Source organism: Pristiophorus japonicus, chromosome 4 (genome assembly GCF_044704955.1).
Source record: "Pristiophorus japonicus isolate sPriJap1 chromosome 4, sPriJap1.hap1, whole genome shotgun sequence".
Classification (NCBI taxonomy): Eukaryota; Metazoa; Chordata; class Chondrichthyes; family Pristiophoridae; genus Pristiophorus; species Pristiophorus japonicus.
The window spans coordinates 63,831,613-64,119,970 of NC_091980.1; the positions used below are offsets into that span (position 1 = coordinate 63,831,613).

General features: G+C 44.7%; 2 protein-coding genes across 3 annotated transcripts; one reads left to right on the forward strand and one right to left on the reverse strand.

Annotated features, from left to right (window-relative positions):
- Positions 1–443: 443 nt before the first annotated feature.
- Positions 444–15,283, forward strand: LOC139262931 (mothers against decapentaplegic homolog 5-like). Its single transcript, XM_070878251.1, has 5 exons — positions 444–691; positions 6,550–6,678; positions 9,744–9,965; positions 10,716–10,972; positions 12,762–15,283. The coding sequence occupies exons 1-5, from the start codon at positions 535–537 to the stop codon at positions 12,903–12,905; spliced, it is 909 nt and encodes a 302-aa protein (XP_070734352.1). The 5' UTR covers positions 444–534; the 3' UTR covers positions 12,906–15,283.
- A 38,307-nt stretch (positions 15,284–53,590) lies between these two features.
- Positions 53,591–240,556, reverse strand: LOC139262072 (short transient receptor potential channel 7). Of its 2 annotated transcripts, none has more exons than XM_070877228.1 (11): positions 239,804–240,556; positions 119,659–119,841; positions 109,657–109,821; positions 105,239–105,455; positions 75,185–75,418; positions 72,662–72,926; positions 67,613–67,808; positions 63,348–63,563; positions 56,397–56,402; positions 55,439–55,514; positions 53,591–54,823 (listed from the first exon to the last, which is right to left on the reverse strand). In XM_070877228.1, exons 1-11 carry the CDS (start codon positions 240,554–240,556, stop codon positions 54,687–54,689), a joined length of 2,448 nt encoding a protein of 815 aa, XP_070733329.1. In that variant the 3' UTR covers positions 53,591–54,686. The 2 variants fall into 2 exon arrangements, with proteins under 2 accessions (XP_070733329.1, XP_070733328.1); XM_070877227.1 differs by lacking the exon at positions 56,397–56,402 and adding an exon at positions 62,942–63,025.
- Positions 240,557–288,358: the final 47,802 nt, after the last annotated feature.

Here is a 288,358-nt window from a genome sequence, read left to right on the forward strand (position 1 = left end):
TGGTGTGTGGTGCTTAGAATTATGTAAATCACTATGATCAGGATTGTGCATAATGTACAAAATTGGACTAGAGATGTTGCTGAAGGGGAAAGGCAACATAGATATTACAGAAAGGAAGAAATAGAGGAGCTCACAAGAATTGAGCATGTTTTTACTGATGTGTGTAATGAAACTGCATCTGTGGCATAAATTGGAGTCCAACATGCTCTCGCCATATTTTTTTGATTGGAGTGCTCACTAATTTATAATGTCATGTATCAACATGAAGATTATGCAAAAGACCAAATGTCTGTTTTTAAGTATTTTGCATTTAAATAAATGTTAATACAGTTTCCTTTAAGTTAACACTGTGATCAGCTGGGCATGTTTATAGACTGTAACAAAATTTATACTGTTGTCAACACTTGACAATTAAGATGTCTACCTTTTTTAATTCTAGTTCTGCCTCCAGTTTTGGTTCCAAGACACAGCGAATTTAATCCACAACACAGCCTTCTAGTCCAGTTCCGGAACTTGAGCCATAATGAACCCCATATGCCACACAATGCCACGTTTCCAGATTCCTTCCAACAGCCAAATAGTAATCCATTTCCTATTTCGCCGAATAGCCCATACCCTCCATCTCCTGCCAGCAGCACCTACCCCAGCTCTCCAGCCAGTTCTGGACCAAGTAGTCCTTTCCAGCTGCCAGGTAAGAACTGATTTAATACCTTTTTAGGAAACTTAATAAAATAAAACATTTCCCTGATATTAAGTATTATTTGTTTCTTCACAGTGAAACTTATTTTAATGCAGACTGATTCTAAAATTTAAGTTACACCAGATTTACCACTGACTTTGAAAATGTTGAGAGGGAAGTCTGTGTCATTCTTCACTCTGCATCCTCCAGGCAGCATAGGAATTAAGAGTATCTTGATTTGGTTCTATTTTACACATCTGATGTATTACGTTTTCTCTGTTAAAGGTGCTATATAAATGCAAGTTTTAGCATGCATATACATTGATGTAATGTCTGAAATAGGCTGTGGTGCATGTTGCTGCCAACTTCTACATCCTGTAAAGCCCCAGTATCTGCAACAGTGTTAATTTACTTTGCTCAGCTAAACGTTTGTGTTGTGCACTCCCATCAGCATGTTTTCCAATGTTGACTCAAATCCGTCCTTTAAATTCAATCTTGTCGCAGTTTGTAAATTAGCTTTGCTGGTCCCTCAGTTTTCACAACTTGCATGTTTAATTACATTTTTTTTCGGCACATTTCTGGTTATTTTCTCTTTCGGTATTTCACTCTGGGGTTTAAAACATCAGTGCCAATTATTACCAGATGAATTTTTTTTAAATAAGAACTCGTCACTCTCTTGTGGCACAGTATAAAAAATGCTGCCAAGCCTGTTATGTAGGTTCAGCAGCAGCCAGTGAGACAATTTCATCACATTTCTGAATTGTAGCGTTAAATGGTGGAGAGGCTTAAGGGAGGCAGGAGATCAGCCATGTGCTCCAGAATACTCAGCCTTTGACTTGCGCTAGCTACCACTGTATTTCTATGGCTGGTCCAGTTGAGTTTCTAGTCAATAGTGACCTCAGGATGTTGATGGCGCAGGACTGGAGGATGGTAATGCCGTTGAATGCCAAGGGAAGGTGGTTAGGCTCTCACTTGCTGGAGATGGTCATTGCTTGGCACTTGTGCGAGTATTACTTGCTAGTTATCAGCCCAAGCCTGGATGTTGTCCAGGTCTTGCACATGAGAGCATACGGCTGCTTCATTATCTGAGGAATTATGAAAAGAGCTGAATACTGTGCAATCATTGAGATTATGATGGAGGGAAGGCCATTGATGAAGCAGCTGAAGACAGTTGGGTCACGAATGCTGCCTCCTGAGGAACTCCTGCAGTGATAGCCTGAGGCTGAGATCATTGGCTTCCAACAATCTTAACCATCTACCTTTGTACCAGGTATGACTCCAGCTATTAGAGCGTTTTCCCCTGATATCCAGTGACTTCAGTTTCACTAGGGTTCCTTGGTGCCAGACTCTCGATTGCTGCCTTGATTGATATTAAGGGCAGTCACTCTCGCCTCGCCTCTGGGATACAGGTTTTGGGTCTATTATTGGTGAGTAGGTGCCATTTGATAGCACAGTTGACAACTGCTCCCATCACTTTGCCGATGACTGAGAATAGGCTGATAGGATGGTAATTGGGCAGGTTGGATTTGTCCTGCTTTTTGTGGACAGGGTGTACCTGGGCAATTTTTCACATAATTGAGTCGATGCCAGTGCCGTCGCTTTACTGGAACAACTTGGAAAGAGGCAAACTCTTTCTCATGCAATCTGCTGTTTCCTCATGTCATCTGGTCTGAATCAATTGGCTAAAGTATCTGTGATGATGGGGACCTCCGGGAGGAGGACGAAAAGGATTTTCAACTAATTTTTTGGGGGCAGGCGGAGTGCAGCCCTTTCATAAGTTCCACGCATGTGCAAAACTAACGTTGGAGAAAAAAAACGTCTTGTAAGCTTACAGATTATGGTGGTATACAATTCTGCTGCTGGCGATGGCCCACAGCAGCACATGGGGACCTGGTTCTCAGCTGATAGATTTGGTAATCCATCCCACTTGACACAGGGGTTCAGACAGATCACCTCTCACTTCAGATAGGGTATTGCCACAGATCCAGGGAAGTAAGCTCAGACCCAACCAGTCTTGGTGCTTTATAGAACCGCATGCAGTACTTGCCCATCTTTGGTGTCATGATCTTACTAAATCACATGGTTTCCAGAACCAATTAAGCTAGGCTTGACTGCTAAGGCATGTGGAGGATATATAATATTTGGAGAATGAAGGCAGCCATATGAGATAGGTAATCTATCTTTACAAAAATCAAAGGACTTTTTGTCGCTGGCATATTCTTAGAATTTTAACTTGCTGTTTAAAAGAAAATTGCTTTTTCCTTCTTTGCTGTAATGCTCTAACTACCATGGTCAAATTCAGCCTTGGGCTACATCTTGTGTTACTAATGCATAAAAAGTAAGACATTTTAAATAAATATTGCATTATACAGTTCAAAGATTTAAAAAAAAAACTTGTTGACAGACATTGTCTTGAACTCTAGTTTTAAACTGTAAATCACCAATCCAGTCCATGCAGAAATGCACAATATTGGAAATTGCGAATGATTAATCACACTAACACCAACGTACAAATAAATATTTCAGATAGTGTTTGTCAATCCTAGAATACTGAAATTGAAATAAATTGAGGATTTGATTGCTTCACTATATCCTGCAGCTGTACCACACAGTGCAGTCCATAGTGCTTTGAATGTTAAATATAATTACAGTTCCTGCATTGTCCACTGTAGTCAAAGAAACCGGTCTTGGAATTCTTCAGTATCTGTAAATGCTACTGCTGGAAAAGTTTTAGAATAGATTGTTCCCACATTATGATTGATACTAGTTCCTTATCCACTGGTATGAAGGTAATAATAAATTATACCAATCCAAAGAATTACAAGATTGAATCCTGAGATTGTAATCATCCAGAATTGAAATCCGTAACAGTCTCCAACTCTATCTCAATCTTTCCCAGGATCTCAAAACTATGGAATTCCTTATTTCCTAGAGTTAGGCTTTTAAAACCCCAACTTTGAGGTTGCTCAATCACTTGCTGATTTATTTTGATTGTCTTCACTTTCTACTACAGATTGAACCCCTCTCATCTGGGCACCACCCCTCCGGCGCCGTTCACGACCGCTGGATGGCGCATGTGCAGAACGCAGCTGGTCAAAATCCTACTCGCTAATATAATCTTTCTCCTCAATGCCGGGATTATCGGCTGCCTCCTCCTCATCACCCTGCTGGAACTCCTGCAGCTACAGTCCTCAGGCTGGCTGCTCCTCCCCACAGCACTCCCTCCGGAGTGTCTGGCCGCGTCAACTCTTTGGGGCCCACTCGGGCCGTGCCGATTCTTTGGGGCCCACCGACTCTTCAGGTTCGCTCGGGCCGCCGACCTCCTCCCAGCCCTCCGCCCCCCCCCCCCCCCCCCCCCGAGCTCGGGCCGCTCATCCGGCAAAATCCCTTGTCTGGCACAGGCCAGATCCCGAGAGTGCTGCATAAGGGAGGTTCAACCTGCACTGTTTTTCAACATTGGTAGTGTTCTGTGCTATGTTTCTTCACCATTGACCTTGGTTTCTTAGTTGAAGAGTTCTTGTCTGCTGAAGTCATATTTTGCATCCTGACATACCATCACATTCGCTGAACAAATGGGAATGTGTTTGTTTCTCCATTGTAACGCTATCATGACTTAGCATACATAAACAGTCTATTGACTCTGGATCAATTCCTATGGACTGGAGGGTAGCTAATGCAACACCACTTTAAAAAAGGAGAGAGAGAGAAAATGGGGTATTATAGACCGGTTAGCCTGACGTCGGTAGTGGGGAAAATGTTGGAATCAATTATTAAAGATGAAATAGCAGCGTATTTGGAAAACAGTGACTGGATCAGTCCAAGTCAGCATGGATTTATGAAAGGAAATCCTGCTTGACAAATCTTCTAGAATTTTTTGAGGATGTAACTAGTAGAGTGGACAAGGGAGAACCAGTGGATGTAGTGTATTTGGACTTTCAAAAGGCTGTTGACAAGGTCCCACACAAGAGATTAGTGTGCAAGATTAAAGCACATGGTATTGGGGGTAATGTATTGACGTGGATAGAGAACTCGTTGGCAGACAGGAACAGAGAGTCGGGATAAACGGGTCCTTTTCAGAATGGCAGACAGTGACTAGTGGAGTGCCACAGGGCTCAGTGCTGGGACCCCAGCTATTTACAATATACATCAATGATTTAGATTAAGGAATTGAGTGTAATATCTCCAAGTTTGCAGATGACACTAAACTGGGTGGCAGTGTGAGCTGTGAGGAGGATGCTAAGAGACTGCAGGGTGACTTGGACAGGTTAGGTGAGTGGGCAAATGCATGGCAGATGCAGTATAATGTGGATAAACGTGAGGTTATCCATTTTGGTGGCATACACATGAAGGCAGAATATTATCTGAATGGCGGCAGATTAGGAAAAGGGGAGGTGCAACGGGACCTGGGTGTCATGGTACATCAGTCATTGAAAGTTGGCATGCAGATACAGTAGGCGGTGAAGAAGGCAAATGGCATGTTGGCCTTCAGAGCTAGGGGATTTGAGTATAGGAGCAGGGAGGTCTTATTGCAGTTGTGCAGGGCCTTGGTGAGGCCTCACCTGGAATATTGTATTCAGTTTTAGTCTCTTAATCTGAGGAAGGACGTTCTTGTTATTGAGGGAGTGCAGCGAAGGTTCACCAGACTGATTCCTGGGATGGCAAGACTGACATATGAGGAGAGACTGGATCGACTGGGCCAGTATTCACTGGAGTTTAGAATAAGAGGGAATCTCAGAGAAACATATAAAATTCTGACGGAACTGGACAGGTTAGATGCAGGAAGAATATTCCCGATGTTTGGGAAGACCAGAACCAGAGCTCACAGTCTAAGGATAAGGGGTAAGCCATTTAGGACTGAGATGAGGAGAAACTTCTTCATTCAGAGTTGTGAACCTGTGGAATTCTCTACCGCAGAGAGTTGTTGATGCCAGTTCGTTAGATATATTCAAGAGGGAGTTAGAAATGGCCTTTACAGCTAAAGGGATCAAAGGGTATGGAGAGAAAGCCGGAAAGGGGTACTGAGGTGAATGATCAGCCATGATATTGAATGGTGGTGCAGGCTCGATGGGCCGAATGGCCTTCTCCTGCACCTATTTTCTATGTTTCTGTGTACTTGGTGCTGGGAATAGCTACATTTCTGCGTATTGGGTAGTATGTCTTTTGTATCAGAGATAGATTTTAGCGGAACCTGCAACAGTGCAAGGGTGTTCAGCAAAATGCAGTGGGAAAGTATAATGAGGATTTTTCTTTATTCAGCCGTTAAACATGAATTTGATTACAGTGTTATTTTTTTGGCTGGTGGCAAGTGTTGCTATATGTTTGATAATTAGAATAATTATCAACGCCATGCCTTATTCAGTACTTTGTGTATGTCGGGGTTCACAATAAACACTGGTATGCCAGGGAGAGACCAATACAGTACAATAGCAATGCATGTGATTGCTCCAGTGGAACAACTTTTCAAGACATGCTTGTTGCAGTGTGCTTTAATGCTCAGAAGTTTGTTTTGAATTCAAAATAATTTGTTGGTGTCATTTTGCAAAGTATGTACATTTAAAAAAAATAATAATAATCTTCAACTAGTGTGTTAATTCTAGTTATAAACTATTGACTTCCTGGTCCTGGACATTTGTGATGTCTAGCTGCTTCAAATTAAAGCGCTAACTTACAAGAACCCAGGATGAATTGCCTGTTTTTTTTTTTGAAGATTACTTTGGATCTGTGATGTATGGAGTGTGACATATGTGCGCAAGACATGAGACTTAATATGCCAGTAAATTTTATCAGCTGTTAGTGGTGCTGACTTAGTGTTTCTAAAGCTTATTTTGAGCCCTGGTATGGTCTTGTCATAAATGCTCTCATTCATACAGCTGATACGCCGCCACCTGCTTACATGCCACCAGAAGAGCAGATGAATCAGGACAGTACACAACCTATGGACACAGGGAATATCATGATGACCTCCAGCATACCTAATCTGCCTATCATCTCTGCTAGAGGTAAGATCCCACAACTAATACATAGTCAGCCTAAATTAGTGCTGCTGAACTGTTGGTCTATTTCTGTTCTAGTCATGAGAATTAAAAGCAGGCTTGATCTTTTTTTTTTAAATCTTCTGATCTGACTACTTCCTGCTGTTCCCACTCTAGTCTGTGAAGGCAGGGAAGCAGTTTGGGTAAACTGGAACAGTAGATTTTTATACTTTAATGATGGCTTTAACTTAACATAATTAAAATTTTATAATATGCTAAATAGAATCTTACCACTTGAATACAGAGACATTTAAAACTAGACCAATTGCATCATGATTGTCTTGGAGAATTGCTTCTGCTGGAGGTATATAGGAGCTGAATGCTAGTATTGCTAGCTGCTCATTCAATCTTCTATTTATATAACTTTATTAAGCAGTCCCCATGTTCTGGATGGACACTCCATTATAGAATTTTTCTTTAATATATTGTAAAATTGAGCATTTTGATACGGTTTCTGCAGAACTACAATTGAGGTTATTGTACAACCCACATTCAAATACTTTAGAATGTTCTCTCCCTAAAAGATACATGTGTAAAGTATTTCTTTACCCACAGGTTTGCTTTGACATGACTAGAGTTATTACACTGAGATGGATAAAGTTGAACAGTATACATGTCAACAAATTTGCATTGCATTGAGCCATTTCATGTTCAACAAATAAGTTTGAAATTATAAAACTGGTTCTGATTCAGTTCTGTTATATTTTAAGCTACCTCAATTGTATATTCTGTTGCTCATTTCACTGTTTGCCATTCTTTGGTTTTAAGATGCTTTTGTATCTTCCTAGACTGCAGAGAATTACCTAAGTTTACCTAAGTTTCGTGATCCAGCTTGATTTTAAACATGGCTATCATAAATTTCAAGAATACTATCATAAAATGGATACTTTCCATGCATGGAATACCCTGTTTTCCCTTCAACTAAAAGTCTGTGATTATAAACAATATTCCAATGGTTCTCCTCCACACACCAGAGGTAGTCTCACAGGGATCTTTTTAGATTGTGATTTTAAGAGCAACATTGCATCTCATAGGAACAGGAGTTCGAAAATCAATATTAACGCAAAAAGAAGCAGCGGAACCTTGAGCCACCCCAACTGGGTACCTTCCATTCCCATCTCCCAGTTCTTTTTCGTACTTCTCTCATAAACCACCTGCATTTCCAAACATTTCCAGTACACCTAACATAAGAAATTGGGCTAATATAAAAACAGAAAATGCTGGAAATCTCAGCAGGTCAGGCAGCATCTGTGGAGAGAAAAAGAGTTAATGTTTCAGGTTAATGACCCTTCGCCAGAACTGCCGAATGTTCTAACTTCTGCTATTACCATTTTAATTCAGCCCATCATCCCTTCTGTGTCTCTAATATCTCCTGCCTTCCACCCTATCACAGACCTTCCCTTTTGTTCTTTCTTCCCCTACCCCTTTCAGTGCTTCTTAAGAATCTGTTTTTTTCGAACATTCGCCAGTTCTGACAAGGGTCATCGATCTGAAATGTTAACTCTGTTTTTCTCTCCATAGATGCTGCCTGACCTGCTGAGATTTCCAGCATTTTCTGTTTTTATTTCAGGTTTCAGCATCCGCAGTATTTTGCTTTTGTATAAGAAATTGGGCACTCTAGTACTAAATTAAGCCATCTTTTTTCATTTCCCAATTTTAAATGCCATGTCCCTTTTCAGATTAGCCTCAAAACAACCTCGGCTTGAGTGGCTGCTCTAATGTTCACCAGTTCAGGATGTAAAAAAAAAATGCTTTCTCTGACGATACCTCTTCAGGCTCCTTATTTGACTGCACATTATGGTCTCTGGTGGAACAGCACAACAGAATTGGGACGGTGTAGTGAAGGAGCATGCTACAATTCAAATCTCCTAACTTGAGTTGTGTGTTGTATATTAAACAGTTTATTGCAACTCCCCTTTGCTGTCTCGGTACACTTAAATTAACCATTTGGCTCCTACGAAGGCAAAATGACATGTCATCCTATCAAAATAAAATGGTTACATGTTTGAAATTTATTTATAGCAGAAAACATCTCATTGGGTTAAGTTGTTCGACAATGTTTGCAGCCACTAACTGCGTTCAGTTTAAATGTGATGGGGAACATTTATAGAAAGCTATTGTACTCTGGTTAGTTCTTAGCATTACACAAATCCTTGCCAGCAGAAATCTGAAATTTACATTGGTCGCTGCTGAATTGGTCTACCCTTACTCTAGAAATCCACTGCATTGGGAGTGTAATGGATTTTATCTAGAGGTCAGCATGTTTATAGTTCTCTTAATATTTAAGCATTTTTACCTTCCATGTCTAAAATGGGAAAGTGACTTTGATTAGTGTCTCTTGCCGAATAATCTTTAGCTTGTTTGTAACTGTTAGGTTACCTTGCAGAAAGAAAATAGTGATGTGTTCCACTTTTAAGGTTGGAATGAAGATCAGTTATTTAATTCTATAGCAACTAGCTGCTTGCATGATTTCCCTTATTTCAGAGTTGCTCAGGTGCGTTAATCATCTTTAAATTGGTTGCAAGTACTTAAATAAAACTACATTTAAAAAAACAAGTGACAAAAGGAGTTTTACTTCATTTCTTAGAGCAGATGTTGCCAGATAGGTGCAGCCAGAAGGACTATAAGCATGTACTATACAAGTAATATAGGTAGCATATAGCAATATAGCTTGCAATCTTCTGTGGACTGTGCAGGTTATGAATTTGAGAATTTTCAAACAAGGGCAGCTGTACCTACGAGGATCATCTTGTTTAACTAGCAGTTGAATTTTAATGCAATAATTTTTTGTGTTGTATTTAAAGATTATTTTCAGAAAGTATACCACAAAAATGCTTCAAAAATAGTTCCTGAACAGTTATATTTTTTAGTTATGAAAATATTAGTGTAAAATTCCTTTTTCTCCTTTCCTGTACTATAGGTGAAATGCAAAATTACATGTGGTTCTTTTTCGAGAAAGGGGAAAGAGGAAAATATATTTTGTGATGCAAAATAGAATTTCATTTAATCTGCTGTAACTTGCTTTATTTCAGATGTTCAACCTGTTGCTTATGAGGAGCCTAAGCACTGGTGTTCCATTGTGTACTATGAGCTAAATAATCGAGTTGGCGAGGCTTTTCATGCTTCCTCTACCAGTGTTTTAGTGGATGGCTTTACTGATCCATCCAACAACAAAAACCGTTTCTGTCTTGGTCTTCTTTCCAATGTAAACCGCAACTCCACCATTGAGAACACCAGGCGGCACATTGGTAAAGGTATGCTTAATTTTCAAAGTAACTGGACCAGCAATGCCAAAATATTACAAGATTAGCTTAGGTTGTCATTAAACCGAATTTGTTTTTAGTTCTTGTATTAAATTTATGTGAAGCCTTTGTTTACATGAGCTATTGCAGTGAACTATTGATACTTTGTTGCATATATTTATAAGAACTTAAATATCTTTGGCCAAAAAGCCCATGACTAAAAATAACTCAGAAAATGGAATCATAGAAAGTGTTGCTTCCTTGCAAGGCACTATCCACCATAAAAATTAAGAGTGAACTCTATTGTATGTGGCAACAGCTTGAAAAACATGTAAAGGGTTTCCTTCAATGCTGGCTCTCTTGCAGCTACCCAGAACGATTTATATGCTTTCATTAAGCACTACTGAATGCTTTAGCAGGTCAGGATGACAACTGCTCTGTTGCATCAGAGATTCCACTGTCCACTTCAGTTCTATTTTGCTATAATATTTGTCTGATGAGACTGAATGATGAAGAATATTGAAGTATGGCCTTCCTCATTGAAAGGGAGACAATTTTTGCAATTAAAACTTAACCTGGCCCTTGCTGAGAGGAAGATTCATATTCTCTCTCTCTCTCTCTCTCTCTCTCTCTGCCTTGCGCCCATGTAAGGGATAATGACAATTCCAGTTTACATGTCGAGGCTGAACTTCTAAGGAAGACTTATGTGATACATAATATAACTATTGTTATGATAAATAATCTCTCTTTATGATTATGTAGGTGTCCACCTATATTATGTGGGAGGTGAAGTCTATGCTGAATGCCTGAGTGACAGCAGCATTTTTGTCCAAAGTAGAAATTGCAACTACCACCATGGCTTTCATCCGACCACTGTCTGTAAGATACCTAGTGGTTGCAGCCTAAAGATATTCAACAACCAAGAGTTTGCCCAGCTTCTAGCTCAGTCAGTAAATCATGGCTTTGAAGCAGTCTATGAACTCACCAAGATGTGCACCATTCGCATGAGCTTTGTTAAGGTGAGGGAAAAGGCACAATAAGATAAAACTTAATTTAAAGCTTTTTAATTTTAAATTAGCTGCTATGCTGTAAAATATATTTTTTGTAAAGCGGATGAGAAATGTATTATTTGACACAGTTATTAACATTGCATCTACTGAGTGTGGGAAAGTGGTGGAGTGCACTGAGGTTTAGAAGCATATTTCCACAGAGTAATTGGATGTAGGTCCTGAAATCAGTTGGACAGTCAGACAATCTTGAGGGAAGACGAGGGACTTTCTTGGAAAAAATACGAGGGGTAGTCATACTAGGTTGCTTTTGCTTTTGTGAACCTTGCATGAGCCAACAGTAGCATAACAACTCAAACGTGGTCTGTTGAACCCTAATTCTCACAAGGGGATCTATTTATGACTACTGGTCAGTAAATATAGCTTTTTATTCTTCATTTGCTTCCCAATTCCATTTCACAAACTTAGGGTAAGGGATTATGACAGTATTTATCTTTCTATTTGTAAAAAAAAAAAGTTTATTAAGCATCTCCATTGAGACAAATCTATCAACATCATGGCTTACTGGTGATAATTCCATCTCCCTCACCAAAGCATGTGTGCCTGGTTATACCTTCACTACTTGCCCTGCCCAAACTTATTCAAGCACCTCACTTTGCTCTATCCTGCCCATCTCAGTCAAAATCCTTGTTGTGTATCTCCCTTCTAAGCCCCACAGTGACATTGACTGAGATGTCATCCCTTAGCCTCTACCCTAAGGGATGTGTCTCCTCACCCTTGGACACTTTAATGTACATCTAAAACTCCTCAACTGCTCCTGACTTTTCTGCCTCCCCTCACCCTGCCCAAGTAATTCAATCTCTCCCTTCACAATTGGGGGGGGTGTGGGGGGGCGGGCTCGGGGTGGAGGGAAGAGAAGAGAGAGTAAGTACAGTTTTTTGGTATGTAGCTGGGTTCAAGATGAATTATTCGGTAGTCCAATATCCGAGTAAGACAGGCTTGCAGTGGAGATGCCAAGTGTGACTTGCTAATGGAGCTACACAGCTGTGGCTGTTTGGGCGGGGCAAGTGGTGAAAGGTATAGTTAGCAGGGAAGTTTTGTTGCGGGAGCAGACCGTTTCAGTAGTGAATTTCGGTGAGTGGATTCATCCACAATTGAGCAAAAGGTTAGAGATCCTTAGCAGTTGGAGGGTTAAGCCTGACATTGGGATTGGGATTCTTTACACTTAACCCCACATAGGCCTGCAAGCAAATGCTCCAACTATTGGGGTGTAAAGGGTTCAACATGAATTGGGTTTGGCAGTTTCAACCCAGTTTAGCAAATCTGACCATAATTTGGCATGAAATTAGCAGGACCAAGAGATGGTTGGCGTGGGAAATTAAAATATTGGTGCAGCGGGTTTGGTTTTTTTTTGTAGTTGAGGTAGCTTTGTTCTGCATCTGACCTTGAAGTACATAACACTGACATGATGTGCAAATAGGTGAAATTCAATTCTCCAGAATTGATATTCCTCACCTTGCCCATAAAATTCACCATAATAGTTACACAAATGCTACATGAGGCTTAAGAAAGCAAGGTATGATGTGCTCCTGATTGGGCTTGTATGGAAAGTAAGCCGTTACTCATTTCCTCCTCCTTGTTCTGGGACTGGTTCAAATTGAAGAATATGGTATGCAATGTTGCATATTAATCGAATGTTCTAAGAATTTTGTGTTCATAATTAGTTTCTGTCTTATGGCACCAATGACTCCCTTTGTCAATATACATAACCATTACAGTATTTTATTACCTATTTCCACAGGGCTGGGGTGCAGAATACCACCGGCAGGATGTAACTAGCACACCATGTTGGATAGAAATTCATCTTCATGGTCCACTTCAGTGGCTGGACAAAGTTCTCACCCAAATGGGCTCTCCTCATAATCCTATCTCCTCTGTATCTTAACAGTGAAATATGATCTACAGGTTATGGAAAACACCAGAGATGGAAACTTTATTTAAACTGGACACTGTGAAAGATCTACTGGACAAAGAACAATTTAAAAAAAAACTTCAAATGGCAATCTTTAAGATTTTATGACCAATCATCGGTTGCTTTACCATACTCAATAATTATATGCTGAGTGGTATTTATAGTTTTTTGCCATCTGCTTATTTGCAGCTGCCAACGTTAAAAAAAACAATTGATGGATGTCTTTAGAATCTTTCTGTGATACTTTCAATCTGATTTGATTGCTTCAACACTTTGCTTTGCTGTGAAGTCCAACTGTATTGAATGAGCTGTTATGTACATTATTAGGTGGCTAATTATGGGCAGTAAAACTAGAATCTTAAGTTGTAGCATGATGATGCTAATAAGATGCTCTCCAATTATATTAGCATCTTATAAAAATGTATTTTTTTTAAACTGTTGCCACGAATATTACTATTCCAGGGAAACTAACCATTAATTGAGTTTCTGATCAACCAAGATGTTTCTCAGTTCAGAACATTGTTTCTCACTTTTACCATAATGATCATGGTGCTTTTCTCAGAAATGCAGTAAAGTCTAAACCTGTTCTGAGCATTGTTTTTGAAACATTGAGCTGTCCGTGTTTGTAGAAAAATATTGCCATTTGTCATCTTATAGATGTAAATTGCATCCAGTATTGGGACAAGTCTTAAGTTTTGTATTATATTCCTCATGAGCTTGGAGTTGTATAATAGTAAGTAGAATTTTTTGGTCCAACAGGCGTTGTAGTGAGGTTATCCGTAGCTAATGAAGATAATCTGTGTTGTGCTAATGTAGAGTTATTGATCCTTAGTGCCGAGGAAAGTGCTGGTGGACCTAAGTATGCAGTTTATAGTGTAGTGTGTTCATTGCATCATGACTGTCCATAATTGCAAGCATTTCTGCTGCTGTGCAGATGGAGACAGCTTTCAATCTTGCATGCATTAAAAGCTTTAAGTTTTTTAATACATTTCTTACATTATCTATTGATAGTAATAGACAAGTAAGAGAGCATTAAAACTCACTAGTGTAGGTTGAACTCTTCTCTATAGCTTAAGTCAAATGAGAAACAGCCTGATTCCGAGTTCATTATGTATCACGTAAACCAAAATTTATTTGCTTCTCTTTGTAATGCTTGAGAACCTGATATAAAAAAACAAGCTATTTACATGAATTGTAGATTAGGAAAATTGATTGTAGTCTGGCATGTATATATTAATTTGTCAAGATAATTGGAGTAAAACTACACTATACCGACTCATCACTTTGACATTTGGAAGATACGTTTCACTAAAGAGCAGCACAAGAAAGAATTGGAGGGTATCTTATGATTGTTGCAAGTTATGGCATTCCTTTCACAAGTATTATTTCCCACAGCAGATGAATGCTGCAGGCAGGAACTCAGCATCAAATTTGTTTCCTTTGGGTGCTTAGGCCTTTGTGGAACCAGAAGTACCTCTTTTTAAGTTGTTATATGGTTCATGTTTTGTTGTCTTTTATTGTTCCTTAATGTGCTTGAAATATCAACACTAATGGCAGTGAAAATTCTTAACTGCACAGCATAAACTGGTAAATCCTGCATAATGGGGTTATGCATTCAGTGTATTTGTATACAAATTTTAACAGTTGTATTTTTATTTACTGTATTTCAATAATTATGTTTAGGTTATGGCCAAGATTTGCAAAAAAATTTCTAAACCACCAACTTTTGGATAAAATTGTTTTGGTTCAGTAGGGAGTTAGTAACTTCGTGAAATATAATGGGAATTGTCCATGCATCTCAAGGTGTTCTCCATTTCTTTTGGGCATCCACATTTGTTAAACAAATGCTGAATAGGATATAACAGTACAAATGTAAAATACTGTTTGTTAAATGATAAATTGGAGGATGTGACATTCTATTGTAAAGTTAGCTTTTTTTGATTAAATATAGAGAATTGGAAAAATGGTCAACAGTAGGAAAGTAAATGCTGAAAGTCTATAAATGCACCTTTCACCCCCCCCCCCCCCCACATGCTTGCTTAAAAAAAAGTTGCAACTTGTTTGAAGGTAGGGGAATGAGTGAGATTGACCATATGCTAATTAAGATGGTATTTGGCCATTGCCTTCTGGTATTCTTTACTGACTATTTTTGATGTCTGAACTTTTTTGGCAGCGCTAATTGCTTTGCTGTTCATAAACGTTTGCATTTTTATATTTGTAAATCTGTCATCGCTTGTACCTTATTTTACGCACACACAGTGGGACGGTTTGAACATGTTTGAGTCCACAGAGCATGGATATTTCTGTGTACTACCAAATTTCTCTAATAAAGACAATGCATTTGTCTGTCATGATGTTTTTATCCTTTTCTGTGAAGTAATTGTTTTTTTGGGGGGAGGGGGGGGAACTTTCCAAACTTCATCTTTTAGGCTCAATTAATTTATCATAATTTTCAGTTATATTGTACTGTAACATACATGGTTCAGATCACTTCATGTAGGGAAATAGATACTTTGCCATGGACGAAGAGGTTTGGCTTTTGGAAATCCTTTGAACGAAGAGAGAAAATTAGAGAAGCAAAATGATTTAAGGAGCGAGTTTGAGTGGTTACCACTTCAGTATATATAAGCATGATGTACATAAATACTATTATGAATATTCAGGTGCATGAAATAAATACAAAGCAATTGAAATGCAAATATCAAACTGTGGAAAAAAGTGATGGATTATGCTTTAAGTCACAGAAGGAATTAATATTTTTTAAATTCTTACCTGTTTTGATATTTAATACAACATATCTTTTTCAATTGCCTTCCTATTGTAGGTTCTGACAGAATCTTCCTTCTCCAAAAAACTCTTGTGCTCCTCCAATTTGCCATATCTCTTCAGGTGGTCCAGAAGCATCCTTCTTTTCTTCCCTCTTGGTTTTTCAATGTTTTACAGAGGAGTTTTTTAACCACATACCAAGCTGCTCATAACAGTATTATGTTAATTATGCTGATATAAAAGCAAAATACTGTGGATGCTGGAGATCAGTGATACAAACAGAAAATGTTGGAAGTTCTGACGAAAAGTCATCAACTTGAAACGTTAACTTTGTTTCTCTCTCCATAGATTCTGCCTGACCTGAGTATTTCTAGCATTTTCTGTTTTAATTCAATTGTACTGCTTGATTCGGGAATAATGTATGCATCATATAACACCGACCATTAAAATGAAAGGAAAGTGCAACCATATCTAGATGTATTTTCACACTTGATGAACTGCATTATGAAGAAATAGTACATATTTATTCTGTTTGCAGTCTTGCCTGTCAGCTGTGGCTCAGTTGGTATCACTTTCACCTCTGAATCAGAAACATCGAAAATAGGTGCAGGAGTAGGTCATTCGGCCCTTTGAGCCTGCACCACCATTCAATAAGATCATGGCTGATCATTCCCTCAGTACCCCTTTCATGCTTTCTCTCCATATGCCTTGATCCCCCTAGCCATAAGGGCCATAACTAACTCCCTCTTGAATATATCCAATGAACTGGCATCAACAACTCTCTGCGGCAGGGAATTCCACAGGTTAACAACTCTGAGTGAAGAAGTTTCTCCTCATCTCAGTCCTAAATGGTCATCTCCTTATCCTAAGACTGTGTCCCCTGGCTCTGGACTTCCCCAACATTGGGAACGTTCTTCCCGCATCTAACTTGTCCAGTCCCGTCAGAATCTTATATTTCTATGAGATCCCCTTTCATCCTTCTAAACTCCAATGTATAAAGGCCCAGTTGATCCAGTCTCTCCTCATATGTCAGTCTAGCCATCCCAGGAATCAGTTTGGTGAATCTTTGCTGCACTCAATCGCAAGAACGTCCTTCCTCAGATTAGGAGACCAAAACTGAACACAATAATCCTGGTGAGGCCTCACCAAGGCCTGTACAAGTGCAGTCAGACTGCCCTGCTCCTATACTCAAATCCCCTAGCTATGAAGGCCAATATACCATTTTCCTCCTTCACCGCCTGCTGTACCTGCATGCCAACTTTCAATGACTAATGAACCATGACACCCAGGTCTCATTGCACCTCCCCTTTTCCTAATCTGCCATCATTCAGATAATCTGCCTTCGTGTTTTTGCCACCAAAGTGGATAATCTCACATTTATCCACATTATACGGCATCTGCCATGCATTTGCCCACTCGCCTAACCTGTCCAAGTCACCCTGTAGCCTCTTCGCGTCCTCTTCACCGCTCACACTGCCATCCAGTTTAGTTTCATCTGCAAACTTGGAGATATTACACTCAATTCCTTCATCTAAATCACTCCTGAAAAGGACCTGTTTATCTTGACTCTCTGCTTCCTGTCTGCCAACCAGTTCTCTATCCACATCAGTACATTACCCCAATACCATGTGCTTTAATTTTGCACACCAATCTCTTGTGTGGGACCTTGTCAAAAGCCTTTTGAAAGTCCAAATGCACCACATCCACTGGTTCTCCCTTGTCCACTCTACTAGTTACATCCTCAAAAAATTCCAGAAGATTTGTCAAGCATGATTTCCCTTTCATAAATCCATGCTGACTTGGACCGATCCTGTCACTGCTTTCCAAATACGCTGCTATTTCATCCTTAATAATTGATTCCAACATTTTCCCCACTACTGATGTCAGGCTGACTGGTCTATAATTACCCGTTTCTCCCTTTTTTAAAAAAGTGATGTTACATTAGCTACCCTCCAGTCCATAGGAACTGATCCAGAGTCGATAGACTGTTGGAAAATGATCACCTATACATCCACTATTTCTAGGGCTACTTCCTTAAGTACTCTGGGATGCAGACTATCAGGCCCTGGGATTTATCGACCTTCAATCCCATCAATTTCCCTAACAATTTCCCGCCTAATAAGGATATCCTTCAGTTCCTCCTCCTCACTCGACCCTCGGTCCCCTAGTACATGCGGAAGGTTATTTGTGTCTTCCTTCGTGAAGACAGAACCAAAGTATTTGTTCAATTGGTCTGCCATTTCTTTGTTCCCCATTATAACTTCACCTGATTCCGACTGCAATGGACCTATGTTTGTCTTCACTAATCTTTTTCTCTTCACATATCTATAAAACCTTTTGCAGTCAGTTTTTGTGTTCCCGGCAAGCTTCCTCTCGTACTCTTATTTTCCCCCCCTCTTAATTAAACCCTTTGTCCTCCTCTGCTGAATTCTAAATTTCTCCCAGTCCTCAGATTTGCTGCTTTTTCTGGCCAATTTATATGCCTCTTGGATTTAACACTATCCTTAATTTCCCTTGTTAGCCATGGTTGAGCCACCTTCCATGTTTTATTTTTACACCAGACAGGGATGTACAATTGTTGAAGTTCATCCATGTGATCTTTAAATGTTTGCCATTGCCTATCTGCTGTCAACTCTTTAAGTATCATTTGGCAGTCAATTCTCGCCAATTCACACCTCATACCATCGAAGTTACCTTTCCTTAAGTTTAGGACCCTAGTTTCTGAATTAATTGTTACTCTCCATCTTAATAAAGAATTCTACCATATTATGGTCACTCTTCCCCAAGGGGCCTCGCACAACAAGATTGCTAATTACTCCTTTCTCATTACACATCACCCAGTCTAGGATGGCCAGCTCTCTAGTTGGTTCCTCGACATATTGGTCTAGAAAACCATCCCTAATACACTCCAGGAAATCCTCCTCCACCGAATTGCTACCAGTTTGGTTATCCCAATCAATATGTAGATTAAAGTCACCCATGATAACTGCTGTACCCTTATTGCATGCACCCCTTATTTCTTGTTTGATGCTGTCCCCAACATTACTACTACTGTTTGGTCTGTACACAACTCCTACTAGCGTTTTCTGCCCTTTGGTATTCCGTAGCTCCACCCATACCGATTCCACGTCATCCAAGCTAATGTCCTTACGATTGCATTAATTTCCTTTTTAACCAGCAATGCGCAACCATGCCTCCTTTTCCTTTCCGTCTATCCTTCCTAAATGTTGAATACCCCTGGATGTTGAGTTCCCAGCCTTGGTCACCCTGGAGCCAGTCTCCATGATGCCAATTACATCATAACCATTAACTGCTATCTGCGCAGTTAATTCGTCCACTTTATGACAAATACTCCTCGCATTGAGGTACAGAGCCTTCAGGCTTGTCTCTTTAACACACTTTTCCTCTTTAGAATTTTGCTGCAATGTGACCCTTTTTGCTTTTTGCCTTGGGTTTCTCTGCCCTCCACTTTTACTTTTACTTCTTTCTATCTTTTGCTTCTGCCCCCATTCTACTTCCCTCTGTCTCTCTGCATGGGTTTCCATCCGCCTGCCATATTAGTTTACAGCACTAGCAAACAGTCCACCTAGGACATTGGTTCCGGTCCTGCCCAGGTGCAGATCGTCCAGTTTGTACTGGTCCCACCTCCCCAGAACCGTTTCCAATGTCCCAGGAATTTGAATTACTCCCTTCTGCACCACCACTCAAGCCACGTATTCATATGAGCTATCCTGTGAGTCCTACTCTGACTAGCAACTGGCACTGGTAGCAATCCTGAGCTTACTACTTTTGAGGTCCTACTTCAAGGTTGTGGGTTCAAGTCCCACTCCAGCACAAAATTCTAGGCTGACACTCCAGTGCAGTACTGAGGGAACGCTGCACTGTCTGCTGTCTTTTGGATGAGAGGTTAAACTGAGGAGGGAGGATGCATCAGAAATCAGAATCTGTATATGGCCAGGAGACTATTGGGATAGTCAAGTCTGGATGTGATAAAGGTATGGATGATGGTTTCAGTGGCAGGCTGAATTAAGGGCAAAAATATTGGTTCAGCCTGAGTTCATTCCTGGGGCAAGGGATTGAACTTGGGGCCAAAGAATATGGCTGGAGGAAATTGCAGCTCATCCAAAACAACAACAATCAATACAAAGATGGGAGGAAAAGCAATGTGTGAGGCGGACACACAAAATCTGCAAAAGGACAGGCTAAGTGAGTGGGCAAAAATTTGGCAGATGGAATATAATGTTGGAAAGTGTGAGGTTATGCACATTGGCAGAAAAAAAAATCAAAGCAAGTTATTTAAATGGAAAAAAATTGCAAAGTGCTGCAGTACAGCGGGACCTGGGGGTAGTTTTGCACAAATGGAATCTTGGCCTTTATTGCAAAGGGGATGGAGTATAAAAGCAGGGAAGTGTTGCTACAGTTATACAGGATACTGGTGAGGCCACACCTGGAATACTGCGTGCAGTTTTGGTTTCTGTATTTACAAAAGGATATACTTGCTTTGGAGGCAGTTCAGAGAAGGTTCACTAGGTTGATTCTGGAGATGAGGGGGTTGACTTATGAGGAAAGGTTGAGTAGGTTGAGCCTCTACTCATTGGAATTCAGAAGATTGAGAGGTGATCTTACCGAAACGTGTAAGATTTTAAACTTGGCTCCTAGCTCCCTAAATTCGTTTCGTAGGACCTCATCCCATTTTTTTTTTTTTTACCTATATCGTTGGTACCTATATGCACCATGACAACTGGCTGTTCACCCTCCCTTTTCAGAATGCCCTGCATCCGCTCCGAGACATCCTTGACCCATGCACCAGGGAGGCAACATATCATACTAAAGTCTCGGTTGCGGCCGCAGAAACGTCTTATCTATTCCCCTTACAATTGAATCCCCTATCACTATAGCTCTCCCACTCTTTTTCATGCCCTCCTGTGCAGCAGATCCACCCACGGTGCCATGAACTTGGCTGTTGCTGCCCTCCCCTGATGTGTCATCCCCCACCCCCCCCCCCCCCCCCCCCCAAACAGTACCCAAAGTGGTGTATCTGTTTTGCAGGGGAATGATCGCAGGGACCCCCTGCACTACCTTGTACTGCTCTTCCTGTTGGTCACCCATTCCCTATCTGGCTATCCCTATCAGTACAAAGCAGTAACTGTTAAAAAGCCAATAGTAAACAAAGTACATCAGCTTAAATCTGGCAAATTAGAATTGAGGTTACTACGGTATAATTAGGGATGCTATGAATGGCTTCTGATTTCTATTAGTACTGCCTGCAAAACTACTTTGACTTTAGTACATCCATTATATCAATTGATTGTTTTTCCCCCAGTTCAGTCTTTCGTTGTTTCTATTTACTTGCGTGGGATGAGCTGTAGCAGATAATCATAGCCAGTCCCTCGAAATCGAGGAAGACTTGCTTCCACTCTTAAAATTGAGTTCTTAGGTGACTGAACAGTCCAATACAGGAATTACTATCTCTGTCACAGGTGGGACAGTCTGTCGTTGAAGGAAAGAGTGGGTGGGGAGTCTGGTTGCCGCACGCTCCTTCTGCTGCCTGTGCTTGCTTTCTGCATGCTCTCAGCGACGAGGTGCTCAGCGCCCTCCCGGATGCTCTTCCTCCACTTAGGACGGACTTTGGCCAGGGACTCCCAGGTGTCTGTGGGGATGTTGCATTTTATCAAGGAGGCTTTGAGGGTGTTCTTGAAATGGTTCCTCTGCCCACCTGGGGCTTGCTTGCTGTGTAGGAGTTCAGAGTAGAGCGCTGGCTTTGGGATTCTTGTCAGGCATGCGAACAATGTGGTCAGTGCTTCGTTGCTGGGGATGTTGGCCTGATCGAGGACACTAACATTGGTGCGTATGTCCTTCCAGGGGATTTGCAGGATCTTGCGGAGACATCGGTGGTGGTATTTCTCCAGTAATTTGAGGTATCTACTGTATATCGTCCACGTCTATGTGCCATACAGGTGGTCGGGTATCGCTGTAGACAATGAGCTTGGTGTCAGATTTGAGGTCCTGATCTTCGAACACTCTCGTGTACAGGCGGCCGAAAGCTGCGCTGGCGCCCTGGAGGCGGTGTTGAACCTTGTCGTTGATGTCTGCCCTTGCTGATAATAGGCTCCTGAAGTATGGAAAGTGGTCCACATTGTCCAGGGCTGTGCTGTGGATCTTGTTGACGGTGGGGCAGTGCTATGTGGTGGGGTCAGGTTGGTGGAGGACCTTTGTCTTACGGATGTTTAGTGTAAGGCCTGTGCTTTCGTACGCCTCAGTGAAGATGTTGACTATGACTTGGAGTTCAGCCTCTGAATGTGCGCAGACACAAGCATCGTATGCGTACTGTAACTCGACGACAGAGGATGGGATGGTCTTGGATCTGGCCTGGAGACGACGAAGGTTGAACAGGTTCCCACTAGTTTTGTAGTTTAGATCCACTCCAGCAGGGAGTGTGAGGTGGAGCATTGCAGCAAGGAAGATCGAGAAGAGGGTTGGTGCGATGACGTAGCCCTGCTTGACCTCAGTCCGGACGTGGATTGGATCTGTGGTGGATCCATTGGTCAGGATCACGGCTTGCATGTCGTCGTGGAGGATGGCAACAAACTTTTGGGGGGCAGCCGAAACGGAGAAGGACGCTCAAGTCCTTCGCGGTTAACAATGTCAAAGGCCTTTGTAAGGTCAAAGAAGGCCATGTACAAGGGTTGGTGCTGTTCCCTGCCTTTTTCTTGTAGTTATCGCGTCAGCTCGAACAACAAGGCATTGGGAGCAGATGAAATCCCTGCTGAGGCACTGAAGTATGGTGGAGAGGCACTATTGCCACGAATGCATCACCTCATCTCTTTCATCTGGAAGAAGGAGAGCATGCTGGGAGATCTCAGATGCAGTAATCGTGACCATCTTTAAAAAAGGGGTCAAGTCTGACTACAGCAACTACAGAGGAATCTTCGTTATCAGCCACTGGGGAGGTCATCGCTAGAATCCTCCTCAACTGTCTTCTCCCTGTGGCTGAGGAGCTTCTCCCAGAGTCACAGTGCGGATTCCGTCCACTACGGGGTACAACAGATAATACTCCAAGCAAATCAACAGTCCTTCCTTTGAGGTATGCTATTTCTCTGCTAAAGATGTTCTGAAATAGATCAACAACAATGCATTTATTTAGCGCCTTTACTGTAGTAAAATGTCCCAAGACGTTTCAAGTCACATAAGCATATTTTGGCGCAAATAACCAAAAGCTTGGTCAGAGACATTTTAAGAAGCATTTTAAAGGAGGATAGAGGGGTGGAGAAGTTTAGGGAGTCTGATGTGAATTAATATATTTTAATGTGTTTCTCTGGAACTGAGAAATTGGCATATCAAACTAAATGCACCTGCAGTTTATTAACAAAATAGTTTCTAATTTTATGAGAGAAATCTGATCAATATTTCATCTAATCAAAGGGGCATTCCCATATAACAGGACTCCAGAATGTTTAATGTGTTAGTAATCTCAATCAAAGTTTCAGAGCTTAAAACACAATGCAAGGTGTATAAAATGCAAAGCTAGTTCATCCGAGGCTAAAACTGCAGTACAAGAAAAGGATTTGAAACACTCAAAAGTATCAAGACTGGATTGCAAAATTTCCAAACCCAAAATAATTAATGTATTCAATTCAAAATTTAAGTGAACAAACTGTAAAATCTAGGGTAGAAATAGTTACACCTCTTCTCATTTGTATCAACTTCACTTACAAATTCATTGCAAACAGGAATTGTACCAAAGGACTGGAGGTGGTAAAGGTTACCTGCCTGTTCAAGGGTTAACCCAGGTACCTATTGACCAGTTTGTCTTGCATCAGTATTAGGTGAATTGATGGAGATTATAACTAGAGGCAACATTTAGAAAGGTACGTGCTAATCAGAGGTGGTCAATCACATTCTTAGAGGAAATTTCTAGGTATAATGATAAAGGGGATGCAATAGATGAGGTATGTTTGCACTTTGAAAACATCTGATAAGGTGTCGCACACAAACTTGTTGGCATTAAAGGCAATGTTCACTGGGTATAGATTTAAGTTAAATTTGTGTTAATCTCACTTCTGAGTCAGAAGTCGTGTGCAATAGCTTCTCTCTGGACTTGACTACATAATCTAGGCTGACACTTCAGTGCAGTACTGAGGGAGCTCGTGCAAGGAAAGAATGAAGTTGATGGTATAAGATTTTGGGACTGAAATTGCGGTCGGAAGCTTCCCGCAAGTGGATGCCTCCGACCTGCAAAAAATGTATGCACTTACCTAATGGTCCAGGAGGTTTGGACACTTGCGCTCCTGGGCTTCTACGAGTACGGCTGCGTAGAGGCCCATGTATCCCAGGCACATGCGGTTCGCAAGTCCCCCGGGACCAGGTGGGCTGGCCCAACCAATGAAAGAAGGGGGATCCTCATAAGTATGATTGGGAATACCCCCAAAAAGACACGTATACTTAAAATAAATTTAAAGAAACATCATATATTTAAAATGAATCAAAATGGCATTTAATTAAATATTTAAAACAAGAATAAAAGTTATTGAAAAATAAATGTATATTTTAAATGGGCTAAAAATAAACTGACTGTATTTCCTAGGTTTTTAAATGTATAAGTTATTGAAAAAGTTATTTTTCTGTCCTTTAAAAGTCTTACGTTGGTAAAAGCAGAAGAATTTCACGGGCATTTGCTGGGTAGAAGTTGAGCAAATAGCCCAACTCTCCACCTGCGGAGGCCCTTTTCCTGGCAACCTCTTGATAGATCAGTTCTGGGTTTTAGCACATGCGCTTCGCATGCCTAAATCCAGAACTTGCACGGACCCTATGGGCGCATACGCACCCATAGGGGCCACAAATTATGGCACAATATTGAATTTTTAAAAAAGCGAACCAGGGAATGCAGATCCCGAAACTATATTCTAGAAATCCAACTATATAAGTCCAAGGATAAAACACTCATGCAAGATAAGGTTAATAGTGAAATAAACTTAAATTGTTCATTGTGCTTGTTTCAATAACCAAGATAATCAAAAGTTTAATCACTTCATGATTCTATGATTCATGCCGAGTATTTTACTCAATCAAAGCGACACAAAAATAATTGAGCTTAAGTGATCTTAGATAGGAGAATGATGTGGGTTTTACAATTGGCTCCATTCAGCTCAGCAGATAACCTAAGTTCTACTCCTGGTCAGCTCAGCAGTCCCTGAAAAATGTGCAGATATCGAGACAACTGATAAAGCAGGATCACAGTAACCAAAAACTCACTAAACTTACTGGCCAATCTCAAAACAATGGTCGTTTAAGAGTTACCATTTTCAAGTGAAGGGTAATGAATGTTGAGTATAGAGACTAATTAAACCTTCTGTTAACTATTTTAGGTACAATTTAGAAGAGCAGTATATTGTATAGGTGCCATTCTAGCAGGGCTTCTACCAAAGTTAACAGCAAGAATGTACTGTGTTTATTGTTGCTGTGGGTCTGCAGCTAGAACACTGTTTCATTAAGGTTGTTAAACAGCTTCTTACCGTTTTCAAATGGTAATGTGATCTTCATAAAAAGCAAACTCATTTATTATAACCCAAATATATTTCATAGTGGCTGGAATTCTCTCCAATCCATCCAGTCGTCTTGATCGAGTGGCAAGGAGGTCCAAGACCTTGCTCAGCTAAGCCCGTGTGGTAGCCGGTGTGCAACAACCACCCCACGTTAAAAGAACTCACGCACAGGCATCTTCCACTCTCTTAACATGAAGTTCGGGACCTGAAATGTCAGGACCCTCATGGACAACCCCAACAGCTGGAATGCCGCACCGCCACAGTTGCCCGGGAACTTAGAAATCAAACGCAGGCAGCTGAAAGAGAGTGCAGCAAACCAGTCCCACCCACCCCTTCCCTCAACGACTTTCTGTCCCATCTGTGACCGAGTCTGTGGCTCTCGTATTGGACTATTCAGTCACCAAAGAACTCACTTCAGCAGTGGAAGCAAATCTTTCTCTATTCCGAGGGACTGCCTATATGATGAGTTGATGCCGCCAACACAGCAATACGAGCAGTTCAGAACAAGTTTGAAATAGTTTTTAAAAAAACATAATGGAAGGTTAAAGCCATATGTTAAATAAATCTCATTACTTTTTTTTTCATTTGGCTTCTCAGCAACTGATTATTAAACTTTTGCTTTTAAAGTCAGAGCAGTAGCTGACTGACTGCAAACCAACTTGAATTTTTAAAAATTCTGATGTATAAAAGTAAAATCAGAAAAAAACTGCTTGTTTTTTTTATCTCTATTCACATTATCACAAAGCCGTATCTTTCTACAAAATTCCTAAAATATGAACGTGCATGACCTACATAATTGGTGCCGATCCTACAGCCACTTTTTGTTCCTTTAACTCTCATGTGGCCCATAAATTTCAATTCCTCTATATCAAATAACTGCTGGAGGCGCAACAGCCAGAAGCTCACCCTCCTGCGCATATCCTGTTCGTACCCCTGCATCCAACCATTCTGGATAGCACTCTGGGAACACGACGAGTCTCTTGATTCCAGAGGACACAGCTCAGCGCTTGCTGGGCCTGGAGAGAAAGGACCCTTGCAAAACCTCTCTACTAGCTGCAAGTGATGTTTGGTCCCTGTCTTCAATTGGGCAAATGCCATGCAATTTGGGGTCCACTCAATTCAAATTGTCCCCATCAATGCAGCAAGCCACCCACTGGTCATGGGAGCACTAACCCTAACCAACATGACCATCAATACTCTGCACTCCTCCCCACCGTCACCACTCTTAACTAACCCAAAAACATCGGGTCAAACAAACTGCCTCAGCCCTTTGACCTCCAATGCTCCCTGTAATCAGCCTGATGCAGACATAGATTCTTCCTGCACACTCCATGCATGTCAGGATGCACAGGGACTCCATAAACTCAGTCTGAGAATATACATTCTTCTAAAATCTGAGATTATACACCTAAATATACAATGACCTCAAAATATCTATGCGAGTGCACTCTTAATCATACCTTGGAGGCTACCTAATAAGTTGTAAATGTACTATTTTATGAAGCTATTATACATATATGTATAATAGCTTCATAAAATATATGCATGAATGTATACCTACATGTACACATCAGCTTCATACAAGGGCACAGAATGTAATCTAGGGGATATCAATGCCCATTACCAAAAGTGGCTGGGTAGCACCACTACTGACCGAGTCCTGAAGAACATAGCTGGGCTTGCGGCAGGTGGTGAGAGAACCAAAATGAGGGGAAAAATCGACTTGATCTTGTCTTCACCAATCTACCTGTCCATGACAGTTAGTAGAAGTGAACAAACCGCACAATTCTTGTGGAGACAAAATTCCGTCTTCACACTGAGAACGCTCTCCATTGAAGTGTGTGGCCCAACCACCGTGGTAAATGGGATAGATTCAGAACAGATCTAGCAGCTCATAGCTCATAACTGCCATCAGCAGCAGCAGAATTATATTCCACTACAGTCTGTAACCTCATGGCCTGGCATATCCCTCACTCCACCATTACTATTAAGCCAGGGGACCAACCCTGGTTCAATGAGAAGTAGCCACGCTTTAAGCCAAACCATTCCAGTACAGCTACAACACTGCTACCTACCCAACAAAGTGGAAAATTACCCCGGTGCATCCTGTCCACAAAGAGTAGGACAAATCCAATCCTTCCAATTACTGCCCCATCAGCCTACTGTCAAGCATCAGTACAGTGATGGAAAGTGCCATCAAGCAGCACTTACTCACCAATAACCTGCTCACTGATGCTTAGTTTGGATTCCGCCAGGACCACTTGGCTCCAGACCTTATTAGCCTTGGTCCAAATATGGACAAAGGAGCTGAATTCCAGAGGTGAGTTGAGAGTGACTGCCCTTAAGATCAAGGCAGCATTTAACCGAGTGTGGCATCAAGGAGCCCTAGCAAAATTGAAGTCAATGGGAATCAGAGGGAAAGTTCTCCACTGCTTAGAATCATACCTAACACAAAGGTGTTGGAGCCAATCATCTTAGCACCAGGACATTGATGCAGGAGTTCCTCAGGGCAGTGTCTTAGGCCCAACTATCTTCAGCTGCTTCATCAATGACCTTCCCTCCATCGTGAGGTCAGAAATGGGGATATTCACTGATAATTGCAATGTTCAGTTCCATTCGCAACTCCTCAAATAATGAAACAGTCTGTGCCCACATGCAGCAAGACCTGGACAACATTCAGGCTTGGGCTGATAAATGGCAAGTAATATTAGCGCCACACAAGGGCCAGGCAATAACTATCCAACAATAGAGAATCTTAGCACCTCCCCATGACTTTCAATGGCATTACTATCGTTGAATCCCCCACCAACAACTTGGGGGTCACCATTGATTGTAAACTTAACTGGAACAACCACAAAAAAATATTGTGGCTACAAGAGAATGTCAGAAACTGGATATTCTGCAATAAGTGAATCATGTCTTGACTCCCCAAAGCCTTTCCACCATCTACAAGGCACAAGTCAGGAGTGTGATGAAATACTCTCCGCTTGCCTGGATGAGTACAACTCCAGCAACACTTAAGAAGCTTGACACCATCCAGGACAAAGAAGCCACTTGATTGGCACCTCATCCACCATCTTGAACATTCACTCCCTCCAGCATCGGTGCCCCGTGGCTGCAGAGTGTACCATCTAAAAGATGGACTGCAGCAACCAGTCAAAGCTTCTTCAACAGCACCTTCCAAACCCATGAACTCTACCAGCTAGAAGGCCAAGGGCAGCAGGCACATTTGAACACCACCGCCTCCAAGATCCCCTCCAAGTCACACACCATCTTTACTGAGAAATATATTGCCATTTCTTCATCGTCGCGAGGTCAAAATCCTGGAACTCCCTCCCTAACAGCACTGTGGGAGTACCTGCACCACACGGACTGCAGCGGTTCAAGAAGGCGGCTCACCACCACCTTCTCAAGGGCTATTAGGAAGGGGCAATAAATGCTGGCCTTGCCAGCGACGCCCATGTACCGTGAATGAATAAAATAAATGTACAGTCTTAATAAATTTAATAGGCGTAAGTGAAAAATTTTGAAAATGATCTGTGGTTCTTGCTCCTGATCATTGTAATGTGACCCTTGTTGGAAAATACGCATGTGTGGATATTGGATGAGGGCAAAGTCAGGGTCAACCATAATGCCTTTGAGTTAAAAGCCAGCTGACAATCAGCTTACATATGAAAAATGTCTACTTGGGTGACGTACTGGAGGCAGTCGGGAATCTGTACCTCACCACTTAGTTAACACAACATCATCATCATAGGCGGTTCCTTGAACGAGGATGACTTGCTTCCACACCAAAAGGGATGAGTTCGCTGAAGTTTCAATGGAGGACCCGATATTCCAGTCCTGAACTCCCGGGGTGGAAGATGCCTGTGCGTGGATTTTTTTAACATGTGGTGACCGTTGCACATCAGCCAGAGCTAGCACTTTATCCAGTGGCAAGGGTAAACCAGGATGACTGGAGACCTGCTCTGCTGCACAGACCTAGTGCGCACACATATCGCAGGGTAGGCTGGCCCGTGCTGCCCCTGGGCCCTCGGCTCTTCTGGGCCCCGCACCCTCATTTGCCGCACCTCCGCCATGATCTCTCGCTGCTCCTCCGCCACAATCTCTCGCCGCTGATCTCTCACCACTCCTCCGCCACAAGCATTCATCGCAACAACAACTTGCATTTATATAGCGTCTTTAATGTAGCTTCACAGGAGCATTATCAAACAAACTTCGACACCGAGCCACATAAGATAATAGAGCAAAAGAGGTAAGTTTTAAGGAACATCTTAAAGGAGGAAAGAGAGGAAGGGAGGTTTAGGGTGGGAATTCCACAGCTTCGGGCCTTGGCAGCTGAAAGCACGGTGGAACGATTAAAATCGGGAATGCTCAAGAGGCCAGAATTGGCTGAGCGTACATATCTCTGGGGGTAGACGTGGTGGTTGTAGGATTGGTAGAGATTACAGAGATAGGGAGGGGCAAGGCCATGAAGGGATTTGAATACAACCCTCAGAAGTGGAGGAGGGGAGGGGTAAGGAAGGTTTATTAAATTAGCAGGAACAGGAGCAATTAAAAAACATAATTGTAGAGAGAGGCAGAGGGAAATTCAATTACATTGAAAGTATTATAAAAAGATTCTGAATAAAGTGAGAATTTAAATATCCAAAACAAGAAAATTATGGAATCCTCTTTTAAGATTGAATTTTAAGATAAACAAATGATTTGAGGGCCTGGTTCAAAAGTTGCTAGATATAAGCTGGAGATGTCCAGAATAAGGATGTTAAGAGATAAATAACTGCACCCAATGAGGCTTATGGAAGAAAAACATGGGAAGAGATGTGATTATCAGACAAGAAAGTTGGGTTGTGGATGCAGGCTGCATTTCCTGCTGATCAGTCGGAACTCAAATCCAGGATTCAGTACAAGTGGCATGGCTAGAGTCAGCCTTCGTGATGTTGTGCTCTCTGCTGACAGCTCATGGTACATTTTGGTAAAGAATGAGGAGAGGCAATATGAACTAAATGGTACAATTTTAAAGGTGGGGAGAGGCAGGATTGGAGAAACATATCTTTGAAGATGGCAAGACTAGTTGAGAAGGCTGTTAAAAATGAATATGGGATTCTTGGCTTTATTAATAGAGGAATCGAGTACAAAAGCAAGGAAGTTATGCTAAACCTTTATGAAACACTGATTAGGCTTCAGCTGGAGTATTGTGTTCAATTCTGGGCACCACACTTTTAGAAGGATGTCAAGGCTTTAGAGAGAGTGCAGAAGAGATTTACTAGAATGGTACCAGGGATGAGGGGCTTCAGTTATGTGGAAATGCTGGGGTTGTTCCCCTTAGGGCAGTGAAGGGTAAGAGGAGATTTGAATCATGAAGGGTTTTGATAGAGTAAATAAGGAGAAACTGTTTCCAGTGGCATAAGGGTTGGTAACCAGAGGACACAGATTTAAGCTGATTGGCAAAAGAACCAGAGGTGACACAAGGAAACATTATTTTACACAGCGAGTTGTTGTGATCTGGAGTGCACTGCCTGAAAGGGTGAAGCACATTCAATAGGAACATTCAAAAGAGAATTGGATAACTACTTGAAGGGAAAACATTTACAGGGCTATGGGGAAAGAGCAAGGGAGTGGGACTAATTGGATAGCTCTACCAAAGAGCCGGCATATGCACGATGGGCTGAATGGTCTCCTGTGTTGTATCATTCTATGATTCTATGTGAGCTTTCCAGCCAGCCTCTTCATTTGGCTGGTCATGTAATTGTCAAGACACAGGACAAGGTTGCCCACACACTTGCAGTGGCAACACTGCCTGCTGAAGAGACCTCCCAGAGTTCAAAATCCCAGAGATGAGGGCCATCTGCATCCCAAGCAGCTCATGTTACCAAAGTGCAGCCAAGTACTACTGGCATCTATGACCCTCAGGATGCTTCTCTGCACACCACCAGGATAGGTTTAAGAACAACATCGAGGGACACCTGGGTAGACACAGCGATAATAAGTACTTATTGTAAATGTATATGTGCACAGTAAAACCACTTTGTGATATGTAGTTCAGTGTTCTAAAGTATGTTTATTGTTTGTGTATTGTTGGTGGCTGTGTTTGAGCACATGTTTGGAGGTCAGTTTGCAGGAACTGATGCCTCCTCCTTCAGATTTCTTTTGATAGATTGTTGATGGAGTGGTGTGGTCTGTAGACTCTGCTGGAAAAGTAACTCATTGTCAGTCTTTTCCTTTGGTGTAAGCCTTATTCTTTTCTTCCTGCCCCTGTTCTGTCTCCAGCATAAGGACATATCCGAGAAGCCCCATAGAGAACCTCTTGTAAAGGGCTCCATGACATAAAGGTGGGATAAAATGCTTTCCCTGCCTGAGTCACTTTTGGGGTGGTGCACCTCCTGCCAGCACACGGTTCTGACTAGAGTTCAGTATGCATTTTAGAGCAGGTGTAACTCTGGTGTATCTGACTTATGCCTCAAATCCTCTGACCCCCTACACGGGAAATACACCATTTTTGACTTTAACTTATTGTAGAATTTTGGAGGTCTAGTTTTGAGCTTGTATTTAAAGGTGATGTGTAAAACTAAACATATCTTGGCAAAATAAGTTTTTATCACACACAGGTTACTAATGAATGCTTTGTTAAATGATTCTTTATTACAATAGGACTGTTCAACCAATTGGTGTTTATCAAGTTAATGGAATAAACTGCCTTTGAATAAAAATATGCCAAACAACATTCCCAATATATTTATTGGTAAGGCATTATCAACTTAAAATGTTTATTCAGCTTTTGGACCACAGATGCTTTTGGCAAATTACAAGTAGGATGTTTAATTGCGAATGGATCTGTTGATGGGATGCATGCTAGTTTTGATCAATTTCTGGAATGGTCTTTTGGGGACTCACATAATTTAAGAACAAGGATTGTATTTAGCTTTGATAGTTCTGAAATATCCTTGAACATCTTTCAGAGAGGACTGGAAAGCCACAACAATTTTCTCAGAGGTTTGGGTGACAGAGAAGATTGTGTTTGTTACATCATGTGACATCACATCACCTACTCTGCTGCCCAAATAAATCTCCTTATTTCCATTTAATTTAGTGTATGTTTACCAGTTGAGATTGATATTTACAAATTACTGAATCCACAGATTAGTATGTCCTCAGGTTAGTTCCTGATAATTGATTCCATCATTTTATACGGAATTGAAATAATTCTAATAGGTCTGTCGTTTTTGAATACGGGAGCTATGCTTAAATTTTTTCTAATCTACTGGTACCTCCCCAGTATCCGTTGACTTCCTCATAATGATTATTGGTCCCTCACAAATCTTCTCACGAATATCTCTCAATATTCTGGTATAAATACGATCTATTCCTAGGGATTTATTTGTTTTAAGTCCTTTCAGCTTGTGTATGACTTTCATCTCATTTATATCAAATACCTTAATTTCGCTTTGGTATTTTTTGGGGGGGGTCGGGCACATTTTTCATGTCTTCCCTTACAAATACTTGGATAAAGTTATCCTTCAGAATATTTATTATCTTGTGCTCATCCTTAGTTTTATCTTTTAATGTTCTCACCACTTTTCTGACAGTTCACTTGCTATTTTATATTGAAAGTTTTTTGTTAAGGTCTCTCTTTGCCTCCCTGATCACCCTGTTAACTTATTTTTACATGATCTTATATTCATTCCAGTGAGCCTCTATTCCTTTCTCACTGCAGGATTTGTAGAGGGTATTTTCATCTTTAGTTCACTTTCAATGTGTTTATTAATTCCTTTAGGGTCACACTGTTTAGTCTGAGCTTACTGATCCTAGATATATCAATAACAACAACTTGCATTTATATAGCACCTTCAACACAGTGAAACATCCCAAGATGCTTCACAGGAGCATTGTCCTACTTACCTCGCAGGTCCATCATTGTTCTCTTAAAGATGTCCCACTCAGGTGTTGTTACACATACCCCTCCAATCAATTTGTTCTAAATCTTTCCTCATCTCATTGAATTTAACCCTTTTAGGTTATAAACCTTGTTCATGGTGTTAGCTTTAATTGGGTGCAATGTTTCCGTTAAGCTGCATGGCCGTCTGGCGGTCCCACGCAGCTGGCTCACCGGCTCGAAATGCAAAAAAAACGCGCATGCGTGAGCCCTCAAAATAGAAAGAGAACATTGATTGGGTCCCGTTTTATGTTAAACTTATTCATTCTGTACCATAATCCTTTCAACTCTCTCCCATTCCTCTACATTGTCTGTGTCATTTTGTGAAAATCAGATCACAATGAACACTGCCTCTCATGGCTTCCCTAATGCACTGAGTCATGAAGCATTCATGCATTACATTTGCCAACTTTGACTCTTAGACCATTTGGATTTTCCCACCTTATATTGATTGAGATCACCCATCAAAATAACTCTCTTGTTCTCTCAAACTGTCCTCCTTCTGTGCTAACCTGGTGATCTATAGAAAACCTAGTGTTAGTTTGATTTTTTTCACATTAATGATTTCTGTCCAGAGTAGTTCTTTTTGTAGTTTATTCCCTTCCAGTGGACCAACTTAATTTATCTTTCAATTGAGATGTTATTTACAGCTACATCACCTCCTTTGACCTTGAAACATATAGCTACACTAGCTCCTTTGACCCTGACAGATATAGCTACATTACCTCCTATTCTGACCCTTCTGAATACTCTATACACCTGAATATTAAACTAATTTCCATCTTCTGAATTTAGCCATGTTTCTGATATCCCAACAGATAGGAACATAGGAACAGGAGTAGGCCATTCAGCCCCCAGAGCCTGTTCCACCATTCAATTAGATCATGGCTGTTCTGCATCTTACCTCCATCTCCCTGCCTTGATACCCTTGCCTAACAAAAAACAATGCATCTCAGTTTTTAAGTTTTCAGTTGATTTAGCCTGAACAGCTTTTTGGGGGAGAGAGTTCCAGATTTCCTTTTGAGTGACAAATTGTTTTCTGACATTACCCCTGAATGGCCTAGCTCTAATTTTAAGGTTATACCCCTGGTTCTGAACTCTCCCACCACAGGAAGTAGTTTCTCTCCAACTACCTTATCAAATCTTTTAATCATCTTAAACACCTCAATTAGATCGCCCCTTAATCTTCTATACTCAAGGGAATACAACCTGTCCTCATAATGCAACCTTTTTAGCCCCGGTATCATTCTGGTGAATCTGCAATGCACCCCCTTCAAGGCCAATAAATCCTTCCTGAGATGCAGTGCCCAGAACTGAATGCAGTACTCCAGATGTGGTCTAACCAGAGCTAAGGATAAGGGGTAAGCCATTTAGGACCGAGATGAGGAGAAACTTCTTCACCCAGAAAGTGGTGATTCTGTGGAATTCTCTACCACAGAAAGTTGTTGAGGCCAATTCACTAAATATATTCAAAAAGGAGTTAGATGTAGTCCTTACTACTAGGGGGATCAAGGGGTATGGCAAGAAAGCAGGAATGGGGTACTGAAGTTGCATGTTCTGCCATGAACTCATTGAATGGCGGTGCAGGCTCGAAGGGCCGAATGGCCTACTCCTGCACCTATTTTCTATGTTTCTATGTTTCTATGTTTGTATAGTTGCAACATAACTTTCACCCCTTTGTATTCCACCCCCCTTCAGATAAACACCAACATTCCATTAGCCTTTTAAATTATTTTTTGTACCTGTTCACTAGCTTTTCGCGATTTCCATATTTGGACACTTAAATTTCTCTGTTCATCCACAGTTCCTAGCTTCTTGCTGATCTGTACCTCCTCTTCATTTACCTGCCTTTGATACTCTTACCTAATTTTTTAAGGATTTTAGAATTCAGAGGATCAAGAAATTGATAAAGAAAGAGAAAGGAGAATATGAGAGTAAATTAGCAACAGAAATGAAAACAGACTTTCAAAGCTTCTATAGGTATGTAAAAAGGCAGAGATTAAAGTAAAAGGTCCCTTAGAGGCAGAGGCAGGAGAAATTATAATGGATAATAAGGAAATAGCCGAGATATTAAACAAATACTTTTTATCTGTCTTCACGGTAGAAAACACAAAAAACATTCCAGAAATAGTGGGGAAACAGGGGTCTAGTGAGAATGAGGAACTTAAAGAAATTAGTATTAGTAAAGTAATAGTACTGGAGAAATTAATGGGATTAAAAGTCAACAAATCCATGGGACTTGATGGCCTACACCCTAGGGTTTTAAAAGAGGTGGCTACAGAAATAGTGGATGCATTGGTTGTGATCTTCCAGATTTCCCTAGTTTCTAGAATGGTCCCTGTGGATTGGAAGATAGCGAATATAACCCCACTATTCAAGAAAGGAGGGAGAGAGAAAACCGGGAACTAAAGGCCAGTTAGCCAGACATCAGTCATCAAGAAAATGCTAGAATCTATTATTAGGGAGGTCGTAACAGGGCACTTAGAAAATCACAATATAATTGGATAAACATGGATTTATGAAAAGGAAATTGTGTTTGACAGATTTATTAGAACTTTTTGAGGTTGTAACTAGCAGAGTAGATAAGGGGGAACCAGTGGATGTAGTATATTTGGATTTTCAAATTTGATAAGGTGCCACACAAGAGGCTATTATGCAAAATTAGGGCTTATGGGATTGGGGGTAATATATAAGCATAGATTGAGTGAATGGGCAAAACTGTGGCAAATGGATTTCAATGTAGGTAAATGTGAGGTCACCCACTTTGGACCTAAAAAAGATAGAACAAGGTAGTTCTAAATGGTGAAAAACTAAAAGCAGTGGCGGCCCAAAGAGACTTGGGATCCAGTCACATAGATCATTAAAATGTCATGAAAAGGTACAGAAAATAATCAGAAAGGCCAATGGAATGTTGGCTTTTATATCTAGAGCACTAGAATATAAGGGGGGAGAAGTTGTGCTGCAGCTATACAAAACTCTGGTTAGACCGCACTTGGACTACTGTGAGCAGTTCTAGGCACCACATTTTAGGAAGGATATATTGGCCTTAGAGGGAGTGCAACATAGGTTTACCAGAATGATACCTGCACTCCAAAGATTAAGTTATGAGGTGAGATTACACAAATTAGAGTTATATTCCCTTGAATTTAGAAGGTGAAGGCATGATCTGATCAAAGTTTTCAAGATATTAAGAGGAACAGATAGGATACATAGAGAGAAACTATTCCTGCTGGTTGGGGATTCTAGGATTAGGGAGCATAGTCTAAAAATTAGAGCCAGACCTTTCAGGAGTGATGATAGGAAATATTTCTATACACAAAGGGTGGTAGAAGTTTGGAACTCTCTTCCGCAAATGGCAATTGATGCTAGATTAATTGTTCATTTTAAATTGGAGATTGATAGCTTTTTGTTAACCAAAGGTATTAAGCGATATGGGCCAAATATGGAGTTACGTTGCAGATCAGCCATGATCTCATTGAATGGTGGAACATGCTCGAGGAGCCCAATGGCCTACTCCTGTTCCTATGTGTCTATTGAGGATTGGTTAACGGACAGAAAATCGAGAGTAGGAATACATGGGTCGTCTTCCGCTTGGCAGGCTGTAACTAATGGAATACTGCAAGGATCAGTGCTTGGGCCTCAGCTATTTACAATCTATATTAATGACTCAGATGAGAGGACAAAATGTAATGTATCCAAATTTGCTGACAATATAAAGTTATGTAGGAGAGTAAGCTGCGAGGAGGACACAAAGGGATATAGACAGGTTAAGTAAGTGGGTAAGAACATGGCAGTTGGAATATAATGTGGAGACATGTGAAATCCACTTTGGTAAGAAAAATAGAACATTAGAATATTTTTTAAATGGTAAGAGATTGGGAAATGTTGGTATTCATAGGGAGCTGGGTGTCTTTGTATATGAATCACAGAAAGTTAAGATGTAGGTACAGCAAGCAATTTGGAAAGCAAATGATATGTTAGCCTTTATTACAAAGGGATTGCATTATAAAAGTAAAGAAGTCTTAGTACAATTATATAGTGCCTTTGTGAGACCTCACATTGAGTACTGTGTACAATTGTGGTCTTCTTACCTCAGGAAGGATATACTTGCCTTAGAGGGAGTACAACGAAGGTTCACTAGACTGATTTCTGGGACGGGGGGATTGTCCTATGAGGAGAGATTGAGTAGACGAGGTTTATATTCCCTTGAGTTTAGAAGAATGAGAGGTGATCTCATTGAAACATATAAAATTCTTAAGGGCTTGGCAGGTAGATGCTGGGAATATGTTTCCCCTGGTGGGTGAGTCTAGAACTAAGGGTTATGGTCTCAGAATAAGGGGTCATCCTAATGGCATTTTCCTGTTCCTATTTCTTATGCTGTTATGTTCTAACAAAATTCTATGAATCTCAATCTTGAAAATGGTCATCACGAAATGATTTTGCAGGACACTTTTGCAAAAACAATCTAGAAGTTAACGTTCAGTAACCTTTACTTGCTGAAAACAGTGCCCTCTAACTTGATGGGACGGGTTAAGCAAATACATTTGTTTTTACAATAATTGCCTTGTTCTTTTTTTACATTTTCCCTGTGGGAATAAATGTCCGAGAGATTGAGGCATTTAGTGTAATACGTTACATAATGGTCTGTCAAAAAGATGAATAGTGTAATTACAGTTAGGGTAAAGACAAAAGAGATTAGCTGGAACATTTTAAAGGCTTTAATAATGTACAAGACCTCCACTATTGCTATTGGTTCTTGAAAATGTGTTTCTTGCACAGTTGACTGTAAATCAAATGTAAAACTGGTGTGACTCACTATAACCAGCCATCAGGAAGACTATTTTGAAGTGAGTCCCTTCAGTTCTACATTTGGCTTGCAGCTGCTGTGTAACAACCGTATTTAAGGGAACTGGTGTCTTTGGTGCGACTCTCACGCAATATCAAAACAGCTTTTAAGAATGTTCTATTTGTCTTGGCATTCGTCCGCTGTGTTTAATGGTAAATGGCATCCTATTTCTCTCTTGAATCCAGTCTTCTATATCTGATGACTTGAAAAAGGACATTCTTGCTATTGAGGAAGTACAGCAAAGGTTCACCAGACTGATTCCCGGGATGGCAGGACTGACATGAAAAAAGACTGGATCGACTAGGCTTATATTCACTGGAATTTAGAAGAATGAGAGGGGATCTCATAGAAGCATATAAAATTCTGACGGGATTGGACAGGATGGATGCAAGAAGAATGTTTCCGATGTTGGGGAAGTCCAGAACCAGGGGTCACAGTCTAAGGATAAGGGGTTGCCATAGGTAAGGGGTAAGCCATATAGGACCGTGATGAGGAGAAACTTTTTCACCCAGAGAATTGAGAACCTTTGGCATTCTCTACCACAGAAAGTTGTTGAGTCCAGTTCGTTGGACATATTCAAAATGGAGTTAGATGTGGTCCTTACGGCTAAAGGGATCAGGGGTATGAAGAGAAGGCAGGAGTGGGGTACTTACGTTGCATGATCAGCCATGATCATATTGAATGGTGGTGCAGGCTCGAAGGACCGAATGGCCTGCTCCTGCACCTATTTTCTATGTTTCTATAGGATTGATATTAAATGTGGGAGTCCATTCCTTCCCGAAGTTGGAGTCCTGTGTAGCTGTTTCTAATTTACTTAAGTAATCTCCTTGGATGTATGCACAAACATTTTTTAAAATGTCATTCATTCCACAAGTCCCATCGCAGTGACAAGGTAAGTCTGGAAAATTGCTACAGGAGTTATAAACTGGTCAAAGGAAAGCGGGAACAAGTATAGAAAGTGTCAGCCAAAATTTGAAAAGCATCGAATTCAGGACTAAAGCCAATTTGGGCATTTAATATAAAAACAGAAAGTGCTGGAAATATTCAGGCAGCATCTGTGGAGAGAGAAACAGAGTTAACGTTTCAGGTCGATGATCATTCGTCGGATCAACGTTTCAGGTCAATGGTCATTTAATAGCAATCTTGACTTAGGTAACAGTGTGGTTAAGTAAACAGTTTAGTTCATTTGGAGAGTTTGAAACCCATCAAAAGACAGGTTACTGTGGGTACCTCTGGAGATTGTGGTACTTCTATAGGCAGTACTGTATAAAGGTTGGTTTCTGAGGTAGGCACAGCTCAGCTTTGTGCCACTAGCAAAGTGGCGCTCAGCCCTTTTCTCCTGTTGGTCAGTACAAACAGTAATCAGGAAAAAATGTTACAGATCGCTACTGCACAACAACGTGTTTTTTAAAAATAAGAACATAAGCACACAAGAAATCATCATCGGCGGTCTCTCGAACCAGGATGACCTGCTTCCACGAGAGTTCACAGATGTTTCAATGAAGGACCTGATGTTCCAGTCCTGAACTCCAATTGAAGGGTGGAAGATGCCTGTGTGTGGATTGTTTTAACTTGTGGTGACCATTTCACATCAGCCACCACACGAGCTCGACAGAGCTAGGCCTTTATCCAGTGGCAAGGATCAACCAGGACGACTGGCGACCTGCTCTGCTGCACGGACCTAGTGCGCGCACATATCGCAGTGTGGGCTGGCCTGTGCTGTCCTTGGGCCCTCGGCTCTTCTGGGCCCCGTACCCTCAATCGTTGCACCTTCGCCCACAATATTCCAGGGCCCGGCGCTCCGGCTCTCTTTATAGCCCTGACCTGCGGTGGTGTTCTCACACAGGTCGGGACGACCCACTATGTTCCAGGGCCCGGCGCTCCAGCTCCATCCCTATAATGTAGCCAGTCACATTCCTCCTGGACTAGTTTATGGTTGCAGGCCAACTGGAGCCCAGCATTTGTTGTTCAAAGATGCAAAAAAAAAGGAAGATCTGTAATTAAAGCATGGAATGCTGGAGAGAGGCAGCAGGTCAATCAGCACCTGATAGAGAGATGCTGACTGCCGCACCCACCTGCCCGGTGGTGAGAGCCAGGAAATAGGAGCAAGGGAAGACCATATGGCCCTTCGAGCCTGCTCTGCTATTCAATAAGATAATTTCTGATCTTGGACCTCAACTCCACTTTCCCATCCGATCCCCGTGTCATCCGATTCCGTAGAGTCCAAAATCTATCGATCTCGGTCTTGACTATACTCATGGACTGAGCATCCACAGCCCTTTGGGGTAGATAACGGTCAGTGAGGGGGCACCCAGATTTGAACTAGTGATCTCTTGATCTGCAGTCATATGCTCTACCACTAAGATATACTCCCTAACACTACGATAGAAGCCATCCCTCTGTCGAAACATCATAATTTCCACAGAGGCCAGACCTCGAGACAGTATTGCAGAAACACTTAAGATGTAACAGAAAAATAGCTGGACCTGGTCTGAAACATATGCAAACAGACATATACCATCACTGCAATGATGAATTTTAGAAAAACTGTGGTGATGGGCACTTGCGGATTCAATTTACAGGAGTAGCCTTTTTACATAAGAACATAAGAATATAAGAAATAGGAGCAGGAGTAGGCCATTCGGCCACTCAAGCCTGCTCCGCCATTCAATAAGATCATGGCTGATCTTCTACCGCAACTCCACTTGCTTCACTATCTCCATATCCCTTGATTCCATTAATATCCAAAAATCTATCTATCTATCTCTGTCTTGAATACATTCAACGACTGAGCCTCCACAGCCCTCTGGGGTAGAGAATTCCGAAGATTCATCACCCTCTCTGTGAAGAAATTTCTCCTCATCTCAGTCCTAAATGGCCGAACCCTTATTCTGAGACTGTGACCCCTGGTATGGATAAGAAACTGGCTGAAGGGTACTGTTTAGAGCGTTAGGAAGGATGAAGTATTGAATGAAGTGTCCTACAGCTAAGTGTTGGAGCCATTACTGTTTCTAATCGATATCGTGACTTGGATTCTGAAGCTCAATGCGAGTTGGTTACGTTTACAGATCATACCAAACTAGGAAGGACAGCAGAATCAAAATAGACAACCCAGAACTTGCAGAATGAGCCAATCAAAGTAAGTGAATGGGCTGAACAAGGACAAATGGCAAGTTAAATGCAATGCGGACAAGTGCAAAGTATTGCACATAAAGAATGAAAAATGGACAATGCACATACTGAATGAATGAATGGAACACAGGAACAGGAGTAACCCCTTGAACCTGTTCGGCCATTCGATGGTGTTGAAATAGGTCGAAGTTGAAAGACACCTCGGGAGTCTCCACAAACTAAACATGGCCAATTAGTGCCGAGCAGCAATCAATGAAGCCAATAGAACGTTGAACTACACAGCCAAAAATAGTTGAATACAAGTCAGAAGTCAGAAGTCAGAAATTACAATGCAGAAACAGGCCAATTGGCCCAACAATCCGTGTCAATGTTTATCCTCCACACGAGCGGTAGTCCTAATCCTATATACCTCCTCTGTTTCATAAGAACATAGGAACATAAGAAATAGGAGCAGGAGTAGGCCATTTGGCCCCTCGAGCCTGCTCCGCCATTTAATAAGATCATGGCTGATCTGATCATGGACTCAGCCCACTCCCATTAGTACACTCATAATAAAAGATGAAACTGAGTACTGTGTACAATAAGCAAGTGTGACCTTAGCTCCTTTAATAAGACTCCAGAGTGCAGGTACCTCGTGGGTGGCCTGCTTATATACTGTGCTCCCAGTGGATGCTGGGCTCCCTTGGGACTCCAACAGGTGGGCCCTCTGGTGGTCAGGTATCATGCAGGTTACACAGGGTTAAATACATTACATCACTCCCCCGTGAAGTCAACGGTACACTTATTTACAAGGTGAGACGATCTGGGGCTTTACGCTCCCTTGTCGATCGTCTCGGTACAAATGTGGGTGTGGGTGGGTTGGTCAGTTCTTCACTGGGCTGTTGGGCAGCTGGCCTTGTCGGGCTGCTGGGGATGATGAGTTTGGCATCGTGGTCAACCATGATGTCAGTTGCCACTTGTGTCTGTGCTGGAGGGTCAAAGTTGGTGGTGTCCTCTTCGGGTTGTTCGTAGCTGTTGGTGAACCGCAATTTGATTTGGTCCAAATATTTTCTGCGCATTTGTCCATTGGCCAATTTGACCTGAAACACCCTACTCCCCTCTTTGACTGTGACCGTGCCAGCGAGCCATTTGGGACTATGTCCATAATTGAGCACAAACACGGGATCATTGCTCTAAATATCGCGTGACAAATTTGTGTGGTCATGGTACACACTTTGTTGATGCCACTTGCACTCCAAATGATCGTGGAGATCAGGGTGGACAAGAGAGAGCCTTGTTTTGAGCGCCCTTTTCATGAGCAGCTCGGTTGGGGAACCCTGGTGAGTGAGTGGGGTCTGGTGCGGTAGCTGAGCAGCACTTGGGACAACCGGGTCTGCAGGGAGCCTGCCGACACACGTTTCAAGCTTTGCTAGATGGTCTGAACTGCCTGTTCTGCCTGGCTGTTGGATGCGGGCTTGAACGGGGCAGATGTGATGTGTTTGATCCCATTGCGGGTCATGAATTCCTTGAATTTAGCACTGGTGAGGCACGACCCATTGTCGCTGACTAGAACATCGGGCAAGCCGTGCGTGGCAAACAAGGTTCATAGGCTTTCAATAGTGGCCGTGGATGTGTTTACTGGCATTATTGCACATTCAATCCATTTTGAGTAAACGTCCATGACAACCAAAAACATTTTGCCTAGAAATGGGCCCGCATAGTCTACGTGGATCCTCGACCACGGTTTGGAGGGCCACGACCACAAACTTAGCAGTGCCTCTCTGGGTGCATTGCTCTGTTGAGAGCAAGTGTTGCAGTAGCGCACGATTGACTCTAAATCTGAGTCGATGTTGGGCCACCACACATGGGACCTGGCTATGGCTTTGATCATTACAATGCCTGGGTGGGTGTGTGCAATGGCAGCCGACTGAGAGCATCTGCGCAGTTCTCTGTGCCCGGTCTGTGGCAGATTACATAGTTGTATGCCGACAGCCTGAGCGCCCATCTTTGGATGCGGGCAGAGGCATTGGTATTAATCGCTTAGTTCTCAGAGAACAGCGATATGAGCGGCTTGTGGTCAGTTTCAAGCTCAAACTTGAGGCCAAATGAGTACTGGTACATTTTTTTCACCTCGTAGACGCATGCCAGAGCCTCTTTTCCAATCATGCTGTCGGTCCTTTCGGCCTTGGACAAACTCCTGGATGCATAAGCGACCGGTTGCAAAATCCCCGATTCATTAGCCTGTTGTAACACACATCCAACTCCGTATGACGACGCATCACAAGCTAGCACTAATCATTTACAAGGATTATACAGAACAAACAGTTTGTTTGAACACAACAGATTTCTGGCTTTCTTAAAGGCAGCCTCTTGTGAATTCCCCCATACCCAGTCATCTCCCTTGCGCAGTAGCGCATGTAGGGGTTCAAGCAGGGTGCTTAACCCAGGTAGGAAATTACCAAAATAGTTAAGAAGGAGTCCCAGAAATGACCGCAGTTCCGTCACTTTCTGTAGTCGCGGCGCGTTCTTGATGGCTTCCGTCTTGGTGTCGGTGGGTTTGTTTCCATTTCGCTGCGTTTCTTCTTCCCAAGGACAGACAGGAAGGAAAAGGAGGTGGGGTAGCGTTACTGGTTAAAGCGGAGATTAATGCAATAGTAAGGAAGGACATTAGTGTGGATGATGTGGAATCTATATGGATAGAGTTGCGAAACAGCAAAGGGCAAAAAACATTAGTACAAACCACCAAACAGTCGTAGGGAGGTTGGGGATGGCATCAAACAGGAAATTAGGGACGCGTGCAATAAGGGTACAGCAGTTATCATGAGTGACTTTAATCTACATATTGATTGGGCTAACCAAACCGGTAGCAATACTGTGGAGGAGGATTTCCTGGAGTGTATAAGTGACGGTTTTCTAAACCAATATGTCGAGGAACTAACTTGAGAGCAGGTCATCTTAGACTGGGTCCTGTGTAACGAGAGAGGATTAATTAGCAATCTGGTCATGCGGGGCCCCTTGGGTAAGAGTGACGATAATATGGTAGAATTCTTCATTAAGGTGGAGAGTGACACAATTAATTCAGAGACTAGGGTCCTGAACTTAAAGAAAGGAAACTTCGACGGTATGAGACGTGAATTGACTAGGATAGACTGTAGAATGATACTTAAAGGGTTGACGGTGGATAGGCAATGGCAGACATTTAGATATCAACTACAACAATTGTACATCCCTGTGTGGCGTAAGAATAAAAAAGGGAAGGTGGCTCAACCGTGGCTAACAAGAGAAATTAGGGAAAGTGTTAAATCCAAGAAAGAGGCATATAAATTGGCCAGAAAAAGCAGCAAACCTGAGGACTGGGAGAATTTTAGAATTCAGCAGAGGAGGACTAAGGGTTTAATTTGGAGGGTGAAAATAGAGTATGAGAGTAAGCTTGCAGGGAACATAAAAGCTGACTGCAAAAGCTTCTATAGATATGTGAAGAGAAAAAGATTAGTGAAGACGAATGTAAGTCCCTTGCAGTCAGAATCAGGTGAATTCATAATAGGGAACAAGGAAATGGCAGACCAATTGAACAAATACTTTGGTTCTGTCTTCACTAAGGAAGACACGAATAGCCTCCCGAAATTATTAGGGGACCTAGGGACTAGCGAGAAGGGGGAACTGAGGGAAATCTTTATTAGTCAGGAAATGGTGTTAGGGAAATTGAAGGGACTGAAGGCCGACAAATCCCCAGGGCCTGATAGTCTACATCCCAGAGTACTTAAGGAAGTGGCCCTAGAAATAGTAGATGCATTGGTGGTCATTTCCTAACATTCCATGGACTCTGGTTCAGTTCCTATGGATTGGAGGATAGCTAATGTAACCCCACTTCTTAAAAAAGGAGGGAGAGAGAAAACAGGGAATTATATACCGGTTAGCCTGACATAGGTGGTGGGGAAAATGCTGGAATCAATTATTAAAGATGTAATAGCAGCACATTTGGAAAGCAGTGACAGGATCGGTCCAAGTCAGCATGGATTTATGAAAGGTAAATCATGCTTGACAAATCTTCTAGAGTTCTTTGAGGATGTAACTGGTAGAGTGGATAAGGGAGAACCAGTGGATGTGGTGTATTTGGACTTTCAAAAAGCTTTCGACAAGGTCCCACACAGGAGATTAGTGTGAAAAATTAAGGCACATGGTATTGGGGGTAATGTATTGATGTGGATAGAGAACTGGTTGGCAGACAGGAAGAAAAGAGTAGGAATAAACGGGTCCTTTTCGGAATGGCAGGCAGTGACCAGTGGGGTGTACAGGGTTCAGTGCTGGGACCCCAGCTATTTACAATATACATTAACGATTTAGATGAAGGAATTGAATGTAATACCTCCAAGTTTGCAGATGACACTGATCTGGGTGGCAGTGCAAGCTGCGAGGAGGATGCTAGGAGGCTGCATGGGGACTTGGACAGGTTAGATGAATGGGGAAATGCATGGCAGATGCAGTATAATGTGGATAAGTGTGAGCTTATCCACTTTGGTGGCAAAAACAGGAAGGCAGATTATTATCTGAATGGTGACAGATTAGTCAAAAGGGAGGTGCAATGAGACCTGAGTGTCATGGTACATCAGTCAGTGAAGGTAGGCATGCAGGTACAGCAAGCAGTCAAGAAAGAAAATGGCATGCTGACCTTCATAGCGAGAGGATTTAAGTATAGGAGCAGGGAAGTCTTACTGCAGTTGTACAGGGCCTTGATGAGACCACATTGAATATTGTGTGCAGTTTTGGTCTCCTAATCTGAGGAAGGACATTCTTGCTATTGAGGGAGTGCAGCGAAGATTCACCAGACTGATTCCTGGGATGGTAGGACTGACATATGAAGAAAGACTGGATCGACTAGGCTTATATTCAATGGAATTTAGAAGAATGAGAGGGGATCTCATAGAAACATATAAAATTCTGATGGGATTGGACAGGTTAGATGTAGGAAGAATGTTCCCGATGTTGGGGAAGTCCAGAACCAGGGGTCACAGTCTAAGGACAAGGGGTAAGCCATTTAGGACCGAGATGAGGAGAGGCTTCTTCACTCAGAGAACCTTTGGCATTCTCTACCACAGAAAGTTGTTGAGACCAGTTCATTAGATATATTCAAAAGGGAGTTAGATGTGGCCCTTACGGCTAAAGGGATCAAGGGGTATGGAGAGAAAGCAGGAATAGGGTACTGAAGTTCCATGATCAGCCAAGATCATATTGAATGGGCCGAATGTCCTACTTCTGCCCCTATTTTCTATGTTTCTATATCCTGTGCTAGGAAATACATTTTGAGCATTTCAACCTGAGTCCCACGAGATCCAACTGACTATGAACCTCTTCCAGATTCTTCAAGTGCTCCATGGTGTCAGCCTGATCCACAATGGACCGATCTTCCTCTGCAACGTGATGGTTTGCAGGGTTTGCAGGATTTGCAGCTCGCCTGCACATTCGTTGGAGGTGTCCCATTGTTCTGCAACCGTTGCACGCATAGTGCTTAAAGCGGCATTGATGGGGCCGATGATCACCTCCGGTGTTAACTGCCTCGCATTAACGATTGATGGCAGACTTTGGGTCAATTGAGGTTGGGCCACAGCAGCTGGTGTGTGCGTTCTGCCCTGTACATTTCTGCTCAAGACCGACGTTACTTTATGCACAGTACTGGCCGAAACTTCTTTACTCTGCGAAATCTGTTTGGTGTTGTCGCTGGTGGACATAAATGCCTGGGCTGTCGTTATGGCTTTACTTAGATTCGGAGTTTCTACAGTTAACAGTTTCCGAAGGATTGTCTCATGTCCAATGCCCAATACAAAAATGTCTCTGAGCATTTGTTCTAGGAAACCCTCAAACTCACAATGTTCTGCAAGGCACCTTTGTTCGGCGACATAACTCGCCACTTCCTGGCCCTCCGATCGTTGACACGTGTAGAACTGATACCTCGCCATCAAAATTGTTTCCTTAGAATTTAGGTGCTCCCGGACCAGTGTACACAATTCTTCATAGGATTTTTCTGTCAGTTTTGCTGGGGCCAGGAGATTTTTCATGAGGCCATAGGTTGTTGCCCCACAGACAGTTAGGTGGATCGCCCTTCGTTTGGTAGTGTTCTCATCCCCTTCCAGCTCGTTGACCATGAAGTATTGGTCGAGTCTCTCCACAAAGGCCTCCCAATCATCCCCTTCTGAGAACTTCTCCAGGATACCAACTGTTCTTTGCATTTTCGCGTGGTTGTTTGTTACCTCGTCGCCAGTTGGTACACTCATAATAAAGGATGAAACTGAGTACTGTGTGCAATGAACAAGTGTGACCTTAGCTTCTTCAATAAGACTCCAGAGGGCAGTTACCTCGTGGGTGCCCTGCTTATATACTGTGCTCCCAAGGGATGCTGGGATCCCTTGGGACTCTAACACGTGGGTCCTCTGGTGGTCAGGTGCCATGCAGGTTACACAGGGTTAAATACATTACACCTATAACCCTTTATTCCCTTATCTCTCAAACATCTGTCCATCTCCATCTTAAATATATTCAATGACTCGGCCTCCACAGCTCTCTGGGGCAGAGAATTCCATAGATTTACAACCCTCTGAGAGAAGAAATTCCTCTTCATCTCAGTTTCAAATGGGCAGCCACTTATTCTGAGACTATGCCCCCTAGTTTAAGTTTCCCCAATGAGTGGAAATATCCTCTCTGCATCCACCTTGTCAAGCCCTCTCCTTATCTTATATGTTTCGATAAGATCACCTCTCATTCTTCTGAACTCCAATAAGTATAGGCCCAACCTACTCAACCTATCTTCCTAAGTCAACCCCTTCATCTCCGGAATCAACCTAGTGAACCTTCTCTGAACAGCCTCTAATGCAAGTACATCCTTCCTTAAATACGGAGAACAAAACTGGATGCAGTGCTCTAGGTGTGGCCTCATCAATACCCTGTACAGTTGTAGCAGGACTTCTCTGCTTTTATACTCTATCCCCCTTGCAATAAAGACCAACATTCCATTTGCCTTCCTGATTATTGCTGTACCTGCATACTAACTTTTTCTGCTCCATGCACAAGGACCCCCAGGTCCCTCTGTATTGCAGTACTTTGAAATTTTTCTCCATTTAAATTATAATTTGCTTTTCTATTTTTTCTGCCAAAGTAGATAACCTCACACTTTCCCACATTATACTCCATCTGCCAAATGTTTGCCCACTCACTCAGCCTGTTTATATCCCTTTGCAGATTTTGTGTCCTCCTCACAAATTGCTTTCCCACCCATCTATGTATCATCAGCAAACTTGGCTACATTACACTCGCTCCCTTCATCCAAGTCATTAATATAGATTATAAATAGTTGAGGCCCCAGCACCGATCCCTGTGGCACCCCACTAGTTACTTGTTGCCAACCGGAAAATTACTCATTTATCCCGACTCTCTGTTTTCTGTTAGTTAGCCAATCCTCTATCCATGCTAATATATTACCCCCAACCCCGTGAACTTTTATCTTGTGCAGTAACCTATTTTGTGGCACCTTGTCAAATGCCTTCTGGAAATCCAAACACAGCACATCCAATGGTTCCCCCTTATTCACCCTGCTCATTACATCCGCAAAGAACTCCAGCAAATTTGTCAAACATGATTTCCCTTTCATCATACTGAACTGGAGGCATCTCCAGCTACTTTTTGTCAGTTTGCTCTCAATAGCCGAGTCCATCTTTATGAAAATGTTTAATTAATCTTATCGTATATTTTCAAAATGTAAGGATGTAAATTACGCCAACACCTTATTGCATCATTTCTAATTGATGAAAAGGAAGCATGGCACTTCTGATGCTTCTCCCATTTGGAAAAGCAAAATTCGGTCAGGCAGAGTCAGCATGGATTTATGAAGGGGAAGTCATATTTAACAAACTTGCTAGAATTCTTTGAGGATATAATGAACAGAGTGGATAAAGGGGAACCAGTGGATGTGGTGTATTTGGACTTCCAGAAGACATTTGACAAAGTGCCACATAAAAGGTTTCTGCACAAGATAAAAGTTCACGGGGTTGGGGGTAATATATTAGCATGGATAGAGGATTGGCTAACTAACAGAAAACAGAGAGTCGGGATAAATGGTTCATTCTCGGGTTGGCAATCAGTAACTAGTGGGGTGCCGCACGGATCAGTGCTGGGACCCCAACTATTTACAATCTATATTAACAACCTGGAGGAAAGGACTGAGTGTAACGTAGCTAAGTTTGCCGATGATACAAAGATCGGAGGAAAAGCATCATCATTATCATAGGAAGTCCCTCGGAATCAAGCAGGACCTGCTTCCACTCTCAAAGTAAGTTCTTTGATAGCTGAACAGTCTGATATGAGAGCCACAGACCCTGTTACAGGTGGGACAGACATTCATCAGGGGGAGGGGTCAGTAGGGCTCGCTTGCCGCGCGCTCCTTCCGCTGCCTGCGCTTGGCCTCTTCATGCTCCTTGTGTCGAGATTCAAAGAGCTCAACGCCCTCCCGGATGGATTTTCTCCACCTAGGGTGGTCTGCGGCCAGGGTCTCCCAGGTGTCAGTGGTGATGTCGCACTTTACCAGCGAGGCTTTGAGGGTTTCCTTATAAAGTTTCTGCTGTCCTCCTTTGGCTCGTTTACCAAAAAGGAGCTCCACATAAAGCATTTGCTTAGGGAGTCTGGGGTGAGTGGGGCAGTGCTGTGCGGCGATGACAGGCTGGTGAAGGACCTTTGTCTTACGGATGTTAAGTGTAAGGCTCATGCTTTCATATGCCTCAGTGAATACATAGACTATATCCTGGAGTTCAGCCTCTGAATGTGGACAGACGCAGGCGTTGTCCACTTACTGTAGCTCAACGATAGAGGTTGGGGTGATCTTGGACCTGGCCTGGAGGCGGCGTAGTTTAAACAGCTTCCCACTGGTTCTGTAATTTAATTCCACTCCAGCGGGGAGCTTCTTGATTGTGAGTTTGAGCATGGCAGCGAGGAAGATTGAGAAGAGGATTGGAGCAATGATGCAGCTCTGTTTGACCCCAGTCTGGACGTGGATTGGGTCTGTAATGGATCTGTTGGTAAGGATCATGGCCTGCATGTCATCGTGAAGCAGGCGAAGGATGTTGACAAACTTTTGGAGGCATCTGAAACGGAGGAGGACGCTCCATCGACCCTCACGGTTGACAGTGTCAAAGGCCTTTGTAAGATCGAAAAAGGTCATGTATAAGGGCTGGCACTGCTCCCTGCATTTTTCCTGCAGCTGTCACGCTGCAAAGATCATGTCTGTTGTGCCCCATAGGGGACAGAATCCGCATTGTGATTCCAGGAGGAGCTCCTCGGCCACAGGGAGAAGACGTGTGAGGAGAACACAATGTGTGAGGAGAACACAAAAAATCTGCAAAAGGACATAGACAAGCTAAGTGATTGGGCAAAAATTTGGCAAATGGAGTATAATGTTGGAAAGTGTGAGGCCATGCACTTTTGCAGGAAAAATGAATGAGCAAGTTATTATTTAAATGTAGAAAGATTGCAAAGTGCTGCAGCACAGTGGGACCTGGGAGTTCTTGTGCATAAAACACAAAAGTTTAGTGTGCAGGTAGAGCAAGTGATCAGGAAAGCCAATGGAATCTTGGCCTTTATTGCAAAGGGGATGGAGTATAAAAGCAGGGAAGTCTTGCAACAGCTATACAGGGTATTGGTGAGGCCACACCTGGAATACTGCGTGCAGTTTTGATTTCCATATTTACGAAAGGATATACTTGCTTTGGAGGAAGTTAAGAGAATGTTCACAAGGTTAATTCCAGAGATGAGGGGGTTGACTTATGAGGAAAGCTTGAGTAGGTTGGGCCTCTACTCATTGGAGTTCAGAAGAATGAGAGGTGATCTTATCGAAACGTATAAGATTATGAGGGGGCTTGACAAGGTGGATCTTAGAATAAGGGGCCGCCCATTTAAAACTGAGATGAGGAGAAATTTCTTCTCTCAGAGGGTTGTAAATCTGTGGGATTTGCTGCCTCAGAGAGCTGTGGGAGCTAGGACATTGAATAAATTTAAGACAGAAATAGATAATTTCTTATAGAAACATAGAAACATAGAAATTAGGTGCAGGAGCAGGCCATTCAGCCCTTCGAGCCTGCACCGCCATTCAATAAGATCATGGCTGATCATTCAACCTCAGTACCCCTTTCCTGCTTTTTCTCCATACCCCTTAATGCCTTTGGCCGTAAGGGCCATATCTAACTCCCTTTTGAATATATCTAACTTCTTAAACGATAAGGGGATAAAGGGTTATGGGGTGCCGGCAGGGAGGTGGAGCTGAGTCCATGATCGAGCCATGATCATATTAAATGGCAGAGCAGGCTTGAGGCCTACTCCTGCTCCTATTTCTTATGTTCTTATGTTCTTATTAAATAATAAAAATGTTTGCCACACTTTTGTAAAGACAGTGGGGCCGAAATTCGGCCTCCTGATAAGGCCTGTTACTGCCGGAAAGCGGTGGCCACACGATGGTGTCATCTGGCCGCCGATTTGTAGTCCAATAGCCACCAATTGCAAATTTCTCCTCGGGCATTTTTGCAGCGGTGTGGAGATCCGCCCCACTCGCCCCAGTTCCGCCGCGCTCCTGCAGATGTGTCGTTAAAGACGTTATCAGAGCGCGCAATGCAGCCCCTCCACACCGGAAACTAAATTCTCTTTTAAAAGTGAACCGGCCGCCTATCGGTGCCCGCGATTGTTTTTTGTGGTGGTGTACTGTGCCGGCTCAAGACCGCCAGCGGACTTTAAAGGCATGTTGTGAGCATCTCCATTTTTTTGCCTGATAATTTTTCGGAGTCTGAAAAGTTTGTCACTCGCCCTTTTCATCGCGGCATTGAATGCTGGTGACCTGGGGGCCTCAATCTGTACTCCACAGAGGCCTCATTATGGAGTTGAACTTGCAGATGCAATGAGCTCAATGCTGGCAGCCGATCGCCTCTCTGCACATTGTACACGGCAGGGAAGCACGCAGGAGAAGGCGGCGCCATCAGCAATGGCTCCAGAGGCAGCGGGCAAAGAAGGCAGCAGCTATGGATGCCCAATATAGAGGAGGGCTTGGAAATGGCGACAGACCTCAACGCAGAGAGGTTGCCCAGGAAGGACCTGGCATGAGGAGGAAGGCCAGGTATGCTGAACCCCCACATTAGATAATAGGTGAGCTGGAAAGAAGGCAGGATGCACAGGAGGCAGATGCTGAGGAGCATGAAGAGCATGAGGGAGAAGGCAATGAACCAGCTATCATAGTAGGATCTGACCATCGAGTTGGGGGAAGAAGGCCCTATCGTGCATGGGTCTACAAGCAGCAGTTTTCCTTCATCGACCTTACGGATGACCAATGTCTCCGCAGACTTAGATTCAGAAAGGACATTGTCAGGGAGATGTGCAATCTCCTGCGGCCAGATCTGCAGCCTCGGACAAGGCTGAGGATAGCTCTGAGCATCGCAACCAAAGTGACTATAGCGCAAATCTCTACCACCACCGTCAGTTTCCCCTCTTCCAAAACCTAGGTTTTCCTTTGCCCGCTCACAGGTGGCATCCTGGTTCTTGGAAGTTGTCGCACAACAGCTGCTGGAGAAAAATCATAAACAAAGATGCTCGAATACAGGGGACCCAATCTCTATAAGGTAAATGTAACAAGATTTGTATACGCCACATGATCAAATGTCATTTGGTCAGGTATCATGTGATCAAGTCTCCAGAAATGCCTCCAACCAGAGTTGGCAACTGTAGTTCCTGTGCTGCAGCCGAGGAGAGTTTACAACCAACTTTTTGGCCTCAGGTTGTAACTGAGGTATGATCTGCCCTATTCAATGTAGCCTCAAGCCTGTGACTCAGGAACATTCTGCAGCAGGGGATATGGCTGCCCTCAGCTTTTCTTGTGGATCAGACCTTTATTTGAATCACCACATGGGAGGCATAACTATCCTGGCCTATGGACATGGATGTAGTCAAGTTACTTGAACATATATACTATTTTATTAAATGCAATGGATGCTAATCAGTTTGCCATCACTTTAAAAAAAATCAATTTGATTACCAGTCACATATTGTGGGAAATCTTGTTACAGTACATTATTGTGCTTTAAATGTTGGGACTTCATTGGGCCTATTTTTCTGGGCTTCAGAAAAGTCATATTACCTCCCACTGTAACTTCAAATCTGTGCTGTGGTGTTCACATTCACATTGGTCTGTTTGGCTACACAGTGATCCAGAAGTGTTTGAATAACTGACAGAAAACTTTGTATGTTAAATCTACAGTGGTATGGTTGGTATACCAAATATTATGGAAGCATTTGAGGGTTTATACATATTCGGCACATGATGTGTTCAGTGACAGTGGTAAAATCACTCCAAAGGCTACTTTTATTTTGGTTAAAAATAATACAATATACAAGAGCAAGAGACTTTCAACATTAACCAGTTAAATATGGTTTACTCAAACAATATTTTTTAAACTGTGCTAGCTACTTGTACAACTTTTGTATGAATACAGCTGTTACAATAGTAGTCAAAGTTGACAAAAATCAGCCTCGACTTCAATGTTCTTACTCGTCAAATAAGTTCCATTTATTTTTGTTTTCCGATAGTGACACCCTTGTAGAACTTATGAATTGTTATGAGTGTTGAACAGCATCAGATGAGCAAAAAGAAGCCCTGTGTGATTGTGAAGCCAATTCAAGATGATGGATCCAACCATCAGTTATGTAAATCAGCACTAAACAAAGGGAACAACAGACGCAGAATCGGCTGGGTTGGCACCTTTTGCCAAATCGAAAACTGAACAAAGGGTGGGATAGAGGCAGGGCAAAGGCGGGGATCATGGCTTATGTTTGAATGTTTACTTTATTGATGAAAGTTAATTGAAAGTCTTAATAACGAATGCTTTCATGTCCTAATCCACGGAAGGAAGTGGTTAAACAAAAGACTTTTGTTTTTAAAAGCAGGACTTTTCATGTCTATTTGTATTTTTGATTTGTTTTCCGCATTACAGTCCAAAATAGGATCAGTGGAAATCAGTGACATTAATTGGCCCACTACCAGGTTCCAGTTAACTCTAGCGTGTTAGGGGCACATTCCTTTTATAGTTTAAAAAAGGATGCCATGGATGCTTATCCACATGGATCAGGCTTTGTTGTCAACCTGTGTTACAAGTTCCATGTTTTTCTGTCATGGGCACGCTTTTGAGCATGGGACCAGCCGCAGTTGTTGTAAAGAGGTTTGCTGTACATGGGTACTGATTGCTATTTCATTGGATGTAGAGCTCAGCTGCATGTGCCACTGATGCACGTTCCACTTGCTTAAGTCTTTATACTATCTCATCCTTCCTTGTTAAATTTCAATCCATTTTCATTTTTGCCCTCTTTGTTGCCTTATCTTTCGGGAGCATCTAATTATGCACAGCTAAATAAACTGCCTGTCCGAAATCCTAGTGTATAAAGTAACCCACTTATTGCTTTTTCTCGATCACGTTTGCCAAATATCCCGTTTCTTTAATGTATACTGAAATTGAATGTTACATTTCATTTCCTCTTCATTTCAATTATTTTTTCAAGTTTTTGCCAAATTTGTCACTGAGTTGCTGAATGAGTTGTGCTAACTCCCCTGTTGCTTGTGACTTTTCCTCCAGGAGTTCATAACGAAGACTAGAAATGTCCTGTTTGATTTCCTTAAGTTCACCTGAAATACAAATAAAATGTTAAGGAAGCGGTTCCTGAACATTCAGTTGCATCAAAAAGTATATGAATTTTATAAAATAAATTTCCCTGAAAAAAAGATCCAACACATTAAACTCTGTTATCAGAAATATCTATCTCTATAGAAATGCAATCTATTGGTTTAACTTTGAAGTGCAGTATTAAGAGGGATTATATTACAAATGTGCACCCGGATGTCTGGTTTGCATTGCCAGTGGGCAAGGTTTCCCACCAGCAGCTCCCTACAGTGTATTTGATTTACCCCAAACAATCCATTATCTTTTAAAAATCATTTAAAAATACCTCTACAAGAAGATAATGAAAAAAACAATTTATGTTTTTATAACTTTCAGGCTCTATAGGATCATTCTTTGTTGACTCTTGCGTATATTGCCTATTTATTTTGTAAATGTTAAATGTGAATGGTACTTGCGTATCTTTCCTGGAATAAACAGGTATTTCTATGCTCAAAAGCACGACTATATATATCTATTTTAAATGCCCCTATTTGTTGATGTTGCATCATTAAGTGGAAGACTAAAGCAAGCATCCGATCCTGCTTTTACTATAAAGCAAGATTGTGTTTAGAACTACTTGCCTTCATTGACTTCATCATTTTCTCTATTAACCTGTGCTTTCAGCACATATCGCTTTATCAATCGTTTCATAATTTTCTGCAAAATGTTAAAGAAAAAGTCTTCAATATACAATGCACTACAATGCTACTTCCAGCATCTTATGAATGTACATCTGCAGACCTGTGAAAGTTTGACATTTTAACATACTCTTATCAAGATATATTATGATTGATAAATATGCGATTATAACTTCTGACAACCTTGATTCTTTATCTACAATTCAAATCTGAACTATATGCATGCTCTAACACTCATGGAACATCTCAGCTGAGATGGTTTATTAATATCTTCAAACAAGATTTTGTGAGCAAAATAACCTGTCATCAAACAACAAGGGCTAGATTTTGCACTTTTTTTGCATGCATAACACCCACTTAACGTCCATTTTACCACTGAATTGACATATAACGCCCAGATATCACCCATTTAGCCACAAAATGGAAACTGACGCCCATTTTTCGGACACTTATCGCTGAACGTTACTTTCCCCATGTGGGTAACGCCGGGAAAAAAATAATACCGCCTGCCACTTTTTTTGAGCGGAATCATCACAATGGGTGAAACCAACGGCCATAATATCGCCCAGCGTTACTTTCCGCACGTAATTAACGCCGAGATTCAATAATACTGACCGACCACTTTTTTTGTCGTATGGATCACATTTGCCGAAACTAACGCCCAGGAGATCGCCCAGCATCACTTTCACTACCTCGCACACATCTCGCCCACAATATCGCTCGCCCAAAACACCGCTCAGAAAAAGTGGAACTGTACTGAACGAATCACAGCGGTGCAGGTGCCATTTTTAAAATCGCAGGTCGCTTCATTGAAAAGGCTGCTTCAACTTCAGGGGAGTTTGGATTGACTCTGGAGTTCTTCTCAGGTGAAGTGACCATCTCAACAGATATATTTTCAGACTCTGGACTATTGGGGGTTTACCGTAGGCATATTTTAGTGAGGATATTATTGCTTCTGATCAATTGCTATTATACTTTTATTGCAATGGGGCCAGCCATTTCTCAACCTGCATCAATTAATACGCAGATGCTGCAGAATGGAAATGGCTCAATGTCTGATGCACATCATTATGTCCCCAATTTAAGACATACAAGAATGAGGTGCAGGTCCAGACCATACACACCCCGCACGTACAGGGAAAAGAGGTCTTACCTCGATGTGTCTGAGCACACCTGCTTTCGGAGACTGCGCTTCCACAAGGTGGTGATCAATGAAATATGTGAGCTCATCAGGCCACATATGCAGCCTGCCATCAGGACATCAGTGTCATTTGAGGTCAAGGTCATCACGGTACTGTCTTTCTACGCATCCGAATGCTTTCAGGCCTCCGCGGTCGAGATTTGCCCTCTGTCTCACCATGCCACACATCGCTGCATTAGACAGGTCACGGAGGCCCTGTACGCGAGAAGGATGGACTTTATCAGCTTCCCCATGACCACGGAGGCTCAGACTGACAGGGATGGAGCATTCTACCGCATTGCTAAGTTCCCCAGGGTGCAGGGAGCAATCACATCGCCATGCGGGCACCTTCTCAGGACCCAGAGCTTTTTCGTAACAGAAAAGGATTTCAATCCCTGAAGGTCCAACTAGTTGTTGACCACAACCTTTAATACCAGAGTATTACCTCCTTCTCCCCAGCTTCAAATAATGGTAGTGAATGCCAAATGTCCGGGCAGCTTCGATGAGGCTCACATCCTGCGTGAGAGCGTTGTCTCTGACATATTTAAGAGTCAGCCACAAGGACAATGCTGGATGCTTGGTGACAACCGATATGGCCTAGCCACCTGGCTGATGACCCCCCTGTGTGACACTTACACCGAGGCCGAGAAGCGATACAATCAGAGCCACAGAGACACACGCAATGTGGTCCAGAAAACAATAACTGTGCTTAAGCAGCGCTTCAAATGCCTGGACCACTCAGGAGGGGAGCTACAATACAACCCTGAGCAAGTAGCTAAATTCGTGGTCATGTGCTCCATGCTGCACAGCCTGGCTATCAGGAGGGGCCAAGAATTGCCAGAAGGGACTGATGTTCCACCTCAGGCGAAAGAGGAAGAGGACGACGAGAGGCTGGACACTGACCTCGGGCCAGACAATCAAGCTAACTATGCAACCATGCTCATGCCCCCCTCCAGACCACAGGAAAGGGCCTGTGGTGGCTACATAGCTGCAAGACTCTTCCGTGAGGAACTGATATCTGAATGATTTGCCTGAAAGAACATTGCTGTGAGTGAAAACGCTGACACACTGCTGTGTATGTGCAGCTCAGACATCAATGGCGTCCATCACCTTGGTGCCAGTTAAAGTTTACGTTGATTGAAGTAAAAATTTATTTAACCCTTTCATGTTAAGGAATCACCAGTGTGTAACGGTCCAGCTATCTGAGACAATGCACCTCACTTTCCTTCCCCGCTCTCTTCTTCTCCCCACCTCTACCCCTTCCCCTCCTCGCTCCACGCCGCCTGGCCGAAGTGCTCCTCAGACGGATGAAGGCAGAGGCAGTGGTTGCACGGGGGCACAGTGGGCAAACACATGGCAGATGCAGTATAACGTAGAAAAATGTGAAGTTATCCACTTTGGTAGGAAAAACATAAGGACAAAGTATTATTTAAATGGTGATGGCTTGGGAAGTGCAGATGTACAGGGGAACCTGGGTGTCCTTGTACACCAGTCATTGAAAGCAAACATGCAGGTGCAGCAAGCAGTTAGGAAGGCAAATGGTATGTTGGCTTTCATTCCAAGAGGATTTGAGTAAGAATAAGGATGTCTTTCTACATTTATACAGGGCCTTGGTGAGACCGCACCTGGAGTATTGTGTGCAGTTTTGGTCTCCTTACCTAAGAAAATATATATTTGCCATAGAGGGAATGCAGCGAAGGTTCACCAGACTGATTCCTGGGATGGCAGGACTGTCTTATGAGGAGAGATTGGGTTGACTCGGCCTGCATTCACTAGAGTTTAGAAGAATAGAGGGGATCTCATTGAAAGTATCAAATTCTGACGGGGTTGGATAGACTGGATGCGGGGAGGATGTTTCCCCTGGCTGGGAAGTCTAGAACAAGGGGTCACAGTCTCAGGATACAGGGTAGGAAATTTAGGACCGAGATGAGGAGAAATTGTTTCACTCAGAGGGTGGTGAACCTGTGGAATTCTCTACCACAGAAGGCTGTGGAGGCCAAGTCACTGAATATATTTAAGAGGGAGATAGATAGATTTCTAGAAACAAAAGGCATCATGGGGAAAAAGCAGAATTATGGTGTTGAGATAGAACATCATATTGAATGGTGGTGCAGACTCGAAGGGCCGAAAGGCCTACTACTGCTCCTATTTTTTATGTTTCTATGTTTCTATGCAACAAGGTTATGTTCAATAATTTTTTTTTTATACCAACATTAGTCTGAAATCATAAGTATCACGGGCAAAAACACCCCAGCCCCGACCACACCCCACATTATCCACCATTGACATCAATCAAATGGTCAACATGTCCAGCAACACAGAATACAAATGCAAAGCAGGAGCGTGGTCCCCAGTCCCCATACACTACAACAAATTGCACAGACCCAGATGGAGATATAACACTGCCATCACCTGGGGACATGCACCTCACTTTCCTTTCTCCCTCCCCTTCTTCTCCCTACCTCTACCCCTTCCCCTCCTCACTCCACGGCACCTGGCTGAGGAGCTCCTCAGGCGGTGCCTCATTGGGGGGGGGGGGATGAAGGCAGAGGTGGTGGTTGCATGGATACGGGAGTGGGGAATGCCGAGGGGGGAACATTCTCTGTCCCAGAAGCAGGATTGTGGTCCTGTCTCTCATCTGTCGTTCGCAGTGGTGGTGCGGAGCCTAGGGGTGGAGTGCTGCGCTCCGGATCCACTGGGAGGCCTGTGCCAGCAGTGTTCCTGGCTCTCGCCTCCAGGGCCTCCGCCATCCATGGAATGTACTCATTCATGATGGCCAGCTGTCGGGATATGCCCCCCAATGCATCGAGGAGCTGGTCACCAATATCTACAGTCCTCCTGGACAACTGTACCATCTCTCCTCTCTTATGTCGCGGTCGTGGACCAGACCTGCCGCGTCTACGAAACCTCCGCAGGGTCGGCACCGTCCTGGGGACAAATGGGGTGCCCTGTGGCGATGTGCTTGGGGCCGGTACCTCCAGAGTTGAGGTGGGAATGACCGGAGGAGCATTAGATGGCCTTGGGGTGGAATGGCTTCTGGAGCGTGGCGATGCAGGTTCCTCGAAGTCCGCGCTCTCATCCGTAGAGAACAGACCCAGCGGATTGACGGACGACAATCGGAGCTCCTCAGCAGATGTAGGATCGTCTGCCGAGTCCGGCCCCATGCCCTCACCTTCCGGCCTCTGTGGTCTTGCCAGGGGCCGCGCTGCTGGCTGAGCTGCAAAACACAAATGAGGTTATTAGAGGAGAAGGGGGATGCTAGGGTCACAAGGTGAGTCCAGTGCTACACACAACATGTGCACGACAAAAGCACCACTGCTATCAAAATCATCATAGACATCACATTTCCTGACCATCAACATATTGTGCATTGCAATGATTTTCATTAGGCCAGCATTATTTCTATGACAATTTTAGAAATCATCTATCATATATGATTGTTTGGATATGAGTAGGTGTGGCATCTATTGACTTTACATCACTCAATGGTGTAAACTTTACTCACGTCGCTTCACTTCAGGGTCTGCAGATGCTTGTGTGGCTGTCCGGGGGTGCTTCCCCATGAGTGCGAGCACCTGCTCCTCCATCTCAGTGATGTCGCTGGGGACTGGTGGCTCCCCAACTGTTTGTCTCTGCACGGACCTCATCGTCGAGAGCTTCTTCTGTAAAAGGTGACAGGACGACATGGCATGAGATCATTGTGTGATATCATTGCTAGGTACTGTCACAGAGACTGATACAACACATAACCGACAGATGTAATCATGATTATTATGAGAATTATCATTCTTTACCTAAAGATGTGCTGTGACCGCAAGCTTTGACTAAAATATTCCTTGTAAAAGTGAAAGACCTCACATCTGCTGATAGTGACTCATGACTATTACAAATCAAATTATATAAATACATAATTATATGTAAATAAATTTAATACTTACTCTTGTGGACCCCACAAGGTCGTTCCATCATTTGCGGCGTTGGTTTCCCTCACTCACCTCGTTGGTCGCCGACGAGACCACCTCTGCTATCTCGGCCCATATCTTCTGGTAGGTCTTTGGGATGGGATTCCCATGCCCTCCCTGAGTTAAATCACCCCAATGTGACTAAACATCCTGCAGGAGGGAGGCATTTGCCTCATCCGAGAACCTCCTCGCTCTTTTGCGCCCTTCAATGTGCTCCTCTCCCACCTCACTGCTCTTGTCAGCGTCAGTCTCCACAGCATGCTGTGATGCTTCCTCCTCGCCCTCCATTATAGGCCAAATTCGGGCAAATATCTGTCTGGTAACAGCTAATTTTTGTTTCCCTATTTGCTCAAAAGCTAAACTCTCTCTCCTTCCTCCCAAAGCAGCCACACCACACCCACATACGCTTTCAGTCCCTCTCAGCTCCCTCTCTATCTGTCTCCTCTTCTGCGCATGTCATGATGACCCTTGACCTCCTGAATTGCGGGGATCGAGCATTGCCATGCCGTTGCTAAGGACGGCGACACTATACGGCAGAAGGTCACGGAGATCTAACACCAACGCCCATTTCATATCGCTCGCGGTGACGCCCAATTTCAAAAATGGGGCTTTGAGAATGAGCGACAAGCCAGCAATCTGAAAACCCATTTTTACCGCCCACACGGGAAATACTGCCCATTTTTGGGCAATCTGCACATAAGTGAAAAATCTAGCCCTTCATAAAATAAAGATTAAAAATAATACAATTTTTGATGGTTGGATGATGCAGTAGGTTAGAACAAGTTTTTGCCTTTGGGACCCAACTTTGAATCTAGCAGACTGCAAGGATGGAAATGTTCTTCTGCAAGTTGTATGGGTCCTATGCCATTGAGATTGGGCAATCTCAAGCACTATTTCGTGGGCTAGGCCCACTACACAAAATTGCCCATTATATGGGAAAGATTGACAATTTCACACAGGGTAAAAGAGATAGTGTAAGAAATGGAAAGCTTCCTCGGTGTATCAAGGAATGGTCTTTTGAATTTGGGCAGAGTAGATGGAAACTGACTCAGTATCTGATCTTTTTGCACCTGATTTGAGAGTGCTTTTTTGCTGACATGGATAGCCAAAATGGGAAAAAAATGGTTTCATTTCCCAGCACTGACACCCCTCGCCTTGATGAGCAGAAAGGTTCAAAATTAAATTTTTTTAAATGGTAATTAGGAGCTTACTGAAGGGATCACACTGCATTTCAGGCAAGAGACTGGCCTAAGACCTGCCCACTCGACAATTGGTGCTATGGGTGTACTCAATCACATAATTAGTCCCAATATTACTATCACAGATTCTGCGGCAGATACATGGAGAAATATTTCCGTGTGTCTCATGTTAAGAAAGGGCAAGAATGCTTTGGAGTGTGCTTCCTACCGGCCTCACTAAATTGTGATTAAAAGATTTATTTTTCAAGCTCTTGGCACCCTGCCCAAATAACCAGATTGAGAAACTGTTCATCTTTTCAGGCAGAGTTTATGGCCCTGAAATTCTGTGGAAGTCCCTCCAGTCTCTGGCCAGAGATATGATGGGACTAGTCGAACACCTGCAGAATTGCAGGGCCTATCTGTGCGAAGCAGTCAAATGATGTTGCATTACAAGATATAATTGGGAGCACTCTCACGTCTTGAGAGTCAGTAGGTGGTGAGGTCAAGTCCCACTGCAACACTTAAACATGTGAAATTAGGCAGATATTGCAGTGCAGTACTGAGGGAGTGCTACACTATCTGAGCTGCCATCCTTTGGATGAGCTGTTAAACCAAAGCCCCTGTCTGCCAGCTGTGGTTCAGACAGGTGCTAAAGATCCTATGACGCTATTTAAAGAAAAGATGTTTGTTCTCCCAGTTTCCCAGCCGACATTCTTCAACAGCACCAAAAACAGATTCACCAATTACTCATCTAATTACTGTTTGTGGAATCTCATTTTGCTGCTTGCATTTGTCTATACAACCAGCCGTAACTCCACTTCATAGTAATTACATGTATGTGAAGCACATTGAGACAATGTATGATACCATTAAATAAATGCAAGTAGTTTTTAAAAATTAGGATAAACTGATTAAATTCAAGCAAGATCATTGTGTTTTATTAATTTATGCTTAAGACAAGATTGTGCTTTGGATGTTTTTAATGAATTAAAAATAATTGGTTTGCATTCTTTTATCTTACACATGAAATATGTGAAATCCAACCGAATGTCTCCCTCTAGAGGAAAGTGCGAGCAATGTCACACAATTGTGGAAATTTACAATACAGTCTAGCCATGTAACTAACCTGATATCTTGTGGGATTGCTAATAGGCTTTTTCAGACCACAACCTTCTGAACCTCTAGGATTAGATTGATAATGATGACCTGGCTGGAATGGAATTGAATGTAGATTTAATTTGTAATTCTGATGCTTTTCTTACATGAACCAAAGTGAATACATTTCAAAAAACAATTAGTTGTGTGTGAAGAGCATTGAGATGTCCTTAGTGACATGATAAGACACTATAACAATGCAAGTTCTTCATACTTTACTGAGAACAGAAAACTGAAAATAGGTTTGCAATCAAAATTATTTTGTAAACAGGTTGAATAGCAATAATTTCAAATTGTGATAAGGAGACAGTTTAGAAAATGGATAATTTTCCTTCATTTGGAAATATTTTCAAATATATAAGAATTGCATACATTACCTTAGAATTCAGCATGCCCATTTCAAGGTCACCCTCAGATTTTTGCACCTTGGATTTGCACAAATATATAAGGCAGATTTTTATTTTGAATATAAAGTAGTAAACTGATTTTGGGCTTGGCACAAGGTTAAACGGAGTAGGCAAGGTTCTCCCTTCATCGAAGTAAGATAGCCAGAGCTTAGCACGAGCAAATTTCCACTCAACATCTGCATCCTCCTGTATGAATAAAAAGTGTTAGGTTGAGAAATATATTGCAGTTAGGCAATGTAGTGAATTGACTGTAAAGCGTCTTATTTCTGAACTTTACTATAACTAGGTAAGCTCTGGCTCCAGTTATGTTGAAAAATCAGTGCATAATCTAATAACCAGCTGTGTATGTTCATCTCTGGGTTTCACACTTCTTTCATTTAATGCTCGAACAGTATCTTGCTTGAAGTCATTCTTATTTTTGCTTAAATATACCACATATAATGTAACTTATAATTATGTATGTAATACGACTATGTATAATTCTACCGCAACATAATGATACTCTCAGTAACCTAAGTAAAAAATTATGTTTTATTGAGGGAATCATGGTATGTGAAGCTCGTTTAAAAAGGTAGTACTGGTGTTACTATTGTTTGAGATAATGAAAGTATCCTCTTTTTGGATACAAGTTACTGTATGAAAGACTTAAGTTGTTCATAAACTAATTTGTTTCTCCACTTCACCCCTCAAGTGAAATATTGATTGGATCATTGCTTGTGCACCCTGTATTGGATGGTTTGATGAGTTCTCCCATTCTTCAAGTGACATTGACAACTAGATTAACCCGCTAGTGCGCATCATGAACATTTGTATTAATAGTGTCAAATTTTGTTTTATTGCGCTCCTGTGAAGTGTCGTGGGACATTTTACTACGATAAAGGTGCAATATAAATACAAGTTGTGTTTTTGTTGGTGTCCTGAAGATCTGGTTCATGGTAACTATGGTTTGCAATCTTAAAAATTTTGCTTTTTAGAACTGTTGCTGATGTCCTTTTTCAATATGTCTCGCCTGGACAGGGCTTTGTGTCCCAAAGTTTGAGAAGCACTGAGTTAAATCAGACAGATTCTAGCAATTATTAATTTATTGAAATTAATCACCAGCAGAATCTCCACTGAACAGTGGGCCACTGACATGTGAGCTGCTCTTTTTAATTCCTTTAACTCCTTAATTGTATGGAAAAGAATGGTGACCATTTTAAAGCTGTTGAACAGTGGATAATGCAGATTGAATTTTGGAGCCAAATAAAAATAGTGTTCCTAAAACAAAGTGTGTGTTGTATATGTGGTGCTTTATCTATGCATTACCATCACAGAAGATTAGTACTAAACCAGTTTTTAAAAATCCTGGCTGTATGAAGGCAGGAAGGATCTCATTACCATCTGGTCTGTCAAACTTGTGAGAGTAACTTCAGCTACCTCTTAGTATGATTATACTGCAGCAAATTGTTTTCAATAGTTTGTATAACAGTTGTAAAAGATGCATATTAATTTGTTTGAAGCTCAGCATACAATAACCTGAAGGCTTTCTTATTAAAATTATGATGCATTATATCAGGAATATAGAGGATAAGTTGATTCAGTCAAAATGATTGCAGTTGAGGGTTCAAATACCAGGAGACACATGTTAACAATTTGAAAGGTAGGCGCGGACACAAAAGTAAGGAAGAGCTTTTTTTTTTAAACAAATGATAAAAGATTTGTCAAATAATTTAGCAGGGAAGGAAATTAAAAGAATAATATGAATGGGCTGAAAAGGCAACTTAATGCATTTCCGAACAGGAAACAGATTGAAAAGTATGGTTGGCAGGAAGTAGTTTAAAAAAAAAAATCATTCATGGGATGTGGGCTTCGCTGGCAAAGCCAGCATTTATTGCCCATCCCTAATTGCCCTTGAGAAGGTGGTGGCGAGTTGCCTTCTTGAACCGCTGCAGTCCTTGTGGTGAAGGTATTCCCACAGTGCTGTTAGGGAGGGAGTTCCAGGATTTTGACCCAACAATGATGAAGGAACGGCAATGGTGTCCAAGTCAGGATGGTGTGTGATTTGGAGGGGAACGTGGAGGTGGTGGCATTTCCATGCACCTGCTGTTCATCCTTCTCGGTGGTAGAGCTCGCAGGTTTGGGAGGTGCTGCCGAAGAAGCCTTGGCGAGTTGCTGCAGTGCATCTTGTAGATGGTACACACTGCAGCCACGGTACGCCGGTGATGGAGGGAGTGAATGTTTAAGGTAGTGGATGAGGTGCCAATCAAACGGGCTGCTTTGTCATGGAGATACCGAACAAAAAGACGCAGGCTTGTCGGGCTTAATGACCTTTTTCTGTTGCAGTATTTTCTTTGCCAATTTTCTTTCCTCCTTCTCCCCCAGTGGTGTGGATGCTTGCTAGACCACACTTCCATGAGGTCACCTGATGCTTCACTCAGTTTCTGTTCTTCATATGTGAGCTCGACAGTGAGTCTTGCAGGCTATTACACTATTGGAATATCATTGACAAGACTGATCCTCAACTCACCCAACATTCACACATGTACTCTTTCCATCAGGTGTCACTGGACAACCATCAGAAACGCTGGGAGATTTTAAATGCTTTTACGCTGTTATTTATTTAATATAGATCATGGGATATGTGAGTGTGAATTTATTCCACCATTCTGCTGCTGGAATAGTAGAACCACATTTAATAATATAAACATTTGGAGCTGATGTATGGATGCCAGGTTCCCGTGATCCAAACAAAGAGAGCTGTGTAAAAGCTCTGGCTTTCACTCTTGGGGCCATAGGCGCCAAGGTCAGTCTTGGCACCTCTACTGCTCACCCCAGATGTGTAGAATGTTTCAGTATAAGGGGTGTCGCAGTTGTGTGAGGCGGACTGGTTGGGCGGGGGTGCTCTTTGCCTTTCAGTCATTGTTCATAGGTTTATATGTAACCTTTAGGGCTGCTGACCAAGAGCTGTGCGGCTCTTTGTCGGCCGGCACGGACATTTTGGGCCGAAATGGCCTCCTTCTGCACTGTAAATTTCTATGTTTCTATGTTTCGATGTGATCAGCTACATGTGATCAGCTACAAACCTGGGATGTTCTAGTCTGGATCAGTCATACATTGGCTTTACCAACTAACCTGGGTGGGGGATTAACTAGAAATTCTTAAATTGACTCTGGTCAGTCTCTTTTTTTGGATGGAGTCTCAATTTTCTTAGGTACTTTGCTAAACTAGACTCCCGAAACAAGCTCTCTACTCCAAGCTACGTCACGGCAGGCGAGTCCTAGGAGGGCAGAGAAAATGCTTCAAGGGCACCCTCAAAGCCTCCTTGAAAAAATGCAACATCCCCGCTGACTGTTGGGAATCCCTGGCCCAAAACTGCTCAAAGGAGGAGAAGCATCCGAGAAGGCGCCGAACACCGAGTCTCTTCACGGGAGCTCGCAGAAGCCAAGTACAAACAACGGAAGGAAGGTACGGCAAATCAAGCACCCCACCCACCAGTCCCTCCAATCACCTTCTGCCCCACCTGTGACAGAGACTGTAGATCCCGCATTGGTCTCATTAGTCACCTTCGAACTCATTTTAGTGTGGAAGCAAGTCATCCTCGACTACGGGGGACTGCCTAAGGAGAAGAGGTGCTTTGCTCTGATAATTGTGATGAAATGTTACCTCTTTCTTTTTCTTATAGATACTGAACTGACCTGTTGTTTATTCCCTTGAAAAAATGTAATATCCCCACCAACACCTGGGAAGCCCTGGCCCAAGACTGTCCAAAGTGGAGGAAAAGTATCCGGGAAGGTGCTGAACACCTCGAGCCTCTTCGCTGAAAGCAAGCTGAAGCCAAGCGGAGAGAGCGGAAGAAGCGTGCGGCAACCCAGGACCCCCATCCACCCGTTCCTTCAACCACCGTCTGCCCCACCTATGACAGAGACTGTAGGTCCCGCATTGGACTCTTCAGTCTCCTTAGAACTTAGTTATAGTGTGGAAGCAAGTCTTCCTCGACTCTGAGGGACTGCCTATTATGATGATGATTCCCATCATTTTTAATGCAAGTGGGAAAAGAACTGGCATGGTGCTTATAGTAATTTAATGTTTCAGTCATATTTTGTATGACCATTAGAAGAATAGGAGTCATCCATTTGCTGCACTGTACACTTGGCAGTGATTTTGAGCACGTGCACACTGTTACTCAAATTAAGTTTTTTAAAATCATTGCTTAACTTTGAAGTTTTTTTTCTAAAGAAAAGGCACTAAAAACATACCTCGATTTCTTGATATGAGCTGTTAATCATGGCTATTAGCATATTGAGCAGTACCACCACCATCGTAACATTGTACACTCCATACAGAATGTATCCTATGTTCTCAATGAACTTGTGATCATACTTGAGAACAACAGAAATCACTTCTGACAAGCCAAATATCGACCAGAATAAGGTTTTGAAACTCTCTTCAACGCTAAAAGAATGAAAGAGAATACCGAACAGATGATACAATATTAATAATTTAAAGCATTTCAAAGACTGTTAAGCAGCTTTCAGTGAGATATATATGTCTTAAAAAGCATGGTTGACTGCTATATTACATTTTTACACAAGGATTTGATCCCACAATTTGAAAAGAAAGCAAAATCTGTGGCATTTCATTAGACATCAAAGCACAGATATTTTGGTGAGTAAACGGTAAAGCTATAAAGTAAATATTTATTGTTTTAACTAGTGATAGTGTGTGAAAATTGTGCAGTATTGAAATAGAGCTATTCAGTACCATCATTACAGTATTACATGGGTATTTGAATTATTCTTAGCTGCTGTATTAAGTGGGGCTGAAAACCTGTGGGGGTGGCACTCCTAGTGTAAGTACTGGGATATGACCATCTAGGGCTTCTGGCACCGACTCTGCCAAAGGCTGTAGGGTCAGGAGGAGGTCTTTTAATCATAAACACCTTGGGCGGGAAGCGCATCTTGTTCATCAACCTGCTAAAGGAGGCCAAGGGTCCCAGAGGAGTGAGCAGACCTGGATTCCCAGGTGGACTCCACTACTGCCATTTGGCAGGCCAGAATACCTGGCTTCACTCGGCCTACCAATTCTACACCATGCTGGGGGTGTCGGAACATCCAGCCTAGGATCTATGTGCCCTCCTATGGCGATGGCCTTGTTTGGAGTGGGCAGAGACTCTGTACCCTAGAAGGCCATTCAGAAACACAGACAGAAAGTTGGGATCCAGCGTATCCAGGTCCCGGCCTTCTACAGCAGTCCTGCTGTAGTTATAGAAAAGTTGTAGTGAAGGCTTGCGAATTTGTCCATAAAATACTGACACTGTAGCCAGGACCCCCCGGCTCCAGCTCTAGCGCGCTGCTCTCCTGTGCTTTGCTGCGCTCTCTCCAGCAGCTCACGCTTTGGTCGTTGGTTCTTTACTAGTGACCACGCATATTCTGGCCTCGTGTCCCGACCTCGCTGCTCGTCCATGCTGAGCCTTCCCTGGTTCTGACCCGCTGTTGGCCTTGTGTCTCGACCTCCCTGCTGGTCCGTGCTGAACCTTCCCTGGGTCCCGACCTCGCTGTTGGCGCTCCTCGTCATCCACCGATTCCCAACAATCCTCCGCTTCTCGCCACTCACCGATCCTCCGCTTCTCACCACCATCCGATTCCCAGATCATCTCTCTGATCAGGAAGGAGGAGAGCATGCTAGGGGATCTCAGAGACTCCATAATCGTGACCATCTTCAAGAAAGGGGACGAATCTGACTGCGGTAATTACAGAGGAATTTCCCTGCTGTCTGCCGCAGGGAAAATCAGCACAAGAATCCTCCTCAATCATCTCCTCCCAGAGGCTGAAGAGCTCCTCCAAAGTCCCAATGCAAATTTCGCCCACTAAGGGGCACAACGGATAAGATCTTCACCGCGCAACAAATCCAAGAAAAATGTAGGGAGCAGCATCAACCTCTGTACATGGCCTTCTTTGACCTCACAAAGGCCTTCGACTCTGTCAACCACGAGGGATTATGGAATGTCCATCACAAATTCAGTTGTCCTCAAAAATTCGTCACCATCCTCTGCCTGCTTCACGATGACATGCAAGCCGTGATTCTTACCAACGGATCCATCACAGACCCAATACAAGTCCAGACCAGGGTCAAGCAAGTCTGTGTCATTGCACCAACTCTCTTCTCAATCTTCCTCGCTGCAATGCTTTATCTCACTTTTAACAAGCTCCCCGCTGGAATAGATTTAATCTACAGGACAAGTGGGAAATTGTTCAACCTCCGACACCTCCAGTCCAGATCCAAGGTTGCTCCAACCTCTGTCATTGATTTACAATATGCAAGTGGCACTTGCGTTTGTGCACACTCAGAGTCTGCACTTCAAACCATTGTTGACACCTTCACTGAAGCATACGAGAGTCTGGGCCTCAATTAAACATCAGTAAGACAAAGGTCCTCTACCAACCTGACCCGCCACACAGTACAGTTATCAAGATCCACAATGGGACCTTGGACAATGTGGACCGCTTCTCATATATCAGTGTGCCAGTGCAGCCTTCGGCCACCTGAGGAAAAGAGTGTTCATAGACCCAGGATCTCAAGCCCGCATGAAGCTCATGGTCTACAGGGCAGTAGCGATACCCGCCCTCCTATATGCTTCAGAGACATAGACTATGTACAGTAGACACTTCAAAGCACTGGAGAAGTACCACCAACGCTGCCTCTGCAAAATCCTGCAAATTCATTGGCTGGATAGGCGCACCAATGTCAGCATTCTCTCTCAGGCCAACATCCCCAGCATCGAGGCATTGACCACGCTCGACCAGCTCCGATGGACCGGCCACATTGTCCGCTTGCCCGATGCTAGACTCCCGAACAAGCACTCTACTCCAAGTTACGTCACGGCAGGCGAGCCCCATGAGGGCAGAAAAATGCTTCAAGGACTGCTTGAAAAAATGCAGCATCCCCACCAACTCTTGGAAATCCCTGGCACAATATCACTCAAAGTGGAGGAGGAGCATCCGAGAAGGCATTGAACACTTCGAGTCACTTCGCTGGGAACACGTGGAAGCCAAGCACAAAAAGCGGAAGGAGCATACGACAAATCAAGCACCCCACCCACCTGTCCCTCCAACCACCATCTGCCCCACCTGTGACCGAGACTGCAGATCCCGCATTGGTCTCATCAGTCACCTTAGAACTTATTTTAATGTGGAAGCAAGTCACCCTCGATTCCGGGGGACTGCCTAAGGAGAAGAGAAGGGCTGTGGATTTTCAGCCCAAGTGTGTTTAATATCCAATCTGATATTGATAGTCTCCAGTATTCCAATCTAACGGTTAATCCTAGAGACATATGCAAAGTTTCAGAAAGAGAGAAATTGAACTGGATAATTTTTTTTTAGATGTGATTCATCATAATTGTTGTGCTTGTTTCTAACCCCGGACTGCTTTTGAAACTCTCTTTTTCCCCTCAGAAACTTCTCCAGCCCCCAATCATCGGCATTTAATCAATCTTATATAATTCTTATTTTTGTCGGTGAGAGGGAGAGGGAGAAGTAAAGAGATGGGTGATTTGAACTTTACCCTATTAAAATGAAGAGAGGGTGCAGTGTTTTTATTTGTAAGAAACATTTAAGTTCAGTCTTCAATGAAAAGCAGTATTGTTTTCCATTCTAGTGGTTGAGCATTTATCTATTTTTTAAAAATTGCTGCACATCAAATGATCTACACACCATAGCACTTTCTACAATCAGTTACAGCCTGGTCTAGGAATCAGAATACACACAGTCGGTAATTTAATTTTCTCTACTCTGTACTCTATACTCTATACTCAGAAAAGTACAGAAATCATAATGAGATGTTAGCATGCTTTAGAGATGGTGACATGCGTCGAATGGTATAATTTAGTTTGATGTACCAAAAAAATTGTTAAACGGAGTATCTTTGATGTTGGACAGACATGTTTTAAGCATTACGGAACTCGGGTAAAGTGGAAAAATATTTATTTGTATATTTATTAAACAAACATCCCCTCATTTTCAGTAATCTGATTTCTTACAGAGAAGTTCAATAACCTTTCATGACTTAATTATTAATTAATATTCTAACTTTGTATAAATCATTGGTAAGTCTACATTTGGAATATTATGTGCTTTTTTGAGTACCTTACCTTTGAAAATGCAATAATTAATTGAAAATATTTCAGAGAAGAATGAAAATGTGATTTCAGGACTTGGACACTAAATTATGAAGAAAGACCCACAGAACAGAATTTGTTTTCAATGAAAAAACAATGATTTGGAGATATGATTAAAATGTTGTAAATGTTGACAGGAATGATAATGTCACTGAAAGTAGATTATGTAATGTCGCCTGTGAGTACAAGGAAACATGAGTATCAAATTTGAGAAACCTCAAGCAAAATTGCAAATTAAAAGAATTTTCCACAGACTAATGGTTATGTGGAATATACACCCAGCTAAAAAGAACGGAATGAATATCTAGTTATGAATGGGACTGAGGGTTAAAAAGATAGAGATGGTTGAATCTCGTGTGAATCATGATGGCCCCTCATGATGTAACTATGGAAAAGTCATAATAAAGAAGGCAATTGGTACAAGAGGAATGATATATAATGATGATGCAAAGTTAGATCAGTATTCTAGAGTTTTCCTCAATTTCTCTTGCGGGGCATAGATAAACTTTGTGGAACCCCTTCTCAGGAGATGTCAGAGTGAGATGTTCATGGTCTAAGGAATGGGCTGAATGGCTTTATCTTGTTCCATTTTTTCTTATTCCTAATAGATATTCTAGTCATTGGATTTTATTTTCTAACATTAAATTATTAATAATCTGTCCAGCAAGACTTTTGTAACATTTTATCTTCACAGTAGTGTTGGTATTCTGCTAACATAGCAATTACTCTTCGAGTGGGAGAAGAGGGATATTATGTTCCCTAATTTACAGAACTGGGAGCTATCGGCAGTTACAAACTTTGGCTGTGGATAGATTTTTTTTCCATGTACCTGTTAGTGCCCAGAAAATAGTTGTTTGTATAATAAATCATACACAAATATGTGGTTTAATGAATACCAATAAGTAACGAGCAGCAATGCTTAAATTTAAAAAAAAATATAGTGAAAGTGTAACTGGAATTTCATTAGCATTTTTGAAATGTTTGTCACTTTTTAGTGGAACAAATTTACATAGAAAATAGTTAAAAATGCTTATGCCAGTGCTCATCATATTATTGCATAAAGTCTGTTCCTACTGTACAAAATAAAATATTAATTTCTATATTATGAACTGGGAACCATGAATTTACTTACGTTGTAAAGGCTGGATTATACTTTGCTCCCAGATAGTATGAATAAAGATTGAACATTCCAATCATGAAAGCAACAAATACCATAATGAATATGACCATAAACTTGAAAATGTCTTTCACTGTCCTTCCAAGGGAGATCTGCAGAGGACCAAAGCTTTCATTTGCTGGTAGAATGTAAGCAATTCGGGAGAAACTTAACACAACAGCGATTGCATAAAGTCCTTCTGATATGATTTGTGGATCAGATGGAAGCCACTTGTTCCTAGCTGGGAAAAGGTGAGGGAGAAAGCACATATATCCTGAGAAATACATCCTGGAGCTGATAAAGAAATATATATACAAGTTAGACAAAGCTGTATCACGGTACATAGCGCCTTTTATTTTCATAATGAATGTGGAAAAGATTAGTACCATGGCAAAACTTTTTCGGAATCCATAGTGTCTGTTTTCCACTTTTTTGCAGTTTAGTAAATTTATATTGAATCAATATTAGTATCTCTATACTCAGGGCCACAACAGAGATTTTCTTAGTTTGTGAAATATCTCCCATATGCTGGAAAATAAAAGTTTACTGACTTAGGGATAGTGCACAGGAGCTACTTTTTGTTTATTGAGCTGTGGTGTGTACTGCTGTTATGCTGTATGAATTTGTGTTGTTGATCATAATTCAAATACATTTGATAAAAATGTTAGAGTGATAATATTTTACGAAGTGTCACTTAGAGCAGCCATAATGGCTGGGTTGGTAAATGTGCTGCCATGTGTGGAAATGAGCCATACCAGAGCTTCTCAAACTTTCTAACAGCCTGGCCTCACACCTGCTGAAAACAACTAGGAGGTTGTTGTTTGACAAAGCAAAAGAAGGAAATGTAATGGATTAGTGAACCAGACTTTCTGATCAAACAAGAATAGTATTCTGATGAACTGCACACTCTTCTCTCACATACTGTGGTAATCTTCGTCTCTGCTGTGCACGGGGCATAGTGAGACGGCCTATAACCTAAAAGGCACAACTGTCTCACTGTTTTCTCTTTCTTTTTCTCATACATGGGGCTGCTCGTTTCTCGTAGGATCTTTGGCCAAATTTCATGGTCTTTATATGCTCAGATAAGAAGAATTTCATGGTTCACTCACAGTCTTAAAACTGCATTCAAAAATTTAAATATACTTTAATTGATCTCCTATGGCAATGAACAAGAACGAGGTCAGACTCTGATATAATGTCTCACATGATTGAATAGCACAAAGACATTAGTCGACATGATGTATGCCATCAGGCTATTTCACCACGTGAAGTATCACAACTAAACCTGATCCTGCCCCCACCTGGAGCCTGAAAATCCAATTAACTTACTTTTAAAGTGTAGTTTCTGTTCACAAGATACAAGATAATTACAGATGAGGAAGACCCTTCGGCCCAGCTTAGATCATCCATTCAGATGCACCTTACAGTGCCCCATTGCACCTTCCAATTGTTTATTTAAATGTATCCAAGGTTTTCACCGCCACCATATTTTGAGAAGTCCATCCTAAATGTTGATCACTCTCTGCACGAAGAGCTCCCTGACGTCAATCCTAAGGTTACCTTTTACTAGTTTGAACCTGTGCCCCCTTATCCTACTCCCACAATTTGATTGAAAGTAATATTCCAGATTTACCATTTCCATATCATTTACTGTTCTATATACCTCTATAAAATCACTTCTCGGATGCCTCCTTTCTAGTTTGATGGGCCTAAGTCATAACTCAGACCCTGGCGTCTGGGATCAGCTTCATGACGTTTCTCTGTGCTGCCTCCAGCACTTGAATGTCTTTCTTATTTCTTGACGAGAATAACTAGAGACAGTACTGAAAGTATAATCTGATCATTGTACCATATCGTTTAATCATGACTTCCTCTGACATCCAACTGCTTTGGCTATGTAGTTCAACATTCTATCGGCACGGTTGATTGCTGCTTTGCATTGGTTGGACAAGCAGTAAACTTACTAAGTCTCCTCTGTCTTTTTCCACTTCACCCAATGCTATTTCAACACTATTCATGGAGTACATGTGTTGTTTATTTTCAATCTGTGGTTAAGTATAGTAGGTAAATAGGGCAGCCAATTCGCACCAGCAAAGTCCAACAAACAACAAATGAATGACTGATTAGACAATCTGTTTTTGATGGTAATGGATGAGGGAGAAATGTTGGCCAGTACACCAGGAAAACTTCTTGTTCTCCTTTGAAGAGTGCTATGGATTATTTTACATCCACATAACAGGGCCTTCATTTAATGTTTCATTTTAAAGATGGATTATACCACAAGGTGGCACCCTCTAAGCATGTATGGTACCTGTATGTGGATAGGCATAAAAGTTGGCGTGTAAGTGATGCTAAATTGTTTATTATGGAACAAATTAAAACACGTACTTTTTATGATTTTCAGTTTTCTGAAGAATCAGAAAGTTTGAATTGAAGCATTTTATTAAGCTCCATGCCAATGGAGTACAGCAACTAAAATAAGCCAAAAATGTAACTTACCATAAGTGAAGTATGCAACCTCTGGAGGCAATGATGCCTTGGAGATATCACTGGCTTTTACATACATATCTACATATAGTTGTGCTTCAGAGGCCTTCAGAAATGCCATAAATCTTGCAGTGAAAGAGGCAACAAAGATAGACAACATCCCAAAATCTAGAATGTTCCACAGATGCATTACGTATTCTTTGGGTCCTTCTGCCCAAATTTCTTTGCATTCTGTCCATATCATACCTGAGAGTAAGAAATGTATCTTTATTAAGAGAGGTCTGACAAAGGTTGAGCAACTACATCCAAATTAAAGACTGAAATACTTCTATTGAGAAATAGAATCAGAATTTTAACCTAAAAAACCAGGTGGGTTGGCAACATGTGGGTAATAAATCAAAATCTACCTCCAACTCACCCACTTCTAGTTTTCACGGGGATGTGTTTATTCGCAACACCAAAAGCTCTGATTGGTCCCCTTGGATGACAAGTCCTGATTGCTGATTGGTCCCCTTGGATGACAAGACACACCCACAGTTTCTCTGGAATGTGTAATTAGATCCTCCCTGCCGAAGCGATCAGTTACTTTGCAAAGAGTAATTTGAGCCATTCTGACTGCCGACTCCAGACAGAACAGAGCTCACTTGGAATAGACAAGGCTCATCCTAATGGGTTAAGACATTTTTCCACCCCCTCCTCCCCGCAAACAAGTTCCTAGTCTCCTCCCCCACCTTGCCCAAGTTCCTGATCTGCACCCCCTCCCCTGGCCCAACTTCTTGACCTACTCCCCCCCCACCCAAGTTCCTGACCTCCCCACACCGCTCACGTTCCTGACCTCCAACACCTCCCCCCCAAAGTTCCTGACCTTATTCCCCTCCCCCCATCATAGATGGGGCATTGTGTGTGTGTCACGGATTGTTAACTGGTTTATTGGGTATGGTGCATAGTGACAGTGATGTGACTTCCTGATTTCGTCCAGTCCAGTGATGGGGTTGGAAGAACGTGATCCGTCTTACCATCTGGATCACGTTCTCGCTCTCATTCCCTGCTCCCTTTAGACCTGTATCATGTTCTTGCTCCAACCCCACTGTGCTCTCTGTATTCTTTACACCCACCCCACCCAAGTTTCTGATCTCTCTCTCCCCACTCCGATTCTCCCTTCGATTCCCTGATTCCCTTTCTCTGCCCCACTCTCTCCACCCAATTCCCTCTCTCTCCTCCACTCTCTCCTTCTCTCCCCCAATCTCTCCCTCTCTCCCCATTATCTCCCTCTCCCCTCTTTCCCCCTACAATTCCCTCCTCCCACTCTTTCTCTCTTCCCCCCATCTCTCCCTCTCCCCCCACTCTCTCTCTCTCCCCACTTGCTCCCTCTCCCCCACTCTCTCCCTCTCCCCCCCACTCTCTCCCACCAATTCCCTCTCCCTCACTCTCTCCCCCATTCGCTCCCTCTCTCCCCCACTCTCTCCCTCTCCTCCCCCCTCTCCCACTCCCTCCCTCCTCTCCCACTCCCTCCTTCTCCCCAACCCCACTCTCTCCCTCTTTCCCCAACTCTCTCCCTCCGATTCCCTCTCACCTCATTCTCTCCCTCTTGCCCCCACTCTCTCCCCCACACTCTCCCTCCGATTCCCTCCCCCCCCACTCTTTCCCTCCAATTCCGTCTCCTCCTCTCTCTCCCCCACTCTCTCTTCCACACTCTCCCTCCAATTCCCTCTCCCACACTCTCTCTCTCTCCCTCCCACTCTCTCCCTCTCTCTCCCCCACTCTCTCCGACTCCCCCCCCTCCATTCTCTCTTTCTCCCCTACTCTCCCTGCTCTCTCCCCGTTCGATCCTCTCTTCTCCCCCTGGCCAGCACGGATCCAGTGACAGGCCTTGTCCCACGGAGCTGAACACAACATGGCCCATGCAGCACTGCATGGTTCCGGTGACTGCGCCATGCTCAGACGGGGATTGGGTGCACATACACAAACAGGGGCGCAGAAGGACACAAAAATGTTCGTGTAGATAATCACTTTGTGTTAACAGAGGTGGGACAGAGGCAGACAATCAATCCACTGCCAGGAGGCGTGTCATTTATTTAAATATTATAACGAGGCTGGAGGCTTCTGCTTTAACCTCCATTTTGTATTTAATGGTCGGGTTATGCAAGCCTTGTGAAACCTGCCAGCTAATGCAAAGCGAGGATTTCTAGATCCCATTTGAGAATGGAAGTCGAGATAAACGGCGTTCAAGTCTTCATGGAGGTGGACACGGGGGCGAGCCAGTCAGTAATGAATCAAGAAGTCTTTGAGAGGCTATGGGACAATCAAACTGAACGACCCAAGTTGGTCCCGGTTCAGGCAAAGCTGCGCACCTACACCAATGAACTTATCCCAGTCGTTGGTAGTGCGGATGTAAAAGTACTCCATGATGGCGCGGTGCATAAGTTACCACCCGGGGTGGGAGTGGAAAATTGTGTGTAAGTGAGATTTAATGATATGGAGATAAAGAGAAGTCACAATAGAACGACAAAAATTCTGGAAGCCTTCAGAAAGGCTCAAAAAGCTGAGGCTGAAGAGTGCAGGCGGGGGGACTAAGACGTCATGGGCAGCAATGAAGGGAAAGGAAACCCAGGTGTAAGCATGTGGTGGGTAAGTCTGTTGGCAAGGAGGCAGCATCTTAGGAGGAGATAGCAGAGTATAAAGAGCACGGAAGGAGTCGGCATCTGAGGAGTCGGCAGATACAAATCCGCCGTATTCCAAAAGAACAATAAAATCAAGAAATTATGCCACAGGACTGCAGGTAGGTGATTGGTGAGTGGGTATTAGTGTTTTATTCTCTCTAATGTAACTAGATAAACTCATTAATATAACTATAAATAATCATGTGAATAAAGACTTTAAGAGAACGAGAGAAGTGGCCGGAGATAAAGGTAGGCCTAACTTTTAAGTCTCTTAGGGCTAGAAATTGCGTAGCGCCCAGTTTGGGGTTAAAACTTTTGAAGGAGCGCAAAAGGAGGCGAAAAAGATCTTTTGCTCCCGGGAACTTCTGCTTTAGTGCTCCAAGAGGGAAGTGGAGCACTGAATCAAGCACTATCACTTCCCTTAGAGCGCTAAAGTGAGTGAGGGGGTGGTAGCGGCAGAGTGCTGAACAATATTCAGAGCAGTGCTTCCGTCTTTAGAGGCTCCTTTCCTCACTTAAAGGGAAGAGCCAATGATGGGTTCAATCACTCTTCATGCTCTGTCTGTTGGGCCACGGGCATAGCAGTCCCAAGCACTCTAAGAGAATGTAGGCCCGAGGAATCGCGGCGTCATGATCTACAGGCCGCAAGAAAGCGAGGCGGTAAGTGTTAGCGCCAGCGTAAAATCACCAGGGAAGTTTGTGGGCGTCAGTGAATTTGCCGCACCCGGTCCATAACCCCTTAGCGCCCTGTTGCCGGCCCCTGCAGGCGCTAACAGAAGGCAGAAACCAGGCGAAATTTTTCCCCCTTAGTCTTAAGCTTATTTATGTAAATTAGTTAATAGTCAAATAAATAGAGGCATGGCAGGGCACCTCAGTCCTGTGCCATGTGGGAAATCCAGGATGCTTCCCGTGTCCTGGGTAACCATGTGTGCAGGATCTGTCACCGGAGGAGCCCGAGCATGGGTTTCAGAGCTTGAGCAGCAGCTAGCGTCACTGTGGTGCATCCGTGATGCTGAGAGCTACGTGGATACCACATTTCAGGAAGTGGTCATCCCACAGCATGAGTGTGCAGGCAGACAGACAAGGAGGACCAGGCAGGTGGTGCAGGAGCCCCTGAGTGCATCTCACTCTCCAACCTCAATACTGAATACTGGTGAGGGCGATGGTTCCTCTGGGGAGTACAGCCAGAGCCAAGTCCACGGCACCACGGGTGACTCAGCTGTATGGGGGAGGAGGAGGAAGATTGGGAAGGCAATAGTGATAGGGGATTCGAAAGTTAGGGGAACAAACAGGCGTTTCTGCAGCCGCAGACATGATTCCAGGATGGCATGTTGCCTCCCTGGTGCCAGGGTCAAAGATGTCACTGAACGGCTGCAGAACATTCTGAGGAGGGAGGGTGAACAGCCAAAGGTCATGATCCATATCAGTACCAATGACAAAGGTAGAAAAAGGGATGAAGCCCTGCAGGCAGATTTTAGGGGAGCTATGAAAGAGATTAAAAAGCAGGACCTCAAAGATAGTAATCTCTGGATTACTCCCGGTGTCACAAGCTAGTGAGTACAGAAATAGGACGTAGTTATTTGCAACAGAAAAATGCTCTGATTGTGTCCCCTTGATCACATGACCTGATGGCTGATTGGTCCCCTTGGCGGATAACACACACCCAGCAGTTTATCTGGAATGTGTAATTAGAACCGCCCAGCCCAAGTTCTCAGTAACTTTGTAAAGTGTAATTCTGATTGTTGACTCCAAACAGGAGAGCTCCCCCCTCCCCACCCAAGTTCCTGCCCCGTCCCCCATCCCAGGTTCCTAACACCCACCCCAGCCCAAGTTCATGCCCCCCGCCCCCAGCCAAAGTTTCTGAACCCCCCCCCAAGCCCAAGTTCCTGCCCCGTCCCCCAGCCCAGGTTCCTAACACTGCCCCCCCCCACCCCGCCCAAGTTCATGCCCCCCCACAGCCGAAGTTACTGACACTCCCAGCCCAAGCTCCTGACCTTATCCCCCCCCCCCCTCCCCTCCTCCCCCTGCGCCGCACCATAGACGGGGCATTGTTAACAGTTTATTGGGTATGAAGTGAATAGTGACAGTGTCGTGACTTACTGATTTCATCCATTCCAATGATATCCCTTGTCACACACACACCGACCTTTCCATAAAATCGGGTGTGGTTGTAAAGGGGGTGGTGTTGGAAGAACGTGATCCGTCTTCCCTGAGTTTCCTCTCTCCCCTCCGATCCACTACCCTGCGTCCCCTCTCTCTCTCCCCCCCCGCCCCCGTCTTTGTTCTCTCTCTGCCCTACTCTCTCTCTGCCCCATTCTCTCACTCTCTCCCAGTCTCTCTCACTCCCCCCCACGCAATCCCTCTCTCTCTCCCTCCTCCCAGTCTCCTTCTTTACCTCCTCCCAGTCTCTCTCATAAGAACATAAGAAATAGGAGCAGGAGTAGGCTATTTGGCCTCTCGAGCCATTTAATAAGATCATGGCTGATATGATCGTGGCCTCAACTCCACTTCCCTGCCTGCTTCCCATAACCCTTGACTCCCTTATCTATCAAAAAATCTATCTATCTCCACCTTAAATACATTCAATGACCCAGCTCTCTGAGGTAGAGAATTCCAAAGATTCACGCCACCCCCGAGCAAAGAAATTCCTCCTTATTCTGAAACTATGCCCCCTAGTACTAGATTCTGCCATGAGGGGAAACATCCTCTCTGCATCTACCCTGTCAAGCCCCTCAGGATCTTATACGCTTCAATAAGATCATCTCTAAGTCTTCTATACTCCAATGAGTATAAGCCCAATCGGCTCAACCTTTCTTCGTATGACAATCCCTTCATCTCAGGAATCAACCTCATGAACCTTCTCTGAACTGCCTCCCGTGCAAGTATATCCTTCCTTAAATAAGGAGACCAAAACTGTATGCAGTACTCCAGATGTGATCTTACCAACGTCCTGTACAGTTGCAGCAGGACTTTCTTCCTTTTATACTCCACCGCCTTGCAATAAAGGCCAACATTCCATTTGCCTTCCTAATTACTTGCTGTACCTGTATGCTAACTTTTTGTGTTTCAGGTAAAAGGACCCCCAGATTCCTCTGTACCACAGCATTTTGTAATCTCTTCCCATTTAAATAATAATTTCCTTTTATATTTTTTCTACCAAAGTGGATAACCTCACATTTTCCCACATTATACTCCATCTGCCAAATTTTTGCCCACTCACTTAGCCTGTCTATGTCCCTCTGTAGATTCTTTGCGTGTTCCTCACAATTTGCTTTCCCACCCATCTTTGTATCATCAGCAAACTTGGCTACATTACACTTGGTCCCTTCATCCAAGTCATTAAAATAGATTGTAACTAGTTGAGGCCCCACTAGTGCCAGTTTGCCAACCTGAAAATGATCCATTTATCCCAACTCTCTGCTTTCTGTTAGTTAGCCAATCCCCTATCCAAGCTAATATATTACTCCCAACCCCGTGAGCTCTTATCTTGTCCAGTAACCTTTTATGTGGCACCTTATCATAGAAACATAGAAATTTTACAGCGCAGAAGGAGGCCATTCTGGCCCATTGTGTCCATGCGGGCCGACAAAGAGCCGCACGGCCCTTGGTCAGCAGCCCTAAAGGTTACATATAAACCTATGAACAATGACAGAAAGGCAAAGAGTACCCAGCCCAATCAGTCCACCTCACACAACTGCGACACCCCTTATACTGAAAACATCTACACTGTACCCCAACCGGAGCCATGTGATCGCCTGGGAGAAGCAAAAACCAGGTAAAAATCCAGGCCAATTTAAGGAGAAAAAATCTGGGAAAATTCCTCTCCGACCCATCCAGGCGATCGACACTAGTCCTAGAGATCACCCTGGCTGTATTCTATTCCCTGCAGTACTTACCATTATATCTGCGCCGTCCAACAAAAGGTTGTTGAGTATGGAGAAAGAGTCAGACTGAACACTGTGAGCTCACAGTAAAGTGTGACCGTAGTCTTTTATTGCAGGTCTCCAGAGTGCCTCTCCAACCTGTGAAGCTACTTAAATACCTGTGCTCCCAAGGGATTATGGGATCCCTTGGGACTCCAGGGGATGAGCCCTCTGGTGGCTGTACAGAGTAAATACAAGTCCACATATATAACAACACTCCCCCCGCCAAAGTCAATAGTGTAACTATTTACAATGTGTGAGTCGATCTGGGGCCCTTCTTGCCCTGGTTGATCGTTTCGGTGTAAAAGTTGGTGTTGTTGAATCATTTGTTGGGCCCTTCCTGGGCTGCTGTGCAGCTGGCCTTGCTGGACTGACTGTTGTGTTGGGCCCTGCAGGGCTGCTGTGCATGATGGGTTCTGCTTCGTGGTCAACCGTGGTGCCGGTTGCCACTGATGTGTATGTTGGGGGATTAAAAAAGGTAGGGTCCAAGGTGGGTTGCTCAGGGTAGTCCGTGAATCTGAGTTTGATTTGGTCCAAGTGTTTCCGGTGAATGAAAGTTTGATCTGAAACACCCTGCTCCCCTCTTTGGCCACGACAGTGCTGGGAAGTCACCTGGGACCTTGTCCATAATTTAATACAAATACAGGATCATTGATTTCAATCTCGCGTGACACATTTGCGCTGTCATGGTATGCACTTTGTTGAAGCTGCCTACTCTCTACCTGTTCATGTAGATCAGGGTGAAGTAACGAGAGCCTTGTCTTAAGTGCTCTTTTCATGAGCAGTTCAGCAGGTGGGATCCCAGTGAGTGAGTGGGGTCTCATGTGGTAGCTAAGCAGGACTCGGGATAGGCGAGTCTGCAGTGAGCCTTCAGTTACCATCTTCAAGTCTTGCTTGATGGTTTGCACTGCTCTCTCTGTCTGACCATTGGACGCTGGTTTAAACGGGGCAGATGTGACATGTTTGATCCCGTTACGGGTCATGAATTCTTTGAACTCAGCACTAGTAAAACATGGCCCGTTGTCGCTCACCAGGACATCGGGTAAGCCGTGAGTGGCAAATATGGCCCTCAGACTTTCAGTAGTGGCAGCGGACATGCTAGCCGACATTATCTCACATTCAATCCACTTGGAGTACGCGTCTACAACCACAAGGAACATTTTACCCAAGAACATGTACCCTAGACCACGGTTTGGAAGGCCAAGACCATAAGCTTAGCGGCGCCTCCCTGGGTACAGTGCTTAACTGTGAGCATGTATTACATCTGTGAACGCAGGACTCTAAGTCCGCATCGATATCGGGCCACCACACGTGGGAACTGGCTATCGCTTTCATCATTACGATGCCTGGGTGGGTACTGTGGAGGTCATTGATGAAGGTGTTTCTGTCCTTCTTGGGGACCACTATTCGATTGCCCTACAGAAGGCAGTCTGCCAGTATAGACATTTCAGCTTTGCTCCGCTGGAACGGCTTTATCTCTTCCTGCATTTCCACTGGGACACTGGACCAGCTCCCGTGAAGCATACAGCTTTTGACTAGAGATAATAAGGGATCCTGGCTTGTCTAGGTTTTGATCTGTCGGGCAGTGAAGGGTGATTGCTCACTCTCAAATGCTTCCATAACCATGGCTAGATCTGCGGGCTGCGCCAATGACAGCCTACTGAGAGCATCGGCGCAGTTGTCTGTGCCTGGTCTGTGGCGGATGGTGTAGTTGTATACGGACAACATGAGCGCCCATCTCTGGATGCGGGCTAATGCTTTGGTATTTATGCCTTTACTCTCGGAAAACAGGGATATAAGTGGTTTATGGTCAGTTTCCAATTCGAATTTTAGCCCCAACAGGTATTGATGCATTTTCTTTACCCCATAGACACACACTAATGCTTCTTTTCCAATCATGCTGTAGGCTCTCTCTGCCTTAGACAGACTCCTGGAAAGCAACCAGTTACAGTTTCCCGAATCATTAGCTTGTTGCAATATACACCCAACGCCGTATGATGATGCATCACATGCTAGTACCAAACGCTTACATGGATCATACAACACAAGCAATTTGAACATAACAATTTTCTCGCTTTTACAAAGGCATTTTCTTGGCTTTTGCCCCAAACCCATTCGCCCCCCTTTTCGTAGTAAGACAAGTCGTGGTTCTAGCAGTGTGCTGAGACCCGATAAGAAGTTATCAAAATAGTTCAAGAGTCCCAGAAACAACCGCAGCTCCGTCACATTCTGTGGCCTCGGTGCGTTCTCGATTGCCTCCGTCTTTGCGTTGGTGGGCCTGATGCCGTGCGCCACAATCTTCCTTCCCAAGAATTCCACTTCAGGTGCCAGGAAAACACACTTGGGCCTTTTAACCTGAGCCCCATGCGGTTGAGTCGACTAAGAACCTCCTCCAGGTTCTGCAGGTGCTCAACTGTGTTCCAACCTGTGACCAAGATGTCGTCCTGGAAGACCACGGTGTACGGGACCGACTTCAATAAACTTTCCATGTTTCTCTGGAATATCGCCGCCGCTGATCCGATTCCAAATGGGCATCTGGTATAAACAAAGAGACCTTTGTGCGTGTTGATGCAGGTGAAGGCCTTCGATAATTCCTCCAATTCCTGCGTCATGTAGGCTGAAGCCAGATCCAGCTTCGTTAACGTCTTTCCTCCCGCCAGCATTGCAAAGAGGTCGCGCCCTTTGGTCGTGGGTATTGGTCCTATAGGGAGAAATGATTGATAGTTACTTTTTAACCGCCACAGATTCTGAGGGTGCCGTCTCCCTTGAGGACTGGGACAATAGGACTGGCCCACTCGCTGAACTCAGTGAAATGATGCCCTCTCTTTGTAGCCGGTCTAGCTCGATCGCTACCCTTTCTCTCATGTACGGTACTGCTCTCACCTTGTGATGGATGGGTCGCGCCCCCGGAATTAGATGGATCCACACTTTTGCTCCTTGGAATTTCCCGATGCCTGGTTCGATCAATGAAGGAAATTTGTTTAAGACCTGCGCACACGGAGTGTCGTCAGCGGGCAATAGCGCTCGGATGTCGTCCCAGTTCCAGCGTATCTTTCCCAGCCAGCTCCTGCCGAGCAGTGTGGGACCATCGCCCGCTACCACCCAGAGTGGTAGCTTGTGCACCGCTCCATCGTAGGAGACCTTTATGGTAGCACTGCTGATTACAGGAATCAGTTCTTTTGTGTAAGTTCTTGAGTTTCGTGCGAACTGGAGCTAAGACTGGCCTTGAGGCCTTGTTGCACCACAACCTTTCGAAAGTCTTTTTGCCCATGATGGACTGGCTCACGCCCGTGTCTAGCTCCATTGACACCGGGAGTCTATTTAGTTCAACCTTCAGCATTATTGGGGGACAAATCGTGGTGAATGTATGCACCCCAAGTACCTCTGCCTCCTCGATCTGAGGCTCTGGTTCACTGTGATCCTCCGTGGATCTGTCCTCCTCTGCAACATGGTGGTTTGCAGGTTTAACAGGCTTTGCAGCTCACCTGCACACTCATTGGAGGTGTCCCATTGTTCCACAGCCCTTGCAAACGTACTCTTTGAATCGGCATGAATGGAAACGATGATCGCCCCCGCAGCACCAACAAGGTGTTAATGGCCTAGCATTCATCACCCTTAATGGTGGACTCTGAGACATCTGCGGACGTGCAGTTGCAGATATGTGTGACGTGCCCTGTATGTTACAATTCGAAAACAACATCACTGTTCACCGTACTTGTAGCAGCACTTGTGTGCTGAGAGATTTGCTTCGTATTGTCACTGGTGGCAATGAATGCCTGGGTTATCGCTATGGCCTTACTCAAGGTTGGGGTCTCGACAGTCAAAAGTTTGCGAAGTATGGTTTCGTGGCAAATACCAATTACGAAAAAGTCTCTGAGCATGTGCTCCAAATATCCTTCAAATTCGCAATGTCCTGCAAGGTGTCTAAGCTCGGTGACATAACTCGCCACTTCCTGACCTTCAGACCTTTTGTAGGTGTAGAACTGGTACCTCGCCATCAGGACGCTTTCCTTCGGGTTCAAGTGTTCTCGGACCAGTGTGCACAAATCATTGTATGATTTCTCTGTAGGCTTTGCTGGAGTGAGCAGATTTTTCATGAGGCCATACGTTGGTGCCCCACAGACGGAGAAGGATCGCCCTTTGTTTGGCAACGCTCTCTTCCCCATCTAGCTCGTTGGCCACGAAGTATTGGTTGAGTCGCTCCACAAAAGTTTCCCAATCATCTCCCTCCGAAAATTTCTCCAGGATGCCCACTGTTCTCTGCATCTTTGGGTTCGCTATCTGTATGTAGTTGCCAGTTGTTGAGTATGGAGAAAGAGTCAGACTGAACAGTGTGAGCTCAAAGTGAAGTGTGACCTTAGTCTTTTATTGCAGGTCTCCAGAGTGCCTCTCCAACCTGTGAAGCCTCCTAAAATACCTGTGCTCCCAAGGGATTATGGGATCCCTTGGGACTCCAGGAGATGAGCCCTCTAGTGGCTGTACAGAATAAATACAAGTCCACATATATAACAAAGGTCATCCAGTCTAATCCCAATTACCAGCTCTAGGTCTGTAACCCCGCAGGTTACTGCACTTTAAGTGCCCATCTAACCATCTCTTAAAAGTGGAGAGGGTTTCTGCATCCACCCTCTTCCAGGCAGCGAGTTTAAGAAGCTCCCCATCAAATCCCCTCTAAACCTTCCACCAACCACCTCAAAACTATGCCCCCTTGTAATAGACTCCTCCACTAATGGAAATAAATCCATACTATCCACTATGTCCAGGCCCCTTAATATTTTGTACACCTCGATGAGGTCTCAACCTCCTCTGTTCCAATGAGAAAAAACCCAGCCTATTCAATCTGTCCTCATAACTAAGATTCTCCATTCCAGGTAGCATCCTAGTAAATCTCCTTTGCACACTCTCTAGTGCAATCACGTCCTTCCTATAATTTAGCGACCAGAACTGCATGCAGTACTCCAGCTGTGGTCTAACCAAAGCTTTATAGAATTTAAGCATAACCTCCCTGCTCTTATAGTCTATGCCTTGGCCAATAAAGGCAAGCATTCCGTATGCATTCTTAACCACCTTATCCACCTGGCCTGCTACTTTCAGTGATCCGTGGACAAGCACTGCAAGGTCCCTTTGTTCATCTACACTATTAAGTGGCCTACTGCTTAATGTGTATACTCTTTCCTTATTAGCCCTCCCAAAGTGCATCACCTCACACTTCTCTGACTTAAATTCCAGTTGCCACTGCTCTGCCCACCTGACTAGTAGATTGATATCCTCCTACAGCCCATGACTTTCCTCTTCATTATCAACCACACAGCCAATTTTAGTGTCGTCTACAAACTTCTTAATCATAATCCCTATATTCAAATCTAAATCATTGATATTGTTGTGTATGCAATAACTCAATAGACTATACTGTAAACTCCGAACAGGTACAAACCTGGCTCTACTTTATTAGGGCCCAAAGTGATTACATTACAAGATAGCTGGCCTTTTATACTTGGGCCGCACACATGTGCGCACAGCCTAATGACCTCCGACAGTGGCGCCATCTGGTGGCTAGTAAACCCAAGCATACATACATGACAATATCTCCCTTTAAGATATTAGTAACGGTCTTTTACAAATTGAGATGGTCTGGGGATGTGGATCCTGGACCATGGTTTGGACGGCCATGACCACAGACTCAGCGGCGATTCCGCTGGTGCTTTACTAAGCTGCATGCAAGTGTTGCACTGATGCACACATGATTGCAGATCAGAGTCAATTCCAGGCCACCATACATGAGACCTGGCAATGGCTTTCATCATGACAATACCGGGATGTGTGCTATGTAGATCATGCACAAATTTCTCTCTCCTTTTCTTGGGCATAAAAACACGATTACCCCACAGTATACAATCTAATTGAATGGATAGTTTGTCTTTGCGACGGATGTAGGGTTTGGTCTCCTCACACATTTGCTTGGGTATGGCAGACCAATCGCCACTAAAGATACAACGTTTCACAACCGATAATATCAGGTCCTGACTGATCCAGGTCTTAACTTGTTGGGCCATGACAGGGGTTCCTTCACTTTCAAAAGCATCCATGACCAACAGTAGGTCTGCTGGTTGTAGTGTTTCCACCTCCGGTGTGGGCAATAGCAGATGGCTCAATGCATCGGCACAACTCTCAGTGCCAGGTTTATGGCGAATGACATAATCATAGGCAGATAATGTCAGCGCCCACCTCTGGATGCAGGACGATGTATTGATTTTCCGAAAACAATGAAATGAGTGGCTTGTGGTCTGTTTCCAGTTCAAACCGAAGACCAAACAGATACTGATGCATCTTTTTAACCCCATACACACCGGCTAGTGCTTCTTTCTCTACCATGCTGTGGGCTCTTTCTGCCTTTGACAAACTTTTTGAAGCATATACAACAGGTTATAATTTGCCCGACTCATTAGCTTGTTGGAGCACGCAACCAACTCCATATGACGAAGTATCACAGGCCAATACTCGACACTTACACGGATCATAATGTACCAGCAGTTTGTTAGAGCAAAGCAGATTAGTAGCTTTCTCAAAAGCTCTACCTTGAGACGCACCCCAAACCCTGTTGTCGCCTTTTCTTAGCAGCATGTGCAGTGACTCTAATAAAGTGCTCAATCTAGGTAAGAAATTACCAAAGTAGTTGAGTAGACCAAGGAACGAATGCAGCTCCGTCACATTCTGAGGCTTGGGTGCATTTTTGATGGCCTTGGTTTTCGAGTCCGTAAGCCTGATGCCAGGAATTCGACCTCTAGTGCTATGAAGATGCACTTCGAGTGTTTCAGTCTCATCCCACTTTGTTCAGATGATGTAGAACCTCTTCCAGGTTGTTCAGATGTTTGGCGGAGTCATGACCCATGACCAGTATGTCATCTTGGAACACGATGGTTCTGGGGATGGACTTCAGTAGACTCTCCGTGTTCCTCTGAAATATGGCTACAGCCGAGCGAATTCCAAAAGGGCACCTGTTGTAGATAAACAGCTCTTTATGAGTGTTGATGCACGTAAGTTTCTTCGATGTGACGACCAGCTCCTGTGTCATGTAGGCCGATGTCAGATCCAGTTTTGTGAACGACTTCCCCCTGGCTAGCGTTGCAAACAGGTCATCAGCCTTCGGTAACGGGTATTGATCCTGTTTCGAAACTCGGTTGATCGTAACCTTATAATCTCCACAAATCCTGACTGTGCCATCATTTTTCAACACAGGAACAATGGGGCTGGCCCATTCGTTAAATTCGACCGGTGATATGATCCCTTCACGCTGGAGTCGGTCCAGTTCGATTTCGACCTTCTCCCTCATCATGTACGGAACTGCCTGAGCTTTATGATGGACGGGTCTTGCATCCGAGCCCATGTGGATCTGCTCCTTGGCTCCTGTGAAATTGCCGATGCCTGGTTCAAACAATGAGGGGAACTTGCTCAGCACTTGAGCACATGGAGTATCCTCCTCCGACGACAATGCTTTGATATCGTTCCAGTTCTATTTGATTTTTTCTAACCAGTTCCTGCCAAACAGCGTTGGACCATTGCCTGGAACAATCCATAACGGTAAATCATGAACCGCACCATCATAAGACACCTTGATTACTGCACTGCCAATTACCGTTATGAGTACTTTAGTGTATGTGCGCAACTTGGCTTTGACTGGACACAGCTTAGGCCTCACAGCCTTAGTATCCCACAGCCTGTCGAATGTCCTCTGGCACATTATTGATTGACTCGCACCCGTGTCCAATTCCATCGATACCGGCACACTATTAAGTTTTACATTAATTATTATCGGTTGGCTCTTTGTTAGGAATGAATATAGTCCATACACTTCCTCCTCTGTTATCTCGGATTGCATATCCGGATCCGCGTTATATTGATCATCATCCTCCATGTAGTGTGTCGCAGCACACTTGCTCAGTTGTGGATACATGCGCTGGAGATGCCAAACTCTCGAACAGCTTTTACAAATATACTGTTTAAACCGACACTGATGATGCCGATGATTTCCTCCACAACGCCAACACGGTGATATCGGATTCATTCCCGTTGACAGACTTTGAACAGCCACAGATTTCGCGTACGCAGTCAGGTAGGCCCTGCCATATGTAGCTCTGCCAAATTATGATACTATCTTGTTTACAGTACTTGCCGAGTTCTAATTTTTCAATGATATCTGCGTTAAGCTTTTGTCCGTCGTCATGCATGATTGGGCAATCATGATGGCCTTGCTCAAATCCAGCGTCTCCGCTGCCAGTAACTTACACACGATCACCTCGTGGTTGATGCTGATTATAAGAAAGTCCTGCAGCATGTCTGCCAATGCAGTTTCGAATGTACACGGTCCAAATAGACGTCTCAGGTCGGCAGTGAATTCCGATACACCCTGGCCTTCAGAAGGAAAGTGCGTATAGAATCGATATCTTGAGATGATGATGCCTTCATCTGGTTTGAGATGGTCACGTACCAGAGCACACAATGTTTCATAGTCCTTGTCTGTGGGACTTAAGGGCGAGAGGAGATTCTTTATGAGTCCATAGATTTTCAGACCGCAAACCGTGAGGAGGACCGCCCAGCGCCAAACTGCGTCTGCCTCTTTCTCCATTTTGTTGGTCACGAAGTACTGGTTCAAGCGGGCTACAAAGTCTGCCCAATCTTCTCCCTCCACGTATCGCTCCAGAATTCCAATTGTGCTCATTTTTGCATGCGAAGGTTCTTGTTACCTCGTCGCCAAATGTTGTGTGCAATAACTCAATAGACTGAATATTGTAAACTCCGAACAGGTACAAACCTGCCTATACTTTATTAGGGCCCAAAATGATTACAGTACAAGATGGCTGGCCTTTTATACCTGGGCCGCACTCACGTGCGCACAGCCCAATGACCTCCGACAGTGGCACCACCTGGTGGCTAGTAAACCAAGCATACATATATGATAGATCTATACCACAAAAAGCAAGGGACTCAGTACTGAGCCCTGCGGAACCCCTCTGGAAAGATCCTTCCAGTCACAAAAACATCCATCAATCGTTACCCTTTGCTTCCTACCTCCAAGCCAATTTTGGATCCAAATTGCCACTTTCTTCTGTATCCCATGGGCTTTAACCTTCATGACCAGTCTACCATGTGGGACCTTATCAAAAGCCTTGCTAAAGTCCATATATGCTATATCTTATGCACTACCCTCATCGACCCTCTTAGTTACCGCCTCAAAAAATTAAATCAGGTTAGTCAATCACGATCTTCCCTTAACAAATCCGTGCTAACTGTCCCTAATTAATACTTGCCTTTCCAAATGCAGATTTATCCTGTCTTTCAGGATTTTTTCCAATAATTTTCCCACCACTGAGGTTAGGCTGACAGGCCTGTAATTACTTGGCCTATCCCTTTCTCCCTTCTTAAACTACATTAGCAGTCCTCCAATCCTTCGGCACCATGCCCAGATCCAAAGTGGACTGGATAATGATAGTCAAGGCTTCTGCTATTTCCTCCTTTACTTCGCTCAACAGCCTGGGATGCATTTCATCTGGGCCTGGGGCCTTATCTACTTTCAAAGCTGCTAAACCCCTTAATATTTTTTCTCTCACTATATTTATTTCATCCAGAATATCACAATCCTCCTAGTATCTGCATTATCCCTTTCCTTTGTGAAAACAGATGCAAAGTATTTGTTAAGGACCCTACCAACATCTTCTGCCTCCACACACAGATTACCCTCATGGTCTCCAATAGGTCCTACCCTTTCTTTAGATACCCTCTTACTCTTAATATATTTATAGAACATCTTAGGGTTTTCCTTAATTTTACTGGCCAAGAATTACTCGTGCTCTCTTTTCGCATTCCTAATATCCTTTTTAATTTTGCCTCTTAACTTTCTATACTCCTCTAAAGATTCTAAAGTATTTAGCTGTTGGTATATGACATAAGCGTCCCTTTTTTTCTTAATCCTCCCCTGTAAGTCCCTAGACAGCGAGAGGGCTCTAGAATTATTTTTCCCAGCATTTTTCTTCAAGGGCACATGTTTGGTCTGAGCCTTCCGGATCTCTTCCTTGAATGCCTCCCACTGTTCCGACACTGATTTACCCACAAGTAGCTGTCTCCAGTCCACTATGGCCAAATCACTCCTTAACTTAGCAAAATTAGCTTTTCCCCAATTCGGAACTTTTATTTCAGGCCTATTCTTGTCCTTATCCATATCTATTGTGTTCCTAACACAGATGAGACTGCACACAGGGAGGTTAAAGTAACAGTGACCTCAGTCTTTATTAAGACACTCCAGAGTGAAGAACAGGCCTTAGGGGCCGGCTTATATACAGTGCTCCCAAGGGATGCCGGGATCCCTTGGGACTTCAGGGGATGCTCTCCCTGGTGGCAGAACATGGGAGTGCATGCTTTACAGATACATAACATCACTCCCCCCCGCAAAGTCAAAGTGAAAACTATTTACAAGGTGAGGCGGTCAGGAGCCTTTCTTTCCTTGGTGGACCGCCTTGGTACAAATGTCTGTTCTGGTGTTTTGGCTGTGCCCTCGCTGGGCTGGTGTGTTGTTGGCCCTGCAGGGCTGCTGGGTGAGCCTGGCCTTGCTGAGCTGTTGGGCGTGATGGGTTTGATTTCCTGGTCCGGGGTGGTGTCGTTGATCCTTTGGGTGTGTGTTGTGGGCTTGAAAAAGGTGGTGTCTGCTGTGGGTTGTTTAGGGCAGTCTATGAACCGCAGCCTCGTTTGGTCCAGGTGCTTTCTGCAAATTTGTCCATTGTCTAGTTTGACTACAAACACCCTACTCCCTTCTTTAGCTAACACCATGCCCGCGATCCACTTGGGACCATGTCCATAGTTTAGCACATACACAGGGTTATTCAGATCAATTTCCCGTGACACAGTGGTGCGACCATCGTTTACATTTTGTTGCTGCCGCCTGCTCTCTACCTGATCATGCAGTTTGGGGTGAACCAGCGAGAGTCTGGTTTTAAGTGTCCTTTTCATGAGTAGCTCAGCCGGGGGCACCCCTGTGAGCGAGTGGGGACTCGTGTGGTAACTGAGCTGTACTTGGGACAGGCGGGTTTGGAGTGAGCTTTCTGTTACTCGTTTAAGGCTCCGTTTGATTGTTTGTACTGCCCGCTCTGCCTGCCCATTGGAGGCTGGTTTAAATGGGGCCGAGGTGACATGTTTGATTCCATTGCAGGTCATGAATTCTTTAAATTCGGCACTGGTGAACCATGGCCCGTTGTCACTGACCAGTATGTCAGGCAGGCCATGGGTGGCAAACATGGCCCTCAGGTTTTCAATGGTGGTGGTGGCGGTGCTTCCCGACATTATTTCACAATCAATCCATTTTGAAAAAGCATCCACCACCATCAGGAACATTTTACCGAGAAATGGTCCCGCATAGTTGACATGGATCCTCGACCATGGTCTGGAGGGCCAGGACCACAAACTTAGTGGTGTTTCTCTGGGCGCGTGGCTCAACTGAGCACACATGCTGCATTGCCATATACAGGACTCGAAGTCAGAGTCGATACCGGGCCACCACACGTGGGATCTGGCTATCGCTTTCATCATTACTATACCCGGGTGTGTGCTGTGGAGATCCGAGATGAACGTCTCCCTGCCCTTTGTGGGTAGCACTACGCGGTTACCCCACAACAGGCAGTCTGCCTGAATGGACAGCTCGTCCTTTCGCCGCTGGAACGGCTTGATTAGCTCTTGCATTTCAATGGGGATGCAGGCCCAGCTCCCAAGCGGTACACAGTTTTTTACTAGGGACAGCAGAGGATCTTGGCTGGTCCAAGTCCTAATCTGGCGGGCCGTGACAGGTGATTTATCATTTTCAAACACTTCCATGACCATCAACAAGTCTGCCGGCTGCACCACCATCAACAAGTTTGCAGGCTACGCCATTTCCACTCCCGTGGTGGGCAATGGTAGCCAACTGAGAGCATCCGCACAGTTCTCGGTGCCTGGCCTGTGGCGGCTGGTATAGTTATACGCTGATAGCGTGAGTGCCCACCTTTGTATGCAGGCTGAGGCATTAGTATTTATCCCCTTGTTTTCAGCGAACAGGGATATGAGGGTCTTGTGATCGATTTCCAGCTCAAATTTGAGGCCAAACAGGTACTGATGCATTTTCTTTACCCCGAACACTCATGCTAATGCCTGTTTCTCATAAGAACATAAGAACATAAGAATTAGGAACAGGAGTAGGCCATCTAGCCCCTCGAGCCTGCTCCGCCATTCAATAAGATCATAGCTGATCTGGCCGTGGACTCAGCTCCACTTACCCGCCCGCTCCCCGTAACCCTTAATTCCCTTATTCGTTAAAAATCTATCTATCTGTGACTTGAATACATTCAATGAGCTAGCCTGAACTGCTTCCTTGGGCAGAGAATTCCACAGATTCACAACCCTCTGGGAGAAGAAATTCCTAGTTCTAGTCTCCCCGACCAGTGGAAACAACCTCTCCGCCTCTATCTTCTCTATCCCTTTCATTATTTTAAATGTTTCTATAAGATCACCCCTCATCCTTCTGAACTCCAATGAGTAAAGACCCAGTCTACTCAATCTATCATCTATCATCTCCGGAATCAGCCTAGCGAATCGTCTCTGTACCCCCTCCAAAGCCAGTATATCCTTCCTTAAGTAAGGTGACCAAAACTGCACGCAGTACTCCAGGTGCGGCCTCACCAATACCCTATACAGTTGCAGCAGGACCTCCCTGCTTTTGTACTCCATCCCTCTCGCAATGAAGGCCAACATTCCATTCGCCTTCCTGATTACCTGCTGCACCTGCTGTCGGCAGGTTCTCAATCATGCTGTCGGCTCTCTCGGCCTTAGACAAGCTCCTGGAGGCATAGGCGACAGGTTGCAACTTCCCCGCAACGTTAGCTTCTTGTAATACACACCCGACTCTGTACGACGACTCCATCACATGCTAGCACAAGTCTTTTACACGGATTATACAATACAAGCAACTTGTTGGATCATAAAATGTTTCTGGCTTTCTCAAAAGCAATTACTTGGTTTTTTCCCCCCATACCCTGTTCTCACCTTTACGCAATAACACATGTAGGGGCTCTAAGAGGGTGCTTAACCACGGTAGGAAGTTACCAAAATAGTTGAGGAGTCCCAGGACCGACCGCAGCTCCGTGACGTTCTGTGGCCTAGGTGCGTTCCTGATAGCCTCTGTCTTGGCATCTGCACGCCGAATGCCGTCCGTCACGATCTTTTGCCCCAAAAACTCCACTTCTGTTGCCATGAAGACGCATTTCGACCTCTTCAGCCGCAGCCCTACGCGATCCAGTCGTTGGAGGACCTCCTCCAGGTTTTGTAGGTATTCAACGGTGTCCCAACCGTGACCAATATATCATCCTGAAAAACCACCGTGCGTGGCACTGACTTGAGTAGGCTCTCCATGTTTCTCTGGAAGATCGCTGCAGCCAACCGAATTCCAAATGGGCATCTGTTGTAGGTGAACAGTCCTTTGTGAATGTTGATGCAGGTGAGGCCCTTTGAAGACTCCACCAGCTCCTGCGTCATGTAGGCCGAAGTCAGGTCGAACTTGGTGAACGCCTTGTCTCCTGCCAGTGTGGCAAATAGGTCGTCTGCCTTAGGTAGCGGGTATTGGTCCTGTAGCGAGAAGCGATTAATAATTACTTTATAATTGCCGCAAATCCTGACCGTGCCATCACTTTTGAGTACTGGAACAATTGGGCTAGCCCACTCGCTGAATTCCACTGGGGAGATGATGCCCTCGCGTTGCAGCCTGTCCAACTCGATTTCCACTCTCTCCCTCATCATGTGAGGTACCGCTCGTGCCTTGTGGTGAATGGGTTGTGCCTCTGGGACCAAGTGGATTCACACCTTCGCCCCCGGAAAAGTTTCCAATGCCTGGCTCAAAAAGGGAAGGAAATTTGTTGAGAACCTGGGTACATGAGGCCTCATCGACAGGTGATAGCGCTCGGATGTCATTCCTGTTCTTGCGGATTTTGCCCAGCCAGCTCCTTCCAAGCAGTGTGGGGCCATCGCCTGGGACAATCCAGAGTGGCAGTTCATGCGCCGTGCCCTCGTAGGTGACCTTGACCATGGCGCTGCCCAGGACAGTGATGAGCTCTTTGGTGTACGTTCTCAGTTTCATGTGGATGGGGCTCAGGGCTGGTCTGAGTGCCTTGTTGCACCACAGTCTCTCAAACATCTTTTTACTCATGATGGATTGGCCAGCGCCAACGTCCAGTTCCATGGCTACGGGTAAGCCATTCAATTTTACATTGAGCATTATAGATGGACATTTCGTCAAAAATGTGTACACCCCGTGCACTTCAGCATCTGCCTCCTCTCTCTGAGGCTTGAAATTGCTTTGATCCACCATGGACTGATCCTCCTCTGCCACATGGTGGTTAGTAGGTTTTGCAGAGCTTGCAGCTCGTCTGCAAGCTCGTTGGAGGTGCTCCATTTTTCCACAGCTCTTGCAAACATACCCTTTGAAGCGGCATGAATAGGGTGAATGGGAACCTCCACAAAGCCAACAAGGTGTGAATTGCCTTGCATTCATCCTTTGTTGTGGACTCCGAGTCATCTGGGTCACCTGAGGCCTGCTGGCAGTTGCAGACTCGTGGTTTCTGCCCTGTACATTTCTGCTCGCAAACACAGTTCCAGTTAATTTATGAACATTGCTAGCACTTGTGTGCTTAGAGATATGTTTGGTGTTATCACTGGTGGACATAAATGCCTGTGCTATTACAACGGCCTTACTGAGGGTCGGTGTCGCTACAGTCAAAAGTTTTCGCAGGATGGTCTCGTGGCCAATGCCCAGTACAAAAAAGTCTCTGAACATCTGCTCCAGGTAGCCTTCAAACTGACATTGTCCTGCAAGTCGCCTTAGCTTGGCGACGTAGCTCACCACTTCCTGACCTTCAGATCGCTGGCATGTGTAGAACCGATACCTCGCCATCAGCACACTCTCCCTCGGGTTAAGATGCTGCCGAACTAGTGTACACAGCTCCTCATACGACTTATCTGTGGGTTTCACCGGAGCCAGAAGATTCTTCATGAGGCTGTAGGTCGGTGCCCCGCAAACCGTGAGGAGGACCGCTCTCCTTTTTGCAGTGCTTCCTTCTCCGTCCAACTCTTTGGCTACAAAGTACTGCTTTAACCGTTCGACATAGGCTTCCCAGTCCTCACCCTCCGAGAATTTCTCCAGGATGCCCACAGTTTGCTGCATCTTTGCGTTGGATTCGTATACTCGTCGCCAGTTATTGTGTTCCTGACACAGATGAGACTGCACACAGGTAGGTTAAAGTAACAGTGACCTCAGTCTTTATTAAGACACTCGAGAGTGAGGAACAGGCCTTAGGGGCTGGCTTCTATGCATTTCAAGAATTCCACACCCTCTATACCCTTCGCACTAAATTTGTCCCAATCAATATTTGGATAGTTAAAATCCCCCACTATGTACTTGAAATGCATTCAAGAGAACCTTTTAAGTCAGTATATAGCAAGCCCAATATGAGAGGGGGTGGTCTTGGATTTAGTTTTGAGGAATGAGGCTGGGCAGGTTGAAGGGGTGTTAGTGGGGCAGCACTTGGGTGCCAGTGACCCTATGTATTTTAGACTTCACAGCAATTTGCATACATATTTGCTCCTCTATCTCCCTCCCACTGTTTGGGGGTCTATAATACACGCCCAGCAGTGTGATCGCCCCTTTTTTATTTTTCAATTCGACCCATATGGCCTCATTTAATGATCCCCTAAGATATCATCCATCCTCCCTGCTGTAATAGTTTTTTAAATCAGTACCGCAACCCCGCCCCCCTTTTTGCCCCCATCTTTATCTTGTCTAAAAATCCTGTAGCCAGGAATATTGATCTGCCAAACCTGCCCCTCTTTCAGCCATGTTTCTGTAATAGCTATAATGTCATACTCCCAAGTGTCTACCTGTGCTCTTAGCTCATCTGCCTTATTCGCTACACTCCTTGCATTAAAGTATATACCATTCAGCACAGGACGACCTCCTTGCTTACTACATACTAAACCCTATTTCCTCTGTCTTACAGATTCGCTTTCTAGATTCTGCTTTACTTCCTTCCTTTTTGAATTAGTTCTCAGGTTCCCATCCCCCTGCCAAGATAGTTTAAACTCTCCCAACAGCACTAGCAAATCTCCCCATGAGGATATTGGTCCCGGCGCTGTTGAGGTGCAACCTGTCCAGTTTGCACAGGTCCCATCTCCCCCAGAAGCAGTCCCAATGCCTCAAGAATTTAAAGCTCTCCCTCCTACACCAACTTTCCAGCCACGTGTTCATCTTCTCTATCCTTCTATTCTTATACTCATTAGCACGTGGCACCGGTAGTAACCCGGAGATTACTACCTTTGAGGTCCTACCCTTTAATTTTCTTCCTAGCTCCTTGAATTCTTCGAATCCTTTTTGGAAATCCAAATACACGACATCTACTGGTTCCCCTTTATCCATCCTGCTCGTTACATCCTCAAAGAACTCGAGCAAATTTGCAAACATGATTTCCCTTTCATAAAAACATGATGACTCTGCTTGGCTGCATTATGATTTTCGAAATATCCTATTACTACTTCCTTGATGATGGACTCCAACATTTTCCCAATGACAGATTTTAGGCTAACTGGTCTATAGTTTCCTGCTTTCTGTCTCCCTCCTTTCTTAAATATGGGTGTTACATTTGCTGGGACCTCTTCAGAGTTCAGGAAATTTTGGTTGAGTACAACCAATGCATCCACTATTTCCGCAGCCACCGCTTTTAAGACCCTAGGATGCAAGCCATCAGGTATAGGGGACTTGTCCACCTTTAATCCCATTAGTTTGCCAAGTATTTTTTTCTAAAGATAGTAATTGATTTAAGTCCCCCCCCCTCCCCAATAGCCCTTGATTATCAATTATTGGGAAGCTTTTAGTGTCTTCTACCGTGAAGACTGATACAAAATATTTGTTCAAAGTCTCCGTCATTTCTCTGTTTTGCATTATTAACTCTGCAGTCTCATCCTCTAAGGGATCAACATTTACTTTAGCTACTCACTTCCTTTTTATATACCTGAAGAAGCTTTTACTGTCTGTTTTTATATTTCTTGCTAGTTTACTCTCATAAGCCATCCTCTCTATCACTTTTTTTAGTCGTTCTTTGCTGGTTTCTATCCTTCCCCCAGTCTCTCTCTCTTACTCTCCCCCAGTCGCTCTCTCTCCTCCCCAATCTCTCTCTCTCTCCCCAGTCTCTCTCCCTCCACAGTCTCTCTCTCTCTCTCCCCCAGTCTATCTTTGTCCCTCCACAGTTCTCTTTCTCTCCCTTCCCCCCCTATTCTCCCTCTCTCCCTTCCTCCAGTCTCTCCCTCCCTCCCCCAGTCTCTCTCACTCCCTCCTCCCAGTCTCTCGCTCTGTCTCGCTCCCCTAGTCTCTCTCACTCGGCCCTCAGTCTCTCTCTTTCGTGCCCCCAATCTCTCTTCCTCCCCCCTGATCTCTCTCTCCCTCCCCAGACTCCCTCTCTCCCTCCCCAGACTCTCTCTCTATCTCCCAGTCTCTCTCTCTCCCAGTCTCTCTCTCTCTCCCCTAGTCTCTCTTGCTCTCTCCCCAGACTCTCTCTCTCTATCTCCCAGTCTCTCTCTCTCTCCCCCCAGTCTCTCTCTCTCTCCCCTAGTCTCTCTTGCTCTCTCCCCAGTCTCTCTCTCCCTCCTCCCAATCTCTCTCTCCCCAAAGTCTCTCTCTCTGCCTCCCCAGTCTTTCTCTTTCCCTCTCCCCCCAGTTTCCCTCTATCCCAAGTCTCTCTCTCCCCCAGTCTCTCTCTCTCTATCTCTCTTTCCCCCAGTCTCTCTCTCTCCTTCCCCCAGGCCTCTCTCTCTCCTCCCAGACACTCTCTCTCTCACCCAGTCTCTCTCTCTCTCTCCCCAGTCTCTCTTGCTCTCTCCCCAGTCTCTCACTCTCCCCCCCCAGTCGCTCTCTCCCGCCCCCCCCCCCAGGTCTCTCTCTCCTTCCCCCAGTCTCTCTCTCCCCCACTCTCTTTCTCTCCCCAGTCTCTCTCTCTCTCCCTCTCCAGTATCTCTCATCGCCCCTAGTCTCTCTCTCCCCAGTCCCTCTGTCTCTATCTCGCTCTCTCCCCAACAGTCTCTCTCTCTCCCTTCCCACTCTCTCTCTCTCTCCCTTCCCAGTCGCTCTCTCTCTCCCTCCCCAGTCTCTCCCTCTCTCCCTCCCCAGTCTCTTTCTCTCTCCCTCCCCAGTCTCTCCTTCTCCCCCACCCTCCCCCAGTCTCTCTCTCTCCCTTCCCAGTCTCTCTCTCTCTCTCTCTCTCTCTCCCCAGTCTCTTTCTCTCTCCTGCCCCAGTTTCTCCTTCTCTTCCCCCAGTCTCTCTCTCTCCCTTCCCAGTCTCTCCTTCTCTTCCCCCAGTCTCTCTCTCTATCCCTTCCCAGTCTCTCTCTCTCTCTCTCCCTTCCCAGTCTCTCTCTCTCCCTCCCCAGTCTCTCTCTCTCTCCCTCCCCAGTCTCTTTCTCTCTCCCTCCCCAGTCTCTCCTTCTCTGCCCCCAGTCTCTCTCTCTCTCTTCCCAGTCTCACTCTCCCCCCAGTTTCCCTCTCTCCCCAGTCTCTCTCTCCCCCAGTCTCTCTCTCTCTCTCTTTCTCTCCCCCCAGTCTCTCTCTCTCCCCCCCCAGTCTCTCTCTCCACCCGCCCCCGCCAATCTCCTTCTCTCCCCAGGCTCTCCCTCTCCCCCCAGTCAATCTCTCTCCCCCCAATCTCTCTCTCTCCACCCCCCCCACCAATCTCCCTCTCTCCCCAGTCCCTCTCTCTCCCCCCCCGCCAATCTCCCTCTCTCCCCAGTCTCTCTCTCTCCCCAGGCTCTCCCTCTCCCCCCAGTCTCACTCTCTCCCTCCCCAGTCTCTCTCTCACCCCACCCCCCCCCCAATCTCCCTCTCTCCCCAGTCTCTCTTTGCCACCTCCGATGTTTTCTCTCCCACAGAAGGCTGCGAATATATTTGTGTTGATAATCACAGCGATATTTTAGGCAAAAGTCCTGAAGATAATCCAAAAGCTGGAAGCAGCTCCAGCAGCAATGAACTCCATGCGGTTCGGCCCCACTTCTGGCTTCCTCACACATCACAGTGCACATGCGCGACCGAATTGAGGACCCATGTGCAAAAAGGGGGCGAAGTCCAATGTGCGCATATGCAGAAGGACACACAAAAAACGATTGCAAATAATCACGCTGATAGAAATAGGAGGATAGAGCAGATGAATACGTGGCTGGAGAGATGGTACAGGAGGGGGGACTTCAAATGCCTGGGACATTGGAACCGAGGGAGGTGGGAGCTGTACAGAGCCTCAACAGAGCTGCAACCAATGTCCTCGTGGTAGTGCTAGTTGGGGAGAGTTTTAACTAATTTGGCAGAGGGATGGGCACCAAGATGTAGCATTAGAAAGGAGAAACAAAGTGCACAAAGGATGGGTAGAGACAGAGAACACTAGAGTAAGAAATAGTAAGGTATTGGGTGGGATCAGATGAAGAGAGGTTTACAGTGCATGTGTGTGAAAGCACAAAGCATGCTAAATAAGGTTGGTGAGCTGCAGGCGCAAATAACCACATGGGAATATGATGTTGTGCCGATGTTTAACGAACTTGATTGAGTTTTTTGATAAGGTAGCAGAGAGGATTGATGAGGGCATTACAGTTGATGTGGTGTATATGGATTTCAAAAAGGCGTTTGACAAAGTGTCATATAATAGGCTTGCTGGCAAGGTTGAATAAAAGGGACAGTGGCAGCATGGATATGAAATTTGCTAAGTGACAGGAAACAGAGAGTAGTGGTGAATGGTTGTTTTTTGGTCTGGAGGAAGGTATACAGTGGTGTTCCCAGGGGTCGGTACTGGGACCACTGCTTTTCTTGATATATATTAATGACTTCGACTTGGGATTACAGGGCACAATTTCAAAATTTGCATATGACACAAAACTTGGAAGTATAGTGAACAGTGAGGAGGAGGGTGATAGACTTCAAGAGGACATCGACAGGCTGGTGAAATGGGCGGACACATGGCAGATGAAATGTAACGCAGAAACGTGTGAAGTGATACATTTTGGTAGGAAGAACGAGGAGAGGATAAACTAAAGGGTACAATCCTAAAGGGGCTGCATGAACATGGTGGTATATGTGCACAAATCGTTGAAGGTGGCAGGGCAGATTGAGAAAGCAGTTAAAAAAACATGCGGGATACTAGGCTTCATAAATAGAGGCATAGAGTACAAGAGTCAAGAAGTTATGATGGACCTTTATAAAACACTGGTTCGGCCTCAAATGGAGTATTTTCTGGGATTTCGCCAACAGAGGCGAGTTCAATGCGGGTGGCATTGGTGCAGCTGGGAAACACGCTCCGAAGTGCAGCCCGCCCTCTCCCTTCAATCTTCCGTGGCTGGGGCTTGTTAAGCCCGCCCTGCAGGTTTCCCGGACAATTAACTGGAAGACGTCATCAGCCGGTTTCCTTAAAGGGACCATTCCCAACATTTTTTTAACAGTTCATCTGTCAATGTTTTGCAGCATTGAGCTACTGTAAACACTGACTAACACTGCACAAAGATGTACGGCTGCCCCAGGCTCTCCCATGACTTTCCCCAGTTGCTTATGGAGGGAGTCACAGCACGCAGGGAGGTTCTCTTCCAGTTCAATGGATGGAAGAGATCTCTCCAACACAGCCTAGTTACACATTTCACAGGAGGGCACAAGCGGGGGATGTCATCTAGGTGCAGTGATGCAAACCTTTCAATGATCTCAGATCACGAAATGTTACTGCAACCTCATCCTGCTGTGCCACTCATCACATCCCCATCACTCTGCCTTCCCTACTCTACCCCTGCACATCCTTACTCACACCAACTTACCTTGCACCTTCATCCATCCCTTTCTCTCTCTCTCTCTCTCTCTCTCTCTATCTACATAAACAATTCCCCATTTCACTAGCCACCTCTCACACTCATCCTCATCCTTGTCCAATCATACCAACTAACAACACACAAGGGTAGGCACTTGGGTCCTTTAGCCAATGTTCATGCATAGTTGATGTTGATGTGTTGTCAAACATTTAAATCTTTATTTTCAGCAATTTGCATTCTTGGACAGATTTATGTGCACCTTTGAAAGTGGTTTAGTGAGTTGTAGTGAATAGTGAGACATAAGGGTACCCCCCGCAATGGTGCTGAGTGTGAAAGGAATGTGTTGGACATTGCAGGGATACTTTATGGAACTGGTGTGGGGTGGTGCCAACCTGGTGCATCATGTTGCAGTCAGTGTGCAAAGCATAAAGTGAAATAAATGTGACCATGGTGAGGCCATCACTGGCCTCTCAGGTGGTAATGTAGTCAGGTATTGATGCCCTGTGTCCTGTGCAGCATCAGGTGATTGCAGAGAAGGTTGGTGTTGGTGGTGATGCTGGTGTGCTTAGTGATGTTGGTGTTGCTGTTGGTGATGCTGCTGATGTGTTTAGTGAAGTTGGTGTTGGGGCTGATCGTGGTGAGATTCTAAGGACCAAGGAGAGATTTTTTCAAGGGCACCGATGCTGCTGGAATAGATGGCAAGTGAGGTTGAGATGACAGAAGCGATCTGTCAATGGTGAGAGAGGTTGCTCCAAGGAGGTGACTGTGAGTAGAGAGTTCACTCCAAATACTTCCAAAGTGCATACAACTCAAAAATGTCTTCCAGAACCTGAAGGCTTCAGCTTCAGCTTCTGACATTGGAAAGTGATCAGCTGTGAAATGGTAGCTTTTATACCATTTTTGCAGCTGTCAACTAGCCAAAGCAATAGAGAGTCACTGAGAATCCAACTCCCCTTACCTGGCGTGTTCTCCGAGGCACGACAAAAAGTTGGTAAAATTGTAAATTACATTTAAGCCTCTTAACTAACATTTAAGTACCTTTTAATGATGTTAATTACATGTCCTGCCGCTTGCTGTCGGGTCGGCTATCCGAACGTAGATCTGACAGGTCAGAAACTGACACGAAGGCAGGTTCAGAGCGGGATCTTGACCCGCTGTCAATCAGGGCCATTTTGACAGTGGGCCCGCCTCCAAACCCGCACTCGCAGGGCTGGAAAGATTCCAGTCATTGTGTCCAATTCTGGGCACCACACTTTGGAAAAGGTGTGAAGGCCTTAGAAAGGGTGCAGAAAAGATTGCTGAGAATGATCCCAAGGATGAGGGACTTTAGTTATGTGGATTGACTAGAGAAACTGGGGTTGTTCTCCTTAGAGCAGAGCAGAGAAGGTTGAGAGGAGAAGGTTCATTAGGTTGATTCCGGAGATGAAGGGGTTGACTTATGAGAAAAGGTTGAGGAGGTTGGGCCTCTACGCATTGGAATTCAGAAGAATGAAAGATGATCTTATCGAAATGTATAGAATTATGAGGGAGCTTGACAAGGTAGATGCAGAGAGGATGTTTTCACTGATAGGGGAGACTAGAACTAGGGGGCATAATCTTAGAATAAGGGGCCGTCCATTTAAAACTGAGATGAGGAGGAATTTTTCCTCTCAGAGGGTTGTAAATCTGTGGAATTCGCTGCCTTAGAGAGCTGTGGAAGCTGGGACATTGAATAAATTTAAGACAGAGATAGACAGTTTGTTCATTGATAAGAGATTAAGGGGTTATGGGGAACGGGCAGGGACGTGAACCTGAGTCCATGATCGGATCAGCCATGATCGTATTAAATGGCGGAGCAGGCTCGAGGGGCAATATGGTCTACTCCTGCTCCTATTTCTTATGTTCTTATGTTCTTACGATTAATTCAAACTTTTCAACTTTTTGCTCATGGAGATTATAACCTTAGTAGTAACACCAAAGATTATGAAGATGAACTAGGGACATGCAATTCTCCAGTTATTAGAAAGATCAGTTTCCAAGTTTAAGCTATGTTATTTGTCACTGGAATAATGGAAGATGGTAACAAACAGATGAATAATCTATTGTTTGAACATCTGTTATAAAGCATTGTGTTCTCAGTGGAGACTGCAATTCAATCAAAGGACCTAAATGATACTAGAAACCATTAGTGTAAACCCTGAGCAGTCTACTATGAACGTCATTTAAGTAGCAAAAACAGATTACAGCTTTAAACTTGCATCCAGGTATTTGTCAATTTATATAATTCAACAAAATACATTTAGTATGACCTTAATTGTGTTGCCATTTTGCACTGGCTGCCTTAGTGGGTGAAATTTAAGCAACATGACAGAAGACCGCATGCAACATCATGTGACAAGTCAGCAAGGTTTTACTGGGTTATATAGTATTTTTTACATTTTAACTTAATATTTTGTATTGTTTTAAGTAACCTGTATCTTGTGCAGTTTTATTACAATGCTAATGTGGGTCTGAATGAATGACTGCACCTGTCACTTGCACAATATACATAGTAACAAGATGACTGCAAATATTTTAAACATGGTAATTTGTATTTTTCATTTAAAAATAAATACAAGTCCTTACCTAGTATCCACTTCATTATTAATAATTCAGTCCATGTAAATGCTGTAGTTTTCACTCTGAAGATCTGTCTTGGGTTATCTGTGACAGTTTCATTGGGCAAATTCTTTACACCCTCAAATCTGTCTGATGCATTTAACACCAGTAGTCCTAGAAAGATGGTGAATGAAACTGCATGTGCTACAAACTTCATAAATGGACTTCTTAAAATTTGTCCCAGCTGAAAACAAAGAAGCATCAAGAAGGTATGATGGTAAGCAACACAAGATTGTTAAAATGATTTGTGGAGGTGGCTGTGATTTCAATGACAGGTGGTATTCAAACTATCCTAGTTGCAATTTACATATAGGGACAGCAGACATGTAACAGAGACAGCAAGATGAATTTCCCATTATTTTTCAATGGGAATGAGTTTCCTCCTCCATGGAGATAAGAAGCTATCTAGGTAATACATGCTTCCTGATAGGTGTTGGAATTATTTCACAGGACAGGTAAGGACTGTTGGGAGGGAGAGGATGCCGGGATGGAGGAAACGGGATGGCAGCATGCCAGAAGATTTGTGTGGGGCCCAGAGGAGCACTTTTTCACAATGGTGTACAAGGTCCCCACCAGACCTTGAACTGCCAGTCGTCTGTTCTTCAGGTGAGAAATAGACGGCCAGCAATTGAAGGTCGCCCCTTATGTTTTTTATATCTTGAGTTAAGATGTTGGAATTAAACAAAAAGAGAACTCAAGAGAAAAATGGGGATAGATGAAAAAGGGATACCAGATCACTAAAAGTGTCACAGCGGAGAGGAAATCTGTCAAGAAATAACTTCTGTTGATTTTGTTTTTTCAAAATGTTTGGATTTATTTTAATAATGAGAAGAGCTGCTTGAGAGCAAAAACAATCCAAATTCAAAATTGTATCAGAACTCAAGTCTCGGTCCATCAGTTTTAGTCTGCACTCTGAAATTGGGCTCCACAGACATCTCTATGTCGATCTATATCAGTATCAATGAAGCTATATTTCTTCACTTCTTCCATGAAATAAGAAGCTCCCTTTCAAATGATTTAGAGTTTTAAATTGTAGTGCTCTGTTGGCAGTTTATTCCAGAAATCCATAAATGTGAGGAGGCTATTCCTTATTCAGATTAGCTCATGGCTTCCTACTTTTTACTGAGATATTTTCCTGCTCTTTCTTTCCCATGTTTCATTCTTACATTTTGAGTAGGAATATTCCACATTGGTTGACAGAAGCTACCATTAAAGTTAGTACAGTTTGCAAGGGACTAGTCCATTGTCATTGTTTCTTTTATTCTCGGAATGTGGGCAACATTGGCAAGGCCCCATTTATTGACTGCCCCGAGTTATTCTTTTTTAATTGAGTGGCCTGCTTTAAGAGGCAGCCATATAGTGTTGGACTGGAGTCATGTGTAGGCCATATCAGTTAGGGGAGGCATTAATAAACCAGATGGGTTCTTACAACAATCCCACAGCTTTCATGGTCAGTTTTCTGGTGCGAGCCCACAAATGCACTGAATCCAGATTCACAAGTGGGATTCGAACGCACGGGGAGGAATTTTTTGGAAGGTCAGCGGGTGTGTTCGGTGGTGGGTCGGGTGGGAATTCTTTTTTTCTGACAGCGGGTTGGGAACCCACTGTCAACCCGCTGCCACGATACTTTCCCAGACGTCGGGTCTGTCAGCGCTGAACAGACCCAACACACAGTGGCGTAGGAGGCAATTTAACTCATTATGACCTTGTTAACATCCCATTAAACAGTATTTTGAGCTCACACCATTTTACGAGGTCGCCCATGGAGTCTACGCTGCTCTGAGATTACGCCATATAAGTAGGTTGAGGGTTCTGTTACCATGAAGTCATTTCTTTACTTGACAGCTGCAAATGTGCTATAAAAGCTCCCATCTCACAGCTGTTCACCTTCTAAGCTCAGAAACTGTTGCTTAGTGTATTTGGAAGACAGATTGAGGTTTATGCAGGTTGCAAGTGATTGGAGTAAACTCTCTATCCAGTGTACCTCATTGGAACAACCTCTCTCACCATTGACAGATTCTGTCTTCTCAAGTTCACCTGCCATCTATTACATCAGCATCAATGCCCTTGAAACTATCTCACCTTGGTCCTTAGATTCCCACCACAGTCAACCCCAACACCAGCAACATCAGGCACACCAGCAGCACCAACAACAACACCAACCTTCTCTGCAATCACCTAATGCTGCACAGGACACAGGGCATCAGGACATTACCACATTGCTGCCTGGGAGGCCAGGGATGGCCTCACCATGGCCAGATTTACTTCACTTGATGCTGTACATCCTGGCTGTTACATGATGGCACCACCCCACACCAACACCATAAAGCACCCCTACAATGCCCAAGCCAGTCCTTTCACACACATCACCATTGTGGAGGGTACTGTTATGTTTCACCATTCACTCAACTCATTAAACTACTTCCAAAGGTGCAGACAAATCTGTCAAAGAATGCAAAGTGAAAATAAAGATTTCAATGTTTGACAGCACATTAACAGAAACTTCGCATCAACATTGCATAAAACACCCTAGTGCCTACCAAGTGTTAGTTGGTATGATTGGACTAGGAGGAGGGTGGATGTGATGGGTCACTAATGAGAAAGGGATGTGATAATGTAGATAGCAAGGGATGGGTGGAGGTGCAAGGTAAGTTGGTGTGAGTAAGGATGTGCAGGAGTAAGGTAGGGAAGGCAGAGTGATGGGGATGTAACGAGTGACACAGCAGGATGAGATTATGTGTGGCTTTGCCGTAATGTTTCATGATCTACTGAGATCATTGAAAGGTTTGCGCCATTGTAGCCTGGTTCTCCTGCTTGTGCCCTCCTATGCAATGTGCAACCAGGCTGCATTGGTGTCCTGGGGAGGTCTCTTCTTCCCATTGGAAGGGAAGAGAACCTCACTGCATGCTGTGACTCCCTCCATAAGCATATGGAGGGAGTCATGGGAGAACCTGGGTGCAGCTGTGCACCTCTGTGCAGTGATTGTCAGTGTTTGCAGCACCTCAATGCTGTATAACACTGACAGCACAACTGTCAAAATTAATTTACGCATGGTCCCTTTAAGGAAACCAGCTGATGACACATCATCAAGTGACATTATGAGACCCACTTCCTCCAATTGGCTGGCAAACGCGCTGGGTGGGCTTAACAAGCCCAATCAATGTAAAATCATTCTACACATCAGGCTGGTGCCAACAGCGTGGCTGGGACCTGTCACCGACCCCAGCCACACAGAACCCACTGAGGTTGGGGAAATCACAGCCATGAACTCTAATTTGTTAGTCCAATACACTACCATAACCATTATGGGTGCTGCCCTTCAAGTAATTGTTTACTCAGTGATCTTTGTTCTGAGGCTGTGGGTTGTAAGATGCTACTTAAATTGACTTTTTAATTCTGTTATCTTTTCCTCATTAATGAAATAATCAAAAATGAAGCCATGTTCATCAAAATATCATGAGAGTTATTTGGACGATGGATTTATTCCCCATACCTAATTGCAGATTACACTCAATTCAGCTGATTATACCAGAACCTTGTTTATTCCATCTCATGTTTACAAGTCTCTGTCAAAAACTTTGTATGTGGTTTGTGAGTGTGCAGTGTCATTCCTGCAGTGAGAATCTAATTGGGAAATAGTGTTGCAATGGAATTTAACTAATGGCAAGTTGTACTATTATAAAAATGGATGCAAAATCTCTTCATGTTTGTTCAGGTTTCACTTACAAACATCAGAAGTAATAAACTTTACAACCTTTTGTAAATTTGGTTGTTTAGATGCTCAGAATTCTGAAAGTGAATCTTTTACTTTTCATGAAATTGCACTCCTGCAATATTTGTACAGTAATTCCAGATTGCTTTTTTTAGTCGCTTCAAAGTAAGTCCTATTTTCTCAGAAGTATTTCACTATAGTTTACCACTTTTGCACTAATGTGACCCAATAGTTTGTTTTGCACTGGCCCACTGAATCACAGGACCTTACCCAAAATGTGGTAATAATGTGGAGTGTGCTTCCACAGGGTGTGGTGGAGGCTATTCACATAGGTGCATTAAGGGGACGCTAGATAAGGGAGAAAGGAATAGAAGGATATGCTGATAGGGTTACATGAAAAGAGGCGGGAGGAGGCTCGTGTGGAGCATAAACACCGGCAGAAATCAGTTGGGTGAAATGGCCTGATTCTGTGCTTACATGTGTAATTTACATGTACATTAGCTACAACACTGTGAAAAGGAATTTGGATTAGATTTCTGTTTGTGAATTATAGTATGTAATTCAATAGCCACAACTTTAAAAAAAATGAATCCCTACTTATAACTCTACACAGCTTGAATGTACCAATCAATTTAACAATTCATAAAATAAACACCTGAAAAAAAATCTGTACCTTGCTGCACGGAGCAAACCAATATCCAATCGCAAGAAATGGAAGGCCTAGAGTGATACCAAACACAGCCAGGCACTTCACGGCTATTGACTGCTGACGTAAGCCTGAGAGATTTTCATACCAAATTGTAAGCAATTGCTGCTGGCAGTTAGGATGAGCAACAAACTAGTAGGAATAAAAGAAATATTTCACAGTCAGCTTCATGTGGGTGTTTTCATTGCATTAGGTAGGGCTTTTGGGCAAATCCAACATTTCAAAGCAAATAGCTTGAATATAATCATTAAAAGCATTTTAACTATTTCCTTTAGAAAACTATCTGTAAGCTGCTCCCACGCTGCTGCCATAATTTCATTGGAAACATAGCAAAAGACCCATTTTTTGTGCAGAAACGGAATTTTAAATCCACTTCCGGTGAAATTACAGCAGAGGAGTGGCAGCAACTCCGAGGAAATTCCTGGATTTAAAAAAAATTCACAACAGAGAAAAAGTTACAAAGAACAAAATTGTAATGCACGTTTCAAATACCATTAAAAGTATAAGATTCTGTATGAATTGAATGTTTACCTCAATGTCAATAGCAAAGTGAGGTAAAGAAAAAGAGGTAACTGATTTAAAAAACAATTTAAACAAAACAGTATGTGGGACCTTGAACTTCAGAAGGGTCAATGGGAAGAAGAAATAGACAGGATGTATAATGGGCGGTCGATCTAATATCACCTGTTTTACACTCCAGCCAAGAATTGAAAGTTCCACCCAGAGGAAACATAGGAGAAACCCATGGATCTTTGTGATACCTCTTTATTTCAACCTGTGGATAGTTCCACTATCTGTATAGCCTGGTAACTAATGTGAGCAATGTTAATGTATGATCATTAAACATTTTATAATAAATGTACTGATGCCTCCATTAAAATAACAGAGAGAAAAATTTGATATGAAGACATTAAGGGCTCGAGTTTGGTCGACTTATCATCGGCTGCCGGCAAGTTTTCTCGGCAGTCTCACTGGTTTTTGGGCTCCCTCTCCTCCGAGCGAGTTTCGGCAGCTCCTCACGCCGGTGGGGAGAGAAGACCGTTGAGGACTGTACGCTGGCGTTCACCGGCGTGCAACGCCCACAAGAGTCCTCCCACCTGCTGTGTTCCCAGTTTGGTCCAGGCGGTCCTCCGCTCCAGCAGGGGAAAAGACCACCGCGTGGAGGCTGGTCTTAACTGAACGGTAAGTATGAAGACCTGTAAAAAAAGATTAGTACACTTCTTTTCTTTATTTCATTTGCAGGGATTTAGGTGGATGGAGTCCCCTGAAGGATTTCTGGTGTTTTTTTTATTGATTTGAAAACTTTTAATTTTATCAATTCCCTCCTCCCTGGACCCGACTCTATCTTCGGCAGTACGTTGCCGAGGATTGCATTTGCCACCCAGAATGGGAGCTACTGCTCGCTGCTGCCCAGAATCAGCGTGTAAGGTCCATTTTTGCCGCCAGGAGGTCTTTCCCACATTTTTTTTCGAAACTTCCGCCCAAAGTACCATCAAGAAATAAGCTCTGCCCAAGTACCTTTGGATGGTACTTGGGCAGGACTTATGTTTCACCAAACTCGGGCCCTAAGTGTTTATAGGATAACATTGTTCAAGGTAATTTCCAGGTTAATGGGCTCAATTTTCCCCAATTATCTGCGCCCTTTTTTTTGGAGTAAATTCAAATCTCCAAGTTTCCCCAAAGTGTCTGCGCTAGCATAATTCACTTAGGTAGGATTTTTTTAGGCTACGATTTTTTTTACTTCACTGGGGGCGTAATTCTGGCCATTTAAGCAAGTTTGGCCAGCTCCGATTTACTCCAATTTTTCTTAGGGTGGCGTATATGACCACTCTGGAAAAACCACCTGGGCAGTTAACAAAATCGGTGCCGGTAAGCAAATCAGCGCAGCAGTTGCAGTTCCACGGCGGGACAGCAGCAGCAGAGAGGGAGAGTGAAGCGGAGAGGGGGAGAGAGAGGAGGGGAGAGGAGAGAGGAGAGAGGGGAGAGGGCGGAGGACTTTCGGCCAGGGTTAGGAGCAGCACCCGCCACCGGCTCTGGGAGGAGGGGGCAGAGGATGGCTTTTCGGCCAGGGTTAGCATCGGCACTGGGCATCGGGAGGGGAGGGAGGGAGAGACTTTTGGCATAAACTCTTTAATAATTTAATGCTGGTAAGCTGCTGCAATGTGCAAGCTGCTTGTGCAGGTTGCTGTGAGCTGGCCAGAATGTGTTGTATGCTTCACTTTCCAGCCTCAGCCCGCAGTGTGTCCCTCGTTACCCTGGCAACCCGATCTTTTTGACGCTGATCTTCGGCTCCACCCCCAAAGCTAAAGGACCGGCTACGTGGCGCCAAAATCAACAATTCAAACAGGGAAAGTTGGATGATTTTTTTTGGCGTAGTTGGGCCTCCAAAAAAATGGGCGTAACTCTTCAAATACGCCAAAAAACAGCTTTGGGGAAAATTGAGCCCAATGTTTGTGTGTGTGTGTGTGTGTGTGTGTGTGTGTGTATGTACTGCATTTGTTTCAAAGGTACAATTTCCAATTAAGTATCTTATTCATGCACAGAACCTATAAAACTCTATTGAAACAAACATAGCAAGCTAAGATCCTAACCACTAAGCGCTTCTCCCAATTATATCAGATTATTTTCTTAATATTATATTCAAATTTCTGATCAATAACATTCAAATATATATTTTAAATGAGTGCTTTGGGTTATTTGAAAACAATTTTTTAACATCCGACCATCATTGAACAAGAGATATTGTACACTAAAGAATGAATAATCTCATCGCATCATGTACCTATTTCATGAGCATCATCAATACCTCACCTCAATGGTTATTCCTGATGTGAGGCCAGCCAGTGACAGGCTAATACCAACCTGTGGGACATATTTGCTGAGCCTGATCCTGTGCTTGCCTGGCATCTAGACATCAGCACCTTCTACAAAGGTTCACTAAATAACCATCAGGAGCAAGAACTGTGGCTATTTTTCATCTTCTTAGCCATGGATGCTGAAGCTATTTGTACTGGCTCTCGTGACATCAGTTAACTCATCAGCAGAGATCAGGGACCGAACGTGTGGCTTAATACCACATCAGGTGCATTTACTGACTGAGCCACTGGGGTAGTTGTGCAATGGAATTATGCAATTTGGGCTTACTAAATGAAACTACTACCACTGAAATTGCAAACTGCCAGTACAGGAACTATAGTGAGAACACTGACAGACTCAGCACTGAAAGAACAAGCCCCCTGATTGCTTGTGCTACAAGAAAAACACCCATTCTTCTGCTGTGCTACAAAGTTAAGTATTACGTCAGAGCAGTAAAGGGTTTGTTTTCTTACTCACTCTCTCATTTTCTCTCATTCACTCTCTCACACACTCTATTCCAATTTTTCTCACTATTCCCATTTTCCCTCTCTGGAGATCCACTTTCTTTCCCACAATGGAAATGCTTGTTCTCAGCAGAATCACAAATATAATTAAAATTAAAAACAACCCAGAGCAGTATATACAGGGCTCAATAATCCAAAACGGTGTCTACAGATTGTATTTAAATATGTGTATGGATATTTCCTTGTCTATTTGGTTGATGAACTTGTTAATTTTCAGTACATTTGGGTGCGGTGTTCTGCAAAACTGAACGATCAGTTGCCGACCAGTTTGAGGCAGCTGAATGAGGACTGAGACTTTGCATCATAGCAAATGGTTTTGGAACTAAATAAACTAAATTATCTAAAACCATAATGATTTTTTAATTTCATGATAATTATAGATGCTTTGTGTTAAAAATATTGATGTTTTAAATCTACAGTTATGTGATAAGAGCTAATTAACATTCTTGACAGTTTACTCAACAATTTTAGTAAGAACAGATTTATTTAACCAGCAATTGTACTGGTGAATGAAAAGAGAAATTTATTCACTGTACATAGTTGTGCTATCTAGAAAATAAATAATTGGTTTCTTGTGCTTAGTTTATTCATGATAATTAATAAGAAAACTTAAAAAAAAATCACAACCTTGAAATTTCTCCATTAATTCTGCTGGAAGTGGTATGCTGATAAAAACTGAAAAAATTGCTCATATTGGGCCCAAGTTTCCACAAGAAAAAAAACGGGTGCCCCTCCGAGCTGGGCGCCCATTTTTCACGCCTAAAACGGCGCCTAAAAAAATCCTCGGTATTCTTCACCTACTTACAGGTCCTCTGGCCCTCGGCGCAGCCAGCACGAGCTGTGGGGGGGGGCGGAGCCAGGTCCCGGCGCTGAAAACAGTGCCGGGACCTCTGCACATGCGCGCTACAGTCGGCACGCAAGTGCAGTAGCTCCAGGCGCCGAACTGTGTGGGAGGGGCCCGAAGCACGCAGCCCCTAGCCCTGGCTGAATGGCCTCGCTGGGGCTGCGTGAATGAGGCTCCTCCCACGGCCAGCTCCTGTTCCCCATCCCCGACCAAACCCGACACTCGCTCCCCCCCCTCCCCCCGCCGACCAGACCCGACCCGACACCCGCTCCCCCCGACCCGACCCCCGCTCCCCGCCCCGACCCGACACCCGACACCCGCTCCCCCCCCGCCCCGACCCGAGGCCCGCTCCCCCCTCCCCGCCCCGACCCGACCCGAGACCCTATCCGAGACCCGACACCCGTTCCCCCCCCGCCCCGACCCGAGACCCGCTCCCCCCGACCCGAGACCCGCTCCCGCCCCGACCCGACCCGAGACCCGCTCCCCCGCCCCGACCCGAGGCCCGTTCCCTCTGCCCCGACCCGACACCCGCTCCTGTTCCCCGACCCCCCTCTCTCTCCCGCCCCTCTCCCCTCTCCCCCCTCTCCCCCCTCCCCCCTCTCCCCCCACCCCTCCCTCTCCCCTCTCCCCACCCCTCTCTCTTCCCTCCCCCTCCCTCTCTCTCTTCCCCCCCCTCCCCTCTCTCTTCCCCCCCCTCCCCCTCCCTCTCTCTCTTCCCCCCTCCCCCTCCCTCTCTCTCTTCCCCCCTCCCCCTCCCTCTCTCTCTTCCCCCCTCCCCCTCCCTCTCTCTCTTCCCCCCCCCTTCCCCTCCCTCTCTCTCTTCCCCCCTCCCCCTCCCTCTCCCCCCCTCCCCCTCCCTCTCTCTCTGCCCCCCCTCCCCCTCTCTCTCTCTCTCCCCCCCCCTCCCCCCTCCCCCTCTCTCTCTCTCTCTCTCCCCCTCCCGCTCAGCGGCACGAATGGCTGCAGAATTCTCCCTGTCTGAAGCACTTTCACACAGGCAGGAAGATGGTTTATTTAATCTTTTCTTGGCTTATATATGTTTATTCAGGTTGGATTTATTTGTATAATATTTGTAGAAGTATAAATAAGGATTTATTATAGAATTTAATGACTTCCCTTCCCCCCACCCCCCCCCCACCTCGTTCTGGACGCCTAATTTGTAACCTGCGCCTGATTTTTTAATGTGTAGAACAGGTTTTTTCAGTTCTACAAAAATCTTCACTGGCTCCATTCTAACTTAGTTTGGAGTACATTTTCACTGTGGAAACTTTCAAATCAGGCGTCAGTGGCCGGACACGCCCCCTTTTGAAGAAAAAATTCTGCACTAAACTAGAACTGTTCTACCTGACTAGAACTGCAGAAAAAAAAATGTGGAGAATTGCGATTTCTAAAATAGTCCGTTCTCCACCAGTTGCTCCTAAAAATCAGGCGCGAATCATATGGAAACTTGGGTTCATTGTATGGTAAAGTGATATATGGGAACAGAAAATGTTCCACTTTGCATTGAATTACTTGCTCATTACACTTTCCTTGTTGTGTCTCAATGCCTTCTTGATATCAGAGCTTATTAAAGGGCTATCATTTCTTTGTTGGAAATGTGCAATGGAATTATGCAATTTGGGCTTAAAATATTGGATCACAAAGACATAATTATGTTGCTTGAGTGTAACATCTTCTTGCAGAATATGATATGTGATTATTTTGGGCTCTTGCTCTTCTCACAATGGTAACTATTTCCCCTTAAGGTGACATGACAACAATTTAACTTTCGCTTCTCTTTTTAAAATGTTCTTACTCTCTTTAAAGTCTGCCTGCATGTTATGATGTTCTCCAGCTGAGGCTAGTAGATTACATGGTGTAAGCAGTCATAAAGAATTGCACAGGAGAAACTAGGATTGACTAGTTCTGACTTTCATTCCCTCACTGTAAGAAAGTACTTCCACTTAGTACCTTCCAGGTCAGGAGGTCATCTCGATCACAAGCGCCTTAAACTTTTCTTTATCGTCTGCACAAGCCATGTATCAGCTGTGGCTGAGAAGGCAATCTGTTTCCAGGCCCCAATAAATACACCCAAGATAGATATTGAATCAACTTCCTCCCTAATATTTTTACCCCATGCTATGTGGGGAGGCATCTTGTATCATTGCAACAGTGTGGCTGAGATTGAGAACTGAGCATTATGGTGGACAAAGCCTGCATCCTGCCACTGTCCATTAGTGGCATGCTCCTTTGAACTGTGGCCCTATGGTATTCCATTGGGCAAAATCTTGTGTGTGTACTATAAGGCTGAGAACTCAACATCGAGGGGTATTCAACATTTAGGAAGGATAGACAGAAAGGAAAAGGAGGTGGGGTGGCGTTGCTGGTTAAAGAGGAAATTAATGCAATAGTAAGAAAGGACAATAGCTTGGATGATGTGGAATCTGTATGGGTGGAGCTACGGAATACCAAAGGGCAGAAAACGCTAGTGGGAGTTGTGTACAGACCACCAAACAGTAGTAGTGAAGTTGGGGACAGCATCAAACAAGAAATTAGGGATGCGTGCAACAAAGGTACAGCAGTTATCATGGGTGACTTTAATCTACATATTGATTGGGCTAATCAAACTGGTAGCAATGCAGTGAAGGAAGATTTCCTGGAGTGTATTAGGGATGGTTTCCTGGACCAATATGTCGAGGAACCAACTAGAGGGCTGGCCATCCTAAACTGGGTGATGTGCAATGAGTAAGGACTAATTAATAATCTTGTTGTGCAAGGCCCCTTGGGGAAGAGTGACCATAACATGGTAGAATTCTTTATTAAGATGGAGAGTGACACAGTTAATTCAGAGACTAGGGTCCTGACCTTAAGGAAAGGTAACTTCGATGGTTTGAGGCGTGAATTGGCTAGAATAGACTGGCGAATGATACTTAAAGGGTTGACGGTGGATAGGCAATGACAAACATTTAAAGGTCACGTGGATGAACTTCAACAATCGTACATCCCTGTCTGGAGTAAAAATAAAACGGGGAAGGTGGCTCAACCATGGCTAACAAGGGAAATTAAGGATAGTGTTAAATCCAAAGGAAGAGGCATAGAAATTGGCCAAAAAAAGCAGCAAACCTGAGGACTGGGAGAAATTTAGAATTCAACAGAGGAGGACAAAGGGTTTAATTAGGAGGGGGAAAATAGAGTATGAGAGGAAGCTTGCTGGGAACATAAAAACTGACTGCAAAAGCTTCTATAGATATGTGAAGAGAAAAAGATTCGTGAAAACAAACGTAGGTCCCTTGCAGTCAGATTCAGATGCATTTATTACGGGGAACAAAGAAATAGCGGACCAATTAAACAAATACTTTGATTCTGTCTTCATGAAGGAAGATACAAATAACCTTCCGGAAATATTAGGGGACCGAGGGTCTAGTGAGAAGGAGGAACTGAAAGAAATCTTTATTGGGCGGGAAATTGTGTTAGGGAAATTGATGGGATTGAAGGCCAATAAATCCCCGGGGCCTGATAGTCTGCATCCCAGAGTACTTAAGGAAGTAGCCCTAGAAATAGTGGATGCATTGGTGATCATTTTCCAACAGTCAATCGACTCTGGATCGGTTCCAATGGACTGGAGGGTAGCTAATGTAACACCACTTTTTAAGAAAGGAGGGAGAGCGAAAATGGGTAATTATAGACCAGTTAGCCTGACATCAGTAGTGGGGAAAATGTTGGAATCAATTATTAAAGTTGAAATAGCAGCACATTTGGAAAGCCGTGACCGGACCATTCCAAGTCTGCATGGATTTATGAAAGGGAAATCCTGCTTGATAAATCTTCTAGAATTTTTTGAGGATGTAACTAGTAGAGTAGACAAGGGAGAACCAGTGGATGTGGTGTATTTGGACTTTCAAAAGGCTTTTGACAAGGTCCCACACAAGAGATTGATGTGCAAAATTAAGGCACATGGTATTGGGGGTAATGTACTGACGTGGATAGAGAATTGGTTGGCAGACAGGAAGCAGAGAGTCGGGATAAACGGGTCCTTTTCAGAATGGCAGGCAATGACTAGTGGGGTGCCGCAGGGCTCAGTGCTGGGACCCCAGCTATTTACAATATACATCAATGATTTAGATGAAGGAATTGAGTGTAATATCTCCAAGTTTGCAGATGACACTAAGCTGGGTGGTGGTGTGAGCTGTGAGGAGGAAGCTAAAAGGCTGCAGGGTGACTTGGACAGGTTACGTGAGTGGGCAGGTGCAGTAGAATGTGGATAAATGTGAGGTTATCCACTTTGGTGGCAAAAACACAAAGGCAGAATATTATCTGAATGGTGGCAGATTAGGAAAAGCTGAGATGCAACGAGACCTGGGTGTCATGGTACATTAGTCATTGAAAGGTGGCATGCAGGTACAGCAGGCGGTGAAGAAGGGAAATGGTATGTTGGCCTTCATAGCTAGGGGATTTGAGTATAGGAGCAGGGAGGTCTTACTGCAGTTGTACAGGGCCTTGGTGAGGCCTCACCTGGAATATTGTGTTCAGTTTTGGTCTCCTAATCTGAGGAAGGACGTTCTTGCTATTGAGGGAGTGCAGCGAAGGTTCACCAAACTGAATCCCGGGATGGCAGGACTGACATATGAGGAGAGACTGGATCAACCGGGCCTGTATTCACTGGAGTTTAGAAGGATGAGAGGGGACCTCATAGAAACATATAAAATTCTGACAAGACTGGACAGGTTAGATGCAGGAAGAATGTTTCCGATGTTGGGGAAGTCCAGAACCAGGGGACATAGTCTAAGGATAAGGATTAAGCCATTTAGGACTGAGATGAGGAGAAACTTCTTCACTCAGAGTTGTTAACCTGTGGAATTCCCTACCGCAGAGAGTTGTTGATGTCAGTTCATTGGATATATTCAAGAGGGAGTTAGATATGGCCCTTACGGCTAAAGGGATCAAGGGATATGGAGAGAAAGCAGGAAAGGGATACTGAGGTGAATGATCAGCCATGATCTTATTGAATGGTGGTGCAGACTCAAAGGGCCGAATGGCCTACTCCTGCACCTATTTTCTATGTTTCTATGTTTCTAATCTAATCTAATAGTACCAAGCATAATCTACCAAACTTACATTTCCATGCAGTTGAATCTAGCAAGCCTGAAATATATTCTACAATTTTGATGCAAAACTTTATATATTTTGAGGTTCTTTAAAAATGTTCACATTAATTCTTTGGGTATTGATCTGCTAACAAAATTTGTATCCTGATGTGTTTTGTATCCCCCTTTCCTTTAACTTATCCCCTTTAATGCCCCCATGCCACATGCCAGTACTTGATTGAGAGGGCAGGCAAGCCGCTTGTTTCCAGGCCTCAACTGTTGCTTTGTACTGTCATCGAGGAAATGGCTGTTAGTGGTGCCGGTTCTCTCCCAGAGAAGTGCCTCACCTCTGTTAGGCAGTTTTCTCATTCACACAGCTGTGAGCAAAAACTCGCCACCTGAAAAGACATGACAGCGATCCTGCATTCCACCACTTAATGAGGTACAGCTTCAGCAGACCAACCAGCTGTGTTATAGGCACATTTCTTTTAATTGCATTTTGTGTACTGAGGTCATTTAAACAATCTTTATCAGAATATTCAGAAATTTCAACATGTTACACTGTTAAGTCATAAAATAGTACCACAAGGTTAACTGAATTATGTTTCAGGAATACCATGCAACTACAATGTGCAGTAATAATCTAAATCCATTAACAGTTTAAATCCATAGAAACATTTACCTTTTTAACTTCATACTTAATGGCAAGTTTCACTCTGCTCAGAGATGGCCTGTGATGATCTCCCTGAGGCTCAATATCCACATCTCCATTAAGAATGGCCTCCACTTCCTCTGTGTCCCGGCACAGGTCAAGCACACCAACAGCAAAATCCTTGCATTGCATAGATAACTTTCTATAATCGTTCTAAACAGAAGAAAATGACACCTGCTAAGATTACTGTCATCACCAATCCATCTCATCAAGCTACTAGACAGAAGATTAATAGACAGAAATATAGCCATGAAACTGGTAACAGTTTACACAATCCAGGAAAGTTTTGAGGGATCTGTAAAAGTGAAGTAAAACTAATGTGTCTCCAAAGTGTTGAGTAAACAAATTGGTCGTTTAGTAAAGCAGCCATGCAGGGTGAAGTCAATCAGAGTTTAATTGTTCTTTAGGTTGCATGTCTATTTTCATCTGGGTCAATAGGTTGACCTTAGACATGAGCCAAATGCCAGTTGGATAAACACTAATCCAAGTGTCTGCCCTTTCCTCAGGAGGAAGGCACCTTATAAATAAACAGCCCAATTGAACAAAAAATACATGTGTAGAGTGTTAAATGATGATTCCGCTTTCATCATCAATGATACAATGTCCTGTGAACGAAAGACTAGTATTTATATAGCGCCTTTCACGACAAGGCTGGATCATTGAATATATTTAACGTGGAGATGGACAGATTTTTGAACCATAAGGGAGTCAAGGGTTATGGGGAGTGGGCAGGAAAGTGGAGTTGTGGCCAAGATCAGATCAGCCACGATCTTATTGAATAGCGGAGCAGGCTCGAGGGGCCAAATGGCCTACTCCTGCTCCTAATTCTTATGATCTTATGTTCTTATGATCTCAGGATGTTCCAAAACATTTTACAGCCAACATTCTTTAGAGGTGCAGTCACTGTTGTAATGTAGGAAACACGAAAGCCAATTTGTGCACAGCAAGTTCCTACAAATACCAATGTGATAATGACCTATAATCTGTTTTAGTGATGATGGTTTGAGAACTAAGTATTGGGCAGGTTAACAGGGATAACTCCCCTGCTATTCTTTGAAATAGTGCCATGGGATCTTTTATGTCCACCTGAGAGAGCAGACAGGGCCTTGGTTTAATATCTCATCTGAAAGACATACCTCCGCAGTACAGCATTCTCTCAGTTATGCACTGGAGTGTCAGCCTAGATTTCTGTGCTCAAATTTCTGGAATGGGACTTGAACCCACATCCTTCTGACTCAGAGGCGAGTGCTACCCACTGAGCCACAGCTGAGTTCAAGCTGTTAATCAGAACCCAGGACAAATATCCAACTTTGCGTCTTTTTTTAAAGTCGAATTGCTAAGATTATTGTTACAAATTCGCATTTTCCATAGGTACCTTCTTGGCTTTGGTGGCATCAGTTGATTCTGTAAACAGTCTGAATGTCATTTTTTGTGGCAGTTGATTCACACTGCTCTACATCTACTTGTATAATAGAGGAATGTGGAGGGGTGAAATAATGTGACCTGAACTGGATATCTGTACCTTCTACTTGTGTACTTCTTCAATCTCTCAAGAGGTGGACCAAGGTAACACTAGCTGAGGTGAGTCTTGATTTCAACCATTAAGCTGCTTTATTTTACAGTAACAGGAAATTACATAGTAATAGTTATGATAAGATTAACTTAATACAACTTATCTCTGCACAATAACTTGAAAATAATGAACATGTTACACTACTCCACTTCAGTGGGTCACCTTAATTGATGTAAACAGACCCAATTCTCTGTGCAAAAGCAAAATACTGCGGATGCTAGAATATGGAACAAAAACAGAAAATGCTGGAAATCTCAGCGGGTCATAAAAGCATAGAAAATAGGAGCAGTAGTAGGCCATTCGGCCCTTCAAGCCTGCACTGCCATTCAATATGATCATGGCCGATCCTCTATCTCAACACCATATTCCTGCTTTTTCCCCATACCCCTTGATGTCTTTTGTGTTTAGAAATCTATCTATCTCCTTCTTAAGTATATTCAGTGACTTGGCCTCCACAGCCTTCTGTGGTAGAGAATTCCACAGGTTCACCACCATCTGAGTGAAAAGATTTCTCCTCATCCCGGTCCTAAATTTCCTATCCCATATCCTGAGACTGTGACCTCTTGTTCTAGACTTCCCAACTAGGGGAAACATCCTCCCTGCATCCAGTCTGTCCAACCCCATCAGAATTTTATACGTTTCAATGAGATCCCCTCTCATTCTTCTAAACACTAGTGAATACAGGCCTAGTCGACCCAATCTCTCCTCATACGACAGTCCTGCCATCCCAGGAATCAATCTGGTGAACCTTCTATGGCAAGTATAACCTTTCTTAGGTAAGGAGACCAAAACTGCACACAAAAGTCCAGGTGTGGTCTCACCAAGGCCCTGTATAACTGTAGTGAGACATCCATGCTCTTGTACTCAAATCCTCTTGCAATGAAGGCCAACATACTATGTGCCTTTCTAACTGCTTCCTGCACCTGCATGTTTGCTTTCAATGATGGTGTACAAGGACACCCAGGTCCCTCTGTACATTGACATTTCCCAAGCTATCACCTTTTAAATAATACTTTGTCTTTATGTTTTTCCTACCAAAGTGGATAACTTCACATTTATCCACATTATACTGCATCTGTCATGTGTTTGCTAACTCACTCAACCTATCTAAATCGCCTTGCAGCGTCTTTGCATCCTCCTCACAACTCACAATCCCACCTAATTTTGTGTCATCAGCAAACTTGGAAATAATACATTTAGCTCCCTCATCTGAATCATTTATATATACATGTTGTGAATTACTGGGGCCCAAGCACTGATCCCTGTGGTACCCCACTAGTCACTGCCCTCCACCCCGAAAAAGACCCATTTATTCCTACTCTCTGGTTCCTGTCAGTTAACCAATTTTTGATCCATGCCAGTATATTACCCCAATCCTATGTGCTTTAATTTTGTACACTAACCTCTTATATGGGACTTTATCAAAGGACTTCTGAAAATCCAAATACACTACATCCACTGGTTCTCCCTTATCTATTCTATCAGTTACATTCTCAAAAAACTCCAGTAGGTTTGTCAAACATGATTTTCCTTTCATAAATCCATGTTGACTTTGTCTAATCCCGTTGATATTATCTAAGTGTACCATTATCACATCCTTTATAATAGACTCTAGCATTTTCCCTACTACTGATGTTAGGCTAACCGGGCTGTAGTTCCCTGTTTTCTCTCACTCCTTTTTTAAATCTTCAATCTGCAGAAACTTCCATAATCTATAGAATTTTGGAAGATGACAACCACTGCATCCACTATTTCCATGGCTACCTCTTTTAGTAGATCATCAGGCTCTGGGGATTTATTAGCCTTCAGTCCCATTAGTTTCTCCAGCACTATTTTCTTACTAATAATCATTTCCTTTAATTTCTCTTGATCAGTAGACCCTTAGTTCCCCAGCATTTCTGAGACGTTATTTGTGTCCTCTTCCATGAAGACAGAACCGAAGTATTTATTTAATTGTTCTGCCATTTCCTTGTTCTCCATTACAATTTCTCCCGTTTCTGTCTGAAAAGGACCTATATTTGTCTTCACTAATCTTTTTCTTTTTACGTACTTGTAGAAACGTTACAGTCGGTTTTTATGTTCCCTGCAAGTTTACTCTCATACTCGATTTTTCCCCTCTTAATCAATCACTTGGTCTTTTTTTGCTGAATTCTAAACTGCTCCCAATCCTCATGCTTGCTACTTTTTCTGGCAACTTTGTATAATTCCTCTTTGGATCTAATACTATCCTTAATTTGTTTTGTTAGCCATTGTTGGGCCACTTTTCCTTTTGTGTTTTTACACCAAAAAGGAATGTCTAACTGTTGCAATTCATGCATTTGTTCCTTAAATGTTAGCCATTACCTATCCACCGTCATGCCTTTTAATGAATCTTCCCAATCTATCATAGCCAATTCATTCCTCATACCTTCGTAGTTTCCTTTGTTTAGAATTAGGACACTAGTTTCGAATTGGACTACTTCACTTCCATCTTAATAAAGAACTCAATCATGTTATGGTCACTCTTCCCTAAAGGACCCCGCACAACAAGACTGTTAATTAACCCCTTCTCATTACCCATAGCCTAGATAGGATCAGGCAGCATCTGTGGAGAGAAAGCAGAGTTAACATTTCAGGTCGAAGATCCCTCGTCAGAACTGGAGAGGGTAAGATTATGCTAATCTCTATATTCTGACTATTCGAGGTTACCTTTTCTAAGGCTATTTGGCCATCATTCTACATTATTCTTGATTGTTTACAGTGAGACATCAAAAACCTTCCAATACAATGGCTGGTATCTTCCCAGCCCTGCCAGTGCAGGTTTAGAGGCGGTCCCACTGATTGACGGCGGGTTGGGATCCTGCTCTGAACCCGCCTCCATGTCAGTTTTTCAGCTGTCAGGCCTGCGTTCAGATCGCAGACCCGACACCAAGCAACGGGCCACTTCATTAAGGTACTTAACAGGTCATTTAATGCTATTAAAGAAGATTAAAAGCAGGCACTTAAATTTGACCAAATTTTTGTGGGTTTGCCATCCCTCGGGGAACACATCAGGTCAGTGCAGTTGGGTTCTCAGTGACTCTCTATTGCTTCGGCAAGTTGACAGCTGCAGAAGTGGTATAAAACCTACCATTTCACAGCTGTTCACTTTCCAGTGTCAGAAGATGAAGTCTTCAGGATTTGGAAGAAACTTTTGAGTTGTATGCAGGTCGGAAATGTTTGCAGTAAACTTTCTATTCACTGTCACCTCTTTGGCGCAACCTCTCTCACCATTGACAGATCACGTCTGTCATTTCAACCTCACCTGCCATCTATTCCAGCAGCGTCATAGCCCTTGACAAAATCTCAGAATCCCACAATGATTAACTCCAACACCAACATCACCAGGCACACCAGCAAAACGAACAACAAAACCAACTTTCTCCACAATCACCTGATGCTGCATCAGCACCTGATCACATTGTTGCCCGGGATGCCAGGGATGGCCTCACCATGGCTACATTTGCTTCACTTCATGCTGTGCACCCTGGCTGCCACATCATGTGCCACATTGGTACCACCCCACACCAGCACCATAAACCATCCCTACATTGCCCAAGCCATTCCTTTCACACTCATCACCATTGTGCAGGGTACCCTTATGTCTGACCATTCACTACAACTCACTAAGAAACTTCCAAAGTTGCACACAAATTTTTCCAAGAACACATAGGGCTAGAACCTCCACTTTTTTTGCATGCTTAACACCCACTTAACACCCATTTTACCGCTGAAATGACGTATAACTCAAATATCGTCCATTTTGGTACAAAATGGAAACTGGCGGCATTTTTCGGAAACTTATTGGCAAGCGTTACTTTCCCCGTGTGCTTAATGCCGTGAAAAAATATTACTGCCCGCCCATTTTTTGGGGGCGGAATCAGCAAAATGGGCGAATTCAACGGCCATAATATCGGCCAGTGTTACCTCTCGCACGGAATTAACGCCGAGATTCAATACTAACGCCCGCCCACTGCTTTTTGTCGTAAAGAGCATGTTTACCCAAACTAGCGGTCATGGAGATCGGCCATTATCGATTTCACCACCTCGCACGCAATACCGTTCGCTTAAAATAACGGCCACAGAAAGTGAAACTAACCGGAACGAACGCCAGCGGTGTGGCTGGCATTTGTTAAATCCCACTCTTACGTGAGGAGCTGATATCAGAAAGATTTGCCTGAAAGAGCACTGATGTGAGTGACAACGCTGACACACTGCTGTGTGTGTTCAACTCAGACATCAATGGTGCCCATCGTCTTAGTGCCAGTTAAAGTTCACGTTGATTGATGTTAAGTTTTATCTAACCCTTTCATGGTAAGGCATCACCAGTGTGTAATGGTCCAGCTATCTGAGACAATGTGCAACAAGGTTATGTTCAATAACAAAAATTTAATACCATAAGTATCACAGCCAATAATACCCAAACCCCGCCCACACCCCACTTTTCCCATCATTGACATAAATCACATGTTCAACATGTCCAGCAACACAGAATAAAAAGGCAAAGCAGGAGCGTGGTCTCCAGCCCCCATACATTACAACAAACTGCATACACCCATATGGAGATATAAAACAGCCATCAGCTGCACACTTTCCTTCCCCCCTCCCCTTCTTTTCCCCACCTCTACCCCTTCCCCTCCTCGCTCCATGGCGCCTGGCTGAGGAGCTCCTCAGGTGGTGCCTCATTGGGAGGGGGGGTGGTGGAGACAGCCGAAGCGCTGCATGGACGGATACGGGAGAGGATGGTCCCGAGGTGGGAACGTGCACCGAGCCAGAAGCAAGATGTTGCTGCTGGCTCTCATCTGTGGTTGGCAATGGGGTGCGTCACCTTGTGGTGCAGTGCGTTGCTCCGGGACCACTGGGAGCCCTCTGCTACCAGTGTTCCTGGCTACCAGCTTGAGGGCCTCCTCCATCCCTTCCATGTTATATCTTATTTGTTGGACAAAAAACTCGGTGCCAACTATGTTCTTGGTGCTTAGTAGGCTTTTTGCTGCTGGTGAATCTCCTTCGTTCCTCCCACAACAGTCAGACAAGCACACACCACAGCCACACACGTTGTCAGTGCCTCTGAGCTCCCTCTCTCTCTGTCGCCTCTTCTGTGTATGTCATGATGACCCTTGACCTCCTGAATCGCGGGAATCGAGCGTTACCATGCCAATGCTAAGGATGGCCACACTTTACAGCAGAAGGTCAGAAAAATTTAACGCTACTGCTCGTTTAATATCGCTCGCAGTAATGCCCATTTTCAAAAATGTAAACTAGATATTTTGAGAATGGGCGAGAAACCGGCGATCTGAAAACCCTTTTTTAACGCTCATGCCGGAAATAACGCCCATATTTGGGTGATAAGCACAAAAGTGGAGGTTCTAGCCCATAGTGTTCAAAATCAAGATTTCAATGTTTGACAACACATGAGCAGAAAGTCTACATGAACATTGGCTAAAACACCCAAGTTGCATGTTGTTAGTTGGTATGATTGGAACAAGGATGAGGGTGAGTCTGAGGGGTGGCTAGTGAGATGGGGAAATTATAATGTAGATAGAGAGAGGGGGGATGGGTAGAGGTGCAAGGTCAGCTAACTTAAATAAAGATATACAGGAGTAGGGTAGGGAATGCAGAATGATTGGGATGTGATGAATAGCACAGCAGGATGAAGTTGAGTGTAACTTTGCAGTAACGTTTCGTGATCTACTGAGATCATTGAAAGGTTTATGCCACAACAGCGAGGTCCTCCTGACAATATCCCTGTTTGTGCCCTCCTGTGCAATGTGCAATCAGGCTGTGTTGGTGTCCTGGGGAGGTCTCTTTCGTCCATTGGAAGGGGAGAGAACCTCCCTGCATACTGTAATTCCCTCCATAAGCATCTAGAGAGAATCATGGGAGAGCCTGGGTGTAGCTGTGCACCTTTGTGCCGTGCTTCTCAGTGTTTACAGCAACTCAATGTTGCAGAACACTGACAGAAGAACTGTCAGAAAAATGTTGGCCATTGTCTCTTTAAGGAAACCGGCTGATGATGCATCATAAGATGACATCATCAGACCCGCTTTCTGTTAATCGGTCGGGAACCCCGCAGGGCGGGCTTAACAAGCCCCATCAACGGAAGATCGCTGTCAGAAGGCGTGTTGGAGCTGGGAGTGCGTTTCCCACATGCCACCAATGCTGCCCGCACCCAACTCGCCCCTGTTGGTGAAATCGCAACCAATGGGTGTGAGGTGTTTATCAATTAATGAAACAAGCCAATGAATTGCTTATTATTTACAGTCTATGAGGGAACAACATCAAGGCTAGCTCATCAGCATTTGAACTCCCTACCATCTCAATCCGCTTTTCCTGCTTGCAGTAATACACCCTGCTTTTAAAACACAAGATCTAAAGTAAATTTAAAAAAAAATCTTTTTTGTGGAAAAATGGGCAGAAAGTCCTGAAATTAGAATTATCTCCCACTCCCCAGGTAATTTCCTTATGTTAGCCCGAAGGCTCACTTGCCAAGGCTGTGTGCCCCAATCTCATTTTGCCATCACGACTTCTAAACCTGCATGATCCCGGGGGGCGGGGGCGGAGGGGTAATTTTCATCTTACTACTGGAGCGTAAAATTAGTGTTGAAGGTCAGGTGCCCTTTAAAACTGCCCAATTTTCTTTTCCACAGGCTGTCACAAATCCACAAATCCATATTTCCTGCAAAGAAATATAGACAGGCTAAGTAAGTGGGCAAAAATTTGCCAAATCAGACTCCCCACCCACCCTTTCCTCCAACGACTGTTTGTCCCACCTGCGACAGAGACTGTAATTCCAATTTTGTACTGTTCAGTCACCTGAGAAGTGACTTTTGGAGTGGAAGCAAGTCTTCCCCGATTTCGAGGGACTGCCTATGATGATTGAGGCTAATGTTGACTCATAAGGCAATGCTAGAAAATCTGCATTAAAAAGATTTAAGGCTAGCACTAAGATTGTATCCCAGTTCATATCAAACATTTGCAGGTACAAATTAATTTCTGTTCACTGTAATGCAAACAATTGTGGTTCCTTTCAGTTCCATGAGATCAAGGAGCCAAAATTACCCACGGCCCAAAATGAATCTACTGTTCTTGATGTGCTCCGGCTGCCTCAATGCATGCAGCGGCCAATCCGGAGAAATTCAACACTTCATGCTTTTTTTTGGAGCGGGGCGGAAGTGGCCTCATCATTGGGGCAGAAGTGGGGGCGGGTCAGAGTGACTGACGCCGCAAGTCATCAGTGCCACGCTGATGATGTCATCGCACTGGCGTGTCACAACGTCGCCCCCTCTTCAGTTAAAGGGGAGGACTGCTGAGAACTCTGCAGCCATTTTAGTGGCAAACATTGGGCCACCAGGGAGGGTTTCGGCTGGACCAGGGCCTGGCACCCAAGAGGGGTTGGTGGCTCGGCCGAACCCACGGGCATAATAGTCAGCCCGGCCTGGCAGTTGGCTGACACAAAAAAACATGGAGTTGCCGGCAGCGCCACCTCCTCATTACGCGCGGCTATGCCGCCAAGCTGCGGGAAGGGCACCGACAGCAAAAGCTGTCGGAGACACCAACCGGCGGCAGCGCTGCTCCCGCAGGGCAATATTCAAAAGGGGCAATTTCCCGAGGGGCAATTTCAGGAAGGGGTCACCGTCGGTTGGTAAGGGGTTAATGCGTGCACGACGTGATGAGAAAACGGGCGGAGCGACTCCCTACACCGCTCCAATAGCTCTTAAGAGGGAGAGCAATTTATAAAATGATGGCCCCTCTGCGGAGACTTGGCGGCCATTCTGCACCGACTCGTGGCCGCCTGAAAGCGGTGGCTATGGGCCTTATAGAAAGGGGCAATTTCGGCCCCCAAATCTTGCTCAAGATCAAGTCTACTGTTTTAAATTTGATTAAATTCTATTCTCTTCTATACCTATTAACTTGCTAATCTAAACATTCAACAAACAGGCTTTTCAGGGCCGCAAACCAAGTTAATCATTCTGATCAGTTAGCATTAATAAAAAATATCAAATATCAGTAAGCTCTTTCCTAAAGTCTAGGTAATGGTAATAAAGACTGATGTGCAACCATCAACACCTTATTTATACACTGCCGTATTGGGATAATTTAATGATGACCAATTAACTGCCAGTACACTTTAGCACACCTTGAAAATGCTGTACATCAAGTAATGTTTGTGCTGAGATCTGATACTATAATCTGCTCAGTATTCAACTCCATTCAGGTGGATTAATTGCATCTACTTCCTTCATATTGTTGGCTGTCAATGGGTGATAATTGTACATATTTTACATGCATATTGCAAATGTAAATGTTAGACACTGGATACATACGTCAGCAGTTCTGTGCAAGTGAATAGTCAACAACATTTTTTTCCCTCTATATTAAGGAAGGCAGAATGGAAAAATAGTGGTTGGGAGAATGTGACATGTAGAATGGGAAGTCAGTTGCAAATCCGACAGTGTCTGCTTCAGATTCACTATCAGTTGACAATATTATAGCACTTCTGATTAAACAGTTCCTCAAACAAAGCAGCTAACAGTTAAAAATATTTCGGGAGGGGATTCAGGTTTCCACGGCCCACTTGAAATCATTTAATTAGGGAGCAGTAGCATAGTGTTTATGTTACTAGTAATCCAGAGACCTGGCCTGATGATTCCATTTGGTTCACTAATGTCCTTTCGGGAAGGAAATCTGCCGTTCTTACCTGGTCTGGCCTATATGTGACTCCAGAGACACAACAATGTGGTTGACTCTTAACTGTCCTCTGAAATGGCCTAGCAAGCCACTCAGTTATAACAGACTGCTATAAAAAACAAGGGAAAAAATCAGATGGATCACCCGGCATCGACCTCGGCTGCAGACATGACAATGGCACACCCAGTCCAGTCGACCCTGCAACATCCACCTCACTAACATCTGGGGACTTGTGCCAAAATTGGGAGAGCTGTCCTCAATGAAGACGGAGCCCAACACGCAAGTGCAAAAGACAAGGCTGAAGTGTTTGAAAACATCTTCAGCCTGGAGTGCTGAGTGGGTGATCCATATCATAAGAACATAAGAACATAAGAAATAGGAGCAGGAGTAGGCCATTTGGCCCCTCGAGCCTGCTCCGCCATTCAATAAGATCATGGCTGATCCACTTCCCTGCCTGCTCCCCATAACCCTTTACTTTCTTAGTGCTCAAAGATCTGGCTATCTTCACCTTAAATATATTCAATAACTCAGCCTCCGCAGCTCTCTGGGGCAGAGATTTTCATAGATTTAGAACCGGCCTCCATCTAGAGGTCCCCACCATCACAGAAGCCAGCCTTCAGCCAAGAAGCGGCTGAGCACGCTGGATACAGAAAAGGATATGGGCCCTGATAACATCCCGGCTGTCGTCCTGAAGACTTGTGCTCCAGAACTATCTGCGCCTCTAGCCCAGCTGCTCCAATACAGCTACAGCATTGGCATCTACCTGATTGTGTGGAAAACTGCCCAGGTATGTCCTGTTCACAAAAAGCAGGACAAATCCATATCCCTTCCGCCAGCCGGTCTGACCCAGCGACGCACTCCAGGTCCCTTCGACCAGAGAGCTTGACCCAACGACGCACTCTGGGTCCCTTCGACCGGAACGCCTGATGCAATGACGCACTATGGGTCCCTTCGACCGGAGGGCCTGACCCAACGACATACTCCGAGTCCCTTCAGCCAGCCGGTCTGACCCAGCTTCGCACTCCAGGTCCCTTTGACCAGAGGATCCCGGCCCAGCCTTGCACTCCAGGTCTCTTCAACCAGTCAGCCAGCCGGCCCGGCCCAACGACGGGCTGTATCTGCCCGAGGTCGTTAGCGGTGAACACTGACTGGGCTGTAGACTACTGACTTACAATTTAGACTTTTAATCAACTTTTAATTAACTTTTAATCTACTGGAAAAACTTTTTAACCAATTTGGGAACATTTATAAACTTTTAAACAATTTGGAGAATTTTTCTTTTGAAACCTCCGGGGAAACTTTTAAATAACGTTGGAAAACTTTGGAAGAAACTTTTAAACATCCCTTGGAAGTCCAGCGGACAACTGACCTTCCTAATGCCTGCCCCCAACCAAGCCTCGGTCCACCTACCATCAAGGGCGCTACTCGGCGCCGAGCTTGCGGCCAACATCTCGCCGTAGGCAATTAGGCTTATACAGCAGTGCCTGGTCTCCAGTCGTCTTGGACCCCCTTGCCACTGGACCAAGACCTAGCTCCGTCAAGCCCGTGTGGTTGCCGGTGTGTGGCGGCCACTCCACGTTAAAAGAATTCATGCACAGGCATCTTCCATTTCATTAACATGAAGGTCAGGACCTGGAACGTCAGGACCCTCATGGACAACTCCAACAGCAACAGGCCGGAACGCCACACCGCCATAGCTGCCCGGGAACTTAGATGCTTTGACATCGACATCGTCGCTGTAAAGTCCTTACTCTACAGTATGAAACCACACGAGGCACATTCTGGGGACAAGGTCACTCTGTGACCTTAACTCTTTATTCACAGGACTCCAAAGACGATGACCTTCGTGAGACCTCCCTTTTTATACCTGTGTGATCAGGCAAGGAGTGTCTCCCACAAGTTCACCCCTAGTGGTCAAGGTGTGCATCTAGGTTGAGTGTATACAGTAATACAGTGGTGTTACATTGTGGGTACATACATGACATCACCTCTCCCCCCCCCCCCCCCCCGCAAAAGTCTTATTGGGATCATAGGTTTAGTCTTTCAGGTGGTCTATGCTCCCGCGTGGAGCGCCGCAGTTGAGGCTCTGGCTGTTGGACACTGATGTGAGTGTCTGTCACCTGTGGTGATTCCGGCCTGTCTGGGCTGACCGCAGGGACTGTGCATTCTTCTGATTGCTCTTGTTGCTCGTTTACTGGTGGTGTTGTGAGCTCCATCTCATGGTCTTCTTCAGGTTCCTCCGTGTCGATGCTGAACCTTTTTTTTTACTTGGTCCAGATGCTTACGGCATATCTGTTGAGTTTTACCACGATGACCCTATTCCCCTCTTTGTCAATTACAGTGCCCTCAAGCCATTTGGGCCCCATGGCGTGATTGAGGACGAATACAGGATCATTTATTTCTATACATCTCCCCCTCGAATTACGGTCATGGTAATCGTTTTGTGACTTGCGCTTGCCCTCAACTATGTCGGTCAGGACTGGGTGAATGAGGGACAACCGAGTTTTGAGTGTCCATTTCATTAGTAGCTCTGTGTGCGGGACCCCCGTGAGCGAGTGCAGTCGGGATCTATAGGCCAGCAGGAGACCCGATAGGCGGCATTGTAGGGAGGATCCTTGAATCCTGAACATACCTTGCTTAATGATTTGGACTGCACGTTCCGCCTGGCCATTGGAGGCCGGCTTGAATGGCGCAGTCCTGACGTGGTTGATGCCATTGCCCGACATAAACTCTAGGAATTCGTAGCTTGTGAAACATGGGCCATTATCACTAACCAGGATGTCCGGCAAGCCATGGGTTGCAAAGATCACACGTAGGCTTTCCACGGTGGTGGATGACGTGCATGAATTCAGAATGATGCACTCGATCCATTTCGAGTACGCATCTACCACAATAAGGAACATCTTACCCATGAACGGGCCCGCGTAGTCAACATGAATGCGTGACCATGGTCTGGTGGGTCAGGGCCACATGCTAAGCGGGGCCTCCCTGGGGGCATTACCCAGCTGGGCACATGTCGTGCACCTGCGAACACAGTGTTCCAGGTCTGAATCAATTCCAGGCCACCAAACGTGTGACCGGGCAATGGCCTTCATCAGCACAATGCCTGGGTGCTCGCTGTGGAGTTCCCTGATGAATGCCTCCCTGCCCTGCTGGGACATAACTACCCAGCTGCCCCATAGTAGGCAGTCGGCTTGGATGGAAAGCTCATCCATCCGTCTGTGGAACGGTCTGACCTCCTCAGGGCATGCTCCGTGTGCGGGCGCCCAATCCCCAGTCAGGACACATTTCTTAATCAGGGATAGGAGGGGATCTCTGTTTGTCTAGATTTTGATCTGGCGGGCTGTGATGGGGGAACCTGCGCTGTCAAAGGCGTCGGCAGCCATGACCATCTCGACGCTTTGCTCCGCTGCCCCCTCAGTGGTGGCCAGTGGAAGCCTGCTGAGCGCATCGGCGCAATTTTCAGTGCCGGGCCAGTGCCGTATGGAGTAGTCATAAGCAGCCAGCATGAAAGCCCATCGCTGTATGCGAGCTGATGCGTTGACATTGATAGCCTTGCTGTCTGACAACAGGGATGTTAATGGCTTGTGGTCCGTCTCTAATTCAAACTTCCTACCAAAGAGGTACTAATACATTTTTTTTACACCATAGACACATGCAAGCGCTTCCTTCTCGACCATCCCATATACCCGTTCTGCTTGAGAGAGCGACCTGGAGGCATAAACCACAGGTTGTAGTTGACCCCCTGCTGCAGCATGCACCCATAGGACTATGCATCACATGTCAGAACCAATTTTTTACAGGGGTCGTACAGGGTCAACAACTTGTTTGAACAAAGTACATTTCATGCCTGATCAAAAGCCCGTTCCTGGAATGGATTTTAGCAGGCTTTCCATGTTTTGTTGAAAAATCGCGGCCGCTGATCGAATGCCAAACTGGCACCTGTTATAAACGAACAGTCTATAAGGATGTGTAGTGATGGTGGTCAGTAGTTTAGATTCGTCGGCCAGTTCCTGGGTCATATAGACTGAAGTGAGGTCCAATTTGGTGAACAGCTTGCCACCTGCCAGCATGGCGAAGAGGTCCTCCGCTCTCGAGAGCGGGTATTGATCTTGTAGGGACACCCAATTGATGGTGGCCTTGTAGTCACCACAGATCCTGACAGAGCCATCCGCTTTTAGGATGGGAACGATGGGGCTCGCCCAGTCGCTGAATTCAACAGGCGAGATGATGCACTCTCTCAACAGCCGGTCCAATTCGCTCTCGATTTTTTCCCGCATCACATACGGCACCACTCTGGCTTTGTGGTGCACTGGCCTGGCATCCAGGGTGATGTGTATCACTAATTAAGTGCCTTTGAAAGTCCCGACGCCAGGTTGGAATAGTGAATCGAATTGTTGTAGGACTTGTGAGAACGAACTTCGCTCCACAGATGACATTGCATGAACATCTCCCCATTTCCAGTTCATCTCAGCTAACCAGCTTCTCCCCAACAGTGTGGGACCATTGCCCAGACAATCCAGAGCGGCAGCGGATTCACTAACATATTGTGTGTGACAGCCAACATTGCGCTGCCTAACGCGGAATGATTTCTTTAGTGTAAGTCCGTAATTGTGTCTCAACATGTGCTAATTTGGGTCGACTGGCTTTCAGTGGCCATAGCTTCTCAAATTGCTGAATGCCCATGAGTGACAGGCTGGCCCCAGTGTCCAGCTCCATGCGTACAGGGATACCATTTAATAAAACCCTCATCATCATTGGTGGCGTTTTGGTGTATGAACTGTGAATATTCGCCACATGGACCCGCTGAACCTCGGCGTCCATCGATTTGCCCCAAAAGTCATCCTGCCTCAAAGAACCCTCTTCTGGTCCATCTGCCTCATATATTAGTCTAGTTGCAGATTTCCTGCACATTTGAGCTAAGTGGCCACTGAGATTGCAGTTCCTGCAGACAAACTGTTGAAGATCTAGCTGAGTGTTTTCCCCCACACCTCCAACATGAGTTAAAGTTTCCATTGTTGGGAACAAAGGGACTATGGCCAGGCATTCCACGCTGACTGTCCCTTTGACTGCTCTTAAGTACCCTATTAGTGGGTGTCAATGGCCCCATCCCGGGCTGCTTTGTCCACTGTGATGGCGTGAATGTCCGTTCCGCCTGCCATTGTCTCTGTTGAAGTCCTACTCTGGGGTCTATTGCTGCCTGGGGAGTGTCGGACTGCCCCTGCTTGCCTGCGGGGCTCTGAGTCGCATTTATGATGTTGACTCCCTGATCCATTGCCGCGTTAGAGGCAGAATTGTGCGCATATATTATTTGCATCTCTTCCTCCCCCGCCATGAAAGTTTGAGCTATCAACGCCGCCGCTTCCAAGGTCAAATCCTTGGTCTCAATTAATTTGCGGAAAATTCCCGCATAACCGATGCCCTCGATAAAGAAGCCCCTTAGCATCTCCCCCCTGCAGGCGTCTGTGAACTTACAGAGGCTGGCCAAACGCCGGAGGTCCGCTACGAAGTCCGGTATGCTCTGTCCTTCACGACGTCAATGGGTATAGAATCTGTGTCGGGCCATATGTATGCTACTCGCCGGTTTGAGGTGCTCCCCGATCAATTTGCTAAGTTATTGAAAGGTTTTGTACGCCGGCTTTTCGGATGCTTGTAAGTCCTTCATGAGCGCGTAAGTCTTTGGTCTGTAGCTGGTCAAAAGTTGAGCCCTTCGCTTGTCGGCCGCTGCATCCCCCAGCCATTCTTTCGTAATAAAGCTTTGCTGAAGCCTCTCGACAAAATCGGCCCAGTCTTCCCCAACACAGTACCGTTCCTCTGTGCTACCGGTGGCCATTCTTGTGGGCGTGAATTCCCGCTTTTCGTCGCCTATGTATAGTCCTTACTCTACAGTATGAAACCACACGAGGCACATTCTGGGGACAAGGTCACTCTGTGACCTTAGCTCTTTATTCACAGGACTCCAAAGATGATGACTCTGCGTGGGACCTCCATTTTTATGCCTGTGTGATCAGGCAAGGAGTGTCTCCCACAAGTTCACCCCTAGTGGTCAAAGTGTATATCTAGGTTGAGTGTATACAGTAATACAGTGGTGTTACATTGTGGTTACATACATGACAGCCGCCCTAAGCGAGATCCGGCCGTCAGGGGAAGGCCAGCTCAAGAAACAAGATGGAGGTTACATCTTTTTCTGGAAAAGAAAACCAGAGGAAGAACACTGCCTTCACGGAGTCGGCTTCGCCATCAAAATGAGCTCGTCAACCACCTCAAAGATTCCCCCTGCAGGATTAACGAACGCCTCATAACTCTCCGACTCACCCTATCCCAGAACCAATGCGCCACAGTCATCAGTGCGTACGCCCCAACACTCGATGTAATGGATGAGACCAAAGAGGGTTTTTATTCCAACTTCGAAACATTCCTGTCCCGTGTCCCCGTGGGTGACAAATTTGTTATGTCCAGAATAACTTATGTGATTGAGTACTGTAGACATGAGTAAGTGTGACCTTAGTCTCTTTATTCTAACTCCAGAGTGTTGGTATAGCATGGGAGGCCTGCTTATATACAGTGTGGATCCCTCGGGACTCGAACAGGTACGTCCTCTGGCGGCGGTAGAATGCTGGTTACATAGGGTTGCATACATAACATCACTCCATCCCAAAGTCAATAGTACACTTATTTACAGGGTGAGACAATCTGGGGCTTTTCGCTCCCTAGTCGATCGTCTCGGTACAAATGCAGGTGCAGGTGAGTTGGTTGGTTCTTCGCTGGGCTGCTGTGCAGCTGGTCTTGCTGGACTGCTGGGGATGATGAGTTCAGTTTCGTGGTGAGCCATGATGTCGGTTGCCACTTGTGTGTGTGGATCGGAGAGTCGAAGTTGGTGGTGTCCTCTTCAGATTGCTCGTGGCTGTCTGTGAATCGCAGTTTGGTTTGGTCCAAATGCTTTCTGCAAGTTAGTCCATTTGCGAGTTTGACCTGAAACACCCTACTCCCTTCTTTGGCAATGACAGTGCCAGCAAGCCATTTTGGACCATGTCCATAGTTGAGTCCAAATACAGGGTCAGTGACTTCAATATCGCGTGACAAATTTGCACGATCATGGTACATGCTTTGTTGATGCCGCCTGCCCTCGACATGATCATGGAGATCAGGGTGGACGAGAGAGAGCCTTGTTTTGAGCGCCCTTTTCATGAGCAGCTCAGCTGGGGGAACCCTGGAGAGCGAGTGGGGTCAGGTGCGGTAGCTGAGCAGGACTCAAGACAGGCGGTTCTGCAGGGAGCCTTCCAACACGCGTTTTAAGCTTTACTTGATGGTTTGGAATGCCCGTTCTGCCTGGCCATTGGATGCGGGCTTGAACGGGGCAGATGTGACATGCTTGATCCCATTGCGGGTCATGAATTCCTTGAATTCAGCACTGGTGAAGCATGGCCAGTTGTCATTGACAAGGACATCAGGCAGGCCATGCGTGGCAAACATGGCTCGTAGGTTTTCGATGGTGGCAGTGGACGTGCTTACAGACATTATTACACACTCAATTCACTTTGAATAAGCATCCACAACAACCAAGAACATTTTGCCTAGAAATGGACCAGCGAAGTCAACGTGGATCCTAGACCACGGTTTGGAGGACCATGACCACAAACTCAGCGGTGTCTCCCTGGGTGCATTGCTCAGTTGAGAGCAAGTGTTGCATTGGCGCACACAAGACTCCAAATCTAAGTCGATGCCGGGCCACCACACATGGGATCTGGCTATAGCTTTCATCATTACTATGCCTGGGTGGGTACTGTGTAGGTCACGTATGAATGTTTCCCTGCCTTTCTTGGGCAAAACCATGCGATTACCCCATAAAAGACAGTCCGCCTGTATGGACATTTTGCCTTTACACTGCTGGAATGGCTTGATCTCTTCATGCATCTCCACTGGGACGCTGGACCAGCTCCCATGGAGGAAACAGTTTTTTACAAGGGACAGTAAAGGATCCTGGCTGGTCCGTAATGGGTGACTTTTCGTTTTCAAATGCATCTATCACCAAGAGCAAGTCTGCAGGCTGTGTCATTTGAACCCCGGTGGTGGACAATGGTAGCCGACTGAGGGCGTCAGCGCAATTCTCTGTGCCTGGCCTGTGGCGAATTACATAGTTATATGCAGACTGCATGAGGGCCCATCTTTGCATGCGAGCAGAGGCATTGGTATTGATACTTTGGCTCTCGGATAATAGCGATATGAGCGGCTTATGGGGAGTTTCTAACTCGAACTTAAGCCCAAACAGATACTGATGCATTTTTTTTACCCTGTAAACGCATGCCAGAGCTTCTTTTTCAATCATGCTGCAGCCCTTTCGGCCTTGGACAAGCTCCTGGACGAATAAGCGACCGGTTACAATGTCCCCGATTTGTTTGCTTGTTAAAACACACACCCGACCCCGTACGAAGACGCATCGAAGCTAGCGCTAAACGTTTACAAGGATCATATAGGACAAGCAGTTTGTTAGAACATAACAGACTTCGGCCTTTCTCAAAAACAGTCTCTTGTGATTTCCCCCACACCCAGTCATCTCCCTTGAGTAGCAACACGTGTAGAGGTTCTAGCAAGGTGCTTAACCAGGGTAGGAAATTAACAAAATAATTGAGGAGTCCCAGCTCTGTCACATTCTGTCATCTGGGTACGTTCTTGATGGCTTCCGTCTTGGCGTCGGTGGGTCTGATTTTGTCTGCCGTGATTCTTCTCCCTAAGAACTCGATCTCTGGCGCCAGGAAAACAAACCTCAAGCATTTCAACCTGAGGCCCACACGATCTAGCCGACTTAGAACCTCTTCCAGGTTCTGCAAGTGTTCGATGGTTTGACCGACCTGTGACCAGTATGTCGTCTTGGAAAACCATGGTGTGCAGAACCGACCTTAGCAGACTCTCCATGTTCCTTTGAAAAATAGCCACGGCCGATCGAATCCCAAATGGGCATCTATTGTAGACAAACAGACCTTTGTGCATGTTGATGCAGGTGAGGCCTTTCGAAGATTCCTCCAGCTCCTGCGTCTTGTAGGCTGAGGTCAGGTCCAACTTGGTGAACGTCTTTCCTCCAGCCAACGTCGCAAATAGATCATCTGCCTTGGGTAGTGGGTACTGGTCCTGCAGCGAAAAACGGTTAATCGTTAATTCATAGTCCCCGCAAATTCTGACCGTGCCATCGTCCTTGAGAACCGGAACAATCGGACTGGCCCACTCATTGAACTCCACCGGCACGATGATGCCCTCTCATTGCAGCCTGTCTAGCTCGATCTCCACTTTCTCTCGCATCATATATGGCACTGCCCGTGCCTTGTGATGGATGGGTCGTGTACCGGGTACCAAGTGGATCTGCACCTTCGCATTCGAGAAACTTCCGATGCCTGGCTCAAACAATGACGGAAACATGCTCAGAACCTGGGCACATGAGGCGTCATCGACGGACGAAAGTGCTTGGATGTCGTCCCAGTTCCAGCGGATTTTACCCAGCCAGCTTCTGCCGAACAATGTGGGGCCATCTCCTGGTACAATCCATAGTGGGAGTTCGTGCACTGCTCCATCATAGGAGACTTTTACTGCTGCGCTGTCAATTACAGGGATCAGCTCTTTAGTGTAAGTTCTCAGCTTGGTGTGAATGGGGCTCAGCTTGGGCCTGTGTGCCTTGTTGCACCACAGCCTGTCGAAGGCCTTTTTGCTCATGATAGACTGACTTGCGTCTGTGTCCAATTCCATGGATACTGGAATTCTATTCAGTTCAACTTTTAACATGATCGGTGGACATTTCGTGGTGAAGATGTGTACCCCGTACACTTCTGCCTCCTTGGTTTGTGTCATGTATTCAACCAGCATTGTAACCCATGTATAAACTGACCTAAGTTGTACACCGTGAGAACACTGACCACTAGGTGGGGAGACACTCCTAACCTGGACCTTTAGGTATAAAAGGGGAAGCTCCACCCACCTTCATCACGGGTGTGCTAAGGAATAAAGGACAGGTCACAGACTGACCTTCTCTCAAGCATGGGCCTCGTGTGCATTTATACTGTGTAGTAAGGATGTATCAATGGCGACAAGAAACTGGGATTTAAACCATGCGAGCATGGCCACTAGCAGAACAGACGAGAGGTACTGTGTTAAGGAATGGTTGGGACAGAGATTCAATATTGTTAAAGCAGCACACAGTTCTCCAGGCAGACAAGGGCAGTCAGGCATGCCCCAACATGTAGTCGAACCCAGAGGGGGAGTTCAACAGAGACAATGGCAAGCTGAACAGCGATTCACGCCATTGCAAGGGACAATGCAGCCAGTAATGGGGCCATCAACACCTGTTAATGGTGCACTCAAGGACAATAACAGGGGCAGTCAGGGACGATCGACTGGCAAGGGACCTTTTGTTTCAAACCGCAACACATGCTGGAGGCATGGAGGCATACATTCAGCCGGTGTTTGCTGAGATGAGCAAAATACCTGCAGAAATTGCAGAAATGGACACTGGGGGAAATCGCTGGAAGCTGAAGTTCAGCGAGTTTATGTGGAGCACGTATACAGTTCATACACCAGGACGCCACCGATAATGATGAAAGTGCTCCTCAATGGCATCCCAGTATCAATGGAGTTAGACACGGGTGCCAGCCAGTCCCTGATGAGTATCAAACAGTTCGAAAAGTTGTGGGCATCCAAGGCCAGGAGCCCAAAACTATCGCCGATTGACGCACAGCTACGGACTTACACAAAGCAGATAATTCCGGTGCTAGGCAGTGCCACGGTAGTCATGACCCACAAAGATTCGGAGAACAGGTTGCCACTCTGGATTGTCCCAGGGGACGGTCCCGCACTACTGGGGAGGAGTTGGCTTGCTGTCATGAACTGGAAATGGAGCGATGTCAATGCAATTTCCTCTGTGGAGCGAGTATCATGCTCACAGGTCCTGGACAAATTTGACTCATTATTTCAACCCGGCATTGGCACTTTCATGGGGGCCAAGGTAGTGATTCACATAAACCCGGACGCCAGACCAGTACACCACAAGGCCAGAGCGGTGCCGTACGTGATGCGGGAAAAGATAGAAGGCGAATTGGACCGCCTGTTGAGGGAAGGCATCATCTCGCCAGTCGAATTCAGTGACTGGGCGAGCCCGAATGTACCGGTGCTCAAGGCGGATGGGTCGGTCAGGATATGTGGCGATTACAAGGCCACCATCAATCGGGTGTCACTCCAAGAACAGTACCCGCTACTGAGAGCGGAGGACCTCTTTGCGACGCTATCCGGTGGCAAACTTTTTTCAAAATTGGACCTGACCTCAGCTTACACGACCCAGGAGCTGGCGAGTGAGTCGAAGAAGCTGACCACCACCACGACACACAAGGGGTTGTTTGAGTACAACAGATGTCCATTCGGGATTCGCTCGGCCGCCGCGATCTTCCAACGAAATATGGAAAGCCTCCTCAAGTCGATTCCAGGGACGGTGGTTTTTCAGGACGACATCCTCATTACGGGTTACGATACTGAAGAACACCTCCACAACCTGGAGGAGGTGCTACGCAGACTGGACCAGGTAGGTCTGCGACTGAAAAAGGCGAAGTGCGTCTTCCTAGCTCCAGAGGTAGAATTCCTGGGGATGAGGGTAGCAGCAGACGGGATCAGCCCTACTGCATCCAAGACAGAAGCGATCCAGAGAGCACCCAGACCCCGTAACACGACGGAGCTGCGTTCGTTCCTGGGGCTCCTGAACTATTTTGGTAACTTTCTTCCCAAATTGAGCATGCTGCTAGAGCCGCTACACGTGCTCCTACGCAAAGGTCGCGAATGGGTCTGGGGGGACAGCCAGGAAAGGGCTTTTAATAGAGCATGCAATTTGTTATGTTCCAACAATCTGTTAACGCTATATGACCCATGTAAGAAACTTGTGTTAACGTGCGATGCATCGTCCTATGGTGTCGGGTGTGTGTTACAGCATGTCAATGCCAAGGGTCAGTTACAGCCGGTAGCTTATGCCTCCAGGAGTCTGTCCCAGGCAGAAAGGGGCTATGGGATGGTAGAAAAGGAGGCACTCGCATGTGTATATGCGGTAAAGAAAATGCACTAGTACCTGTTTGGCAGGAAATTTGAGCTGGAGACAGACCACAAACCCCTAACGTCCCTTTTGGCCATGTGTATATACTATGCTGGCACCACTAGAGAGTGCAACTGGCGGAGACTGGGGTTTTCTGCCCCTGTGGCAGGGGCTGTCCACCAGAGGGCACTGCGGTGGGAGACCTGAGGGTCACCTGCATAGGTGTGCATGGCCCAGTATAAAAGGCTGCCCACCATGCTTGTGCCTCACTCTGGAGTTACGAATAAAACACCAAGGTCACTACAGTTTGAGTACAACACATTGCCTCTTGGAGTCATCCATAAGCGCATTACAGACATAACACTATCTATCTATCTATCTATCTATCTATCTATCTATAAAGAGGAGTGAGGCAAGGTTGTCCTTTTTCCCTTCTTTTAAATGTCTTCATCAACAATGTGGCATTTCAAAGCATTCCTCACCCTGATACTTTACCAATGGAGAATACAACTGCTTCCTGCATCATTCCCTATAATTTTGAACAGTCTGAAGCTCCATAATCAGACTGACCACCTCTTACTTTCTGGTACTGCTTTCAGAATGGAAGCACAGAGGACAGTGTGATGAAAAATATTAAATGTTGTCTTTAAATTAATATATTTCAATTAGTCAGTGAAGGAAACAGAGTTATATCTTGTTTCATATATAATTTCTGTATTATAAAGCCAAACTTCCATTGAGGGTGGGTGCACCCAGGACATTTTGCATCATGGGCGTGGGGAGTGGATCTTCTGGGACTTTTCAAATACCCTTATTAGCATAATAATGATATGCTTCAATTAGGCCAAGGGCTGAGAACATGAATGCTGGGACAGAAGTTTAAAAGTGCAGGTGCAGCTCTTAAAAAAGCGCCTGCATTTCCAAGAGATAATGTTGGTGCAGATGTTTGCGCTGCATTTTAATGAGCCAGGAGACTGCAAGAGTACCAGGAGGAGGGATTATGAGTCATTTCTCGAACAGAGCACCGGAAATCATGCTGAGGAAGTTAATGCAATGGAGGATTGATGTTTGTGGTTATGAGGGGCACCTTCTTAAAAAGGTATCTATGAATGTTGTGTATGAAAAGTTTTTGTAAACTTAGTACATTATATATTCTGCCCTTCCTCTGTTGATTGTTTGGTTGATCTAGGACAGGAAATGGATTGGGATTCAGTTTATTGTGTTTATTCCCATTTTTACCGCTAAGCAATTTCCCACCGGAAGTTAGAGGAAAGTACAATACTTCTGCCCATATATGGGCGGATGCTTTATGATGTTGTGCAAATGATGGAAATACATCATGTAACATATCTTCTGTCATTCATGCCCTAGCAACATTGTGTACAAGGGATGTCTGGTCATTCGTGGCATCCAACATTGCTATGGCGGTGGGTGGCAGAGTTATTTAAAGTTTAAGGAATAGAAAGCGTATGCAGTTGATCGCAGAGTGATTGATTGCATAGGCTTAGGTGCTTTTTATAAGAATTAGCAAATTTTGTTTGACTTTGCCAGGCAGCATTGAGGTCACGGATCACGCTACGCTGCATCTTCCCCAGGTAGACTCTCTGGCAGAGCGTGGGGAGCCCACCAAGATTATTCAAGTGGAAAATTCCCTGGAAAATTAGCTGTGCTCAAGGGCAGATCCTTGCTTTGGGCTGAAATCCATCCCGTCCTTCCACCAGGGATACAGCTGAGTGCTTCCAGGTTGATGGTTCATAATGTTAATATGATGGATGTTCCAAGATTTGTGAATTATATGGTCATTTGTTCTTAACCTAGCTGAGCAAATGAATAAATTGTGCTCCAAGAATTGTGTTACTGTCACGAGGCTAGACACCACTGTTGCTTTGATGCTTAATGTAATGTAGCTTGATAGGTGATACCATCTTTAATGAAATTGCTTGAACTTCAAAGGAGAAAATATTATTAAAACTTAAGAATATTTTAGTGTTTAAAAGTATTCAGTTCATTTTTGCTGTTGTATTTAGAGATCAATGAGACTCTATAAGCAACACTTTGTGTTTACCACCAGAAACTGTCTTTTTCATTTGCTGAAAGAAACCAGAAGAACAAAAGAAATTCTTTAATCACTGTTTCTGTTGTGTAATATTTTACCTACATTTTTGCTTCGGTGAATTATTTTTATTTGCAACTTTGATCCTTAGACTGGTGTCCTGCCAGCCAGCAGTCTGGATCGCACTCTGGGGGGAAATCCCCCCGCCCCCCCCTCCACCACTGATTCTTAAAAAGCATGATCCATTTACAGAAACTTTCCTTGAGTCCTTTCCATAAGATCATCATCATCATCATAGGCAGTCCCTTGGAATCGAGGAAGACTTGCTTCCACACTTAGAATGAGTCCTTAGGTGGATGAATAGTCCAATATGAGAGCCACAGTCCCTGCCATAGGTGGGAATTACAGTCATTGAGGGTAAGGGAGGGTGGGACAGGTTTGCCGCACGTTCTTTCCGCTGCCTGCGCTTGTTTTCTGCATGCACTCGGCAATCAGACTCAAGGTGCTCAGCGCGCTCCCAGATGAACTTCCTCCACTTAGGATGGTCTTTGGCCAGGGAATCCCAGGTGTCGGTGGGGATATTGCACTTTATCAGGGAGGCTTTAAGGGTGTCTTTGTAACGTTTCCTCTGTCCACCTTTGGCTTGTTTGCCGTGAAGGAGTTCCGAGAAGAACGCTTGTTTTGGGAGTCTCGTGTCTGGCATGCGGACAATGTGGCCTGCCCAGCGGAGCTGATCAAGTGTGGTCAGTGCTTCAATGATGGGGATGTTAGCCTGGATGAGGACACTAACATTGGTGCATCTGTCCTCCCAGGGGATTTGTAGGATCTTCCATAAGAAAGCCCAAAACATAATTGTTGTGTATCTGTAAAGCATGCACTCCCATGTTCCGCTACCAAGGAGCTCATCCCCTGAAGTTCCAAGGGATCCCAGCATCCCTTGGGAGCACTGTATATAAGCCGGCCCCTAAGGCCTGTTCCTCACTCTGGAGTGTTTTATTAAACACTGAGGTCACTGTTACTTTAACCTCGCTGTGTGCAGCCTCATCTGTGTTAGGAACACAATAATAATGTGCAAACATTCACAGGGTGAGAAGAAGTACATGGTTTGCATTGGAGGAGAGCATGAAATGCAGGCAGCAGCTTCACATTTTAATCATGCAAAGAATACAATTTGTTTATAATGTCATCTTTGCTTGTATTCCTTCTGTTACACAGATTTCTGGTTAGACACAGGATAATAAGTTGACAAAGGGAGAAAGACAGACTTAGCCATGGTTGATGATTTATTGGTCTGGAATTTGCAGTCAGCAGCGAAGGAACGGTGTTTGCCATTCATCACGCTTGCAGCTGCCCATGGACTTTTTGTGGGCTTTTGAACAGCAACTTTTTGGTGCTGTGTCCCCTACAGGGGATTTGTGGCATGTGTGAACAGGGCAAGCAAAAGCGTGTCTCCTCAACCAGTCAGATTGAAGAATTATCACTGAGACATGCAGGCTGGAATTTTCTCCAGGCAGGCGGGTTGGGGACGGAGGTGCCTCCGAGGGGGCGCGAAACCCGGGAGGCTGGGTTTCTCGCAGGCCCTGCCGACTTTAATGGCAGGGCTTGATTTGCATGTGAGGCCTTGGATTCCCGTCCGCAGCCAGCCAGATTGAGATGCGCAGAAGGAGCGAGAGGGGTGGTTGTGAGTCGGTGAGGGGGCGGGAGGGGCGACGTGAGGCGGGAGAGGATCATGGCCGGCCACCAGAGGATTGTGGTCAGCCTCAGCATCTTCGGTGGGGTGGGTGGGGGAGGCCACATGTTTGGGGTTCGGAAGCCTGGGGAGGCAATTGGAAGCCTCGTGGAGACAGGTCTCCGATCACAGGGGGTGAGTTTGGTAAGGGTCCTGGATCCAAGACGTAGGTATAAAGCCACTTACCTCCTGGATCCAGCAGTCTCCACCTTGGGTTAACTGCCAGGGTTCATGAATTGTGTGAAACACGTCCACATGTAGTTAGATTCAAAATAGAATTTAAAAAGAGGCTTCCAACCTCATTATAATATTTAAATTGATGTACCGTCCCTGGGATTATGTTGGTTGCCTGCAACACCTGGCCCCACGCACCCCACCTCATCTCACCTCCTTTAAAACTTGAAGTGGGTGGGTTGGAGGCGGGATCATGATCGGGAATCTCATTTTTAACAATTTTACTGCCCTCACACCAAATCCACCTGTTTTCTTAGGGGAAAATTATGGCCCCAGGGGCTAAATCAGGAAGTATAAATTTAAGAATATTTAATTCATTGTAAAATCATGTAAAGAAAGCTAAATAAAGAGAGGGAAAGAAATATGTGATTAAGAGAGAGAAAGAGAAAAGAAACAGAGAAAAAATAAAAAAAGCTTTATTTTAATTTTTAATTAAAAAAAATCTCCCAACAATAATTACATTTTGAAGGAATGATACTCCACACTTGTACAATTACATTTTCAGTGCCAGAGAGGTTGTTTGGCAGTAACTAAAACTTATCACATTGTTAGAAATTCACTTGCACCTCAATGCACCAGCCCTAACTTCTTTTGGTACATCTACTGGGTAACTAGTGGTAAGTGCAGATACTTCATGCCCTTACAAGGATTTCAATGCTGAGTCTATCGGCGCGGTACCGGTGTAGCACAGCTTGTGGAGGAGCAGGGCATTTTGGACAGCAACTTCCAGGTTGCTACGCATGTACAAAACTGTGCTTGTGTGGACTCCGGAAGTTGCTGTCTGATTTGCTCCATAATAACAGTAAGTGCTGAGAGCTTCACCATTATTCTCAACATAAAATCCGGGCCATTGCATCCTACAATCTTAAAGTCTGTGCAATGTATTTTATGGGCAGTAGACTGTTTTAATGGGTGAGTATGTATTGTTTGGTATCAGCCAGATCAATATATGATATTGTTCATGTTGACATGAGAAAATGCTTCAACTAAAAAGGACAATGGCAAATTTCAGTGTGGCAAACTTTCATTTTTAATGCTCCTGGAGCAGAGCTTTTGTGCATTAGAAATATATACCAAGTACTCACAATTAATTCATGGACACAATTTGTGTCCATTAAAATTATGAAAATTTACTCCAGTAATGTTCTTGAGTTTGGCAAAGTCTCCCCTTACTCTGAGTTGGACTTAAAGGACACACGTCCTCAGGCTATTTAAATATGTACAAGCTACCTAATTAATTGGGTCAAACCATCCCCCTCCACCTCCCCCACACTTAGGGGCCGAAATTCAGGGTCCGGATAAGGCCCGTTACCACTGTTCTGTGGCGGCCATGCAGTCCATTGGCCGCCACGATCCAAATTCACCTCGGGGATTTTTCGGGGAGTCCCCACTTCCGCCCCGCTGCTGCCGACCGCCCCAAGCGTGTCATCAAAGCACGCACCACCTATCTCCCACACCTCCATCCCACTCCGCGCGGTATTTACCTAAAAAAATCCATGAGTCATCTTGCGGTGCCCACGACAGCTTTTTCTGTTGATGCACCTTGTTTTCTGTGTGTGAGCCACGGCATTGTGGTGGCCCTTCAAGGGGAAGGTGCACTTCCGGAGCCGCCATGTTTTTTTTTGCCGGCCGACTTCCCGATCGGGTGGGCAATTATGGCCCCAGGTTCGGCTGGGCCGGCAACAGTCAGCCTGGCACCCTCTCTTGGGTACCAGGCCGCTGGCCTCGTCGAAACACTCCCAGATGGCCCAGTGGCAGAACCTAAAAAATCACTCCTTTTCACCCCTTTAAATGAGGGGAGAGATGTGGTGACCCACAAGCGCACTGACGTCAGCACCACTCCACCCCCACTTTCGCCCCTCACCAGCACTTACCGCTGCACTTCCGCCCGCATTATGACCCACTTCCGGACCGTTCCAAAAAAATTGCCAAAGAGGAGAAAATGGATGAAGAGTCCACCTTGTCGGATCCAACGGTAAAAACATCTAAAAAAAAAGGTAGCTTACTGGTGGGCCTGAATTTTGGCTCCTTAGTCTTTTTCTGACAGCTCAACAATCCATTTCCAATGTTGGAAACGTCTAACCTGCGTTCCTGGTGAATGAACATCTTGACTCATGCAGTATTCAATTTTTAGGTGTCAATCCATGATGTGAACAATTTCAGTCATGTAAAATTTAATCTTCTAGAGGGTTTAGTAGAGAACAAATGGGACTTAGTACTCATTTATGTATATCAGAAATTTGCTCATACCAGATTTATTTCACCAAATAGCACCTCCAACATATTTAAAAAATGTAACCTCAACTTGAAGATATAAAATATTATAATGCTACAATTGCAATGTAACACTCAAATGTTCAAAATTTTGCTTCAGTGAGGTATGCTTTAGGTTGTAGTTTTCTAATAAAACAATCAAGCAAGCTTGGGGCACTAGTCTAATTATGTTCACATTGATTGCTTTTCCTGTTTCTTTTGAAAGAAATCTCCATTTGATGCATCTCATACAACTTTGAGAGCTACAAATGAAGGTTTCCTAAAGGTATTGATTCGGGTATTTTTTATGTTCTATTTATGCAATATTGAGGGTGTGGAAAAGGCAGAACTTGAAGTAAACAGGCAGTTGCGAAGGCTTCAATTAAATTTCATTTTTTAATGATCAAGTTGTCATTGAAATATATTGGGCCCGAATTTGCGGTCCGAGGCTTCCCACGGGCGAATGCCTCCAAACCGCATGAAATGTACGAACCTAAATGATGGTCCCAGAGATTCATAGAATTGTGCTCCTGGGTCTCTACGTGTACACATGCGTAAAGGCCCCGTATCCCAGAAGTGCATGTCGTTCACAAGCACCCCGGGATCACGTGGACCGGCCCAACCAATCAAAAAGGGATCCCCATTATGCTTATATGGGGATTCCAATTACATACGGAATTCCCATAAGCAGAAATAGGAATCCCCTAAAAAGCACAATTACTCACCAGTTAAATAAAAATAAATCATTCCATGTTCAAAATTAATGAAAATACAATTAAATGAAACATTTAAAACAAAAATGTAATTTTTTGAAAAATAAGTTTAAACATTTTAAAGGGGCTAAAAATAGCCTATAACTAATTTTAAAGTTTTTTTAAAGTTTAAATAATTAAAAAAAATTATTTTAATATTTATTTAAACTCTTACGCTGGTAAAAGAAGGCCCTACACCAGCTTTTATAAGGCGTAAGAGTGTTACGGGCATTCGTTGGGCAGTAGTTGGGCAAATAGCCCAACTCTCCACCAGTGAATGTCCATTTCCCAGGGATGCGGTGGATTTGTCAAGCTGAAACTTGACAGATCACAATTTCTGGATTTTCACACATGTGCAGTGCATGGGGAAACCCGGAACTTGTGGGCCACTTACAGCCCCATACGCGGTCATAGGCCCCAGAAAATCCGAGCCAACAAAGATTGTAAGATAATAATTACTATTGGTGATGCTATCGTAGAAATGATTAATTCAAACATGTTTAAGTTTCTATTGAAATACTGAGAGAAATTTGATATGGGTATGTTATGGTAATATCATTTCTATCATAACGGCCCTGAAATTCCAATGTCCTGGGTCCGCAAGAAGTTTTTATGGATCCGGGAAGGCATCGGAAAAGTCAGTTTTCAGCGTGCAATGCACATGCGCTGAAAACCGGCATTTCCAATCTGTCAAGTTTCTGGCTTGATAGATCCTCCATATCTCAGGAGCGAGGACACTTGCAGGGCAAGATTTCCGATATTTACAAATATCTTGCCCTGCAAATGTCCTTTAAAATCATGTGCCTGAAAAAGCAGGCATATAGCCTACTTTTACAGGCGTAAGAGTTTAAAAACAGAAAAAACATGATTAAAATAAAAATTTTAAAAACACATTTATGTTAAAACCCTGCCCACTCAGATAATTTAATTTTAAACCCTAACCCTAACTTTTTTTAAAAATAGGGAATTTTTTAAATTTAAAAACCATGTAGAACATTTTTAATTTCGATTAGTTTATTGTGTAAGGTGTTTTTTTAAACGTTTTGTATAGTGTTTGTACGTTTTGGGGTTTTTCTCATTTATAGTATAGGAGATTCGTAATTTACAAATCTCCTATTACTATGAATGAGAAAATATTTACCTGGGATTGGGTGTCCAGGCACACATGACTCCTGCGGACGTCCTGACGTGCATGCACTGCGCGTCGTTGGGAGAGGAGGCCTGTGAAGAATCGGAAGTCCCAACGTGCACAGCAGCTCCAGGTAAGCGCGCAGTTTATTTCTATTTTTTCAGGATTTACCCATGGGACGCCCTCCTTAGAATTTCAGGGTCATTATATTTCACTTACAAGGGCTAGAACAAGTCCATTTTTAAACCCTTTTCTCTCTTCCTTTTCTGAAGGCAGACACTGATGTTTCCATGGACATCAAGCCCAACAACCCTTCAGTATCTCACCCAAATCGTCATGAGTGAGCTTATGGAGTAACTATCAGAAGACTGTTCAAACAGAGTGACATCACAGCCAAATCCAATCTTGTCCTCAACCCGCACATACACGGACTTTCCAAAAGCAACTGTAGCCAAAAATCAGGAGCAGTTTCATTCCGTTCCTTCCCCAGGGACACTGAGGCTATTTATAGTGACTCCATTCTTGGCCTAGCTGAGATCAGGACGCATCAATCCTGGATCTCCCTGGTCTTATGGCAAAATCAGAAAAAATGTGCCATACACAGAAAAAGTAAACATCAATTTTATTCATATATGAGATAACAAAAAGATGGATTGCACCTGGATTATAAATTAATTTCAGGGAGTTCTGTAATATCTGTCATATTTCAAGATACAGGTACAACGTCCGAAACCGCTTTCTGAAAACCAGAAATGTTCGAAAACCGAACATTTTTGAGGCGGCCAAGATGGCGACATCGGGCAGCGAGGGACGAGGAAACCGGTAAAAACCGGTAAAAAATGCAGCGCCGGGGGGGGCCACGGGCGGCGAGAATCGGCAGGAATCAGCGGGGGCCAGAAGCAGAGGATTGGCGGGCAGCAAGGAGCACCAACAGTGAGGTTCGAAATCTGGCAAAATCTGAAAACTGGCACGGTCTCAGTCCCGAGGTTGCCGGATTTCAGACGTTGTACCTGTTTATACATTTTCTTTATTTTATGCTTATTAAGGGACAATTAAGGAAACATTGGAGTGACACTCATCCTGCTCCACATTATAGAGATCCAATGAAAAATTACACTGGTGAAAATTTTTTTCAACATAATTGTTAAACAAGAGGTGGAATTATAACCTGGTCAATATTTATGAAATTCAGCATCACACCCATCCAAAATTATCCTTTGAGGATGTGCACTTTTATAGCTATCTATTTATTGATGTTTAAAATTATCTTCCACATTTTGTACATCAAAATCAGTCATAGATCAGAATCACAAAACATGTAAGCAGATTAGAATTAATGTAAAAATACTACTGTTGCATTTTACAAAGCACAGCATAAAGTACATAGGAACATAAGAAATAGGAACAGCAGGAGGCCACACGGCCCCTCGAGCCTGCTCCGCCATTCAATAAGATCATGGATGATCTGATCATGGACTCAGCTCCACTTCCCCGCCCGCTCTCCGTAACCCCTTATCGCTCAAAAAATTGTCTATTTCTGTCTTAAATGTATTCAATGTCTCAGCTTCCACAGCTCTCCGAGGCAGCAAATTCCACAGTTTTACAACCCTCTGAGATAAGAAATTCCTCCTCATCTCTGTTTTAAATGGGCGGCCCCTTATTCTAAGATCATGCCCTCTAGTTCCAGTCTCCCCCATCAGTGGAAACATCCTCTCTGCATCCGCCTTGTCAAGCCCCCTCATAATTTTATACATTTCGAGTGAGCCGGGAGGCATGGCGGGAATCGGAGGAGGTGGCCTATAAAAGGCCCAACAGTCAGGGAGCGGCGTGGTGAGTCGAGAGGCATGGCGGGAGTCAGAAGAGGTGGTCTATAAAAGGCCTAACAGTCGGGGAGTAACGTGGTGAGTCGGGAGGTGCAGCGGGAATCGGAGGAGGCGGCCTATAAAAGGCCCAACAGTCAGGGAGTGATGTGGTGAGTCGGGAGGCCAGCTGGTGCAGCTGCAGGGAGAAAAGTCAAAAAAGTAGAAAGAAATCGAAGGGTGATGTCACAGCCAAGAGCGTAAGTGATTGGCTGGTGATTGGTGAGTAGTTTTTCTTTTTCTTTTCCTTTATCAGTAGGTAACCTTTATCATTGTTGTTGCCAAATTAAGTTAATCTAGGGGTTAAGTCATGGCAGGAGAGCTCGGACACGTGTCATGCTCCTCCTGTGCTATGTAGGAACTCAGGGACGCTTCCAGTGTCCCTGACGACTACATGTGCGGGAAGTGTATCCTGCTGCAGCTCCTGACAGACCGCATTGCGGCACTGGAGCTGTGGGTGGATTCACTCTGGAGCATCCTCAATGCTGAGGATGCCGTGAATAGCACATTTAGTGAGTTGGTCATACTGCAGGTAAAGGTTACACAGACAGATAGGGAATGGATGACCAACAGGAAGAGCAGTGGAAGGAAGGTAGTGCAGGGGTCCCCTGCGGTCATCCCCCTCCAAAACAGATACACCGTTTTGGGTAATGTTGGGGGGGATGACTCATCAGGGGGGGGCCGCAGCAGCCAAGTTCATGGCACGTGGGTGGCTCTGCTGCACAGGAGGGCAGAAAAAAGAATGGGAGAGCTCTAGTGGTAGGGGATTCGATTGTAAGGTGAATAGATAAGACATTTCTGTGGCCGCAATCGAGACTCCAGGATGGTATATTGCCTCCCTGGTGCAAGGGTCAAGGATGTCTCGGAGTGGGTGCAGGACATTTTGGAGGGGGAGGGTGAACAGCCAGTTGTCGTGGTGCATATAGGTACCAACGATATAGGTAAAAAGCGGGATGAGGTCCTACAAGCTGAATTTAGGGAGCTGGGAGTTAAATTAAAAAGTAGGACCTCAAAGGTAGTAATCTCAGGATTGCTACCAGTGTTACGTGCTAGTCAGCGTAGGAATTGCAGGATAGCTCAGATGAATATGTGGCTTGAGGAGTGGTGCAGAAGAGAGGGATTCAAATTCCTGGGACATTGGAACCGGTTCTGGGGAAGGTGGGACCAGTACAAACTGGACGGTCTGCACCTGGGCAGGACCAGAACCAATGTCCTAGGGGGAGTGTTTGCTAGTTGGGGAGGGGTTAAACTAATATGGCAGGGGGATGGGAACCTATGCAGGGAGACAGCGGGAAGTAGAATGGGGGCAGAAGCAAAAGATAGAAAGAAGAAAAGTAAAAGTGGAGGGCAGAAAAACCGAAGGCAAAAATCAAAAAGGGCCACATTACAGCAAATTTCTAAAGGGGCAAAGTGTGTTAAAAAGACAAGCCTGAAGGCTCTGTGCCTCGATGCGAGGAGTATTCGTAATAAGGTGGACAAATTAACTGCACAGGCAGCAATTAACGAATATGATATAATTGGCATCACAGAGACATGGCTCCAGGTTGACCAAGGCTGGGAATTCAACATCCAGGGGCATTCAACATTCAGGAAGGAGAGACAGAAAGGAAAAGGAGGTGGGATAGCGTTGCTGGTTAAAGAGGAAATTAATGCAAGAGTAAGGAAGGACATTAGCTTCGATGATGTGGAATTTATATGGGTGGAGCTGCAGAAAACCAAAGGGCAGAAAACGCTAGTGGGAGTTGTGTACGGACCACCAAACAGTAGTAGTGAGGTTGGGGACAGCATCAAACAAGAAATTAGGGATGCGTGCAATAAAGGTACAGCAGTTATCATGGGTGACTTTAATTTACATATAGATTGGGCAAACCAAACTGGTAGCAATACGGTGGAGGAGGATTTCCTGGAGAGTATTAGGGATGGTTTTCTAGACCAATATGTCGAGGAACCAACTAGAGAGCTGGCCATCCTAGACTGGGTGATGTGTAATTAGAAAGGACTAATTAGCAATCTTGTTGTGCAAGGCCCCTTGGGGAAGAATGACCATAATATGGTAGAATTCTTTATTAAGATGGAGAGTGACACAGTTAATTCAGAGACTAGGGTCCTGAACTTAAAGAAAGGTAACTTTGATGGTATGAGAAGTGAATAAACTGGCGAATGAAACTTAAAGGGTTGACGGTGGATAGGCAATGGCAAACATTTAAAGATCACATGGATGAACTTCAACAACTGTGCATCCCTGTCTGGAGTAAAAATAAAATGGGCTCAACCGTGGCTAACAAGGAAAATTAAGGATAGTGTTCAATCCAAGGAAGAGGCATATAAATTGACCAGAAAAAGCTGCAGACCTGAGGACTGGGAGAAATTTAGAATTCAGCAGAGGAGGACAAAGGGTTTAATTAGGGGGGGGGGGAAATAGAGTATGAGAGGAAGCTTGCAGTGAACATAAAAACTGACTGCAAAAGCTTCTATAGATATGTGGAGAGAAAAGGATTAGTGAAGACAAACATAGGTCCCTTGTAGTCAGATTCAGGTGAATTTATAATGGGTAACAAAGAAATGTCAGACCAGTTGAACAAATATTTTGGTTCTGTCTTCACGAAGGAAGACACAAATCACCTTCCGGAAATACGAGGGGACCGAGTCTAGTGAGAAGGAGGAACTGAAGGAAATCATTATTAGACGGGAAATTGAGTTAGGGAAATTGATGGGATTGAAGGCCGATAAATCCCCGGGTCCTGATAGTCTGCATTCCAGAGTATTAAGGAAGTGGCCCTAGAAATAGTGGATGCATTGATGATCATTTTCCAACAGTCTATTGACTCTGGATCAGTTCCTATGGACTGGATGGTAGCTAATGTAACACCACTTTTTAAAAAAGGATGGAGAGAGAAAATGGATAATTATAGACCAGTTAGCCTGACGTCAGTAGTGGGGAAAATGTTGGAATCAATTATTAAAGATGAAAAAGCAGCGCATTTGGAAAGCAGTGACAGGATCGGTCCAAGTCAGCATGGATTTATGAAAGGGAAATGATGCTTGACAAATCTTCTGGAATTTTTTGAGGATGTAACTAGTAGAGTGAACAAGGGAGAACCAGTGGATGTGGTGCATTTGGACTTTCAAAAGGCTTTTGACAAGGTCCCACACAAGAGATTGGTGTGCAAAATTAAAGCACATGGTATTGGGGGTAATGTACTGACATGGATAGAGAACTGGTTGGCAGACAGGAAGCAGAGAGTCGGGATAAATGGATCCTTTTCAGAATGGCAGGCAGTGACTAGTGGGGTGCCGCAGGGCTCAGTGCTGGGACCCCAGCTATTTACAATATACATTAATGATTTGGATGAAGGAATTGAGTGTAATATATCCAAGTTTGCAGATGACACTAAGCTGGGTGGCGGTGTGAGCTGTGAGGAGGATGCTACGAGGCTGCAGGGTGATTTGGACAGGTTAGGTGAGTGGGCAAATGCATGGCAGATGCAGTATAATGTGGATAAATGTGAGGTTATCCACATTGATGGCAAAAACACGGAGGCAGAATATTATCTGAATGGCGGCAGATTAGGAAATGGAGAGGTGCAACGAGACCTGGGTGACATCGTGGTATATCAGTCATCGAAAGTTGGCATGCAGGTACAGCAGGCGGTGAAGAAGGCAAATGGTATGTTGACCTTCATATCTAGGGGATTTGAGTATAGGAGCAGGGAAGTATTGCTGCAGTTGTACAGGGCCTTGGCGAGGCCTCACCTGGAATATTGTGTTCAGTTTTGGTCTCCTAATCTGAGGAAGGACGTTCTTGCTATTGAGGGAGTGCAGCGAAGGTTCTCCAGACTGATTTCCAGGATGGCAGGACTGACATATGAGGAGAGACTGGATCAACTGGGCCTGTATTCACTGGAGTTTAGAAGGATGAGAGGGGATCTCATAGAAACATATAAAATTCTGATGGGACTGGACAGGTTAGATGCACAAAGAATGTTCCCGATGTTGGGAAGTCCAGAACCAGGGGACACATTCTAAGGATAAGGGTTAAGCCATTTAGGACTGAGATGAGGAGAAACTTCTTCACTCAGAGAGTTGTTAACCCGTGGATTTCCCTACTGCGGAGAGTTGTTGATGCCAGCTGATTGGATATATTCAAGAGGGAGTTAGATATGGCGCTGACGGTTAAAGGGATCAAGGGGTATGGAGAGAAAGCAGGAAAGGGGTACTGAGGTGAATGATCAGCCATGATCTTATTGAATGGTGGTGCAGGCTCAAAGGGCCGAATGGCCTACTCCTCCACCTATTTTCTATGTTTCTATGACAAGATCACCTCCCATTCTTCTGAACTTCAATGAGTAGAGACCCAACCTGCTCAACCTTTCCTCATAAGTCAACACCCTCATCCCCGGAATCAACCTAGTGAACCTTCTCTGAACTGCCTGCAAAGCAAGTATATCCTTTCGTAAACATGGAAACCAAAACTGCACGCAGTATTTCAGATGTGGCCTCACCAATACCTTGTATAGCTGTAGCAAGACTTTCCTGCTTTTATACTCCATCCCCTTTGCACTAAAGGCCAAGATACCACTGGCCTTCCTGATCACTTGCTGTAATTGCATACTATCCTTTTGTGTTTCATGCACAAGTATCCCCAAGTCCCGCTGTACTGCGGCACTTTGCAATGTTTCTCCATTTAAAAAATAATTTGCTCTTTGATTTTTTTCTGCCAAAGTGCATGACCTCACACTTTCCAACATTATACTCCATCTGCCAAATTTTTGCCCACTCACTTAGCCTGTCTACATCCTTTTGCAGTAGAAATATTTTGCTAATTTTTCTTTCCCAATAGTTCCTGTAAATATATTTGCACAACAAATTAATATTTATATTTAGCTCTGGTTAATCTGTCTTGACCGTTCAATTTGAATGTCATTCAATGTTGCAGAATGTGCAATCATGCTTTTAGTTTAGCTTGTATGTTATCCCAATAGATCGGCGAATATTGTCCTTACCAATAGCTCATGTTTTGGTGCCGTGAAAGCCATTGCTGACTTCATAGTCATGCACAGAACAAGGACATTAGTGTGATGATGCTTATACACCTGAATATGCATGTGTTTTTATGCACAGCATGTTTACCTGACTATGATGCACGTCAAGAAGTAAAAATGTGTATGAAAAGTTGACCTGAGCTAGTCATATGGCCAGCACCCAGCATTGGATTTCTAACAAAGTTAGGAAAATACTTCTCAGGTGCTGAGTGCTGATTTCAGAGCTTCTAACATCATAAACATCATGGTCCAGATCTGCATCTGATCTCAGGCCAGCTGATGATATACTACACCAGAGTGCAGAATGAGTGTGGACCCACCTCAGAGAGAGGTTTCCCTTTGCTGGTGCTCACGTGATAGTCACATTAGGGACTGCGTGCATCCCAGAAGGGCTCTATTGTATCCAAGGAGGCTTGCATTTTGCAGTAGTCTGGGAGTCATTCTGGAGCTGCCCAAGCCCTGAATACCATCTGGGTATGCAGCAGCAGCTAGGCAGTAAGGTATTTTACTGCATTGGGTAGCTCTGGATTGATCGACAGGCTAGTCTAAGATGTTGATTTCCACTGAAATGAATGGTCTGGGACGCAGGTAGCCACTTCCTCATTTTGCAAGTGTGGCTCTAAAGAAAAGAATTGAAAAGGTGGGTTTTTATAAAGTCTGAAAATCATTTCAATATAAATAATAGGTTTATAAATACTTAACATTTTCCCAGATTACAATGGCGAATACTTAGAACAGAAAATACTCGTTCTAAACTTTCCATGACATTTAAGCAGATCAGTTTTAAAAAACACAGCTTGCAAGATACAAAGGAAAAGTTCTTATTCCCTTACATTTAACAGTACATTTATAATATATAATGCATGTTCAAGTTACTTTTCCATTATGTGACACTGATGACTTTTCAAATCATTACTGAATATCAATTTGTCATAACCTAAATCTTGTCATTGTAATTATAACACTGCAATACTGTAATTGACTATCTTTGAAAAATGTGCATGTTGAGTTGAGTGTCACAAATAATTTATTTTTGTGGAATGATACAATTTAAATTGCCTGTTAAATATTAAATTATTTAGAGCAGGACGCACAGTATCAGGAAAATGTGACAGATAATTCCAAAAAGTATTTAAAGCAGGTTGCAATGCTATATTGAAGTTGCCCTGTTACTTGTAAAATAAATACTGTCACTGTGAAAAATAATGCAGAAGATAGTGTGAGGGAGTTTATCTACCCTTTTATTCAAAGGATAATAGAAAATATTTATGCCAAGTATCATAAAAATTAAATCAATTCAGTATACAACTTTCATTTTAATACAGATAAAGAATAGCAGCAATAAATTTAGTAGGACGTAAAGTTTACTACATAAATCTGTGCATCGACATTTATAAATACAAACCTCTATAATGATTTAATTATGATAAATTATATTTATACAGTTACATTTTAAGTTTAGTTATTTACATATTACATGCACATAAAGGATACACTAATGGAGGCGTCCAGGCTGTCCATCAGCAGGGGCTGTGGTTATTCAAGGAGGACCTGGTGGGAAGCTATTTTAGTTGTGCCTAGGAACTGTGTTGTATGAGCCGAAAGCTCACATGGATTCTAGGATTTGAAGTGCATGTAACTGCTTTCACCGTCCTCATTCCCCTCACTATATGTAAATGTAAAATTAATTTCCTGGGGGATATATAACTAATATATTTCAATCTTGTATTTTTCTAATGCCGTTTATGTTTTCTTTGAAACAGTTAACAGAATTAGCTCTCCATAGACCTGTGATGATGATGTTTTCCTTAATGGAAGTCTCACTCTCCATGGAGCGGCACATCAGCTGGAGTACTGTAGGCTTAAGCCCTGTCATTTTCCTCAACACAGTCTGTTTTGCACAAATGTGTCTGGCACATTAAATAGAGAGACAATCTGCTTTGACAACAGTACCTTTGTGATACAAACATTTTATAATGCACTGAAGCCTTTGTGCATTTGTTTGAAAACACACTGCACAGCTCCATACTTTTATCTAGATTTTGGCAAATGGGTTTGAGTTTTTTCTCATTTACATACTTTGGGATTGTGTTGGAGGAGGTGAGGGACAGGACCTATGCACTTTGGCTGAATGTCCCTCCAACCTGTGAAAGTCATGTGTAAGATCCTTCCACATGATAGATGGGCACTTGCTGTGCAATTGCATAGTCCAAGGCTGCTTCCCTGCATATGTTTTGCTCTTGATTTTTAGAATGATCACATTCTTCAGCCATAACAGCTTGCTCCTGGTTAACTGTCACCTCCATGATAAAGACTGTGTCCTATTGTGTTGACTCCAAGGGTGGAACAATTATCTGTGGAGATATGAGGGAAAAAAATGGTTGAATTCATGGTCATTGTGCATAAACTGAAGGTAATATCACACTGACCTTACCAAGATTTTGAACATCAATTATGACTGTATTGAACAAATGAAAAAGCAAATTATTATGGACCAAAATTTACATATGTTTTAAGAGACTGCACATATTTTATTGCAATGTATATTACACAATGCTTAATGACAATAGCTCAGAGTGTTGTGTATAAGTAACAGAACATGGTTTCATAAATTCATTAGTATTTAGCATTCACCAGAATCAGATGAATCAGAAGACTTATTAGAGCATTTTTTTAGTAGGTACAATATTATGACCACTTTTTGTTTTAAGTTTATGCTAATTTTTTCTCTTTGGACACATGATTACTGTCTGTCACTATTGTTGTCTTTTCTGTGTGCAGATCTTTTACCTTGCGAAAGATTGAAGGTCAATAAAGCATCAATAGTAATTTGAATGCTTTTCTAAAACTATTTATAATTTCTTTGTTTACAAAAAACAGAATTAAATATCTATAGGTTTTGTGGAGAATTCTCATTGAAGGTTTCAACTAAGATGGAATGGTGCTGGAGTACCTTTGGCTAGTGCCCTGTCATTCCTCTCAGTCTAGATTTCAGCTGATACTTTTCTGCAATGTGTGTAACTTTAGATCATACATTAGCCTTTATTTGCAAACATTTGCCACTTAGTTTCAAGTCCTGTATTTTGTATCTAATGAATTATTGCTGCATTTGGTATTAATTTTCATTTCTGCAATGTGGGATGCAATTTTCCACTGTTCATCATTTGTCTAAAGTGAGTAAACATTTATTTTAGTGTGATACCAAGGCACAAGACCAGGTAAGTACTGGGTTGATCCCTGGTCTGTGCTGAATTAGCTGATAGCAGCAGAAGCAATATCATTGGGAGGTAGGGCCTTAGTATCTCTGGACTAGGCAAACATCAGCTGTTCTTCCTCTTCTGGAGTGCTAGCCAGTGACCCTGCTAGAAAGTGCAGATCTGTGACTGTCAGGTAGTGACAGGATTGCGCTTGGCTGTTATGTTCCCTAAAGCTGAGCATCCTGGAGACATTGCCTAAGCTTATACATAAATAATGGCCACCGGGTTGAGGTGTTGAATGACTACTGGTGCTATCATCATCATAGGCAATCCCTCGGAATCGAGGAAGACTTGCTTCCACTCTTAGCATGAGTTCTTAAGTGGCTGTAAAGTCTAATACGAGAACCACAGTCTCTGTCACAGGTGGGATAGATAGTCGTTGAGGGAAGGAGTGGGTAGGACTGGTTTGCTGCATACTCTTTCCGCTGCTTGCGTTTGATTTCTGCATGCTCTCGATGACTAAATTCGAGGTGCCCAGCGCCCTCCCGGATGCACTTCCTCCACTTAGGGCGGTCTTTGGCCAGGGATTTCCAGGTGACAGTGGGGAGGTTGCACTTTATCAGGGAGGCTTTGAGGGTATCCTTGTAACGTTTCCACTGCCCTCCTTTGGCTCGTTTGCAGTGAAGGAGTTCCGAGTAGAGTGCTTGCTTTGGGAGTCTAATGTCTGGCATGCGAACTACGTGGCCTGCCCAGCGGAGCTGATCAAGTGTGGTCAGTGTTTCAATGCTGAGGATGTTGGCCTGGACGAGGACGCTAACGTTGGTGTGTCTGTCCTCCCAGGGGATTTGTAGGATCTTGTGGAGACATCGTTGGTGGTGTTTCTCCAGCGATTTGAGGTGACTACTGTACATGGTCCATGTTTCTGAGCCATACAGGAGGGCGGGTATTACTACAGCCCTGTAGACTACGAGCTTGGTAGCAGTTTTGAGGGCCTGGTCTTAAAACACTCTTTTCCTCAGGCAGTCGGGCGCTATAGATCTGTCCTGTATCCCTACCTCAGTCAACCCATTCAGGATAGAAGGAGAGAAAATTGGTAGGGGTAAGAGAAGAAAAATAAAAATGCAATTTGCGTAGATCATGTGGAGAATTTTCAGTAGCTGAAGGGATAAATTTGAATATAAATCATTGTTCACTGGAAATCATAGCTTTCTGCTTGCAATTCACCAATTCCGCTGCATTGGAATACTTGGTGGAAATGGGGATTTCCAATCAGATTTTAGGAAAATTAGCATCTGGTATTCTCCATGATATTTTCCAAAAATTAGACATCTGCGCCATGCATTTCCTCGGGTTTGTCCAGCTGCGGCTATAATTAAGGTTTCCGTCGACGTCACAATGGTGGGTCGGGAGAGCTCCCAATTAAACGTTTGCCGCAGTCTCACCTATAATCTCAAACCTTTCTCTCTTTGTAAATCTTTTATTAATAAATTTTAATTTTATCTGTACTATTATAGCCATTACTGTACTTTCCTTTATTATCTTCCTAAGCTACAAACATGTCATCCTCTCAACTTTTCCTCCTCTGTATCATTACTGTGTTGAAATCTTTCCCAGGATTTCAAGACTGTGGAAAGGGTTACTTCCCGCAGTCTTTCTTTCCTCTTACAACCTGCAGCCTTTTAAATGCAAAATCCCTATTTATTGATTTAAAGGCCTGTAGGTCTTGGCCATCAGCTAGGATTCTCAATGCAACCCCCCACCCCCACCTCCATATTTAATAATTAAAAATAACTACCACAAGTTAACTATCTAACAGGGGTAAATGACTTATTTTCCACCCTGGATAGTAATAACCAAAAGAAGATATTACGTGCAGGCTCAGCACAAAAATGAATGTTTTTGACTGCAGTACTCAAAAGCCTAGATTTTCTGATTGGTGTTATTTTATCACTAGCATTAAAATAACATAAATCAAAAAATCTAAGCTAAAGTGTTTCTTGTGCAGTTTACAAAAGTATCTACAAGTAATAGTTGTTGATGTGGCCAGTTCATTGTAACTAAAAAAAATGTTTCCAAAGTTGCCAGAAACATTTCATTAAATATAAAGTGGCTAGGCAAGAATGGAATGCAATCTAAAAGAACTGATCCAAATGTGCTTCCAAAAGGGGAAGAAATGAAATGGGCAAAAGAAAGTCTCTCTCAATTATCCACTTTGTGGAACAACAAACTGATCCTGCTATGTCTTTCCATTATTTTATGAAACCACTTTTGTTACTTCATTTACAACAGTTTCATCCATTATCATTATTTAATGGTAAAGTATACATTGCAATAATATAGATTCAAGTCTTTTAAAGCACAGAGAAATATTTGTATTCTATTATCATTTGCTTTGACACACATTCAATTATTGATGCTCAGTTTTTTGGAAAGCTTTTTGATATAGTCCTTCAGTTTATGTATGATCAAACATGAATTTAGCAAAATCTTGTCTTCCTTGTATCTCCACAGATGGATCTTCCATAACTTTCCCACAAAATTGGAACAGCAGGAAACAATTGTGACCTCAGAGGAGAACGAGATCTCCAGACAATACAAAGTGTAGAAATAAAAGTTTGTGCAATGGAGTCCATGTTCGAATTAAATTCTTGAGTGCACAGTCAAGTGTATGGAGTTCTCCTTCACAGTGGCACCAAAGGTAAGAGGGGTATATCAGCCAAAGAGGAAGAGAGAAAAGGGGGAACTACAGACCAGTTAGCCTGACATTGGTAGTAGGGAAAATGCTAGAATCTATTATTAAGGATGTGGTAACAGGGCATTTATTAAATAATAATAGGATTGGGCAGAGCCAACATGGATTTAGAACAAATTTGTTAGAGTAGTTTGAGGTGTAACTAGCAGAATAGATAAGGAGGAATCAGTGGATGTGCTGTATTTGGATTTTCAGAAGGCATTCGATAAGGTGCCACACATGCGGTTATTAGACAAAATTAGGGCTCATGAGATTGGGGGTTATATATTAGCATGGATTGAGGATTGGTTAACAGACAGAAAACAGAAAGTAGGAATAAACGGGTCATTTTCGGGTTGGCAGACTGTAACTAGTGGGGATCCGCAAGCATCAGTGCTTGGGCCTCAGTTATTCACAATCTACATCAATGATTTGAATGAGGGGACCAAATGTAATATATCCATGTTTGCTGATGATACAAAGCTAGGTGGAAATATAAATTGTGAGGAGGATCCAAAGAGACTTCAAGGGGATATAGACAGTCTAAGTGATTGGGCAAGAACATGGCAAATTGAATATAATATGGAGAAATATAAAATTATCCACTTTGGCAGGAAAAATAGAAAAGCAGAGTATTTTTTAAACGGTGAGAGATTTGAAAATGTTGGTGTTCAGAGAAACCTGGGTGACCTTGTACACGAATCACTGAAAGTTAACATGCAGGTACAGCAAGCAATTAAGAAAGCAAATGGTATGTTGGGCTTTATTACAAGAGGATTTGAGTACAAGAGTAAAGACATCTTACTGCAATTATACAGGGCCCTGGTGAGACCACACTTGGAGTATTGTGTACGGTTTTGGTCTCCTTACCTTAGGAAGGATATACTTACCATAGAGGGAGTGCAACGAAGTTTCACCAGACCGATTCCTGGGATGGGGGGATTGTCCTATGAGGACAGATTGAGTAGACTAGGCCTATATTTTCCAGAGTTTAGAAGAATGAGAGGTAATCTCATTGAAACATACAAAATTCTTACAGAGCTTGACAGGGTAGATGCAGGGAGGATGTTTCCCCTGGCTGTGGAGTCTAGAACCAGGGGTCACAGTCTCAGAATAAAGGGTCGGCCATTTAGGACTGAGATGAGGAGAAATTTCTTCACTTAGAGGATGGTGAATCTTTGGAATTCTCTACCACAGACTGCTGTGGTATTCAAGACGGAGATCGCTAGATTTTTGGATATTAAGGGAATCAAGGGTTAAGGAGATAGTTCAGGAAAGTGAAGTTGAAGTAGAAGATCAGCCATAATCGTACTGAATAACGGAGCAGGCTCGAGGAGCCGAATGGCCTACTCCTGCTCCTATTTCTTATGTTCTTATGTTCTTATACCATAACCACTAAGCATACAAGAGCAGAAGTTTTCCTCATATGTCAGAACTCAGATACTTTCACATTTGAGTTGAACTATGCATAGAGACCTAGGTACATTGCAATATTGTTTTTCAATATTGTTTTCTGGTTATAATAGCAGTGTTGCTCGATAGTTTATGTGATGCTCAAACATATCAAACTTGAGCAGATCTCCATGGAGTCAGTTGAAGACCATCTTGTGGGGAATGTCAGGGCTCCATTGACTGTATGGGGAGGTGGAAGGGAAAACGTATCCATTGAGGATTCCTCCTCAGGCTGTGAAGTCTGAATTCAGCAGCAAGTAAAATATAAATTGTTTAACTAAAGGTAAATTTTACTTTATTGTCAGTTATTTACTTCACAAAACTAATGTTGTACAGTTATTATAATGCAGTTCATATTTATTGTTTATATTACTATGCAATTATTTTCCAAGGTTAAAAATTATCTGGCGCAACTTCATTTATTTTTAATCAGTTTAAAATCAGATTTTTAAGTACTTACCGTAAACTTTTCTCTGTTGTTTAGAATGAAAGTTTTGTATTGATCACTTCTTGTGCTGCCTTTTCTTCACCAAGATGGTATTTTATTCACATTTCATATGAAAGTGTTACAGAAGCAGTACATTTTCAGAGCATTTGACGAATGAATACTTTCTACAATGATCTGTGCCGTGTGCCCATTTTTTTATATTGTGGGGCCTCCTACATAGTAATTGAAACATATTAATGTAATGTATAATCTGGATTGTATAATTTCAGAATTATATGAAATTATCTTTCATAACCACAAGTATAGTTTGTGAATATACTTGTTCCTAGTAATGCAGTGATTCTATTGTATTGAGAAGATTTACATGACACAATTCAAAAACATAGTAATGACTAGAGCAATCGTTGGTTTATCATTGAGTATTTACATTAGGAAAAAAATATTTAATATTTATTTTTCTTGAAGGAAAGGAGCCCTGAAAGTACCACTATTACAAATGTGGGTCTGCCCTAGATCCTTTCCTGTGTTTAGTATTGTTAGTAGTTCTATAAGCAGTCTGAATGTCTTACGTTTATGGAAGTTGATTCACATTGCCTTATATCTACTTGTAACAATAATACACCCTTGTGACCTGAACTGAATATTTGTGTCTTTCACTTATGTATTTCTTCAATCTCTCTGAAGGCTGATCAAGTAGACACTTGGTAATATGAAGCTAGATATAAATTGATAAGCTGCTTTATTTTACAGTAAGGTGAACATATGGGATAAAAATTATAATTGCACTCATTATATTCAATCACTTAAAAGAAAAATCACACTATGTTTCTCCACTTCACTTAAAGAGGATTTTTAATTATCCTCCAGCATATCTAACCTCTTAAAGGACCCAAAATTCATCATATTACCGCCCATTTAACACTCATTTACCGCCCAGAAATGCAAATTTCATTTTAAAAAAATTTACCGCCCAGATACCGCCCACTTCATCAGTCATTTACTGCTGGTGGTATTTGATACTGCCCTCCCATCATTTAAGGCCCTGATACTGTCCAAAATGGTAATTTCATTATTAAGATCCATTTACCGCCGGACCTAAATACCGGCCTGAAAAAGCAGGTTTTACCTGATCTTACCTGATCTTAAGTGAACGGTATGGACGCCATTTTGGAAACGGGAGCATTTGATGAAAGGCTGCTTAAGATTAGTGTCTAGCATCCTCAGAAACTGGAATTTCTTTTTCTGTTTTGTTTTCTTTATCCAGTTTAAAGTTTATCATTTAAGGCCATTTCATTTAAGTTGATGATTAAGGAACACCTTCCACACCCCCACACTCCCCCTGTCACTATAGTGAATTTACAAAATGATTCTACATTGATCATTTTCCCAAGTTTACTGACTGTTGGGCACTTGTTCTTCACCCCAATGTTGAACTTGGAAAACTGGCATGAATCTAATCATTGGAAGTCCTCAGAATAGAGATCATTAGGTATAAAAAATTGCGGGGAACACGACCTCAGGAAAAGAAAGAAAAAAAAATCGCACATGCGCAGACGTCTGTTCTTTTCGCGATCGAGAAAAAAGTCGATCTCGATCGACGACAATGCCCGCCACCGCCCGCTACATAATGCTCCTGCAACCGCCCCCCAAAAAGTCACCAAATTAGCAGTCCTCGATCTTAGCGGTATGTGGGTAGTAAAAAAACCTTGTACTGCCAGAATACCGCCGAGAAATGGGCAGTGGAGGTACTGCATCAAATTTGGGCCTTTAGTCTCCGTGAAAGCCTTCACAGTTTTCCCTTTTAAAAACTTGACTGCCCTTGCAGCATTCCTTGAACCATTTGTGCCTCTCTGTATTTTATTTCTCCCTGCTGCCTGCTAGAAAGGAATCAAAGACTTTCCAACACAATGGGAGTGACATGTTTTTTGAATGCCAAACAGGCTAACAAATTGCTTATTAGTTATAATCTATGGGGAAACAACATCAAACTTATCACATTAGCAACTTCACTGCCCACCATCAGCCTTTTTAAAAAACTTGCATGAAAATACTTTGCTTTAAAACGCAACATATAAAAAGGTATCTCTTATTTTTTTCCAAAAACATCCGATGGAAAACTGGTCAAATATTCTGAAACATGGCAGCTACCCTATTTGTTTGAACAGGCTGCTTCGATCCTGTTATCAGAAAAAGTGAGTCACAGTATCTCCAATTGACTTGTTGCTCTTAAATGTTGACACCTGCAGATACGCTGCTTCTGATTCTAGCACAGACCAGGTGAAACAGCAAATATGTATCAGAAACACTCATAGGTAGATGATGTCACCTATTGCTTTATAGCCTAAAATCCCAAGGAAGCCATTAGCTGAATTGTTGGAGCCTGGTTTCGCTGCACCAATAGAATTCCAGCAGCCCTTCAATGAAACAACCCTACACATTTAGGGTGGGAGCAGGTATTACTTTGAATATCTATCTCTTATTTCTCTGGATTGAAATAACTGGCTTGATAAGCAATGCCAACGTTTTGACCTTCTTGTGGATAACAGTAATTTTAGCAATTGAGGGAAGGATATCAATTTCAAGGCTTAGCCCTTATATTCTGTTTCAGTCACTTAGCTGGATCGTGAGGCTCTTAGCTTCTGAGAGAGCATGGATTTTATTCCCCCCATTTAAACTTGCAGAAATGCTTCATCCTAAGAGAACAGAATTTAGGACGTAGGTCATCAGGTAACCTCAAAAACATATATGGGGCAGAAATTCCTCTCGAGGACTTCCCGTGGGCAAAACACTAAATGATAGACATAAAATGCGCACTTACCTGAAGCTGCTGCGCCCACTCGAAATCCCAATCCACAGGTCTCCTCTCCCTGCGCGTCGCAGCGCGTGCTCGAAAGGGCGTGCACAGAAGTCACGTGTGCCTGGACACCCAATGACAGATAAGTATTTTCTCATTCATTTTAATAGGAGATTCGTAATAGGAGATTACAATGAATGAGAAAAACCCCAAAACGCACAAACACTACATAAAACTTTTTAAAAACACCTCACACAATACACTAATAGAAATTAAAGTTGTTGTACATGTTTTTTTAAAGAAAAAAAATTGCCGATTTTAAAAAAAAGTTAGGGTTAGGGTTTAAAGTAACATTACCTGAGTGGGCAGGGTTTTAACATAAATATGTTTTTTAAATTTTTATTTTAAACATGTTTTTTTATAGGTTTTTAAACTCTTACACCTATAAAAGTAGGCTATGCGCTTGCTTTTTCAAGCGCAAGATTTTTGAGGACATATGCCAGATCGGAAAAGTCAGTTTTCAGCGCATGAGAATTGCACGCTGAAAACCAGCTTTTCCGATGCCTTCCCGGGTCCGTAGAAACTTCGTACGGACCCGGGACGTCAGAATTTCTACCCCATTGTTGTGTGGGTAATTTGAGTGTTTCTATGAACTAGAATTTGTGTGGCTGAGTTTAAGGAGCAGATGAAAGAAAGACCGAGGATAAATAAAACGGAGTAAGACTGGGGATAATTCTCTCAGCAGAATGTTGAGTTAAGGATCTGGAAAGTGTAATTCTGCATTGTTCCGGTGATTTTTTTTTTGTTTGATTGACACATACAATTATAGCAATTGTAGGAGGCTCTGATATAGTAATCGCAGAGGGAAAATAAATCAATGGTGACAAAACTACATCTGTTGTATACAATTAAAATATAGCTTTTTAAATTATCTGTATACTTTGTATAAACAGAATAAGCAATGGAACGTACAGTTAATTCCACACTCGATGAACGACTTCTTAAATCTATTTGTGACATTATCACTCGAGCCTTCTTCATTACTCCCCACTGTGTGTTCTCTATACACAACACTTGTACAGCTTAAAGGATATTTAAACTGTAACAAAGCCATTATACATTGTGTGATCACACAGAATTATAATTGTGCCTAATTAGATATTTGATTGTATCCCATTCGTTCTGGAATTTGTTTCAGATATCAGTAATGTCGTTATACTATTCATTCTCTAATCTTGTAGATGAAACACATATTCATAGAGGATTTAGAGGTCTCCACATTTGCAAAACCATACAATTTTTCTGTAGATTTTAAGAAATTCTCAGAATTCTCTCACATAACTCTCTACATGTCGGATTGGACCTTAGTATATTCATACTCTTATGGCATTTTCATCTGACTAATTGCAAATATTCAGCTGGAAGATCACACTTCCATTCCCCACCCCCTGCCAAATGTTAAAATAAAACTGAGATTGTTTCATTGTAACATATGTTAAAAGCCAAATAATAGAAGCAAGTCTCCTATAGATCTGTATCTAGCATCACTAGGTTTAGGTGGGCTAACTCTGTGCTTTCTCCCTTGTTGTAAATCTTTTGGAATACACTATTCATCTATTTAGAGAATATACTGAAATGAGAAAATGGTAAATAGTGGACTACAGAAAGCAAATTTATTCAATTTATATGTAAATTGTAGATATATGCATAATTTTTAAAAGAAGGTACTGACTTTTTCTATTCAGTTTATTGGCACTCTAGTCTGTCTAATGAAAAAGTTAAAATTCAGATACTTGCAAGTGACCAAGATAAGATATTATTTGATTTCTTTCATGTACAAAGCAAATCACTTCACCAAACTGGCAAAGTCAGATCAGAAATAGGCAGCAGAAAATTGCAAAAATCATGAGCTGATATTAAAAGGCAACATATATAAAATTAAAGCTTTTGTAATAAAATATGTAGCTCATAATCATTATTAGAGTATGATCATTATTCATCAGTCATATGGACCAGTGAAAGTGAAGTCGGGACTGTAGGCATTTCAATGCTAATTTCTGACCTGAATTCCTCCCTCCCCTTCTCTGCTTCAAGGATTCCCTGCTTCTGCTGGTGCTTGTTCTATTTCTGCTCTACAACTGCTGATTTTGATCTGTATTTTGCAGTTTAGTTTTATGTGCTATAGTGATCTGATGTGGTAAAAATTTATGCTATGCTTAATTTGTTTTGAATAATTTTGTCTTGTGTAGGGACTACAGACATGATTGCATAACACTAATACTGGCACAAAGCCTTGTTGTACAGGAGCGTAGTTTAGAGAACCTGGTATAGACATCAACCCTCCTGATTTCTAGAAAACCAGGAGCACCATGAATTAAGTGGATTGGTCTCTTTGTCCAAATCTCTGAACTGCATTTCTATAGTGTGAGGAATGAAATCTTGTAATAAGGCTGCCAAGTCTCATTATGAGTGGGACTGTGCAGGGAAGGACCATTCTTTGTAAATAGCATTAGAAAAAATATGAAATAACATTTATGTTTGATTTTATTTTCAAAATTGACACTACAATTATAGAATGATACAGTACAGGAGGTCAACTGGCTCATTGTGCTTGTGCCGGCTCTTCAAAAGAACTGTTTCACTCCCCTGCCCTTTTCCCACAGCCCTGTAAATTTCCCCCTTTAAGTATTTATCCAATTTCTCTTTGAAAGTTAAATATTAATGATATAAAGGCTGATTTTATGACTTTTTTTGTAAAATCGCCCGTTTTGATATGGCTGTTCATTTATGTCGAAGAAATGTTTCAATGGAATGGAAAGAATTGGTGTCCTTGGCAAAGAGAGGTGGAGACTCATTTCACTTGGCAACCCTAAAATCCCTGATCTTGATAGTACTAAATAGTTACAAGATATAAATATTGAATAGTTACTTCGCCTCTGTTTTATTTATTTACCAGGGAGACTAACATGGTAGACATGACTTCAGAAGGAAGTATCAAAACGCATATCAAAATATTTAAGATAGATAGGAGGGAGATAAATAATAAACTAGGCAAACTTTGTGAGGATAAAACGCCAGGTCCGGATGGGTTGCATCGCGCATATTAAAAGAAGTTAGACAAGAGATAGCAGAGGCACAAATATGTGTATACATATAAAAGCAGATAGTAAGAGTTTCTACAGGTACATAAAAAAGAAAAGAATGGCTAAAGTAAATGTTGGTCTCCTAAAGGATGAGACTGGGAAATTAATAATGGGGAACAGGGAAAGGGCAGAGACTTTGAACAAATATTTTGTATCGGTCTTCACAGTAGAAGACACTAAAAACATCCCAATAGTGGATAATCAAGGGGCTATAGGGAGGGAGAAACTTATCGCTATTACTAAAGAAGTAGTACGCGGTAAAATAATGGGATTAAAGGCGGAGAAATCCCCTGGACCTGATGGCTTGCAGCCTAGGGTCTTAAAAGAAGTGGCTGCAGCGATAGTGGATGCATTGGTTGTAATCTACCAAAATTCCTTGGATTCTGGGGAGGTCCCAGTGGATTGGAAAACTGCAAATTTAACGCCCCTATTTAAACAAGGAGGCAGACAAAAAGCAGAAACTATAGACCAGATCTGTCGTTGAGAAAATGCTGGAGTCCATTATTAAGGAAGTAGTAGCAGGACATTTGGAAAAGCAGAATTCAATCAAGCATAGTCAGCATGGTTTTATGAAAGGGAATTCATGTTTGATAAATTTGCTGGAGTTCTTTGAGGATGTAATGAGCAGTGGATAAGGGGGAACCAGTGGATATAGTGTATTTGGATTTCCAGAAGGCATTCGATGAGGTGCCACATAAAAGGTTACTGCAAAAGATAAAAGTTCACGGGGATGGCGATAATATATTAGCATGGATAGAGGATTGGCTAACTAACAGAAAACTGAGAGCGGGATAAATGGGTCATTTTCCGGTTGACAAACTGTAACTAGTGGGGTGCGCAGGGATCAGTGCTGGGGTCTCAACTATTTACAATCTATGACTTGGATGAAGAGACCGAGTGTAAAGTAACCAAATTTGCTGATGATGCAAAGATAGGTGGGAAAGTAAGTTGTGCGAAGGATGCAAATAATCTGCAAATGGATATAGATAGGCTTTGGTAAGAAAAATAAAAAAGCAAATTATTATTTAAACGGGGAGAAATTATAAAATGCTGCAGTACAGAGGGATCTGGAGGTCCTTGTACATGAAACACAAAAAGTTAACATGCAGATACAGCAAGTAATTAGGAAGGCAAATGGAATGTTGGCCTTTATTGCAAGGGGGTTGGAGTATAAAAGTGGGAAGTCCTGCTACAATGTTGGTGAGACCACACCTGGAATATTGCACACAGTTTTGGTCTCCTTATTTAAGGAGGGATATACTTGCATTGGAGGCAGTTTAGAGAAGATTCACGAGGTTGATTCCTGAGAAGGAAGGGGTTGTCATATGAAGAAAGGTTTAGCAGGTTGGGCCTCTACACATTGGAGTCTAGAAGACTGCGAGGCAATCTAATTGAAACGTGTAAAATTCTGAGTGGTCTTGACAAGGTAGATGTAGAGTGGCTGTTTCCCCTCGTGGGGGGAATCTAGAACTAGGGGGCATAGATTCAGAATAAGGGGTCGCCCATTTAAAATGGAAATGAGGAAGAAATTCTTCTCTCAGCGAGTCGTGAATCTTTGGAATTCTCTACCCCAGAGAGCTGTGGAGGCTGAGTCTTTCAATATATTCAAAGGTCATGGGGAGAGGGCAGGGAAGTGGAGTTGAAGCCAGGATCAGATCAGCCACATTTTTATTGAATGACGGAGCAAGCTCAAGGGGCCAGATGGCCTACGCCTGCTCCTATTTCTTATGTTCTTCTTTTTTTGTTCACTCAAAAATGTAATAGAAAAACATCTAGGATTTTGACCCAGTGATGATTAAGGAACATCAATATACTTCCAAGTCAGGATGGTGTGTGACGTGGAGGGGAACTTGCATGTGGTGGTGTTCCCATGTGCCTGCTGCCATTGTCCTTCCAGGTGGTAGAGTATGCGGGTTTGGGAAGTGCTGCCGAAGATGTCTTGTAGATGGTACACACCGCAGTCATGTTATGCTGGTGATGGAGGGAGTGAATGTTTAAGGTGTTGGATGGGGTACCAATCAAGCGGGCTGCTTTGTCATGAACAGTATCAAGCTTGTTGAGTGTTGTTGGAAACTGAGCTTGCCACAAAAAAGGTCTGCAGTAAAGTGCAAGGCTATGCATAACAAACATGGCTGTAACACTTCACCTGGAATTCTGCAATTACAATGCAATCTGGTGCCTATTTTTGGAAGACTACAAGCCAGATAGCCCCCAAACACACAAACTGTCCCTCAAGAAGGTAGCAATGAACCAACGTTGATCATCACTACGAGCCAACAAAGATTTACTTCAGTTGACTAGCTCTATTTAGACATTTAAAGATCACATGGATGAACTTCAACAATTGTACATCCCTGTCTGGAGTAAAAATAAAACGGGGAAGGTGGCTCAACCTTGGCTAACAAGGGAAATTAGGGATAGTGTTAAATCCACGGGAGCGGCATATAAATTGGCCAGAAAAAGCAGCAAACCTGAGGACTGGGAGAAATTTAGAACTCAGCAGCGGAGAACAAAGGGTTTAATTAGGAGGGGGAAAATAAAGTATGAGAGTAAGCTTGCAGGGAACATAAAATCTGATTGCAAAAGCTTCTATAGATATGTGAAGAGAAAAAGATAAGTGAAGACACATGTAGGTCCCTTGCAGTCAGAATCAGGTGAATTTAAAATGGGAAACAAAGAAATGGCAGACCAATTGAACAAAATACAGATTGAGGGTGAGGAAGTTGTGTCAGAAACGAGCATACTATGCTTAAACAAAGGGGACTACAGTGGGATGAGGGCAGAGTTGGCTAAAGTAGACTGGAAACACAGACTAAACGGTGGCACAATTGAGGAACAGTGGAGGACTTTTAAGTAGCTCTTTCATAGTGCGCAACAAAAATATATTCCAGTGAAAATGAAGGGTGGTAAGAAAAGGGATAACCAGCCGTGGATAACCAAGGAAATAAAGGAGAGTATCAAATCAAAGACCAATGCGTATAAGGTGGCCAAGGTTAGTGTGAAACTAGAAGATTGGGAAAATTTTAAACAACAGCAAAGAGTGACTAAAAAAGCAATAAAGAAAGGAATAATAGATTACGAAGGTAAACTTGCGCAAAACATAAAAACAGATAGTAAAACCTTTTACAGATATATAAAACGGAAAAGAGTGACTAAAGTAAATGTTGGTCCCTTAGAAGATGAGAAGGGGGATTTAATAATGGGAAATGTGGAAATGGCTGAGACCTTAAACAATTATTTTGCTTCGGTCTTCACAGTGGAAGACACAAAAACCATGCCAAAAATTGCTGGTCATGGGAATGTGGGAAGGGAGGACCTTGAGACAATCACTATCACTAGGGGGGTAGTGCTGGACAGGCTAATGGGACTCAAGGTAGACAAGTCCCCTGGTCCTGATGAAATGCATCCCAGGGTATTAAAAGAGATGGCGGAAGTTATAGCAGATGCATTCGTTATAATCTACCAAAATTCTCTGGATTCTAGGGAGGTACCAGCGGATTGGAAAGCAGCTAATGTAACGTCTCTGTTTAAAAAAGGGGGAAGACAAAAGGCAGGTAACTATAGGCTGGTTAGTTTAACATCTGTAGTGGGGGAAAATGCTTGAAACTATCATTAAGGAAGAAATAGCGGGACATCTAGATAGGAATAGTGCAATCAAGCAGACGCAGCATGAATTCATGAAGGGGAAATCATGTTTAACTAATTTACTGGAATTCTTTGAGGATATAACGAGCATGGTGGATAGATGTGTACCGATGGATGTGGTGTATTTAGATTTCCAAAAGGCATTCGATAAGGTGCCACACAAAAGTTTACTGCAGAAGATAGAGGTACGAGGAGTCAGAGGAAATGTACTAGCATGGATAGAGAATTGGCTGGCGAACAGAAAGCAGAGAGTCGGGATAAATGGGTCCTTTTCGGGTTGGAAATCGGTGGTTAGTGGTGTGCCACAGGGATCGGTGCTGGGACCACAACTGTTTGTAGATGACCTGGAAGAGGGGACAGGGTGTAGTGTAACAAAATTTGCAGATGACACAAAGATTAGTGGGAAAGCGGGTTGTGTAGAGGACACAGGGAGGCTGCAAAGAGATTTAGATAGGTTAAGCGAATGGGCTAAGGTTTGGCAGATGGAATACAATGTCGGAAAGTGTGAGGTCATCCACCTTGAGAAAAAAAAACAGTAAAAGGGAATATTATTTGAATGGGGAGAAATTACAACATGCTTAGGTGCAGAGGGACCTGGGGGTCCTTGTGCATGAATCCCAAAAAGTTAGTTTGCAGGTGCAGCAGGTAATCAGGAAGGCGAATGGAATGTTGGCCTTCATTGCGAGAGGGATGGGTACAAAAGCAGGGAGGTCCTGCTGCAACTATATAGGGTATTGGTAAGGCCGCACCTGGAGTACTGCGTGCAGTTTTGGTCACCTTACTTAAGGAAGGATATACTGGCTTTGGAGGGGGTACAGAGACTATTCACTACGCTGATTCCGGAGATGAGGGGGTTACCTTATGATGATAGATTGAGTAGACTGGGTCTTTACTCGTTGTAGTTCAGAAGGATGAGGGGTGATCTTATAGAAACATTTAAAATAATGAAAGGGATAGACAAGATAGAGGCGGAGAGGTTGTTTCCACTGGTCGGGGAGACTAGAACTAGGGGGCACAGCCTCAAAATACGGTGGAGCCAATTTAAAACCGAGTTGAGAAGGAATTTCTTCTCCCAGAGGGTTGTGAATCTGTGGAATTCTCTGCCCAAGGAAGCAGTTGAGGCTAGCTCATTGAATGTATTCAAGTCACAAATAGATAGATTTTTAACGAATAAGGGAATTAAGGGTTACGGGGAGCGGGCGGGTAAGTGGAGCTGAGTCCACGGCCAGATCAGCCATGATCTTATTGAATGGCGGAGCAGGCTCGAGGGGCTAGATGGCCTACTCCTGTTCCTAATTCTTATGTTCTTATTTATTCTTAAAATACTTTAGTTCTGTCTTCACTAAGGAAGATACAAATAACCTTCCGGAAATACTAGGGGACCGAGGGTCCACCCAGAAGGAGGAACTTAAGGAAATCCTTATTAGTCGGGAAATTGTGTTAGGGAAATTGATGGGATTGAAGGCCGATAAATCCCCAGGGCCTGGTAGTCTGCTTTCCAGAGTACTTAAGGAAGTGGCCCGAGAAATAGTGGATGCATTGGTGGTCATTTTCCAACATTCTATAGACTCTGGATCAGTTCTATGTATCGGAGGGTAGCTAATGTAACCCCACTTTTAAAAAAGGAGGGAGAGAGAAAACAAGGAATTATGGACCGATTAACCTGACATCAGTAGTGGGGAAAATGTTGGAATCAATTATTAAAGATGTAATAGCAGCGCATTTGGAAAACAGTGACAGAATCGGTCCAAGTCAGCATGGACTTATGAAAGGGAAATCATGCTTGACAAATCTTCTAGAATTTTTTGAGGATGTAACTAATAGAGTGGACAAGGGAGAATCAGTGGATGTGGTGTATTTGGACTTAAAAAGGGTTTTGACAAGGTCCCACATAAGAGATTAGTGTGCAAAGTTAAAGCACATGGTATTGGGGGTCATGTACTGATGGGAATAGAGAACTGGTTGGCAGACAGGAAGCAAAGAGTAGGAATAAATGGGTCCTTTTCAGAATGGCAGGCAGTGACTAGTGGGGTGCCGCAAGGTTCAGTGCTGGGACCCCAGCTATTTACAATATACATTAATAATTTAGATGAAGGAATTGAGAATAATATCTCCAAGTTTGCAGATGACACTAAGCTGGGTGGCGGTGTGAGCTGTGAGGAGGATGCTAAGAGGCTGCAGGGTGACTTGGACAGGTTAGGTGAGTGGGCAAATGCATGGCAGATGCAGTATAATGTGGATAAGTGTGAGGTTATCCACTTTGGTGGCAAATACAGGAAGGCAGATTATTATCTGAATGGTGACAGATTAGGAAAAGGGGAGGTGCAATGAGACCTGGGTGTCATGGTACATCAGTCATTGAAAGTTGGCATGCAGGCACAGCAGATGGGAGGATTTGAGTATAGAAGCAGGGAGGTCTTGCTACAGTTGTACAGGGCCTTGGTGAGGCCACACCTTGAATATTGTGTACAGTTATGGTCTCCTAATCTGAAGAAGGACATTCTTGCTATTGAGGGAGTGCAGCAAAGGTTCACCAGACTGATTCCCAGGATGGCAGGACTGACATATGAAGAAAGACTGGATTGACTCGGCTTATATTCACTGGAATTTAGAAGAATGAGAGGGGATCTCATAGAAACATATAAAATTTTGACTGGATTGAACAGGTTAGATGCAGGAAGAATGTTCCCGATGTTGGGGAAGTCCAGAACCAGGGGTCACAGTCGAAGGATAAGGAGTAAGCCATTTAGGACTGAGATGAGGAAAAACTTCTTCACTCAGGGAATTGTGAACCTGTGGATTTCTCTACCACAGAAAGTTGTTGAGGCAAGTTCGTTAGATATATTCAAAAGGGAGTTAGATGTGGCCCTTACGGCTAAAGGGATCAAGGGGTATGGAGAGAAAGCAGGAATGGGGTATTGAAGTTACATGATCAGCCATGATCATATTGAATGGTGGTGCAGGCTGTGAAAATTTACTTTCTAAGTTACATTTTCTGTTAAATGTACCCTTTTGTAATAAAACAAAATGGAGTCTCAGTTCTCCTAGAAGCCCCTGCAGCAGACAGTTTGCTTCTGCATAAACATGCCAACCTTGACTGATAGCTAATTAAAGAAAGGCAGGAGCCATCTGTGTGAGTGATGAAACCTTGAATTTACCCTCCCTAACAGAAAGAATGTCCTGTTAGAATTATACTCCCTACTAATAACTGTTGCTATGCTAAACCTTAGAAATACTAGATAAAGGTTGTATAGATATGTAAAGAACTAAAACAAGGATGTAATGTTAATTATGTGATTGAAGAACTCCTTATCTGTATTTGCTGACCGCAAGGGCAGAACTGATACACGTGATGGAACCATAATTTCTTTGTTTGTTCTTCTGTATAAAGATAATGTGATTTTGTACCTCAGAAGAAGTCTTCGCTGAGCCTTTGACTTAGCAAGGCTTTTCCTTGAGCAAGTAAAACTTATTAAAGGGACATCTACTGGAGCTGTTTGTGTCAGAGTTTCATATTTTTTTTTAGTTAAATTGAGAGATGAGGTTTCGACAGTTACTTCTTGGAGGTTCCACCGAGATCGCTTACTGTCTACTCTGTGAGTGAACAGATGCCGGCATAGTGCCTCTTCAGTGAAGGGCTTAACTGGCCAGAATAAGGTGAGCCTTTTGCTAGCAAAGGGTCTCTTTACTGTTGAATCGCATATGTAATCTGTTGTCCACAGTGGAGGTACTGCGATCTACGTGACTCGACATTTAAGAGCTAAAGTTATTTTTGTAATCATTTCTTTCTCAGCTTGTAGGCAGAAGGGATCTGATCCTGAAAATATCCGATCTGGAAACAGCCCTGGGAGATCTTCATTAGTATAAGGTAAAAAGAGCGCTATCGATCGATGATCCTTGTGTGATAGGATCAGAGTCCTTGTGCGATAGGACTATAAAGGGAATTATCCTTGTTCGATAGGATAATATAAGTCCCTAAAGGAAAGTTCCTTGTGCGATAGGACTGCCTTAGAAGGGACAGGGTCTTTGTGTGATAGGATCTGGGTCCTTGTGAGATAGGAACATTTTAGATAAGTTAAGGACTCAGCCTGTAGTGGCAGACTGAGAATTGACTATATGTTTAGATAGAGTTTAAGGGTATGATTTGTATACCCGCATGGATGTTACTGTCTTAATTGTTCTTGTTATACTGTTGTGTTCAGTACTTTTGTGTGATATTGCAATTAGCGAAACGGGAAGAGTCACTAAGGAAAATTGTAATTCGGAAAAACAAAAATTGATTGAGAAAAGAAACAGTAACTGATTGATCAACTACGGTTCGTGTCAACATACCTCAAACACCCAGACTGAGCCCGAATTAAGAGCCTTTTTAGGCCACGTAACGGCCAGGAGAAATGGGCGTAGAGAACTCGTTGACCGAAAGGATTGTGAGATCAGAAACTGTGAAAAATGTTAATCATCCAGAATGGGTGCAGGAGCAAGTAAAACACCACCAAAGGACATACCAGCCTATTTTATGCTCCAGAATTGTGGTCAGTCTTCAATTGATCACCTAAAAAAAAATGAGTAAAGTGGGCTAAGGGTGTAAACAGGCCATTTCCACCCGATGGTTTATTTAACTTAGAGAGAATAACATATCTAGAGGAGTGTCTTATAGACAAAGACCCAGATAGAACAAGGTAAAAAAAAAGAAAGTAATAAAAAAAAGGCCTGGCTTCTGATTTTTTTGAGCCCACGTAAAATTAATAGAGGAAGTAAATCAATATGTAAGAAAAGGAAAAAAAAAAGAACCTGATAGAGACGTATGGATCCAAAAATAGAGTTGGCCAAACAATAAACTTTGTTGAACGAAGAGAGACTTTTGTGAGTGTCTGTCTTTGAATGGAAGTGCTTGTGTGATTTATTTGACTGGGGAATGGATTTTTTAGGTGTCCGAAAGCCTGTTTGGAAAGGTGGTGGAGCTGTCTGTTTGTTTTAGCTCCGCCCACTTTTTCAAACAGAATGAAGGTTTTTTTAACCCTTCATAGTGCTGTCCTGTATGTGGGAAGTTTAAGAAAGTGTGAGCCTGATTGAATTACGTTTTAAGTTAGAAACGCAGGCGTGGATTTATTCGGATGAGAAGTTATGGAGCTAGGAAACGCACAAAGGATAGGTCTGTTGAGCTAAGGAAAAATACATGGTCCCGGTGGTTAAAAAAAGGAGAATTTATTTGACACGCTCACTTGTCAAAAGAAGACACGCAATCATTGATTACATTGGGTTGAAAGACATAAATTTAGTCTAGGAATGAGATAAAGAATGGGGATGAGAAGTTGTAATGCCTTTAAAAAAAAAAAAGAAGCCTGCGTGAGTCTCTCAAGGCTGCAAGCTGGGGGAGTATGCTCCCATTTTCCTTTGTGTAAAACCTTGACGCGAAAGCTTCTAGCTCAGTAATAAAATTTTTAAATAAAAGATTGGCAGTACAATATTTGAATTGGAATTTTGAGATATTTCAGGTGATTCTCCTTGATAAACATTTTGGATTATTGGAAAAATCTTGGGTTTGGAAGCCTTTTGATAAAACTACACAACTACTGCGTCAGAAGCTGTAGCTTAAAAGGTTGTAATTTATGAGAAACTGTTTCATAAAATTGAAGTTACAGAGCAAAAGATTGGAGTTTTTGATGTTCAGCTTCTAAAACAGAAGTTGGGCACACAAATTATAAAACAAGCACTTTGCATTCTGTGATCTGTGAATCACTATAAGCATAAATACTGTATTCTCACAATGCTTAAAGAAAAAATTGGAATGAAGTATCCCAGATTGCTTTCCAGAATCTTAAACAGTCCTTCACTTCAGCACCAGCCTTAGGATTGCTGGATTACACTAAGCCATTTAGCTTATTTGTCCATCATAAGTCGGGTTTTGCACAATCTGTTTTGACTCAGCTACATGGGGACAGGCAGCGACCGATAGCATATTTCAGTACCCAACTAGGTCCGGTGGCACGCGGACTACCAGGATGTCTTCCTTCTCTGGCAGCAGCCTATTATGCTGTATAACAGACTCAGACAATAACTCTAAATCATCAGATTATTTTGTATATCCCACACTCTGTCGAGATTTTACTTACTAAATGCGCCACTCAACATCTAACTTCTGCGAGAACCACTAAATATGAAGTTGAACTGTTATCAAAATCCGAACCTTATCATTAAAAGATGTACTACCTTAAATCCAGCCACTCTACTCCCCACAGAAGAAGACGGTGAACCCCATTCATGCCAAATGGTATCAGAATTAGTAACTAAACCACGTATTGACTTAACAGATATACCAATATGTAACCCTGATCTAGTGTACTTTGTTGATGGATCAGCCTTATGAAATGATAGGGGCCAACCTAAAGCGGCTTATGCAGTTGTAACCCAGTTTGATGTTGTCGAAACAGCTTCTCTTCCAGATTCCTTTTCAGCCCAACAAGCCAAATTATTTGCATTAACTCGAGCCTGTATTCTGGCTGAAGGCCAAACAGTTAATATCTACACTGACTCCAGGTATGCCTTTGGGGTAACACATGACTATGGACAAATTTGGAAAATTCGCGGATACCTAATTTCTTCAGGGACACCATTAAAAATGCAGGACAAGTAGAAAATCTTCTGCGAGCCATTCAATGCCCCTTAAAACTTGCCATTATCAAATGCCAGGCACATACAGGCCAGTTGAATGAAATAGCACTTGGAAACGCCAGAGCTGATAATGCAGCTAAATCAGCAGCTCTGTTAGAAAGGGGGATGCAGGTGTCATTGTTTCCACTAAGGAAAAATAATTGCTCAGATCCGCCACCTACTATTAATGATGTGCTGGCCTTTCAGTCGCAAGCCAGTACGGAGGAGGTGTTGACCTGGACAAAGGATCAATGTTATAAAAATTCAAATGGGATATGGGTTTAGAAACATAGAAACATAGAAACATAGAAAATAGGTGCAGGAGTAGGCCATTCGGCCCTTCGAGCCTGCACCGCCATTCAATGAGTTCATGGCTGAACATGCAACTTCAGGACCCCATTCCTGCTTTCTCGCCATACCCCTTGATTCCCCTAGTAGTAAGGACTACATTTAACTCCTTTTCGAATATATTTAGTGAATTGGCCTCAACAACTTCCTGCGGTAGAGAATTCCACAGGTTCACCACTCTCTGGGTGAAGAAGTTTCTCCTCATCTCGGTCCCAAATGGCTTACCCCTTATCCTTAGACTGTGATCCCTGGTTCTGGACTTACCCAACATTGGGAACATTCTTCCTGCATCTAACCTGTCTAAACCCGTCAGAATTTTAAACGTTTCTTTGAGATCCCTTCTCATTCTTCTGAACTCCAGTGAATACAAGCCCAGTTGATCCAGCCGTTCTTGATATGTCAGTCCCGCCATCCCGGGAATCAGTCTGGTGAACCCTCGCTGCACTCCCTCAATAGCAAGAATGTCCTTCAAGTTAGGAGACCAAAACTGTACACAATACTCCAGGTGTGGCCTCACCAAGGCCCTGTACAACTGTAGTAACACCTCCCTGCCCCTGTACTCAAATCCCCTCGCTATGAAGGCCAACATGCCATTTGCTTTCTTAACCGCCTGCTGTACCTGCATGCCAACCTTCAATGACTGATGTACCATGACACCCAGTTCTCGTTGCACCTCCCCTTTTCCTAATCTGTCACCATTCAGATAATACCATGACGGCCGCATGGTGGCGCCCAAATCCTTACTTCCATGGATTGCCTGATGTGTTCATACATTCACACATGCGGGAAAAGGGAATGGCAGATTATATTCTGGCAACTTGGTATGCACCAGGTATTGCAGCAGTTGCAAAACAAACTGTGAAAATTGCGTTACCTTTCAAGACAATGAATCCAGGTAAAACGGAAAAAGTAGAATCTCCCTCCCACCCAAATCCAATGGGGCCTTTTCTACATTTACAAATTGATTTTATTGAATTACCTATGTGTATGGGATTCAAGTCTGTATTAGTTATTGTAGATGTGTTCTCTAGATGGATTGAAGCCTTTCAATGTAAAAAGGCCGGTGCCACTACTGTTGCTAAATTTTTGTTAAAAGAAATTATACCGCGCTTCGGAATTCTAGCTAAGCTTTCTAGTGACAATGGGTCACATTTCATGGGAACTGTTATAAAAGAAATGTGTAAAGCATTACAGATCAACCAACATTTTCATTGCAGTTATCATCCACAATCAGCCGGACTTGTTGAAAGATATAATGGAATGCTTAAAAATAGGCTGGCGAAATTATGTAATGACACTGGACTAAAATGGGCAGAACTGCTGCCCTTAGCCTTGATGATAATGCGATCTGCAATGAACAGAACAACAGGCTTGTCACCGCATGAGATAGTTATGGGACGTCCCCAACGAATGCCTTTTACTGCACCATTTACGGCAAAACAAATGGACATCCATAAAATGGAAGAAAATATGTTGTGTTATTATATTGCACTAACCAAATGTATTTCCAGCTTTCATTCAAGGTAAAAGAAGCTCAAGTCAAACCAGCAGAAGGGAAGTGTCATAATCTGGAGCCTGGACATTTCGTTTGTCAAATTCTTTATAAGAAAAAGCAGCCGACAACCAAGATTTGAAGAACCATACCAGATCTTGCTGACAACTAATACTGCAATCAAGGTAAAAGAAAGACCAACATGCGTCCCATTGCAAAAGGACACCCAACTAGGAGGAATGAATAAGGAAATGTATGGACTACGGGGACTGATCGTATTCTTGCTGATAATCTTTGACCTATACCTTTTGTTTGTATTAGTTGAGTGTTGCTGCGCCAGGTTGGGAGAAACAATATTACCAACCGAGACCACTGCTGGGGTGATGGTAGCAACAACTACTGAAGGTTCTTGTGTGGAAATAGAACGACTATGCAAGATTAGAATGGAGTAAGTTGTCCTTGTAAAGGACAAAAGGGGATAATGTGGAAATTCACTTTCTAAGTTACATTTTCTGTTAAATGTACCCTTTTGTAATAAAACAAAATGGAGTCTCAGTTCTCCCAGAAGCCCCTGCAGCAGACAGTTTGCTTCTGCATAAACATGCCAACCTTGACTGATAGCTAATTAAAGATAGGCAGGAGCCATCTGTGTGGGTGAGGGAACCTTGAATTTACCCTCCCTAACAGAAAGAATGTCCTGTTAGAATTATACTCCCTACTAATAACTGTTGCTATGCTAAACCTTAGAAATACTAGATAAAGGTTGTATAGATATGTAAAGAACTAAAACAAGGATGTAATGTTAATTAATTGATTGAAGAACTCCTTATCTGTATTTGCTGACCGCAAGAGCAGAACTGATACACGTGATGGAACCATAATTTCTTTGTTTGTTCTTCTGTATAAAGATAATGTGATTTTGTACCTCAGAAGAAGTCTTCGCTGAGCCTTTGACTTAGCAAGGCTTTTCCTTGTGCAAGTAAAACTTATTAAAGGGACATCTACCAGAGCTGTTTGTATCAGAATTTCATATTTTTTTAAGTTAAATTGAGAGTTGAGATTTCGACAAGGCTCGAAGGGCCGAATGGCCTATTCCTGCACCTATTTTCTATGTTTCTATGTTTTATATATAGGAGTGGGAACGTGAGGTCGAGGCCCATAAAAAGGCCAACAGCAGTTCGGGAGGAGGCAGCTGGTGTAGGGATTAAAAAGTTAAAAATAAATCAAAATCGAAGTGTGACGTCAGAGCCAAACGGGTAATTGATTGGCTGGTGGATTGGTGAGTATTTTTCTTTTTCTTTTCATTAGGAAACCTTTGGTTGTAAATAGGATCTGCCAGTAAATATATGTGATCCTTATTATCTAAGGAGAGCCAGTTAATTAAATTGGCTATTTGCTGAGTAGCGGCTGGGTGTGTTGTGCTAAGGTTTAGAATTTAGTTCTACGCGATAGTTGCGAGTGTAACTAGAGGGATGGCAGGGCAGCTCAGTCCCGTGGGTTGCACATCCTGTGGCATGTGGGAAGTCCCGGGTCCGTATTTTGGAGCTTGAGCGGCAGCTAGGTTCACTGCGGTGCATCTGCGAGACTGAGAGCAACGTGGTTAGCACGTTTCTAGAGGTGGTCACCCCACAGCTTAAGAGTGTGCAGGCAGAGAGGGAATGGGTGACCACCAGACAGAAGAGGAGGTCTAGGCAGGTAGTGCAGGAGTCCACGGAGTCCATCTCGCTCTCCAACCGGTACTCTGTTCTGAGTACTGGTGAGGGCGATGGTGGCTCTGGGGAGTGCAGCCAGTGCCAAATCCACGACAGCACATGTAGCTCAGCTGCACAGGGGAAGGGGGAGGGGGGGCGTGGAAGAAGAATGGAAGGGCTACAGTGGTATGGAATTCAATAGTCGGGGAGCAGACAGGCATTTCTGCGCCCGCAGACGTGACTCCAGGATGGTGTGTTGCCTCCCTGGTGCCAGGATCAAAGATGTCACTGAGCGGCTGCAGGGCATTCTGGGGGGAGAGGGTGAACAGCCAGAGGTCGTGGTCCACTTCGGAACAATGACATAGCTAGGAAGAGGGATGAGGTCCTGCAGGCAGAGTTTAGGGAGCTAGGAGAGAGATTAAAAAGCAGGACCTCAAAGGTAGTAATCTCCGGATTACTCCCAGTGCCACGAGCTAGTGAGTACAGAAATAGGAGGATAGAGCAGATGAATACGTGGCTGGAGAGATGGTGCAGGCGGGAGGGCTTTCGTTTCCTGAGGCATTGGGACTGCTTCTGGGGGAGGTGGGACCTGTACAAGCCAGACTGGTTGCATCTCAACAGAGCCGGGACCAATATCCTCATGGCGGGGTTTGTTCATGCTGTTGGGTAGGGTTTAAACTAGCTTGGCAGGGGGATGGGAACCTGAAAATAGATTCAGTAGTGGGGGGAGCAAAGCTGGAATTAGAAAGCAAAATAAAGAAAGTGAGTTTGAAGGAGAGAGGAAATAAGCAGGAAAAAAGGGTAAAAAAACAAACTTAAAGGCACTTTGTCTAAATGCACGTAGCATTTGTAACAAGATAGATGAGTTGACGGCACAAATTGAGACAAATGGGTATGATCTGATAGCCATTATAGAGACGTGGTTGCAAGGTGACCAGGACTAGGAATTAAATATTCAGGGGTACTTGACAATCCGGAAGGACAGACAGAAAGGAAAAGGAGGTGGGATAGCTCTATTGATAAAGGATAGAATCACTGCAATAGTAAGAAACGATATTGGCTCAAATGATAAGGGTGTTGAAACAGTTTGGGTGGAGATAAGGAACAATAAGGTGAAAAAGTCACTGGTGGGTGTAGTCTATAGGCCCCCTAACAGTAGCAACTCTGTTGGTCGGAGCATAAACCAGGAAATAGTAGGAGCTTGTAAAAAGGAACAGCAATAATCATGGGTGATCTTAATCTCCATATTGATTGGTCAAATCAAATTGGTCAGGGTAGCCTTGAGGAATGGTTCATAGAGTGCGTAAGGGACGGGTTCCTTGAGCAGTATGTAATGGAACCAACCAGGGGGCAGGCTTTCTTAGATCTGGTCCTGTGTAATGCGACAGGATTATTAAGCAATCTCCTAGTAAAGGATCCCCTCGGAATGAGTGATCATAACATGATTGAATTTCAAATTCAGATGGAGGGTGAGAAAGTTGGATCTCTAACCAGTGTACTGAGCTTAAATAAAGGAGACTATGAAGTTATGAGGACAGAGCTGGGTAAAGTGGACTGGGAAAATAGATTCAAGTGTAGGACGATTGATGAACGTGGTGTACATTGAAGGAGATATTTCACAACTCTCAAGAAAAATATATTCCAGTGAGGAGGAAAGGATATGAGAAAAGATAGTCATCCGTGGATAACTAAAGATATAAAGGACAGTGTCCAACTAAAAACAAGGGCATACAAAGTGGCCAAAACTAGTGGGAGGATAGAAGACAGAAGCTTTTAAAAGTCAGCAAAGAACGACTAAAAGAATGATTAAGAAAGGGAAGATAAACTATGAAAGTAAACTAGCGCAAAATATAAAAAGATAGCAAGAGTTTCTATAGGTATATAAAAAGGAAAAGGGTGGCTAAAGTAAATGTTGGTCCCTTGGAGGACGAGACCGGGGAATTAGTAATGGGGAACATGGAGATGACAGAAACGCTGAAGAAATATTTTGTATCAGTCTTTATGATAGAGGACACTAACAATATTCTGACAGTGGATAGTCTAGGGGCTATCGGAGGGAGAGGAACTTAACACAATCACAATCACTAAGAAGGTGGTACTCAGTAAGATAATGGGACTAAAGACAGATAAATCCCCTGGACCTGACAGCTTGCATCCTAGGGTCTTAAGAGAAGTAGCGGCAGGGATTATGGATGCATTGGTTGTAATTTACCAAAATTCCCTGGATTCCCAGCAGATTGGAAAACTGCAAATCTAATGGCCCTATTTAAAAAAGGGGGCAGGAAACTATAGACCAGTTAACCTAACATCTGTGGTTGGGAAAATGTTGGAGTCCATTATTAAAGAAGCAGTAGCAGGACATTTGGAAAAGCAAAATTTCGTCAGGCAGAGTCAGCATGGATTTATGAAGGGGAAGTCATGTTTGACAAATTTGCTGGAATTCTTTGAGGATGTAACAAACAGGGTGGATAAAGGGGAACCAGTGGATATGGTGTATTTGGACTTCCAGAAGGCATTTGACAACGTGCCACATAAAAGGTTACTGCACAAGATAAAATTTCACGGGGTTGGGGGGAATATATTAGCATGGATAGAGGATTGGCTAACTATTTATCCCGACTCTCTGTCGGGATAAATGGTTGATTCTCTGGTTGGCAACCAGTAACTCGTGGGGTGACGCAGGGATCAGTGCTGGGACTCCAACTATTTACAATCTATATTAACGACTTAGAAGGGACTGAGTGTAATGTAGCCAAGTTTGCTGACGATATAAAGATGGGAGGAAAAGCAATGTGTGAGGAGGACACAAAAAACTTGCAAAAGGACATAGACAAGCTAAGTGAGTGGGCAAAAATTTGGCAGATGGATTATAATGTCAGAAAGTGTGAGGACATGCACTTTGGGCAGAAAAAAATCCAACAGCAAGTTATTATTTAAATGGAGAAAGATTGCAAAGTGCCTTAGTACAGCGGACCTGGGGATATTTGTGCATGAAACACAAAAGGATAGTATGCAGGTACAGCAAGTGATCAGGAAGGCCAATGATATCTTGGCCTTTATTTAAAAGGGGATGGAGTATAAAAGCAGGGAAGTCTTGCTACAGCTATATAAGGTATTGGTGAGGCCACACCTGGAATACTGCATGCAATTTTGATTTCCATATTTATGAAAGGATATACTTGCTTTGGAGGTAGTTCAGAGAAGGTTCACTAGGTTGATTCAGGGGATGAGGGGGTTGACTTATGAGGAAAGGTTGAGTAGGTTGGGCCTCTACTCATTGGAATTCAGAAGAATGAGAAGTGATCTTATCGAAATGTATAAGATTATGAGGGGGCTTGACAAGGTGGATGCAGAGAGGATGTTTCCACTGATGGGGGAGACTAGAACTAGAGGGCATGATCTTAGAATAAAGGGCTGCCCATTGAAGATAAATTTCTTCTCCCAGAGAGTTGTAAGTCTGTGGAATTCACTGCCTCAGAGAGCTGTGGATGCTGGGACATTGAATAAATTTAAGACAGAAATAAACAGTTTCTTAAACGACAAGGGGATAAGGGGTTATGGGGAGTGGGTGGGGAAGTGGAGCGGAGTCCATGATCAGATCAGCCATGATCTTATTGAATGGCGGAGCAGGCTCGAGGAGCCATATGGCCTACTCCTGTTCCTATTTATTATGTTCTTATGTTCTTATATACGGTAACAAGCTAACCGTGAAAGACCCTGTTTTATGCAAAGACACTCAATACCTCCCTGATCGAGCCAAGCCCAAGGAACAACACCAATGTACCTTGACTCCAGCATGTGCTTAACTATACCAACAATCCTAGTGTGCCAATGTAATCTATAAGGACCATGTACCAAAACTGTACAGTAGTTAAGACTTTTGTTTTTCTGAATTAAAAATTGAAATTCCTGAAATTTTTATGATATTTTATTAATTTACAATTTATCTTTTAAAATGTTTCAACGCTTTTAACAAAGTATTCAATTTAAAAATGAGCATAAAATAGACTATATATAATTTTGAGTGCAGGGCATTAACAGAAAGGGAAATAATGCTGCATATTAATATTTTCATTAATTTTTTTTATTCATTCCTGGGATTTATTGCTCATCCCTAATTGCCCTCGAGAAGGTGGTGGTGAGCCGTCTTCTTGAATGGCTTCAGGCCTGCTAGTGAAGGTATTCCCACAGTTCGGGAGGGAGCTCCAGGATTTTTACCCAGCAACAAGGAAGGGACGGCAAAATATTTCCAAGTCAGGATGGTATGTGATTTGGAGGGGAACTTTCAGGTGATGGCGTTCCCATGTGTCTGCTGCCCTTGTCCTTCTAGGTGGTAGAGGTTGCGGGTTTGGGAGGTGCTTCCAAAGAAGCCTTGGTGACTTGCTGCAGTGCATCGTGTAGATGGTACACACGGCAGCCACGTTGCGCCGGTGGTAGAGGGAGTTAATGTTTACCGTGGCGAAGTGGGTGCCAATCAAACGGGCTTCTTTGTCCTGGATGGTGTCAAGCTTCTTGAGTGTTGTTGGAGCTGCACTCATCCAGGCAAGTGGAGAGTATTCCATCACACTCCAAATTTGTGCCTTGTAGATGGTGGAAAGCTTTTGGAGAGCCAGGAGTTGAGATACTCGCGGCAGAATGCCCAGCCTCTGACCTGCTCTTATTGCGACAGTATTTTTGTGGCTGGTCCAGTTAAATTTCTAGTTAATGGTGACCACCAGGATGTTGATGGTGGGGGATATGGCGATGTTAATGCTGTTGAATGTCAAGGGGCAGTGGTTGGACTATTGCTTGTTGGAGATAGTCATTGCCTGGCACTTGTGTGGCACAAATGTTCCTTGCCACTTATCAGCCCAAGCCTGAATGTCGTCCAGATCTTGCTCCATGCAGGGATGGACTTCTTCATTATCTGAGAAGTTGTGAATGGCACTGAACACTGTGCAATCACCAGCGAACATCCCCACATCTGACTTTATGATTAAGGGAAGGTGATTATGCAGCAGCTGAAGATGGTTGGGCCTAGGACAGTGCCCTGAGGAACTCCTGTAGCAATGTCCTGGGGCTGTGATGATTGACCTCCAACTACTATAACCATCTTCCTTAGTGCTAGGTATGACTCCAGCCAGTGGAGAGTTTTCTCCTAGATTCCCATTGACTTCAGTTTTACTAGGGCTCCTTGATACCACACTCGGTCAAATGCTGCCTTGATGTCAAGGGCAGTCACTCTCACCTCACCTCTGGAATTCAGCTCTTTTGTCCATGTTCTACCAAGGCTGTAATAAGGTCTGGTGCAGAGTGGTCATGGCAGAACCCAAACTGGGCATCGGTGAGCAGGTTATTGGTGAGTAAGTGCCGCTTGATAGCACTGTCGACGACACCTTCCATCACTTTGCTGATTGAGAGTAGACAGATGGGGTGGCAATTGGCCGGATTGGATTTGTTTTGCTTTTTGTGGACAGGACATAGCTGGGCAGTTTTCCACATTGTCAGATAGATGCCAGTGTTGTAGCTGTACTGGAACAGCTTGGCTAGAGGTGCAGCTAGTTCTGGAGCACAAGTCTTCAGCATGATAGCCAGAATGCTGTTGGAGCCCATAGCCTTTTCTGGATCCAGTGCGCTCAGCTAATTTTTGATATCACATGAGGTGAATCAAATTGGCTGAAGAATGTCCCTTGTGATGGTGGGGACCTTGGGAGGAGGCCGATATGGATCGTCCACTCGGAACTGCTGGCTGAAGATTGTTGCAAACACTTCAGCCTTGTCTTTTGCACTCACATGCTGGGATCCCCATGGTGCCTCCTCCTCCCATTAGTTTTTTAATGGTTCACCACTACTGACGACTGGATGTGGCAGGACTGCAGAGCTTTGATCTGATCCATTGATTATGGGGTCACTTAGCCCTGTCTATGGTATGCTGCCTCCGCTGTTTAGCATGCATGTAGTCCTGTGTTACAGATTCCCCACACTGGCACCTCATTTTTAGGTATGCCTGGTGTTGCTCCTGGCATGCTCTTCTACACGCCTTATTGAACCAGGGTTGGTCCCCTGGCTTGATGGTAAAGGTAGAGTGAGGGATCTGCCAGGCCATGAGGTTACAGATTGTGGTGGAATACAATTCTGCGGCTGCTATTGGCCCACAGCACCTCATGGATGCCCAGTTTTGAGCTGCTAGATCTGTTCTGAATCTATCCCAATTAGCACAGTGGTAGTGTCACACAACATGATGGAGAGTGTCCTCAGTGTGAAGACGGGACTTTGTCTCCACAAGGATTGTGCGGTGGTGACTGCTACCAGTGCTGTCATGGACAGATGCATCTGCGACAGGTTGATTGGTGAGGGCGAGGTCAGGTCGGTTTGTCCCTCACACAATAGAAAAGCAAAATACTGCAGATGCTCAAATCTGCAATAACAGCAGAAAATGCTGGAAATACTCAGCCGACATGCAGTATCTGTGGAGAGAGAAACAGAGTTAACATTTCAGGTCGCTGACCCTTTGTCCCTCAGGTTGATTCTCTCACCATCTGCTGCAGGTCCAGTCTGGCACCTATGTCCTTCAGGACTCGGACAGTTCGGTCACAAGTGCTGCTACTGAGCCACCCTTAGTGATGTACATTGAAGTTCTCCACTCTGTGCTCTTGTTATTCTCAGTGCTTCTTCCAAGAGGTGTTCAACATGGAGCAGTACTGATTCAGCAACTGAGGGAGGGTGGTAGGTGGTAATCAGCAGGAGGTTTCCTTGCCCATGCTTGACCTGAAGCCATGAGACTTCATGGGCTCCAGAATCAATGTTGTGGATTCCCAGGGCCACTCCCTCCCGACTGTATACCACTGTGCCGCCACCCGCTGTGGCACTGTCCTACCGGTGGAACAGGATATATCCAGGGATCGTGATGGAGGAGTTTAGGACATTTGCTGAAAGGTATCATTCTGTGAGTATGGCTATGTCAGGCTGTTGCTTGACTAGTCTGTGGGACAGTTCTTCCAATTTTGGCACAAGTCCCCAGATGTTGGTGAGAAGGACTTTGCAAGGTCGACTGGGCTGGGGGTCATTGTCATGTCCGTAGCCGGTGCCGAGGTTGATACCGGCTGGTCAGTTTGGTTTTATTCTCCTTATTTTTTTTGTAACGATTTTTGACAACCGAGTGGCTTGCTAGGCCATTTCAGAGGACAGTTAAGAGTCAACAACATTGCTGTGGGTCTGGAGTCACATGTAGGCCAGACCAGGTAAGGACGGTAAATTTCACTCCGCAAAGAACATTAGTGAACCAGATGGATTTTTATGACAATCCGATAGTTTCATGGTCACCATTACTGATACTATGGGGGAGAAATTCCCCAGCGCCCCAATTGGGGCGTTAACCAACTCGGGGTGGGACTTGCTGAGCCTGGCCACCAGGCCCGCGAAATTGCGGTTACAACCCCTCACAGAAAGTGGAGTGCAATCTCGCGGGTTCTACTTCCTCTTAGGGCAGGTTTCGGGAAAAAGTGGGGCACGATTAGCAGCGCTACGCGGATGGTCCACGTACACTGACGCGTTTCAACAACGCTCCCCTTCGTTAAAGGGGAGGGCTGCTGGGCACTCTGCCGGGCCTATGATGGCCTTCACTGGGCCATCAGGGTGGCGTGGTGCCAAAGCTGCAGCCTGGTACCCAAAACGGAGTGCTGGGTGGCCCGGACCATACAACAGAGCAAGAAATGGAGCTGTCCAGTGAGTCGGCCAACCAGGTAAGATGGCAGCACAGGTACTACCGATCTCCCCTTTAACTTCTGCCCCGCGAGTGGATGTTGGCCTGATTTGCAACCGGGGAGGCTGGCACTGACACCGCTCGTGGCAGCCTCGCAGGGTACGGGGCAAATTCCGCCATGGGCGGAAAGTGGTTGGTGCGTAGCGCTAATGGGTCGCCGCACATGGTAATGATGCACGGGGCACTACGCTACCGTTCCATGCAATTTTGCGGGAGCCGGTAGTGCCACCCCCTCGGGCAAGAATGGTTTTGTGCCCCATTAATGCCCCCACTGGAGGCGTTAATGGGCATCGCAAAAAGGGGCAATTTTGACCCCCATCTTTTTTTTCCAGATTTATTTAATTAACTGAATTTAAATTCCACAGCTGCCATGGTGGGATTTGAACTCACATCTCCGGATCATTTGTCCAGGCCTCTGGATTATTGGTCCATCGTCATCATCATCATAGGCAGTCTCTCAGAATCGAGGAAGACTTGCTTCCACTCTAAAAATATGAGTCCTTAAGTGGCTGAACAGTCCAATATGAGAACCACAGTCCCTGTCACAAGTGGGACAGATAGTGGTTGAGGGAAGAGGTGGGTGACACTGGTTTGCCGCACGCTCTTTCCGCTACCTGCGCTTGATTTTTGCATGCTCTCGGCGATGATTAATCCAGTAACATAACCACTATGCTACTGTTAATTTGACAGAAAAAAATCAAAGAGCAAGATATTATTTAAATGGAGAAAAATTGCAAAGTGCTGCAGGAGAGCAGGACCAGTGGGTCCTTGTGCATTAAACACAAAAGGATAGTATGCAGGTACAGCAAGTGATCAGGAAGGCCAATGGAATCTTGGCCTTTATTGCAAAGGGGATGGAGTATAAAAGCAGGGAAGTCTTGCTACAGTTATACAGAGTATTGGTGAGGCCACACCTGGAATACTGCCTCAGTTTGGGTTTCCATATTTACGAAAGGATATACTTGCTTTGGAGACAGTTCAGAGAAGGTTCATTAGGTTGATTCCGGAGATGAGGGGGTTGACTTATGAGGAAAGGTTGAGTAGGTTGGATCTCTACTCATTGGAATTCAGAAGCATGAGAGACGATCTTATCGAAAGGTATAAGATTATGAGGGGACTTGACAAGGTGGATGCAGAGAGGATGTTTCCACTGATGGGGGAGACTAGAACTAGGAGGCACAATCTTAGAATAAGGGGCCGCCCATTTAAAACTGAGATGAGGAGGAATTTCTTCTCTCAGAGGGTTGTAAATCTATGGAATTCGCTGCCTCAGAGAGCTGTGGAAACGGGGACATTGAATAAACTTAAGACATAGATAGACAGTTTCTTAACTGATAAGGGATTAAGGGGTTATGGGGAACGGGCAGGGAAGTGGATCCGAGTCCAGGATCGGATCAGCCATGATCGTATTAAATGGCGGAGCAGGCTCGAGGGGCCGTATGGCCTACTCCTATTTCTTATGTTCTTATGTTATTGTTATATCTGTGGACTTGTATTTACTCTGTACAGCCACCAGAGGGCTCTTTCCCTGGAGTCCCAAGGGATCCCATAATCCATTGGGAGCCCAGGTATTTAAGGAGGCTTCACAGGTTGGAAAGGGACTCTGGAGACCTGCAATAAAAGACTAAGGTCACACTTTACTTTGAGCTCACAGTGTTCCGTCTGACTCTTTCTCCATACACAACAACTGGTGACGAGATACAGATAGCGAACCCAAAGATGCAGAGAACAGTGGGCATCCTGGCGAAATTTTCAGAGGGAGTTGATTGGGAAACTTTTGTGGAGCGACTCGACCAATACTTCGTGGCCAACGAGCTAGATGGGGAAGAGAGCGCTGCTAAATGAAAGGCGATCCTCCTCACCATCTGTGGGGCACCAACGTATGGCCTCATGAAGAATCTTCTCACTCCAGCGAAACGCACGGAGAAATTGTACGACGATTTGTGCACACTGATCCGAGAGCATTTGAACCTGAAGGAAAGCATTCTGATGGCGAGGTACCGGTTCTACACCTACAAAAAGTCTGAAGGCCAGGAAGTGGTGAGTTATGTCGCCGAGCTAAGACGCCTTGCAGGACATTGCGAATTTGAAGGACATTTGGAGCGCATGCTCAGAGACTTTTTCGTACTTGGCACTGGCCACGAAACCATACTTCGCAAACTTTTGACTGTAGAGACACCAACTTTGAGTAAGGCCATAGTGATAGCCCAGTGACAATACGAAGAAAATCTCTCAGCGCACAAGTGCTGCTACAAATACTGTGAACAAAGTGATATTGTTTTCGAATCGTAACGTACAGGGCAGGTCACACATAACTGCAGCTGCACGTCCGCAGATGACTCAGAGTCCACCTTCAAGGGTGATGAATGCAAGGCCATTAAGACCTGGTTGGCGCTGCGGGGGTGATCATTGTTTCCATTCATGCCGATTCAAAGAGTACGTTTTCAAGAGCTGTGGAACAATAGGACACCTCCAACGAGTGTGCAGGCGAGCTGCAAAGCCTGCTAAACTTGCAAACCACTATGTTGCAGAGGAGGACAGATCCACGAAGGATCACGACGAACCAGAGCCTCGGATCGGGGAGGCAGAGGTACATGGGGTGTACACATTCACCACGAATTGTTCCCCGATAATGCTGAATGTTAAACTAAATGGACTCAGTGTCAATGGAGATGGACACGGGCGCGAGCCAGTCCATCATGGGCAAAAAGACTTTTGAAAGGTTGTGATGCAACAAGGCCTCAAGGCCAGTCTTAACTCCAGTTCGTACGAAACTAAGAACTTACACAAAAGAACCGATTCCTGTAATCGGCAGTGCTACCGTAAAGGTCTTGTACGATGGAGCGGTGCACAAGCTACCACTCTGGGTGGTACCGGGCGATGGTCTCACTCTGCTCGGCAGGAGCTGGCTGGGAAAGATACGCTGGAACTGGGATGACATCCGAGCGCTATCGCCCACTGACGACACTTCGTGTGCCCATGTCTTAAACAAATTTCCTTCGCTGTTGGAACCAAGCATCAGGAAATTCCAAGGAGAAAAAAGTGCATATCCACCTAATTCCGGGGGCGCCATCCATCACAAGGCGAGAGCAGTAGCGTACATGATGAGAGAAAGGGTAGAAATCGAGCTAGACCGGCTGCAAAGAGAGGGCATCATTTCAACGATCGAGTTCAGCAAGTGGGCCAGTCCTATTGCCCCAGTCCTCAAGGGAGACGGCACCATCAGAATGTGTGATGATTATAAAATAACTATCAATCGTTTCTCCCTGCAGGACCAATACCCACTACCAAAGGCCGATGACCTCTTTGCAACGCTGGCAGGAGGAAAGACGTTCACGAAGCTGGACCTGACTTCAGCCTACATGACGCAGGAATTGGAGGAATCATCGAGGGCCCTCAGCTGCATCAACACGCACAAAGGTCTTTTTGTTTATAACAGATGCCCGTTTGGAATCTGATCAGTGGTGGCGATATTCCAGAGAAACATGGAAAGTTTACTGAAGTCGGTCCCACACACCGTGGTCTTCCAGGACGACATCTTGGTCACTGGTCGGAACAGTCAATCACCTGCAGAACCTGGAGGAGGTTCTTAGTCGACTCAACCACGTGGGGCTCAGGTTAAAATGCCCGAAGTGCGTTTTCCTGGTGCCTGAAGTGAAGTTCTTGAAAAGGAGAATTGCGGCAGATGGCATCAAGCCCACCAACGCGAAGACGGAGGCAATCGAGGACACACTGAGGCCACAGAGCGTGACGGAGCTGCGGTCGTTTCTGGGACTCTTGAACTACTTTGGTAACTTCTTATCGGGTCTCAGCACACTGCTAGAACCACTGCATGTCTTACTACAAAAAGGGGGTGAATGGGTTTGGGTCAAAAGCCAAGAAAATGCCTTTGTAAAAGTGAGAAATTTGTTATGCTCAAACAAATTGCTTGTGTTGTATGATCCATGTAAGCATTTGGTACTAGCATGTGATGCGTCGTCATATGGCGTCGGGTGTGTATTACAACAAGCTAATGATTTCGGGAAACGGCAACCAGTTGCTTATGCATCCAGGAGTCTGTCTAAGGCTGAGAGATGGCATGATTGAAAAAGAAGCGTTAGCATTTGTCTATGGGGTAAAGAAAATGCATCAATACCTATTTGGACTAAAATTCGAATTGGAAACTGACCATAAGCCACTTATATCCCTGTTTTCCGAGAGTAAAGGGATAAATACCAACGCATCGGCCCGCATCCAGAGATGGGCGCTCACATTGTCCGCATACAACTGCGCCATCTGCCACAGGCCAGGCACAGGAAACTGTGCCGATGCTCTCAGTAGGCTGCCATTGCCCACCACGGAGGTGGAAATGGCGCAGCCCGCAGATCTAGCCATGGTTATGGAAGCATTTGAGAGTGAGCAATCACCCATCACTGCCCGGCAGATCAAAACATGGACAAGCCAGAACCCCTTATTATCTCTAGTTAAAAGCTATGTGTTTCACGGGAGCTGGTCCAGTGTCCCAGTGGAAATGCAGGAAGAGATAAAGCCATTCCAGCGGCGCAAAGATGAAATGTCTATACAGGCAGACTGCCTTCTGTGGGGCAATCGAATAGTGGTCCCCAAGAAGGGCAGAGACACCTTCATCAATGACCTCCACAGTACCCACTCAGGCATCGTAATGATGAAAGCAATAGCCAGATCCCACGTGTGGTGGCCTGGTATCGATGCGGACTTAGAGTCCTGCGTTCACAGATGTAATACATGCTCGCAGTTAAGCAATGTACCTAGGGAGACGTCACTAAGTTTATGGTCTTGGCCTTCCAAACCGTGGTCTAGGGTACACGTCGACTATGCAGGCCCGCTCTTGGGTAAAATGTTCCTTGTGGTTGTAGACGCGTACTCCAAGTGGATTGAATGTGAGATAATGTCGGCTAGCATGTCCGTTGCCACTAATGAAAGCCTGAGGGCCATGTTTGCCACTCACGGCTTACCCGATGTCCTGGTGAGTGACAACTGGCCATATTTTACCAGTGCTGAGTTCAAAGAATTCATGACTCGTAACGGGATCAAACATGTCACATCTGCCCCGTTTAAACCAGCGTCCAATGGTCAGGCAGAGAGAGCAGTGCTTGAAGATGGTAACTGAAGGCTCATTGCAGACTCACCTATCCTGAGTCATGCTTAGCTACCGCACGAGACCCCACTCAGTCACTGGAATCCCACCTGCTGAACTGCTCATGAAAAGAGCACATAAGACAAGGCTCTCATTGGTGCACCCTGATCTACATGAACAGGTCGAGAGCAGGCGGCTTCAACAAAGTGCATACCATGATAGCGCAAATGTGTCACGCGAGATTGAAATCAATGATCCTGTATTTGTATTAAATTATGGACAAGGTCCCAAGTAGCTTCCCCGCACTGTCGTGGCCAAAGAGGGGAGCAGGGTGTTTCGGGTCAAACTTTCAAATGGACTAATACACCGGAAACACTTGGGCCAAATCAAACTCAGATTCATGGACTACCCTGAGCAACCCACCTTGGACCCCACCTTTTGTGATCCCCTGGCGGGGAGCAGCAGTTGTCCTTGAGGCAGCGTGGGGGAGGCCTATAAAAGGCCCGGCAGCAGTTCGTGGTCGGAGAGGCCAGCCGGTGCAGCTGCAGCAGGGTGAGAAGGCAAAAAAGTAGAAAGAAATCGAAAGGTGACATCACAGCCAAGGGGGTAAGTGATTGGCTGGTGATTGGTAAGTAGTTTTTCTTTTTCTTTTATCAGTAAGTAACATTGTTGTTGCCAAATTAGGTTTAACTAAGGGTTAAGTCATGGAAGGAGAGCTCGGATACCTGTTATGCTCCTCCCGTACTATGTGGGATGTCAGGGACGCTTCCGGTGTCCCTGACGACTACGTGTGTGGGAAGTGCATCCGCCTGCAGTTCCTGACGGACCGCAGTGCGGCACTGGACCTGCGGGTGGATGTACTCTGGAGCATCCACGATGCTGAGAATGACATGAATAGCACGGTTAGTGAGTTGGTCTTACCGCAGGTAAAGGGTACACAGCCAGATAGGGGATGGGTGACCAACAGGAAGAGCAGTGCAAGGAAGCAAGCACAGGGTCTCCTGCGGTCATCCCCCTGCAAAACAGATACACCGCTTTGGGCACTGTTGAGAGGGATGACTCATCAGGGGAGGGCAGCAGCAGCCAAGTTCATGGCACCGTGGGTGGCTTCACTGCACAGTAGGGCAGGAAAAAGAGTGGGAGAGCTATAGCGATAGGCGATTCAATTGTAAGGGGAATAGATAGACGATTCTGCGGCCACAACCGAGACTCCAGGATGGTATGTTGCCTCCCTGGTGCAAGGTTCAAGGATGTCTCGGAATGGGTGCAGGGCATTCTAAAAAGGGAGGGTGAACAGCCAGTTGTCGTGGTGCATATAGGTACCAACGTTATAGGTAAAAAACAGGATGAGGTCCTACAAGACGAATTTAGGGAGCTAGGAGCTAAATTAAAAAGTAGGACCTCAAAAGTAGTAATCTCAGGATTGCTATCAGTGCCACGTGCTAGTCAGAGTAGGAATCGCAGGATAGCTCAGATGAATATGTGGCTTGAGGAGTGGTGCAGAAGGGAGGGATTCAAATTCCTGGGACATTGGAACCGGTTCTGGGGAGGTGGGACCAATACAAACTGGACGGTCTGCACCAGGGCAGGACCAGAATCAATGTCCTAGGGGGAGTATTTGCCAGTGCTATTGGGGAGGAGTTAAACTAATATGGCAGAGGGATGGAAACCTATGCAGGGAGACAGAGGGAAGTAAAATGGGGGCAGATGCAAAAAATAGAAAGAAGAAAAGTAAAAGTGGAGGGCAGAGAAACCTAAGGCCAAAAGCAAAAAGGATCACATTACAGCAAAATTCTAAAGGGGCAAAGTGTGTTAGAAAGACAAGCCTGAAGGCTCCGTGCCTTAACGCGGGGAGTATTTGGAATAAGGTGGACGAATTAACTGCACAGATAGCAGTTAACGGATACGATGTAATTGGCATCACGGAGTCGTGGCTCCAGGGTGACCAAGGCTGGGAACTCAACATCCAGGGGTATTCAACATTTAGGAAGGATAGACAGAAAGGAAAAGGAGGCGGGGTGGCGTTGTTGGTTAAAGAGGAAATTAATGCAATAGTAAGGAAGGACATTAGCTTGGATAATGCGGAATTGGTATGGGTGGATCTTCCGAATACCAAAGGGCAGAAAATGCTAGTGGGAGTTGTTTACAGACCACCAAACAGTAGTAGTAAGGTTGGGGACAGCATCAAATAAGAAATTAGGGATGCATGCAATAAAGGTACACCAGTTATCATGGGTGACTTCAATCTACATATTGATTCGGTTAACCAAACTGATAGCAATGCGGTGGAGGAGGATTTCCTGGAGTGTATTAGGGATGGTTTTCTAGACCAATATGTCGAAGAACCAACTAGGGAGCTGGCCATCCTAGACTGGGTGATGTGTAATGAGAAGGGACTAATTAGCAATCCTGTTGTGCGAGGCCCCTTGGGGAAGAGTGACCATAATATGGTAGAATTCTTTATTAAGATGGAGAGTGACACAGTTAATTCAGAAACTTGGGTCCTGAACTTAAGGAAAGGTAAGTTCGATGGTTTGAGGTGTGAATTAGCCAGAATAGGCTGGCAAATGATACTTAAAGGGTTGACGGTGGATAGGCAATGGCAAGCATTTAAAGATCACATGGATGAACTTCAACAATTGTACATCCCTGTCTGGAGTAAAAATAAAACGGGGAAGGTGGCTCAACCATGGCTAAGAAGGGAAATTAAGGATAGTGTTAAATCCAAGGAAGAGGCATATAAATTGGGCAGAAAAAGCAGCAAACCTGAGGTCTGGGAGAAATTTAGAATTCTGCAGAGGACGACAAAGGATTTAATTAAGAGGGGGAAAATAGAGTACGAGGAGAAGCTTGCCGGGAACATAAAAACTGACGACAAAAGCTTCTATAGATATGTGAAGAGAAAAAGATTAGTGAAGACAAACGTAGGTCCCTTGCAGTCAGATTCAGGTGAATTTATAATGGGGAACAAAGAAATGGTAGTTCAATTGAACAAATACTTTGGTTCTGTCTTCACTAAGGAAGACACAAATAACCTTCCAGAAGTACTCGGGGACCGAGGGTCTAGTGAAAAGGAGGAACTGAAGGATATCCTTATTAGGCAGGAAATTGTGTAAGGGAAATTGATGGGATTGAAAGCCGATAAATCCCCGGGCCTGATAGTCTGCATCCCAGAGTACTTAAGGAAGTGGCCCTAGAAATAGTGGATGCATTGGTGATCATTTGCCAGCAGTCTATCGACTCTAGATCAGTTCCTATGGACTGGAGGGTAGCAAATGTAACACCACTTTTTAAAAAGGAAGGGAGAGAGAAAGTGGGTAATTATAGACTGGTTAGCCTGACATCAGTAGTGGGGAAAATGTTGGAATCAATTATTAAGGATGAAATAGCAGCGCATTTGGAAAGCAGTGACAGGATCAGTCCAAGTCAGCATGGATTTATGAAGGGGAAATCATGCTTGACAAATCTGGAATTTTTGAGGGTGTAACTTGTAGGGCCCAAGTTTTCACATGATTTGCGCCTGATTTTTAGGAGCAACTGGTGGAGAACGGACTATCTTAGAAATCGCAATTCTCCACATTTTTTTTTCTGCAGTTCTAGTCAGGTAGAACAGTTCTACTTTGGAACAGAATTTTTTCTTCAAAAGGGGGCGTGTCTGGCCACTGACGCCTGATTTGAAAGTTTCCACAGTGAAAACGTACTCCAAACTAAAGTAGAATGGAGCAAGTGAAGATTTTTGTAAAACTGAAAAAACCTGTTCTACACATTAAAAAATCAGGCGCAGGTTACAAATTAGGCGTCCAGAACGAGGTGGGGGAGGAGGGGGGGGGGAAGGGAAGTCATTAAATTCTATAATAAATCCTTATTTATACTTATACAAATATTATACAAATAAATCCAACCTGAATAAACATTTATAAGCAAAGAAAAGATTAAATAAACCATCTTCCTACCTGTGTGAAAGTGCTTCAGGCAGGCCTTGGGACTTCGGGCAGAGCCCGTCCCCAGCACCAGATTTACAGGTAGGTGGCGTTGGGTTGGGTCGGTTTGGTTCGGTTCGGGTCGGGAAGGGGGCGGGGGGAGAGAGAGAGAGAGAGAGAGAGAGAGAGAGAGGGGGGGGGGAGAGAGAGAGAGAGAGAGAGAGAGAGAGGGAGAGGGGGGGAGAGAGAGGGAGAGAGATGGGGAGAGAGAGGGGGGGAGAGAGAGGGGGGGAGAGAGAGGGGGGGAGAGAGAGTGGGGGGAGAGAGAGGGGGGGGGAGAGAGGGGGGGGAGAGAGGGGGTGAGAGGGGGTGAGAGGGGGGGGAGGAGAGAGAGGGCGGTGAGGTCAGGTCGGATCCAGTACGGGAGCGGGAGTCGGGTCAGGTCCAGTGTGGGGGGGGGGTCGGGTTGGGGGGGCGGGAGCGCGGGTCGGGTTGGGTCCAGTCGGGGGGGCGGGGAGCGGGAACAGGAGCGCGGGTCGGGTCGGGTCGAGTCGGGGAGGCGGGGAGCGGGAACAGGAGCGCGGGTCGGGTCCAGTCGGGGGGGCGAGGAGTGGGAACAGGAGCGCGGGTCGGGTCGGGTCCAGTCGGGGAGGCGGGGAGCGGGAACAGGAGCGTGGGTCGAGTCGGGTCCAGTCGGGGGGGCGGGGAGCGGGAACAGAAGCGCGTGTCGGGTCGGGACGAGTCGGGGAGGTGGGGAGCGGGAACAGGAGCGCGGGTCGGGTCGGGTCGGGTCGGGTCAGTCGAGGGGGGGGGCGCGGGGAATCGGGTGTCGGGTCTGGTCCGAAGGCGGGGGGGGGCGGGGTGTCGGGTCTGGTCTGGTCCGGAGGCGGGGTGGGGGGGGGGGAAGCGGGTGTCAGGTCTGGTCCGGAGGCGGGGTGGCGGGGGTGGGGAGCGGGTGTCGGGTCTGGTCCGGAGGCAGGGGGGGGAGCAGGAGCTGGCCGTGGGAGGAGCCTTATTCACGCAGCCCCAGTGAGGCCATTCAACCAGGGCTAGGGGCTGCGTGTTTCGGGCCCCTCCCACACAGTTCGGCGCCTGGAGCTACTGCACTTGCGTGCCCACTGTAGCGCGCATGTGCAGAGGTCCCGGCACTGTTTTCAGCGCAGGGACCTGGCTCCGCCCCCCCACAGCTCGTGCTGGCTGCGCCGAGGGCCAGAGGACCTGCAAGTAGGTGGAGAATACCAAGGATTTTTTTAGGCGCACTTTGTGGCGCGAAAAACGGGCGTCCAGGTCGGGACTGTGCCGTTCTAGGCGCATGTGGAAACTTGGGCCCGTAGAGTGGACAAGGGAGAAGTAGTGGATGTGCTGTATTTGGACTTTCAAAAGGCTTTGACAAGGTCCCACACAAGAGATTGTTGTGCAAAATCAAAGCACATGGTATTGGGGGTAATATACTGATGTGGATAGAGAACTGGTTGGCAGACAGGAAGCAGAGAGTTGGGATAAACAGGTCCTTTTCAGAATGGCAGGCAGTGACTAGTGGAGTGCCGCAGGGCTCAGTGCTGGGACCCCAGCTCTTTACAATATACATCAATGATTCAGATGAAGGAATTGAGTGTAATATCTCCAAGTTTGCAGATGACACTAAACTTGGTGGCGGTGTGAGCTGTGAAAGGGACGCTAAGAGGCTACAGGGTGACTTGGACAAGTTAGGTAAGTGGGCAAGTGCATGGCAGATGCAGTATAATGTGGATAAATAGGTTATCCACTTTCGGGACAAAGATTCAAAGACAGAATATTATCTGAATGGCGGCAGATTAGGAAAAGGGGAGGTGCAACGAGTCCTGTGTGTCATGGTTCATCAGTCATTAAAAGTTAGCATACGGGTACAGCAGGCGGTGAAGAAGGCAAGTGCTATGTTGGTCTTCATAGCTAGGGGATTTGAGTATAGGAGCAGGGAGGTCTTACTGCAGTTGTACAGGGCCTTGGTGAGGCCTCACCTGGAATATTGCATTCAGTTTTGGTCTCCTAATCTGAGGAAAGACGTTCTTGCTAGGTTCACCAGACTGATTCCCAGGATGGTTGGACTGACATATGAGGAGAGACTGGATCAACTGGGCCTTTATACATTGGAGTTTAGAAGGATTAGAGAGGATATCATAGAAACATATAAGATTCTGACGGGACATGTTAGATGCGGGTAGAATGTTCCCGATGTTGGGGAAGTCCAGAACCAGGGGGCACAGTCTTAGGATGAGGGGTAGGCCATTTGGACTGAGTTGAGGAGAAACTTCTTCACTCAGAGAGTTGTTAACCTGTGGAATTCCCTGCCGCAGAGAGTTGTTGATGCCAGTTCATTGGATATATTCAAGAGCGGGTTAGATATGGCCCTTACAGCTAAGGGGATCAAGGAGTATGGAGAGAAAGCAGGAAAGGTGTACTGAGGGAATGATCAGCCATGATCTTCTTGAATGGTGGTGCAGGTTCGAAGGGCCGAATGGCCTACTCCTGCACCTATTTTCTATGTTTCTATGTTTTCAACATACACACCACTGGCAACCGGCACCACGCTTGACCACGAAGCAGAACTCATCATCCACAGCAGCCCAGCAGGGCCCAACACACCAGACAGCCCAACAAGGCCAGCTGCACAGCAGCCCAGCAAGGGCCCAACAAATGATTCAACAACAGCAGCTTTCACACCGAGATGATCAACCAGGGCAAGAAGGGCCTCAGATTGACTCACATTGTAAATAGTTACACTATTGACTTTGGGGGAAGTGTTATTATATATGTAGACTTGTATTTATTCTGTACAGCCACGAGAGGGCTCTTCGCCTGGAGTCCCAAGAGATCCCATAATCCCTTGGGATCACAGGTATTTAAGGAGGCTTCACAGGTTGGAGAGGCACTCTGGAGACCTGCAATAAAAGACTAAGGTCACACTTTACTTTGAGCTCACAGTGTTCAGACTGACTCTTTCTCCATACACAACACTTATGTTACCGGGTTTGATAGGGTCGATGTAGAAAAGATGTTTCCATGTTTGGGGGAGTCCAAAACTTGGGCCATCAATGTAAGATAGTCACTAATGAATCCATAAAGGAATTCAAGAGATACTTCTTTACTCAGAGAGTGGTGAGAATGTGGAACTCACTACCACATGGAGTGGTTGAGGCGATTAGCCTTGATGCATTTAAGGGGAAGCTAGATATGTACATGAAGGAGAAAGGAATAAAAGGATATATTGATGGGGTGAGATGAAGTAATATGGAGCATTAACACCGGCATAGGTCTCTCGGGGGTGAATGGCTTGTTTCTGTGCTGCGTAATTCTATGTAAATATGTTATCACATTTACAAAACACGCTAAAGACACCCAGAGCAGAACACAATTAGCGCACCAACTTGCATTCAGATTGACTTGGATGGACTCCTTTTTAAAATTGGTGATCTAGGTAACAAGGATACTATTTTAATCTATTCGTCAAAACTATTTAAGCATTCTAAGATATTTAAGAACTACCAGTTTTTTTTCTGTGTCCAAACTCCTGGCAGTAAATCTATATGCATATTTATTTTATCTATTTTCGATCTGACTACATAATTCGATATTTTTTTTGGATGGCTGCCTTGAAGCCCTCTCATAGGCAAGTTGCAGAACCAACTGAAGATATTTTATTAATATTTAAGGGATGAGTTGATTTCTTGTCCAACATCTCATGTAGTATTCATTTAAGGGAAGTGTGCATGATTCTTTCATTCTCTGTTGTCTGTGAATTGCTGTGGAAGGGTAGCAAGCAATCATGATGAATGATGATGAAAAATGACTTCAGCACTGGCAAAACGTACCTGTAATATGAAGCATGATTTCCTTTTAAAGTTAAAATCACAAATGGTTTTGCAGTGTGGAACTGAATTTTGATTTTAACCTTTGATAAAATGATCAACATGTTTAAGAGGTATATAATTCTAAAACATCAGCGATTTAAATTCCACATGGAGTTCTTCCAATTGTCTTCCATGACTTTGGCAAAAGATCCACAGAAACAGTGTATACACCTTTATCTCTCGGGTTTCTGCTGATCTTCAGCTGAAGTAATGACAGGCAAGGTTAGGAGAACCTCTGCGGAAATTCAACCTCCATGTAAGGACTTTGCTAGAGGGTTTTATTTTTTTAATATATATATATATGGCTGAAATCTTTGAAAATAAATCACCTTCTTCATTGCCTTGATTGAAATTTCTGACAGTTAATTTTCTCATGCTAAACCCAAAGTTGATCAGCGTTATCACATCATGGTATTCTTTTCTACTCATATAAATTTTGATAAAAATTGTGCAATTGTTAATCAAATGGTCATATTTTAATACAAATCTAGAACTGTACTTGCTTGGTTCCATTTTTCAATTAAGAAATAGATTGGAATAACACATTTGAACAACACATATGTCGATTTCAAAATTCTCATCCTTGTTTACAAATCCCTCCATGGTCTCGCCTCTTCCCTATCTCTGTAATCTCCTTCAGCCTCACAACCCCTGCCACCACCCCCCCCCCCCCGAGATATCTGCACTCCTCAAATTCTGTCCTCTTGAGCATCCCTGATTATAACTGCTCAACCATTGGTGGCCGTGCCTTCAGCAGCCTGAGCCCTAAGCTCTGGGACTCCGTCCCTAAACCTCTCTGCCTCTCTACCTCTCTTTCCTCCTTTATGTTTATTAAATCCTACCTCTTTGACCAAGCTTTTGGTCATCTGCCGTAATTTCTTCGTAAGTGGCTCGGTGTCAAATTTATTTACTTTTTGTCTTATCACACTCCTGCGAAGTGCCTTGGGACATTTTACTGTGTTAAAGGCACTATATAAATTCAAGTTGTTGTTGTTGAGGTATTCAGTCTGAGTGAGTTATTACAAAATCCAATGTATTAATCATACCTTTAATATGTAATTTTGATTTTGTCAAGTACAGCAGTACATCAATACAGTTATTGCAATTTTATGATTTTGTTGTTGTTAGATTATGCCCTGCATTTCTAGAATTTATCAAGCTGTGCATGCATTCAGGTTTGACAGTCCAAAGGATTATTTAGGCATGAGGCAAAGCTAAGTACTAAAATGACTGCAGAAATGGTTAAAAACAATCTCTGATATTTGTAGCTCATTACTGCCACTAGATCACGAGGCATTTTCACAATATTGTGTGTTTTGAATAAAGTAAATATAAATTATTTTAAATTTAGAACAGTTAAAATTACAATTATAGGAACAAGCAGCATGCAGAGAGAACAACTGGTATTCAAAGTGAACATGCAACATATACTTGCATTGGTACTTAAGGTTTTGCAATATGTACTCACTAATCTCGTTTTGGATATTGTTTCAAGCACGAATATTGTTTCAGCAAAGATTTAATACAAAATCGCTGATTCCACAGCATAGAACTTTCTTGATCAGTATGTTTCTGGCCCAATGAGGGAGGAGGCATTGTTGGATCTGGTTCTGGGGAATGAGGTAGGTCAAATGGAACAAGTGTCAATAGATGAACATTTAGGGAACAGTGATCATAGTATCATAAGGTTTAGATTAGCTGTGGAGCAATCTAGAGTAAAAATGTTTAACTGGGGGGAAGGCCAATTTCAGTGGGATGAGAATGAATCTGGCCCGGGTAAACTGGAATCAAAGATTGGCAGGCAAAACTGTAGTGGAACAATGGGCTGCCTTTAAAGAGGAAATAGTTCAGGTACAGTTGAGGCACATTCACACGAGGGGGAAAGGTAGGGCAACTAATGTCAAAGCTCCCTGGACGACGGAACAGATAGAGAATATGATGAAGCAGAAAAAGAGCATGTATGACAGATGTCAGGTTGCAAATACATCCGAGAATCAGACTATATATAGAAAGGTCAGAGGGGAAGTGAAAAAGAAAATAAGAGGGGCAAAGAGAGAGTGTGAGAATAGAATCGCAGCCAACATAAAAGATAATCCAAAAGTCTTCTATAGGTATATAAATAGTAAAAGGGTAGTAAGAGGAGGGGCGGGACCGATTTGAGATCACAAAGGAGACCTATGCATGGAGGCCGAGGGTATGGCTAAGGCACTAAATGAGTACTTTGCATCTATCTTCACCAAGGAAGAGAATGCTGCCATAGACATAGTGAAGGAGGAGGTGGTGGAGACACTTGATAGAATAAAAATAGATAAAGAAGAGGTATTAGAAAGGCTAGCTGTACTTAAAGTAGATAAATCACCAGGAGCGGATGGGATGCATCCTAGGATGCTGAGGGAGTTGAAGCTGGAAATTGTGGAGATACTGGCTATAATATTCCAATCTTCCATAGATACAGGAGTGGTGCCAGAGGACTAGAGAATTGTAAATGTTACACGATTGTTCAAAAAAGGGTGTAAAAATAAACCCAGCAACTATAGGCCAGTCAGTTTAACCTCAGTAGTGGGGAAGCTTTTAGAAACAGTCACTTGGATAGGATACGAAATTGGCTAAGTGACAGGACAGAAAGTAGTGGTGAACGGTTGTTTTTTGGACTGGTGTGATGTTCCCCAGGGGTCGGTTCTACGACTACTGCTTTTCTTAATATATATTAATGGTTTGGACTTGGGTGTACAGGACTCAATTTCAAAATTTGCAGATGACATAAAACTTGGAAGGACGGTGAACAGTGAGGGGGAGAGTGATAGACTGGTGGAATGGGTGGACACGTGGCAGATGAAATTTAACACAGAAAAGAGTGAAGTGATGCATTTTGGTAGAAAGAATGAGGCGAGGACATATAACCTAAATGGAACAATTCCAAAAGGGGTGCATGAACAGTGAGACCTGGGGGTATATGTGCATAAACAGGGCAGGTTGAGAAAGAAGTTAAAAAGCCTTATGGGATCCTGGGCTTTATAAAGAGAGGTATAGAGTATAAAAGTATGGAAATTATGATGAACCTGTATAAAACATTGGTTCGGCCCCAACTGGAGTATTGTGTCCAATTCTGGGCACCACACTTTAGGAAGGATGTGAAAGCCTTAGGAAGGTGCAGAAAAGATTTACAAGAATGGTTCCAGGGATCAGGGACTTCAGTTACGTTGATAGACTGGAGAATTTGGGGTTGATCTCCTTTGAGCAGAGAACATTGAGAGGAGATTTGATAGAAGTGTTCATAATCGTGAGTGGTCTAGATTGAGTAGATAGAGAGAAACCATTCTAATTGGCAGGAGTGTCGAGAACCAGAGGACAGTAATTTAAGGTGATGGCAAAAGAAGCAAAGGTGACATGAGGAAAAACTTTTTTATGCAGCAAATGGTTAAGATCTGGAATGTACCGCCTGAAAGGGTGGTGGAGGCAGACTCAATCTTATCTTTCAAAAGGGAGTTGTATAAGTATCTGAAGGAAAGGAAATTGCAGGGCTACAGTGAAAGGGCAGGGGAGTGGGAGCAGTTGAGAGTCGGCAGAGGCTTGATGGGCCGAATAGCCGCCTTCTGTGCTGTAACCATTTTATGATTCTATGGGGCCAAAATTATCCGGCGTCCCATTTGGGGGCAGTAACCAAGTTGAGGTGGGACTTCCTGCGAAATTTGGGATACCGCCCCTCACAGGAAGTGGAGCGCAATGTCACGTGCTCCACTTCCTGTTGGGATGGTGTCCGGGTTGCTACGCGGGCGGGATCGGCAGCACTATGCGTCCTCTCTGCATAATGCTGACGTGTTTCAATGCCCCTCCCCTCCCGTTAAAGGGGAGGGACGCTGTGAACTCTGTAGGCCCTTTGTTGGCCTCCATTGGGCCACTATGGCTGTGTGGTGCCGTGCCTGCAGCCTGGCACTGAAATGGAGTGTCGGGCGGCACGATCACGGCCCGGACTACACGCCATCGATGGAGCATGGGCCGACCGGCGATTCAGCCAAAGAAATAATATGGGGCGCGCACTTCACCTTTAACTTCCACCCCGCGAGCAGAACTCGACCAAGTTCGCGACCTGCGAGACTGGTGTGACATCACCCGCGGCAACCTCTCGGGCACTAGCCAATTTCCACCGTGGGGCAGAAAGGGGTCACTGTGGGGTGTAAGGAGTCACCGCGCACAGCGATGACATCATTGCCGGAGATGTGGTGGCTCGGGATGCTACCAACAGGGCGGAGGCCCCTTGGAGGCGCAAATGGGAGGTGCACGATCGGGGGATTTCGCCCCTAAGATTCAATCTATGATTCTAATATAAAACGCATTTAAGTGGAAGCTAAACAAGCACATAAGGGGAAATGGAATAGAAGGATTTGCCGTTGGCATTAGATGAAGTAGGGTGGGAAGAGGCACATGTGGAGCATAAACCAAATCATAGACCAGTTGGGCAGAATCGCCTGTTTCTATGCTGTACACTCGATGTAAAATGTGACCTGCTCGAATAGCTTGATGGGTAAAGTCTCCATGTGGTGTGATATTGAGCCACACAACCCAGGTATACTGCACATTCAATCCATGAACTGATCTCATTTGGGATACTAAAATTGGCCTCAGCAACTTCAGGCAAGGGAGGGACAAGATCATTTAGGACTCCCACTCCTGATTTTTATCCTGTGATCCCTACTGGAAACATGTGCACAGATGTCAGTTGAACACAAGGTAATAATGATTTGCAATGGCTCTTATGGTCAAATGGTTTGGTAAGACTATGGTGAGAACTAGTGGGCCAACACTGCTCATTGAACCAAAGGCATGAGCCTGAAAATTCGATCGTGCCCAAAAAGGGGCACGCAGGAGGCGGGGCGTGTGCCAGTTCACGTGGTCGCAAGGATCATGGCAAATTAGTGCTGCCAGCTCAGTCAGCGCTATCTCTGATGCAGTGTCAGAGGCCCTGGTCCAGGTGGTGGAGAGGAAGAAGAAAATCTTGTTTCCCCCGCCCCCCCATCCTCCAGGCAACAGCTCTGCCTTCAGTGAGGAGGTTAATACCAGGAGCTTATCTCCCGGGATATGAATGCAATGCCGAAAGAAGTTCAATGACCTCACCAGAGTTATCAAGGCAAGAATCTTAACTCTCACCCCAATTACACTCTCGTACTCTCCTCACACCTGCACCACCTGTTGCCTCAGTGCTCACAATGCTCCTCTCCCCTGCTTCCCCTCACTATAATCACTGCACTACACCTCACTCCACTTTCTTCTCCTACTCACACACACTGTACTTTCTACGCTCACCACTACAGCAACCCTCACTTTCCCACAGCTCACAACTCCCACACAACATACACACCATTTGACTAAGACAGGCACATTGTTGCAACCCGCACTACCTCACATCTTACACATTACATATTCAACCTTGACAGGCATATTCTCTTGAATGCTTCATCAGGTTGTCACTAACACACTCCCTTCTTTCAAGCAGGAGAAGGTTGCACACAACTTGAGGAACCTGTGCCTGCCTTCACATCCTGCAAGATAGAAATTGCCCTTTTTTGGGCCCGAAATGGAGCAGAGTGTTAATTCCTGGTGGTAAGGGCTGCTTTCAGTGGTGTGCCTGCGGAGTGGAGTTTGCACCGCAAAATTCCCCATCTATCCATTTGATGCAAACCATCATGCTTTGGATAAATGGTTCATTCTCTGGTTGGAAATCAGTAACTAATGGGGTGCCACAGGAATCGATGCTGGGGCCCCAACTATTTACAATCTATATAACGACTTGGAAGAAGGGACTGAGTGTAACGTAGCCAAGTTTGCTGACGATACAAAGATGGGAGGACACAAAAAATCTACAAAAGGACATTGGCAGGGTAAGTGTGTGGGCAAAAATTTGGCAGATGGAGTATAAATGTTGGAAAGTGTGAGGTCATGCACTTTGGCAGAAAAAAAAATCAAACAGCAATTTATTATTTAAATGGAGAAAGATTGCAAAGTGCTGCAGTACAGCGGGACCTGGATGTACTTGTGCATGAAACACAAAAGGATAGTATGCAGATACAGCAAGTGATCAGGAAGGCCAATGGAAACTTGGCCTTTATTGCAAAGGAGATGGAGTATAAAAGCAGGGAAGTCTTGCTGCAACTATACAGAGTATTGGTGAGGCCACACCTGGAATACTGCGTGCAGTTTTGGTTTCCATATTTACGAAAGGATATACTTGCTTTGGAGGCAATTCAGAGAAGGTTCACTAGGTTGATTCCGTAGATGAGGGGGTTGACTTATGAGGAAAGGTTGAGTAGGTTGGGCCTCTACTCATTGGAATTCAGAAGAAAGAGAGGTGATTTTATCAAGGGGGCTTGACAAGGTGGATGCAGAGAGGATGTTTTCACTGATGGGGGAGACTAGAACTAGAGGGCATTATCTTAGAATAAGGGGCTGCCCATTTAAAACAGAGATGAGGAGAAATTTCTTCTCTGAGGGTTGTAAATCTGTGGAATTCGCTGCCCCAGAGAGCCGTGGAAGCTGGGACATTGAATAAATTTAAGACAGAAATAGACAGTTTCTTAAACGATAAGGAGATAAGGGGTTATGGGGAGCAGGCAGGGAAGTGGAGCTGAGTCCATGATCAGATTAGCCATGATCTTATTGAATGGCGGAGCAGGCTCGAGGGGCCGTATGGCTTACTCCTGTTCCTATTTCTTATGTTTTTATGCTAACATTGCAGCTGCTCCCTGGCCTTATTAAGGGCAGGTTTTGCAGCTGTGTCTTCAGTTCATCTTGACTTTTCTTTGCACAGGATGGCCGCTGCCCTGGAAGCTCAGAATGCTCTCATGCACTCTGGGTAACAGGGCATGGAGCGTCTGACTGCTGTCATCTCTGATGGCTTCCAGAGTGTGGCTGCTGTCATGCAGTCTCAGCTGGAGGCTACGCGAGATCTGACTGCTGCCATCGTGGCTGGGTCCACCACGGTCCACCGGGGGCTTAACGGTGCCACCACACCCCGTCGACCTGTGCTCCAGCAGCTTGGTGGGGGAGGCGGAGTGCTGCCCCGGGGGAGTGGTGCTGGCTCCTCGGACCAGGATACTGACGTAGGTGCAATGTATGTACATAAGGTCTGCCCACCAACAGGGGGCACTACCGTCAGAGGTCCTAGGGTCATAGGTACTGTGCTGGGCCTGGTATATAACCTGAACTTCGCTTTTGTATCTTCACTTCTGGAAGCCATTAAAGACTGACCAGGTTACACCTAGTCGCTGGCTCGCAATATGGAATTCATTGCATCATTTCATACACCACAACTGGCGACGAGGCGAATATGAACCCATGCAAAAGTATGGCGAGCACAGGGATTCAATGAGGGAGAGGATTGGGGAGATTTCACGGATCGTCTTTGTCATGTATTCAACCAGCATTGTAACCCATGTATAATCTGACCTAAGTTGTACACTGTGAGAACAATGACCACTAGGTGATGAACTTGTGGGAGACACTCCTAACCTGGACCTTCAGATATAAAAGGGGAAGCTCCACCCACTTCCATCACTTGAGTGCTATGGAATAAAGGACAGGTCACAGACTGACCTTCTCTCAAGCATGGGCCTCGTGTGCATTTATACTGTATAGTAAGGATGTATCAGTCTTGACCAGTATTTCGTGGCAAAAGACTTAAACAAAGAAAAGGATGCAATGAAGCACAGGGCAGTTCTTCTCACCGTCTGTGGCCCCATGATCCACTCATCAAGAATCTGCTCTCACCCACTCTTCCTACAAAAAAGGATTACAGTGTGCTCTAGTTCGGGAACACCTTAAACCCACGGAAGGAATCCTCAAATCCAGATATCGCTTCTATACTCACGTTCGTCCAGAAGGCCAGGACGTAGCGGCATTTGTTGCCGACCTGAGACGTCTTGTAGGGCCTTGCAAATTTGGGCCTGCGTTGGAAGACATACAGCGTGACTTTTTCGTGATCGGGGTCAACCACGAGACGATCTTAAGTAAGCTGCTGGCTGCAGAGACGCCAGACCTCAGCAAGGTCATCACCATCGCCCAGACTTTCATGTCTAAGCAGAAAAGCACGAAGCAGATATCGCGACAAAACTGGAACTCCACGGCAAATACTGTGTACAAAATGGTATCGACGGCCGGCAAGAGCTGCACATGGCAGGGCCTACTCGACTGCGTCTGCAAGACCAGAAGCAGCTCAAAGTTCGCCATTGAGGGCCTACTCGACTGCGTATACGAGAACGGGAGCTGCTCAAAGCCTGCCATCGGGCACAAATCCAAGCTCAACACGTTGGCGTTGCGGGGGCAATCACCGACCCCATCTGTGCTGCTTCAGGCAGTATGTATGCAGAGGGTGTGCGCAGACGGGGCATCTTCAGCGGATGTGTCCACAGCAGAGCAAGCGAGCTGTGACACACCACGTGGATGATGATCAATTCAGCATGGATCTGGCGATGCAGCCCAAGGCATTTGAGAGCTCCGAGGAGGAAGTGTATAGCATACGTGCGTTCCTGACAAAGAGCCAACCGATAATGATGGAGGTAAAATTAAACGGCGTGCCGATATCCATGGAATTAGACACGGGTGCGAGTCAATCGATAATGAGCCAGAGGACTTTCTAAAAGCTGTGGGAGACCAAGGCAGAGAGACCCAAGCTGAGTCCGATAAATGCGAAGTTGTGTACCTGCACCAAAGAGCTCAAACCAATGATCGGTAGTGCAGCAGTAAGAGTGTCGTATGAGGGAACGGTTCATGATCTACCATTATGGATTATCCCGGGCAATGGCCCATCGTTATTCGGCAGGAATTGGCTCGAGAAAATAAAAAGGAAATGGGTACGATATCAAAACTGTCATCAGCGGATGATGATTTGTTTGCTCAAATGCTGAGCAAATTTCCCTCACTGTTTGAACCGGGAATTGGCAGCTTCAGGGGAGCCAAGGTGCAGATTCATCTAGGCCCAGATGCAAGGCCCATCCATCACAAAGCCAGGGCGGTCCCGCACATGATGAGAGAAAAGGTCGAACTCAAATTGGACAGGCTACAACGCGAGGGGGTCATCTCACCGGTCGAATTTAATGAATGGACCAGTCCCATTGCTCCGGTGTTAAAGAGCGACGGCACGGTCAGGATTTATGGAGACTACAAGGTCACAATCAACCGTGTGTCGAAACAAGTTCAGTACCTGCTACCGAAAGCTGATGATCTGTTTGCAACGCTAGCCAGGGGAAAATCATTCACCAAATTGGATCTAACGTCGGCCTACATGACACAGGAACTGGTTGAATCATCAAAGAAACTTACGTGCATCAACACGCACAAAGGACTGTTTATTTACAACAGGTGCCCTTTTGGCATTCGTTTGGCAGCAGCCATATTTCAGAGAAACATGGAGAGCCCATTGAAATCCGTCCCCAGGACCGTGGTATTTCAAGACAATATCCGAGTCACAGGTCGTGACACCGCCGAGCACCTGCACAATCTGGAAGAGGTTCTGCGTTGTCTGGATAAAGTGTGACTCAGGCTGAAACGTTTGAAGTGCATTTTCATGGCACCAGAGGTCGAATTCCTTGGACGAAAGATTGCTGCAGACGGAATCAGGCTTACAGACGTGAAAACAGAGGCCATCAAAAATGCGCCCAGGCCCCAGAATGTGATGGAGCTGCGTTCGTTCCTGGGTCTTCTCAACTACTTCGGTAACTTCTTACTCAAATTGAGCACAGTATTAGAGCCTTTGCACAAGCTGCTCAGGAAAAGAGCTGGGTGTGGGGTGAACTTCAAGATACAGCCTTTGAGAAGGCTAGAAATCTGTTGTGTTCCCACAAGCTACTGGTACTGTATGACCCATGCAAGCGTCTAGATTTGACCTGTGATGCGTCGTCCTATGGGGTTGGCTGCGTACTCCAGCAAGCCAATGTGTCAGGCAAACTACAACCAGTTGCATACGCATCTCAAAGCCTGTCCAAGGCAGAACGAGCCTATGGCATGGCAGAGAAAGAGGCTTTAGCATGTGTTTATGGGGTTAAAAAAACGCACCAGTAACTGTTTGGGCTTCACTTCGAGCTGGAAACCGATCACAAGTCGCTTATATCGTTGTTCACGGAACATATAGGTATCAATATCAACACGTCGTCCCGCATCCAGAGGTGGGCGCTGATATTATCTGCTTATGATTATGTCATTCGCCATAGACCAGGCACTGACAACTGCGCTGATGCATTGAGCCGGTTACCGTTGCCCACACCGGAGGTGGAAATGCCAATGCCCGCAGAGCTACTCATGGTCATGGATGCCTTTGTGAGTGAAGGGTCGCCTTTCACTGCTCAACAAGTTAAGATCTGGACCAGCCAGTATCCGACGGTTGTAAAACCTTGTGTTCTTAATGGGGACTGGTCGACCATCCCCAAGGAAATGGGTGATGAAACCAAACCATACAGCCGCCGCAAAGATGAGCTTTCCATCCAGTCTGACTGTTTACTGTGGGGTAGTCGTGTTCTAATGCCCAAAAAAGGCAGGGCGAGATTTGTACGGGAGTTACATAGTATGCATCCTGGTATTGCCATGATGAAGGCTATCGCGAGATCCCATGTTTGGTGGCCTGGCATTGACTTGGACTTAGAGTCATGCGTGCATCAGTGCAGCACTTACATGCAGTTAGGCAATGCCCCAAAGGAAGCTCCGCTCTATCTGTGGCCATGGCCATCCAAACCGTGGTCAAGAATCGACATCGACTTTGTGGGCCCCTTCCTCGGTAAAATGTTTTTTGTGGTGGTGGATGCATACTCCAAAATGGATAGAATGTGCGATCATGTCATCCAGCACTTCCACTGCCACCATTGAGAACCTGAGAGGCATGTTTGCCACACATGGTCTGCCAGACACTGCTTTCAGTGACAACGGACCGTGTTTCACGAACCTGGACTTTCAAGAGTTCATGAAATGCAACGGTATAAAACATGTGAGGTCAGCCCCGTTCAAACCCCCGTCCAATGGTCAAGTGGAGCGGGCAGTTCAAACCATCAAGCCCAGCCTGAAAAGGGTAATTCACGGTTCCTTGAAGACACGCCTGTCACGCATACTGCTCAGTTACAGGACAAGGCCACACATGCTCACCGGGGTCCTGCCTGCGGAACTATTGATGAAAAGAGGCCTCAAAACCAGGCTCTCTCTAGTCCATCCTGACCTTAACAATCATGTCGAAACCCGTCGTCAACACCAGCAGTGGTATCACCACCGCGCCGCAGTGTCATGCGACATATCTGTAAATGGCCCAGTGTATGTACTTAACCATGGTCAAGGGCCCAAGTGGCTCCCAGACAATGTTACGGATAAGGAGGGTAACCAGGTGTATATTGTTAAGCTCAAGAATGGGCAGATGTGCAGGAAACACATTGATCAAATCAAGGTAAGACACACTGACGAACCGGAACAGTTGAAAGAAGATACCGCGAGCTTAGATGACTAACCAACTCACGTCCAGCCATCAGAAGAACCCACTGTGGTCAACGCCCAGCCCCAAGTCATGAGAGACTTGGAAAGCACTGGGATTGTACTGACATGGTCAACCAGGGAGCGAAGAGCTCCGGACCGTCTGAACTTATAATATGGACTTGTGCTAAGAACTGGGGGGGAGGAATGATGTAATGTATGTACATAAGGTCTGCCCATGAACAGGGGGCACTACCATCAGAGGTCCTAGGATCATGGGTAAACTCGTGCTGGGCCTGGTATATAACCTGAATTTCACCTTTGTATCTTCACTTCTGGAAGCCATTAAAGACTGACCAGGTTACACCTAGTCACTGGCTCACAGTACGGAGTTCATTGTATCATTTCATACACCACAGTGGGCTCTCAGGCTACCAGCAGCCCTGAGCCGAGATCTGCCACTCTACAATTGCTGCCAACCATGGCCCCAGCCAATTTCAACTGAAGACGCACAGAAGGATGCGGCCCAGTCTTCAGATGGCCCTTCCAGGGCCAGAGCTGGTCGCGGGCATCCGAGAAGGACATCTGCAGCTTGCTCAAGACACACACAGCAACCTTCCCAAAGCCATGAGGCAGCCACAGGGGAGACACTGCGGCATAGTGTAAGGATAGGTCTGCGTAAGATGGGTAATAAGGAGTTGCACACGGGTCATAATTAATCATGTGAGTGTTTTGGAAACCCATTGTTTGGGTTGTAATAAATCTTTATTTATTCTTTGTAATTTGTGATCAGGTCTGTCATTTCAGTGTGTTGGAATGGTTTATGAGAGGGTTTACAGGTTGGCCCACGGAAATAGCCAGATGCAGGCTTAAATTGGCATTTACTTATGTGAAGTGGGCAGTTATGAGACTGTAGTGTCTCTGCACCTTGTTACAAACTCACATGAGGCATGGATATATCAGACACGGTCACTCTGTGACCTTCACTTTATTCCCAGGACTAAAGAGTGCTGATCCTGGGTGGGACCTCCCCTTTTATACCTGGAAGCCCAGGTGAGGAGCTCACTCCCTGTGGTCAGTGTGTGCATTAGAAGGGTACAGGTACAGTATGCATGAGTTACAGTTACATACTTATAATCATTGTAAGATGATGAAATACATGACATCACCTCCCCCCTTAGGTCTTTTAGTTTCAGAGGTTAAGTCTATCGGGTGGTCAGGCTCTCTCGTGGAGCGCTGCAGTTGTGGTTCTGGTAGCTGAGCCTCAGCACGTGCTTCTGTCACTTGAGGTAATTCCGGCCTGTCCGGGCTGGCCGCAGGGACTGTGCATGCTGAGGGCTGTCTTTGTTGCTCGTGCGCTGGCAGTGGTGTGGGTGCTATCTCATCATGCTCTTCTTCAGGTTCCTCCGTGTCTATGCTGAACCTTGTCTTCACTTGGTCCAAGTGTTTGCGGCATATCTGCCCATTGTTTAGTCTGACCACCATGACCCTGTTTCCTTCTTTGCCAATTACGATGCTCTCAAGCCATTTGGGTCCCAAAGCATGGTTAAGAACAAATATCAGGTCATCTATTTCTATACACCTCTCCCTTGAGCCTCGATCATGGACTCGGTTTGGGACTGGCGCTTGCCCTCAACAATGTCTGCCAGGGCTGGGTGAATGAGGGACAGCCGCGTCTTGAGCGGGCGTTTCATGAGGAGTTCCGCTGGCGGGACTCCCATGAGCGAGTGCGGCCGGGACCTGTAGGCCAGCAGGAGGCGCAATAGATGGTACTGAAGGGAGGGTCCTTGGATGCGTAGCATGCCCTGCTTTATGACTTGGACCGCCCGTTCCACCTGGCCATTGGAGGCCGGCTTGAATGGCGCTGTCCGGACATGCTTGATCCCATTGCCCGACATAAACTCCTGGAATTCATGACTGGTAAAACACGGGCCATTATCGCTGACCAGGATGTCCGGCAAGCCATGGGTCACGAAAACCGTACGCAGACTCTCCACAGTGATGGATGTCGTGCACGAGTTCAATATGATGCATTCGATCCACTTCGAGTATGCATTGACAACAATCAGGAACATTTTTCCCATGAACGGGCCCGCATAGTCCATGTGAATACATGACCATGGCCTGATGGGCCAGGGCCACGGGCTGAGTGGGGCCTCCCTGGGGGCATTGCCCAGCTGGGCACACGTCGTGCACCTGCGAACCCAGTGTTCCAGGTCTGAGTCAATTCCCGGCCACCACGTGTGACCGGGCAATGGCCTTCATTAACACGATGCCAGGGTGCTCGCTGTGGAGTTCCCTGATGAACGCTTCCCTTCCTTTCTGGGGCATGACTACCCGGCTGCCCCATAACAGGCAGTCGGCTTGGATGGAGAGCTCATCCATCCGTCTCTGAAACGGCCTGACTTCCTCGGGGCACGCCCTGTGCGCGGGCGCCCAGTCCCCAGTCAGGACACATTTCTTTATCATGGATAGGAGGGGGTCCCTGTTGGTCCAGAGTTTGATCTGGCGGGCTGTGATGGGGGAGTCCGCAGTGTCAAAAGCCTCAACGGCCAAGACCATCTCGGCACTCTGCTCCGCGCCCCCTCGGTGGTGGCCAGTGGGAGTCTGCTGAGCGCGTCAGCGCAATTTTCGGTGCCTGGCCGGTGTCGTATGGTGTAGTCATACGCAGCCAGCGTGAGGGCCCATCGCTGTATGTGAGCTGACGCATTAGCGTTGACAACATCCCTGTTGTCCAACAGCAAGGCTAACGGCTTGTGGTCCATCTCTAGCTCGAACCGTCTACCGAAAAGGTACTGGTGCATCTTTTTCACAACGTACACACACGCGAGTGCCTCTTTCTCGACCATGCCATATCCCCACTCTGCCTGGGAGAGCGACCTGGAGGCATAAGTCACCGGTTGGAGTCGGCCGTCATTGTTACCCTGCTACAAAACACACCCAACCCCGTACGATGACGCATCGCATGTTAAAACCAGTTTTTTACGGGGGTCATACAAAGTCAACAGTTTGTTGGAACACAGCAGGTTCCGCGCCTTATTGAAAGCCTGTTCTTGACAATCCCCCCCAAGACCATTCACAACCTTTACGGATGAACATGTGTAACGGCTCCAACAATGTGCTTAAGTTTGGCAGGAAGTTCCCAAAATAGTTCAAGAGTCCCAGGAATGATCACAACTCCGACGTGTTTCCGGGCCTGGGTGCCCGGCGAATCGCCTCAGTTTTTGATTCAGTGGGCCGGATCCCGTCTGCGGCAGCCCTCCTGCCCTCTGGGGCCAAAAACACGCACTTGGCCTTTTTCAGCCGCAGGCCTACCCGTTCCAATCGGCGTAGCACCTCCTCCAGGTTGCGGAGGTGTTTCTCAGTGTTTCGACCCGTTGTAAGGATGTCGTCTTGGAACACGGTCATTCCAGGAATGGACTTGAGCAAGCTTTCCATGTTTCGCTGAAAGATAGCCGCTGCTGAACGAATGCCAAATGGGCACCTATTGTAAACAAATAATCCTTTGTGTGTCGTGATGGTGGTCAGAAACTTGGATTCTTCAGCCAGTTCCTGAGTCATGTAGGCCGAAGTGAGGTCCAGCTTTGTGAACAGCTTACCACCTGCCAGCGTGGCAAAAAGGTCCTCCGCTCTCGGGAACGGGCATTGGTCTTGCAGCGACACTTGATGGTGGCTTTGTAGTCGCCACAAATCCTAACCGAGCCATCTGCTTTGAGGACGGGAACAATGGGACTTGCCCAGTCGCTGAATTCAACAGCCGAAATTATGCCCTCTCTGAGCAGCCTGTCCAGCTCACTTTCAATTTTTTCACGCATCATGTACAGCACCACTCTGGCTTTGTGGTGCACTGGTCTGGCGTCCGGAGTGATGTGTATCACTACTTTGGTGCCCTTGAACGTTCCGACACCGGGTTGAAAGAGTGACTCGAATTTTTGCAATACCTGCAAGCATGAACTTCGCTCCACGGATGAAATGGTGTGCGCATCTCCCCATTTCCAATTCATCTCAGCTAGCCAACTCCTCCCCAAGAACGCAGGGCCATTTCCCGGAACAATCCAGAGTGGCAGCCGGTTATGTGATCCATTATGCGTTACCACCAAGTTTGCACTGCCCAGCACTGGGATGATCTCTTTGGTGTACGTACGTAGCTGCGTCTCAATGCGTTCCAATTTGGGCCTGCTAGCTCTGTGTGGCCATAGTCTCTCAAATTGTTGGGTGCTCATGAGTGACTGGCTAGCTCCGGTATCCAGCTCCATGTGCACCGGGATGCCATTCAGTAAGACTTTCATCATCATGGGTGGCGTTTTGGTGTATGAGCTGTGGACGTCAGCCACATGAACTCTCTGAACTTCAGCATCCATGGTTGTTCCCCAGGCCTCATCCTGTATTTCAGACCTCTCGTCTGGTTCATCTGTCTCACAGACTAGCCTCGCTACTGACTTTTTGCACATCCTGGCCAGGTGTCCCTTGACATTACAAATCCTACAGGTGTAAAGTTGGAACCTGCAGATTTTTGCAGTGTGTCTGCTCCCACATTTCCAACATGAGCTGAGATTGCTGTTAACAAAAGGACTATTCCCTGGCATTCCTCTCTGGTGGCCCTTATGGCTGTTTCTAAGCACTCTGGTGGGGGTTGTTAATTGTCCCATCACAGGATGTATTGTTCCTCATGATGGCGTGAATTGCCGATCCCCTTTCCATTGTCCCTGTTGCCAGGAACTTGTTGCTACCTCGGTGGTGTCGAATTGCCCTTGCCTGCCTGCCTGGATGGTGTTGAATTGCCCTTGCCTGCCTGTGGGGTTCTGTGTCATTTTTATAACATTGATTCCCTGGTTCAACGCAACTTTAAAACCAGGGCTGTGTGCGTAGGTTAGCTTAGTCTCTTCTTCCCCCGACATAAAGGTCTGAGCTATCAACGCCGCCCCTTCTAAAGTCAAATGCTTAGTCTTTATGAGCTTCCTGAAAATGCCAGCATGATTAATGCCCTCGATGAAAAAGTCCCTTTACATCTCCCCCCTGCAGGTATCGGAGAACTTACAGAAACTGGCCAAACGCTGCAGTTTCACCACGAAGTCCGAGATGTTTTGACCCTCCCGACGCCGGTGAGAGTAGAACCGGTGCCGGGCCATGTGTACGCTACTTGCCGGCTTGAGATGCTCACTGATCAGCTGACTGAGCTCTTCGAAGGACTTGTCCGCTGGCTTTTGGGGTGCGAGCAGATCTTTCATTAGCGGATATGTCTGTGGACTACAGTTGGTCAGTAGATGCGCCCTCCGCTTGTCAGCCGCTGCCTCTTCCAGCCAGTCAGTTTGTGACAAAGCTCTGCTGGAGTCTTTCCACAAAGTCGTCCCAGTCCTCACCCATACAGTAGCGTTCCTCTGTGCCACTGGTGGCCATCCTCGTGGTTTGGTGATTCCTGTTTCTCGTTGCCAGATGTACTGTCTCTGCACCTTGTTACAAACTCACATGAGGCATGGATATATCAGACACGGTTACTCTGTGACCTTCACTTTATTCCCAGGACTAAAGAGTGCTGAGCCATTGGTGGGACCTCCCCTTTTATACCTGGAAGCCCAGGTGAGGAGCTCACTCCCTGTGGTCAGGGTGTGCATTACAAGGGTACAGGTACAGTATGCATGAGTTACAGTTACATACTTATAGTCATTGCAAGATGGTGAAATACATGACAGAGACGGTGTTGTGCTTCCTTTGCAGGGTTAGGATGGGGATGCCGCCTCCTATGTGGATGCACACCCACTTCATGCTCCTCCTCCTGAGCCTCCTCCTCCTCCTCCTCACGGGCCTTCTCCTCCACAGGTGCCACTGCTGCCTCGTCCTCCAATGGATGTGCCCTCATGATGGCCAGGTTGTGGAGCATGCAGCACATCAACACAAATATAGAGACACGCTCAGGCCGAGTACTGCAGCACACCCCCTGAGTGGTCCAGGCAATGGAACCTCTGTTTGAGAATGCCAATAGTGTGTTAGTAGGATAGTTAGAATAAATACATGGCTTGAGCAGTGGTGCAAGAGGGAGGGATTCAAATTCCTGGGACATTGGAACCAGTTCTGGGGGAAGTGGGACCTGTACAAAAGGGACGGTCTGCACTTGGGCAGGACTGGAACTGATGTCCTAGGGGTAACATTTGCTAATGCAGTTCAGGAGTATTTAAACTAATATGGCAGAGGGATGGGAATCTATGCAGCGAGATAGGGTGAAGTAATATGGAGTCAGAAACAGATGGTAGAAAGGTAAAAAGCAATAGTGGAAGGCCGAGTAAACAAAGGCGAGAAACAAAAAGGGCCATACTACATCATAATTCTAAAAGGACAAAGGGTGTTAAAAAAACAAGCCTGAAGACTTTTTGTCTTAATGCAAGGAGTATCCGTAATAAGGTGGATGAATTAACTGTGCAAATAGATATTAACGGATATGATGTGATTGAGATTACAGAGAGGTGGCTCCAGGATGATCAGGGCTGGGAACTCAACATCCATGGGTATTCAACATTCAGGAAGGATAGAATAAAAGGAAAAGGAGGTGGGGTAGCATTGCTGGTTAAAGAGGAGATTAATGCAATAGTTAGGAAGGACATTAGCTTGGATGATGTGGAATCTATATGGGTAGAGCTGCAGAACACCAAAGGGCAAAAAACGTTAGTGGGAGTTGTGTCCAGACCTCCAAACAGTAGTAGTGATGTTGGGGAGGGCATCAAACATGAAATTAGGGGTGCATGCAATAAAGGTGCAGCAGTTATCATGGGTGACTTTAATATGCATATAGATTGGGCTAACCAAACTGGAAGCAATACGGTGGAGGAGGATTTCCTGGAGTGCATAAGGGATGGTTTTCTAGACCAATATGTCGAGGAACCAACTCGGGGGAGGCCATCTTAGACTGGATGTTGTGTAATGAGAGAGGATTAATTAGCAATCTCGTTGTGCGAGGCCCCTTGGGGAAGAGTGACAATAATATGGTGGAATTCGACATTAGGATGGAGAATGAAACAGTTAATTCAGAGACCATGGTCCAGAACTTAAAGAAGGGTAACTTTGAAGGTATGAGGCGTGAATTGGCTAGGATAAATTGGCGAATAATACTTAAGGGGTTGACAGTGGATGGGCAATGGCAGACATTTAGAGACCGCATGGATGAACTACAACAATTGTACATCCCTGTCTGGCGTAAAAATAAAAAAGGGAAGGTGGCTCAACCGTGGCTATCAAGGGAAATCAGGGATAGTATTAAAGCCAAGGAAGTGGCATACAAATTGGCCAGAAATAGCAGTGAACCTGGGGACTGGGAGAAATTTAGAACTCAGCAGAGGAGGACAAAGGGTTTGATTAGGGCAGGGAAAATAGAGTACGAGAGGAAGCTTGCAGGGAACATTAAGACGGACTGCAAAAGTTTCTATAGATATGTAAAGAGAAAAAGGTTAGTAAAGACAAACGTAGGTACCCTGCATTTAAAATCAGGGGAAGTCATAATGGGGAACAAAGAAATGGCAGACCAATTGAACAAGTACTTTGGTTCGGTATTCACTAAGGAGGACACAAACAACCTTCCGGATATAAAAGGGGTCAGAGGGTCTAGTAAGAAGAAGGAACTGAGGGAAATCCTTATTAGTCGGGAAATTGTGTTGGGGAAATTGATGGGATTGAAGGCCGATAAATCCCCAGGGCCTGATGGACTGCATCCCAGAGTACTTAAGGAGGTGGCCTTGGAAATAGCGGATGCATTGACAGTCATTTTCCAACATTCCATAGACTCTGGATCAGTTCCTATCGAGTGGAGGGTAGCCAATGTAACCCCACTTTTTAAAAAAGGAGGGAGAGAGAAAACAGGGAATTATAGACCCGGTCAGCCTGACACCAGTTGTGGGTAAAATGATGGAATCAATTATTAAGGATGTCATAGCAGCGCATTTGGAAAGAAGTGACATGATAGGTCCAAATCAGCATGGATTTGTGAAAGGGAAATCATGCTTGACAAATCTTCTGGAATTTTTTGAGGATGTTTCCAGTAGAGTGGACAAGGGAGAACCAGTTGATGTGGTATATTTGGACTTTCAGAAGGCTTTCGACAAGGTCCCACACAAGAGATTAATGTGCAAAGTTAAAGCACATGGGATTGGGGGTAGTGTGCTGACATGGATTGAAAACTGGTTGTCAGACAGGAAGCAAAGAGTAGGTGTAAATGGGTACTTTTCAGAATGGCAGGCAGTGACTAGTGGGGTACCGCAAGGTTCTGTGCTGGGGCCCCAGCTGTTTACATTGTACATTAATGATTTGGATGAGGGGATTAAATGTAGTATCTCCAAATTTGCGGATGACACTAAGTTGGGTGGCAGTGTGAGCTGTGAGGAGGATGCTATGAGGCTGCAGAATGACTTGGATAGGTTAGGTGAGTGGGCAAATGCATGGCAGATGAAGTATAATGTGGATAAATGTGAGGTTATCCACTTTGGTGGTAAAAACAGAGAGACAGACTATTATCTGAATGGTGACAGATTAGGAAAAGGGGAGGTGCAAAGAGACCTGGGTGTCATGGTACATCAGTCATTGAAGGTTGGCATGCAGGTACAGCAGGCGGTTAAGAAAGCAAATGGCATGTTGGCCTTCATAGCGAGGGGATTTGAGTACAGCAGCAGGGAGGTGTTGCTACAGTTGTACAGGGCCTTGGTGAGGCCACACCTGGAGTATTGTGTACAGTTTTGGTCTCCTAAATTGAGGAAGGACATTCTTGCTATTGAGGGAGTGCAGTGAAGGTTCACCAGACTGATTCCCGGGAAGGCGGGACTGACATATCAAGAAAGACTGGATCAACTGGGCTTATATTCATTGGAGTTCAGAAGAATGAGAAGGGATCTCATAGAAACGTTTGAAATTCTGATGGGTTTAGACAGGTTAGATGCAGGAAGAATGTTCCCAATGTTGGGGAAGTCCAGAACCAGGGGTCACAGTCTAAGGAGTAAGCCATTTAGGACCAAGATGATGAGAAACTTCTTCACCCAGAGAGTGGTGAACCTGTTGAATTCTCTACCACAGAAAGTTGTTGAGGCCAATTCACTAAACATATTCAAAAAGGAGTTAGATGTAGTCCTTACTACTCGGGGGATCAAGGGGTATGGCGAGAAAGCAGGAATGGGGTACTGAGGTTGCGTGTTCAGCCATGAACTCATTGAATGGCGGTGCAGGCTCGAAGGGCCGAATGGCCTACTCCTGCACCTATTTTCTATGTTTCTATGTTCGATGATGGTCCTGGTGGCCATCAGACTCTCATTGTACACGATCTGCGCAGCATTTCTAGGGTTGCGCAGAGGAGTCATGAGCCAAGTGCTCAGCACATAGCCCTTGTCACCCAGGAGCCAGCCGCAATCTTCATTGGGACCAGTGAAGAGGCTTGGCACTCCGCTCTGGCGCAGTATGAATGAGTCGTGGATGCTGCCAGGAAACCAGGCATCCACTTGCAGAATCTTGCAGTTATGGTCGCAAACGAGTTGGACATTTCAGGAGAGGAAGCCCTTGCAGTTTCTGAATTGCTGTGCAGCCTGCTGGGGTACCCTGAGACCTACATAAGTGCAGTCAATTCCCCCCTGGAGCCTGGGGAAGCCCGCAATGCGCAGGAATGCAGTCTGGCACACCAATTACTTCTCCCTGGTCATGGGGAAGGAGATGTAGTCAGCCCTCCTCCTATACAGAGCATCTGTGACCTCCTGTATCGCTGTGTGGGCTGCAAACTGCGAGATGTCGCACATGTCCGCAGTGGCAGCTTGGAAGGACCCAGTGGTATAAAAGTTGAGGGAGATAGTCACCTTGGTTGCCACGCTCAGGGCTGTCCTCACCCATGTCTGTGGCTGCAAATCTGCCTGCAGGAGATCACAGAGCTCAGTCATGACATCCTTCTGGAATCTCAGGCACTAATCATCATTCATATCATGAGAATTGATGGCGGAAGACCCTTTCGCAATATGGCCTGTTGCCCCCACGTCTATGTGGCCGTTTTCCTCTGTGAGGTGGCTCATTCGCTGCTCCCTGCTGCTGTTCTGCCTCCTCCACCTCTGCAGGCTGCTGCTGCCCAGCATCTGGCTCCGCTGCAGGCTGCCTCCTGGGCTGCTGGCCCATTATCTGCTAGCGGAGGTCGGCATATCTCACTCTCCTCCTTGGGGTCGCCCTTGTTGAGGGCCTTCGTGTGGCATCTCTCTTGCTTCCCCACTGTCGCCACCTCACTGGCCCTCTCCATGCTGGGCCGCAATGATGCCTGCAGCCCTTGACCAATGCCTCGGCAGCCGTTGCCCCCGACGCCGCCTTCTTCTCTGTGCCTCGGCCACGTGCACAATGCACAGGAGGTGTTGGCCTGCCAGCACTGCCCCCATCTCAAAGGTCTCCACAAGTGCAGCCTCCTCGAAGTGGCCTCCCTGTTCTGCAGGTGGAAGGCGCCTTCAGCACTCATAAGGTAGCATGCACTGTATCCTTACACTGATACTCAAACTGTTGTATATGTATATATCCTGTACACTCAATGTACAGTTACATAAAACCACTAAATGTATCTTCACACTGTATACACTATGCCTGTACCACCAGAGGGTGCAACTGGTGGAGACCTCGGGGTCATCTGTACACTGCAGGTAACCAGGTATAAAAGGGAGCTCACCTTACTGTACCTTCACTCAGGAGCTGCAATAAATGGACTAAGGTTACAACAGTTCAAGTGCAATACCTTACCTCTTGGAGTCATTACTAGAGTGTTTACAGACACAATAACTGGCGACGAGATTATTAATTTCCACGCGAAAAATGGCTAACCTTGGCAACTTTCAACAATTCGCTGATGGGGAAGATTGGGATGCCTTTGTGGAAAGGCACGAACACCACTTCATCACGAATGACCTGGCTGGAGATACATCGACCTCGCTGGCTGATAAGTGCAGAGCCATCCTGCTCAGCAGTTGTGGGCCCACTGTCTATGGCCTCGTCAGGGGCTTGCTAGCCCCAGAGAAGATGACAACCAAAACGTTCGCGGAGCTCGTAATGATGATACAGGAACAGCTCAAGCCTAAAGAGAGCATCCTCACAGCCAGACACCGGTTCTACACACACCGGCGGCCTGAAGGCCAAGAAATCGCAAAATACGCTGCAGACCTGAGACAATTGGCTGCACCGTGTGATTTTGGTGACCACCTCACGGAAGCACTGAGGGACATCTTTGTTATTGGAATCGGCCATAAAGGCCTCCTCCACAGGCTGCTCTCTGTGGACACCACGGTCACCTTGCAGAAGGCAATCAACGTCAGCCAGGCATTCATGGCCTCGGCCTGCGATTCCAAGAGGATGACGACTCACCCCCAGGACTCTAACCTGGCAAGTACCATGAACCACGTGCTAGTCAGAGTAGGAATCGCAGGATAGCTCAGATGAATACGTGGCTTGAGCAATGGTGCAGCAGGGAGGGATTCAAATTCCTGGGGCATTGGAACCGGTTCTGGGGGAGGTGGGACCAGTACAATCCAGACGGTCTGCACCTGGAAGAATCGGAACCAATGTCCTCGGGGGAGTGTTTGCTAGTGCTGTTGGGGAGGAGTTAAACTAATATGGCAGGGGGATGGGAACCAATGCAGGGAGATAGAGGGAAACAAAAAGGAGGCAAAAACAAAAGACAGAAAGGAGATGAGGAAAAGTGGAGGGCAGAGAAACCCAAGGCAAAGAACAAAAAGGGCCATTGTTCTAAAAGGACAGAGGGTGTTAAAAAAACAAGCCTAAAGGCTTTGTGTCTTAATGCAAGGAGTATCCGCAATAAGGTGGATGAATTAACTGTGCAAATAGATGTTAACAAATATGATGTGATTGGGATTACGGAGACGTGGCTCCAGGATGAGCAGGGCTGGGAACTCAACATCCAGGGGTATTCAACATTCAGGAAGTATAGAATAAAAGGAAAAGGAGGTGGGGTAGCATTGCTGGTTAAGGAGGAGATTAAGGCAATAGTTAGGAAGGACATTAGCTTGGATGATGTGGAATCTATTTGGGTAGAGCTGCAGAACACCAAAGGGCAAAAAACATTAGTGGGAGTTGTGTACAGACCTCCAAACAGTAGTAGTGATGTTGGGGAGGGCATCAAACAGGAAATTAGGGGTGCGTGCAATAAAGGTGCAGCAGTTATAATGGGTGACTTTAATATGCACATAGATTGGGCTAACCAAACTGGAAGCAATACGGTGGAGGAGGATTTTCTGGAGTGCATAAGGGATGGTTTTTTAGACCAATATGTCGAGGAACCAACTAGGGGGGAGGCCATCTTAGACTGGGTGTTATGTAATGAGAGGGGATTAATTAGCAATCTCGTTGTGCGAGGCCCCTTGGGGAAGAGTGACCATAATATGGTGGAATTCAGCATTGGGATGGAGAATGAAACAGTTAATTCAGAGACCATGGTCCAGAACTTAAAGAAGGCTAACTTTGAAGGTATGAGGCGTGAATTGGCTGGGATGGATTGGCGAATGATACTTAAGGAGTTGACTGTGGATGGGCAATGGCAGACATTTAGAGACCGCATGGATGAACTACAACAATTGTACATTCCTGTCTGGCATAGAAATAAAAAAGGGAAGGTGGCTCAACCGTGGCTATCAAGGGAAATCAGGGATAGTATTAAAGCCAAGGAAGTGGCATACAAATTGGCCAGAAATAGCAGTGAACCTGGGGACTGGGAGAAATTTAGAACTCAGCAGAGGAGGACAAAGGGTTTGATTAGGGCAGGGAAAATGGAGTATGAGAAGAAGCTTGCAGGGAACATTAAGACGGATTGCAAAAGTTTCCATAGATATGTAAAGAGAAAAAGGTTAGTAAAGATAAATGTAGGTCCCCTGCAGTCAGAATCAGGGGAAGTCATAACGGGGAACAAAGAAATGGCGGACCAATTGAACAAGTACTTTGGTTCGGTATTCACGAAGGAGGACACGAACAACCTTCCGGTTATAAAAGGGGTCGGGGGGTCTAGTAAGGAGGAGGAACTGAGGGAAATCCTTATTAGCCGGGAAATTGTGTTGGGGAAATTGATGGGATTGAAGGCCGATAAATCCCCAGGGCCTGATAGACTGCATCCCAGAGTACTTAAGGAGGTGGCCTTGGAAATAGTGGATGCGTTGACAGTCATTTTCCAACATTCCATTGACTCTGGATCAGTTCCTATGGAGTGGAGGGTAGCCAATGTAACCCCACTTTTTAAAAAAGGAGGGAGAGAGAAAACAGGGAATTATAGACCGGTCAGCCTGACATCGGTAGTGGGTAAAATGATGGAATCAATTATTAAGGATGTCATAGCAGTGCATTTGGAAAGAGGTGACATGATAGGTCCAAGTCAGCATGGATTTGTGAAAGGGAAATCATGCTTGACAAATCTTCTGGAATTTTTTGAGGATGTTTCCAGTAGAGTGGATAAGGGAGAACCAGTTGATGTGGTATATTTGGACTTTCAGAAGGCGTTCGACAAGGTCCCACACAAGAGATTGATGTGCAAAGTTAGAGCACATGGGATTGGGGGTAGTGTACTGACATGGATTGAGAACTGGTTGTCAGACAGGAAGCAAAGAGTAGGAGTAAATGGGTACTTTTCAGAATGGCAGGCAGTGACTAGTGGGGTACCACAAGGTTCTGTGCTGGGGCCCCAGCTGTTTACACTGTACATTAATGATTTAGATGAGGGGATTAAATGTAGTATCTCCAAATTTGCGGATGACACTAAGTTGGGTGGCAGTGTGAGCTGTGAGGAGGATGCTGTGAGACTGCAGAGCGACTTGGATAGGTTAGGTGAGTGGGCAAATGCATGGCAGATGAAGTATAATGTGGATAAATGTGAGGTTATCCACTTTGGTGGTAAAAACAGAGAGACAGACTATTATCTGAATGGTGACAGATTAGGAAAAGGGGAGGTGCAAAGAGACCTGGGTGTCATGGTACATCAGTCATTGAAGGTTGGCATGCAGGTGCAGCAGGCGGTTAAGAAAGCAAATGGCATGTTGGCCTTCATAGCAAGGGGATTTGAGTACAGGGGCAGGGAGGTGTTGCTACAGTTGTACAGGGCATTGGTGAGGCCACACCTGGAGTATTGTGTACAGTTTTGGTCTCCTAACCTGAGGAAGGACATTCTTGCTATTGAGGGAGTGCAGCGAAGGTTCACCAGACTGATTCCCGGGATGGCGGGACTGACCTATCAAGAAAGACTGGATCAACTGGGCTTGTATTCACTGGAGTTCAGAAGAATGAGAGGGGACCTCATAGAAACATTTAAAATTCTGACGGGGTTAGACAGGTTAGATGCAGGAAGAATGTTCCCAATGTTGGGGAAGTCCAGAACCAGAGGTCACAGTCTAAGGATAAGGGGTAAGCCATTTAGGACCGAGATGCGGAGGAACTTCTTCACCCAGAGAGTGGTGAACCTGTGGAATTCTCTACCACAGAAAGTTGTTGAGGCCAATTCACTAAATATATTCAAAAAGGAGTTAGATGAGGTCCTTACTACTAGGGGGATCAAGGGGTATGGCGAGAAAGCAGGAATGGGGTACTGAAGTTGAATGTTCAGCCATGAACTCATTGAATGGCGGTGCAGGCTAGAAGGGCCGAATGGCCTACTCCTGCACCTATTTTCTATGTTTCTATGTTTCTATGAACCGACTGGCGCCTTTTAGAGGCAAGACTGCTACCCCGAGTCCGCCACATGGGGCCAACCGGCCAGCCCCATGCTGGCGCTGTGGAGGAAATCACAGGGCCCACCAGTGCCGATACAGAGACTATACTTGCAAAGGCTGTAAAACTAAAGGCCAGCTCCAGTGAATGTGTAAAATAAATTTTAATCACCGAGTTGCTGAAGGGTTGGCCGATCACCCAGGCTCCAGCGCTGATGAAGACAAAGAGAGTGTCCAGGAGGCAGCTCAGCCCCAGGAAGAGGTGTACGGAGTGTTTACCTGCTCCACCGAGAGTTCTCCGTTCAAACTGGAAGTCGAAATCAACAGTGTTCCAGTCTCGGTGGAGGTTGACACAGGGGTGAGCCAATCGCTGATGAACCAGGCGGCCTTCGAGAAACTCTGGGACAATCCCGCCCAACGACCTAAAATGCTCCCCATCCAGGTGAAGCTGCTCACTTACACAAACGACACCATCCCAGTCGATGGCAGCGTAGATGTCCTACGGTGGCGCGATGCACAAGCTACCTTTGTGGATCGTTGCCAGTGATGGTCCAGCACTGCTAGGAAGAAGATGGATGAAACAAATCCAAATCTGTTGGAGCTGGGAAAGCCTCCAGGCCCCGGCGATCGACGTCCTACGCGGCCCCAAATTTGGATCCATCACAGCACCTAAAGATCCTACCATCCAACTCGACTGCATGGCGACGACACAGACCGCACTACCCAGCGGCGAGATGATCCAATCTAAACGACCAGACTTCACCTTCCGGACTCAAGTGGCAGGACTTCAAAGGAAGAAGATCGACGCAGAAGGTAAATTCCCGGCTTCAGTGGCAGAACCTGGGGAGAAAAGGATCAACGCAACCTACCTCGAGGAGAGAGAGAAGATGGCGCCCGCACCACGAGGTGAAGCACCTGAAATCAAGATGGGCGCGACCAGACCACGAGGGGCAGCGTTGAGGGAGCAACACATGATGCTGAGCAGCGAACCGGATTGGGGTAAAGATTGCAAGGCCCTCTTAAAGGAGACCGGCAACCCAGAACAATTGAAGGGACAGTTCCACTCTTTGTACAACGATGCCGGTAATACTAATGTAAGAGATGCAATTGACAAATGCAAGTATCTAAATGTATTTTTGAACAGCGATGCCGGTAGGATACATGGAAAAGATGTAATTGATGAATACAAGTATCTAAATGTCATATTGTACAGCGATGCCCGTAGTATACAGGGAAAAGATGTAATTGACAAATGTGAATTTGTAAAGACAACTAACAATGTCGAGTCGGGTGATTGCGGTCGGAGCCAATGTATCATGAATGTAAATGATGGAATAATGTGTGATGCCTGGTTCTACATGTACACCGACAAAACTAAGGGCAACCTCCCGTGGGAAGCACCCAGGTCCAGCGGGCTACCCAATCATGTAGCCTGCGCCTCCGGGACCAATGTGATGCCCCAGGGAGTGTGGACACACACAGTGGGAGCATACCCACTGCAGAGCCAGCGATCAGCGGATAGCACAGGCACCACTACTGGCACCCTGCTCCAGATTGGCCCTACCTCTCTGGCCACCAGGGCCAGTACCGGGAGCAAGAGGCCAGCACCCTCCAGTCCTTCCGATGGGACCTGGGATGACCAGGCTCCCATTACCGCTGAAGAGCAGCAGGGAGACCCTGCGATCCGAGCCCACCCAGCTGGCAAGGGGCGCAGCGCCGCCATCAGACAACCTGGACACAGTCCGGTTACTCTGAAACTAGCGTCCTCACCCACTTGCACCTACACACCCCAGGGGCAAGACTGTAATACCATGTATATACCTTACCTGTAATATGTTCTCGTTCCACTTCTGCAAAACCCAAACAGTGATGTAACCAATCCTATTTTTTATTCTCTGTACATGTATGCAAATGCAGGTGTCGAGCCACACACATGGTCTATGTATGAGGGGGGGGGTGGGAATGGATGTATATAGCCACACATGGATTACACCCAGATCACATATGGATCACACCCAGATCCCACTCAAATTCCACTGCAGTCTCCAACCGTCCACTGCTGACCATTTCCCAAAGTCGTGGCAATGAGGACTTGGGGGTCTTCAGGAAGAGAGCCATTACCAAGCACAGACAAGGCCTTTGGACACTCAAGTCGAGGGCCAGAGCACACAGTGCAAAGGCCAGTGGCACAAGACTTAGGGGGGAGTGATGTTGATGTTGTGATGATGTGTATGTATAATCTTTGTATATACCCTGTACATTCAATGTACAGTTACATAAGACCACTGAATGTATCTTCACACTGTATACACTATGCCTGTACCACCAGAGAGTGCAACTGGTGGAGACCTAGGGGTCGCCTGCACACTGCAGATAACCAAGTATAAAAGGGAGCTCACCTTACTGTACCCTCATTCAGGAGCTGCAATAAATGGACTAAGGTCACAACAGTTCAAGTGCAATCCCTTACCTTGTGGAGTCACTACTAGAGTGCTTACAGACACAATACAAACAATGCAAAAAAGTTGGTGACACAAAACCCACTGAAAGCAGCACACCTTTAAGGCAGTCCAGCAGTATGCATCAGCAACTATGCACCAGCCGAAAAAAATCATCTCTTGGCACCGCCCAGCCATCAGGCGACTTTTCAAAGGCAATGGGGCTTCCGGCCCAGGACCTCGGTGGTGCGCGCAGTGATGACGCCTTTAGGAGTGATGGGGAAGTGGGGGAGGGGGCGGCGGGGGTGGTGGAAGAGGTGCGGTGCTGCAGGGCAATTGCGATATCGGTGGCCATTTATCGAGAACTCAACAGCCACTGCACTCCGCAGCGAGGCTGCCGATTTGCAGTGCTAACAGCCCTTAAGGAGAGGGGCAATTTTGGCCCTCCTCTCATTTGTGGAACGAAAAATATGTTAGCCATCATGGGTAGAGGAAGAGTCATGGCTGCAGCAAGTGCCAATGCTGAAAGAAATGTCGAGCAGTATTTCTGCACACGTTATCCTCTATTTCCCTCCTTACTTCTATCCCTCTGTACACACTCTATGACAAACTGCAGCTGCATTAACCAGCCACTTCACTCTCTGCTCTCCCTTCACACTAAAAGCTAACCCTTGAACATTGGCTCAGAGATTGGCACCATACATTCTTTAGAGGGTAGGCTAGAGGAGGGGTCTTCACTGGTAAATCACCGGCCACAAGAGTGCAGGAGCTAAGATACGGGGATAGCACGGCACAGGTGTCAGTGCTCAATGAGCAAGATCAGGTACCAGCTCTGCTGCAGAGGACTTGGGTGTTGACTTCGAGGGCCCAGGCTACCAAAGAAGACTGATGGGAATACAGCAGGAAATGCTAGAAGCACTGGGCTGCCATTCCATTCTGCACGGATGGTTTTCCTGTACAGGTTGCTCCTGCACACTCTCAACTTCATCTTGCTCGTCTGCCGTCCGGACACGCCTTGGCGTAGCATCTTGCATTCCAGAGATGGCGGGAGTCCCCAGTGGAGGGCTCACTACGTGGGAATCCTCCCCTTATCTATTGGGGATTTGGTGTGGAGAGTGTTGCACAGAGCAGTCCCGTGCAATAAGCTGTTAAGTAGATTCACGGACTCACAGGCCGCCTGCAATTTCTGCAGCCTGGAGGAGTCCATTTTCCATGTATATGTAGCTGTGATATTTGAAGGGGCTGCTCCTCAATTTCTGGCTGCAATTCAGTCCCACGCTCCTGATCTTTGGTCACCCGGTGTGTTGTGGAGCGGACAGGTTGGAGAACCACCTCATAGGACTGCTCCTGGGCCTGGCCAAGGTGGTCATTAACAGGTCCAGGCAGTGCACCCAGGTGTCCCTGGAGATGGAGCATGCGGTGTCCACCAGCATGCTCAAAGCTTTTCATGACTGGTGAGCACCGGAGGTACTGGAGTACTTCATCATCCCCAAAACAGAATTTAAATTTAATTTTTTAAGTTTCCTTTAAATTTTGTTTCAGTTAGTTTTATTGGTTGTGCCCCTTTAAGAAGGAGGCACTTGCTATCTCCTAATTGGTGATGATATGAGCCATCAATTAAGTTTTAACCAATAAGAAATAGATGCACTGGGCAGCCTGCCAACAAGCTTGCACATACAATAGCTCAGAGTATGGAGGCGTCCAGCTCCAATTTGTGAATTTGTGTCGGAGCTTCACGCAGAGCATGGAGATCATTCTGTCCAACATAGAGTAGGTGGTCTACTCCATGAACACGACAATGGTGCCCACTATGTTGAAGCCTCTGCTGTTAGGCCACTTTACTGCCATAATTGGCTCTTGGGGCCAGTGTTGGCAGAGTCTTCAAGAGTGTCACATCACTCCTGCACTCTGTTCTCATGCAGAGCCATAGGGGTGCTGAGATTCCATGAGAGAGGCACATGCTGTCCTCTGCTCCTGTGCCATCTACTCAGCCAGTGCCCTTGTTAGTGCCACACAACCAACTGGACCAGATAACCCTGGCCCATGCTAAGATGTTGCAGTCTACAGCTGAGCCCTCAAGGCCCAGAGCTGCTCAAGATCGCCCACCACAGCCTTCTGAAGTGTTCTCAATGAAAGTTCAGCAGCATTCCATCCTCAAAGCTGTAGCCACTGGGGATACACTTCATAGGAGAACTAGGATAAGTAACCAAGCACAGAAAATGGGCACTACATGGTTGCAAAAGGGTGATTACAAATTATTCCTGATAAACATTACACACAGATGGAATTGAGCTTTTGGATAATTTTTGTTTATTCTGGATTTCGTGTTGGTATTGAAGTGAGGGCAAAGCACATAGGCCTAGACTGAAGAAAGCCAATCGGATGCTGGTAGTAAGTATGGTGGTGAGAAAAATTGCGAGACTGTTGAGTATCGAGATGGGAGGGATGGTTCACTTAAGGTGCTCTTGGATGAGCTGCTGTCTAAGAGCTATGCCAGCAAGTGGTCGATGTTACTCCTGCTCTTCCTCCTCCTTTTCTTCCTGCACTTCTTTCTATGCAGGTGGTGGTAATGGGGATCCCTCATTATCGCAAAGTTATGCAGCGTGCAGCAGATGAACACAAATCGATACACACTCAGGGATGTACTGCCAAGCTCCTCCTGAATGATTCAGCCAGCCAAAATGTTGCTTGAGTGCACCGACTATCTGCTTGATAATCTTTCTGGTAGCGGCATGGCTCTCATTTTTGGTCACCTCTGCAGTGGTGTCCACATTCCTGACAGGAGTTATGAGCCATGTCTGATGGGGATAGCCCTTGTCGCCCAGTAGCCAGCCTGAGACTTGACGACCTGGTTGGTGTAAAGGTGGCACAGAGAATTAACGCGGTACAAATGAATCCTGACTGCTGCCAGGAAACCGGGCACAGACTGTGCACTGCCTTTGATCACAAACAAGTCGGATGTTGAGGGATTGGAAACTTTTTCTGTTCAGAAAGATGCCAGGCTGGTAATAAGGAGAACTCAAAACAATGTGGGTTCAGTCTATGGCACTGTGAAGTCTGCAATGCAGACAGCTCTTGCTTCGATCTGTCAATTGGGAAAGAGCTGCAGGTGTTCCTCCTGGCGTAGAGAACCTTGGTGACCTCCCTGATAAAGTGATGAATCCCAAATTGGAATATGGCACTGATGTCACCAGCTGCCGCTTGGAAGGAGCTTGTTGCAGAAATGGTAAGTGCCACAGTAATCTGACAGCCACTTGCAGTGCTGTCCATGCCCTGGTTCAAGGCTCGTGTTGTTGGTGCAGCAGGTGACATAGATCAGCGATAGCCTCCTTTGTGAAATGAAGGCATCTGACACATTGCTCCTGGGTGAAGTTAAGGTAGGAGAAATGCTCCCTGAACACCTGCTGTGGGCATGGCCTCCTGGGCAGTGACCTCTTCCGTCATCTTCCCAGCTGCTCCTGCTCTACCTTGTGCTCTTGGCTGTTCACCTAGTCTTTCAGCAACAAAGGCAGACCTACCCATGACTGCAGCAAAACTGTTTTGAAAGCAAACTAAAGCAGTCCAGCACTAGCAAAAACTTCTTAGCAGAAATCAAAAATCATTTGTAGAAGTCAGAAAATAAGGCAGAAAATACCCAGAAGTGAACCAGCAGCCTAAAAGAACAAGCCAGCCACTAACCTGTGTGTCGTGGATGTGCCCTTTAAATAGCACTGCTGAAGGGTCCTTGCTGCATGTTAGCGCCAAAAATTGCTGAGCAAGTTTATCACATGATAAGTCAGGCACTGGGGCAGCCTAATTTCACAGTAAAATCTTACAAGCGCAGGATCCTTATTTAAAATTTTAATGAAGGTTTTAAATTACTTTGGCGTCTGACCTGGATGCCTACGGAGGAGCACAATTCAATATGACGAGTGGTGCATGTTCACCGCCAATTAATTTCTAGGCCACCATTTTCAGGAGAGAACATGTAAAGGTAGAAGAAATCTCCCTACAGAATGCACACTAGCACTAGAAAAACTTGTTGACTATGTCATCCTTCAGTAAAGTACATTCATCAAGGCCACAAGATCTTACAACAGCCAAAATACAGAAGTTACGACAGTAATGTATCAAAATGTTTGACACAGCTAAAAGATATATTACCAGTAGCCAGTTGTAGACAAATGTTAAAGGAAGGGGTAGACAGCATTGTTACGTGAGATTGAACTAGTATAGGTTGAAGCTCTCTTATCCGGGATTCTCTTATCCGGCACCACCCCTCGTCCGGAACCATTCTCGGCCTCCGAGTGGCGCATGCGCAGAACGCGACCGTCAAAATCCTACTCACCAATATAATCTTTCTCCTCAATCGGCTGCCTCCTCCTCCCCACCCTGCTAGAACTCCTGCAGCCACAGTCCTCAGGCCGGCCACTCCTCCCCCCTCTGGGGGGTCGGGCCGACTTTTCTTGGCCCACCCACTCTTCTAGGCCCGCCGGGGCCCGTCGACTCTTCAGGGCCTGCCGACTCTACGGGGCCCCCTGCAAACTGATTGGCTGGACCGACTGTCAGTCAGTCAGCCAGCCAATCAGTGCACACACATACTTACCCCAGCAACAGCACTTAAAGGCGCAGTCCACCCAAACACTTGACCTCCCCTCATCCGGTAAAATCCCTCGTTCGGAATATGCCAGATCCCGAGGGTGCCGGAAAAGGGACATTCAATCTGTAGCACTAAAAGCTGGATATTAAACAGCCGTAAAAAGAAAATAATTTATATACAGGACTAAACCAGCAACCATTAGCTGGGTGAGAGGGAATTTGTATTCAGAAGTGACATCATTGGATTTTAGAGAATATTCTTTGGAACATTCTGAATATTTAACTGCAGCAGAACCAGTTATAATGTATTTATTAATGCTAGTAAACCAGACATTTCTAGGGAGGCTTTTTGGGGTGGATCTGGGGTAGGGTGAAACTTCTGACTGCTCCGTGGGTTTTCCCTTGATTGTGTTCCAAATCACGGGGTCAGGGGAATTAGCATATTTTGGGTCGGTAGCTGTGCCATTTTTGGCACACTCTGGGCGCTGGCCTCAGCAGAGTGGGGGACGGGCAGGAGTGACATCACTACAGCACCTGATTATAGTGTAAGTGTGGTTGTTGTCCCAGCTGAAGATAACAAATTTTTAAAAGCCTCAGATTTTGAATTTGTTGCTTTCTGAGAAACTGGCCTTTGTAGATTTGACAATTTTCATCTCTGCGAGGATCACTTCCAGCAAGCAAGTACTTCATGCTGATGTGCATTGTAGTAGGGGCAAATGTGGTGGAACTGGTGGAAATTCCAATGGGTGACATCATTCTGCCCAACTTGCCTTGTTCAGTGACATTTATATGGAATACAGCAAATGCAAAAAGCATTTGTCTCCATTTCTAGTGAAATTTTAAGACCCTCAAAAAAAGGGACAGAGACTTGTTGTAACTGGGTCATACCCCAAATTCTTTCCCCTCCCAAACAGCTAATGTCACCAGTAAGCTCCACAGGCTACGGCATTTCACAAATCAAATTTTATAACGTATTCAATTTTTAAATTAAGTAACAAAACCTATCACTTTCAACCTAGTGAAACAAACAATTTATATAGTGATAAACTTTATTAACCAATTTTATTTTTTATTGAGTAGACTGCATTTTACTCAATTTCACATGCTAACATTTTGTAATGATTTTCACACAGATTATCTGTCATAATATACTGTGATCCCCCCTATTAAAATGGTAATCTTTAGTCTTGTTCACACACCAGAGAATATATTACAGCTAGGGCAGGTTCAAACTGACAATGGAAATTTCTCTCCGAAGTACATGTTTCAATTAGCACTTTTAATTAGCACTTTTAATCTTTATATCTGGCAGTAAAATGGACCACATGGAGGATGCTTAAAAGAACAAAAATGGTTTACCTTAAACTCTGTCTCAATATTGGCTAATCGTGACAGTTCATTACTTAGTTCCAGGGCCGTATAGACTGGATCTTCACTCGATAGAGACAAATGGGCAGCACTTGCTAAACCCTTGTATGCATTCATCCTGGACCTGGAATGGCTAAAAGAATCTCGCTTTTGTTTCTCAGCACATTCGCTGCATTTGCAAAAATAGTCGTGGGGTTTCTCAATCCGTGCACCCTTCAGTAGAAGTATATGTACAATCTCGTATTCCTGGCAATGAGAAGCAAGAATAACAGGAGTGATGTCTTGGGAGAAACGTGTGCCATCCTCATCATAGGCATAGAAATCATCATCCCGAAGTTCTTGTTCAAGAGGGCTGATGGCCAGACGATGTCCTTCGGCAAAAGCCGAATGATTTAAAATTGCTTCCACTATCCTCACGTAACCTTTGCTAATTGCTAGCAGTAGTCCATCACCAATCCGCGCAAGATTCTCTTTTTTCAAAAGGAGCTCTGTTACTTCTAAATGTTCATTTCCTACTGCAAGTTGCAAAGCATTCTGTCCCATGTAGTCAACGCAGTTGAAATTCAAAGTCTTTGACTCTTCCAGCATTTTGCGTACCACTGGTATATTCCCATATTCTGCTGAATCCAGAAAGCGTTCCTCTTCAGGTGTCAAGCTTTTACCCCTCGCATTGAACATATAGGCTGGACCTCGGATGGCTTGTCTTCTTCCCTTCTCACGAAGGGTAGTGTGCCTCCGGTGCATGGCTTGAATGTCGCTGCTATCCAAACTACAAAAGAAAAAAAAAGATATCTAAGAATACACAGATATTGCATTTGCTAACTGCTAGGACATGTGAATAAAAAGCTAAACTGGCATTGATTCTTTTCCAAAATATTAATTAAGGTAAGTGACTATTTGGTGGGTTAAGACATTTCCTTTTCACTTCTAAGATGGTTTTGAACCTAGGCCAGACTGAAGGGATGCAAGCTGCTCTGGATGTAATGGGCAGAGGGTGGGCCAGAAATAGAGCAGGTGATGACTCTGTTTTGTAGGGTAATTGGCCATCTTTTCCTCCTTTTCTGTTCTCATTGAAATTTCTCCCTCACACACTCTGCATGACAACCTGGTGTTGCAAATAAGCTGCCACTGCTTACCTTTGCCACGAAGTAATAACCCTCGACTTTCTCTCTCCTCTCTCCTCTTTCCTCTTTCCAGACTCATTGAGGCCCAGCTGAAACTGAAAATATGGAGGACTGTCCTGTGGAAGATATACTGCCACTCACTACCAAACTTGCAAGCACCGGTACAGAAGTTAGTACGCCTGGTAAATTAGAGAGTCTTTTGGAGGGGTCAGCACTGGGAGAATCAAGTGAGCAGGAGCAAAGGACTGCTCAGAAACCAGATTTCCAGAGGGTGAACTCGTATCCTAGCTCAACTGTAGAGCACACAGATGAAAACTTGCAGGGCTCAGCCTATAAAGGACTGATAGCTGTAAACCAGCAACTGTTTAATGCATTGGACTGCTTGCCAGGGAGCTTGCGCACAATGTTGAACAATTTGGAGGGACTGACCTCCAACTTGTGTGGAGCCCTTGCAAATTGCATCAAAACACTGCAGTGAACCATGCAGTGTGTGGTCACCTCTATGCAGACTGTAGTGGGCCTCTCAGTTATGGAGGTTATGGCAACAACAGTTTTGATAGAAACCCAGACTGCTGCTGTTATGTATGAATAAAGAGTCTGACCAGATACTGTGAGCTCAAAGTAAAGTGTGGCCTTAGTCTTTTATTACAGGTCTCCAGATTCCCTCTCCAGCCTGTGAGGCCTCCATAAGTACAGGTGCTCCCAAGGGATTGTGGGATCCCTTGCCACTCCAGGGGATGAGCCCTCTGGTGGTTAAACAAGGTATATACAGGTTTATATATATAACAACACTCCCCTCCCACCCCCCAAATTCAATAGTGTAACTATTTACAATGTGAGTCGATCTGGGGCCTTCCTCTCCCTGGTTGATTGTCTTAGTGCAAATGCTGGTTTTGGTGAGTTGTTTGTTGGGCCCTCGCTGGGCTATGCAGCTGGCCTTGCTGGGCTGCCTGGTGTGATGAGTCCTGCTGGGCTGCTGCGGGTGATGGGTTCTGCTTTGTAGTCAACCGTTGTGTCGGTTGCCACTTGTGTGTGTGTTGGGGGGTCAAAAAAGGTAGGGTCTAATGTGGGTTGCTCTGGATAATCCGTGAATCTGAGTTTGGTTTGGTTCAATTGTTTCCTGTAGATGAGTCCATTTGAAAGTTTGATCCGAAACACCCTACTCCCCTCTTTGGCCTTGACAGTGCCGGGAAGCCACTTGGGACCTTGCCCATAGTTCAACACAAATACAGAATCATTAATCTCAATTTCGCGTGACACATTTGTGCTATTATGATATGTATTTTGTTGAAGCTGCCTGCTCTCTACCTGTTCGTGTAGATCAGGGTGAACTAACGAGAGCCTTGTCTTGAGTGCCCTTTTCATGAGCAGGTCAGCGGGTGGAATCCCAGTGAGCGAGTGGGGTCTCGTGCGGTAACTAAGCAGGCCTCGGGATAGGTGAGTCTGCAGTGAACCTTCAGTTACCCTCTTCAAGCTATGCTTGATTGTTTGCACTGCTCTCTGTGACTGACCATTGGATGCTGGTTTGAACGGGGCAGATGTAACATGTTTGATCCCATTGCAGGTCATGAACTCTTTGAACTAGGCACTGGTGAAACACGGCCCGTTGCCACTCACAAGGACATCAGGCAGGCCGTGCGTGGCAAACATGGCCTGCAGGCTTTCAGTGGCGGCAGTGGATATTCTTGCTGACATTATCACACATTCAATCCATTTGGAGTACGTATCTACATCCACCAGGAACATTTTACCCAAGAACGGGCCTGCATAGTCAACATGGACCCTAGACCACGGTTTGAAGGGCCAAGACCATAAACTTAGTGGCGCCTCCCTGGGTGCATTGCTTAACTGTGGACATGTGTTACATTTGTGCACGCAGGACTCTAAGTCCGCATCGATACCGGGCCACCACACATGGGATCTGGCTATCGCTTTCATCATTACGATGCCTGGGTGGGTACTATGGAGGTCACTAATGAAAGTGTCCCTACCCTTTTTTGGTACCACTACCCAATTACACCTCAGAAGGCAGTCTGCCTGTATAGACATTTCATCTTTGCGGCGCTGGTACGTCTTTATTTCTTTTTGAATTTCTAATGGGACATTGGACCAGCTCCCATGAAGCACACAGTTTTTTTTACTAAGGACAGTAAGGGGTCCTGGCTCATCCAAGTTCTAATCTGTCAGGCAGTAACAGGTGATTGTTCACTCTCGAATGCTTCCATTACCATGACTAAATCTGCGGGCTGTGCCATTTCCACCCCCGTGGTGGGCAATGGCAGCCTACTGAGAGCATCGGCACAGTTTTTTGTGCCTGGCCTGTGGCGGATGGCGTAGTTGTATGTGGACAACATGAGCGCCCATCTCTGAATGTGGGCCGATGCATTCGTATTTATCCCCTTACTTTCAGAAAAGAGGGATATCAGTGGCTTATGGTCAGTTTCCAATTCAAATTTGAGCCAAAACAGATATTGATGCATTTTCTTTACCTCATAGACACACGCTAACGCTTCTTTTTCAATCATGCTGTTGGCCCTCTCTGCCTTCAACAGACTTCTGGATGCATAAGCAACCGGTTTCAGTTTTCTGAAATCATTAGCTTGTTGCAATACACACCCGACACCTTATTACGATGCATCACATGCTAGTACCAAACGCTTACATGGATCATACAACACAAGCAATTTGTTTGAGCATAACAATTTTCTAGCTTTTACAAAGGCATTTTCTTGGCTTTTACCCCATACCCATTCATCTCCTTTAAGCAGTAAGGGTGCAGTGGTTCTAACAGTGTGCTGAGACCTGGTAAGAAGTTACAAAAGTAGTTCAGGATTCCTAGAAACAACCACAGCTCCGTCACGTTCTGTGGTCTCGGTGCGTTCTCGATTGCCTCCGTCTTCGAATCGGTGGGCCTGATTCCATCCGCCGCAATTCTTCTCCCCAGGAACTCCACTTCAGGTGCCAAGAAAATGCACTTCGAGTGTTTTAACCTGAGCCCCACACGATTAAGCTGACTAAGAACCTCCTCCAGGTTCTGCAGATGCTCGACTGTGTCCCGACCTGTAACCAAGATGTCGTCCTGGAAAATCACGGTGCACGGGACCAACTTCAGTAAGCATTCCAAGTTTCTCTGGAATATCGCTGCAGGTGATCGAATCCCAAATGGGCATCTGTTGTAAATGAAAAGACTTTTGTGCGGGTTGATGCAGGTGAGGCCCTTCGATAATTCCTCTAGCGCCTGCGTCATGTAGGCCGAGGTCAAGTCCAGCTTCGTGAACATCTTTCCTCCTGCCAGCATCTCAAAAAGATCGTCTGCCTTTGGTAGTGGGTATTGATCCTGCAGGGAGAAACGATTGATAGTTACTTTGTAATCACCACAGATTCTGACGATCCCGTCTCCCTTGAGGATTGGAACAATCGGACTGGCCCACTCTTTGAATTCGATTGGAGAAATGATGCCCTCTCGTTGCAGCCGGTCCAGCTTGATCTCCACCCTCTCTCTCATCATGTACGGTGCTGCTCTCACCTTGTGATGGATAGGTCGCGCCCCCGGAATTAGGTGGATCTGCACTCTTGCTCCTTGTAACTTCCTGATGCCTGGTTCAAACAGCGAGGGGAATTTGTTTAGGATACGGGTACATGAAGTGTCATCGACGGACGAGAGTGCTCGGATGTCGTCCCAGTTCCAGCGTATCTTCCCTAGCCAGCTCCTGCCGAGCAGCATTGGGCCATCGCCCGGTAGCACCCAGAGTGGTAACTTGTGCACCGCTCTATCGTAGGAGACCTTTACAGTAATGCTGCCAATTACGGGAATCAGTTTCTTTGTGTAAGTTCTCAATTTAGTGCGAATGGAAGTCAGGACTGGCCTTGAGGCCTTGCTGCGCCACAATTTATCGAAGGACTGGCTCGCGCCCGTGTCCAGCTCCATTGACACCGGGAGTCCATTTAGTTCAACCTTCAGCATTATCGGGGGACACTTTATGGTAAATGTGTGCACCCCATATACCTCTGCCTCCTTGGTCTGAGGCTCTGGTTCATCATGATCCGCCGTGGATCTGTCCTCCTCTGCAACATGGTGGTTTGCAGGATTAGCAGGGTTTGCAGCTCGCTTGCACATACATTGGAGATGTCCCATTGTTCCACAGCCCTTGCAAACATATCCTTTGAAGTGGCATGAATGGAAATGATGATCACCCCTGCAGCACCAACAAGGTTAATGGCCTAGCATTCATCACCCTTCATGGTGGACTCTGAGACATCTGCCTTAGACAGCTTTCTGCATGACAGGCCTGCCCTGTACGTTACGATTCGAAAACAACATTATTTTGTTCACAATACTTGCCGCAGCACTCATGTGCTGAGAGATTTGCTTGGTATTGTCACTGGTGGCGATGAACGCCTGGGCTATCGCTATGGCTTTACTCAAGGTTGGGGTCTCTATAGTCAAAAGTTTGCGAAGTATTACTTCATGGCCAATGCCAAGTACAAAGAAGTCCCTGAGCATGTGCTCCAAATGCCCTTCAAATTCGCAATGTCCTGCAAGGCATCTTAGCTCGGTGACATAGATCGCCACTTCTTGGCCTTCAGACCTCTTGTACGTGAACCTTCAGACCTCTTGTACGGTACCTCGCCATCAGAATGTTTTCCTTCAGGTTAAGATGCTCCCAGACCAATGTGCACAAGTCATCATACAATTTCTCTGTGGGTTTCGCTGGAGCAAGCAGATTTTTCATGAGGCCATACGTTGGTGCCCCGCAAATGGTGAGGAGAATCGCCCTTCCTTTGGCAGTGTTTGCTTCTCCTTCCAGCTCGTTGGCCACGAAGTATTGGTCGAGTCGCTCCACGAAGTTTTCCCAATCATCTCCCTCTGAAAATTTCTCCAGGATGCCCACTGTTCTCTGCATCCTTGCGGTGAGGTTTGTCATCTGTATCTCGTCGCCAGTTGTTATGTATGTTTAAAGAGTCTGACCAGATACTGTGAGCTCAAAGTAAAGTGCAACCTTAGTCTTTTATTACAGGTCTCCAGAATCCCTTTCCAGCCTGTGAGGTCTCCTTAAGTACAGGTGCTCCCAAGGGATTGTGGGATACCTTGGGACTCCAGGGGATGAGTTCTCTGGTGGTTAAACAAGGTACTTACAGGTTTACATACATAACAGCTGCCATTCAGGCTATGGGTTCCACTATCTTCTGCAGCTTACTAAGCTTAAAGGAAAGCATGGACAGGGGTTTCCAAACCATCATATCATTGCTATACTGTTCTTATGCAGAGCAGTGGGGGTGCTGAGGTACAGCCCCAAGCAAGTAACAGTGGTACATAGGCGAGGCATATTCTATCCTCTCTCAGGTCGACAGTACATTTAAATCTCCAGCACTCCCTGGAGCAGTGCCAGAAACCATCTGGGCCAGACCACCCTGACCATTATTAAAATGCTGCAGTCTGCATTTGGGCCATTTCTGTTCTGAGCTCCTCGAGGTTGCCTATGCTGTCCATTTCAAGTGCCCTTATTGGATGCACATCAGACTTCCACCTCCCAAGTTATAACAAACCATTTAATATGAACAATCGGGTGCAAGTTTGTCCAAAATCATCTGCTCCTGAGGCCAATATAACAAAGGCAACAGTTTAAATTCAGGTAACACATTGTCTCCTCAACTCTTAACTTACTGATATTCCCATCCAGTGGCTCTTCTGGCAATAAGGAAAACAATTAATAAGGTAAAATAGGTGATTTCTTTAAATTAAAAACATCTATACTTGTCGGAAAAAAATAAATGTTGCAAACTGAATACCATTATGTAAGCACTGATGATCTGAGGCTGTTCAAAATAATATTAATAATGTTATTTCCACCAAACTATCTCCTTCTCCCCCAGAAGTAGAGGGGCTGCATTTATTGGGAAGGCTAGCTGTTCCATCCACTATAACCACTTTCACTTTGTTCTGAGCTTACGTAAATTTCAAATAATGAATGTAGCACAACTAGGTTCCAACTTGCATTCCAAGAAACATCCACTACAAAGTATTTTCGAATTTAAGCTCTAACTCTTAACGATTGATACAAGGCAACAGAATAGAAGAGTAGTTAATGGTATGGCAAGAAATCTGTTGGCTAGCAATAGGCTGAAAGCTCTAAAGTACTATCATTGGCCAGTTATACAACTGCTTTTGCATCTGCGAAAAGTAGTTTAAGATGAACATTGATGCAAAACGAATAGTATAAATTCATGGGTCACAGCATCTATCCAACTATGGACGACAATAAAAGAAAGAACGGTGAGACCAATTCCAGAGATAGCTATAGGGTTCAGATCTATTACAATAAACTGCTGTTCCATGTGAACCCAAGTTTAACATTTTGAATATTTAACATTTTAAGGGAGCTGAGTTCTCCTGGTTTTTTACTAATAAAACTTACATGGAATTCAGAAATGGTGAGCAAAGCTCAAGTACTCACAACCAATCAGCAATAGGTCTGGAGAGCCAATCAGAGAAATGGCTGCATTTCAGTTAGTGAGAACAATGCAGGAGCCAACTTGACTTTGCTGGCTTCACATCACACTCGACAGTCACCAAGTTGTAGTGCCTGTGAAAACTCATGTGAAAACAATCAGTGTGAACAAACTCAAATCATCAGGAGCTTCATAATAATTATTGATGGTATCAAAGATAGCTGCATAATTCTTAAATGTGAAATCATTGTCATCTCATCAAATATTTTTATGGATGCATTTCTTTGTACTAACTGAAATGCAGCCATTTCTCTGATTGGCTCTCCAGACCTATTGCTGATTGGTCCCCTTGGAGGTTAAGACACACCCTGATGTTCCCATGGAATGTGTAACTGGAACCGCCCAGCCCAAGTTCTGAGTGAATTTCCAATTTGTAATTCGATCCATTTTGAATTCAGAAGCCACAGAAGATAGATCTTCCCAAAAGCCACCAAGTTCCAGCTGAAGTCCATTACCCCAGCATAAATGCATCCCTCGCCAAGCTGAAGTCCATTATCCCAGCATAAATGCATCCCTCGCCAAGCAGAAGTCCATTATCCCAGCATAAGTGCATCCCTCCGCCAGCTGAAGACCCTTCCACAAGCGCAAAACCTTACCCCCCCCACCCATAGATGGGGGATTGTGTGCAGATTGTTAACATGTTTATTGGGTATGAAGTGAATAGTGACAGTGTCGTGACTTCTGGATTTTATCCACCCCAACGATGTCCCTTGTAACACACGCACCAAGCTTACATGCACCAGGGGGTAAGAAGAACATGATCTGTCTTCTCTGAGTTCCCTCTCTCCCCTCTGATCCACCCTGCCCCCACCTGTGTGTCTCTCTCCCCACCCCCCCCCACCCCCAGGCTCCCTCTGTCCTTCTGACTAAGCTCGCTCACTCTCTCTCCCTCCAAACTCTCTCTCTCTCCCCTCAAGCTCCCTCTCTCCCCACCAAGTCTCTCTCCACCCAAGCAAGTCTCTCTCCCCCCAAGCTCTCTCTTCCCCCCAAGCTCTCTCTCCTCAAGCTCTCTCTCTCCCCCCCCCAAGTCTCTCTCCCCCCAAGCTCTCTCTCTGCCCCCCCCAAGTCTCTCTCCCCCCAAGCTCTCTCTCTTCCCCCCAAGCTCTCTCTCCTCAAGCTCTCTCTCTCTCCTCAAGCTCTCTCTCCCCCCAAGCTCTCTCTCTCCCTCCAAACTCTCTCTCTCTCCTCAAGCTCTCTCTCCCCCCTCAAGTCTCTCTCCCCCCAAGCTCTCTCTCCCTCCAAGCTCTCTCTCCTGCTCCCCCCCCCAAGCTCTCGCTCCCCGTTTGTCATTCTCCCTGCCTGCCGCCCGCTCTCCCTGGCACTGTAGGAGGCTCGGGGCCCACTCGGGGCTGTGGAAGGCTCAGGGCCCGGGGCCCACTCGAGGTTCAGGGAGGCTTGGGGCCCACGGCCCGCTTGGGCCTCGGCGCTGTGGGAGGCTCGGCGGATGCATTTGGCTGCTCATGCAGAGAAGGATTAGTGAGAATTGCGCTGGGGGGTGGGGGCGGGGGTAAGTCGGTGATATTTGTCCTAACTCTCGCTTCTGCTGCGTAGAAGGGAGACTTAATACAAATAGTTACTCCGTTTATACTGAATCTCATCTTCACCAAATCCTTTCCACTTCTCCAAAAGCACAATCTTCCTTCGTAATACTTGCACATTTTCTAAATTTTATGTTTATTTGTGGCAGTGGCAGGATCGATATTTTTAAAGCAAGCATAATTAAAGTTGAAATAATAAAATTAACACAACAATTCTCATTGAATAAAATACAAGTTTAATAAAAATATAACTGGAAATTTAACTGAATATTAATGAATGAGTTATTTGCTTCACCAGAAAGCAATGTGTAGCCATCAGTATAAAGAAAGAATGAAAGACTTGGATTTATATAGCGCCTTTCACGACCACCGGACATCTCAAAGTGCTTTACAGCCAATGAAGTACTTTTGGAGTGTATTCACAATAACTCAACATTACTCTCTGTCACTCCAACTTGTACTTGAGGTCTATCAACATAATTTTATGTACAAATTGCCTTTCTTCATTACAATTCAACTTTCATCCTGGTTTTTGTAAGTACATTTATATATTTCATCGTACTTTGATGTCCTGACCGAACTGAAGGACAATTAAATCCTTGTTAAACTGACAGAACAGTAATATGCTTTGTCAAAGATATACACCTAGAAATTATTGTGTAAAAATGCTTACTGTATTCTTATTTTATAAGAGGTGTTATACCATCAATATTATATATTTTAAAATTTGCAGCTGTACATGTTTGAAATGTTTCCTGTAACTCACATTTTTTGTCATGCCCGCACTTTTGACACTGCACTTTTGCTGTCACATTTTCCTGTCACAATCTATTGATTGGTTTAAAGTTAACAGCGGTTATTAGAACTGAAGAGATAGAGAATATACAAGTTAAAAATGAGGAAAGTAGTTAGAAAACTACAGATGAGAATCTATTAAGACCTATGATAACAACCAATCCTGAATGACGAGTTAGGATGACCCATAAATAAACGAAAGTAAACCAATCAAAAAGCTCAAAATACTTAAAAAAAATGGATTTGATGTTTTTTTCTCAGTACAGGTACAACATTCCGAATCCGACTGTCCAAATACCGGAATTGTCCGAAAACTGGACATTTTTGAGGCGGCCAAGATGGCGACATCGGGCAGGGAGGGACGAGGAAACCGGTAAAAACCAGAGCGCTGAGAGGCAGCGGGCAGCGAGAATCAGTAGGCGGCGAGGAACGGAGGATAGGCGGGTGGTGAGGAACGGAGGATAGGCCGGCGGTGAGGAACGGAGGATAGGCGGGTGGTGAGGAACGGAGGATAGGCCGGCGGTGAGGAACGGAGGATAGGCCGGCGGTGAGGAACGGAGGATAGGCGGGTGGTGAGGAACGGAGGATAGGCGGGTGGTGAGGAACGGAGGATAGGCGGGCGGTGAGGAACGGAGGATAGGCCGGCGGTGAGGAACGGAGGATAGGCGGGTGGTGAGGAACGGAGGATAGGCGGGTGGTGAGGAACGGAGGATAGGCGGGCGGTGAGGAACGGAGGATAGGCGGGCGGTGAGGAACGGAGGATAGGCGGGCGGTGAGGAACGGAGGATAGGCGGGTGGTGAGGAACGGAGGATAGGCGGGTGGTGAGGAACGGAGGATAGGCGGGCGGTGAGGAACGGAGGATAGGCCGGCGGTGAGGAACGGAGGATAGGCGGGCGGTGAGGAACGGAGGATAGGCGGGCGGTGAGGAGAGTCAACAGCGAGGTCCAAAATCCAGCAAAATCCGAAAACCGGCACAGTTTCGGTCCCGAGGTTGCTGGATTTCAGACGTTGTACCTGTACCTAAAACTTCTACCGTCTGCAATAAAGGTTTAAATAAACTAAAAATATAAGAATACATATTTAAAAATGATTATATTTCTTACTGAATTGTGTTTTATATATTTTTAATAATTTCATGCAATTTTTACTTCAAAGCCTATTTTAAAAGATTAAGGGGCCGAAATTGCCCTCCGCCCCAAACGGGGTGTACTTAACCATTTTGTAAGTGTTCGGATAATCCGACGAAATTCAGGATTTTATTTTTTCCCGGTCAGAGTGGTGTTGTAGTCATCAGTGGGGCAGAAGTGTGGGCGGGTTGGAGCGGCCGTCATCAGCGGGGTGGAAGGGCGGGCGGATCAAAACGGCCGTCGCTCCAAGTCGTCAGCGCGACACGGTCCCTCCCCTTCAGTTATTCTTCAGACCCTTCAGAAGGTCACTGCAAGCTCCGCAGCCACTTTAGTGGCAAACACTGGGCCACCATGGAGAGTTTCGGCTGGGCCAGCAGCCTGGCACCCAAGAGGGGGTGCCAGGCTGCCTGTTGGCAGCCCGGTTGTACCTGTGGGTATAATTGTCGGCCCGACCTGTCAATCGGCCAACAATAAAAAACAATATGGAGTCGCCAGCAATGTGACCTCCCCTTTGAGGCAGACGTGCTGCCCAACCACACACAGCTTCCGGCTGGGGAAAGCTGTCAGTGGCATCGACCAGCGGCGGCGCTCCCACGGGGCAATTCTGCATGAGGGTCGGAAAGGGGGTCATCATTGGTTGATAAGAGGTCAGCGAGTGCCCGACGCGGCGGGAAAATGGGCGGTGTGGTAACCCGTTCCCACCACTTCCGGCCTGGGGGCAATTTCGGTGGGTCGGTCCACTGATCCGCCCCCAATCGGTAAGGAATCTCCGCTCCATTGCCGCCTCTTAGATTTGTGGTAACCCGCTCCCACCACTTCCGGCCCGGGGCAATTTCGGCCCCTAGGCCTTGAGTGTTTTTCCCCCCTGGAAAAGCTGAAGGGATTTACCAATCGCGTTGGTGCATTCAGAGCATGTGATGTTTGCAGTATTTCCCACATGCATCAGTAGGTTTCTGAGAGTTGAAGTAGAGGAGGTACCCCTGCGTCCTGCAGGAATTTTCTTTGCTTTTCCCCCAAAACTTTGAAACAAACTGGAGATTAAATTCTTAGAGCCTCATTTCAGGCAAGTTTTATATTTGAAATGTTAGCGGCTGCTTGTTTCCTAATTATGAACTGCTCAATTTTTAACTTACTGACAATATTTGTGATTAAGAGCAACTGCACTTTCTTTAGTTGCCATTTAGAAAGCAAAGCAATGGCTGTTTATTGAGAATATGGGGCCAAAATTGCCCTTCCAGATAAGGCCTCTGGCCGCCTGAAAGCATCTGCCATAGGGCGGCGTGGAATAGCCACAGACTCTCTGCAGAGAGGCCGCCATTTGATTTGAGGTTTTTAGGATTTTGAAAGGCATTGATAGGGTGGATAAGAGAAACTTTTTCTGCTGGTGGGGAAGTATAGGGCAAGGGGTCATAACCTTCAAATCAGAGCCAGGCCATTCAGGAGAGACATTAGGAAACACTTCATGCAAAGGGTGGTAGAAGTGTGGAACTCTCTCCCACAAAAAGTAGTAGATGCCAGCTCAATTAATAATTTTAAATCTGAGATGGATAGATTTTTGCTAGTCAAATATATAAAAGGATATGGAGCCAAGGCAAGTGGGTGGAGTTAAGATACAGGTAAGCCATGATCTCATTAAATGGCAGAACAGGCTCGAGGGGTTGAATGGCCTCCTCCTGTTCCTATGTTCCTATAACACCATTGGAAAACAACTAATATGTTTAAAATCACACCTGACTTGTCACTTTTGAGACAATTGGGCCCGAGTTTCCACACGATAAAAAACGGGCGCCCCTCCGAAAACGGCGCCGGAAAAAAAAACGCGCGATTCTGGAGCGCCCTGCAGCTCCATGTCTGTTTGGCGCGGCGCCCAGGGGGGCTGAGCCTACACTCGCGCTGATTTTGTAAGTGGGAGGGGGCGGGTACTATTTAAATTAGTTTTTTTCCTGCCGGCAACGCTGCGCGTGCGCGTTGGAGCTTTCGCGCACGCGCAGTGTGAAGGAAACATTGGCACTCGGCCATTTTTGTAGTTCTTTGTAGCTGTTTAATTTTTGAACATTTTTTAATAAAAGCACATTGCCATCAGCACATCAGCACTGAGGCTTCCTGCAGCAGTGAGAAGGCTGCAGGAAGCCTCAGAAAGTTGAGGCAGCCGTTTCCCTCCTCCCCCCCCCCCGCGGGAACGAACGGCTGCCTCCTTCCCCCCCACCTCCCCCCCCCCGCAGCATTCTCCCTGGCTGAAGCACTTTCACACAGGTAGGAAGATGGTTTATTTAATCTTTACTTTGCTTATAAATTTTTATTCAGGTTGGATTTATTTGTATAATATTTGTATAAGTATAAATAAGAATTTATTATAAATGACTTCCCTTCCCCCCCCTCCCCCCCCACCTCGTTCTGGACGCCTAATTTGTAATCTGCGCCTGATTTTTTAATGTGTATACAAGGTTTTTTCAGTTCTACAAAAATCTTCACTTGCTCCATTCTAAGTTAGTTTGGAGTACGTTTTCACTGTGGAAACTTTGAAATCAGGCGTCAGTGGCCGGACACGCCCCCTTTTGAAGAAAAAATTCTGTTCCAAAGTGGAACTGTTCTACCTGACTAGAACTGCAGAAAAAAAATGTGGAGAATTGCGATTTCTAAGATAGTCCGTTCTCCACCAGTTGCTCCTAAAAATCAGGCACAAATCATGTGGAAACTTGGGCCCAAAATGTTTTGTTATGGATGCAAAATAATCATTGAATGCACCTAAATTGTGACATGAAACTGACAAGATATTTTTCAATCTGTAAAGTTCCCTGACCAAACAACAATTTAACCCCGAATCACCTGATGCTTTGTTTACTTAATAATTAAACTGTGGCCTTACCAGCTTCAACTTGCTAGCAGAATAATGCATTGAACATTACATTCTAATATTATTTTCTTATGAACAATGTTGAATTACCATAAGAAATCTGCTTTTATTTTAAATATGAAGCATTTGAATATTCATTGTTTCAGGTGGGGTTTACTCCCAACTCTTTTGTCTTGCATGCATGGCAGAGAGCCAATTTCTGTAAGTAAACTAAAATGCCTATCACTCAATACTTGCTCCTTTATACGTGCTGAGTGGGGCAGTTTACCACAGCACCGACAATTACCTCTGAATTATGCACCAGAGATTATATAGGCTGCGGACAACAATCTAAAATATTTTCCTAAAGGCAGTGAATACCATTCAATCTGACCATTGCACATGGGTAAAAATTCAATCAGATTTATTTAGAAGTAAGATTATGCACAGAAGCCACAAGGCACAGCAAGAAACTAAAATGACAATGCCTTAAATTACAAAGTTAGAATCAATTCCTCCTAAGGGATTAAATATCCTCTTTTATAGAAACATAGAAATATAGAAACATAGAAAGTAGGTGCAGGAGTAGGCCATTCAGCCCTTCGAGCCTGCACCACCATTCAATATGATCATGGCTGATCATGCAACTTTAATACCCCATTCCTGCTTTCTCTCCATACCCCTTGATCCCTTTAGCTGTAAGGGCCACATCTAACTCCCTTTTGAATATATCTAACGCACTGGCCTCAACAACTTTCTGTGGTAGAAAATTCCACAGGTTCACAATTCTCTGAGTGAAGCAGTTTCTCCTCATCTCGATCCTAAATGGCTTACCGCTTATCCTTAGACTGTGACTCCTGGTTCTGGACTTCCCCAACATCGGGAATATTCTTCCTGCATCTAATCTGTCCAATTCCATCAGAATTTTATATATGTTTCTATGAGATCCCCTCTCATTCTTCTAAATTCCAGTGAATATAAGCCGAGTTGATCCAGTCTTTTTTCATATGTCAGTCCTGCCATCCCGGGAATCAGTCTGGTGAACCTTCGCTGCACTCCCTCAATAGCAAGAATGTCCTTTCTCAGATTAGGAGACCAAAACTGTACACAATATTCAAGGTGTGGCCTCACCAAGATCCTGCAGTAAGACCTACCTGTCCTATACTCAAATCCTCTCATTATGAAGGCCAACATACCATTTGCAGTCTTCACTGCCTGCTGTACCTGCATGCCAACTTTCAATGACTGATGTACCATGACACCCAGGTCTCGTTGGACCTCCCCTTTTTCTAAACTGTCACCATTCAGATAATATTCTGCCTCCATGTTTTTGCCACCAAAGTGGATAACCTCACATTTATTTACATTATACTGCATCTGTCATGCATTTGCCCACTCACCTAATTTGTCCAAGTCACCCTGCAGCCTCTTAGCATCCTCCTAACAGCTCATACTGCCACCCAGCTTAGTGTCATCTGCAAACTTGGAGCTATTACATTCAATTTCTTCATCCAAATCATTAATGTATATTGTAAATAGCTGGTGTCCCAGCACTGAACCTTGCGGTAACCCACTAGTTACTGCCTGCCATTCTGAAAAGGACCCGTTTATTCCTACTCTTTGCTTCCTGTCTGTCAACCAGTTCTCTATCCACGTCAGTACATGGCCCTCAATAGCATGTGCTTTAATTTTGCACAATTATCTCTTGTGTGGGACCTTGTCAAAAATCTTTTGAAAGTCTAAATACATCACATCCACTGGCTCTCACTTGTCTACTCTACTAGTTACATCCTCAAAAAATTCTAAAAGATTTGTCAAGCATGATTTCCCCTTCATAAATCCATGCTGACTTGGACCGATCCTGTCACTGCTTTCTAAATGCGCTGCTATTTCACCTTTAATAATTGATTCCAACATTTTTCTCACTACCGATGTCAGGCTAATTACCCGTTTTCTCTCTCCCTCCTTTTTTAAAAAGTGGGGTTACATTAGCTACCCTCCAATCCATAGAAACTAATCCAGAGCCTATAGAATGTTGGAAAATGACCACCAATGCATCCACTATTTCTAGAGCCACTTCCTTAAGTACTCTGGGATTCAGACTATAATGCCCTGGGGATTTACCGGCCTTCAATCCCATCAATTTCCTTAACACACTTTCCTGACTAATAAGGATTTCCTTCATTTCTGTAATGTCTGTAAGCTTGTAATATTTGTAGCTCCACACTGTGGATGTGGACGTATTGTGTACTGCGAGTGCAGGGTTAATAATAAACAGCCAAGGAAGATTTCCAGAGACTTCCGAGAGAGCTGCCTGCCATGTTAGGAAGCTGTGTGTGCTGTGCTCTGTGAATATATCACATTTGGCGAAAGAGATGGGATTTTTCGGATGATTTAAAGCTTAAATTTTGTTGGTGAAGGATTCAGCCAGCCGACAGAGAGACTTTGGAAGTTTCTATCTTTGGAAAAAAGCTACAAAATCCGATGTAAAATACAGCACACGGTGTGAACAGCTAGAGATTAAAATGGCAGGTGTATTGGGATATTTGTGAGAATATAGACATGACCAGGAATGTTTTAAAGCGTAAGTGGATTGGCTAGAAATGTATTTCATTGCAAATAACATAATCGAAGTTCCAGACAACGCAGTCCAGAATCAGGCTGTGTTGGAACTTGAGAGGGCAATCTTCTTATCGGAGGCAGGTCCGGCATTTTATGACGCTCTTGTAAATCTGCTTGTGCCTGACGAACCAAAGGACACAACGCTTAAAGAGATTTTAATGAAGCTGGTGCAGCACTATAACCCCAAACCGTTAGAAATTGCTGAAAGTTATCATTTCGGGATTCAGAATCAAAAGACTCAGTGATTACATCATTGCATTAAAGAAGCTATCGATGCACTGTAATTTTGGAAACTTTCAAAACCGAGCATTATGGGATCGTTTTGTTTGTGGGGTGAAAAATGATGCGATCAGAAGGAAGTTATTGATGACGGATGACTTGACTTTTGAGATTGCTTGTCAGACAGCGAGGTCGATGACCATGGCCGAACAATATTCCCGAGAATTAAATAATGATTACGGTCGTCAGTCAACCGAGGTAAATCACCTGCAGGTCCAAAGTAAAAGACGGGCATGGCCCAAAGTCTCAGAAACAGGAAATTCTAACAGAGCATCAAAGTCGTGCTATAGGTGACTGGGACAACACATTGCTCAAAGTTGTCCATACGTGAAGGCAGAATGTTTCTTCTGCAGGAAGACTGGGCATCTTGCGAAGGCATGCCGACTGAAGGTTAAACCAGCTTTAAAAGCTATGAGTCCAGCGTTCAAAGCTATGAGTAGAAATCCAAAGGGACTACATAGCATGGAAGAACAACAACAGGACGAGGAGATGTTAGAGTTACACGTCATCAGGAGCAGGAGGTTAACGGGCAGCGATTCGGAAAGCATCAAAATCCACATAGATGTTGCGGGATTCAAGATACCAATTGAAATCGACACAGGTGCATCTGTGAGTGTAGTACCGGAGTCACTGTACCGCGACAAATTGCGTGAATTCCAACTGGAGAAATCCAAGATAGAGCTGCGAGGCTACTCAGGAGAGAAAATTCCTGTGGTAGCTCGTATCACCGTACCGGTGAAATATAAAGATCAATTTCAGAACTTGCCTCTAATAGTAGTGAAAAGAGACAAGCCTGCCTTACTAGGAAGAAATTGGTTGAGCTCACTGAAGCTGGATTGGAGTAAGATTTTCTGTATGGAAGCGAGTTTTTCATTACCGGATGAAGTTATCAAGCAGTATCCGAAGGTGTTCTGTGAAACGGGCAGTCCTATCCAAGGCTTCAAGGCGAGTGTCAGGGTACAGCAGGAGGCTAGATCGGTTTACTACAAGCCACGTTTCGTACCATATGCACTCAAGGAGAAAGTTGAGCAAGAACACAAAAGACGAGAGATTGAGAACATTATTTGTAAGATAGATCGATATAATTGGGCTACACCCATTGTTGTTGTACCTAAGTCCGATGGTAAAGTAAGATTGTGTGGTAATTATAAGGTAACCGTAAACCAGGTTCTAGAAGGTAATGTCCCCAATACATTGCCGAATATAGAAGATTTGTTCACAACACTGACAGGTGGTCAGATCTTCACAAAACTGGATCTTACGAATGCCTACTTACAGCTTGAACTAGATGAGGAGTCCAAGCCATGTTTGACTATAAATACTCATCTAGACCTATATCAATTTAATAGGCTACCGTTTGGAGTGTCTTCTACCCCTTCCATATTCCAAGGAGTGATGAACCAGATTTTGCAAGGTATTGAAGGGGTAGTATGTTATTTGGATGACATACTAATTGCAGCACCAAATAGGCAAATTCATAATAACATATTGAATGAAGTCCTCAAACGGCTGGAGAAGCACAGAGTACGAGTGTCTGCTCGAAAGTGTGAGTTATTTAAAAACTCAGTGGAGTACTTAGAGTACAGAGTAGACAAAGATGGTTTACATCCAACCATGGAAAAATTGGATGCAATCAGAAATGCACCCACTCCCAGGAATGTCACTGAACTTCGTTCATTCTTGGGTCTTTTGAACTATTATGGGAAGTTCCTACCAAATTTGGCTACAGTATTACATCCACTGAATGAACTTTTGAAAAAACAGGTCCATTGGAGGTGGTCAAAAGAATGCGATACAGCATTCAAGGAGTGTAAAAGCAAATTGGTAGAGAGCACCATGTTAGTTCACTATGACATATCTAAGGAGATTAAGCTAGCATGTGATGCCTCTCCATATGGAGTTGGGGCAGCAATCTCTCATGTATCAAGTAGTGGAGAGGAGAGACCAATTGCTTTTGCTTCACACACTCTCAGTGCCAGTGAGAGTAATTATGCGTAAATTGAAAGGGAAGCTTTGGCATTAATTTTTGGGGTCAAGAAGTTTCACAAATACTTGTATGGTCATAAGTTTACCATCGTTACGGAACATAAGCCCCTAACAGCAATCCTCCATCCGAAGTCCCCAGTTCCAACATTAGCTGCAGCCCGAATGCAGAGATGGGCTTTGATTTTGTCAGCATATACATGATATTAAATACAGACGATCAGCTGATCACAGTAACGCTGATGCAATGTCTAGATTGCCTTCCCCATCACAAGTTACACCCGATAGGGAAGAAGTGTTTTATTTTTCATACATTGATGAACTACCAGTCACAGCTGAAGAGATTGATAGAGCAACCAAACGTGACCCAGTGATGTCAAAGGTATATGAGTATATTGCAAATGGATGGCCAAACCAGGTAACAGACAAAGATACACATCCATTCTTCGTTCGTAGGAATGAATTATCAGTCGATAAAGATTGTATCATGTGGGGTGCAAGAGTGGTTATACCAAATAAATTCAGGTGCAAGTTATTCGGAGACCTCCATGACCAGCACCTGGGAATGTGCTTGACCAAGAGTTTTGCACGCAGTTATTTATGGTGGCCAGGTCTTGATAAAGATATAGAGTACATCGTGAGTCAGTGTATGACATGTCAATCAGTAAGCAAGCAACCACCACCAGTACCATTACAGCCATGGAAATGGCCTCCAGGGTGTGGCAAAGGCTACATATAGATTTTGCTGAGTTAGAAGGACAACAATTGTTCATTGTGATTGATAGCCATTCGAAGTGGGTTGAGGTGTTTCCAATGTGGAAAATAACAACAAGTAAAACATTGGACATTTTACGAAAATTCTTTTCTTCATTTGGCCTCCCTGAAGAGATTGTTTCGGATAATGGACCACAATTTCGTTCAGAAGAATTTGCACAATTCACGAGCAAAAATGGTATGAAACATACTAAGGTTCCATCATACCATCCTTCTTCGAATGGTGCAGCAGAGCGCACTGTACAAATTGTAAAATGTGCCCTCATAAAACAAATGTTAGATCCAAATCCAAGGAAATGACAGTTGTCATTGGATCACAAATTGGCGAATTTTCTGATTACATATCGAAATACTCCTCATACAACTACTGGTAGAACACCAGCAGAGTTGTTTCTCAAACGACAGCCACGAACCAGATTCTTGTTGTTAAAGCCAAATTTGGCACAGTCCGTAGAAGAGACACAATTAAGACAGAAAGAGAATCATGATAGAGGTAGAGTAAAAGTGAGAAGTGTGAAATTAAATCAAAAGATGAGAGTGAAGAACCATCACCATAAATGGTTAAAGTGGTTACCAGGAAGAGTGGTGAAGATTTGTGGTCCTTGCACATATTTGGGAAAGATGTTTGACAATGGACAGGTTAGGTTTGTTCATACTGATCATATTTTACCTACAGACATGGAAGGAGTTGAAGGTGGGAATGATTCAATTATTTCTGACTCATCAGATAGTTTGATACACCAGTAGCAAATCCTAAATCCAATGTACTGGAAACAAATCCAGGAGAGAACCAGAATGAAAGTCTGAGTCCGAGTCAGGAAAACAAAGAGCCTGAAGTTAGAGTGAGTTCAAATGAAAATCAAGGAAATTCCGTGGAGGATAACGTTCCTCAGGATGAGTCTCGAATGAGTGTGAAATCGACACCATGTTTGGAAGGTTCAGTTCGAGAGCGAAGTTATCCTCTTCAAAACAGAAAACAAGTGGTAAAGTTAAATTTGTAAATATGGAAAAAAATAAGTTTATATCCTGTGTTATGTATAAACATGAAAGTTATGTATGATGTTTGTTATGATGGCTTCTTCATTAAGGAGGGAGAAGTGTAATGTCTGTAAGCTTGTAATGTTTGTAGCTCCACACTGTGGATGTGGACGTATTGTGTACTGCAAGTGCAGGGTTAATAATAAACAGCCCGGGCAGATTTCCGGAGACTTCCGAGAGAGCTGCCTGCCATGTTAGGAAGCTGTGTGTGCTGTGCTCTGTGAATATATCACAAGTTCCTCCTTCTCGCTAGAACCTCGGTCCCCTAGTTTTTCTGGAAGGTTATGTGTGTCTTCCTTAGTGAAGACAGAACCAAAGTATTTGTTCAATTGTTCTGCCATTTCTTTGTTCCCCGTTATAAGTTCACCTGATTCTGACTGCAAGAGACCTACATATGTCTTCACTAATCTTTTTCTCTTCACATATCTATAGAAGCTTTTGCAGTCAGATTTTATGTTCCTGCAAGCTTACTCTCATACTCTATTTCCCCCTCCTAATTAAACCCTTTGTTCTCCTCTGCTGATTTCTAAATTTCTCCTAGTCCTCAGGTTTGCTGCTTTTTCTGGCCAATTTATATGCCTCTTCCCTGGATTTAACACTATCCCTAATTTCCCTTGTTAGCCACGGTTGAGCCACCTTCCATGTTTTATTTTTACTCCAGACAGGGATGTACAATTGTTGAAGTTCATCCATGTGATCTTTAAATGTCTGGCATTGCCTATCCACCGTCAACCCTTTAAGTATCATATTCACATCATATGTTCCATTCACTACTGAACTGAAGATATGCCAGACTCAAAGGCCTTTGAATAGAATTGTCAGTTAATCAAGTTCAAAGACACAATGGAGGTGAATTCCTTCAAGCTTCTCCTCCTCTGGTGCTATAGCCTCTGGCATAAATGGGAAAAGCTAAGAGAAAATTTTAACCCCATTGATTTATTTCTTGAATAATCCAATAATTTTCAAGATTTTCGGACAGTCTTTTATAGATATTCTAACACAATGTTGGATGTGGGTGGTGCAGTTCATATGTTGATTCACATCATATGATCCATTCACTACTGAACTGAAGATATGCCAGCCTCAAAGGCCTTTGAATAGAATTGTCAGTTAATCAAGTTCAAAGACACAATAGAGGTGAATTCCCTCAAGCTTCTCCTGCTCTGGTGCCATAGCCTCTGGCATAAATGGGAAAAGCTCAGAGAAAATTTTAACCCCATTGATAGATGATGAGCAAATGAATGCACTTTGTCCAGGTCTTCCATATCTCCAGATATTTTGACCATGTGCAATTTGACTGGCACCTACATCTTACAGATCAAACAAACATTTCTTGGAGTCTCACAGACAGCAGGACTGTGGCTTTCATTCTGTAGCTTGATAATGAGTAACAGCTTCCATTTTAACTCTTAATTATATCAAAACTGTATGACTTAAAATTTTTTCTGTTTCACCCACGTATCAGGAAAAGTAATTGCAAGGTTATAGTATTCAAATTAATGGAGAACTGACATTCTTCATTATTTCAGTGTTTTTTTCTGTAGTTGACTTACATTATTCTGAAATTACAGCCCAATCAGAAAAGAGCATGAAAGGATTACAAAAGGAGACTGACCTTCCATTCATTTAAATGAAAATTGTTCATTTGTGTAATCTGCTTGATTGCAGAAGAGTCTGCAGTTTTAACATTATTCAATTAAGGTGCATGTGGAAAAAAGGCGCTATATTAGCCATGCAAACTCACTGCACTGTAAACTGATGAAATTAGACACAAGAAGTAACAGTCTGCTACCAAGATATACCTATCCAGTCTACATTAAATGTCAATATAAACAAATGTAGATAACAGTATAGGACTACATTAGAGCAACATTTGTTTTCCAAAGTACATCTATTTGGGACTCAGGAACTCCACTACTTGGAATATATAATTACCACTAGACACAGTGAAGTAATAGCATTTGTGAAGGCTGTTGTAAAATCAATATCCGATTAATTTTTAGGAATAAAGTTGCACATTGAACTTTGCAGGGCCAAAAATCTGCAGATCTTTGGTCCTGATGCAAGTGCAGGGATTGTCCAATAACCTCCATTGCTGATGCCATTCTGGGGTTAAGAGGGTGGGGATGTCTCCTGCTGTTAATAATCCTGGTAGTAGAGATGTGTCTCGTATGCCCTTCAAGAGAGTGGAGACCACAAAATATAGCAGAGGATAAAAAAAAATCATTGTTATGAGAAAAAAAAAGATCCTGTACCCCCAGGTGGATGTCACTTTCAGCTCCTGCTGGCTGCCATGCCTCCTTTCACTGGGCTTGTCGACGACTGCTCTTCCACCAGGCTCCATATTATGTCCCTCTGATATATGTGTGAGATTCCACCCCCAAAGCCCCTTTAGAATTTGTTAGTAAAGGCCAGGATCCAATGTATCTAATTGTAAATAATTTTTGGTATCTAGAGTTTGAATGGTGAATATTTGTTGAGCAGGCAATGTATTTTTATACTTATGTTGGTGTTTGTGCCGAGTGCCATTCTTTGGCATGTAGAATAACTGGGACTGATGTTTGGGAAGGAATAGAAACATAGAAACATAGAAAATAGATGCAGGAGTAGACCTTTCAAGCCTGCATCACCATTCAATATGACCATGGCTGATCATGCAGCTTCAGTACCCCATTCCTGCTTTCTCTCCATACCTCTTGATCCCTTTAGCCATAAGGGCCACATCTAACTCCCCCTTGAATATATCCAACGAACTGGCATCAACAACTTTCTGTGGTAGAGAATTCCACAGGTTCACAATTCTCTGAGTGAAGAAGTTTCTCCTCATCTCGGTCCTAAATGGCTTACCGCTTATCCTTAGATTGTGACCCCTGGTTCTGGACTTCCCCAATATTGGGAATATTCTTCCTGCATCCAGTCTGTCCAATCTCGTCAGAATTTAATATGTTTCTATGAGATCCCCTCTCATTCTTCTAAATTCCAGTGAATATAAGCCTAGTCGATCCACTCTTTCTTCATATGTCAGTCCTGCCATCCCGGGAATCAGTCTGGTGAACCTTCGCTGCACTCCCTCAATAGCAAGCTTGTCCTTCCTCAGATTAGGAGACCAAAACTGTACACAATATTCAAGGTGTAGCCTCAGCAAGGCCCTGTACAACTGCAGTAAGACCTCCCTGCTCCTATACTCAATCCTCTCACTATGAAGGCCAACATGCCATTTGCCTTCTTCACCGTCTGCTGTACCTACATGCCAACTTTCAATGACTGATGTACTATGACCAGGTCTCGTTGCACCTCCCTTCTTCTAATCTGTCACCATTCAGATAATATTCTGCCTCCATGTTTTTGCCACCAAAGTGGATAACCTCACACTTATCTACATTATACTGTATCTGCCATGTATTTGCTCACTCACCTAACCTGTCCAAGTCACCCTGCAGCCTCTTAGCATCCTCCTCACAGCTCACTCCACCACCCAGCTTAGTGTCATCTGCAAAGTTGGAGATATTACATTCAATTCCTTTGCCAAATCATTAATGTATATTGTAAATAGCTGCGGGCCCAGCACTGAACCTTGCAGTACCCCACTAGTCACTGCCTGCCATTCTGAAAAGGATCCGTTTATTCCTACTCTTTGCTTCCTGTCTGCCAACCAGTTCTCTATCCACGTTACCCCCAATACCATGTGCTTTAATTTTGCACACTAATCTCTTGTGTGGGACCTTGTCAAAAACCTTTTGAAAGTCTAAATACATCACATCCACAGGTTCTCCCTTGTCCACTCTACTAGTTACATCCTCAAAAAATTCTAGATTTGTCAAGCATGATTTCCTTTTCATAAACCCATGCTTATTGGACCGATCCTGTCAGTGCTTTCCAAATGCGCTGCTATTACATCTTTAATAATTGATTCCAACATTTTCCCCACTACCGAAGCCAAGCTAACTGGTCTATAATTCCCTGTTTTCTCTCTCCCTCCTTTTTGAATTAGTGGGGTTACATTAGCTACCCTCCAATCCATAGGAACTGATCCAGAGTCTATAGAATGTTGGAAAATGACCACCAATGCATCCACTATTTCTAGGGCCTCTTCCTTAAGTAATCTAGTATGCAGAGTATCAGGCCCTGGGGATTTATTGGCCTTCAATCCCATCAATTTCCCTAACACAATTTCATGACTAATATGGATTTCCTTCAGTTCCTCCTGATTCTGACTGCAAGGGACCTATACCTGCAAGGGAATAGGTAGAACAAACTCAATATACAGATAGCAGCTCAACACTGGGCATCCATGAGGCACTGTGGACCATGAGCAGCAGCAGAATTGTATTCCACACAATCTGTAACCTCTTAGCCCGGCATATCCCTCACTCTACCATTACTGTCAAGACAGGGTACCAACTCTGGTACAACGAGGAGTGTAGAAGAGCATGCCTGGAGCAGCACTAAGCATAACTAAAATGAGGTGCCAACCTGGGGAAGCTGCAACACAGCATGCTATAGACAGAGCTAAGCAATCCCACAATCAACAGATTAGATCAAAGCTCTGCAGTCCTGCCACATCCAGTCGTGAATGGTGGTGGATAATTAAACAAGTAACGGGAGGAGGAGGCTCCATGACTATCCCCATCCTCAATGATCATGGAGCCCAGCAGGAGAGTGCAAAAGACAAGGCTGAAGCATTTGCAACGAGCCAGAAGTGCCAAGCAGATGATCCATATTGGCCTCCTCCTGAAGTCCCCACCATCACAGAAGCCAGTCTTCAGTCAATTCGATTTACTCCATGTGATATCAAGAAATGGTTGAGTGCACTGGATACAGCAAAGGCTATGGGCCCTGACAACATCCCAGCTGTTGTACTGAAGACTTCTGCTGCAGAATGAGCCGCACCTTTAGCCAAGCTGTTCAGTATAGCTACAACACTGGCACCTACCTGACAATATGGAAAACTGTCCAGGTATGTCTGTCCACAAAAAGCAGGACAAATCTAATCCGGCCAGTGGTAACCATCAGTCTATGCTCAATCATCAGCAAAGTGATGGACGGTGTCATTGATGGTGCTATCAAGTGACACTTACTCGCCAATAACCTGCTCACCGATGCTCAGTTTGGGTTCTGCCAGGACCACTCAGCTCCAGACCTCATTACAGCCTTGGTCCAAAAATGGACAAAAGAATTGAATTACAGAGGTGAGTTGCCCTGGACATCAAGGCTGCATTTGACAGAGTCTGGCATCAAGGAGCCCGAGTAAAACTGAAGTCAATGGGAATCGGGGAAAAACCTTCTGGCTGGTGTCATACCTAGCACAAAGGAAGATGATTGTGGTTGTTGGAGGTTAATCATTTCAGCCCCAGGACTTCACTGCAGGAGTTCCTCATGGCAGTGTCTTAGGCTCGGTAATGATTATCTCCAACAAGCCAGAGTCTAACCCCTTGACATTCAACGGCTTTAGCATCACTGATATCAACAAGTTGTTGTTGTTGAATCCCCCAGCATCAACATCCTGGGGGTCATCATTGACTAGAAACTTAACTGGACCAGCCACATAAATACTGTTGTAATAAGAGCAGGTCAGAGGCTGGGTATTCTGCGGCAAGTATCTCACCTCCTGGCTCTCCAAAGGCTTTCCACCATCTACAATTCAGGAGTTGATGGAATACTCTCCACTTGCCTGGATGAGTGCAGCTCCAATAACACTCGAGAAGCTTAACGTCATCCAGGACAAAGCAGTCCGCTTGATTGGCACCCCATCCACCACGTTAAATATTTACTCCCTACACCACCATGGCTGCGTTGTGTACCATCTACAAGATGCACTGCAGCAACTCACCAAGGCTTCTTTGGCAGTACCTCCCAAACCTACGACCTCTACCACCTAGAAGGAAAAGGGCAGCAGGCACATGGGAACAGCATCACCTGAAAGTTCCCCTCCAAATCACATACCATCCTGACTTGGAAATATTTTGCCGTTCCTTCATTGTTGCTGGGTCGAAATCCAGGAGCTCCCTCCCTAACAGCACTGTGGAAATACCATCACCAGAAAGATTGCAGCTGTTCAAAAATACAGCTCACCACCACCTTCTCAAGGGCAATTAGAGATCAGTAATAAATCCCAGGAATTAATAAGAAAATATTAATGAAACTGAGGAATGTATGCAGCATTTTTTGCCTTTCTGTTAATGCCCTGCACTCAAAATGATATATAGTCTATTTTATGCTCATTTTGAAATTAGATACTTTATTAAAACCTTTGAAGCATTTTAAAAGATAAATTGTAAATTAATAAAATATAATTAAAATTTCAGGAATTTCACTTTTTAATTCAGGAAAACAAAAAATCTTAACTACTGTACAGTTTTGGTACATGGTCCTTATAGGAGATTACATTGGAACCTTGGAATTGTTGGTATAGTTAAGCACATGCTGGAGTCAAGGTACATTGATGATGTTCCTTGGGCTTGATTAGATTAGGGAGGTATTGAGTGTCTTTGCATAAAACAGGGTCTTGAAAGGGTTAGATTGTTACCGTATTTGGACGTAGTCAACGGAAGCAAATCCTTTGTTGGCTCGTGGTGATGATCAAAGTTGGTTCATTGCTACCTTCTTGAGGTACAGTTTGGGTATGTGGGGGTTATTTGGCTTGTAGTCTTCCAAAAAAGGGCACCTTATTGCATAGTACTTCCAGAATTCCAGGTGGAGTCTGTACAGTATCTGTTCTACTGGCATATGTATCACAAGGGTTACACCCATGTTTGTTATGCACATCATTGCACTTCACTACGGAAGGGCAATGCATCTTTTTTGTGGCAAGCTCAGCTTCCAGCAGCAATTAGGGGTGCAGCAATTGAGTCCCATCATATTCACTGTGGCCTCCAAGAATACAATCAAGAATGGGTGGATATGGTGGGACACAAACAAAGCATCTGCAGCAGTGTGCCTCTAACAGCTATTCTTATGGAGGAATGGAATTTTGGAAGGAATTGCGAGTGCTGTAAATAGTGTATAGAGCTGGCTCTCACGCATTCTGCTGTAAGTGAGGATTTGCTTCTCTTCCCGTCTGCATTCTTGTTCTATCTGGCCTCCGAGGTCTCATTCCCAGAACTGCTTCAGGATTTTACTTTGACTTCTGCTCTGGAGACAAACATGAAGTTGTGGTTGCAGGGGTCTGTTGGAGAGTGGAGGTACCAGTTCTGGGGGCTCAACTTTCAGCATATCTTTTGTAGTGTGGCTGGGTCCTGAGGGAAGGGTTCTGTTTGGAGGCAGTAGTAATGCACTAGTTATGTTGGGTGATGTGAAACTTGTCTGAGCTATTGGGAGGGATTATCTGGTTCCTGTTATGTACTTGGTCTAACCTATTAATACCTTTCTCATGCCAGGTTTGGAATCCTCGCATGATGAATCGTCTTTTTTGAAGCTCCCTACTTGAATCACACCAGTCCAGTTTTCACTCTCTCTATGGCACTAAAACCGCTCAATCCAAAGTCATGAATAATATCCTCTGTGACTCTGACCATGGTGGATTATCTCTCCTTGTCCTTGTGACCTGTCCACAACCTTCATCACGGTTGATCAAGCCATTATCCACCAACACTTCTCCACCATTCCGCTCTGTGGGACAACATATTCATAGTTCCACTCCTACCTACCCAATAGCCAGTGCATCACCAGAAATGGCTTCTCTTCCCTGCTCATGTCTGAAGTCCCCAAAGATCTATCTTAAGTCCCCTCCTTTTCTTTATCTACATGCCGCCCCTCAGTGACATTATTTGCAGGCATGGGGTCACTTGCTGATGACACCAAGCTTTATCTTTCTACCATCTTTCTCAACCAATCTACTATCAGACTGCTTGTTCCAAGTTAACGTTTTCCAACTCAGTATTGGATAGACTGAAGCAACCATTTGTTCAAATTCTGTTCCTTTGCCACTGACTCCATTCCTGTTCCTGGCCAGTGCCTCAGGCTAAACCAGATCATTTGCAAATCTAGGCATGCTGTTCAATCCTGAGTTAAGATTCATCCTTTCCATCACCGAGACTGATTATTTCTATTTGTTTCTACCCTTACTGTAGTGTATGTAGGCACCTTTAGTAATGACTCCTCGAGGCAGGGTATGATACTTAAACTGTGTAGACCTGTAGTCCTTTATTTGCAGCTCCTGAGTGAGGACAACAAGCTGTGAGTTCCTTTTTATACTGGGTTACCTGCCGTGTGCGTTTTTCACATCCTTCTTGTCATGACCAGGGGAGGTGATCAGTGGTGAGCTATGGGAGGTTGTGGTGAGGGTTGTGTGGTTGCCAGGTGTGATCCCTGTGCTTGAGGCTGGCCTCGTACATTTCTCCTCCCTCACACACGGACCAAGTAGGTGTCACTGTTGTGGGGTGGTGTGCAGGGCCATAAGACTGGGTGGGCTCCTTGTCTACCAATTGGGATGAGGGTCAGGTCATCGCAGGGTTTGCCAGGGAAGCTGAAGGGTATTGGCCTCATGCTCCTGGTGTTGGCCCTGGTAGCCAGGGGCTGTAGGGCTGGTCTGGTGCCGGTTGCCATTGGTGGCGGCTGGGCTGCCCATTGACCACTGTCCCTGTAGTGGATCTGCTCCCACTGGCTGTGTGTGTGTCCTGCAAGGGGCATCACATTCATTCCAAAGGTCCAGGCTACATGGTCAGGTAGCCTGCTGGACCTGGGGGTCTCCCACGGGGGGGTTCCATTGGCATCAGCATGGTCCCTATAGGACCCAATGTCCTTGGGCAGTGTCCTACAGGTATACATGACACCTTGGCTCTGATCACACATAGTCGAGCCTGCATTATACATTCTAGCATTTGCATCACTTTTGGGTGTCCAGGTTTCAACAGACATGATTACATTAGGCATTTCACATTCTCTATCATTATTGTTAAGCATAATAAACTTGTTCTTAACCTTACTGACACCTGCATTCATCTCATTAATCACATTAGTTAAACCAGCATCACAATTCATTGTTACATTACATACATTTTCATACTTGCACCCTTTAATCGCATCTTTAGCTTTAAAGTCCGTGTACTCAAATAGTTGAAACTTCTCCTTTAAATTTCTTTGGTTACTGTTCTCCTTTAAGGGAGCCTTCAAATCCGATTGGCCACTCGGTGTCACGTGATGCTCCTCCATGCTCACTTGTGGCATGGCCGCGGCCATTTTGATTACAAGTCTTTCTCCTTGTGCTGCGGTTGCCATTTTCTGGCTTTCCTGCAGGTAGGCTGTGGTGCTCTTTCCTTCCACAAGTTTGACCCTGGACATCGGGAATCCATTTCTTTTGGCGCCATTCACCTTTTGGAGTGCTGCCTCGGCCCGGAAAGTGGAGTTTGGATGCTCGGTCTTGGAGATTTCACCGGGATGCTGTGGGCAGTCGAGCTGGACAGTGGAACCTGCGGATGCTGCGATGAATCCATGTTCGAGGTCGATTGCCAGAGCCCGGAGGCCTGGGAGCAGCTTCACTTGGACAGGGTGCCGTTGTGGTCGATTGGTGGGATTCATCCAAAGTTCTTCAAAGGTTGCTTGGCTCATTGCAGACTGGCTCGCCCCTGTGTCGATCTCCATAGAAACTGGGACCCTGTCAATGTCTACTTTCATCATCCACGGAGAACTTTCGGTGGAGCAGGTATGAGTTCTATACTCTTCTTCCAGGGGTTAAGCAACTTCATCTGAGTCGGAGCCCCGGTGATCAGCCAACTCATCAGAGACGCGGTGAGTAAAGCTTTTTCTGCACATCCTTTGAAGGTGCCTTTTCTCTTTGCATGCATAGTCTTTGTAGCGGCACTGGTGGGCCTGTGGTTTCCTCCACAGTGCCAGCACGGGGCTAGCCGGTTTGCCCCATGTGGTGGACTCAGGGTTGCGGAACTCGGGGCAGCGTTTCTGCCGTTAGAAGTATCAATGCGGTGCACTGCTCTCGTTGGTTTAGAGTCCCTTAGTGCTTCATTTAAGTGGTCGCCAAAGTCGCACGGTGCAGCCAGTCTCCTTAAGTGTTCCAATCTTTCTACAAAAGCATCCCAATCTTCCCCATCGGTAAATTGCTGAAAGATGTTGAGATTTGACATGCTGAGCGTGTGGTTCATAACCTCGTATTCCCGTTGCCAGTTGTAGTGTATGTAGGCACCTTTAGCAATGACTCCACGAGGCAGGGTATGATACTTAAACTGTGTAGACCTGTACCCTTTATTTGCAGCTCCTGAGGGAGAACAACAAGCTGCGAGTTCCTTTTTATACTGGGTTACCTGCCGTGTGAAGGTAACCCTTAGGTCTCCAGCAGCAGCACCCTCGGGTGTACAGGTAAGGTGTGTACAGGATAAGGGTACATTCAGTGTGGCATAACAGTGTTACAGACACCACACAGTAAACAGGCATGCATACACAACACTTACCTTAGCTGCTCTGCCTCTCAATCCCTTATCCATGCCTTTGTCAGCTCCAGACTCGACTACTCCAATGCTTTCCTTGCTTGCCTTCCATCACTCCATAAACTCTAACGTGTCCAAAGATTTGCTACACATATGTCCTGATCAAGTTAGGGTTAGGGATGCTGAACTACATTGACTCCTTGTTTTTAAATCCCTCCTTGGCCTCAAACTACCTATCTCTACTGTTATGTATGAATAAAGAGTCTGACTGGATACTGTGAGCTCAATGTAAAGTGTGACCTTAGTCTTTTATTGCAGGTCTCCAGAGTCCCTCTCCAGCCTGTGAGGCCTTCGTAAGTACCTGTGCTCCCAAAGGATTGTGGAATCCCTTGGGACTCTGGTGGCTACATAAGGTAAATACAGGTTTACATATATAACAACACTCCCGCCGCCCCCCCCCACCGCCCCCGCCCCCCCACAAGTCAACAGTGTAACTATTTACAAGGTGAATCGATCTGGGGCCCTTCTTTCCCTGGTTGATCATCTCGGTGCAAATGCTGGTTTTGGTGAATCGTTTGTTGGGCCCTCGCTGGGCTATGCAGCTGGCCTTGCTGGGCTGCCTGGTGTGGTGAGTCCTGCTGGGCTGCTGCGGGTGATGGGTTCTGCTTCATGACCAATCACGGTGTCGGTTACCACTGGTGTGTATGTTGGGGGTGTCAAAGAAGGTAGGGTCCAATGTGGGTTGCTCTGGACAGTCCGTGAATCTGAGTTTGATTTGGTCCAAGTGTTTCTGGTGAATGAGTCCATTTGAAAGTTTGACCTGAAACACCCTGCTCCCCTCTTTGGCCACGACATTGCTGGGAAGCCACTTGGGACCTTGTCCATAGTTCAACATAAATACAGGATCATTGATTTCAATTTTGCGTGACACATTTGCGCTATCATGATATGTACTTTGTTGAAGCCGCCTGATCTCTACCTGTTCATGTAGATCAGGGTGAACTAACGAGAGCCTTGTCTTAAGTGCCCTTTTCATGAGCAGTTCAGCAGGTGGAATCCCAGTGAGCGAGTGGGGTCTCATGCGGTAGCTAAGTGGGACTCGGGATAGGCGAGTCTGCAGTGAGCCTTCAGTTACCCTCTTCAAGCCTTGCTTGATAGTTTGCAATGCTCTCTCTGCCTGACCATTGAATGCTGGTTTGAACAGGGCAGATGTAACATGTTTGATCCCATTACGGGTCATGAACTCTTTGAACTTGGCATTAGTGAAACATGGCCCATTGTCACTCACAAGGACATCAGGCAGTCCGTGCGTGGCAAACATGGCCTGCAGGCTTTCAATGGTGGCAGCGGATGTGCTTGCCGACATTATCTCACATTCAATCCATTTGGAGTATGCATCTACAACCACTAGTAACATTTTACCCAAGAACGGGCCTGCATAGTCGACATGGACCCTAGACCACGGTTTGGAGGGCCAAGACCATAAACTTAGCGGCGCCTCCCTGGGTGCATTGCTTAACTGCGAGCATGTGTTACATTTGTGCATGCAGGACTCTAAGTCTGCATCGATACCAGGCCACCACACGTGGGATCTGGCTATCGCTTTCATCATTTACTGTGGAGGTCACTGATGAAAGTGTTCCTGCCCTTCTTGGGGACCACTACTCAATTGCCCCACAGAAGGCAGTCTGCATATATAGACATTTCATCCTTGCGCCACTGGTACGGCTTTATCTCTTCCTGCATTTCCACTGGGACACTGGACCAGCTCCCATGAAGCACACAATTTTTTACTAGGAACATTAAGGGGTCCTGGCTCGTCCAGGTTCTCATCTGTCGGGTTGTGACAGGTGATTGCTCACTCTCGAATGCTTCCATAACCATGATTAAATCTACCAGCTATGCCATTTCCACCACTGTGGTGGGCAATGGCAGCCTACTGAGAGCATCGGCACAGTTTTCTGTGCTTGGCCTGTGGCGGATGGCGTAGTTGTATGTGGACAACGTGAGCGCCCATCTCTGGTGCGGGCCGATGCATTCGTATTTATTCCCTTACTTTCAGAAAAAAGGGCTATCAGTGGCTTGTGGTCAGTTTGCAATTTAAATTTGAGCCCAAACAGATACTGATGCATTTTCTTTACCCCATAAACACACGCTAACGCTTCTTTTTCTGTCATGCTGTAGGCTCTCTCAGCCTTCGACAGACTTCTGGATGCATAAGCAACCGGTTGCAATTTCCCAGATTCATTAGCTTGTAGCAATACAGGCGCCATACGACGACGCATCACATGTGAGTACCAAACGCTTATATGGATCATACAACACAAGCAACTTGTTTGAGCAAAACAATTTTCTAGCTTTTACAAAGGCATTTTCTTGGCTTTTGCCCCATACCCATTCGTCTCCTTTAGTAAGGCGTGCAGTGGTTCTAACAGTGTGCTGAGACCTGGTAAGAAGTTACCAAAGTAGTTCAAGAGTCCTAGAAACGACCGAAGCTCCGACATATTCTGTGGCCTCGGTGCATTCTTGTTTGCCTTCGTCTTCGAATCGGTGGTCCCGATGCCGTCCGCCACAATTCTTCTCCCCAGGAATTCCACTTCAGGCGCCAGAAAAACGCACTTTGAGCATTTTAACCTGAGCTCCACACGGTTGAGGCGACTAAGAACCTCCTCCAGGTTCAGCAGATGCTCGACTGTGTCCCGACCTGTAACCAAGATGTCATCCTGGAAGACTACTGTGCGCGGAACTGACTTCAGAAGCTTTCCATGTTTCTCTGGAATATCGCCATGGCTGATCGAATCCCAAACGGGCATCTGTTGTAAATGAAGAGATCTTTGTGCGTGTTGATGCGGGTGAGGCCACTCGATGATTCCTCCAGCTCCTGCGTCTTGTAGGATGAGGTCAAATCCAGCTTCGTGACGGTCTTTCTTCCCGCCAGCATCGCAACAAGGTCATCAGCCTTTAGTAATGGGTATTGATCCTGCAGGGAGAAACGATTGATAGTTACTTTATAATCACCACAGATTCTGATGGTGCCGTCTCCCTTGAAGACTGGAACAATCAGACTGGCCCACTCGTTGAATTTGATCGGTGAAATAATGCCCTCTCATTGCAGCTGGTCCAGCTCAATCTCTACCCTTTCTCTCATCATGTACGGTACTGCTCTCACCTTGTGATGGATGGGTCATGCCCCTGGAATTAGGTGGATTTGCACATTTGCTCCTTGGAACTTCCCGATGCCTGGTTCAAACAGCGAAGGGAACTTACTTAAGACCTGGGCACACAAAGTGTCATCAGCGGATGAGAGCGCTCGGACGTGATCCCAGTTCCAGCGTATCTTTCCCAGCCAGCTCCCGCCGAGCAGCATGGGACCATCGCCCGGTAACACCCAGAGTGGTAGTTTGTGCAACGTTCCATTGTAGGAGACCTGCCGATTACGGGAATCAGTTCCTTTGTGTAAGTTCTCAGTTTCATGCGAATGGGAGTCAAGACTCGCATTGAGGCCTTGCTGCACCACAATTTATTGAAAGTCTTTTTGCTCATAATGGACTGGCTCGCGCCGGTGTCCAGCTCCATTGACACCGGGAGTCCATTTAATTCAAATTTCAGTATTATCGGGGGACACTTTGTGGTAAATGTGTGCACCCCATATACCTCTGCCTCCTTGATCTGAGGCTGTGGTTCATCATGATCCACCATGGATCTGTCCTCCTCTGCATGGTGGTTTGCAGGAGTAACGGGGTTTGCAGCTCGCCTGGAGGTGTCCCATTGTTCCACAGCCCTTGCAAACGTAGCCTTTGAAGCGGCATGAATGGAAACGATGATCCCCCCGCAGTGCCAACAAGGTGTTAATGGCCTTGCATTCATCACCCTTGATGATGGACTCTGAGACATCTGCGGACGTGCAGCTGCAGGCGTGTGAGGCCTGCCCTGTACGTTACGATTTGAAAACAACATCATTTTGTTCACAGTACTTGTAGCAGCACTCGTGTGCTGAGAGATTTGCTTTGTATTGGGTTCGTCATCTGTACCGTCGCCATTTGTTATGTATGAATAAAGAGTCTGACTGGATACTGTGAGCTCAAAGTAAAATGTGACCTTAGTCTTTTATTGCAGGTCTCCAGAGTGCCTCTCCAGCCTGTGAGGCCTCCTTAAGTACCTGTGCTTCCAAGGGATTGTGGGATCTCTTTGGACTCCAGGGGATGAGCCCTCTGGTGGCTACACAAGGTATATACAGGTTTACATATATAACATCTACAATCTCCCACAGCCCTATATCCTCTCTCACACATTTAGCTGCTCTGATTTCTGTGCATCTCATCTCTCTTTGTCTCACCAATGGTGACGGAGTTTTCAAGCTGCCTCATCCTACTAGTTATAATTCATACCCCAAACTTTTAATCTCTCCATCTCTCCCTCCATATGTAAACGCTTTCTCAAAACCCACCTTTTCAGCCAAATATTTGGTCACTTCTTCTAATGTCTCGCTTCCATGCTCAGTGTCCATTTCCTTATGCCTATTTATGAAGCACCTCAAGATGTTTCTTTCTGCTAAAACCACTTTAAAAATGCAAGTTGTTGTTGAAGCCTGGAAGTTAGCAATTGCATCAAATGAGGGACAGGATCAATAGATATTTTCAGAGAGACCAGTTTCTTTTCAAGCCGATAGTGTCACTGCTTTAATAGGGTGTTTCCAAGTCTCTGTCAGCCTTTGCAGGTGACTAACAAAGGGCATATTGTGCAGGGGATTGCTTTGAATGGGTTGTGTGGTTGGCTAAATTCCAAACGTTAATTCCCAGGAGTTGGAACACTAATTCTAATGCCTGAGACTGGGCAGGCTGAGCTCTCCTTCGTGTCTAGAGAGCTGGAGCCATTGGAGGTGTAATTTGAGTTGCTGCCTGTGGAGATGTACCTGTCAATGTTTCAGAACTGCTGTGCTGAAAACGTGATCTTCAGCATCTGAAATAGAGGCGGCAAAGGAGTATATTCATTGTATCTGTCCAGATCAGCATATATGCTTCCCATGATTTTCGGGGGGGGGGGGCGGTGGGGGCAGGGGTTGGGGGCAGGGATAGGGGGGGCTGAGGGTGGTAAAGGTTATTTTCTACAGCATTCAGAATTGTGGCTACTCCGAGATTTGAAGACTGCGGCTGACCAGCAAAGGGATATGACTGCAAATGTGTGTGGGGATGAGCCCTCAGTTTTGGAATAGTTGAACTTGTATCCTTGGAGCTGACCAAACTATGATATTTGGAAGATATTGGGGATTGAGACAGAGGGGTTAGTTTTGTAGAGTAGGCTGTTGGGATACAGTAATATTTTATGTTTGGTACCTCTAGGCTTTACTCCATGCATGTCAGGTTATTCTAATGCTTAATATCAGGGCGACTTTGTCAAGTGCAAAGCGACAGTGTGATGGGGGCATCATTGTCTGGTCCCTCATGGGAGAGAGAATTTGGGGAGCTGATGCCATTGGTGTGCGTGGTGGAGGTGAGGTTGGAGTATAGGTTTTAATTGCACTTCTTAAATGTTTTACCAAAGGCCATTTGTCTAAGTACAGCGAGAATGAATTCCTACATCACCCTATATTTCCTTTGGCTAGATAAAATAGTATGGTGGGGGAGCTGTTGATGTTGTAGTATACCATGTTCAGCGGTTGTCTGGTGTTAGGACAAGAATGGCATATACAATCCGATAATTACTGTGTTCGGTCTCATCACCAGGATTTTGATCAAAGTATTGTAGTTAGTGTTGAGCAAGTATATGAGTCTTCAGAATGAGCACAATGAGCAGCCTTGGAGGACAAATTTCAACAAGAGGATGGCTAAGGAGCAGGACCTTATAGAACACAGTGGACAGCTGTTAAGTCTGGAGTCATTTCCTGATTTGGCGCTTGTATTGTATAGGGTTAATCACATAGAGTTAATTATGATATTCCGACATTTACAGTGTGTTTTCTGCTTCATGCCTCGTGGAATGCTATTGATGCAGAGAGAGAGAGACCTTGATGCGCACACCATCTTGTTTATGGGACGATCGGCGCCTCGAGGTCTCATGCTTTGTGAAAGAACAGTTGGGGCCTTACAGATTAGGAGTTAGCCATAAGCCACATGCACCCATGTTTGTTCAATGGTATAAAGGAACGGAACTGTCCAGTAGCTCTTTGAACTTCACCTTGGACCGTGATTCGAAAGTGGTGCCGGGACCCCCAAGGCTCCTGACCAGCCATCGTTGAGAAGTTCCCGACGGGTCGAAGGCTGTGAGCTTTGTTGCATCTTATCATACTTCTCTTTTCTTCGTAAACTGTATTATGTTTCTTTTCTCTCAGTAAACGGTGTTTTATCTTTACTTCATTTGTCTTGTCTCTTATTTAACATTCATCCAGATCCCGAACCTGGGTCTATTATTATCGATCCAAAACATTTTGGCGTAGGCGACAGGATCTGGTAAAATGTTTAAGAGAAAAGACAAGAAGCAGTCTCCTCCTGCAGGAGAGAAGTATAGAATACCAGGGTGGAGCATGAGGGATGATGGTTTTGGCTCTCTTGCCAATGTGCGAGCCCGGTTTAGACCCCCGCAACATTGGGATACGCAGTTATTGGAACAGAGCAAAGATAGAGCCGTACCCCACGCGGTACTGTCTCTCCTGGAGGATGCGGGCTTCCCACAGGAGAAAAGTAGTCCCCCACAAATGGGATGGATTTTGTTGACAGCCTTAAGGGCGATGTGTAAACAACTTAAGGAAAGTGAGGCAGAAAACCTACAGTTAAAAACAGCTGTTAAGGTTTTGGAAAGTCAAAACTCGACTCTGACTGAAGCGGTCCGCACTGCACAAGAATGGGCGGATAAAGTCAATGAACAATCAGAAACTTTAATATGCCGTCTGGCGACAGTACAAAATAAAAAGAAAGCCAGACGACGGAAATTACAGGTAGATCAGTCAAAGGTACGAGCATTGGTAGCTGGACCCACTTGGGATCCGGCTCATTGGGACGGAGACATCTGGTACTCCTCTGACTCAGAATATGAGTGGACAGATGGAAAGGGGGGGGAAACGGGAGGAAACTAAAGACCCTCCCCCATACACTCCGAGTACGGAAGCTAGACCCCTTATGACAAATAAGACGAAACAGCAAGATGGGGAACAGCCGGTAACCACTAGAGGGGTGCGTGACTTCACCACCAGTGAGTTACAAGAAATAGGGTCTCGATTTCGCCAAAAACCCAGGGAATCATTGTCAGAATGGCTAACCCGGATTTGGGACCAGGGAGCATCAAGTGTAATACTTAACCCCGAAGAGTTAACAAAAATGGGGACTATGACTACAGACCACCATAACACAGCAGTGCTACGGAATGTCCAGGGCACAGGTTTGCTATGGGACATGGTTACTACCGGGGTCTAGCAAAAATATCCCTCTGCTGTTGATTGGGAAGGGGAGGCAAAACCTTGGAATACTATGGCGGAGGGTGCGATACAGTTGCGCAACATGGCAACACAGGGAGGATTATATCACCAACCATATGGGGGGGCCAGATCAGGAGCTCTTTATGGCAGGAATGTGGAGCAGGCTGATGAAGAGTGGCCCTCCTATGATGAGGGGTGCGCAACTCGCATTATTGGGACCAGCCCAAGGGCAGCGGGTGGGGCACGCTTGCCTATTATTAGGACAGTTAGAGGATGTAGAAGATAGTGTGCGAGAGTCGAGAACGGCTAATGTAGAGGGGGATCGGGACCAGCGACAAGGTTCGGCCTCTGGGAAAGGTACAGGGTCAAGAAAGACAAAAAAAAAGAATTACGCGGAGGGACATGTTCGCAGCTTTATTGAAGGCAGGGGTCCCCAAGGAAAAAATTGATGGAATCCCAACAGGAGCGATGTATTCTATGTGGAAGCAACACTGCGTCCCGGGAACAGGGAAGGGTGAAAGGAGGGAGGTAAGGGAGACTAAGTCGGATAGCGATAAGTCTGCGGATGCGGAGAAACCACCTCCCGCTAGCCTATACCCCAACGTAGAAGAGCTGTGGAAGGCTAGTAATCCCCTCGACTAGGAGTGTGGCCGGGATCCAGAAGTACTCCCCATTAGAACCACATCAACCCAAGCTCCCAGGGACCTGAGGCCACACATTCCGATTACGATACATTGGCGGGGTGGGAAACATACAAAGAGATGTTTCTTTACTAGACACACGGGCAGAAGTTACTATTATGGAAATCCTAGGAAACACACAGGGACCCGTATGATGATTAATGGGTTTGGAGGGGCAGAAACGCCCGCTGTCCGAACAACTATCAGAATGGCGTTGGGAAATGGGCCTCTGCACTGGGTAACGGTCTTAATATCGGCAGTAAAGGAACATATTATTGGGATGGACCTTTTAAAGGTAACCACACACAGCACCTCGTTCGGGCGATTCTCATTCGAGATACGGGCGATCACTGTGATTGCAGGGGAAGAAAAGTGGGAACCAGTGGTAATACCGTGGCCATCGCGTATAGTGACTATGAAACAGTACCGAATACCTGGGGGACACAAAGAAATAGGGGAAACCATACAAGGGCTCTTGGAGGCAAGTATCATTAGACATGCAGTATCCCCCTACAATAGCCGTTTGGCCTGTGCAGAAACCCGACAAAAGTTGGAGGATGACTGTGGACTACTGACAACTGAACAACGTTGCCCCTCCCCTGGCAACTGCTGTCCCAGATGTAGTAACTATAACAGAGCAGCTGTCTGAAGAAGGTGCGGAGTGGTATGCGGTAATCGACCTGGCCAATGCCCTTTTCTCCATTCCAATAGCGGAAGAATCCCAGGACCAGTTTGCATTCACTTGGGAAGGGAGGCAATACACGTTTAAACGCCTACCTCAAGGTTACCTACATAGCCCTACCCTATGCCACGGATTGGTGGCCCGGAACGTTGGCTCCTAATGTCTTACTGGCACACTACATCGATGATGTACTAATAAGGGGTCCCACCAAGGCAGTGGTGTCAGAAGCCCTAGCTACTTTAGTCTAACAGGGACTGGGAGATAAACCCGAAGAAGGTGCAGGGCCCTAGCCAGACTGTCCAGTTTCTGGGGATCCAATGGTCTCGGGGTGAGCGCATCATACCCGAACCTGTGAAGAATAAAATTCAAGAAATGGCCACCCCCACGGATAAAACTGAGACACAACGGTTCGTGGGACTACTGGGTTACTGGAGGAGACACATACCTCACCTCACGATGTTATTAAAACCGCTGTATGCCGTAACACGAAAAAAGGCCCATTTCGAGTGGGGAAAGGAACAGCAGGTGGCTTTTGATGCAGCCAAAGAAGCCTTAGTTCAAGCTTTACCCCTAGCCCCGCGAGTGCCTGGGCAGCCTTTTGAGCTACAGGTATCCGTTACCAATGATACTGCAGTATGGAGTTTGTGGCAGGTTCAATATGGCACTCGTATACCGTTAGTGTTCTGGTCGAGAAAACTGACAGATGCTGCTACTCGTTACACTCCATTTGAGAAACAATTATTGCATGTTATTGGGCCCTAACAGAAACAGAAGGACAGACAGGGGATGACAAAGTCAGTTTAAGACCAGACCTACCCATATTATCCTGGGTTCTCTCAGAAAATGAAACACACAAGTTCGGGCGAGCGCAGCAAAGCTCCATAGTGCACTGGAAATGGTATATTGCAGACAGAGCAAGTAAAGGAAAAGAAGGAATCACCCAACTACATGAGCATGTGGCTGAATACCACAAACAGCTGAGAGTGAACTTACGCAGTCGTCTGTCAGTTTAAACAAAGAGTCACCGATCTCCTGGGGTGTGTCTTTTGAACAGTTAACACCTGAAGAACGGAGCCATGCCTGGTTCACAGATGGCTCAGCGGTCTGGCGATGGCGAGCCGCTGCCTTCAATCCAAAAACCCAGACAATTGTGCATGATGAGGGCGTGGGAGGCTCCAGCCAGCTAGCAGAACTAGCAGCTGTAGTCCTTGTGTTAGAAGAGGAACAGCAACACGTACACATATATATACTGACTCATGGGCAGTAGCCAATGGCATGGCGAGCTGGATGCGAAACTGGCATGAACATAACTAGCAAGTATGGTCCAAAGCCCAGAAGATGAAAATAACTGTATATCAAGTGGACGCTCACATGAAAAACACTTCAAAGACCTCTGAACATAATGACACCATTGATAATATAGCCCGGGTACGGGCTGTCAAAGAGACAGAAGAGGAAGAATATGGCATAGGCAAGTGGGCCCACCACAAATCTGGATATTTGGGCATTCAGGGTACGAAACAATGGGCATGAAATAGAGGGTTACATTTGACTGCGGACAGTGTTAAACAGATCATAAACACCTGTGAAATTTGTCAAAAGGTGAAGCATTTTCCCCTACAATGACAACCCGGTGCCCATATTAAGAGAGGGACTCAACCAGCACAAATATGGCAAGTTGATTATGTAGGACCTTTACCATTGCAACAACGATTCCAATATTTGCTCACTGCTGTTGATACCTATTCTGGACTTTTGATAGCTTATCTAGTGACTAAAGTGAATCAACAAAGTACGATTAAAGGACTGGAGAATTTAATCACATACTACGGTGAGCCAGCAGAAGTACAGTCCAATAATGGGTCGCACTTCACAGGTCAAACAGTGCAACAGTGGGCGGTAGACAACGGGGTCTATTGGATGTTTCACATACCTTACTATCCGCAAGCTGCAGGGTTAATAGAACGCATGAATGGATTACTTAAGCAACAGATTAAAATATTAAGTCGCACTAACACATTGCAAGGGTGGTTAAAGGTCTTACCACAAGTAGTGCACAATCTAAATCACCGACCATTGTGGGGGGGGGGGAACTCCCATAAGCCACATGTTGGGCAAAGTTAGTGTCCCTACTATTGAAAAAGAAAATCAGACTCAGGATACAATTTGTGAAGGAGGAAAAGTGTGGGTGTAGTACCCCCAGAAACCCTTACAAGCAGGGGAAATCTTAGCGAAAGGAGAAGGAAACACTTATTGGGTGCTCCTGACTGGTCAAGATATTCCTCTCTGTGTTGACAAGGGTAAATTGGCTAAATGGGGCTGAATTAATATACTTAATGCTTCCTCCCACAGGAATTCTGCACAAAATGGCGACTTACCAACTCATGCTGGCAAGTCTCTGTGTCTCGTTATCTGTGACTGTGCTACTTTCATCTCAAACACAGCATGGAATGGCCGTATAGGGTGGCGGTTAGCTAACACTGATCGTATGCAAGATAATTTTACCCGTCCTTCCGGGCAAGCCTGCACTAAAAGACACTGCAGCATCACTTGTGATGCATGCGGGTACTGGGGAGGCCCAGGACAGGTGCTATTAACAGTAAGCACGGGGGCCAACATCACATTATCAATCAAGTGGCAAAAAGATATCACAAAAACCAACATTTGGTGCCAGTTTATAGTGCTTCCCCACCTGTATGGCCAAAATCTGTGGGTACCCGAGTTCAAGGGTGGATGGATTGATGCTAGCAATAGAACTCACCAAGCTCAAGATTGTCAAATATGGCCTTTCGGTATAGTGTGTCCTTTGCACACACCTGTGTTTGAACCATGCTCCCTACAGCATACAGCGGGTACATGTGTTTGGACACTTGTATCATACAATGATACAATTTTACATGAAATTGGACAGAATCATGTTTGTATTACTAGTGTCTATCCCATTTATCTTGATGGCGCCTGTAAAGATCCTCCTCTAAATGCTTGCTTTAAAGATGTGTATACCATATATGACCTTCATTCTAACAGGTCATATCGATTGGGACGATGGAAAAATGTTGTGCGCCATCGCACCATCCTAGGCATTACTAACCTTCCTCCCACTGTAGACCTAACTCGTTTAGCTCAATTTCTAAAAGATAACCAAAATGTCATTGACGAATTGAGCAAACGAGGGCGTACTCTTCATACTCTGCAAGTTGCTATGAGTTACAGTGAAGGCGCCTTGGTCACAGTTGCGACAACAGTCACTGACCTTACGGTACACTATTGGTGGGACATCTTTTACGGATGGTCCAAAAAACATCCGCCGCTTTGAAGCTGTTAATATCTTATCGTTGTTTTACTCGTCACGTTATTACTGATATTACTGTTTGTATGTATTCTTTGGTGTAGATTGCGGGCGTTGCTTGCGCATACTCAGCGTGTAACTGATGCATTACGCCTTCAACTCGATTATATTACTTAGAATGTCTAAATATCAAGGGTGGATTGTATTGTATAGGGTTAATCACATAGGGTTAATTATGATATTCCGACATTTACAGGGTGTTTTCTGCTTCATGCCTCATGGAATGTTGTTGATGCAGAGAGAGAGAGAGAGACCTTGATGCGCACACCATCTTGTTTATGAGACGATCGCGCTTCGAGGTCTCATGCTTTGTGGAAGAACAGCTGGGGCCTTACAGATTAGGAGTTGGCCATAAGCCACATGCACCCATGTTTGTTCAATAGTATAAAGGAACGGAACTGTCCAGTAGCTCTTTGAACTTCACCATGGACCATGATTCGTGAGCGGTGCCGGGACCCCCAAGGCTCCTGACCAGCCATCGTTGCGGAGTTCCCGACAGGCCGAAGGCTGTGAGCTTTGTTGCATCTTATCATACTTCTTTTTTCTTCGTAAACTGTATTATGTTTCTTTTCTCTCAGTAAACGGTATTTTATCTTTACTTCATTTGTCTTGTCTCTTATTGAACATTCATCCAGAACCCGAACCTGGGTCTATTACTATCGATCCAAAACAGCGCTTTAGATTGTTGCTTGGATCTCCGACTCAGATTGAGGAGTTCAGAAATTGTGCCACTTCCTGCGAGAGAAGGAGATAGGTAAAATAGTGGAATGTTTCCTGTGGGGGGTGGGTTCTGAAAGAAAGCCTTGCATTTATATAGTGTCTTTCACGACCACCAGACGTCTCAAAGCATTTTACAGCCAATAAAGTACTTTTTTGAGTGTAGTCACTGTTGTAATGTAGGAAACGCAGCAATTTGCGCACAAGCAAACTCCCACAAAAAGCAATGTGATAATGACTAGATAATCTGGTTTTTTTGTTGATTGAGGGATAATATTGGCCAGGACACTGGGGATAACTCCCCTGCTCTTCTTCGAAATAGTGCCATGGGATCGTTTACATCCACCTGAGAGGCAGACGGGGCCTCGGTTTAACGTCTCATCCAAAAGACGGCATCTCTGACAGTGCAGTGCTCCGTCAGTACTGCACTGGAGTGTCAGCCTAGGTTCTTTTGTGCTCAAGTCTCTGGAATGGGACTTGAACCCACAACCTTCTGACTCAGAGGCGAGGAATATGTAGTAAGACATAGAAGTCCACACTGTTGATCTCACTTGGCTCTGAGGTTAGGTTAACATTTCCATACACGAGTGTTGCCACAATGCTGTTGTCACAGGCTGTATGCTAGTTGCTCCCCCTGCTTGTCCTCCTGTTCATAATATTTTGCCCAGGTGTATCAGAAGAGATTTTTAGCTGCTACTAATAGAGCTGTTTAGTTCACCTATGACCTACATCAGGGTCAGCCAATACTAGCTGACGTGTGTTCTTTTTAACAGGCTTCTAGTGCCATTATCCTTTATTCCAGGCCTCTCTGGGTTTGCACTGTTGTATTGTTTGACAGAGGAGAAAGTGATAAAATGGCTCCTGAGGACTTCCTTTGGTGGTTTCCTAGTGCTGGCAATTTATAAGGTCCACTGTTTTGCCTTTTGAATGACCAAACTGCCGAGTGGACAAAAACTTTAGGTGTCTGAGGAGCATGAGGTTTAGGAGTCAATGCCAAGAGTGGAGAGGTAGATTAGCAATGATGAGCTGGAAGGTAATTAATGTGTGGTCAGAGATGGCTATGGGATTTATCTGGCAGCTCTTGACTTGGGGACAGGTGTAATTGCTTCAGGAAAAAAGTAATCAATTTTCAAGTATGTTTTCCATGGGTTGGAGCAGAAGCTGCATTCTTCCATTGTGGGGTGCACGGATTGTTCTGGCTGCTTGCTCAGAGATCCGCAGTCTGCGTGTAGGTTATTCAGCTGGGGGTTGGAGGTTGCATTTTAGAACACTTCCTTCAGTCATGCTGCCTTTCAAGTGGGGAACAAGTGAGAGGAATGTTGCCATGGGTAATGTGGGGGAGATGTTCATTTGGAGCATACATATTGAACATTATCAGTTATTTTGTTATTGGACCATTTGTCAAGATAGGGACTTCTTGTGATGTCATGGCCACCAAGCTGCCTGGGGTGAAAACTCTGGACACCCAATGATTTCAGCCTGTGAATGTGCTTGCCAAAACCAGACAACCAACTACACAATGCATCCCAGAAAAACAGACAAAAGGTCCAAAATACCCTCTCCAGACCCCAAGTGATGATTCAAAGGTTTTTGGTTGGTCTCTGTTCAGTTTCCATGTCGGTATCAGTGTTCATTCTTTTCACTAAAAGCACAAAGATTGTTGCTAACAATTGATTTGTTTTTGAACCAGTTGTGGCCTGGTCTCAGTTTGTATACATTTACACAGGTAAATATGCTACATTAGCATATTGCACAGCTGCAAACCTATTTGTAGCATTTAGTTCACAAATACTGACTGAATTCTTGATGTAATCATTCTTTTTCACAAATGTCTTAATTTAATAGAATGTTTATTTTTGTGGAATAATTCAGTTTCAATTTTGGTGCTGTACCTTTGTTTGGTTAGTGATGAATAGTTCTGTATCAGTATGTGTAGTAATTGCCATAGTGTCAGATGTTGACAGGAAGTATATTGTCACCTCTGCACCAAGTGCTTGTTTATAGTACTGATACCATAGAAAGTTTAACTTATGCACTTTGCCCCTTTCCTGCACCTTGCTGGTGCTGAATGTGGTACACATCTGTTTGTATTATTTCAGTATCAGTGACTTGTAACAAAATAGTTCGGGTCATATTATCGCAGAAATTCTGTATTCCATGTATACAAGATGAACTACTGTTTACCTTCTGGAGGCATTGCATATATGCATTTAAAAAAAATGCTATTGTCACAAGATAGTTTTTAATTTAGACTACAGATGGATCATAACAGTACACTTGCACTGAAAATGAAGTGTCATTTTACAAATGATTTCAACACTCAAATAAATCATCTGCAATATATTTACTCATTACTTGGTGAAGAGCCCAATTTTTAGAATATCAATTTAATTAGCATAATAATGAGAAATTGAAATCAACTTGAATGACGGGATCAAATCTTGTGGCATGAGATTTTCTAATGTTTCATAACCAGCACTTACTACAGATTAATAATAAATGTTGCAATTATTAGAAGTCATTTTTCAGCTGCTATACTTCTGGACTATCCGATTTACTGCAATGCTAATTAACAATTTTCACCACATAACAGCTTTATATAGTTAAACGCATTAATTATTTTTGGTAATGTTCTTGCTTGAAGCTTATTAAGCTGCAACATCAAAGCTTAGCTCACCATTAAATGCAATTTTCCAGCAGACATTTAAGTAATATCTAGGTTCAGAATGTCCTGGAGTGCATTGGTGCAGAAAATATGCTGATATTTACCCCAGTTTCTGCACAGATCTAGCCGACAGGAAGCTCATTTGCCGATGTCAGAAGTTAAAAACTGCTGTAAAACAAATGCAAATGCAGCTGGGGGTAATAACGAATGGGCTGCTGTCTTCGTCCATAGCATCTCACTCTGAACCTCTTGCCTCTGTTGTTCTTCTTATTTTTCCACTGTTGTGCGGCACACCGATATGCCCATTGGGAAAGCATTGCCAAGTGCTTTGTCCTTCTGGATGCATGGGGAATGCATTGATCCAACTAAATGTTTGGGTGCATTAAGACTGACTTTGATTAATTATAGAGCAGGTCTCAGTAATATAAATTCAATAAATAAATCACAAAAATAATCATTATTAAACTCCAGAAATCTCAATTATACTGATATCAGGTGGCTTCAGGCTGTGCTATTGCTAAATATTTGAGCATACGTCTATGCCAGTGCATTATTCATATAAATCCAGGAAACTTGCATGAGCTTGTCTTTTGCATGGGGGTGGAGCTATGTCAATAAGTGGTAGAGGGTTTTGGTGGAAATATCTCTTGAAGCAGCACAAATGGTCAAAGAAATTTGCATGTGGTGATGTTTCAGCATAAAACTGGCATGAATCAGTTACTCACAAGTTTTCTCGGGGAAAAAATGACACAATTCTGCTCTTACACGAAGTTATGCCAAAAGGTTTCAGGAAATTGCAGGTCATAGCATTATTGTTCTGAAATATGAAAATCGAAGCACATTTTGACAAGAATGCTTTCAAAAGCCCTGGTTCAGAAATTATACTGTGGAATACTGGTGTATGAATGCTCAATGGATTTGTTTAAAATTTCTCTCTCCATTGCTTTTGTGGAGGTTTTATTGCATTTTAAAATAAATGAGCTAATATCACCTCTAAAATAGCAGAGAGAAAAATTTTGAACACATTTTTTACTATTTATATGCTAGTATCCACAGTGTAATTTCAGAGACTCTGTTCTCTTGTGTTTTTTTTGGTCAACAAGGTGTTTGACATACAAGTCATTGAAGGTTGGCATGCAGGTACAGCAGGCGGTTAAGAAAGCAAATGGCATGTTGGCCTTCATAGCGAGGGGATTTGAGTACAAGGGCAGGGAGGTGTTGCTACAATTGTACAGGGCCTTGGTGAGGCCACACCTGGAGTATTGTGTACAGTTTTGGTCTCCTAACCTGAGGAAGGACATTCTTGCTATTGAGGGAGTGCAGCGAAGGTTCACCAGACTGATTCCCAGGATGGCGGGACTGACCTATCAAGAAAGACTGGATCAACTGGGCTTGTATTCACTGGAGTTCAGAAGAATGAGAGGGGACCTCATAGAAACGTTTAAAATTCTGACGGGGTTAGACAGGTTAGATGCAGGAAGAATGTTCCCAATGTTGGGGAAGTCCAGAACCAGGGGACACAGTCTAAGGATAAGGGGGAAGCCATTTAGGACCAAGATGAGGAGGAATTTCTTCACCCAGAGAGTGGCGAACCTGTGGAATTCTCTACCACAGAAAGTTGTTGAGGCCAATTCACTAAATATATTCAAAAAGGAGTTAGATGAAGTCCTTACTACTAGGGGAATCAGGGGGTATGGTGAGAAAGCAGGAATGGGGTACTGAAGTTGCATGTTCAGCCATGAACTCATTGAATGGCGGTGCAGGCTAGAAGGGCCGAATGGCCTACTCCTGCACCTATTTTCTATGTTTCTAAGTAAATTCATTACCATGCTTGTCTCAAAAGTAAACGAGTGAAAAATCCACAAGATTTTCTATTTTCCCAATAAAGAATGCATACTCTCTACCCCACCTACCTAAGAGCAGATACCTTGGGTAGAGTTTCATAAGAGCTAAGGCTGAGACTTCCAAGTGTATGCAGATCATTGCTTAAGTTTAACCAACTAAAATTACACTGCTTGCAGCACAGACCTCTGCTTGTCAGCTAG

Excerpts from the sequence above, each read along its gene's own strand:
- LOC139262931 (XM_070878251.1), top strand. The coding sequence starts at position 535 with ATGCCACACAATGCCACGTTTCCAGATTCCTTCCAACAGCCAAATAGT. Across the intron at positions 9,966-10,715 it reads CAGGCGGCACATTGGTAAAG|GTGTCCACCTATATTATGTG; the intron begins GTATGCTTAATT and ends ATGATTATGTAG. Across the intron at positions 10,973-12,761 it reads TTCGCATGAGCTTTGTTAAG|GGCTGGGGTGCAGAATACCA; the intron begins GTGAGGGAAAAG and ends CTATTTCCACAG.
- LOC139262072 (XM_070877227.1), bottom strand. The coding sequence starts at position 240,556 with ATGCACCGGAGGCACACTACCCTTCGTGAGAAGGGAAGAAGACAAGCC. Across the intron at positions 75,419-105,238 it reads AATAATGAAGTGGATACTAG|GTATGATATGGACAGAATGC; the intron begins GTAAGGACTTGT and ends TCTTACTCTCAG. Across the intron at positions 55,515-62,941 it reads GCAATCCCACAAGATATCAG|AAAATTATGAAACGATTGAT; the intron begins GTTAGTTACATG and ends AACATTTTGCAG.